Raw genomic sequence first — 288,358 nt, forward strand, 5'->3', positions numbered from 1 at the left:
TTTCTCGAAGAATCAACTCTTTGTTTCACTGACTCTTTGTATTGCTCTCTTTGCTTCTATTTTATTGATTTTTTAGCCCTCAGTTTGGTTATTTCCTGCTGTCTACTGCTCTTGGGTGTGTTTGCTTCACTTTATTCTAGAGTGTTAAGGTGTGTTGTTAAGTAAGTAGTATGAGATCTCTCCGAACTCTTTACTCAGGCACCTAGTGTTACAGCCTTTCCTTTTAGCACTGCTCTCATTGTGTCTAATAGGTTTTGGTATGTTGTGCATTTCACTGAATTCTAGGAAATTTATATTTCCTTATTTCCTTGACCCAATGGTAATTCTGTTGAGAATTGTTCAGTTTCTATGAAATTGTAGGCTTTATATATAAAGTCTTGTTGTTGAATTCCAACCTTAATCCATGGTGATATGATAAGCTACAGGGGCTTATTTGTATTTGTTAAAAGTTGCTTTGTGACTGCATATGTGGTCAATTTTGGAGAAGGTTCCATGAAGTACTGAAAAGAAGGTACATTCTTTTGTGCTTGGTTGAAATATTCTGTAGATGTCTGTTAAGTCAATCTGAGTCATAACATCTGTTAGTTCCATTAATTCTCTGTTTAGTTTCTGTCTGGATGACCTGTCCATTGGTGATAGTAGGGTGTTAAAGTCTACCACTATTAGTGTAGTGGTGGTGCTTGATGTGATTTAAGCTTTAGTAATGCTTCCTTTACAAATGTGTGTGCCTTTGTGTGTGGAGCATAGATGTTCAGAAATGAGACATCACCTTAGTGGACTTGACCTTTAATGTATATGAAATGCCCATCTCCATCTCTTCTGATTAATTTTGGTTTGAAGTCTATTTTATTAGCTATTAGAGTAACTACACCAGCTTGTTTCTTAGATCTGTTTGATTGGAAAATATTTTTCTAATTCTTTACATTGAGGTAGTGTATGTCTTTGATATTGAGGTGTTTCTTGAATGCAGCAGGATGGACCCTGTTTTCATATCCATTCTGTTAGCCTGTGCTCAGGGTGTGGTGGCTGTCCAGCTGGAGGGGGGTGTCACTCATCAGCTAGTTGACTGGTGAGGGCTGCAACAGAGCAGTGGGATTCCTCCAGAGCTGGGGACAGGGAACAGCAGTGGTGCTGTGGCTGAGATCAGAGCGGGTGGGCCACAGGACAGGAAAGTCATTCACCAGTTCTGGCTTGTTTGGCCTGGGCCTGCTTGGTGGAAGTCTTCTGGGTTTGGCATCAGGGCACAACAGAGGGGCTGGGAAGGCATGGACTTTGGAAGGGTCCTGGAGGCAGACTCTTTCTGGCTGGTGTGGTCTTGACATCAGTGGCAGAAGTCCCCTTGGGTTAGGGGGTAGTGCCCAGAAGCAGCAGTACCAGGGATGAGTTGGGATGGCAAGGGCTTGAGGAAAGGTCATGGGGGAAAGAATCCATGCAGGGGTACAGTTCTGTAGTAGGCGGGTCACTCACCCATTCTGGCTTGTGTGGCCTGGGGCTGCTTGGCCAAAGTCTTCTTATGGCTTCTCTTTTTAACTGTGCTTTTTGCTTATCATTTATAAAAAACTGAGCTGGAAATAAATCTAAAATTAAAATTAGTTCAGGAAACATGCCACAAAAGAATATATGAGAGAAGATAAGCTGAAATTGTCAATCCTAGTTTATGTTAGAGAAAAAGGAACGAAATGGTAAGTTCAGGAGTTTGAGGGGAGTAAGCAAGAAGCTGAAGGCTTTCACAGAGCTTAAGAAATGGAGTGCACTTTATTAGTAATATTTAATCGTTCCGGTGATTCTTTGATGTTTTTATGCCTATAATCAAGATACAAAAAGTAAGAATTAAATCAGAGAAAAATAAACTAATTTTGAATCTTTGATGTGACAAATACAAATAAGCAAATGAAAGAAATGAAAGTCCTCCCTAGAAATATTCTGAGGATTATTGATGGCAAACTGAAGTCACATGTCTGGCCATCTTTGGCTGGGTTTGGTTTCTGTATAGGTTTATGAGCTATTTTTCTTAAAGTGATTGCTTTTGCTCTTTAATCTGCCTTGAAAATAGTGGTGTGTACCTAAATCTATACATTCCACCTGTATAAATTCTGCTTCTTCCCTCCTTCTCCCCATTCTCACTCCATTCCCCTTGCAGATGGTTGAACCGGGGCCTCATGCGAGCTACACAAAAGCTTTACCAATAGCCTAGCCCTTAAGGTCCTTCTCAGACAGGCTTTTTTTTTTTTTTTTTTTTTTTTTTTTTACTGGCCCTGTTTTCTGATTTAGCTAAACTTTTTGAATCTGGTAAAACATCCTCATTTCTCAGTGAACCACCAGCAACACAAGCATACAAGCGATGACTAGCTTAGAGCAAGGTATTACTGTAGGTCACACGTAATGTGTGTGTGTGTGTGTGTGTGTGTGTGTGTGTGATGTAAAAATCTTAACAGTGGCAATGTTGAAGCAACCATATACAATACTATGTGCTGTAAAAATTTTTAACAGTGGCGGCATTTAAAAGACATATGCAGTACTACACAGTAAGGAAAACGTATTCTTCAAGTTCCAGCATTTTCAATTTCTGTTAAGATGGGGTAAAACTTATTAAACTTTTTAAATCCCAATTTTTAAATTAATAAAAAGAGGATTGGCGATGTAGCTCCTTGGTAGTGTGCTTTCCTGGTGTGAACAAGGCCCTGGGGTCATCCCCAGCATAAAGCCACTCTCCAACAAAGCAAAAGTCTGTCTGAAAGAATAAAATGAAATGTTGCACGCGAGAAGCCTTCGGGAATATCTGCTCACACACCGCACAAATGTTTGTAGTTGGTGACAATCAGAATTAAAACAACGGGGTTCTTGAGCTGAAGAAACTCCAATCAGGCTCATCTCCAGGCAGGGGAAGCCGCGGGTTGCCACGTGACGTCATCACCCCGCGCCTTGAGCAAAGTGTGCTTCCTCGCTGGCCCGGGAAGAACCGCGCACCATGGGGCCCTGGCGGCGTCTTCTGCTCTCTGGCGGGGTGTCACTCTGGGGTGGTGGCGGGGCCGCTGTCCCGCCCCTGGGGCGCCGAGCCCTGGGTTGTGGGCGCCAGGTGTGTGCCGAGTGCGGGAGGGGAAGGTGCGAGCCTGATGGCCTGCAAGCTCCCACTAGTGTGTCCCCTAGAAGGTTCCCCAGAAGGGGTCCTTGGGCTTGTGGTTCCCAAACTCCCTTGAATATGGATGAATGGCGTGCACATTGCTCTCTTGGCTTGGGGTTCCTTAGTGAATAGGTTAAAGAGAAGGAAAATACGCGGAGGGCATAACTCGGTAAAAAGGCCACTTTGCGTTTTTAACATCCTCACTTGGCAGACAAATTTCAACTCCCAACCATTTATCTTTGCAGTTGATATTAATTGTCGATAAATAGCACCTAAAGGCTAAATTAGTGCTCATGGACAGAATTAGAAAAGAAATCCCTGTTAAACTAAAACCCTGGATCACTTTCACTTCTACAGAATAGTAATCCAGTAATGAGGTTGATTGATTTTTTTTTTTTTTTTTAAGTTATTAGGCGCTGAAGGTGAGTCCTTGAAACAAAGAAGAGCACAAATCATGTCCCGAGGACTTCCTAAGCAGAAACCCATAGAAGGTGTTAGAGAAGTTATTGTTGTGGCCTCTGGAAAGGGTGGAGTTGGAAAGTCCACCACAGCAGGTATTGTAAGGCATTCATTTCCCTCTGTAAATGATCACTTTTCAGGTTTAGTATTGGTGGTGTTTCTGACATGTGGTTCCCCAGTATTAGGACTTGTTGATGAGTGGCAACCAAATTGAACATGTGAGCAGATTGTATAGTCAACTGAGCAAAAAGTAGTTAGGTTGTCTACAAAAAGTAGTTAGGTTGTCACTTAACTGGGAAGTGGAGATAATCTCTTCCATAGGATGATATGCAAATTTAACTACTTGGCCCATTGTCTTTTCATAGACATCCTCAGTAATTGGTTGCTTTTACTTTAAAAACATCCAGTAATGGCATACTAAATTATTTCTGCTTTTTTCCAGTCATCAGTGTATATACAGCTGTATATTTGCAGTTTGTTATTGTGGTTATTTTTCATTTAATCACACATTAATCACACACATTTAATCATTTGCACCATTCATAAAGTCACCAAATGCTAATCATCTTTGAAAATGCTTGATAAGGTTTAACATTGTTTTAGGGTTTTTTTTTTTTTTTTAATATTTTATACCCTACCTAGTTTTTCAGTGTGTGTATGTTCCTATGTTCTGGTGCATTGTGTTTGGATGGCAAAGGCTAACATTGGGTGTCTTTATTGCTCTCCAACTTTTTTCAATGGCTGGCTGGTCCTTGAGCTCTTGGGATCTGCCTGTCTCAACCCTCTTCTTCCCAGTGCTGTGGTTATGCTCGGGCTCTTGTGCTCTTATGGCAGGTATTGTACCTATTTTGAACCATTACCCCCACCTAGCTACTTCATATCCTCTATATTAATATAGTAGTGATGGAGAGTTTTTTTTTTTTTTTCGTGGCCCTTTTCCATGACTGTAGATGTGTCACGAAGATGCTATTTTAGCACCGAGGATCATGAGTTCTAAAACAGGATTAACACTCAAGACTCAAAGTTATTTCCAAATAGAACCTTATTTCTAAAGAGATTATAAGGAACAATAATGTGAGAAACTTGTTACAGCCCTACACATTATGTAATTTGAAGGCTCTACACACATCTTTGTGCTGTCACCTCAAGCAGTCTGAGGAGTTCTCCTAAAGAAAGGTTTCTGCTTAAAAGTTATATGATGATTAACCTATTATATATCTGGAATTCAAAATTATCTTGTAACATATAAGAGTGGATTTATTAGTACCATGCTTTAGTTAAATGCCTTATATACAGTATTCTTTTAATTCTCACAACAGTTTTAAGAGGAGGAGGTACCTTTATGTTATAATGGAGGGGGCAGACTGACCTTAAATAGCAGTCAGGGTTGTACAATGATAGGAGGTGGCGGAGCTCAGTTCAGATTCAGGTCTGCTTTGCTGTTTATGCTTCCAACTACTTTCCTTATAGTATTGACAGCATTGTTCTGCAAGGAAATGGGATTCACACTATGGAAAATGGGCAGTATGAAACCTTATTCATTTATCAGTCTCACAAATACAGTACGTTAGGTTCTCTTCTCAGCTGTAGCCCAGCTGCAGAGCTGGCTAACTATGCTTTTGGATACCGCTTTCCTCCTTCTTGTCTCTAGGGCATAGGTATTTTGGCTACCATTCTTTACCCCTTACCATTTATCTTCCTCACTTCCTTCTGTGCAGTGTCCTAGCTTTTTGTATACTTGTGAATGTATGAGTTATATACTCGGGTGCCTATAACAGCACTTATTTTAAAATGTAAACAGACTATATCTAAGTAAACAGACCTCATTGCTCTTTTACCAGTGAGGGAAATGTTGAAAGGTGAGTTAATTTGCACAGAAGGAACGTTACTAAACTGAATTCTTTCTGTTTCTTTCAGTGAACCTTGCTCTTGCACTGGCAGCGAACGATCCGGTAGGTATTCATCAATAGGAATATTAATGCATCACAATGTTTTTATGGCAGTGATGAAGTGTTGTTGCCCAAAGCTATACAGTCCAGTTTCAGTCAGTTGCACATTTTTTAAGGTACTAACAATGCTGCCATTAGTACCGCTTCATTTGGTAACAGTGGTATAATTAAATGTTGGCCATGTATCCCATGATATACTTTCATGTTCTTGCACAGAGGCCATTTTTTTTTTTAATAAAAATTTACTGTTACAGTCCATATCTGTGGTAGTAATATTCTATATTCTGGGTTGAACTCTTTTTTTTTTTTTTTTTTTTTTTTTTTTTTTTTGAGGCTAGGTCTATAGAATGAATCCCAGCAATGTCTATACCTTGTAGCCCAAGCCAGCTCAGAATCCTTTTGCTTCAGCTTCCAAGGTCCTAAGAGTATAGACATGGGCTCCCACGCCTGCCTGGATCAGGCAGAAATTAGTTTCAACTTATTTTTTTTTAAAAAGTTAAAAGATACTCTAAAAGTAGTGCTAGTCATTTGGAGTACGATTTAATAGAATATGTGTATAATGTAAGACTGAAAGATTGTCCAATCTCTCCTTTATACCATAGGATTAACTGTAGGATCATTTTGTATGTATTTATTCAGCTTTTCACCTCTTCATATACAAATTGAACCCACACGTACATGCATATTTTTGTGATAGCCTTCATTCCTCTTTTTAAAAGAGTTATTTTTTTATTTATATGTGTGTTTGCATGAATTTATGTCATGATGTGTGTGTGCAGAACCCTGAGGAGGCCAGTGCCCAGGAATTGGAATTATATGCAGTTGTGAGCTGCCATGTTGGCTCTGGAAACAGCACTCAGGTCACCTGCAAAAGCAGCAGTTTCTCCTAATGGCTGAGCCATCTCTCCAGCCCTGTACCTCATTCTGTGACTGAGCCATCTCTCTCCAGCCCTGTACCTCATTCTGTGACTGAGCCATCTCTCTCCAGCCCTGTACCTCATTCTGTGACTGAGCCATCTCTCCAGCCCTGTACCTCATTCTGTGACTGAGCCATCTCTCCATCCCTGTTCCCCATTCTGTGACTGAGCCATCTCCAGCCCTGTACCTCATTCTGTGACTGAGCCATCTCCAGCCCTGTACCTCATTCTGTGGCTGCTGTTTTCAAGGTTGATCACTGTTCTTTTGAGCGAGCCTTTAGGTTGGTTCCCTTTCCCCACTTACTTCAGTTAAAAGCCAATAGGATTTATTTTTTTTCTTGGGACAGTTGGATTGGTGCTGTACCACTGACCTCCCTAGCCCATTGCAATGGCTTTGGGATTTTTCTTTTAACTTTTATGAAAAAACTTTAAAAAGCAATTTCAATCATATTCTTTCTCCTCCCCCAACTCTTCCCAGATCCTCCTCATCTTCTTTTCTACTCAACTTCATGTTCTCTTTGAAAAATCAAAAACAGGAAAACAACATTAACCAAAGCCAAAACAGACAATGAACTGAAAAATAAAAACCAAAACCAACCAACCAACCAAAAAAAAAAAAAAAAAAAAAAAAAAAAATCCAAGGAAACAAAAACAGACCTAAACCAAAGCAAAAAGAAAAAGAACACAAAAACCAAAACAAAAATATGGAGTCTACTTTGTGTTTCCTAGCCAGTCCTGGGCATGGAGGAGTATGGTTGATAAGCCCAGTGACACTCCACTGGAGAAAACTGAGTTTCTGTTTTGCAACAGGTATCAGTTGCAGATAGCTTCTTGGTTCAGGGTGGGACTTTGTGTCCACTTCCTCTTCTCAGTGCTGTGAGTTTGTCTGGTTCTAACTCGTGCAGAATCTTTTAAGTTATATGTGTGTCAGTCCTGTTGTATATGGAAGATGCTGTTTCCCTGGAGTCATCTACCACCTGTGCCTCTTCTATATTGATTCCTGAGTCTTAAGGGAGGGGTTGGGTGAAGACACCCCATTTATGGCTGAATGCTCCAAAGTCTCTAAGTCTGTGCAAATTGTTTAATAGTGTGTGTCTGTGCTAGTTCCCAGCTATTACAGGGAGAAGCTCTAATGCAGATCGAGTGATGCATTGATCTATAGGTGTAGAAAGGTTTCACTAGGAGTTACTTTAGCAGAAAAATAGTATTAGGTTTTTCTCAAGGCTTATGATTTATATAATCTGAGGTTCTTGGCCACTTTAGCAGGGTCTGGTATGGGTTTTATCTCATGGAGGCCTTAAATCCAATCAAAAAATGTTTGGTAACTGCCATAACATTTGTGACTCTGCTGTACAGGCATAGCTTCAGGCAGGAGTGGGTCTCAGGATTTAGAGCTGGGTGAAATTGATGATTTCTTCACTGGTAGCATGCAAGGTATTTTCCAGCATCATGAACACTAGTCAGGAGAGGTGAATTTTCTGGTTTGCATCTGCTCAACTTCTCCATGTTCAGTGACATAAGTGAACGTTGTCTTTGGCAATAGGGCCTTACCATCACATAATGGAGAGTAACCAGTAACCTGTGATGTTTACAGGTGTGTGTGTGTGTGTGTGTGTGTGCACGTGCACACATGTGGATGTGTGTATTTGTGTAGGCACACGTGTGCTGTGGGTATGAAGATCAAAGGACTTTAGGGAGTTGGATCCCTTCCACCTTGTATTTGAGATTTGAGGCAAGGCCTCTTCAGGCTGGCTGGCTTACAACTTGGAAATTTTCTTGCTTCTGCCTTCCATCTCACAGTGGGAGTTCTGCAGTTATAGATAAACCTCATCATTTTGGTGTTGTATGTGGGTTCTGAGGTCAAACTTAGGCTGTGAGGCTTGTGTGGCAAGTGCTTTTACTGAACCATTTCTCTATTCTTACAGTGTTAGTCTTATATTGTAGTCTTACATACTATATGTTATATTCATGCTCTCCAGAAGGTATGCTTCCTCTTTTAGGTATAGTTGATAGGAATACATCTTTTTAAATACTCTCATTTATGATAGGTATTATCTATCTTTTAGGTATTAAAAGTAGAAATGAAAATGAACACTGAACATAGTATGTAATACTGCAAGCCATTAGTTAATAATATATACCTATTTTATAATCTGTTTTAATTTCCCTTTCATATATATGAAATATATGTTTCATTTGGTTTCTTATTTCTAATTTAGTATTTTTAAAAATGTCCTAGCATATTTCATATTTACATTAAAATATATAAATACATGTTTAAAGTATAAATACATATACACACATGAAACACAGGTAAGCCTTATTATTGTATTTAGCTGTGGCTGTACTTGTCACTTATTTTCTGTCATGCTGTTTTAGTTCCCTGTGGTCAGCACACATAGAAAACTGGTATTTGCTATGTATGCAAGTGTTCTGCTAAGACAGGGAGCCAGAATTTGCTAGACTGCAGAGCTAGGCATGTTCATGTATCAAGATTTTGGCCCTGTTTTCTGAAAATGTGAGGGTTATTACCTATTCACAGTATTTGCTTGTATAAACTTGATTCACTGTAGAAGCAGGTATCCTAACTGTATTAGTAGGGGAAAAATCCTGCACTGGTTCTTTAAAGTTGTGCCCCTGCCTCAAGGAAATTCTACTATCAAGTCAAATTAAAAAACCCATTTCTCTACAGCTCTCTTCCTTTGTAGGGACATGCCTTCTTGCATCTCATCTTATCTTGTCCTTTTTCTTGAATTCCCCCCGTCCCCATGCATCCTTGGGTTCTTTTGTGGTTTGATGGGCAGATAAGTGACTAAAGGTGTCTCCATCTTATTTCACGAAGCCCACCTTTAATGGCAAAAGAGACTTGGCATAATTAAGGCAAACTTCTTGAGATAGGAAGGATACTTTAGATTTCCTGGTACGTTCAGCTTAATCCTAGTGAATGGGGGTGGTGGTGGTAGCGGGGGAAGAGTCAGATCTCATATGAGGAGGAGGTGAAAGGAACTAGAAGCAGTGTGTCATTCTGCCCATACCACAGCTGTCACTCAGTGATACCCATTGGGCTTCCTTAGGAAAGAAGTGTCAGGTGAGTACATAGAGAGGGTCAACTCTCCTCGTTGTTTAATTTCTGAAGATAGCTTTATTCTTTCTTTGTATTTGATATTTTAACAAAGATGTACAACTTAAGGCTCAAAATCACTTTTTGAACATTGAAAACAATAACTCCATTTTCTTCTGACATACTAATGAAAATGCCTGATGCTATTATAGGACTCAGTAATAACATGTGTTGCTTCCCCCCAAAGCTTTTAAGGTTTTCTTTATGGCTCTTAAAGTTTAAAATTGTCACAAATATTTGTCAGGTTGTTGGCTTTAAAAGGTGTTGCATGCTTGGAAATTGGCCTGAGTGTTTTCTGTTTAGGGCACCTTCTCTTCATTGATGTTTGTGCTCATCACAGAAACCCATTACGAGGTACTGACTTGCATGCATTCTTTTTCTCTTGTACTCTTCGACTGTTCACCATTTGTGTTTCCCAAGAATCCTTAAACTCTTTTGTATATACTCCTCTATTCAATTCTAGTTATTTAGCCCTTCTACATTTTTTTTTTTTTAAGTTTGGAGATTGCTTTCTCCAATTTTCTAGACTGTTTCTTACTTTCAACTTATTGTTTCTTCAAAAAAAGGAGCATTTTCTTGACTCTGAATCTGATTAGAATTAGTTAAGAATAATGTGGTTCCCCCCCCTTTTTCTGTTTTCTTTTTGGTCTCCATTTATTTAGAACAGTAGGATAGTTGCTTTCATAGTGCCCTCTAACCAGCAGAATCAGTACACTTGGGGAATTTTTAGACACACAAAAGTTCAGCCCTTCTTTAGACCTTAAAAAATCAGAAATCCTAGGTGCAGCAGAGGGCCATGCACTCTGTCTTAACCCTCCCTCTAGGTGTAGCAGAGGGCTGTGCAGTCTTTCTTAACTCTTCCTCTAGGAGGTTTAGTGCTGAAGTCTGAAACCATGGATCTAGGGTTCTCTTAAATATCATCTAATCTGCTAATGGTCCCTTTTCTTCAGGGTAAGAATAGCTTGGTTTTAAATGGCTTTCCCCCTTGTCGTCTCAGTGCAGTTTGGAAGAAAAGGAAAATCAACATGCATGCTGGTAGCCATATTGATATAAGAGCCAATGAGCTTATTTATTCATTTATCATTTATTTTCCCATGGGAGAGGCTCTCACTATGTAGTACAGGCTGACCTGGAACTTATTTTGTAGCCCAGGCTGGCCTTTGAACTCAGAGTCCCCCTGCCTAAGCTTTCCAAGAGCTGATATTACAAGTGTGTACTACCAGTTACACTAGTGGTATGCTTAAACAATATGTGTGTGTGGTTTGTGTGCATACATATATTCATGTGTCACAGCACTGGAAATTAATCCTTGGCCCTCCCTTTCTAGCATTTACCTGATATACTACTGACCATGCATACTGACAATCATATTTCTTGATTTTTCTAAACTACTTTTATTATGGGTTTTATTCTTTTGCAGTATAATTAAAAAAACACATGTATTTATTATTTTTGTGTGTATGGGTGTTTTCCCAGCATTTATGTCTCTGCACCACATACATGCAGGTAGTGCCCATGGAGGTCATAAGAGGGTGTAGGATCCCCTGGTACTGGAGTTACAGACAGTTGTCAGGTGCCATGTGGGTGCTAGGAACTGAACCTGGGTCCTCTGGAAGAGCAGCCAGGTGCTCTTAACTGCTGAGCCATCTCTCCAGCCCCTATAGCACAATTTTAATGCACATTAGGAAAGAGCACTGAGGCTGAAAGAAGGAAATGTAAAGGCTATCAGAAGTGTTGACTTATTCCATGGGCTTTTAAGACAATTCATTTATTTCAGTAAGTATATAGAGTACTGCTGCCTTCCTGGGAAAATAAAGAAAAATAAACCTGTACTGTAGAAGCTTGTAGCCTGCCAAGACCACATTTATAAAAGTATATTATACATACTAATACCTATGCAGTATATGTATGTATGTGTGTGTGTGTGTGTGTGTGTATGTATATATATATATATATATACATATATATATATATATATATAAAATGTCTGTGTATCTGTATCTATGTATCTATCTTAGCTATCTCTCTCTGTCTTTTTTTTTTTTTTATGGTGGTAGAAATTGAACCCAGGGTCCATTGTGTGCTAGCCAGTGCTCTACCACTGAGCTATGTTCCCAGCTGCAGATGTATTTTTTGATAGTATATAGTTGAAATTGTTTTTTATAATAATTTCTTTTGTGAATGAGAAATTGTTAGTTCAAACCTTTAATAAGATTTTATTTGTAAAAAAAAAGATTCTTTTTTGTCTTGTAATAGTAGAAACATTGTTTGATCTTAAAGTTTTATAAACTAGCAAAGATAAAAGGAAGGCAGATATCTTAAAATGATGAAAAAAAGTCCAAGGGCAAATAAATAATAAATCTGCTCACGATGAGTAGCTTTTGTTTCAGGCAGAAGTAGTTTCCCCCTGCGGAGTGTTTTCTTGGATGTAGTTGTGCAGTTGTGTTGGATTCTCATGGGAAGAGGCACTGACAACCATGCTATGTCGATCAGTTTTATAGCCTTCATCGATTGTACCCTTTCCTGCTGCATTTTTCAGCCAGCACATAACTTGTTTCTATTTTTTCCAGTATGGACCTGTTTCTACTATTTCCATTTTAATGACAGCTCATGTTGCTGCTTTGGCTCGTTCATTCCTTTGTATCTCAGTGCCTACCCTGTCTCAGGTACTGTGTTTGGAAGCTGTAGAAATGGAGAAGACACAATCTCGCACACCATGGCGTGCCCCTTCCTTCCTGTGTGCCAGTTCTTCTAGTATACTCTGCCAGATCATTCACAACTGTTGGAATGACGAGCTGCCCTGCTCAGATTTACACCCAGAAGCCTTTACTGCTATTCAAGCAAAGCATTCCATCACCTTATAACCATCTACATTTTGCAGTTTTCTTCAGCTTTTTGTGTCCTCTTTTCCAGGCTACCTATATGACTTCCTGGTTATTATATTCTGTGCAAGGGTGTGGCTGGATGGGGGAATTGAATGCCTACAAAAATGCAGTGACTGTCTTAACATGTGTCTGTGGATTGCTTATAGTGTTCACACAGGTGGTTGATCATTAGCCTTTCTCTGAGGCAGCTCAGTAAAGTGTTCTCTGAATTCCCTCCAAGTATCTTTCCCATGTTGTAAAATTCAGTGCCACTGTTGCTTTTTTTTGTTATTATTATTGCATTCATATGGCTGTTCTAGTATTTTTTTTTTTGTTTTACAATAACAACGTAACTAATGCTTACTGAGCACTTACTATATTAGCATAATTAGTTTACATAGAATGATTACCATGACTTGTTTCTTAGCTTGTTTCCTCTTGGTAACAATGGAGTAGGACTGGGTTCTATTAGAAAAGGAGCCTGCCCCTTTAAGAGAGTGGTCAGTCTTTAGAGGCCACACCTCCCTGCTGCTTTCCCTGGGATAGAGCATTAACTGTCCCTAACTGATGGTTCTAACCATAACCTTGTTCTCATTTTGTTTCGATTCTTAGCATTAAGAACTGGATTGTAGGGCTTGGAAGAAGACGCAGTGGTTAGGAATGAGTACTGCTTTTGCAGAAGACCTGTGTGGCTCCCAATCATGTATAACTCTAATTTCAGATGATTGATGCTTCTGGCCTCCAAAGGCACCTCTAATCACACTATATACACATTATATACAAAATTAAAAATAAAAAAATAAACTTATTGCCTGTGCAATATAGTGAGGCTCATCTTAAATCAAGCCTGTGGTGTGACATATACCTTTAGATTCAGCTACTAGAGATGCTGAGACAGTATGTTTATTTGAGCTAGGCATTTGAGGCCAACCTGGGCAACACACTGAGTTGCTATCTCAACCAACCAACCAACTGACCCACCAACCAAACTAAATGAACAGCTTCTTTCAAGTCCCAAGTTGGTTGTCTCTAGTCATGGCTGCCTTCAGGAGTAGCCAGTACAGTGCTTTTGGCTTGGGTAACACAAAACACATCTTTATTGTGTGGTTGAATTGAGTATGTAGTTAGATTTCAGTGTGTAAGTACAAAGCTTCTTTTCTTTGGAAGTGAGGGGATGGAAACAGGGGTGATAACTTAGTGGCTGCATTGGGTAGTGTTAATTTTCATGTTGGCAGGATCTGGACCCACCAGAAAGGCTCTAGGCACAACTGTGAGAGATTATTTAGCCCATGGACATGCCTGTAAGGATTATGTTGATTAGATTAGTTGAGATGGGAAGGGGGTGGTACCATTGCCTTAGTTAGGGTTACTATTGCTGTGAAGAGACACCATGACCATGGCAGCTCCTATAAAGAAAATGTTAAGGGTGGCTCACTTATAGTTTCAGAAGTTGAGTCCATTATCATCATGAAGGGGAACATGGTGGTGTTCAGGCAGATGTGATGCTGGAGCTGAGAATGATACATCTTGCAGGCAACAGGAAGTCAACTGTCACACTGAGGTAACCTTGAGAAAAAGAGACCCCCCCCCAAAGCCCACCCCCGCAGTGACACACTTCCTGCAAAAAGGCCACACCTCCTAATCCTAATAGTGCTACTCCCTTTGGGGACCATTTTCTTTCAAACCACCACAGCATTTCCTGGCCTTGGACCTAGACTATATAAAGAGGACAATGCTGAGTACTGGCATCCATAGCTCTTTGCTTCCTGTTTGTTCAGTGTGACTAGCTGCTTCCAGCTTCTGTTGCCTTGGTTTCCCTGCTAGGATGGACTACACCCTTGATCTTGGGACTGAAATTGAGCTTCTTGTTCTTTGGTTATTCTACTTGGCCTTCTCATTTTATACTATTCTCAGTCATCTAAGTTCTGCTCACGACTCCTGTTCCTTGGATGCTAATGTGTTGTAGTGTAGTTAACACTCCTGGACACTAGACCTGTGTGTCAGCCATTTGCTGCAGAGGATCACTTTGACATGCACCAAGCATTTCCAGCCCAGGGCAAACTCCTTTCCCTATAGCTGTGTTTGTCCTCTGGGAAGATCACAACTCCCCCACCTCCTGTGCCTCAGGGTCCACTTGTCTCCTCTGTCAGTCTGTGATCATTTGGGAGACAGTGATTTTGGTCTTTTTCCTTTTCTTAAATCCTTAGTGTCTAAGTCTAGAGATGGCACGTGGTAAGCTTTTTGTTTGTTTCTGGTTTTTAGACAGGGTCGCACAGCTGGATTCAAGCTCACTGTATATAGCCCATGCTAGATTCAAGCTCACTGTATAGCCCAGGCTGGATTCAAGCTCACCATATATAGCCCATGCTGGATTCAAGCTCACTGTATATAGCCCATGCTGGATTCAAGCTCACTGTATAGCCCAGGCTGGATTCAAGCTCACTGTATAGCCCAGGCTGGATTCAAGCTCACTGTATATAGCCCAGGCTGGATTCAAGCTCACTGTATATAGCCCAGGCTGGATTCAAGGTCACTGTATATAGCCCAGGCTGGATTCAAGCTCACTGTATATAGCCCAGCTGGATTCAAGGTCACTGTATATAGCCCAGGCTGGATTCAAGCTCACTGTATATAGCCCAGGCTGGATTCAAGGTCACTGTATATAGCCCAGGCTGGATTCAAGCTCACTGTATATAGCCCAGCTGGATTCAAGGTCACTGTATATAGCCCAGGCTGGATTCAAGCTCACTGTATATAGCCCAGGCTGGATTCAAGGTCACTGTATATAGCCCAGGCTGGATTCAAGGTCACTGTATATAGCCCAGACTGGATTCAAGCTCACTGTATATAGCCCAGCTGGATTCAAGCTCACTGTATAAAGCCCAGGCTGGATTCAAGCTCACTATAGCCTAGGCTGGGTTTGAATTTCCTATGCAGCCAGGGGTTACCTTGAAATTCTGTTTTTACTGCTTCTATTTTCTAAGTGCTGGCTCTTGGCCAGTGAGTAATGACCATGGAAAGAGTAAAGAGTGTATGCGTCTCCAAATAAAAAATATACACAGATTCAAGTGTTAACTAAGTTCACTGTAGCATGTTCACTATAACTTGTGCTTTTTACTTCCCACAAAGAAATAATTAAAACCTAAATGAGATAATATACATTGTTTTATAGTAAGATGCAAACAAATTTTTAGTATCAACAGTTAGATTAACATTTTTTGTAAATAGTATTTCAAAGTAAAAGTCAATGTATATTTTACTTGACTATTTTAGCAAAACTTAATTTTGAGTTCTTACATTCCATTTTTAGAATGACTTATTAAGTAGATTTTTAATTGGATTTAAAAATGAAAACTGAAGCAGTTTTATCTTCAAAGAGTGTGTTTTTTTTTTCATTGATGTTTATCTCCTAGTGTCTGTCTTGTCCTATGATTACATAATGCCTTCACATGCATTCTCTCCAGATGTACTGCTTCTTCCACAAATGTCCTCTCAATGTGACTGATACTATCCTAAGCCTTTGAAGTTCTGTGATCATATTAGGACATTTCAGGTTTTGGCTGGGTATGGTGGCACATTCCTGTAATCCTAGCTAGCACACAGAAGTAGAAGCAGGAGGGTCAGGAATTCAAAGTCATGCTCACCACATAGCAAGTTCCACTTTAAGGCCTGCCTGGGTTACATGAGGTTCCTTTTAAAACAACAACAATAACAATGAAAACAACAACAAAAGCCCCCCTCAAATCAAAATGATGTAGGTTTTGGGTTTGGGAAAGTTGAACATATGTATCTATTCACAACAGTATTTTCTGCATTAAGTACTTCACATTCTAACTTTGTTGTTATGCAGATCTGGGCTTGTTTCTGCCTCTGACTCTTGTACACTGAGTGACTTTTGCCTCTGCCTTCCTCATAGAGTTGTATAACAAGATAATACATGGGGAATGACCCAGTGATGTCCAGCATATGGGAAATGCTAACAATGCTGATATAGGACTGCAGGTGCTAGCCTCACACATCATCGTTTGTGGTAATTATGGTGTGAATTTGGAGTGAAAGGATGTTTCTCACAAGTTCACAGGGGAAATCCTGATGTGACCACTTAATTGAAGTTCATGAGGTCAAGAAACCAAATCCTGGAGGAGCAATTGCAAAATCATTACTTTTTGCTTCCTGTTCTAAAATTCAGAGGTAATTCTTGGTAAGAAGTATTTTATATTTACAAGTGCATTGAAATTCGCAATTTCACTGAGATTCAGAAAACATTTTTACAATTAGAAGAGTCTTTACAAAAACTGACGTTCTTTTAGGTTGAAAATAGAAATAAATATTAGTCATGATTGTTCTTGCAAATATTTGATATTTGTCATAGAATCATACATGCATCCATACAGTGTGTTTCTGATGAGTAACTTTTCATTATTCTTTCATATGTAGGCTTATTCCTATCATGAGGGCCTGCAGTATCCCAGAATCCATGCTCAGCATGGTGTTTACATAATTGGAAAGACTTTGCCCTCATCATTTTAGTCAGTTTAGAGCCTGCATGACTAGTAGATTGTTGTTTCCAGTTTATACTGTGCTTTCCTTGGCTTGACTTGTTTCAAGTCCACCCTCCCTCCCCGCCTCCTCACACTTTCTTTAAACAGGGTTTCACTTTGTAGCCCAGGCTGCTCTCGACTTTGTGATCCTGTGCCTTAGCCTCTAGGCACTACCTGTGGTGTGTGCCGCCATGCCTGTGCTGCCTTGCCTAGGAGCTGCTTCTCTCGGTGGCCACTGATGCTCTTCCCAGTCTTTCCTGCTCACACATCTCCTGTCCCAATCTAGTTGTTTCTTTTCCAGCACACGCTCTTGCTTCCTCTTTCAGTAAAAAGTGGCCTTTTATCGGTAACCTCTTTCATGGTCTTGCTCACTATTAAATCTCTTTGTTCAGTCATCCTTGCAGACTTCCCTTTCTGCCTCAGAGAGATAGCAGTCCCCATCTTTCTGCTTTTGTTCTTAATGCTTCATTTCATTACTCTTCTAGGAGTTTTCACTCATGCATGCCTGCTGGTCATCTTCAGTCTGTCTTTACTAAGTTTTCCCCTTAGGTCTACTCATATACACAGAACGCATGTGTTGGTTGAGTGAATGAATTATTAACCCTCATTAACCTCTGCACTCAAGCCTCTGATTTCCCTATTATTCTCTTCTTCAAGTCTACTATGTAGGTTGTGTTGGTTCCAGGTGTTTTCAACCCTTTGACCTTTCTACATCTTGTCTACAAAATCCATGCTCAAGAACTACAATTGAGTTACAACTAATCCCCCCCCAACCAAAAAACCAAAACAAAGATAAAACAAACAAACAAATCCCCCAAGAAAACAAAAACATAGTTTATAAGGGCTGGGGAGATAATTCAGTTGGTCAGGTGCTTTCTTTTCAAGTGTATGGTGGACCTGAATTCAGAATCCACATAAAAAAACAAACAAAAACCAAAAAACTGGTACCATGTTGATGGCAAGATGGGATTTGGAGACAGCCAGTCTCTGAGCTCTCTAACAGATCTGGGCTTGTTTCTGCCTCTGCCAGATGGTCTAGCTTACTTGAAGTTCTAGTCCAGTGAGAGTCCCTGCCTCAAATAAAGTTGGAAGTGGGCCGCTGGAGTGGCACCCAGGTTTGTCCCCGATCTTGACATGTGTGTATGCATGAACACACACACACACACACACACACACACACACACACACACACACACACACACTTTATGACATTAAGTGAATTTGCAGTTTTGTGTGGGGTGTGGGGCTGCTCATAGTTGTCAGTTGTTTTTGGCCCTTGGGCCACCAGTTACATAGCCTTTGTTTTTCAACTTCTCTGGATTGACTCATTGTCACAGTATTTAGTTTCTGCTTCCCACTTCCCACTAGTCTGTCAAATATATCTGTTCTCTTTTTCTCCTGATTCTTGGTTTCCTGCATTTGACAAGTCCACCACAGGGCCTATCACCTGAGAAGAATCTTTATTTCTTGTCCTTCCCAGCAGAACGATTTTCTTTCTCTGACCCTTTTAGTTTCCTTTTTTTTTTAAATTACTCCATTCTTATACATTTTAAAATTTTTGTTTCTCACATCCATTAAAAAATCCTGAATTCTAAATGTGTCTTACTCATCATCATCTGATTTCTAACTGATAGGTCAAATTTCAACCACATAAATGGATCTAAAATCATTTCCACAGATGGGTCAAATTTCAGTGATGGAAAATCTTCCATCCGTGTGTTCTTTAGTAATTAGTTTACACCTTGCCACCACCTGTGTGAGTTAGTGGTGGGTACCCTAAACTTACTCAGTGAAGTTCCAGTCATTTTTGTATATTCACAGTTTCTTTGGTATAGGGGTTTGGATAGACAGGAGGATTGGCTGTAACAGTGCTGCAGGAGTTAACTGTTACAATGCTGCAGCTTCAATGTGGGGAAGACCCAAGTGGTTAACTAGAGTTCTTCCCCCATGTGCTTGGTACTGGGCTTGGGTTGTAGATAGGAGTACATCAACATGCTTACTGTCTATTGCCTAGTCTTGCCCAGAGCTGGGCACCCTCATTGTAATGAAACTTTTGGTTGGTAACTAAGTATTCTTCAAGTTGATGTCCTGGCCATTAAGCCTTTTGTGACCTAGCCTGGCTTAGTCAGCCTAGTTGAAATTGACATGAGCTTTCTCAGGTTTAAGGGGGGGGGGGAAAACATAGAAGTCACATCTGAAGGAAGGAGTACCAAAACCCTTGCAACCTTCACATCATCCTTATCTGTCACCTCTTCTGTTCCAGTCTCACCTGCCAGTCACCACTGGCCTTTTTAATTTGAGAAATAGCTCATTTTTCTACTGTTATAAATATAGGTGAAACTCTTAAAATTTTGCCAGGTGCAGTGGCACACACCTATAACTCATATGCTTTGTAAGGTAGAGGCAGGAGGATCAGGAGTTGAAGGTCGACCTCATCTACATGTAAGGCTTCAGGCCAGCTTGGGTCATGTGAGGTCATGTCTCAAACAAAACAGAAACAAAACAACCTCTCTTTTTTTTACTTTGGCCCCTTTAATCTCTCTCACCTTGAATTAAATGATTTCTCATTGCTTGTAGAAATGTTTTTATTGCAAACAGGTCTCTGCCTAGGTTGTGTAGCTCTGTTGCTAGAGTTGGTTAACTTCAGTCCTTGGTTATTCCCCAGTCTTCCACTCTGCACCTGGCTTGGCTAGATGACTTCCTTGCCTTCTTTGTCAGCTCCTGTTATCTGTAGGCCCCTAGTTGGATGTCTCTTCCTTTTTGAAGCCTTCTTAGTTGTAACAGATTGCCTCACTTCCTCTTTCCCTTTGTATGTTTATCTGCTGTTAGAATGACCCTGGTGTCAGGCTGTATCCTAGGTGAGCCCCCTCTACTGTCTGGACCATTGCTACATACCCAGTAAACTCTGCCAACTGATTGAAAATAGATTACATTTGGTGGAAATTTCCAAAGGTTTGAATGAGTTCCAGGACTTTTTCAAATGCCTGTAAATTACCAGTGATCATTTTTGCCTTGGGAGAATTATGCTTTGAGACGCTTTTGTGTTTCAGCATTTTAAATTTTCAGTTAAAATATTTGTAGCAAACTCCCAAAACTTATGTATGAAATGTTATTTGCTAGAAAACACAGTGGATTGGTTAAGTATGTATACAACAAGCTTTGATAAGTTTAAAGGCTAGGAGAATAGATCTGAATTCAGAATGGTGTTTTAGGTTGTGGCATTTTAAAACTTTAATTTTGTCTGTGGACTATTTCACATGCTGTATTTTGTTCCTGCCTGTTTCTTTCTGGTCAAGCCCTGTGCTAGTTCACTTTGGCAGATGCACTGTGTGAAAGGGCAGGGGTCAGCACTGCCATCCAGAAGTGGGTCAGAGTGCTTAGATGAAGGGAAGCTGTCTTAAAGAGCCTTTATTTATTGTTGGCACAATCACATAAAAATAATTATGAGCTTGAATCACTCACCATGTCTTGCTTCCTCTTCCATCTTTCATAGGCTTTGCCAAATTAACCACATCAACCAATTTTACAAAAAAAAAAAAAAAAAAAAAAAAAAAAAAAAGGACTGCTGTTTTAAATAGTTCTTTTAGGTTCTCAAAAAGCTTCTTTAGAAAGTCTGTATGTGTTGGGCTGGAGAGATGGCTCAGCCGTTAAAAGCTAGGCTCACAACCAAAGATATAAGAGAAAGGTCCCCCCCCCCCCCCCCCCCAGTCTCCTTTGTGCTTCTGTAAAGTCTTGAATGGCCAGTTAGAGGTCAGGAGGCTTGACTGTGCTGTGGTGCTGTGAGTTATAAAGTGCACCCATTCCCAGCTGATGGGGTCTCCAGGCCACTGCTCCTTTAAAAGGAGAATCTTTTACCTTGGGACAGATGACAAGCTAGGGGTTGTTAAGAAAAATAAATGACAAGTTGGATTACTGTCAGTGGCTCCCAAACCATGGAACATTCTTGAATTAAAGGAGGAAAGTCCTCAGGTAGTCTCAGAAGGCCGTCTGGATCCCCTCCATGGGAACAGGTTGCTCTCTGTTTCAATTTTTCCTGTCAACAAAACAGAAAGCATAAGACTTCTCAAAGCCTTGGAACAGCTTTGGCCTCAAATTTGTACTGGAATGTTGTCTGCAGTGTGATGGGGCTCTTTGCTAGTCACCATGGAAACTGATCGAGGTGCTAGTCTTGTCCTCTGAGTTCTGTGGGCAGCTTATATTAAAAAATGACTGTGTCTAATCCTGTTCTTCAAATATGCATTTTCTTTAAAAACGATTAAAAGGCATAATTGAGAATAAGATGTCTGTATCATGTTTCAAACATTCTAAGAAGTATCTAGGTCAAGAAATATGAGTGAAAATTATTGTTGTATATGAGCACAATTCTCTTGATTTGTGATTTTTATCTGTTGAGCTCTATGCTTATATATGCAGAAGACTAAAATGTTTAATTTCACTTACCTGTCTAGTTTTAGAGGACTTGTCATAGAAATTAAGGCAAGGCAGTTATTTTATCATATTTTTGCCAAACAAAAAGGCAGTTTAAATGATGATATTAGAGACATTAAAAGCTAAAAGCATCTAAGCAACCAAATCAACTAAAATTCAGATCTTACAGACATCCAGCAACACCTTCTGAAAAGACCTATCTGTAGTTAACGGGAAAGGCCATATGGTGGATATCTTTGGGAGTGTGAGCTTTGACCATCCCTCTCTTTTCCTAAGTGGGGAACTGGTGAACAGAGGAAGAATCTGGGCAGAGGCAGTGTGGGGAGTTCCATGGTGCTGGCAGGGGGAGGTGCTTCACTTAGATAATTTTAGACATGCACATTGTTGTGATGGTAGAAGAGGTGTCATGGGAGTCCACATTGATTGCTTTATCATATCCCCAGACTGAAGCTCAGTATCATGGCCTGCTCCTGGTCACGGCCATCCACTCTCTTTCTCTACACCTCATACCTCTTGTGTCTGGTCTGTTTCACTGAGCAGGATGGTTTCATGGTCATCTATTTTGAATTGAATTTCCTTTTAGGATTGCTGTTTTGCTTTCAGCAACTATGTGAATGCTAGTTGGAGAAGACTAAGGAAGGAGGGGTTGAAGATTAAAGTCACTTTTCTTTTACATGCATGAAGTTTCAAATGCCCAATAGGCCCTGTGTGTATTGAGGAAGTACAGAGCTCAGAGGGGAAATGTGAGCTGTGGATTGAAATTGGAGTGCCATCCTAGTCTAGGTAGCATTTAAGACTACTCAGGGGGAAGGAGAGATGTGAGGAAAAGGTCTTTTAGCTGTTTCTGGGGTTTATGCTTGCGGTGGAGGGACATGTTTATTTTAAGACTCATCCAAGTTGTTAATGTGTTAAAATGACATTGGTTTTAAATATTCTCATGGATTTTAAGCAGTTGTTTTCTTTATTATTTTTTTTTTCTCAATTCCTTACTTCCTTTTGCTGAAAATAGTGGCAAGCTTTGTTCTTTTAGATTTTCTTTGAGGAATTAAAAAAAGTGTCAGGATGAATTGAGTGTTGATTAGAGGGATTATCTCCCAATGGTACACAGACTAGAAATATTATCCTGGCAGAGACAATTTGAAAATTAGTAGATACTAGTTCTAATATGGTGGAAGGGCCTTGTCCCTGCACAGAGCATTCTAGTGAGAGGACCAGCTGTGTATGTCTTACCAGTGGCTTCTATCCAGGAAGGGCCTTTTGGGGAGAAGTGGGCTTTCTCTTTCACAGCTGAGGCCTTTTTAGTTAGATCATAGTCTCTTTTCTTTTCCAGAGGATTAAGTTTCAGAAGAAAGACCATATCACCATGGTTGGGTGTGTCGGGGTTGAGAGTCTGTGCTAAATGCTGGCAAGGTCTCCCAGAAATGCTAGTTCTTAGGCATGTGACCAAGGACTTGGTATTTTTGTTTTTATCTCTTTCATAAAAATCAGCTTGATTAGCTCCAATTTTGTCTTTACAATATTCCTTCCACAGGGCATGAGAATTCAGTTCTTTAAAATACTTGCCCCACTTTTACATGTTTTGAGTATCGAATCAACTGCGAACGCCGTCTGGTAGGAGAATTAGTTTTGTTTCATGATGCTAAGAGGATATTATGATCAAAGGAAGGAAAATTTAAAGATCGTAGACTATTAAATGCCAGTGCTCAAGGAGGAAATGTCAGGAAAGAATAGCTTTGCTTGGAAGCAAGTCCTATAAATGGATCTTGAGTAGCTGACATCTGCCTGTGACAAGATCCCTGCAAGCCTACTTCTGCTCGTCCTTGAGTTAGGGCTCTGACATTTTCCCACGTACTATGAAAATGACTGTGATCATATAGATGATGTTTTATTTTTACACATGATTAGACGGGAAGGGAAGCCAGCTGTTAAGTGTGTCTTGTGGGCACTGCAGGATGTGGTAGAAGCAGTAGTGAATTGGAGGCAGAGCATGAAGGCCAGGTGACTCTCTTGTTCTCTTGCTTACTGTTGCTCTGGGCTCTGGCAGAACTGGGAGAGTAGCAGATTACAGCACTCGGCCTGAGGTCCTGTGATTTACTTGGGAAGCTGAAGACAACAGGCTTTCCCTTAATTGTGTTAGTAACTAGCTGATACATGTCAGACCCCATGGGAGACTTCTGAGATGGTGAGGGTGGTGAAAGACCATCCAAGCTGTTCACTGAGATCTGTGATAAGTGTGGTAGAAGAGGAATTCTGATGGTAGGGAAACATACTAGAGAAATCATTCTAACTTGAGGGTTCAAAAAATGTTGCCTTGGGAGTAATACTATTATGTCTGCCTTGTACAACTACCGTTATCTTCTCCTTTTATGCCTTCCCACTCCCCCCTTATAACTGGAATTTAGAGTTTTTGTTAGCATAGATTTACCTTTTTTTCGGGGATGGTGTGTTTTTGTTTGTTTTAAGACACTAATTAAGTAGCTCAGGAAGGTTTTGAACTTGTAATCCTCTTGCTTCAGCCTTCTCTATGCTTTGATTGCAAATGTCTACATTTGTCTGTTTTAATTTTGTGTGTGGCTGTTTGCCTGCATTTATGCCTGTGCACCATGGGCATGCAGGGCGTGTGGAGGGAAGTACTCCCAGTCTTGGAGTTACAGACAATTGTGAGTCAACGTGTTGGTGCTGGGACTCAAACCCAGGTTCTCTGCAAGAGCAGTAAGTGCTCTTAACAGCTGAGTCTTACATGTGCCTATTTTAGAAGCTGTATAACATGGGATTGTTTTAGGTTGGGCTGTTGTAACATATCATAGTCTCAGTGGCTTTGACAGCACACTTTTATTAATTGCCATCTGGGAGACTGGAAAGGCGTAAGACTAAGATGCCAGCAGATCTGGGGGTTGGTTAAGGGCCTGTTTCCTGGTCTGTACATTGCTTCTTTATTGTATCAGAGAGAGGGGGTGGAGGGAGAGAGAGAAGAAGGAGAGGGAGAGAGAGGACAGTGAGTTCTATGGGGTCCCTTCTATAAGGGTGTTGATCTAAGCCATGAGTCCTCCCCTCTTATGACCTAAATATTTCTCAAAAGCCCCACCTCTTCCCTAATGGTCTTCATATTGGGGCTTAGGGTTTCAACATATGAAGCTGGGAAGAGGGGAGCAAGCAAGTTTAACTCAAGATATGCTGTTTTCTTTTCCTCCCTCCCTCCCTCCCTCCTTTCCTTCCTTCCTTATTTCTTTCTTTTTGTCTTTTTCTTTTATTTTGATTTTCTTTTGAGACAGGGTTTCTCTGTGTAACAGTCCTGGGTGTCCTAGAACTGGGTGTCATATGTAGTTCAGCCTGGTCTGGAACTCAGGTCCTCTTACCTCTTTGTTCCGAGTGCTGGGATTATGGGTATTACATCATACCTGACTTTTTTTCTATTTGGTTTGTCTTGTTCTTGTGGCATTAATTGGTATTGGATTCAGCTCCTTTTGCATGCTAGGTAAGTGTTCTGCCATTAAACTGATTGTGCCTTTTTTTTTTTTTTATTCCCACTATGAATGTGTAAGGATCACAGTTTCTCCATATCATTACCAGTATTATTTGAAAACAATTTATTTATGTGTTCTATTATTTTATGTGTGTATGTATGTGTGCTTTTCTGTGTGTATGTTCACTGTGTGTGTGTGTGTGTGTGTGCACGCGCGCCCGTGCAAAAGCTTGAGGAAGCCAGAAGGTATTGGATCCTTTGGAACTAGAATTAAAGAGGTTGTAAGTAGCCATGTAGTGCTGGAGACTGAATCCTGTTCCTCTGCAAGGACAGTACGTAATAACCCCCATCCTGCTTTCTTGACCTACTCCATTTCTGACATGAGTCTGTTCACCTCTCCTTAGGCATCCCGGTGGTGCCCCGCTGTCGGGAGATCACCACATTCATGTTGAACTTAGTGGGGATACTTGATTAGCATAGTGCACTACAGCCCAGAACTTCTGGATTCAAGCAATCCTCCTGCCTCAGCCTATTGAGTGCCTGGGACTACAGAGGTGTGCCATTGTGCCTGCCTCCCTTTTTTTTTTTTTTTTTTTTTTAGTAGCCATTTCTTTTTGTTTTGTTTTATGTGTGTGGGTATTTCAGCATTTTGATTTCAGTCCCCAGAAGTATTTTTGCTGTGCTAAACTGAGATGTGATTGAAGCAGGGAGGTATATTGGTTTTCATAGTAAGAAGTCATGAGAGTAGAGATTACTTGTCAGGTAAGTATATTTCAAAAAATATTAAGATTTTACATTATCTTTGTGAATGTCACTCATCATGTCTTTATGTTTGGATTTTATTTTCTGCTTTATGTTCAATGATTTTAAGGTACCTCCCAAATAATTTGTCTAAGCCCTAAATATTTTTGTTATGGTTTATCTGTCTAGTTAATCATTTATTTATTTTCATATGCATGTGGTATGTGTACATGTGGGTATTCATGTGTGTGTGGGTAGGTAAGCCTGAAGTTGACATTATATTTCTTCTTTAATAGTTCTCAACTTTCTTTATTGATCCAGGGTCTCTTGATATAATCCAAAGTTCAACAGTTCCTGCTTCTCTAGCTCAGTAAGTGACCCTAGGATTCCCGGTCTCTGCTTCCCAAGTACTGGGACCACAGGCATCACAATGTCTGCTGGCTTTTATGTGGTTTCTGGGAATCTCAACTCTGCTCTTCAGACTTGTGTGCCAAATGCTTTATCTACTGAAACATTTTCCCAGCGCCTGTCTTTCTCTTTAAAAATATAATAGTTGCCCTTTGGCCCCTAAACAATATAGTTGAGAATGTCCCAATGCTTGTGGACAGATTCAGTTGGACAATGAGCATCTCATTTGTGTTATAGATTGACCATGGGGTTGACATTCTGATTTTTTCTCCATTATTTAGTGTGTGTGTGTATGTGTGTGTGTGTGTGTGTGTGTGTGTTTGTGTGTGTGTGTCTGTGTGTGCACATGCATGTGTGTGTATGTGTGTACACCATGATGCATGAGTGGAGGTCAGAAGACAGTTATAGGAATCATTTCTCTTCTTCTACTGTGTGGATTCTAGGGATTGAACTCAGGGCATCAGGCTTGATGGTAAATACTTTTACGTACTGTACCATCTTGTCGCCTTGGATGTGACTTTCATAATGCTTATAGCTATGTGAGGAAGCAGATATTTACTTGTGTACAAGAAAGAATGTAGCAAGCGTAGCAGTTGGTGAATACAGATTTTGCTAATAACAGATCAAGGAGAAGTTATTTCCAGTCCTTTGAAGGCTAGGCAGTTTTGCTGGTAGAAAAATAGGTTGAAGAGCCATGTGAGCAAAGTCATAGCAGGATGTCACGAGGTGTTTGGGCTGAACAGTGCTCCTGTGGCTCTGGGGTAGGGAGTGTCAGGACCAGAGGACTAGTGCAGAATCTGTCTGAAGATTTTGGATTTTGAACCATGACAGTGGGATACCTTAGGGAGTTTTCTGCTGTTACATAGATCATGCTAGAAACTATGCCTTTCAAAATTAAGGTTTATAATGATCCTGAAAAACATATGAGACAGAGGTACTGGGATTGTTGAGTTAGGCAGAGCAAGAATTGAATGAAAAGATTTTACAGAGTAGGGCATATTAGTTCACATTACAGAAGTGTGGAAGTCACAGCATTGTTATTTTGTCTTATGTTTTAGATGGCTATTTGCATTCTAATGATAGAGGGGGAAAGAAAAGGTGTGGTTTTGGGAGGTTGGGAAAGAGGGGAAGATCTGGGAGGAGATGGGGGAGGGGAAGCATAAGCAGAAGCATAATGAAAAAAAAAAATCTGTTTTCAGTAACAAAAAGCAGCTCAAATATGCCAGGTTTCTGGGGTAGCTTCCTGCATTCTTTTGGAAGGTGGCTATTTCCTTCAGCAGCAAAAGAGAAGAAAAAAGGAGTGTTCCCTAGTGGTTGGTTTTATAATTGTAAGGAAAATTTTCAATGGTCTTTTCCAGCTTCACTGAGCATGACTGGTTTTTATGACCATATTTTAGCTGCAAGAGAGACTGGACAAGTATGGATTCCAGTGTTTCTAAAGAGGTAAACTCTGTATGACAAGGAGGGGGTGGGAGTAGGGCCTGTGGTGGTTTGAATGAGAAGGTCCCCATGGGCTCTTACATTTGAATTCTTGGTCACCAGTTGGTGGAACTGCTTGGGAAGGATTAGGAGGTGTGGCTTTGTTGCAGGAGCTGTGTCATTGGGATTGGACCTTGAGGTTTGAAAAGCCCATGCTATTTTCAGTTAGCTTATTCTCATTCTGACTGCCAGCCCCACCTCATGTTTGTGAACCAGTATGTAAGCTCTCAGCTTCTGCTCCTGGATCATGCCTGCCTGCTGCCATGCTCCCCACTGTGATGGTCATGGGCTCTAACCCCCTGGAATCATGAGCCCCAAATTAATTACTTCCTTATAAGTTACCTTGGCCATGATGTTTTAGCAAAGGAATAGAAAAGTAACCAAGACAGGGACTTTGGATCCTAAGGTAACCACAGATGGTCATATCTTCTTGTTAGGAGAGCTGATCAAGAGCCAGAGAAGAAGGGAAGGAGGTATTGAAGGTGATTTCAGGTTGTGGAGATGAATGAAAAGATCATAATCCACTTATCAAAATGAATTTCCATTGTGAGGTTGAACTGGATCCTTCCTCTCTTACTTGAACCACTTCCTTGAGTCTAAATCTTGTTATAGGCTCTTATAACCTTCCTTTCAAGCCACTGAACCCAATAGAAAATGCAAGAGGCAGTTTTGTGGGTTTTAAATAGTATTTCTATGCCCAGTGCTCACTTGCTGTGTAAGAGTCACCTGGGAGCTTGTTAAATAAATCAGAATCTCTGGGAATTGGTGTTTTTAGGTCTGGGACTTGACCATCAATTTTGTTAACAAGCTCTCCAGTGACTCTGACATAGTTAGCTTCTTCTGGGTACTCCTGGGAGGAAAACAATGGCCTTTGGATTCTGATAAACCCAAATTCTGTACGCCAGCTTTTCACTTATTAGCTCTATGAACTTGGGCTGGAAACTTGACTTTGCAGAACTCAGAGTAGCTATTGTTCTGTTGTTATTATTATTTCTGCTCATCTCCAAGGTGAGGAACCTGAGTGACATAGGGATATCATATATTTGATACTACTGGTATGATATCTAGAGCTAGTAGTGTGGTTTAATAAATGGTCATTTTGGTATATTAGCTTTTAAATATTTTGCATTTGATTTAGTATAGAAACACTTTTCTGCAGAATTAAAAGAGAATAAGTGGTAGCATATTGTAACTGTTTCTCTTGTGACTTAGTATCCGTTATAACCAATAGTGATTTCCTGTTGGCTTAGCCAAATATTCTCTGGCTTCAGATAATGATTTTTTATTTCCTTAATTATATTTTTGACTGTATCTGTTCCATGTAAGCTATGTAAGTATATACCTTAAATGACTAATAAAACTCTGTAAACCCAATTTTTATCAAATGTGTTATTATTTAATAGAGACATTTTCACAGCAGTCCCAAAGCTTTAAGGTAGGCATGGCTCTTGCTCTTAAAATGTACAATAACAATTCATATGAAAGTAGTATATACATTTGAAGGATCCTTTTGCTGTTTTCCAAGTTTATGCTATGTATTATCTGAGTTAGTAATTGGGATGCTATTTTGGATGGTAGTTTTGTGTGGTAAATAACTACATGCTGACCGTGAATACCTATTTCCCAGTTTATAAAGAAGTCTTGGCTGAAGGAAGAAGCACAGTAATCCTAAGCCTGTTCTTCTTCTTTTTTTTTTTTTTGTGAGAACTTTGACTTAATTTGTCTCTGGAGAGAAGTTGCATGTTTTAGTGGTTAACTATAGACTCTGAGAGTGTGCTGTTTAGGTTTTTACCATTTCCTTCTGACAGCTGCCTGACTTTGGCCAATTACTAGTCCATATGTGGCTTGATTTCTTCAAAATTATTGTATATTCATGTCATAGAATTATTAGAATTAGAATTAGATAAATTGACATGCAAACCACTGTCATTGCTTTTGGTTACCCACTAGAACTTGATGGTCAGATCCTATTGTTGAAGACTTTGGTCATAGCATATGAGAAATCAAGTTAGTATAAATTAGGAATCTTCCTCATGTGACTTTTATAGAACTAAATGCTATGTAGGCTGCTGGAGGAAAAAAAGCAATCAATAATTTTACCTAGATGTGAAGTACGATACAATGAGTATCGTGGAAAGATATGCCCATGGGTGTAATAGTGGCATGGGTATTATGAAATGGACTGACCATTTTAGGATTTGATTTAAGGCCCATTTCACAGGAAGAAGCATATCTTGTACTTTAATTCTGACTAAGAACTCATGGATCCCAGGGACAAACATACTGGTACTGTTCTGATAAACTGGACACCATATCAAATTGCCCTCTCATATCTTTGTACCCATAGGTTAGTGCAGCCCTCAGAGGTTTATTTTTATGTTTAATTTTGCAGTGAATGGTGGTTAAACTGTGAAGTGTCTGTATCTCTCCTGCCTCAAAGCTTAGGAACCATCAGGGAAGGGGTGTGTGGAAAATTGTAAGAGCTACAGGTTAGGAAAGACTAAAGGGAAGCTGACACTTTGACAAGACTGGAATGCTGCACTTATGACCTCAGAGCACAAGCCAGTGAACATTTTAACATAGAGGTAGAGTCTCTCACAAGCCCCTACCCCTAACTGAGGAGTTGTTGATAGTTAATGGTTTCTGGGGGAGACAGAGTCAGTTTTTAAAAGTAGATGTTCCCACATCCATGAGTGTGTGTGGGTTGACCAAATTGAGTTGAGGGGGGCTATTAAACAAACAAACAAAAAAAAGAGAGGGGGCAGGCAACCCTTCCAGTCATATGGAAGATAGCCATAGGTCTGCTTGGTGTCCCAAGGTCTGGGCAGGCTGGCAGGCTAGTAGGCGAGCTGGGGCCACTACAGTGACCAGGTATGTGGTGGGGAGACTGGAAAGGAGAGGCAGAGTGGTTTGTGCACTGTGGAGAGGCCGAACTGAAGCTCTGCACTGCCACTTAGGGTCATAGTACTTAACGAATTCGTGAGGGTGTCCCTTGTCTGCACTACCACCTGTGGCCAAGTTGATGTCCAATATGGGTAGCCTGCCCTGCCATCCAGGGCCATGGTGATGTCTAGACCTGAGCTGCAGCTGAAGTCTCTTGCAGCTGGGGTCTGTGTTGATGTCTGAGGCCTGTGTTACCACCTGGGTCCATGGGAGAGCTGGTCCTGATGGTATAGGCCCTGGAGAGCTGGGCCCATCCCTCACTGGCCACCCGAGTGTGAGAACTGTCCCTTGTCCCCAGAACTGGCCCCAGTGGCATGGGTTTGGGAGAACTGGCCACCAACCCTTGAAGGTCCTGGGAGAACTGCTCTCCTCCTTGCTGGCTCTGATTCCCAAGTGGTGGGATTAAAGGTGAGCACTACCATGTCCAGCCTTAGCTAATTTTTTGTATTTCAGAAAATCAAAGTTTTATAATCTTCATAAAAACCTGGTAATGCCCTGCTCTTTGTTTGTGTCTGAAAATTCCTTCCCATTTAAATTAGAATATGTCCTTTCTGTGTGATGTTTCTTTTTCTCTTCTTCTCTTTGCTTTTTAAAAGTTAATTATGTGTGTATGTGTGTGTGTGTGTGTGTGTGTGTGTGTGTGTGTGTACATATACAGTTCTGAGGACAGCTTGCAGGAGTTGGTTCTCCCTTTCATTGTGTAGACTTGGAATGAACCTGACAGCAAGCACTTTTACCAGTGAGCCAGTTCCCTGGTCTTAGAATATCTATATCTATATCTATATCTATATCTATATCTATATCTATATCTATATCTATATATATTGTAAATAAAAATGAGGCATGGTAAGATTAGCAGCTCTCTGCAATCACCTTTTAAGTGATACAAGTGCTAGCTTGCTTCTTCGTGTATTCCATGATGCTTTTAATACATTGTCTAAAAAAGTAACCTAAACAGTATAATCATTATTTTACATGGTGCTAAGTAATGCTGATTTTCATTTATAAAAAATTATTACTTGTCAAGATGATTAACTGTTTAAGTAAGTGCTGTCTTTTTATTTCAATTTAGATTTATGCATTTTAGTTTTTATGTGTTAATGTTTCTCCTTCATGTATGTGTGTGCACCATGTGTGTGCTTGGTGCCTGCTGAGGTCAGAGAATGGTGGGATTCTCTGGAGCTAGAGTCAAGGATGGCTTTGAACCACCATGGATGCAAGAACAACAAGTTCTCTTGACTGTTGAGCCTTTTCTCTAGTTGCTGTGCAGGTACTTTTAAAAAGTTGTAATATTTTTTCCTTAATTTAAAATATTGCTCTGATATTTCAACATATACTATATATTGCAATAGCAACTTAATGGAAATTAACTACATAATTGTAATTTATCAGGCATAGGTAGTAATATTTTTATAGTCATTCTTGTTGATTGAAAGTAGCTAATATGCTAATAGTATTGTCTTTAGATGTGTCTATCTCTGTGGTGTCTTTTAAAGAATAATTCAGTATGCTGAATAAGGAATTTGGCATCAACTATTGAAACAAAAGATTTTAAAAATACATAATAAAGAGAGAGAGAAGTACTAAGCTCCACCTTAAAGCCAGTCTTGTGAGGAGACCTTCCTCACTTGTTACTCCTCCAGGAGGTCTTGGATTGAACACCACACTGGCCTACAGTGAGATGGAAGACTGTCTTTAAACACCCTTCAGAGACAGACGCAGCACGTGGCTTTCCCCATTGTTCTCCATGCTCAGTGGAAGCTTCCTGAAGCTTGCAACTAGAAGCAGCAGTGACTTTGTTTTTAATGGCTTTAAGAAGCCATTGGATGGTACTTCCTGCTTGGTACCTTTTGGCCCATCTTGTAAATTTCTTTTGATAAAGTGCAGCTTGCTGCAATAATTGGTTCTCTTACTTTGCTCCAAGAATCTGCTGAGTTGCCTGTTGAGTTAGAGAAATTACCTGAAATTTACATTTAATCTTTGTTTGTTTAACTACCTATAGGTGGCTACATTATGAGCTGACCTTTGGATTTTTATTAGCTAACGCTAATACAAGCTTATCTGGACTTTTCTCAAAAGACAATTTCTCCTTTTAATTCTTCTTATTCCCTAACTTGGTTCTTACCAATTGTTTCCTCAGAAACAATTTCTTTACTTGGTAAATTAGTTTCTTCCCTTTCCCATCTTTGAGGAGTATGAAGGGCTAAGCTTCAGCAGGGCGCTGTTGGGAGAGTTAGTGCCGGAGGGGCAGGACACATGGATCCTTGGTTGCAGAACCAGCCACTGCATGCACACACTGTGGTTTGTCTAGAGTGGTCAGATGCCCTGGGGCATGTGAGTCCTGTTTCTTTGCAGGCTCCTTGATCAGAATTGTGAGGACTGCTCTTGTCACGGCAGTTGAGGGTATCTCAAAGACTTGACAGTACTTTGCTGGAGTGCTTTATCTGTTGGGAAAGGTTCTGTTGTTTAGTTACGGTTTCTAGGTTCCTAGGCTGAAAATCTGGTAACCAAAAGACTAGTTGATGTCACCAGTAAGTTGACTGTTACTTTTCGGAATTTTTTCCTGCATTTTCATAAGCATTACCATGGTGATAAAAACTTCTTTAAGTTTTTTACAATGTTAAAGCTTTACTAAACACATTAATACTTTAAAAAGGCAGGCAGGCCAGGAATCTAAGTTTTTTCTTAATCTTGTTAGTGCATTTCCCCATTACTTCTTCAATAAAATTGTGGGACTGAAGGCAGTTTCTTCCTTTTTATGTAATCTTGTTCTATAAGGATAAAAGGAGCAAAACTTTTGTAGCCGTTTTATATTTGAAACCCTGTTGTACCTAATTTTGGCAGTGAGCACATTTAAAATTACTCTTTTTAATTAGCTTTTTAAATTCTGTGTGCGGCTTTAGTTTTCAAAGCTCTGGATGGTGTATACCATTCTGTCATGCTTCTAGATCAGCCCACTGCTCCCAGGAGATCCTTTCCCATCAAATTCCATTTCTGTTTTGGAGAGATCCACAGTGACTGCACTTATAGAAGCTTATAGAAGAGTTGGTTTCTTGGGAAGAGGATGGTGGTTAGCAGTAGACTGCTGGGAAAATTCTAACCCATTTCACATTTTTTTTCATCTTATTCTTATTTTTGACAGACTCTTTCTCTTGTAGCCTAGGCTGGCCTTGAACTCACGATCTTTCTGCCTTAGCCTTATAAGCACTAGGATTAAGATATGCATCAGCACACCCATATAAGTCTTTCTTTAATATCAAAACACACACCCATACCTACAGAGTATTTGTGTTTGAGATTGGGTCTCACTGTATAATCAAGACTGACTAGCCTAGAACTTATTTTTGTAGCCTGGCTGACCTTGAACATATGAGTCTTTTGCCCCAGTCTCCTGAGTGCTGGAGTTTCTGGGCCACCATTTTGTTGTCAGTTCTTTTAAAGAAATTTATGTTTTGAACATTTATTTTGTATGTGTGGTAGTGATGGGTCTGCATATACCATGGTGCATATGTCGACACGAGAGAACAATTTTTGGGAGTTGATTTTCTCTTTCTATCATGTGTGTTTGTGGAAAGCACTCAGGTGATCATGTTTGGCTGCAGTACCCTTTCCCCTGAGCCATCTTGTCAGTGCAGCAGTTTCTTTAGAAGACAAAGGTAACTTGTTGGTTTGTTTCTGCTCTAAAATAAAGTTTCACATTAGAAATGGCTCCTTTTGTTGGTTTTGCTTTTTCTGCTCTCATAAGCAATGAGTTTGTCCTTTGACTCTTTTGTACTTTCCACGAGGCATCTCTAGCTGAGCTCACCTGTCAGGCTAGCCTCTTCCTTCAGGGTGCCCTTTGTCTTTCTTGACTGAAGATGGAGATTTAGATATCCCTTTGACAAGCAATAGGAAACTGTTCTCTGTCTTTTGTTCAACTGTTAGTTCTCCTGACAGTCAGATTCTTATTTAATCCCAGCTAACAGAGTCAGGAAACATGCTTCTCTCTAGTAAGATACTGGAATTCTTTTAAGTGACAGCTTGACTTAAAGATAGGCAGAAAGACAAGAAAGAAGAGGCTTGGCTCAACTCCAAATTGAATAATACCAATTACCAGTCTACGATCACATTGACTGTAATATGCTGGGAATTATGGGAATCTTAGCTGGGTACGTCTGTGGAAAGGACAAGCTTAAGGCAAGTCTGAAAGGAATATTTATGTAGGAATAATTGGGTGGGAGTGCACTAAGATGTTGTTTTGATGGCTTCTATTAGTAGACAAGAGGGATGGAAGGGGCATGTCAGAAGCCTTACAATCTGCAGGGTAGATCCTGCTGCAAGAACAAAGCAGTACCTAAACTGTTGTTACCGCCTTTGAAATCCAACACAAAAAAAATAGGACATGTAGGCTCTCAAATTGCAGCTTTCATGCAGTAGTAATGAAACAGTATAATCACTCCGAATAATTCTGCCGCCTTTTACAGCTTTCACAGGTTGGTATGTATATATTATAAAGGAACAATCCAAAAATCTAAATGATATATCAGGGTTTGCTTCATTTTGTGTTATCTGCTAGGTTTTGAAATCTGTAGGGAACTCAGAAAAAGAATATATTGTTAGATGACTGTGCATTTACCTAAGTTTATGATGATAAAGATGACAACTATAATTGTTAAGTTTGCAGTTGCTTTTGCTAATAGTAATTTTATTTGCTGTGTGTTTCTAAGGTGTTTGTGGTGACTGTTTCTTTTGAGTATGGCTAAAATGAAAGATAAAGAAAAACCTAATTGAAGCTTTCTTGACTAAGTCTAAATATTCTGATAAGAAGGAGGCGGAAAAATATTTTGAAACTTAGATGAACACTGTTGCATACATTTTTATTGTTTATATCTTTCCCTATAGAATAGAATTGTCTTGGAATTTAAATTTAAATTTAAGACTAGATATTAAAAGTAGAAGCCTACTTAACACAATTTTATACATACGTAGTTTTAATGAACTTTTCTTATCTGGGCTGATGGTGCTCCCTTCAAGAGCCAAAGGCCATCCAACAAGAACCCCAGTCCTAGACATGAGAAATCTTGTTTTGAGTTGCTGGTCAGGACTGTCCAAGGGACTTCCAAAACATACAGCCTACTACTGTTGCCCTTGGTTATTTCCAGAGGTGGAAGGTAAGTCCCTATTTCTGAAGATATTACCCCCTTCAGAAATGGTCCAAAGGCCCTGAGCTGGAACTGACCTGAATGTTCCCTCCCTCAGGACTGGCTTTCATGGTACAAAAGATGCCATGCAAGTTTCCAAAGGAGGGAGGCAGCCAACAGTGCTACCCAGCTGTGGTACTTATGAATCATATCAGCAGCCAGCATGGCACAATAATCTCACAGGTGCAAAAGTGGCACACATACCTTTGCAATAACCAACAGCTTTCCAATTGGACTTAAAACCCACTCAACAAGAGGTATGCCATACCTGGTACTGGAAACCTCGCCAACTACTCAGTGCTAGTGAAGTCATGGTTATTGGCGAAGAATCAACAACCACAATTTATTAAACCAGCACAGTCTATAAACATTTATCCTTATACACACATGTAAATGAAGTCTTTACCCCTCATCAAGAAAACTCTCCTTTCAAAAGATGAAGACCAGGACAAAAAAAACCACAACTAATTAAAATTCAAAGTTGTGGATTCTAGTCCCAATAGATATATCTTCTTTATAGAAGCCCCACAGCTTAGGCTCAGGGAACACTAAGGAAGGAGGGGCAGAAAGATTGTTAAGAGCCAGAGGATCAGGGAGTTGGCTGTGAAATTGAATCTCCTAGTAACATCAGAAGCTATGCTCATAAAATCTTAACAACGTGATTATCCAAATGTGAGCTGAACAAGGGTGATGTTAATGAACATGCTAACTGGATAGGGAAAAGCCCATAAAGAAAAAGCCTACACAGAGAGCCAAGGAAAGCTGGGAATGGGAGAGGTAGTCTTCTCCAGGGAAGAGCATGCTAACTGGTTATCCAATGCCATATGGGCAGCCCTGAAAACATACATGTAAGTGTTATTATTCAGATCCAACAGGTTATATTTTGAGAATATATTTTATATGCAATTACATATATTCATGTAATAACAATAAGTGAGAAAAGAGACCGTGGATTTGAAAGAGCATGGAGGTCTGTATGGGAACATTTGGAGGGAAGAAAAGAAGAGAGAAATTATGTAATTATAACCTTAAAAAAAGAATAAGAACTGCTTACTCTTAACTCTGCTAAGGGTATATTGATGCTTGGTTGATTAACTTGCTCATAAAATGTTTGTTCTCTAGATTGGATGTTGGAAAGCCATAACCTGTGAGTTAGATCATTGGTGTCTGTGTGTGTGTGTGTGTGTGTGTGTGTGTGTGTGTGTGTGTGTGTGTTTGCAAGTTTTATTGGAATACAGCTATGCTGATTCAGGCATCCTTTGATTCTCCAGTGGTGATATTGGGTAGTTGCTGTAGAGATCATATGATCCACAGGATTAAAATATTTATGAGGTGACTCTTTAAAAAAAGATTATAATCTCAGTAAATAAATAAAATAAATAAAAGTTGGTCAATATCATTCTTCTGAAAATGTTAAAAAACATATTTTGAGTTGGAATAGAATCACATTTTCTGTCCTCCCTTCTCTCCCTCTAGCCCTACCCAGCCTCGCTCCCTCAACCTCTCCTGTGTCCCCTTTCCCAAATTGATAGCCTTTCCTGTGATTATTATTAATACATATATACACACATATGTGTGTGTATGCACAAATGCAACTAGCTTAGAAAAAGATGTGTTCACTATTATTTTGTAGTTAGATTGTGCTGAGAGTCTGGTGGAGATAGATGAGGTCTGGCTTGTATTTAATTCTGCTTCATCATAAGGCAGAAATCATGAAACAATTAAATAAGATGAAACATGATTACTGTGGATGTTAGTCTCCATTCTTCCTTACCATAGCAGGGATGACAGCACTGTGATATTGCTGCAGGAAGGGAGAAATGTAAATTCTGAACCTTGCAATCATGCTGTCCCTCTAATTATAATTATAATAATAATAATAATTATTATTATTTTGGTGTAGCAATACGTGTTCGCCATCTTAGTCACATATGTAAAGTCTATTCTTACTACAGCAAATGTGAAGGCAAATTTCAATTTGTTTCTTGGACTGTAGTTCTAAGGGTTCATGAGGAAGGCCTGGTTTTGTTCTAGAAGATAGAATAGAAGATGGGTTCCCACATTTTGAAAGAAATTTGAAAATCAAACAATGGTGAAATCGGGGCTGCAGTCTTAGGGTAGGAACACTTGGCTATTGTCAGGTCCAAATTCTGGAAGTTTGCAAAAGCCATAAGTCTTCTAGAATTTGTGAAGCTGCTTTGCTTCCCCTCTACCAAAGGAGCTAGTTCCCTTATCACTTGCAGAAGGGACCAAATAGCTCTTGATGATGTCTTCTAGCATGCCAAAGTCCATGCTGGTCTCCAGGCTCCCTCAGTTTCACAGGTACCTGTTACACACTTCAGAGACCCTCTCCTTTCATGGTCTCCTTTCTCTCTCTGCTCTGGACTCGTGCAGAAGTCTCTGGTCGCTCTCCCTGATACCTACAATGAAATCTTCTATTCATTCACACCTTGGAGTGGTCATGTCCTCAGTTTATACAGAAAACACCAATGTCAAGGGCTGAGTTATGATGGGAGATGTCATTCTGTAAATATGTTTCTCTTATTGGATAATGAATAAAGCACTATTGGCAAATAGGAAGACAAGATAGGCAGGACTAGGAGACAAGGAGGATTCTGGGAGATGTAGGAGAGGAGATTTAAGATGTAGGACTTGAGAGGAGTAAGGGGTCTGGACCTTCTCTCCGGTAAGATAAGACCATGTGGAAACACTTAGATTGATAGAAATGGGTTTATGTTTAAGACAGAGCTAGCCAATAAGAAATGCTAGTAACAGGCCAACAGCTTTATTTCTAATACAGCATCTCTGTGTGTTATTTGGGGCTGACATGGCAGTGGGACCAGGCTGGTGGGAAAACTGCTCTTAAAAGAGTTATTTTACTTGAAAGGAATAATTAGACTACTTTGAAACTTAGAACCTCACTTCAAGTTATTGTAAAACCAACATTCATATAGGAAAAACAACCTTATATTTTGTGAGATTACTTAGTAGTAGTTCTTTTAGTCCTTGATGTTGCCACAGAAACAGTCCTACAATGAGATAGTATTAAAGAAGCTAGATACTGTGTCAATAACCCCACTTGAAATTTGTTATTCACAATGAATTTAATTCCATTGTAGTCCTACTAGGTTCTCTTGCTGGTTAAAGGTAGCAGAATTTCTCAGTATTATTTCCTGTTTACCTTAACTACCTCAGTGCATTCAACCTAAATTTTATATATAATCATCTTATTAAAATCAAAAGCAAAATACTTTCTTTCTTCTTCTTCTTCTTTTTTTTTTTTTTGCTTCCTTATTTTAAATTAGGCTGGGATTTCAATACAGATACATATCAGTCTCCTCTTTTCACATCCAGGGGTCTAAGTCATGAAGTAGTTTTCTTAGAATTGCAAATTGAGTCAGTCAGTGTAAGATTATGAATGTAAATGTTGAATTTATATTGTTTTGTATATTTAGAGAATCAGATGATGAGGGTTGAAAAGTAATTGTATGTCTGGAAACAGGTATCATGGAAGATTTAGGGTTGTTTCAGTTTCTTGAATTTCTTGTTATTGAGAGATTATGAGTTATCTTGCTAGGTTTTGGGGATAGTAGGAGGAGAGCTGTAAGACTCAGTGAGCTACAGTTAGTATTAGCATACTTATATTGATAGGAAAAACCAACAAAGATAGATTTGGAGATAGAAAGAAAATGTATTTACAAGTAGCAAATTTTGTTTTCCATTCCTTGACAAAGTTGCAGATTAACTAGTACCAGGCAGACTCATAGAATCTTCTGTCCTTTTCAATTGGACAAGCCATCAAAGAAAACAGTAGTTAGCTGTTTCTGATTCCTCCAGAAGGTCTTGTGTTTTTAACTGTGGTTTGCATGTAAGTGGTAGCCTGTATTATGTCTGCCTTGTTGCTACATTCATCTCTCTCTCTTGTTTTGCCAGATATGCAGTAGATTTCCTTACTTCTTATGATAGAATCTGTTTCCAAGATTTGTTTTTTTTTATTTTATTTTATTTTGTAATTTAAGTCAGTGTTCCATCATGTGAGGTTTTGTTGGGCTTTTACTAACCATTCCAGTTTTTTGTGTGTGTCTTATTCTCAAAAATCATGCTTAGACCAAAAAGGTCTTAATTTTTTGGGGTCTGTACAGGAGACCTGAACAAGTTGGTTATTGAGATATAACACTAATTTCAAAACTATCCTAGGTAATTTATATTTTTACTTCCCATTGTTTATGATTTTGGAATATTATGTATTTTCTTTTTAATAGGCTTATTGCTGTGTAGATTTTTTTTTGTCTTGTGAACATTATGAATAATCTTTTGGTGAATTATGTTTTCTTGCAGTCCAAGGCGGTTGGCTTGTTAGATGTAGATGTGTATGGTCCCTCCATCCCAAAGATGATGAACCTGAAAGGAAATCCAGAATTATCACCAAGTAAGTTCAGAAGAGGTAACTAGTACCTACTGAGTGCCAGGCACTTAGCCAGCATGTGCTTTTTATATGTCATGTCATGTTCAGAAATGATGTTGACATCACTCTCTGTAGGTTTGAATTTCAGTCTGTCATTGTCCAACTGTGTGGCTCTGAGGAATCTATTCCATCTTGTTGTGCCTTGGTCCCCTACACATACAGTGGGGTCACAATTGCTGTGAGGAATATTATACATGGAGCATTTAGCACAATTCATAGCACTAGTTCATGATAAAAATATTAAGTATTTAATGTATGAGAATATTTGAGTAGAAATACATTTTTATTAAATGAAAGTTATATTTTATAAACAGACTTTTCTTAGAGCATTAACAAACAAACTCCTCAAAACAATGGTTTGATGCCCTGTAGTTTTAGTGCCTTCTATATAGGATGAAGTAGCTTTTTTGAATAAATCTTAAGTATTTTCACTGTTCTTGTTATTACATATTTGTAAGGCTCCCAAATATAAAGTTTTAAGTATAGGAATATAGTCATAAAAATGGTAAAAACTGGTTATTAAAATGGTTTTATGTGAAATTTTTCTAAATAAAATTGGTTTCTATTGTGATAAAATGTAAAATTGAGTAATTTCTTTTTGTTTTTTATAGGCCTTCTGTTTTCCATAGATCTAGGACAAAATATTTGTACAGATTTATTTATTAGGTTATTGAGGTCATAGTATTATTTTTATTATAATTAAAATTGATTAGGTATTTGCTCTTTAAGGTGGTTACATATGTGATTATTTGGAGGCATCAATTATGCAGAAGTCTGGATTGTTCTTTATGAGATGGTCTGCCTTAGGGGTCTTATACTGCAAGCTGCCTCTTATGTAGTTGTTTCCTTATCTCATGAAATCATGGGGCTTCTTTTGGTGCAGCACAGTTTGCAAACATGTGACATGAACCATGATGTCAGTGTTACCAAGGAGAGTGGTGATGACTTCAGGCACTCTAAATATCTGTTTCTTTAAGGACCACTGTGAAAACTGATTCACGTCACACAAGTGTGATGCCGAGTACAACCCTTCTTTTCTCAAGCAATGCACTAGAAACCTTGGAAAGCAAAGCAAACAATAGCCCAAGGTTGTTCTGTGCCAACAGGATATCTTGGTTCCCCAGGAAATAAACAAGAGGACTTAGGTGTTCATTGACAGTGTGTATTCTTAAAGTCTGAGCAGTAAAGTATTTCTTTTTTTTTTTTTTTCCTTTTTTTCTCTTTTTTTTTTTATTTAACTTTATATAACAAAGTCCAATTAAATGAAAACAAACATTTATACACAATATTTGGGAATTTGGGCGTCGTTCTTTCCAAACTACTTCCTGCTGGTAAGGGGCGCTGTCATTGGGGATTCGAAGAAGATTCAGTAAGGTATTTCTTAAGTCTTACAAAACTTGCTGCCATCATACTAATAGGTTTCCTTTTGAATGTCCTGTTATTCTGTTACAAAGAATACTGAGGAAAGGTAAAGTCTACATGGCACAACATAGATTAAAAGGAATAGGTTCATTTGAGGAATAAGAGCTAGTTGGAGACAAATCTAAGCTAAAGGCCATACTTTCATAAATAATAAGTCTCCATGTCATTGTTTGGGGGCTAAATATCCAAAGATAGTCTGACAAGAAGCTTGCTACAAATGCTTTCAAGACTGTTCCCCACTTTTTTCTCAGTGTGTCTGTTTTTATGTTGAGGTCTTTGATCCACTTGGACCTGTTTTGTATGGGGTGATAAATATGGATTTATTTGCATTCTTTTACATGCAGACATCCATTTTGACCAGCATTATTTGTTGAAGATGCTTTCTTTTTTTCCAGTGTGTCTTTCAGACTTCTTTATCAGGAAATTGGGTGTCTGTAGGTGTGTGAGTTTACGTCTGGGTCCTCAGTTCAATTCCATTGATCAGCGTGTTTGTTTTTGTGCTAGTACCATGAGGTTTTTATTACTGCAGTTCTGTAGGACAACTTGAAGTCAGGGATGGTGATACCTCCAACAGTTCAGGGTTATCTTAGCTATCCTGAGTTTTTTTGGTTTTTCCATACAGAGTTGAGAATTGTCCTTTCAAGATCTGTAAAGAATTGTATTGGAACTTTGATGGAGATTTCATTGAATTTGTAGATTGCTTTTGATAGGATTGCCATTTTTACTATGTTAATCCTACTGATCTATGAGCATGGAAGATCTTTCCATCTTCTGATATCTTTTTCAAAAATTTGAAGTTTGTATAATACAAATCTTTCACTTGCTTAGAGATACCTCAAGGTATTTTACATTATAGGCTATTATGAAGAGTGTTGTTTCTCTGAATTCTTTCTCAGTCCATTTGTCATTTGTATATAGGAGGGCTATTGATTTTTTTTTAATTTAATTTTGAATCCAGCTACTTTGCTGAAAATGTTTATCAGCTATAGGATGTCCATTGTGGAATTTATGAGGTCACTTACACCATATCATCTAGAAATAATGGTACTTTGGCTTCTTCCTTTTCAGTTTGTGTTCCTTTGATCAGTTGTCTTATTGCTCTAGATAAAACTTCAAGTATGGTATTGAATAGATATGGAGAGAATGGACAGCCTTGTCTTATTCCTTATTTTAGTGGAATTGCTTTGAGTTTCTCTTTATTTAATTTGATGTTGGCTATAGACTTGCTGTAAATTACATTTATTATGTGTATGTCCCTTACATCCCTAATCTCTCCAGGACTTTTATCATGAAGGGTGTTGGATTTTGTCAAAGGCTTTTTCATCATCTAATGAGATGATCATGTTCTTTTTTTTTTTTTCTTTTAGTTTGTTTATATGGTGGATTACATCGACACATTGTCAAATTTTCATATGTTGAAACATCCCTGCATCTCTGGGATGAAACCTACTTTTTTTCTGGTCCAATCTATTTGGTGTTTTGTGATTTTATTTTGTACCTTTATAGGTATGCCCTTCTTTAGATTTTGAAAAATTTCTTCTATGATTTTGTTGGAAATATTTTCTGGATCTTTGAGCTGGGATTTTTCTCTATTCCTATTTATTCTTAGGTTTGGTTTCTTTACAATGTTCCAGATTTTCTGGATGATTTGTGTCAAGAATTTTTTAGTTTTAACATTTTCTTTGACCAATCTATCCATTTCTTCTATTCTGTCTTCAATGCCTGACATTCTGTTTTCCATCTCATATGTTTTGTTGGTGAAGCTTGGCTCTGTAGTTCCTGTTTTCACTTCTAAATTTTTCATTTCCAGAATTCTTTCTATTTGTGGGAATTTCTTCTATTTCCATTTTTAGGTCTTGAACAGTTTTATTTATTTCCTTCAGTTGTTTCTTTTTTTTTTTCTTTTAATGGATTTATTAATTTCTTTTAAGTGTGTATTTTTCTGGCTTTCTTTGAAGGATGTATTCGTTTCCTCCCATTGTTTGTGTTTTCCTGGATTTCTTTAAGGGTTTTTTTATTTCCTCTTGAAGGACTTCTATTATCTTGTATAGTTGGTTTTAAGGTCTTTTTCTTGTGCTTCAGTTCTGTCAGAATGTTCAGGGCCTCCTGTGGTAGGATAGCTTGGGCTCTGGTGAAGGCATATTTCCCTGGGTGTTAATTGTGTTCTTATGCTGATGTCCATGGGGTGATTATAGGTCTAGGTGCTTATTTCTGGATTTGTTTTAGTTGGGTGGGAGTTCCTTGTTTTCTGCTGCTTCTCTGCCTGTTTTATTGAGCTATTAGGCTGTTGTGTTCACAGGAAACACTGTGGAGGCTGGGGGGAGGGAAGATGGATGGGGGAGAAGGTGTGTTGCAGTGTTAGGGGTGACCCTGAGAATTGGATCTGGGGGAACAGAGAGAGTGGAGAAGGTCCATGGGTAGTTGTTGCTGGAAGTTTTCTTGTCCTGCCAGGTCCCGCCACCCTTTTAGCTCCAAATAAACACACAAACAATTCATTAGTTATAAAACTGTTAGCCAGTGGCTAGGGCTTCTTACTGGCTATTTGTCTCTTAATTATTAATCCATTTCTATTAATCTAAGTATTCCCATGTGGTCTTATCTCACTAGAGAAGGGTCTGGACCTGTTACTCCTTCCTTGACTACATGGTGTCCCTCTGTGGTCCCTCTCTCAGAATTCTCCTGCTAGTCCCACCTACCTTCCTGCCTCTGTTGGCCAAACAATGTTTTGTTCATCAACCAATAAGAGAAACATATATGCAGAAGGACGTCCCCCATTAGGTAGCCTTCATGGTCACCTGGCAGGCTTAGCCTATGGTTAAGCAGGGGGTGTCTGCCTGAATTGGGTGTTGGGACACAGTCATTAGGTAGGAAGGGAAGGTCAGGACGATAATGATCTGTGGGATCCACAGGAGGTGTGGACAGGGGTAGGGGAAGCTTTAGGGGATGTTCTGTTGCAGTGCTAGGGGCAACCCTGAGAATTAGGTCTTGGATAACAGAGAGAGTGGGGCAGGTCTTCAGGCAGCCTACCTGTTCTTATGGCCAGTTTTTGGTTTCTTAATCTGAGAATGTTGGTTAGTTTAATGTTTGTTAGTGGTGATTTTCTGTTGTGCCGAATCTGTAGTATGATGGCCAGTCAGTTTGTAAAAAGCGTAATGCACAAGAATATCAGCAGGTTTGCACTGCTTTGACAGCTGGGGGTTAGTTAATGAAACTTGTATTTTTCCCTGATTATATCCTGTTTTTAAAAAGAACAAATGCCAATTGTTTTTCATTGTAAGTTTTGAAGTTACACAGTACTCAAATTTCACATTATACTCTAGCCACAGTCTAATCATAGGCATAATTGACTAGAAGGGTTTTCAGTTGAAGTGGCAGTACATGTTAAATGGGAGTTGCTGTGGTTATAGATTATGTGCCAGCACATCTAGAGTTTGTGTGGCTGCCAGGCATCTGACCTCAGGTCCTTCTCCAGGAAGTCCTCTATCCGCTGACACATCACCCTGGCTTATCGTGTGATAGTCTTTCCGTGATTAGGTTGACCTTTTCTCTAAGCTTCCTAAAATGCCATTCTTTGGTAGAGATGTCTGTGTTTATGGTTTGTGACGATAGTTTACTACCAGAATACCTGTGGATTTGTGAGTTTAATTTTATTGAGGAGTGTCTTTTAATGTACTGAGATAATAAAGTAGGAAAATTTTAAGACCTGAGAAAGAGGTTACTAAAATGGAAATGTCAGATGATTTTGAGGAGGTATGATGCATATTAGTGACTAAGTAGGAAAAGAAGTTGAGGAAGATCCACGGTGGTCTTTTCTATTGTTGTGAGATAGTAAGTTTGCACTAGATTATGGTTTTCTATGCTTTATCTATGGCTGGATGTATTTGGAGCTTATAGGAATTTGGAAAATCGGTATGAGAAAATAACCTCTAATATCATTTAAGATTATGAGGCAGGGACAAAGCCCTTCCCCCCCCCCCCCCCAGTTAATTGTGAAAGATGAGGGTCAATTCTAGTTCTGTATACCAGGAAGAGATTTTAGGGGTGCTGGTAAAGCTGTTATTATGTCTGTCTCAGTCTGACTCCAGAGTGGAGAAACTAGAGCTGCTGGTTGACATTTTATTTTGGGCAATGTTCTGTGGACCCCTGGTCTTCATCTGATGCCGAAGGTTCTCTGGGTGTCTTCAGGGAATATTCAGGGGTACATTCCAGAACCCTTTTGTTTTACCCGCTTGTTAGAGTCTGCTCCTCTTTTCTTTTGTACTTGGACTATTATGTCAAGGTGACAGTCAACACGATCAGGGGAAGAATCTTAAAAGATGTTTGTTTATGCTGTAGACACACTATCCCTGAGATAGTTCAGGGATGAGGTCAGTGGTCTTGAAGAATTTCCTTATGATAGTTTATCAAGTCCGTGTGTGTGTGTGTGTGTGTGTGTGTGTGTGTGTGTGTGTGTGTGTGTGTGCGTGTGTGTTAGAGTTTATTGGACATGCTTGACCTAACTACCAGTATAATATGTAAGGTATGTTTTCCTTTGATACATAGAGCAAGGAATAGCTAACTCTGCTGCTCAGTGTCTTAGCTGGGTTCATAGCAGGTATGGTCAGTGGAAGAGTACTTATTAAACTGTCAAATTTTAGTAGCTACTGTCTATTGCACTGTTTCTTTTATAGGTTGGCTGCAAATAGTTCTGATTCTGTCTGTCTGTCTGTCTGTCTGTCTTTATCTATCTATCTATCTATCTATCTATCTATCTATCTATCTATCTGTGAAATAGCTCATATGTTTTTGTGTTTATGATTAGCACCAGCCACAAGAGAAAACTGATGTCCTGTCACTTGATCACTTTGCTCAGTGCATCTGAAGCCTGGCTTCAAATGCATAGGTTACTATAAGTGCAATATGTTTATTATGTCATCTATCTGTTAAAATAATGTATACTGTGTATTTCTCTTTTACAATCTAGTCTCAGCTTAAATCAAAACAAAATGTCTTCTCATAATCTTATGATCTTTTAAAATGTTTCCTAAAATATTAAGATTATAAGTTCATTCAGACAACAAAGAGGCTGAGAAAGAAATTAGAGAAACATCACCCTTTACAATAGCCACAAACAACATAAAGTATCTTGGGGTAACATTTACCAAACAAGTGAAAGACCTATATAATAAGATCTTTGTGGCTTCAAAGAAAGGAATTAAAGAAGATACCAGAAAATGGAAAGATCTCCCATGCTCTTGGATAGGTAGGATAAATATAGTAAAAATGGCAATCTTGCCAAAAGCAATCTACAGATTCAATGCAATCCCCATTAAAATCCCAGCACAATTCTTCACTGACCTTGAAAGGATAATAATCAACTTTATATGGAAAAACAAAAGACCCAGGATATCCAAAACAACCCTGTACAATAACAGAACTTCAGGAGGCATAACCATCCATGTCTTTAAGCTCTGCTACAGAGCTGTAGTTCTGAAAACAGCCTGGTATTGGCACAAAAATAGACAAGTAGACCAATGGAATTGAATCGAAAATCCTGATATTAACCCACACACCTATGAACACCTGATTTTCGACAAAACAGCTAAAATTATACAATGGGGCGAGGACAGCATCTTCAACAAATGGTGCTGGCACAATTGGATGAGGGTGTGTAGAAGACTGCAGATAGACCCATGTCTATCGCCATGCACAAAACTCAAGTCCACATGGATCAAAGACCTCAACATCAATCCAGCCACAATGAACCTCTTAGAAGAGAAAGTAGGAGGTACCCTTGAACAAATTGGTATAGGAGACTGCTTCCTGAACATAACTCCAGTAGCACAGACACTGAGAGCAACAATTAATAAATGGGACCTCTTCAAACTTAGAAGCTTCTGTAAGGCAAAGGACACAGTAGACAAGACCAAACGGCAGCCCACAGAATGGGAAAAGATCTTCACCAATCCTACATCTGACAAAGGGCTGATCTCCAAAATATACAAAGAACTCAAGAAACTAGTCAACAAAACACCAAATAACCTTATTAAAAAATGGGGTACAGAACTGCAGAAAGAATTCTTAATAGAGGAAACCAGAAAGGCTGAAAGACACTTAAGAAAGTGCTCCACATCCTTAGCTATCAGGGAAATACAAATCAAAACAACTTTGAGATACCATCTTATTCCTGCTAGAATGGCTAAAATTAGAAACACCAATGACAACTTATGCTGGAGAGGATGTGGAGAAAGGGGAACAGTTCTCCACTGCTGGTGGAATGCAAACTCTTACAGCCATTTTGGAGATCAGTATGGCGGTTCCTCAGGAAAATGGGAATTAGTTTACCACAGACCCGGCAATCCCCCTCTTAGGCATATAGCCAAATGATCCATATCCATGCAACAAAGACATGTGCTCAACTATGTTCATAGCAGCATTATTTGTAATAGCAAGAACCTGGAAGCAACCTAGATGCCCCTCAACTGAAGAATGGATAAAGAAGATGTGGCACATTTGCACAATGGAATACTACTCTGCAGAAAAAAGCAATGGGATCCTGAAATTCGCAGGCATGTGGATGGAACTTGAAGAAACCATCCTGAATGAGGTAACCCAGTCACAAAAAGAGGAACATGGTATGTACTCGCTCATATACGGATTTTAGACCTAGAGCAAAGGATTACCAGCCTATAATTCACATCACCAGAAGAACTAGGATACAAGGTGTGTTCTAAGAGATTCATATAAGGTCCCTCACAGAAAGGGGAAGGGACAAGTCCCCCAGAGCACATGGGAAGGGGGGCAGTGAATGGAGAGAGAACTAGGAGAAAGAAAAAGGGAGGAGAGGAAAGCTCTTAAGCATGTGCGACTAGGAAGATTGAGTCAGGGTAGGAATAAAAGGTGTGTGAGAGAGAGAGAGAGAGAGAGAGAGAGAGAGAGAGAGAGAGAGAGAGAGAGAGAGAACATAAAAGAGGGAGCCATTATTGGTTTGAAGAGTAAAACGGAACCTAAAGAAAGGTCTAGAGACCTACCAGACTGTCTCCAGCTAAGAATTTGTGCAACTGTCGAAAGGCTACCATAAATGCCCTTCCCGGATAGTGAGATCAACAACTAACTTATCCACAATCATGGAGCCCTCATCTAGTACCTGTTGGAAACAGAAGCAAACACCCATACCGAAACACTGAGTCCAACTAGAATCCAGATGCAGAGGGAGAGGACAAGACTAGGTTGCAGAAACACATAGAGACAGCTGACCTGAACAAGGAGGAGCTAACAAGCCCCAGACTGATAGCTGGGAAGCCAGCATGGGACTGACTCAGACCCCCTGAATATAGGTCTCAGCTAGAAGGACTGAGCAGTCTAAGGAACCTCAGACAGTGGAACCAGGATGTATTCCTGGTGCACAAAAGGACCTTGTGGACACATTCCCCATGGAGGGATAACTCTCTTAACCCAGAGACAGGAGAGAAGGCCTAGTCCCTACTTCAAATTACTTGACAGATTTACGTGACTCCACCTGGCATTGCCCTACATGTGGAATTGGGGTGGGGGGATGGGAGGGGAGGTTGGTTAGGGTGCATGTGAGGGGGGAGAGAGGGTAAGAGGGAGGGATGGGAGAGGGAACTGGGATCAACATGTAAAATAAAATAATAATAATAAAAAAGAAGTAAATAGAAAAAAGTATATGCTTTCATTTATGGAAAGTATTCTGGTTAAGCAGGGTATTAATTGAGTTCTGAAGATATAAGTTACAGGGATTATTCACCCTTGACTCAGGAGATCCATAGGAAAAGGCCTGTGAGGACATAAAACATGGAACATTTTATGGTCTGGGCTCTGTAAGGTTAATTCTTCCAAAAAAGAAAAAAAAATAAAAAAAGGAAATTATGTATAACACACCCACCCACACACACACACTACATACACAGAGAGAGAGAGAGAGAGAGAGAGAAAGAGAGAAAGAGAGAGAGAGAGAAGAGAGAGGGGGAGAGAGAGAGGATCTGAATTTTGGATTGGAATGGGACACTCTTATTAGGCCTGGATAGATTTACTCTGGTAATATTACCAGACATAGCAATGCTGTACTCTGTGCAATAGTACTAGGTTTTTGTTTTTTGTTTTTTTTTTTCCCATAGTATCAATCATAGTAACTTAATAATTTCTTCTTTATGCTATTTCTCAGAGAGATTTAATGTAGCTATTATCCTTGTCTAGTTTTCATTGTGGAAACTTCATCAGCCTACTAGTTGTTATAAATTGTAGCCTAAAATGATATTGGCCCCTTCATTCCATGAAAAGTGACAGAAGTCAAACCTTTAACATCCTTACAATGTTAGTATTTGCCCTTACTAAAAATAGTGATGACACTGCTACCATATACTTCTAAAGCCTCAGCCCTTAGCCTCGCCTTGTTGCTTGGGTTTCCTCTGCTTCCCATTACATGGCCTCTGTCCTGTCAGGATCTTTATTCTCTCCTTCTAGAAAGTCTGATACTACCACTGCCTTCCTCTCCCAATAGATCTTTCCCACAAGCTCTCAGTTCCAATTTTCTTCTTCCATTGTTTCTAGGTTTGTTTCTTCTTGTGGTTCATATATAAAATGTATGTAGTAAGGCTTAGTTGAATACATGTTTTAGGTATGTTAACTAGAGAATTCTCTGCTTTGTTTATTTTAGATAAATTGCAGGGTTTTTCTTTTTCCTCCCTGAATAATAAAAACAACTTAAATATATTATCTTAGAAATTAATCTTTGTGATATATTTGACTGTCTTAGACTATTTTTCAGCCTTTCATTGTTTTTCAGAAATGAAAAGAAAAACAAAACAAAACAAACCTAACAGTGTATAGTTAGTAATTTCCCTTTGAGCATTGTGTTCTATGGATTGGAATGTTGTCTAGTTTATAATACAATATTTTCACTTGCTAGGTATTGTCAGTCCTGTCTAGTATTTTAGCTTTGAGCTGTGTAGCATTTCTGCCTGCTCTTTATAAAGGGTAGAGTTCTGTGTGCCTGAGTTTGATGACAATAGTAGTGTTCAGAGTCCCAGCTCTAGGACTGTAAACATCTTGGAGATCAAAAAGGAAGCAGTAAATGAACATTCACTGTAACTATTCTCACATCATCCTCCTTGCCATGTTATGATGCTGCATAGACACTGTAAGAATTACTTTCTCATCTTTGCAACTAAATATCTGACTAGAAGCAGTTAACAGGCTCACTGTTCAGAGGAATGCAGTCCATCATGGTTGAAAAGACAAAACAGAAGAGAAAGCCTTTTCCTATTCCCCCTTTTACCAGGTTCCCCAGGCCCTGGGATAGTGTCACCATATTTAGGGTGGAACTTTCCTCAGTTAACCCTCACAGTCATACCCAAAGGTGTGCCATATTAATCTCATAGGTCTGTCTTTTATTTTTATTTTCCTCTTATATATTTGAGAAAGGGTGCTGTCGTGCCCAGCAATGCCATAGGTGTATTTATTGTTTTTTTTTTTTTTTTTTTTTTTTTTGAGATAGATTCTCACTGTGTGGTTTTTGACTGGCCTGGAAGTTGCTATGTAAATCAGGCTGGATTCATACAGAAATCAGCCAGTTTCTCTGCCTCTAGAGTGGTTGGATTAAAGGTGTGTGCTTGCCTCTTGTTTCAGGCACCCTGGTGGCAACCAGCTCTTCATAGGCTAAAACCAACTGCACAGAGTCAGCTTCACAAAAGTGTTGCTTCAAACAAGTGGGTTGTTTCCATTTCATCACCTCCCATTCACAGTGAGGCCCCATCTCTAAACAATGCAATGCCTGGGGCCTGAGAAGATAAGAGAATCTTTCCCAAATGCTGTTTGCCCTGAATCCAAGGAGACTATAAAAGACTTTGAATTAAATGAGTACATTTCAAAGTTTTATTTTAAGTAATTATATGCCTCAAGGGAATATTTGTATGATTTTTAGAAATAGCTTAAAAGCTGCCCTTCAGAAGTTATACAAAATAAAATGGCTGGTATTTGTTTTTACTGGTTTTATCCTTTTAGTTTAGTAACTTAGTTTTTAAAATGTAAATTTTTTGTTTGATTCCTATTCTAAGGTATGTGTGGTAGAAGCATTAGGATGGCATTGGATATCAAAGGATGGTGACTTTAGGTCAGCTTGGAGCTTTTAGAAGACTCCTTAGAGGAGGGAGTGTGCAAGCTAGGAGTTTGTCCTGGAAGGGCTGAGGAGGTACACTGATGAGGGAGGGCATGGGCAGTGGGAAGGGTAAATGTTAGAAGGGGCAGAGTGTGAGTCATTTAGCATGGTTCAAGTGATGGTCTTTGTGAGTGACTTGAAAGAGGGAGAGGAGGGCCAGAAAGGTTACTGCAGATCCTATCACAGATGTCTTTCTGTGTTGAAGACTGAAAGTGTGTTTCAAAGGCTGTGAGAAGCCATCATAGCATTTTCAGTGGTTAATGACATAGTTTCACATTCTAGGAGGATCACTTTGGCAGCTGTGTGGGTGAAAGGTAGTAGGACCCGAGGTAAAGAAGGGGCTAGTTAGTAAGCTAGGTCCAAGATCTAGGTGAGATGTGATGGGCCTGATTAAATAGTGTCAGTAGGAGTGGAGAGAGTAGACTTCATTGGGTGGTCTGAAACAGACAAAATGAAAGCTGGGTGTGATAGAGTATGATTGTAATCTTAGCCCTTGGGCTGGAGTTGGAGGACCATGAGTTCTAGAGTAGCCTGGGCTCTATAGAAAGAGAGAAGGAGAGGTGGTGGGGTGAGAATAAGTGGTTGGTACTTTATTGTAGACAGTAAGATAAAGGTATTTAGGATTTTAGATATTTATGTTCCTCAAACTACAGGGGATAAAAAAGGAATACATTTAAGTAAAATGTGAATTAAGGCTTAAATATATTGATTTTGGCATCTGGAAGGTTAGTAGGTAGTTGTCTTTAGATTTCAGGAGAGTTCAAGATAGAGGAATGGGTGAAAAATAAGTGCGTGCATGTGCATGCGTGAATGCTTGTGTGTGTGCGCCTGTGTGTGTGTGTGTGTGTGTGTGTGTGTGTACTGTGTGCACGCACATGCACACATGCATATGTTTTGTTAAAATTCTTTCCTGCAAGTCCTAAACAGTATTTACTCTAACCCCCAATGTACTCACAACAAATTGAGGCATGATTTCACCAAAGTTCTCTTCAGGGAACTAATGAGTTTATTAAGTCTTCTTACAGAGCTCAAGTGGGAGCTTACTTACATAGTATGCGTATTCCTCACCGGAAAGGCCACATCTAGAAAGCTTTTGCATGGCAGGGATGAGGGCTTTCCTGTAGTCATTTAGATGAATCACCTACCTCCTGTCTTCCTAAAATTATATACTTTATTTCCTCCCCAAGGAACAGTCAATTAAGGCAGAGTTGCAAACCACAGATGGTGGGGAGTGGCTGGATGAGCATCTTGTGCCAACGAAGTCCAGCTAGCATAATCCTTTGGCAAACAAAGGTGTGCTTGGCTCAGAGAATATTCATGCAATACAGTATGCATATGTGCATATGTATGTTTGTGTATATATATGTATATGTATGCATATGTATGTGTGTCTGTGGGAAGTCATTAAACTTACTTTAGATCCAGTAGACTTCAATCAATTTGCCACACAGGAGAAATGTGGCAATGACTAGAGATAGTTTTGATTGATATAACTGGAGAATGCTATTGGCATCCAGTAGGTAGGGGACAGGGATGCTGCTGAAGACTCCACATCCTCACCCAGAAACTTATCTGGCTTTAAATATCAGCTGCTAAAGTTTAGGAAAAGATTTGAACAAAGTAGCTCAAACAATTTAGAAAGTCAAAAATTTGACTGAGAATAGAACTTTGGAAAATATGAACCCATGGAGACCAGAGAAAGAGCAAATGAATACATGAAAAGAAGATAGAAATAGTGGCACTAAAAAGTCAGGGAAGGAGATAATTTTGGGAAGGAGTGCACACAGCTTTAAGTGGCTAGATGTGAAATGAGAATGGAAAGTTATATTGCAAGCCTGACCATACAGTTGTATTTTCAATGTACATAGCTATTACTTTGAAGACTTCTGAGTATAGCTTGTCTTGTGCTTCTTGACCTTTAGAAAATCCACCTCTTAGTAATCAGTTATTGAACATTTCTATTACAGTACAGTGATTTGATCTAGGGAAAAAGATGGGCAAGACATACATCTGTACTAAAAGAGTTTGAAGCCCAACAGGAGAGATTAAGAAATGCAGCCAACGTGAGTGCTGTGCCTCTATAATATAATTTGAAATCAGGGACAGTGGCACCTTTAACATAATTCCTTTTTTTAAAAAAATGAATTTATGCTGGCCAAAGTTTCCCCTCCTTCCTCTTCTCCCAGCCTCCTCCCCAATTCCCCTCTGTTCCCACCCTCCAATCCACTTCTCTTCCATTTGTGTTTAGGAGAGGGCAGGTTTCCTGTGAATACCAACAAAACATGGCATACCAACTTGCAGAAAGACTAAGCACCTCCCCATGTTTTAAGGCTAGTTTAAGGTGACCAAGTATGAGGTCCCAAAAGCTGGGAAAAGAGTCAGAGACAGCCACTGTTCCAATGTTAGTAGTCTCACAAAAGGACCAAGCTACACAATTGTAACATATATGCATAGTGCCTAGGTCAGTCCCATGTAGGCTCCCTGGTTGTCGGTTCAGCCTCTGAGAGTCCCTGTGAATCCAGGTTAGTTAGTTCCCTGAGTTTTCTTGTTGTGTCCTTGACCCTTATGGCTCCTACAGTCCTTTCTCTTCCTCTTTGGTGGGGTTCCCCAAGCTCTGCCTAACAACATTATTCTTTTTGTTGCATATTGTTTTGGTTTCTGTGGTCTTTTGTCCTTCTATAAGAATTTTTAAGTTTTCTTTGGTAATTTCTGTGGTTTTTTTTTTTTTTTTGAATTTTTATGAGAATTGTATTGAGTCTTTAGATTGCTTTGGTAGTATACTATTTTCACAATAATTCTTTTAGTCCATGAGCATGGGAAATCTTTCCATCTTCTAGTATCTTTCTCAAGTTTTTTTTTTTTTTTTTAAGTGAGTGTATATGAGCCTTGAATTTAGACTTTTAATTGAGTTTGATCTTAGATTACATTTATGTATTAGTGTGTGTGTGGGGCGCATGAGCTACACAGTATGTAAGTGGAGGTCAGAGGACAACTTATAGGAGTTCTGTCCTTTTACAATGTTAGTCCTTGTGTTGTCAGGCTGGGAGCAAATGCACCTGCTCTCTAAGGTACTCTTCTGGCAAGTTGTATTTTATATATGATTTTATTGCACACATTCATCATTGAACTACTGGTCTTCTAAGGTTTGTGTGTTTCATTATGTGACTTTTTAAAATTCCATTTGTTGATTAACATTATTACTTATCTCAGATAATTTTTTTGAGTCTTCAGAATTGTTTGTCAAATTGGTGATCAGGTACAGGGTTTCTAAAGAGTTTATTTACTTGAAGCCTTTCTTCTTTTTTTTCTTTTGGTTTTCTAAGACAGGGTTTCTTTGTGTAGCCCTTCCTCTCCTGGAACTCACTCTGTGGAATAGGCTGGCCTTGAACTCACACAGATCCACTTACCTCTGCCTCCCGAGTGCTGGGAGTAAAGGTGTATACTACCACTATCCAAAATATTTTCTTTTTTAAAAACAGACAATGGTCTTAGTTATACTTTTGAAGTAATTGCTTCATTTTGTATGACAAATACCCAATTCTTAGTAGCCTTTATTGTCTGCCTGCCACCCAGATAAAGGTGATGCCCCATGAAAAATAGCTCTAGTTCAGCATGCAGCTCAAGCCACTGTGCTGGGGCTTTCTATGGGACAACCATTGTAATTCAAAGGTGTTCCATTGTATTTCCCCTATGTCACATGAAAACATTAAGACCTGTCTTCTAGATTTGAGATTTAATAAGTCAAAAGTAGTTTGTACTACACAATTCATTACATTTTCCGTTTGTCTGTACCTGGCAGTAAAAAGCACATTGACTATAGGCTGCTGTTGTTGTGGCCAAGAGACTGCCATGTTTACCCATCATGCTTTGCCTTACCAGTAGAAAAGAAAGCTGGGTGAGCACTGAGTACTGTGTCTTTCCTCCATGTGCTACCTAGTATTCCTGTGGAAGAAGTCATGCTTGTTTGTGTCATATTGGAAGGTTCCTGGTGATCTCTGATCTCTGGGGACTTGGTGACCATTCTTGTATAACTAATGGTTCAACCAAAAGGCAGAGATTTCTGGTATAATAGTGGTTGTTACAGGTTTAGGGTATGTGCGTGGAACAAGGTTTTGTTCCTTTTCCTGAAGTCTGGTGTATGTGAGTGCTTTATAGGCAAAGAAGTTGCCTCTGGAGTGTGGAGCATAAGGTCAGGGTGGGTGGTTCTGTGGCGATCCCCCTGGGCCGTGTCTTTCTTTTTTACTTTTCAGTGATGCTGTCAACTGTTAAAAAAACCTCTAAATACATTGTCAAAGCTGTTATACTTGAATACAATGGTAATAAAGCTCTCAAGTCATGTTGGAATGAAGATAAGAATTGTCCCCAAGCTGCTTGCAGTTGGTTAATACACAGATTCAACAGTATAATGAACTGTGTGCTAGCACAGTTCTTTAAATAGTGTAATAAACCAGAGGAGGGCTGGATAGAGGACTAGGGAGGCAGAGAATGGATCTGTGAACATGATCGCCTCAAACCAGATTTGATAAGAGGAATGGGGAAATAGGCCTGTAATTTTTACTACTGTAACAGGATGTGGTGGTAGGAAGACCTTGGTCTTCAGAGTTAGACTGACCCAATCCCCAGTTATGATGATGCATTTAAAGAGCATCTGTGAGTTCAAGGCCAATTTGTCTCCTTCTGTGACTTGTAAGACCTTTCCTCTGGCTGATGGGAACATAGCTATTCCGATCTGAGTACACTATCTGGGAACTACACAGCTTTTCTTCTCTAGTGATCTGTTCCATTCAACTTGTTAAGACTTGTCAGGTCCCTTATGCAGCTCTGGAGTTTTCTCTCTAAGTAGCTCTCATCCTATGCCATAAATTCTAGTTACTTTGGCTTCCTCTAAATTTGTTTCTCTTTCTCAATGTATTGGGGATTTATTACCCTCCAATGTAGTCTGGAATGGCCAGAGCAGTGAGCTCAGGGTGTTGTAGGTCCTGTTCTACTTGCTTCTCTTTTTCAGGGACTGTAGCTTTCTTGTTTATTGACCATGGTGTTTCATATACTTTTGTCCAGTTTCCTAGTGTAGTATTTGTGCATGTATTTATGGACAACGTTTCATGAATAAATCCCACTCTTTTTACTGTTTTTAAACAGTCTGTCTGTCCATCCGTCCATCCATCCATCCATCCATCCATCCATCCAGCCATCATCTGTCTGTGTACACATGCTACAACCTGCTTCTGGAGGTCAACTTGTATGAGTTGGTTCTTTTCTTCCATTCTGTGGCTTCTGGGACTTAAACTTAGGTCATGGGACTTGGTACCAAGTCTCTTTTAGGTCCTGAGCCATCTCACTGGCCTTCCTGTTAACTCTTTCTTGGTCAAAAGTTCTGTTCATAGCTTTTACTGCTTTTATTCCTATAAATTCTTTCTATAGCATAAAGAAAGTCAGAATAGCAGGATAATCTATTATTCTTCTCTCTTCTTCCCTTTCTTCTTCCCCTTCCTTTCTCTCCTTCCCTCCCTCCCTCCCTCTCTCCCTCCCTTCCTTCCTTTCTTCCTTCCTTCCTACCTTCTTCATCCCCCCCCATTTCTTTTTTCAGAATCATACTTTGTAGCCCAGGCTAGCTTTAAATGAACCCATTTAGGCTTTGAATGACCCTTTAGGCTCATGCCACAGCCTCCTAAATGCAGGGATTATAGGTGTAATCCACCTACCAGTTCTACTGAGTCCATCATCTTTCTGATTAGCTGATTTTCATGAAATCAAACACACATACCTCATGTTTTACTGTGTTCCACATTTAGTGTGTTCTTTTGAAGGTTTGTGATAACCCTTAATTACTTGCCTTATGTGACACTCTTGGTGTTTTTCAACAGCATGTGAGCATATGTGTTTGTATCTCATTTTATTAGTTCTAGTAAATATTTCAAACTTTGTTATCATTATATTTATTATGCTAGAGTGTGACAAATGAGCTTTGTTGTTAGTGTTGCAATTATTTTAGGCTGCTATGAACTGAACCCATCTTAAGATGTAAAGTTCCCATCTCCCTGCTTCAACCTTCCTATGCTTTGAGACACAACTGTTGAAATGTGACCAATGAAATTTGACCTTTGGTGCTCTAAGTGTAGCACTGAAAGAAAGCCACAGCTCTCTGACTTCATATCCAAAGCTAAGAATGATTCATTCTAGTGAGGGGCATGCCAAAAGATAAAAGGTGTGAAAAGATGGGCTTCTCATCACTGAACAGCCAAGTCCTGAAAGTAAAGGGAAAGTTTGAGAAGGAAACTAACGTGCTACTACAGTGAACACGTGAAACAATAAGAACCTGACAGCCTTGCCACCGATGTGGATCTAGTTTAGTGGACTAGATAAAGATTGAACAGCCACAACATTTGCTTAAGCCAAAGCCGACTCTAGACAAGATCTTAATTATCTTCTGTTCCAGGAAGGCTGAGCCAAGCTGCATGGCAGGAAGTTGGACCCTATCCGAGGCTGGTTCATGAGGGTTAAGGAAAGAAACGTTCACAATGAGAATGTGCGGAGCAGTAGACAGGGCTGATGATGGAGTTACAGCAAGTTATCCAGAAGCTCCAGCTGAGCTAATGGATGACAGTAGCTGTGCGGCACCACAGTTGACATTATAGGCTAAATAGCCTCCTACTGAGTATATACCACAGATTCTCAGTATAGATTAATAGCCTCCTACTGTATATACACTATAGATTCTTAGTATAGTATAGATTAAATGGCCTCCTACTGTATTTATACCACAGGGTCTTGCTGTGTAGCCCAGGCTGTCTCAAACTCCTGGCAATCCCCCTGTCTTATCTTTCCAGCACCTGGGAGTATTATAGATGTGTCAATCATGGCTGTCTACTTTATTCTTTTATTCTTAAGCTTATCTAATTTCCATAATTATAGAAGTAAGAAAATGCAAACTGTGTTAATCACATTCCTTTTATCTTTTTTTTTCCCTTTTGGATATTTTTATTCCCCACACTCTTCCTAAAAATCTAGGCTCCTCATCCCAAAGGAGTTGTTTAACAGTTAACTACTGTGGGATACTTAAATTTATACATTGCAATTTTATTTATGCATATTCATTAAAAGCAACCCTGCAGTATTGGAAGTTTGATTATGGTATTTATTGTCCCATTTTTCTATTTAGCTAGTTTTAGCCACACTGAAAAATGTAGACTGTTTTTCAGCATTACTTAGATATTTAGTTTCTCTTAGAAAGAGATTATCTTCTATCTTTTATGGTCAGTTAGGTGGTCAGGAATCATCTTTGAAAGTCAAGTACTCAATATGGTAGACATGTCAGGGTCAGCTCTTGGAGCCATGATTTATATCACCCAAAAGTTATAGCAGTTAACTAGAATCTGATTTCTCTGTTGCATCTTCACTGTCAGCAAAATGAATGTGATGTGGCATTGATCCAGCTCAGAAAGACAAGAAAAGAAAGAGAAATCAGTAAAGATGAGTTTGAATTTTGTGAAGAAGACCTCATATACTGCTACCCAGAAAGCTCATACCTGGCTGCAAAGGACAGGCTTCTGTGTGACTCTCCCTGTTTTCTGGTTTTGTTCCCATGAGAACGATCTATTCTAATTCTGCTTTATTTGATATCCTTTGAGATGTTTATACATTGTAATCTCAAAGTTTTTTCTCCACTGAGCACCTTCAGGTCTTCAGAGAATATAATCTATTGAAAGCAGGCAATTAAGAGTCGTGTTGCCAAGGTGTTCAAAAATTGAAAGGGTGTATGCGCTAACGAATTACAAGAAAATATATGGATTTGAAAGCTGCTAACACCTATAGTGGGATATTTCAGGCAGAATGATCTTGTAATAAGCCATTTGGTCCTGCAGCTCTGTCTTGATTTTTATGGCTAATAATCCAGATTCCTACAGCATATATTGATACCACCTTTAGAGATGAAGTCAGTTTTAATGTTTGTTTATTAATAATTGTGAAACTATATATATCTCATATAAAAGATGCTTGAAGCCTTTACAAAAACATGACTGGAAAAGTGAAACGTTAGCTTTTGTTTGTTTATGAGACAAGATCTCAGACCAGGCTGGCCTCAAACTTGCAATATAAATGAGAGTGACCCTGACCCTCTGGATGATAGGGTCATAAGCAAATGCCATCATGCTGTGTGCAGTGCTGGACATTGAACTCAGGGCCTTTTGCATGTTAGGTAGGCTCTTTACCACTGAGCTGCATTCCTCAGCACTATCTTGGTAATTTTAATTTGAGATGTTTAATTGAATTAAAAATATATTGTTTTATTAACTGAGATGGTATTTGGTTACAAATGAAAGAAAATCCAATACTATAGCAGTTAAAAACAAGAAACTAATTTCTCTTCCACATGAGAGGTTGGTTGGTGGCCACCCAGTATTGATGCAACATTTCTGTTCCACAGAGTCATCAGGAGCCCAAATATCTCCTGCCTCACCATTTTATTATATTTAGGAGGTTTTAATATGAAAGATATAAAATAATTTGGTCAACTTCTTCAGCCATTTTAGAACATTTAAGATAAGCTGGTGTTTTGATAATTGGATTTATTTCATTTACTAGCTGTATTAAATTTGCATGAGTTGTTTATGTATTTATACAAATTTTGATTGTTAGGATTTACAAGGCATCCATGGACACAGCTGAGAAGCTTTAGAGAGTTATGTTTCTTGATTTGTAAATAAAGTTTTAAACAATTTAACTAGTTTATAATTGAAGATAGTTATTTTGGGGAATTTAATCTGTAATGAATTGATTGAATATGAAGAAAATAGCCAAGTAATTTTTTATTTCAATACTTATAACTGTATAAGCATTGAGATTTGCATGGTAAACTAAAGGTTTAAAAAAGAGTTTGAAAACTTGTAACTCTAGATATTAAACATAAGGAACTAACATAATGGTTAGTTTTAGATATTACATTTTAGGAACTACATCATAATGGTTATTTTTAGATATTAAATATAAGAAACTATAGTAAAATGGGTAGTTTTAATTGTCAATTTGACACAATCTAAAGTCACCTGGGATAAGAGTCTCAATAAATGATTGTGTGGATCAGGTTGTCCTGTGGGTATCTCTGGGTCATGGTCTTGATTGCTTTAATTAAGGAAGAAGCCCCACCCATTGTTGGCAGCACCAGGCCTGTGTTGGGGTCCTGGATCATATAAAGTATAGAGAGGGGCTAAGCACAAACAAGCACACAAGCATTTGTTCCTCTCTGCTCTTGAGTGTGATGTGACTAACCACTTCAAGTTCCTGCTTGACTTCCCTGCTATGATAAACGTTGACCTGGAATTGTGGGCTAAAATAAACACTTTCCCCCAAAGTTGCTTTTTGTCAGGGTATTTTATCACAACAGCAGAAATGAAAGTAATATAGGTAACATTTTTGCATAAAAAGGTTTCCTAAACCGACCCAGACCCCCCTGAATGTGGGTATCAGTTAGGAGGACTGGGCAGTCTATGCGGCCTCTAGTAATGGATCAGTATTTATCCCTGGTACACGAATGGATTTTGGGAGCCCATCCCACATAGAGGGATACTTTCTCAGCCTAGACACATGGAGGAGGGCTTAGGTTTTGCTCCAAATGATATGATAGACTTTGATGATCCCCTTAGAAGTCCTCATCCTCCCTGGGGAGCAGAAAGGGGATGGGATGGGGTTGGCGGGGAAAGGGGAGGGGGGGGAGGGAGAGAGAACTAGAATTGACATGTAAAACAAGATTGTTTCTAATTTAAATAGAAAAAAGGGGGGGGGGAAGGTATCCTAAGTTAACATTAAAGAAGTAAGCATGTGGAAGCAACAGGCACATATGCAAATTAGGCCTTCTATAATTAAAAAATACCTTTCAAGTATATATAACCATTTCTGTTATGGAGGAGCAGATAATGCTTTTAATCTGCATAAAAGTTATCATTATGCTTTGGTAAGTTAGGTGTTTGCTTTTAGGAGATTGAAATTAAAAACTCACTACTTTATTCATGTTTGTATGGGCAGAAATACCAGCCACATACAGAGGGAGTAACCAGACATGAGTGATGGCTATCCTCATAAGTCCCAGCAACTGTATATGTAAAGACGCACACTAACTCAGCATCTTTTGGGAATGTTTTTTGTTGAAAAGTGATTTCAGATTTAATGTGCATTGCCTACTTCTTAGAGACCCAAGTGTTATTAAAACACTTGTGTTTTACAACTTTTGAAATATTGACATTGTTCAAAGTATTTGGATATTTGTTTAAAGTCAAGCTATCTCTTTAACTTCCCCTAGGTTTTTAAAGCTGAGTAATATGGAAGAAACTATCTTATATTTTTCTCCTCTTACCTGATGTGTTTTCGACCCATGCATGTGACAAAGGGTTAAACTCAAACCATGTTAGCAATTCAGTAGTCAGGAAGCAAGTGATCTAACTGGAAAGAGGCCAAAAGATTTGAATAGACACTTCTCAAACAAGTTTACAAACAAATGGCTCTGCAAGTATATGAAAAAACAATACACCACCACTAATACACAAGGAGAAATGCAAATTAAAACTACAGTGTGGTATCACTTCACACCTGGTAGAATGGTGTTTGTCACAATGATAGGTATTAGCCCGGTAATACCATAGGTAAATACCAAAGAGGATGAAGCAGGGGGATCCAGAGTTCTGAGTCAGCATAGGCTGTATGAGATTCTGTTAAAAAAACCACAAACAAGAAAGTTTGTGAGTCATAATGTGAATGTGGAGAAAGTGAACCCTTTGTCCTATCGGTAGAAATGTGAATTGTACAGAAGCACGGAGGCTACTAAAAACATTAAAACATAGTTACCATACATTCTAGGAACATGTTTGGGTAGATATTCACAGGAAATTATATTAGTATGTTGATGAGTTCTGCCTTTCTGTGTTTGTTCTGACATTATTCAAGAAAATCAAGATGTAGACTAAAATGTCAGTTAGCAGATGAATTGATACAGAAAACATAGTTTGTATTTACAGTGGAATACTACTCAGCCACAGTAAGATAGCCTTCCATTTTTAGCCACTGCAAGGAATCTGGAAAATATTATGCTAAGTGAAATAAGCCAGGCACAGAAAGATAAATACTGTTATTACATTTTCTCAATCATATGAAATCCCCAAGAACAAAGCTCAGACTCAGAAAGAACAATACTGGTTACCAGGGATTAGCAAGTGGATAGTAGCATAGGGAAATGTCACCTGTGCAGAGTTTCATGAGGTAGGAAGAAGCAGTAGGCTCAAGGGTCTTTGGAACAGTGTAGTGACTGCATTTAGTGATGGGCTAGTGCTTGGGAGGGCTTGATGTTACATATCCTGACCAAACAAGTATATGCTAGGTTGATTAAATAACCCCACAGCATATGTGTATACCTCAAGCAGATATTCTTGTGCTTATTTGAAAACCAGATAATAAAAATGTAAAGTTGACTTTTCTTCAGAAAAATGATGCTCTTTAGATAAATGGTGGATTTTTCTATTCAGCAGTAATATTCCCAATATTATAAATTCATAAGATTACCAAGTTTTTAGGGTACTATAAAATTATTTAAAAAAATGTTTTTTCTTATTATAAAGATGTCTGCACCTAGACCAGCTCTATGCTGTTCTTTGTTGGGCTGGTTTGGACTACCGACTCCTCTGTAGTGATTTTGTGGGTAATGCTAATATTTATTTTCCCGTAGACTTTGTATTTCATGAGGACTGTGTCTATTTGTTTTTGCCCCTTTGTCTCTGTCTCTGTTCTCCTTGGCATAAGTAGGCATTCAACAATATTCCAGTGAAGGGAAATGATTCTTTTACATGGTGAGCATTCATTGAACCTCTAAAGTACAATTTTAAAAACAGAAATAATTTACTTGTCTATTTTAGGGATATAGCTATTGTATGATTTGCTTTTGGTAATTTTCTAACTATCGACTGCCACAGAGGATATTCTATAAAGCAGTAGCTCTGTTGCTCTCATGGTTTGTACCTGAAGTCACAAGTCCTCCGGCCTCCTTTAGCATCATTCCCTGGACCGATTTCACTTTGTTGTGGTGTCACCAATGTTGATGACTCTGTGCTTATTTCTTTAGTACTTTGGTTTATCCACATGTGCTGCCACGTAGACTATATAAACTCTCTAGTATAGCCAGATGGTAGCTTCTAATATCTGTACTAAGCATTTGTGCCACAGATTGGCTTAGCATTTATTAGTAAAGTGTTATCTTTTATAATTTTCATTATAACTTGTTTATTTGTATTCTGCAGCTGTATCTTATATGTCACTTTTATTATGCATTAATATTTCTCAGCAGTTTAAAAATAATTTTTTAATTTTATGCTTTACATCTGGATTAGGATTTTATTGCTGTGAATAGACACCATAACCACAGAAACTCTTATAAAGGAAAGCATTTATGGGGCTGGCTTACAGTTCGGAGGTTTAGTCTGTTATCATTATGGTGGGGAGCCTGTTAGTACACAGGCAGACATGGTGCTGGAGAAGCAGCTGAGAGTTCTACATCCAGGAATTTTAGAAGAAAGACTCTCAGGATGATGATACAGGTGCCCTCAGGATGATACAGGTGCTTTCCACTCAAGCATGCCAAGCTGAGTTTGATCCCTGAAAGCCACATGAAGGTGGAAGGAGAGAATGGACTCCACAAAATTGTTCTTTAACATCTGCACTTGTTCTATGGCCATACTTGCCCACCCCCTTATATCACCTCTTCAGTAGAATAAATAAAAAATAATGGGGAACACTTTTTGAGACAGGGTCTCTCTATGTACTCCTACTTCTCTCTCCACTCATTACCCCTCCCCAACTCCCCATATATTCTGGAGATCTTGTCCCTTCCCCCTTCTGTGAGGGACCTTATATGAATCTCTAAGAATGCTCCTTGTATCCTAGTTTCTCTGGTGGTATGAATTATAGGCTGGTAATCCTTTGCTCTATGTCTAAAATCCATATATGAGCGAGTACATACCATGTTCCTCTTTTTGTGACTGGGTTACCTCATTCAGGATGGTTTCTTCAAGTTCCATCCACTTGCCTGCGAATTTCAACATTCCATTGTTTTTTTTTTTTTTTTTTTTCTGCAGAGTAGTATTCCATTGTGTAAATGTACCACATCTTCTTTATCCATTCTTCAGTTGAGGGGCATCTATATTGCTTCCAGGTTCTTGCTATTACAAATAATGCTGCTATGAACATAGTTGAGCACATGTCTTTGTTTCATGGATGTGGATCATTTGGCTATATGCCTAAGAGGGGGATTTCCGGGTCCTGTGGTTTCCTGAAGAACCACCATACTGATCTCCAAAATGGCTGTAAGAGTTTGCATTCCACCAGCAGTGGAGGACTGTTCCCCTTTCTCCACATCCTCTCCAGCATAAGTTGTCATTGGTGTTTCTAATTTTAGCCATTCTAGCAGGAGTAAGATGGTATCTCAAAGTTGTTTTGATTTGCATTTCCCGGATAGGTAAGGATGTTGAGCATTTTCTTAAGTGTCTTTCAGCCTTTTTGGTTTCCTCTATTAAGAATTCTTTCTGCCTCCAAAATTTAAGTTGAAGAACAAGTTACTGGGGAAAAGTATTTCTATTTTTGTTTCCACAGAAAATGAAAAGATGTGGATTCCTTCCAGACTAATGTGGTTTGATCACACCAGACCGCCTGAAACAGAGTACAAGCTGATCCTACATTCCAAACAGCTGGACAAAACAGCCCTACAGACTACAGCTAGGATATCTGAATCTTCTTCGAATCCCCCAAGACAGCGCCCCTTACCAGCAGGAAGTAGTTTGGAAAGAACGACGCCCAAATTCCCAAATATTGTGTATAAATGTTTGTTTTCATTTAATTGGACTTTGTTATATAAAATTAAAAAAATAAATAAAAAAAAGAATTCTTTCTGCAGTTCTGTACCCCATTTTTTAATAAGGTTATTTGGTGTTTTGTTGACTAGTTTCTTGAGTTCTTTGTATATTTTGGAGATCAGCCCTTTGTCGGATATAGGATTGGTGAAAATCTTTTCCCATTCTGTGGGCTGCCGTTTGGTCTTTTCCACTGTGTCCTTTGCCTTACAGAAGCTTCTAAGTTTGAAGAGGTCCCATTTATTAATTGTTGCTCTCAGTGTCTGTGCCCCTGGAGTTATATTCAGAAAGCAGTCTCCTGTACTAATTTGTTCAAGGGTACCTCCTACTTTCTCTTCTAAGAGGTTCATTGTGGCTGGATTGATGTTGAGGTCTTTAATCCATGTGGACTTGAGTTTTGTGCATGGCGATAGACATGGGTCTATCTGCAGTCTTCTACACACCCTCATCCAATTGTGTCAGCACCATTTGTTGAAGATGCTGCCTTCACCCCATTGTATAATTTTAGCTGTTTTGTCGAAAATCAGGTGTTCATAGGTGTGTGGGTTAATATCAGGATTTTCGATTCAATTCCATTGGTCTACTTATCTATTTTTGTGCCAATACCAGGCTGTTTTCAGAACTATAGCTCTGTAGCAGAGCTTAAAGACAGGGATGGTTATGCCTCCTGAAGTTCTGTTATTGTACAGGGTTGTTTTGGATATCCTGGGTCTTTTGTTTTTCCATATAAAGTTGATTATTATCCTTTCAAGGTCAGTGAAGAATTGTGCTGGGATTTTAACGGGGATTGCATTGAATCTGTAGATTGCTTTTGGCAAGATTGCCATTTTTACTATATTTATCCTACCTATCCAAGAGCATGGGAGATCTTTCCATTTTCTGGTATCTTCTTTAATTTCTTTCTTGTTTGGTAAGTGTTACACCAATATACTTTATGTTGTTTGTGGCTATTGTAAAGGGTGATGTTTTTCTGATTTCTTTCTCAGCCCCTTTGTCATCTGTATATAGTAGGGCTACTTTTTTTTTTTTTTTTTTTTAAAGTTTATCTTCTATCCTGCTAGTTTGCTGAAGGTGTTTATCAGCTGTAGGAGTTCCCTGGTAGAGTTTTTCTGGTCGCTTCTGAAAACTATCATATCATCTGCAAATAGAGAAAGTTTGATTTCTTCCTTTCCAATTTGGATCCCCTTGATCTCCTTTTGTTGTCTTATTGCTTTAGCTAGAACTTCAAGTACGATATTGAAGAGATATGGAGAGAGAGGGCAGCATTGTCTTGTTCCTGATTTTAGAGGAATCACCTTAAGCTTCTCTCCATTCAGTTTGATGTTGGCTGTTGGTTTACTGTATATTGCTTTTATTATGTTTTGGTATGTTCCTATTATCCCTGATCCCTCCAAGACCTTTATCATGAAAGGGTGTTGAATTTTTTCGAAGGCTTTTTCAGCATCTAGGGAGATGATCATGTGGTTTTTATTTTTCAGTTTGTTTACATGGTGGATCATTTTGATAGATTTTCGTATGTTAAACCATCTCTGCAACCCAGGGATGAAGCCTCCTTTGTTATGGTGGATGATTTCTCTGATGTATTCTTGGATTCAGATTGCCAGTATTTTATTTAGTATTTTTGCATCAATGTTCATGAGGGATATTGGTCTGTAGTTTTCTTTCTTAGTTGTGTCTTTGTGTGGCTTGGGTACCAAGGTGATTGTGGCCTTGTAAAAAGAGTTTGGTAATGAACCTTCTGTTTTTATTGTGTGGGACAATTTGAGGAGTATTGGTATTAGCTCTTCCTTTCTGGTAGAATTCTGCACTGAAGCCATCTGGCCCTGGGCTTTTTTTTTTTGGTTAGAAGGCTTTTGATGAGTGCTTCTATTTCATTAGGGGTTATAGGTCTACTTAAGTTTGTTCTTGATTTGATTTTGGTAAGTGATAGTTATCCAGAAATTTGTCAATTTCCTTTGAATTTTCAAATTTTTGGAGTATATATTTTCAAAGTATGACCTGAAAATTGTCTTGATTTCCTCAGTGTCTGTTGTTATGTCCCCCTTTAAGTTTCTGATTTTGTTAATTTGCATGTTCTCTCTCTGCTTTTTGGTTAGTTTGGATAAAAGTTTGTCTGTCCATCTTGTTGATTTTCTTGAAATACCAACTCTTTGTTGCATTGATTTTTTTTTTGTATTGTTTTCCTGGTTTCTACTTTATTAATTTCAGACCTCAAATTGATTATTTCCTGGCATCTACTCCTCCAGGGTGATTTTATTTCTTTTTGTTCTAAGACTTTCAGTTGTTCTGTTAATTCTCTAATGTGACTGTCCTCTGTTTTCTTTATATGGGCACTTAGTGCAATGAACTTCCCTTGTAGTACTGCTTTAAAGGTGTCCCATAAGTTCGGGTATGTTGTGTCCACATTCTTGTTGAATTTATTAAAGCAGGAATTTCTTTCTTTATTTCTTCTTTAACCCAGGTATGGTATATTTGCACATTGTTCAGTTTCCATTAGTTTGTATGGTTCCTGCGATTTGCATTGTTGAATTCCAGCTTTAAAGCATGGTGGTCTGATAAGATACAGGGGACTATTCCAATTTTTTTTGTATCTGTTGAGGTTTGTTATATCACCTAGTATGTGGTTGATTTTAGAGAAGGTTCCATGTGGAACACAGTAGAAGGTATATTCTTTTTTGTTTGGATGGAAGTATTTGGATGGAATGTTCTATAGATGTTTGTTAAACGCAGTTGAGACATAACTTCTGTTAGTTATTTCATTTCTGGACTGGTGGTCCTGTCTAGTGGGTAGAATGGGGTGTTGAAGTCTCCCATTATGAGTGTGTGAGGTTTTATGTGAGCTTTGAGTTTTAGTAACATTTCTTTTACGAATGTGGGTGCTTTTTTATTTGGGGTATAGATGTTCAGAATTGAGACTTTGTGCTGATGGATTTCTCCTGTGATGAATATGAAATGACTGTCTTCATCTCTTTTGATTGATTTTGTTTTGAAGTCTAACTTGTTAGATATTAGGATAGCCACACCTGCTTGCTTCTTGGGTCCATTTGATTGGGAGATCTTTTCACAACCCTTTACCCTGAGGTGATATCTGTCTTTGGAAGCTTATATGTGTTTCATGTATTTAGCAGAAGGATGGATTATGTCTTCATATCCATTCTTTTAGCCTGTGTCTTCTTATAGGCGAGTTAAGACCATTGATGTTGAGGGAAAGTAAGGACAATTGATTGTTAATGCTGGTTTGTTTTAGATTTGTTGCTGGCGGTGGTATTGTGAATATGTTTGCCCTCCTTTACCCTTGGGTTCTGCTGAACTGGGATTATCTATTGCCTATGTGTTTGTGAGCATAATTAACTTCCTTGGGTTGGAGTTTTCCTTCAAGAACTTTCTGTAGGGCTGCATTTGTCATTAAATATCTTGTTTTCTCCGTCTATAGTGATTGAAAGTTTTGCTGGGTATAGTAGTCTGGGCTGGCATCATTGGACTCTTAGTACCTACAGAACATCTATCCAGGACCTTCTGGCATTGAGAGTTTCCATGGAGAAGTCAGGTATAATTTTGATAGGTCTGCCTTTATATGTTACCTGGCCTTTTTCCTTGGCTGCTCTTAATGTTCTTTCTTTATTCTGTATGTTAGGTGTTTTGATTATTATTTGTTGAGGGGTCTTTCTTCTTTGGTCCAGTCTATTTGGTGTTCCGTATGCTTCTTATATTTTCATGGGCATGCCCTTCTTCAGATTGGGAAAGTTTCCCTCTATGATTTTGTTGAATATGTTTTCTACACCTTTGAGCTGGGCTTCTTCACCTTCCTCTATGCCTATTATTCTTAGGTTTGGCATTTTCATGGTGTCCCATATTTCCTGGATGTTTTGTGTTAAAGATTTGTTGGATTTATGATTTTTTTGGTTGATGTATCTATTTTCTAGTTTCTATTTCCTCTAGTTTATCTTCAGCACCTGAGATTCTCTTTTTCATCTGTTGTATTCTGTTGGTTATGCTATGCTTGTGTGTGTAGTTCCCGATCGTTTGCCCAGTTTTTCTATTTCTAGCTTTCCTTCAGTTTGTATTTTCTTTATTGTCTCTATTTCAGTTTTCAAGTCTTGAGCCGTTTCCTTCATGTGTTTGTTTTTTCTTGGCTTTCCGTACTTTATTTAAGAGATTTGTTCATTTCTTCCATTTTTTTTGTTTGTTTTTTTCTTCCATTTCTTTAAGGGATTTTCTCACATTGTCTTTGAGGGCCTCTATCATTTTTATGAAATTATTTTTTAAGTTGTTATGTTCTGCTTCATCTATTTTGGTGTGTTCTGGTCTAGTTGGTGTAGAGTCCTTAGATTCTTGTGGTGTCATGCTTATCTTTCTATTGTTAGGTGTTTTTTTGTATTGCTGTCTTTCCATTGATTTTTCCAGTGGTTGCAACAGTAGTGTGATGTGTCTGATCACAGTGTGATATGAATCCACAGTCAATCCAGTTTATCCAATCCAGGACCTTTGCACAGGTATAACTGCTGTGTACATTCAGGGTGGATCTTCCATCCTCCCTAAGTTTCTATGGAAACTTCCTCCTAGACACGACCAGTCAAGTGACAATGAAAATTGATCATGACCAGGGTGAATAAGAAAAGGAACATTTTTAATCCTAGGGTATGTGGTTTCTTAATCCAGGATGCATGGTACCGTTTAGGCAGGGTTATAGTTTCACTGATCTGTTGTACAACATTATTATTATGTACTTTAAAATTGCCAAAAGTAGTTTAAGTGTTCTTATTACAAAGAACTGATAAATGTAAGAGGTAACGGATATGTTAATTAGCCCAGGTTAACTATTCTATAAACCACCTATGTATAAAGTGATGAAAGTGTGGTATGTGCAATGCTGTACTCTTCTAAAAGAGTTTTTTTTCCCTCTTATTTCAGATAACCTAATGAGGCCTCTTTTGAACTACGGTATTGCTTGGTGAGTATATTTAAAAAATTTTTGTGTTTTCTGGAGAGTACTATTAACTTGTACAAATGAGCTGTATTTTTGGATTACTGTTGCAGCATGTCTATGGGATTTTTGGTTGAAGAGACTGCACCAGTTGTTTGGAGAGGCCTTATGGTAATGTCAGCTATTGAGAAACTACTGAGACAGGTAAGGGAGTTGTATTAAATGTTATTTACTTTGGCAGGGTTATGGTTAATGCATTTGCCCTTGGAAGACTTGTTAAAATTTACAGCCAGCATTGAGATATCTGACTGACAAAGAAATCCACTTGATGGGTGTAATGTGCAATATATTAATGAGCACTAAGATCAAATTTCACCAACTTAATCTTCCCGCTGCTTATGAACATAACAATTTGTTGTTTTACTTTATATTGTTTTCTGAGTCTGTTATAGGAAGAGCAAGTCTATATAGCTTTATGGTTAACCTCACAGTGGCCAATAATGATTTATAGGGACCATGTATACACTCTTCAGATGTAGATGAGTGTATATAGAGCTATGATGGTTCTTGTGATTTAAATTTCTTCACAACAGCTATTGTTATTATTGTTTTTACTGTCTATAGTTCTGTTTTTTTTTTTTGGGGGGGGTGCATGTTCTGTCAGCTTAATTCCTAACAAAAGATATCACATATGATTTCATAACCTCAGTGTACCAGGTGGGCTATAGTGCATTTATAGTTTGCTTAGAATAAACTGTACTTTTTCTCAGCAGATGAGAGGTTATAATTGTGTTTTAGGTAAATCTTTGGTCTGCCACAGCAGTTTACAGTTACCTCTTATTTGTTCAGATTCTACATTGGGTTTGGCATCATGCTATGGGTTGTCCACCGTGGGATGTCCGAATGATGAATATTTTTGATTTGATTGTCATATGGTTTTGCAACTGATGAAATAGGCCATGTTCTCTGAGACTCTGTCTTTCTAACACTTGTGCTAGTACGTCTCTAAAGAGCACTCTCTGTGATCTTTGGGCCAGAGTCCTCCTACTGTTCCAGTTGTCAAGCCTTGGCTGCATGTCCTCCTCTCTTCTCACAGGCGCTGTCGGTGATTACAGTTATGTGACCCAAATGCCCCCTCCTCACCGGTTCCTCTGTGCCTGTGACCTCTGTTTGTCTGAGCCCAGCCTTTCTATTCTTTATTGCTGAATACTGTCAGAAAATATAGAATAATTGTGTTAATTGCCTGCATTGCACACATCAGATCTCCAAAGTTAGTAACCATCTGAACACTGGAGTCAGCTGATTTTACTCATTCTCAACATTTGGCAACAGCTCAGTTTAGAAGTATTTTAAGAATTTGGGGAAAAGAAACAAGTTGTACAATGTGTACAATCCTTTATTCTCTTTTAAGGTAGGCTACAGCCTGTGACAGTATCTTCTTCATTCCTATTATTAGTTATTTGTGCATTTTCTCTTATTTTCTATTGTTCATAATCTGTGCTTTAAAGAACCTACTTCTGGCTTTTAAAATATTCTGTATTTTGTGTCTGCCCACTACTTTATTGCTTCCTGTTTTTTCACCATTTGCATCATGATAATGCTTTTGATCATTGTGGGCTTAATTTACTGTTGTTTTTCTAGCACCTGAAGGTAGAAGTTTAGATCTCTGGGTTTTAATGACTTATTTTTTTTTCAAAGTTTATGTTTGTTTACTTTTTGAATTTTTTGGGTACAGATGTGAACCTGTATGAAGTTATGTGTACTCTGAATGTACAAGAGTCCACAGAGGCCAGAAGAGCATGTCAGATGCCCTAGAACTGGAGTTACAGGTGCTTGTGAGCCACCATGTGAGTGCAGAAACTCAAGTCCAGGTCCTCTGCAGGAGCTGTCAGCACTCACTCTGTGAGCGCTCTCTACAGCCCCTGGAAATTTCTTCTTTTTAAAATAGAAGTAGTTAAGGATGTACCTTTATCACCAGGCTTTGTTTTGACTCTCACAAATTCTGATTTTCTTTAGGTTTTTACTGTTACTCAATAACTTTTAATTTCCTTTTAAGGATACATATAGTATGATCAATTTCTAAACATTGTTCAATTTTCCTAAGAGCTTAACCATATTGGTTACTAATGAAATTTGTTTTGGGTAGATGTGCTTCATAGTAATTTAACAGGTTTGGGAAATCTTTTGTGGGTCCGTGTATGTCCATCTTTGTCAATACTCTGCTTTGGCTAGTTAGGATATACTTTATAGTTATTGTGGCTAATGTTCTGCATTCTTCATTTAGATTAGGTTTATTGACAGTGTTGTTCAAATCTTTTATGTTTTTAATGGTTCTTTTTGCCTTACCATTCTATAACTTTGTAACTAAAAAGGGTATTAGATTTTGCTTCATATATTTGAAAGCTCTGTTATTAAATATACATGTTTAGAATTGTTACACCAGACTTGTGAACTGACCCATTTATTGTTGTGAAATGTTCCTCCATGTCTCTGGCAAACTTCTCATTTTGAGGTCTGCCTGATGCATATATATTTGCATATATCTCGATGGTTAATGTTCACTGCCAAGAATGGATCTAGACTCAGAGTTCTGAGCATGGCCATGGGGCACTGTGTAGATTAGCTAACTGAGGCGGGAAGACCCACATTAAATGTTGGCAGTGGCACAACATGGCCTGGGGGCCCAGATTGAATGAGAAGGGGAGAGGGAGCTGAGTGCAAACATCCTCTTCTCTGCTCCTGACTGTGGTGTCAGTGCTCTTAGCTTCTTAAAGATCTGAAGCTATGACTTCCCACCAAAGTCGACTGGACCCTTGATGTGAACGCCAAAATAAATCTGCCCTTAAGCTGCTTTGTTTCAACTAATGCACAGTTTTCTTTTTATTCCAATTCTCCAACTTGATTCAAATCCCAGGCCTTGTACTTATTAAGCAAGCTCATTGAGCTTCACCCTCAAACCCTCAGATCATTAAACATCAGTTTCATTATATTTAAAGTGGGTCAACAAGACATTTATCTGTGTCTTATTGTTTTATCCAGTTTAATAATTTTTTGCATTTTAATTGATGCTGAATTTATACATGGCATAATTGTTGCTGTGATTGAATTTGTTTTTTATTTTGACTTTTCCCATATTTGTCACACATTTTTTTCAAATTAATTTTATATTCTTGTATTTTTTTTTTTTTTGGATAAATTAAATGATTTTCTATACCTGGTTAAATTCTCTTCAGTTTTACCTCCTGGTGTTAGTATGTCACTGCCTTAGGGTTTACCATATGTTTCTTAGCTTTTCAAGGTCTTCAAGTTAATATTTTTAAAATTCCATTTAATTTTTTTAAGTTTTGATGGTTAGTATTCTTCTCTAGCTGCTTCAGGGCTTATAATATATTTTCTTAACTTATCACAGTTTTCTTCAAGTTATATCAGCACAACTGAGTGTGGAGGCAGGGAGATCTTTGCTATAGCCATCTTTGCTCCAGAGCATGTTTGAGGGCAGCTCCTGAGACAGGAGAAATAAGCCAGCAGACAGAGCTAGTGATGTGTAATATAAAGTTAATATCTTTGCAACAATATAGCTCCATTTGCCATTTAATGTACTTCATTTATTGTGATATATTTTTAATATAATAAACAATAATCTTATAAAGCACTGCTAAAATATACTTAGTTGTGTTTTAAATTAATTAAGAAAACAGTCTTTTATGTTCATTCACAGATTATTATTATTATTATTTTTTTTACTCCAGTGGTTTTTTTACCTGTTTAGTTGTTTTGTTTGGTATCTCTTTTTTTTACACTAGGGATTTTCTTCTGTATTTTGCTATGGTGTTTATCTACTGGGGTGATATCTTTCCCCATTTATTTGGAATGTATTTCTTTCTCTATATTTTCACTGTATGTAGATTTCTGATGTGACACCATTTTCTCAAGTCTTTGAAGATGTTCTGTTATTTTCTGGCCCTGTTTTTTTTTTTTATGAAATCTCCCATAGTTTCTCTAATGTTATCTTGTGAGCACTGCATTCTTAGGAAGCTTTTGCAATTTCCTTTTAAACGTTTGTAATTTATCTTTAACTCTCTATTCTTGCCTGCCCCATACATATTGACATCCTCTTAGAGCTAAGTATATATAGAGCAGTAGCTATGGACATAGCCTTATCTGCCTGATTTTATTCCCTGCTGCACACTTTATAGTTGTGTAACTCAGGTATACTCCTTTGATCTTTGTTTTCTTCATGTGTAACATGGGGTTAGCAGTGACTGCTTCACCATGAAGATTATATGATTTAATATGTAATATTCCCAGAAAACACGGCATCATATATTGTGTTTTATCAATTACAATCATTACTGTATTTTATCAATTACTATGTAACTTGGTTTTCCCATTTTGACATTTCTCCTGTTGATGGCCTTTTAGGGTTACTGGAGCAAAGTCATGTTCTTTCTAAGAGGTTATGTGTTGTTACCCCAGTACCTGTGGACATTATGAACCTGAGGCAACCTATACTAAATTTTCTTTCAAGTTCCTGGGACTACTCTTGTTTTATGAATTTAGAGTGGAAAAGTACAAGAATGCCTACTTGTGGTTCATGCTAATAAGAAGGTGCTCCAATTCCATTTCCTTCTGCTAAGACTAAGTTGGTAGGTGCATGTTTCTTTGTAAATCATGAATTCTTCAGTTACATTTAAAGAGGACTTGGTCCTTGAAGTCTCAGCGTTATGTATGGCTCTCTTCTCTTATTAGACTCCAGTTCCTTTATGCAGTTCAATTTTTTACTTCTTTTTGTTATACTTAATTACTGTCACTGGGTTATTAGATTGTTTGGATTAGTGGTTCTCCAGCATATTTACACAAAAGGATCATTGAGTAATCTTTTAAGAAGTTGGATTTCAGGTTAGACCCCCTGCCAGTTAAATTACACACTGGGGGTATGATCCAGGTGTTGCCCCTTTGGAACTCTCTGCCTGACTCTAGTTTGTGAATGGGTTTGGGAACCTCTGGTTTGCAGAACTTTAAAAACAGCATAGTCGGTTGAGAACGAGGAATGAGGCAGGGAGGGAGGTGGCTGACATATAATGCTGCCATTTTGAACCATTGGCAGAAAAAAGTGAGATTACAGTGTTTAAGATTAAATTTAAAGCAAGACAGTGGAGGTAGGGATATATTATTTACATTAGACCACAGAGGGGGAATTGGGAAGTAGATTGTGGTTTAAGGAGGACTGGTGTCAAATGAAGGTATGACACCTTCCAAGCAGACAGTCATGCCTTTTTTAAGGGACTGAAAATTACCAAAAATGAGAGGATTAATGAAAAGAAATGTTATGAAAAAGGCAAAAGGATTAGAAGTGAGACAGATGAAATGTTTAGGGAAAGAAGCCTGTATTGCAAGTTCAAACCTGGAATGGCAACAGGGCAGAAGAGGTAAAAATAGCATAAATAAATACCCTTGCCTTGATCTTCCCAGTGGAAGGAAAAGACAATGAGTTTACTTAGTGCCACTGGTTCACAGGTGTCAGTATTGTGAAAACTACATGGAGAGCTGGCCCCCACTTGTTTTCTCCACTTGAGCATCAGCATTTCATGGGTTTCAGGTAGGGCCATAGATTTAGCATTTTTAATTATATTATCCCATGTGACTCTCTGTGTGCTGAAATTTGACAGTAGTGCTAGGAAATGCTTTTTAATGTCTTCCAGAGGAATAAATGAGTGACAGGATCCCAGTGTAGTTGCCAAGGCCCATTGGATGCTGACCATCAAAGCGTGTGTGGTTATCTGTAGTCACTCTGTAAAGCCTGCTGCTGGATCTAGGATTAGAAGTAGCAGTCACAGGAAATCCAAAGGGGAGGACTCCAGTCAACTGATGAAAGAGATCAAGGAAGTTAAGTTCTGTTTTCTGAAGGACACATAGGAGGAATCCAGAGCCGAGGTAAAGCTAATGGGGTCAGATAAGAGAATCTCCTGTGATATGGACCAGTGTGGAAAATGGCAGATAAATTAATTATGTTCAGAGAAGTAAGGGCATTGGAAAGCTGAGGCTGTTTTAAAAAGTAAGTAGAATTAAATAGAATTGGGAAGTTGAGTTATGTGAGTAAGGTCAGGTCTAATGCATTGAAGGAAGAGTCAAGGATCAAGGCATCACACAGCGGAGCAGGAACAGGTTGCCAGATAAACTGTGGGGTATCACCTAAGTCCGAGGACTACCAATGCGTGGGATAATTTAGGGCATGTCCGTTCTTAAAAAAATCTGATATTTAAACTTGAGTGTTCTTCTAAATCTGGCAGCTTTAGGAGGGGACATCTGAGGAGGCTGGGAGGAGCGGGGCCTGCTGTTTCAGTATGGCAGACTACCCTGAGAACAAAGTCTCAGTTACACCAAGGACTTGTGATTGAGCTCAGAATGAAGCCAGGAGTCACTGCAATCAGTGCCCTGGGCACAAATGGGAGGCAGGAAGAATTCCGATGGAATGGAGCCCTGCCAGCCCCACCCCAACTTAGTTCTGGAGGGTTGCCAGACACTTACACCAACTTAAACTCGCTTCTGAAGGATATCTTAATTTTTAGAATACAGAAGTGGTAGGATTGGAAGTCTCTTGGTTTCAACTTTCCTTCCATATTCTAGTACTGTATATGTATAGTTTCACTATATCTTCTTGGAACTTCATCTGTTAAAAGGAAGAGAGAAGATTGGTGAATAAGCATAGTGTATGTTTGGGAGTGTATCTCTGATGCATTGCAGAAGGCATGTCCAGATATAAAACAGAAGTAGAAAAGCAGGCAGATAAATTCTGGGATGTCATTTCAGTACCGCATTTAGTATTGTGTTTGTTTTTGTTCTCCCCATATTCGAAATAATGTGTTTTTGTTTTATGTTTTGATCTTAATCATTAAAGATAGAAACATTTGGTGTTTTTCACTTAAAGAATAACTACTGGTTTTTAATTTCTCTGTGAAGATTTCTGAGGAAGTTTTTTACTTAGAATCTTTGTGTTTGGAAATGTAGGATATTGGAAAAATAATTTTAGTTATTAGAGGAGGAAGTTGAGAAGGGAAAACTTCAAAGGCTGGTGGATGGGGACACCCGCTGTGGTACAGCATAAACTTAGAGCCCAGGGATTTTGGCAGCAGTTCAATCTCTAGCATCCCAAATGTGGAACAGATGCCAGTTTTCTTCTCTAGGGTCCTGATAATGGTGTGTAATGAGTGGGTGTTTCCTAGCAACAAGACAAGCGGTTCACTTTAGCTGATCCTGCAATAGGAATGAGACATTTCCCCTTGATAGTTGGTATTAGTGATTTTCTTGACAATGAAATTTCACTTTTGAATAAAGAATGTTCTTAGCCCTTGGTTTCCTAAAGAATCTTGCCTTTGAGTTGGGCTAAACTCTGCTTAATCCTGTGTAAAATGAAAAAAAGAAAATGTTTGAACTTCCCTAAGTACCTCTCATGGGAAGTGCCAAAGGAGTTCCATACATAGTTTTTCAAATGGCAAGTGATTATACAAGGTGCTCTAATAGTGTTTTTCTCAGCGTTTAATAGAAAAATTAACAAACAAGTTCTTTTCTGTATTTAATGTTTGCAGCAATAGAGGTTTATTAGGTAATGACTAATGTGTTGTGCAAATAAATACGGATAAAATTTTATTACCAGTACTGTTTCAGTATAAAGTTTATGAAGCAAAAGCATGTAATACCTGGTTGATGCAAACCACAGGCAGGTACCTATAAGAGTTCAGTTTGAGGTTAGCAGTTGTAAATATTTGTGTTTAACTGAGTCAGAGTCTATAATTCTTCCAATTGGACAGTAGTGGTAACTGGGAATCAGGGACTGTTATGATATATGAAGCCAAGAAAAGATTGCAGCATATGACTTTCTTTGTTGTCTTTCATAGTCAGCACTTTGTGAGGAAATTATCCATTTTGTCCTTTTGACATATAAGTAACATAAAACTTTTATACCATAAGTTTCAAAGGTTCTTAGAGAGATACAATATTAAATGTTATTTTTGAGGTAATTAAGTTGGGGAAAATGTATTGCTTTGCAGGGATGGGTCCTCTGAGGATGCACTCGTTTGCCTGTGAAGTCACTGGTGTCATCATGACCAGTCTGGGGTGTCTAAACATATCCATCCCTCCTCGTGCTTTTTCGTCATCATGTCCTCTTCATCTTTAAAAGTAACTTCATGGGGCTCCATGAAGCATTAAGAATTAAGAATACTACAGTCCTTCACTCAACCAGCTGAGCTGTGGAAGTAACAGACTTGGTATAGCACCCAGAAACCCCTGGAGTGTGTCCAGTAATCTCACAGGTGTCCTCAGTAATGCTTGTTTGAGCTTGTTAAAGTGCAGGTGTCACAGCTAACTGGATAACACTGCATGCTCTTCTGACAGAACAATAACTCTGCAGGTAGAAAAGAAAAAAAGAAGAGATGGAGGGCAGAGAAGCTACAAGGATCACCTTGGGGTAATGAGCATGGGCGAGGAAGCAGAAGATCTACAAAAACATGTATTCACATCTGTTATGTGCCATTTAACACACATATGATGATTTTAAAAACAAAAACATAAAAGACAAAAAAGTGAAACAAAAAGAATGTAGAATACCAATTCGGTTGGACAGAGAGCAGTATTTCCAGCACTTAAAACTTGCACTTTAAAGAAGATGATGTTAAAAAAAGTAAAGCATGGTTTCTAGATAGACTAGCTCGATTACTGCTACATTACTGAAACATAATCTAAGGCTAAAGAGTCAATTAGGTTGAGCAGTTTTGAATTTCCCTTTCTGTTTTGAAAATATAGATTAGAATAAAACTATAGAAATGTGTTATGAATCCTTCAGACATTAGACATTCAAGTTTTTATTTTTCTAATACCAAATAATTCCTGCTGTGCTTTTAATATGTCCAAATCTTTTGTCATCTTCAGCAGTTGACAGTTTGCTGTCCACTTACTATGTTAGGGGTGTTGGTCAGAGCTGAAGATGGAAGGATGTACAAGACAAACTATGGACATCACAGTTGTAAACTGAAACTTTTAGTCACAAAGTTGGCTTAAAAGTGTGACATTTACGTAGACAGGGAGTTTGATGACTTCACACACTGTTAAAAAAAATGTTTTATTTAAGGCAATCAAAGTTGGAACTTAGAGAACAAGCTATCATCTAGTGTTGACCCCCCTGGCTGGTGAGATTGCTATAGGGTAGTCTTATTTAGGTTCTATGTCAGAGAAGACCCTGTAGTCAGCTCCTGAAAAACAAGTTATTAAAGGAGTTAAAAACAGCCTATGAATATAAGTTGCTATTATTTCCTCCTCCTAAAATGCCTTTTCCCCTGTTAATTATCGAAGTTAACTTACATGAGAGCCTTCAAATCACAGTGATGACAAGGCTTGTATATGTAGTTTTGAATATTGTACTGTATAATAGTTTGCATGTTACTTTAGTAGATTCTAGGACCACAAACTACTGCAGCTCTTTTGTTTTTCTTTCAGGCCGGCACCAATTGTTTCCAAGTCATTAATGCTAAATTGCTTTATTATTAGAGTAGATCTGCCTTTCCTTCACCAGTCTACACCATTCTGGCCCCATGTAGGCAGGGTAGAAACCCCTTTTATCTAGTAAGACTACTTGGTGATCTGAAGCTTTAGATGGGTCATATTTACCAAGAAGGCAATAGAAACAAAGCAAAGCAGTCAGATGTGGAAAAAGGGAGTGTCCCTAGCTCTGGGTGTTCAGGGAAGGCCATGTGCTGTCATTGTGGTCATGTATGGCTGAGCCAGGTTCTGCTGCTCCTTGTCACCACTTGGCCTCACATTTAGAGATGAAGACGCTTTCCTTTTCTTGGCCATGACTTTTCCCTAGGTTTTAGGTATCTCGAGAGGCACATTTTGTGCTATCCTGCACACTAAAACTAGCATGTCAACTCTGTTCTCCCACTTGGTATGGCGTAGCCGTTTCTTTACACTGACTTCTGTGGCAAGGTTGACTGTCTTACCTTGTTACCTTGCCCTGTGTAGCAGAATTTTCACTACCATATTATGTTTCTTACCCTAGGTCTTACCCGTACTTCCCAGCCCAAAATGTTTGCTTGTCTTTGGTATAACTTCCAGTGGCAAATATGTTCTGACCCATGGATAGGTCTTCCCAGCCTGAGAGCTCAGGGTATAGGTTTGCTTCCCCATTGTTGACTCAAGTGCCTCCTTACACAAGTAATGGAGATTAGAGCAAAACAAAGAATGTGGTCTAATACCAGGCCTGAATGTAGAAACAAAAACAAACAAACAAACAAAAAAAAAACCCCAAAATACAGGGAAATCAAAGTTACCATTGTGGTTTCAAGTCTGAAAATCTTTCCCATTTCCTTCTTGTCTATGTACTAGAGCAAAGTAATGACACAGATGCCACGTCACTCTAATGTGAGTGGTTAGCATATCTGCTTTTTTTTTTTTTTTTAAGAGAAATGATAAAAATGGCAGTTTCTCATTTAATGATGTTCAGTAGTTAAAATTAGTGTAAAACAAAGCATTGTTAGAAACTGTGCCACAGAGTGGAATATACTGATCAAAGGAGGTGAAAGGAGTAGACACAATTCATTAACAGCAGAAACAAGTAAGGCTAAAATAACTTCTCTTTGAAATGAGTCAATTTAAAAAAGACTAGCTGTCAAATATTTGTAACGGTCAATTTCTCTGTTGGATGTGTCCAGAAGTATTCCTCTTTCCCGTCAACCCTCTTCTTGGTCTGTATGTTGAAGAATAACTTGGAGGTTGGAACTGTGTCTGCAGGCAGGAACAGCTCTGTCATATCTACTGAAGAAGCCCTCTCAAAGGTCATGTACGATTACTTGCTGATCTTCAGGAAAGCTTCTTGGAGCTGGGGTCTCTGGTAACAGGCAAGGGCTTCCTTACCTTGTCTCTAGGTGCAGATGCGGGATCAGTGGTCAGAGTCAGATGTTTCAAGTTGGCTGAAGTTCCTCAGACTACATGGAGTTTTGAGCAGATACCAAGAAAGCTCTGAGGAGTTACGAATATTGGGGACTTCATAGGACTGGGATTGCTTTTTTCTACTTAGGCAGATTCCTTGATTTCCATGTTTAGTATTTCTGAAATTAGAGTGAATTTTATAATTAACACCACGGTATTACCTCACTGTCACTCTTCATTTTCTTTTAATTTTAGCTTTTTTTTTTTTCTTTCTGGATGCCACATCAAATAGGGGTGTATTTTAAGCCTATGATTTTTACCTATGATAAGATACAATATCTTTTTCTGGTGATTATTTAGATGCTGATAGACATACTTTGATCTTTACCACTTGCAGTTCGGTTTCTGTTGCTTGGAGACCTTAGGGAAGAAATGTTGTATTTGTCTTAGTTTTTCACATCACAGCCCATTATCAAGGGAATCCAGGGCAGGAGGTCAAGGCAGGAACCTGGAGGCAGGAACTGAAGTAGAGACCATGGAGATAGGCTGCTAACTGGCTTGCTCCTTTTGGCTTGCCAAGCATACTTCTTCCTTTCTAATTTGTATCTCCTTAATCTCCTTTAGTTGTCTTATTGCTTTTGCTAGAACTTCAGGTAGCATATTGAATAGGTATGCTATCTTCATTTAATTATTTCACAGTGTCAAAATGTGTCAGAATATGTACTATACTCCATAAATATATAGTTATCATAAATTAAAAATAAAAGACTGAATTGATTTTTTTCTTTGTTCATTGTTTGTACTTGATTACATAGCACATAGACAAGTGCATTCCTCAGTTCCTAGTATAAGCATCATTCAGAAGGAAAGACCAGTGGTAGTAGATGCCTGTGTATATTGGTTTCCTCAAGATTAAAACTGTAGTTTTCTTCTTAATTACTGCTATTTCTGATTTAGTTACTTCTTATCTTGCTGTGACAAAATCAACTTAAGGGAGGAATAGTTTGTTTTGTTTGGCTCCCAGTGTTTTAGTAGAGTCATCATGATGGGAAAGCCATGGCTTCCAGTGTGACAGTGAAGATAGTGGTAGTGGGGATATCATGGCAACTGGAATTTGATGTAGCTGATCATGTTGCTGCTGTAGTCAGACCAGAGAGTGATAAATTCTAGTTTTCTGCTTGCTTTCTTCTCATTGTATCCAAGGGCCATGGAATAGAGCTACCCAGTTAATATGTCTAACCTAGGTAACATCACAGACATGCCTTCTCTAGATGGTACTTGACAGACATGACTGGAAACTTGTTGTCTCCTTACTGACTCTAGATTCAACAAGTTGACAGACAAAATTAACCATCACTATTTCTATTGTGGTTCCAGGGATTTATGGGAGCAGGTAGCTCAAAGCAATTAGTTGCTGTTGAGTGACATTTTTAGCTAACCTCAGCCATTGGGTTCTTTTCAAATCACCATGTCCTGTGAATAAGTAGATTCAGAGTGAACAGGTATTGTGAAAAGTTTAGATCTAAGAGTGAATTAGAGGGCACAGTACACACAAGACTGCCTGTTCTCTGACATGGAAAGCTCAGGGATTTCCCTAGGTTTAAGAATTTAAGAAGATTGCCCAGGCCTCGATCTTAATGGCTTTGTTGGAACTCTGGGGCTTGAGTATAGTTCTTTGTTCTGGTGGCTGATCTTTGTGTCTAGTCTCCTGTCTTTCATGTGTGGCTTGGGACCATGCTATTACATTCTGTGTGGCTAGCTTAGGTCTGCAAACAAGCAGAGATTGCTACTAGAGGCTGAGCTCAAGAGCTGGAAATGTGTAGCCTTCTTGGCAAGGTTAAATTCTTCACCACAGAGAAGTCCAGGCTGCAGATCTCAACTCTGAAGATTAAAAATCCAGGGTTCCAAAATTCCAAAGTTTTTGGTACAAAAATTCAAAACATGATTTGCCCAAGTGGAAAATTCTCACTGACTTCATATGGCAGTTTATAGTAAACATGTAGATATAATAAAGCTATAAAAATGATCTCTAGACAATGTATGTAAGGTGGGTGAGAAATATAAATGTATTTATGTTTAGACTGGAGTTCCAAATGAAGGTCTCATTAAGTATATACCAGTATTCTATATTGTGAAAAAAAGTAAGTGTGTGTGTGTGTGTGTGTGTGTGTATGTGTGTGTGTGTGTGTGTGTGTGTGTGTGTGTGTGTGTGTGCTTTCTTTAGTCTTACTCCCAGGCTGCTGGAAACTACTAGGGAAATATTTATAAGGCCCTTTGAGTAGTTCTGAATTAACTGTTTTTAATATGAAGACTTCAATTTACTATATGGCATATTAGTGAATATATAAGATTGTTTCCTTAATTGAAAAATAATGCATAGTCATTAGGGAAATGTCCAGAGACATTGTTTCCAATTTTAAAACTTGGCAGGAAAAAAGAAAAATAAGGCATAGTTTAATATTTTTAAAAGGCGTAGTTTGGTATTTTTTTTTTTTTTGATTCTCCTAAGAACTGAAATTACCAGTCTTTGGGAGGGTTCACTTTCCCTCAGCATCTAAGGTGCTGCCAGGAGAATAATACCAACAGTGTTTAGTAGCAAAAGGCATTTTGCTAAGTGCTGTTGAGGTGTTGATTCCTGGTTTTAAGTGCTTAGTTGTGTGTTTCCTCATTATTATCCCCAGGCTCTGGTGAAGGGATGGTTCTGTATGTTCAGGTGGAGAGGGGCGTGAATGTGAACTCTGCTTTGCAGTTATAATTATCTGGAGGTGAAGAATCTGTGGATCTGTGGCAAATACGAGGTAAAGATGCCTTTAGGTTAGAAATACGCATGCAGTGTTTCAAGCCAGTTTCTTTTATTTCACCTGTTTACTGCTGCTGTGTGGTAGATGAAGATCCTCTCGGGTGGTATGGTAAAAGATACAGGAGGAAGAACTGTCTTTCAAATCTGCTGTCAGGGACACTGGCCCAGTCTGTGATTTCTTGGCTTCATCTACTTGGGCAGAACATCATGGCAGTGGGAACATGTATAACAGGAAGCTGTGTCTCTTCACAGACAGGAAGCTGAGATGATTTTAACATTGCCCAACAATCCTTTGGACATGTTTCTTTTGTTTTGTTTTTTCTCTTTTCCTTAGAAGCTTTAAAATTGTTTTTATTATTTTTAGTTCTTTGTGGTTGTGTGTGTGTATGTGGGTGAGTGCATGCGAGTGCAGGTGCCCATGGAGGCCAGAGGTAGCAGAAACTTTGGAGCCAGAATTACAGACAGTTGTGAACTGCCCTGTGGGTGCTGGGAACTGAACCCTGGTCAGTCCCTTGGAAGATGGGCCAGTGCTCTTAACCACTGAGCCATCTTTCTAGCCCTTCCTAGAACCTGGCTATTTGGTAGTCTTCACTTGCAGTGTAGTAGGAATTAGTTTTAAGTCATCTTTGTTATTCTGAACATCCATATTTCTGCTTGTCACCCTATCCCAGACTTTTAAAATGAGTAATTCCATTTTCTGCTTTAGAAGAAGAAAAAAAAAAAGTTCAAACTTTCTATTCCTAGAATACCCCTTTCCAAAATTTCCATATATGAGTTAATATTTTTAGTCTTTGACTTTGTTCCATTTTACCAAATCTTTCCCATCAACATTTGTGCATGCATGCAGCAGACAGCTTTGGCTGGTTATGCAGAAGTCATTTCCAACCCCCGTCTTCTTTCAAAATTCAGTGGAAAGAATTGCTAGTCTCTCTCTCTCTCTCTCTCTCTCTCTCTCTCTCTCTCTCTCTCTCTCTCTCTCCCCCTCTCTCACAAACACACACACACACCCTGCTCCTATAACCAAGATAGTCATTATTTGATGTATTAGTCTTAACCATGAGGTACATTTTAAAATCTTTCTTTGACATTGCTTCGTTCTGTGATATCTACTTTTATCTTTCTACTTTCTCTTTTCTCTGCTTATTTCTTAGATATCAGTCATTACCATAGGTATAATTATTCAAATTTTACAGGGTTAGAAGTCACATTGTTGTGGGTCAATAACTTAGCAAATGATCCAGTCAACATTTAAGCATAGTCTGAATCCTGGCCTGAGGAGGTGACTCAGTTAATAAAGCATTTGCTGTACAAGCATGAGGACCTGAGTTTGGATCCCCAGAACACATGCAAAGCTGGCTGTTATGACACACATTGTAATCCTGTTTATGATGGGATGGGGGATAGAAGCGGGAGAATCCCTCCCAGGTCAACTAGCATGGCATGCACAGGGGCAAACAAGAGACACTGTTTCAAACAACATGTAGGTGAGGAATGACACCTGAGCTTGTCCTCTGACCCACACACACACACATACACACACACACACACACACACACACACACACACACACACACACACACACTTTGGTATGGACATGCCCCTCTCCTCCACATACACATACACAAAGTAAACATGTAGCCTATACAGTTCATCTCTATAACATCTTGTGATCTTTGTCCCTCTCTCCAATCTCCTGGTAATTCTTCCAGTTCCAAAGTCCATACACATATGTTGAGTCCCCATGTGTTGAGTCATAAATCCATCCACTCATCACAACTGCCTACCAAATAGCTCTCCTTGTCTATCCCAGGGATGCCTAAAAATCATAAGGTCAGGATGAAATCTCATCACTGTCTTACACAGCTAAGATTCTTTCCTGTTTGTGACAGATACTGGAAGTGCTCATCTTCCTCTATTGCTGATGATTACTGTGCCCCGCCCCACCCCACTGCAGCCCATTCCCACCCCTTTCCTGTACTGAGGTAGCCATCCCTTATACCCTTTCTGTGCCATGCATTGTCTCAAGTAAGCTGTGCTAGCCTCACTGACTTTTCCAAGGTGCAGATCCTGTCAAGTTGCTGTCCTGATATGGATGCTTTGGTGGCATCTTGTTTTCTGGACAAAAGGTCAAAATCTAACTCTGGAAATTAGGCTCTGATTGATCTGGCCATGGTGCAATTCCTCACTCCCACTCTGTTCCAGCATCTAAGTGTTGTTTGTCTTGATTCGTTTTGCTTCCTCTTGCCTCCGGGTCTTTGCTCTTTGTAAAGTAGTCTCTTCTGTGGCTTCATCTCATCCTGGTGTCTCAGCCTTGGTTTCCCTCCTTTGGGAAAGCCTTGTGTGCAGCTCTCCCCATGTGAGTGCTCTTGTTGCCCGCACAGTCTTGAGAGGGGGTGTGCTCTTGCTTCAGGGGCTCTGCCTTCTGCCTGCTGGGTCTCCCCTCTTTGTGTTCTGTCAGGGTCCTGTGATGGGCCTGGTCTTCCTCCATCATGGCAAGAAGGTCTTGTCTTCATAAATCTGGGAACAATCCTGCTGTATTATATTTTAGAAATTTAGAGTTTTCAACAGTTACCTTTTAATTTTAAGGTTTTAAAAATAAAGCTTAGACCCCTTTTCCAGCTTTATGCTTCTCTAAACAGACTGGCATTGCTCAACTTGAGAATTGATTTAGTGCCAGAATTCAGCTGATTCTGTCTGTAAAAAAGAAAAAAGAAAAAAAGAAAAAAAAAAGTATTTTCAGCTCTCAGCCCCAGCAACTGAACCTGACAAGTTCTGACATTGCTTCTCTTGGCTGCCTCTCACTCCCTTTCCTGTTTCCATGGAAATGGACATCAGACCACACAAACATAGTGAGGTTCTGGTGGCTAATTGCTATCACAGATATCTGAGTTCTGTTTGTCTCTGGTGTGACTATTTCAGTGACTTTGCCTGCTCCATCTCATGTGATAGTGAGCTACGCACCTGAGGCAGCTTCTAAGGTTGAGAGCTATATTGTATGTTCCAGGTGGTATGTCTAACTGTATTCCTTGCATCATTCTCTGGGTAATTGCAAGCTTGTCATGGAGGGCTCCAGACTTCAAGAGAGGAGATCTGTCCCTCCTCCTAGATCTGTTGCTGCCTCACTGTCTGGCCTGGGTCAGTTTTGCAATATTTATTCAATGAGCCACTTGCTGCTGCTCATCCCCAGGCTTATTTACAAGAGACCTAGAGAAAAACTGCCCTCTGCCAGTGTGTTTTAATAGAAAACATACAAGTAAAGTAATCACTAATTTGAGTTAAGTAAATCAAACTATGTTTCTAATCATCTAAAATGGAAACCCACTTGTAATTGAAGCCTTCTTTTTCCTATACAGTGGTCAAATAGGTTTTTTTTGTTTTTGCTTTTGTAGTGGTTAAGAATGTTATTCTGATGGCATCTTTTTGCTTTTCCCTTGCTACATGAATTAAGTACTGCCCCGATCTCATAGCAAAGTACTGTGGTGAAAATTATAGTTAAAATGCATTTGCATTTCTCTTTAATGAAGAGTTACTCCATTGCTCGTTCAGTTTGGCTTCTTTTCACATTCAGATGTGTCTACCTCTGTGAAAGGCTTATCTCTACTAGGTCAAGAATTCTTTGGAATTCTAAATTTAGAACTTGAAGTCTAGGCTAGTTTGTTAAGTGCAGGAAGGCTGACATGTACTTATAAAAAGATTAATATTTGCCAAGCTGCTTCTTCAGCATATAGTGACTGCTGTATATCATATAAACCTGAGTAGTTGAAATTGAGTATGGACAGACTAAATCTCTTTATTTTTGCATGGCTATGCAGAATAAAACAATAGCTTTTACTGCATTCCCTTTAGAGTTCCAAGTATGTGGTCATAGCCATACATGTGTTTTGAGAGTTCCTCCTAGTACCAGAGTCACTACCAGCCCTGCCTAATGGTAAATGAAGGAAAACTAATCTGGGGATTTACTATTTACCTTTCATGGATTCTGCCTTTACTTGACCAACAGTCTAAAGCCTAGTTGTCCAGAATCAGGGATTCCTAACATGGCAGGAAACATGTTAATACTGGTGCATACTCTTGTGACATTTGATTGACACCTTCCTGGTTTGCTTGCTTGACAGTCAGTCACTCTAGCACTGGGCGTGTGACCTTGTATTCTCCCTGGAATTCCAGGTTAAAAGATTTGTTACTTACAGATCCTGGGTGCAGGGGTCTTAGCCACTGAGTCAGAGATGGGGGAGGGGGAAGAAGGAGAAGAGGAAGAGGAGGAAAGAGGCTTCACAGTTCTTTCTGGCTGTTGACTTAAACTGTTTGGGTCTTCTGAGACCTAGACAACAACAATTACTGGGCAGTGACTATTGAAAAACTGCTAAGACATTAAGAATAAATGGTAAATAATCTATTTTGTAAATCTAATTTGAGGTAGCTTTTTTTTTTTTTTGAAAAAAACAAAACAAAACAAAACAGAACTCTGATCTTCTTTTTGCTGTGAAATTAGTCTCTTCTGCAATGGATTTAGGGTTTGGTCTTGTCAGTTCTTCTGTGGAGCAGCTGTGGACTTCAGTAAATCCACTTTAGGAACTCTTTTTAGATTCATAGCCTCAAAGTGAATGTTTGTTTTACTGTATAAATAAAATACTATACTTTTGGTATTAATCAGAAAAGGTTCAAGAGTAAAACATAATAACAAATGGTTCCACTATGAAAGTAAGCCACTTTTGACTGTTTGATACACATTTGTCAATGAAAAAAATCTGTGACTAGATCCCCTCTGCAGTCTCTGTCTTAAGGTAGGGACCCTAGAATCACTGTACCAACTCTGTCTGTCTGTCCCCATGACCCACTCTCTAATTGCCCCTCTCCAGATAGGTGTCTCAGACCCCCACTGCCCATCCCTACAATTCTGCCATTTGCTCCCTCATACCCCTATCTCCAGTTTGGACTCACAGTGATAGTTCTATTTCACATTGCCTGAAAAGTACAGAGGAACTCTCCCAGATTTGGGAGGATTGGCTGTAAGAATCTTCTAACTGTATAGGAGATCTTTCTCGGGCTTATAAACCACACCTAGCCTGAGCTGAGCTGGGACTGCTTTTGATTTCAAGGACAATATTGAATTGCACCAAGGTTGAACCCTAAGCCTTATTTACCTGTCTGTAACCTGACAAGTTGGGATGACAGAAAGCAGATACAAACCCCATTCAACAAAGGGGAGGCAAGGTTTCTCTACAAAGATACACTAGTAAGAGCTTAACTCCAGAGTTCTGTCTCATAGTAAAAACACACAATATGCATAATCAAGACAAGTCACCAGAAAATCAGTCAACCCCATAGTAATGTTCCCTGAGAAAAGAGACTTAGTTGATGCATGAGGCCATGATTCCTAAGTAGCAGTAAGTGTTATCAGGAATAAATAAAAAAGAGGATATGAACAAATGTCAGAATGACGACTGTGAAAATATAAACAATTGAATGAATTAAAAATATTCAAGGTATGAAAGTACATACTAGAAGAATGACAATATCTTCAACAAATGGTGCTGGTCAAACTGGATAGCTGCATGTATAAAAATTCAAATAGATCCATATTTATCACCATGCACAAAACGATGCCAAGTGTATCAAGCACTAGTTGGTCAGACTCCCTGAATCTGATAGAAGATGAAGAGAGGGATAGACTTGAAGTTGACACAGGGAAAGACTTTCTGAACAGAACACTGATAGCATACATATATACATACAACAGTTAGTAAGGGACCTCATGAAAAGCTTCTGTATGGAAAAGGACGCCCATCGACAGGCTATTGAATGGGAAAAAAAGTCTTTACCAATTATACACAAGATTGAAGGTTAGTATCTAAAATATATAAAGAACTAAAAATACTGGACATCAAGAAAACAACCCAATTTAAAAATTGGGTATAGAACTTAAACAGAGACTTTTCAAAAGATGAAACACAAATGGCCGAGAAATACTTAAAGAAGTTTTCAATGTCCTTAGTTATCAGGGAAATACAAATCAAAACTACTTTGAGATTCCATCTTACACTAGTGAGGAATGGCCATGATCAGTAGAACAAATATAGCTCATTTGGGTAAGGATATGAATTAAGAGGAACACTCATCCATTGCTGGTGGGAGTGGAAACTTGTACAGCCACTGTGGAATTAAGTGTAGCAGTACCTCAGGAAGCTGGGAACAGATGTACCTCAGGATCTAGTTCTACCACTTTTGGGTGTATACCCAAAGGATTCTACATTCTACCACAGAGACACTTGCTCAACCATGTTCTTCGCAGCTCTAGTCGTCATAGACAGAAACTGGAAAGAGCCTAGATGTCCATCAGCAGGTGAATGGATAATGAAAATGTGACACTTACACAATGGAATGTTCTTCAGCTGTTAAAAATCCCCATTATACTTTAGGTGAATGGATGGATGGAGCCAGAAAAAATCATTCTGAGTGAGTTAACCTAAACCCCCAAAGACAAATATGTATTCTCTTATAAATGTATGTTAGCTATTAAGTCTTCCATAAGCAGGGTACAATTCATATGACCACAGAGGTTAGTTATAGCATATGGGACTAAGGTGGGATGGATGATCTCCCAAGGAGGGGGAAATAGGATATATAGTAGAGGGGAGACTGGAGTAGAAAGATTAAAGAGGGAGGGGAAGGGAATATAGGGAGGGAAAACTAAGGTCCATTTGAGGGATCATATGGAAGCCTACTACTGTAGAAGCTTCTTACACACACACACACACACACACACACATTATCTAAATGGAGTCACCAAATAATGGAGGAGACAGTGCCCCAATTAGACATCTCCCACCACTATGTGAAACCTTCAGTGCCAGAGGGTCCAGATCCCATGAAAACCCCCAAACAACTCACACCTTTAGCAAGGTTATTTATTGGTTGCTCTCTACAAACTGATGGTAAGACCCTATTGCAGAACACAATAGTTACATATCCCACTGAACATGGAGAAGTCAAGCTAGTGTCTAACTAGAAGCTTCATCTCTACTGACTAGTGTTTGTGGTATTAGAAGGCACTCTATATGCTATCAAGGAAGAAATGTAAGTACCATCCCAGTCATCTACAGTGGTGAACTGCCTGCATGTTATGCTGGTGCCATAGTGGCACAAACATTGTGGGAGTCACCAATCATTATATGACCAGGGTTAAGGCCCACTCCTTGGAATAGAATCCATGCCTGACATTGAATCTGAGACTAGATGGATCACAGGCCAAGGGGAAAACCAAATACTATTGTTCTACCAAAGAATACAGCAATAAAATGACTCCTAAGAATGTTTTGCTATACACATAAGCATCTCACTTAGCAGTCATCAAGGAAACCTCCTCTTGCAGTAGATGGGAATAAATTCAGAGACCCACAACTGGACAATATGCAGAGACTTTGGGACACCAAGTCCTAAATGGGATGTTGCTATCTAACTCCTTCCCTCATGGTTCATGTAACTATGCAGAAAAGGAGGCAGAAGGAATGTAGGAGCAATAAGGAATGAGTGACACCAAGGAAACAGTGTTTTCCAGACACAACAAGACTGATACACATCTGAACTAACAGAGTGTGGCCTCATGCACAGCCTATACAGATCCAAGCCAGATGGGGTCCCAGAACTGAGAGGGATGAATAGGCAAAATCTCCCACCCCAACCAAGAAGCTATCTCCAACTGACAACTGTTTGCAAAGGAAAAATTAGTTTTCTCCAATGGAGTCTCTCACTGAGTATATAAATCACACTTAAGGGTGAGACTCATGCCCAGCAGTAGATGGTCATCAGAAAATGAACTCAATGGTATTTTTGTAGACTTTTGTCTCTTATTGCTTTGTTTGGACTTTTTAATAAAAATCTTATTGGTCTTATTGCTTGCTTAGTATGGCTTCCAATTCTCTGTTTTTTATGGGATTGGTCTTTGTGTGTCTGTGTATGTTTTTCCTTTTTGCTTTTCCTTTGTTTTTTATTTTGTTTTTCTTTTCTTTCTTTTTTTTTTTTTTGATAGATTTTCACCTTTTATCTATCTGTATACCTTTACTTGCAAGTGTTCATTGAAAAGTCACTGGTCTGGTTTGGGGCGTCTGTTTCAGCTATGCTATTGATGCTAGGCCCTCACTGGAATTTCTCTTGTACATTGTGTTGTTTCCTTGTGTTGTGGCGATCATTCAGCTTTGGGTCTGGGTGATGTGCACCTTCCTGTGCTCCAGCAGATCATAGGTGAGGTGGATGTTGGGGTGGGCTAACTCATATCCCTGTTTCAGGGGATGGGGAGTAGTTGGATTGATTATCTCTCCTGCTCTTCCCGTCCTCACCACCAGGGTGAGCTCTCTAGCATTGCCTGAGCTAGCTCACCCTTTGTAGAGATGAGCAAGGGGCAGGACCTGTTCTCCTTCTTTAATGCCCTCAGGGTCAGCTTACTAACACCTATACCATCTGGGCCAGTGGCCCTACTGCATGGCCCAGGCAAAGTGCAGAGGCCAGAGGCATGCTGCAGCTGCTGAGGGCAGGGACAGCTCTACCTCTCTTATGACTTCAGAGCCAGCTCTCCCACCTGCGACAGGGAGTGAGGGGTGGGGGGACTCTTCCCTGACCATGACACGTGTGTCAGATTCAGGGGCAGGACCAGGTCTCCCATGCTCATATTCCCTGGGCAAGTTCACTGGTACCCTAGTCAATAGGGCCAACTGTACTGTGCTACCCATGTGAACTATAGGACCTCTCTCCTGAGTGCTTCAGCTGGTGAGGGTCAGGACAAGTACTCCCTAGTGTTGCAGCTAGTGAGTGGCAGAACCAACTCTGTACAGACCTGTCTTCTTGGTCTTCGGTAGTATCAGGAGCCACGGACATCAACACAGACCATAGCTGCAAACAGGGCCATGACCCAGACATGACCCTAGCAACAGCCCATTACCAGACATTACTATGGCCCTGGGTGGCAACCAACCTATCCACTTGAGCCCACTCTTTACCACTTTTACCTCTTCAGATATGCCTCTGTCCACTAAAGATGAACCATCCTGTCTCTCCCTCCCATACCACACCATACATTTGCTTACCACAGTAGTGCCCAACTGACCACACCAGGCATACATATGGGTATCCTTGACCTGGTCAATACATCATGGTGTTGGGCAGAACCATACTTTTTCCTTTTTTGATAAATTAATAAAGAGGTAGAATCTTTGAAGAAAAGTTAAAATCAATTAATATGCAAAATGGAGTATTCAGAAATCCAAACAGAAAATTCAGCAGAAAGCTTTAACCATAGATTAGATCAGGTGGAAGAGAGAATATAAAATATGGAAAACAAGGTAGAGGAATTGAATTTTTCAGTTAAAGAAAATGACCAATCCAGGGAAAAAAGAAAAAAAAAAAAAAAAAAAAAAAAAAACCCGTGGACCACAGTGGCATAAAACTTTACATTAGTAGCAATAGAAGCCATAAGGATAGACAAACTCCTCAAAAGAAAATAATACAATACTGTATAACAAGTGGATCAAAGAAAGAAATGTAAAAATTTCTAGAATTGATTGGAAAAGAAAGGGACAGAATGAAAGCCATCCCTGCTTATTTCTAACTAGCTCTTTTAACTTAAATTAACCCTTAATTTTTACTGACCTACATTTTACCATGTAGCTTTTACCTCTATCCTATTTTGTGTGTCTGACTCATTCTTTATCTAGCTGACGTCTCTTCACAGCTCTGCCCTTCTTCCTGGCTTGCTCTATGCCTGAAAATCCTGGCTAGCTATTGGCCATTCAGATTTTTATTAAATCAGCCACAGTGACATATCTTCATACAGTGTAAGGGAATTCTCCACAACACATCCCAAGAAGAGAGATAGCATTATGTGACTACATTAAAAAAAAAAAAAAAAAGAAAGATTTCAATAACTCAATGATACATCTGAAGGCCTTGTAAAAACAAGAATACATGATACTCATTTGAAAAGAAGTAAATGAGAAGAGGTAATGTAAATCAGGGATGAAATTAATGAAATAAAAACAAACAAAAACTATGCAAAGAACCAATGCAATGGAAATTTGGTTCTTTGGAAAGGTCAATAAGTTGATAAACTTCTAGTCAGATTAACAAAGAGTGAGAGTAGAGAGAGGAAGAAAGAGAGACCTATCAAATAATAAAAGTAGTGATGAAAAAGGAGACACTATATTATATACTGAAGGGAATCAGAAATTCTTCAGACATACTTTAAAAGTTTTTATTTCACAAAACTTGGAAAATCTAAAAGAAATACATGGATTTATAGATGTATATCAACTAGTAAAAAATCAAATTGAAGCAAATAATTTTCATAGACACTTAACATCCAATAAAAGCAGTAATTAAAAGTCTCACCTCCCCTGAAAAGCCCAGAACAGATGGATTCAGTGCAGCATTCTACTATACCTTAAAACAAAACAAAAAACAACACCAACACTCTTTAAGTTGTTCTGCAAAATAGAGAAGGAACCTTTTCAAATTACTTGTATGAAGTCAGTATTACCCTGATACCAAAAGCAGAAAAAGGCTGATGAACAGAAATATATATATTCTTGATAAAATACTCAAAAAAATCAAATTTAATAATACATCAACAAGGTTATCTGCCATGATTAACTCAGCTTCATTCCAGAGATGCAGAAATAGTTGAACATAAATAAATGAACACCACTTACCATACAAATAATGGACAGAAACCACATGATTATCTCAGTAAATGTAGAAAAGGCCATTGACAAAATCTAACATCCCTTCATGATAAAAGTCTTGGTGAGTCTAGGGATACAGGGACATATATCTCACATACAGGGACATATATCTCACTTCACATAATACAGACAATATAAAAGGAGCTACACCAAGCTAAATGATGAAAAACCTAAAATTTTCCTGTTAAAGTCAGAAACAAGATAAGGATATCCAGTCTCCCCCTTTCTGCTCAACTTATTATAGGAACTCTTATCTATTGCAAATGTTAGGAACTAGCAGCCAGCTGACCCCCGCCCCCGATGATAGGCGGGTTGCTCATGGCCTTGTCATCACTATGTTAGCCTTACCTGGCGCTCAAGCTTTACCTGGCTGCCAAAGGACTCAGTTACATATGCGCAAGCCCCCCTTTTAAAGCAAGCGCACGAAGTGTGCCTCTCTCTTGCTCTCTCTGGTTTCTCTCTTGCTCCCCCTCTTGCTCCCCCTCTTGCTCTCCCTCTCTGGCCTCTCTCTCTCTCTCTCTCTCTCTCTCTCTCTCTCTCTCTCCCTCCCCCCTCTCTCTCTCCTGTTTTCGGTTGGCCACCAGCTACCCCTTCTTTCTCTCCCTTCTCTCAATAAACTCCATGTGGGTGCTGAGTCTCATGTTTGTGTTTTATAGGCATTAGTTGCATCAAAAGAGCAACAGCAATAGGACAAGTGAAGGAGATAAAGGACATACAAATAAGAAAAGAAATCCATAAAAGATACACCAGAAATTTCCTATAGCTGGTAAATACATTCAGCAAAGTAGCACCTAGTGGTTTTTTGATTATCAATTTTCTGTCTCTCTTATAAATTTTTGTTATGAAGTCTAGTTTGTCAAATATTATATAGCTATTCCTGTTTGGTTTTGGTTGTTTGTATAGAATATATTTTTCCAACCTTTCATTGTTAGTCTCTGTGTCTTTACTGTTAAAGTGAGTTTCTTGTAGTCAGCATCTTGTTGAGTCTTGCTGTTATTTCTTTTGTCTGTTTAGGTAATGAGTATCTTTTAATTGGGGAATATATTTCATTTATATTTAGCATTATTACTGTTAAGTAAAGGTTTTTAAAAGTTTTGTTAATTTTCATCTGTTTGCTTCAGATATTCTGTGTTCTTTTCTTGGTGGTTTGGTAGTTTACTGTATTGATGAGGTTTCTGTTTCTCATATGTGAGAATGCTTTGCTCCTGTGTTTTATGCTTTTATTGGTTTTATGGCAGTAGTTCTTTTTCTTCTGCTTCTGGATGTATAGTCCACATTAGGCATCTTTTGCAAGGCCATTCATGTAATAAAGAATTCTCTGATTTTTCTTGTTTTGAAGTCTATTTCTCCTTTCCTGAAGAACAGGAAATATATTCCTGTTTAGCAGGGTTGTTTGTTTGTTTTTCTTTCAGAATTTGGAATATTTCATTGTTTTTTCTCCAATCAAAATATGCTGCAGATCACTGACAGTGTGCTATTACATATGATGTGCTACTCTTTTCTTGACATTTCTCTGTATTATACTTTTCACAGTTTGACTGTGATCCTCTGCAATGAGATATTTCTTGTCATGGCTGTTTGGATTCTTATCTTTTGGGGTCCAGATGGTCTGCAGGTTCTTTCTCATACACAAACCCTGACCTAGGGATAGACACATGGTGGTAGAAAAAAAGCCAGGCATAGAGATAAGGTCTAAGAGGAATGTCTTCCAGGGCAAAACAGGGCCACAAGGGCAGAGAAGTGAGGAGGAAGGAAGAATGTTTTCTTAAGTTCTGTTTGCAGTGCTATCTTTAGTAGCTAGCTAAACAAAATTATTATATAAGAGAGCATACATTGCCATTACATTTAGATTTATTGGAAAACTAGTTCTCATTGATGAGAGCTTATTGATTGGGTTAAAACATTAAAGTTATCCCTATCTTCAGGTAACACAGTAGTATGAACTTAAGAATGTGATCTTGGGAAAATTGTCATTTTTTGAGAGCATAGTTTGAATTGAAGGTAGTATCCTGTATTTTAGAGGACTATTTTTAAATGTCACAACATCTCAAGTGATAAGCATACTGTTTTATGCAATAGGAATTGGTAAATATTATTTTCTTCCCTTTAAAATAAATATTATAAGTATCATTAAAATGTATATACCATTTACTACTTAATACATTTTTATGGAACCTTAATTAATACTTATTTCTTAGTAATCTTTGGGATCAGTTCTTACAAAGAGCTGTCTGAAGCACTGTAGAATTGTATTAGCTTTCAGGAGACAAAATACCGAATGGTATGATAGCTGTCTTTAAATGTGTACAGGACTGCCACTTAGAACAGTGATTCATCTTTGTGACTCATGAGAGTACAACTAGGTGTGAAGAGGGAAAACTACTCAGAAGATTGTTTTAGCTCATTAAAATGAAGCCATTTCCAAAAATAGAAGGAATGGTGTCAGTGGGACTACTTGTTAATAGTTATGTCAGGTTTTCAGAATGTGTCATGCATTGGGAATTTCATTTGCCTTGAAAATCTTATAGCCTCAGATTGACCAAAACCTAAGCTGTACACGATCTTGTCTGTTTGGGAGTCACAGTACCCTCAGTGTGTAGCGCTGTGCTCTGTCCATCTGTGCAGTGAATCAGTGAGCCAGTCATTTTCTCAGTGGTAATTAGATATTTTACTCCCCCTTTCTGCAGTTCAGTACTGAGTTTTGGTTGGTAGTTTGAGTATTTGTTAGAGTCACAAAATAGAGAAACTATTGGTCAGTTGATGCATGTAAGGAAACTGCAGGGTAAGACTTCTGATTGGCAGGGATATTGGAATTTTGGGCTAATGATGTCTTTGCAGGGGTTCTACTCTGTGCATGTTATATTTTTAGGAGCATCCCTGGATGCTAAATAATGAGATACCAATAGGACATGAAACACACCAGTTGTGACAATATAAGATGTTCCAGACATTACAGGATGCCACTTTGGGGGTTAATTGTCCCTTGTTGAAATTACTGAGTTCAAGAGTAACTCACTAGAATGTACCCATGCCAATAGACTAATTTTCATTAGATAAAATTAGAGAGTGTTATGAAAGTCCATTTTAAATTATTTAAGATGAATGCTGCATTGGCTTCATTTGTGTGCTGAGGCAGGTATGTAACTTTTAGAATGAAACTATCTACATATTGATTATGCATTTCTAGTTTGCTTTGTAATATAAATTCATATTATATATTTGATTTTAGCTTCTCAGTAAATGAAGATTTTCCTTGGTCACTGGTTGAGCTTTTCACTTTCAAATTGCTTTAAAAATTGTTATATGTTTCAATACAGATGTGGAGAATTTAAATTGGGCTGGTAGAAATAGCAGCTCTTAACTCATAGTGACAGAGACACGTGAGGGATAGCAGAAGGAGCAGCAGTTATGAGAAGCTGACCAAAAATTCTAGAAGCAGTTAAAACTCTGTGAATATATGTAATATATTTCCATTTTTGTCTTAGTCTAAGGGTTTAATCGTCATGTGACTGTGGGATGCATTAGCCATATTGGAAGTTGGTCACATTCAGACCACACTGCATTTGTTCTAGCTAACTCCGCACCCTAGTGTTTATGTTGAAATTTCCTGTTGTTTAAATCTAATCTCAAGCTTTTATAAATCTCTGCTTGCATTATGTTTTAACTCAGTGCATTTTCTTTTCAAATCATACTTTCTTTATAATATTGTACTGAACTATTCATGATTCTGATTTAATTATAGTCCAGGCATTCTTACATTTTAATGTACAACACTTGCATACATACTGGGGTGAAGTTGTTTTAAAATATAGTGGTCTTACCAGACATTGTTATAAAGACGCATCTGTCAGAATTTTCATTATAAACCCTAATTTATTTTTAAGGAGTTTTTGACTTATCTATTTCTAAATTGTTTTGGACTAAAACCATGTATAGAAATTGTCATCTGAAAGCCAAGCTTTGTTACAAAAGTAAAAAACTGAAGTTCATGTTTCCAACTACTTTCTATCACAGCATTTAAACATGTTTTTTAGTGGATTTGGGTGCTTTATACTTGATACTTATTTATCTCCCATAGGCCCAAGTGAGGAAAATAGAAACCAAGAGTCACTTAGATAGCATTGTCTCCTCTCCTGCTCTGTGTAAGTAGTATGGTTTTTCCGCCCACTGCCGGTCTTTTCCCACCACCGCGCCAGCCCGGATTAACACAATGAGACTCTATATTTGATATAATGCTGTTGGCCAGTTACTTGTTTCTTATCAGCTAGCTCTGTCTTAATTATTAACCCATTTCTGTTAATCTAATATTTTTTCACATGGTCTCCTTACCGGGGAGTGGGGCAGGATCTGGTCTCCTCGGTCTCTCCATGCTGACCCTCTTTACTACTTCCTCTTTCCTGCTTGTCTCCTAGTCCCTCCTATCTTCCTTTCCTATTGGCCAACAGTGCTTTATTCATTAACCAGTATGAGAAACATATTTACAGACTGACATCTCCCATCAGCTCTATGCTCTAAAATTTTTGATAGACTCATTTAAAACTTATTTGCTAAGTAGACACAATAGATATTTTATTACTACCATCTTAGAGCCTTAGATAACTCAATCCAGCTTTACTGTGAGCATAAACAAGCATCATCTGGTTGCTGCTTGTTGGATGACTACTTCAATGCTTTCTGTCACTTTTGTCTTTTAAGTGGTTACTTGTTCCTGCTCCCTTTTTTGAAATGATGCTATTAATAGATGCCTTTTAAATAGTGGCTTCACTGCCTTCAAATTACTTGAAAACCAAAGTTGTTATTTGTTTGAACCTGAGATTTGGGATCATCTTATGGAAGTGAACTTCTGGGGAAAATAAACTTTGTAACTGTAGGATTTCATATGAAATTAAAAGTATTGTGAAGATCCTCATAAACTTAATGAGTATTCATGTATAATTATTCAAATATTCTGCTTTCTATATACAGAATATTTAAGCAACTAAAATACAGTCATTGTCTTTATTGTCTTTGGTCTAGCAAGGGAGCTGGGTGATATACAAATTATCATAAAATTTAGAGAACCCATTTATTTTAACTAAGTATAGTGGCATTTCAAAGGCATTTACTCCTTACAGTTGACTATGACACAGATAAAAATCTACACTTAAGATTCTAAGTTGGGAATTCACATTAAAAATTACTTAATTTTTAATTACTTAAATTCTGATTTGTACATGCCTTTTCATTTATTGTGTTTTTATTAGTAATTGGGACTGTCTAGGGACTTGATTTTTGTTAATTTTCCCATCCTTGAGCACAGTGTTGTCCACTCTAACAATGTTTCAGTAGACACGCGGTAGGCAGTCCCCTCTTCTGCAGAGGCCCTTCTTTTCTGCTCTTGTCACATCATCTGGCAGCAGCAGTTGACTTTTCAGTGGGAGCAGTCATCGTATACAACCTTGTTTTTCATCATTGATGGTGCTGTTTCTGCTCTTCCACCATTAAGTAATGATGCTTATTATGGATTTATAGTAGATTTATGTTGGCTATTTCCTTTTGTTGCCGGTTTACAGAGATGACATTATTTCAAATAAGCAAGAGTTTATGTGTACAATACTAGAGTGGTGATAAGAACATGTAAAAGACTTGGATAAAATGCAAAAAAACATTTTATAAGCATCCAGGGGAGCCTGAGAATCTATAGAAGGGATTCTTTTCTCTATTTATTGTAAGGATGGCTATTGATCACAGCTTATTAGTTTTGAAGTTGGGCTTTGAATATGCCTCACAGGTCATTACTTGGGTCTATTCTGGGAAGGAACTCTGACTCTGAGCTAGAGCCACAAAAGGCTGTTCCTGAGTATAGGAGTGAACACTTGGCTTGTCCAAAACTTTTGGTATGACTTTCATGATCTGTTGATTGGGGCATTTTGGGTTTAGAACTCAGATGAAGATAGAGACTTCATGGGCTGGGGTCAGAATGCTTGCTTACAAGGCTCTGGGCTTGCCCATCAGTATCATCTTAAAAAAAACAAAAACAAAAACAAAAAACAAAGGGAGAAACTATGGATGTGCTTTCAAGCTCTAGCACAAGCATATGGGAACTCCCCGGGGAAGAGGATATCCTCATCAAAAAAAAAAAAAAAAAAAAAAAAAAAAAAAAGAAAATTGCCATGCCCTCAGTACAGTCAAAAATAGTGATAGAAAGGCAAAAGAGACCTTGAGTAGCTGGGGGATACAACAGACTGTAGGGTGTGCCTCAGTAGAGTGGAGTTGGATTTACTAGACAGCTAACTTGTTGCTCCGTTCAGAGAAGTAACCCCAAGAATGAAAATTCAACAAGGAATTGGAAACCAGGAAAAATATTACCTAGAAGATTAGTAGAACTAGATAATCAAAAACCCGAGTAATATGCCATTTAAAATTTAGTTATTAGATTTTATGTCAGATTAGACATAAATATAATTAGTCAATGTGAAAATAGGTCAAGATAAGCAATCTACAATGCTATTATAGGACAGAAAGAAGTAGGGAATCCAGGAAGAGTCAGTGACATGGTGCAAAGAACCAGAAACCTGAGAGCTACTTGGAATGCCCAAGTCAGTCAGTCCATAGCCTGCAGAGTAAATCAGGCTGAGATGCCATGCTTTTTGTGCTGAAGTTTTCTACTGCATCTTCTCTCGTTTTCATCCAGCCATTCATTGCAAAGATGCAGGCAGTAATTCACATTTGCTATACTGTATATTAGGTGCTGGAAATGTATGTAGAAACAGTTTGCTCATGGAACACTCAAGGAATGTTATGAAGGAGCAGCTATGGATGAATTCCTGGGATTCCCATAGCTCTGTAAGCTCATGTTACATGGTCAGATAGTCATGAGTCAGGGTGGGAGAACTGTTCACTTTTGTGAATTGCAGTCAGGAGTATTCCTGAATGTTATTATTGACTGCTTTTCTAGCCTTCCTCAGAATCCATGATCATTGGATAATATTCTGAATGTTATTCACAGCTTGGTCAAATACATAAGCTAAGGATGGAGTTTAGAATTCATGTCTGCTCCCCAGAATGTGAGTGCTTCACTTTGAAAGGCTGCTGACATCAGGATCCTCTTCCTTGCTGTGCTTTCCTTAGTCTTTTAACTGGCCGTTTTCAAAGTGGTTAAATTGGGCTCTAGGCAACTTATTTAACTAGTTCACGGGTCAGAACCCTCTTGCAAAGGAAAAAAAAAAAAAAAGCAAATTCTTTATATAATCTCACAGCTCTTACTGTTTTTAAAAGTGTGAAATAAATAAAATATATTCTAGAATCCCAAAAAATTAGGAGGTTTGAATTTTACTAATTCATTTAGATTTATGGCAATGATTTGAAAACACTTAAAATTGCTGAACTCAATCAACTACATTATTAGTTATTTTTTGTTCTTAGTTTCACATTTCCAAGATGTGTCCTTGTCCCAATTGATTCAGTGCATCATATTTTTAAATTTAGGATTATGTTAGCTTTCTCCTTTTGTGCATGTACACTCTCCAAATAGATGAACCCTTCCTTCAGACTACTGAGACCAGGTGACTTTTGGTGTATGGGTGAGTCAGCAGATCACTTATCAGTTGCTGGTGCTACACAGGTTCTTTCTCTTCTTGTGTCAGTTTTGAATATTTTTGTTTTCTTACTAAGTGATCCATTTCATTCCTGTTTGAAACTATTACTGGCATGCTAACACATTTGTTATTTTCTTATAATACCAAAAAACTTGGGTTAGACAGGTAGCTGAGTGGATAGATAGTGTTTGCTGCTTAAGTCTGGGGACACTAGTTTGGATCCTGAGTACCCACATAAATCCAGATATAGTGGTGTCCCATGCAGTCATAGTTTTGAGAAGTAGAGATGGGGGTCCTAAGAGCTGGCTGGACATCCCTCCATAGCCTCTGCCCCACTCCTGCCTCTAGGTTCCTGTTCTTTTTGAGTTCCTGTCCTGACTTCCTTTGACAAGGGTGATGTGGAAGTATAAGCTAAATAAACCCTTTCCAAGTTACTTTTGATCATGATGTTTCACCTCAGCAGTAAAATCCCTAACTAAGACATTGGGTCCTGGGCTCTCCTGATGGTTCTTGGGAGAGTCAGGGCCTCTTCTAGCTGTCTTCCTTTCATGGGTTTGATTATTTATTATAGATTTTGCCTTTGATCTGTAATAACTAGAGAAGACAAGATAAGATGACCACATTACAAGAAAGTTTTGTCCCTGCCATACCAATGCAAGGCTCAAGATCTCTTTCTCTTTCTGTCTGCCTGCCTACTTTTTAAAAATTTTCTTTCTTTCCTAGTGACATTTTGAACTGGTAATCCTTTGGAAGAAAAGAGGGCTATTTTTGTGTGTTAGATGTTTAACAGCCTCCCTGGTTTAGATTCACTGGATGTTCATGATTCAATTAACAATGTCTGTGGATAATATTGTATGTCCTGGAGTAAAAGTTAAGGCCAAAATTATACCTGCTAGACAGCCATTTCTCTGAGTCACTTTTTGTCATTTGTTGTAGTACATAGTAATGCATTTATTTATTTACTGTTTATTTTTGTGTGTATGGTGTTTGTGCTTTTGATATGTGGGAATGTGCTTTCCTATATGGGCATGAAAAGAAGCCAAAAGTTGGCATTCTTATGTCTTCCTCATTGCTTTCTACCATATATATGTTTTTATAAACAGCCTCTTCCTGAACCTGGAACTTTCTGTTGTGATGAATTGGCTAGCCTGAGATCTACCTTTGCTTTGCTCCCCAGCATTGGGGTTACTGAGGAATGTCCAGTCTTTTATGTGTGTGCTGGGGATCTGTCCTAGTTATCTTGAACTGTCAATTTGACAGTCTAGAGTCATCTGACAAGGAAGTCGCAGTTGAAGGATTGCCTAGGTTAAGTTCTCATGTGTGCATGTCTGGGGAAGACTTTCTTGATCATTAATTGATGTAGGTAGGTCCAGTGGTGGACACCATCATTCCATTGGCAGATAGGCCTGGGCTATAAAAGAAAGTTAGTCATACATGAGCATTATTCCCCATGGTTTCTGCTTCAAAGGCCTGTTTGAATTCCTGACTTTCCTCTACTGATAGACTATACTGTCTTAAGCTGAAACACTTTCCCTTCCCTAAATTGCCTTGGTAAGTGTTTTATCACAGTGATAGAAAGGAAAGTATAACAGGATCCATGCACAGCCTCTCATTTACCCTCCCAGCCATCTCTCTAGCCCCTGTAATGCTTCTAAAGGCAAACCAGGAACTAAGTCAGCAAATATCATTCCTGCTTCGGGGTAGGACAAGTGACATCTGAACTGCGGACTGAAAAGAGTGGATCAAATAACTAAAGAAGTTGAGTATTGTGACACAAGCCTGTACTTTCTATTTCAGGCCTTGAGGCCAGAGGATCAGGAGTTTGAAGTCAGCCTTCACTACATAAGGAGACTCAGTCTCAAAAACAAAAGTCAATCCCCAAGAAACTAACCCTGAAGACTGCAGGGGACTGGCATATCTCTACTCTGAGTCTACTGCTTAGTTGTCCCCAGTAATACTTTTACCTGACGAGAATTTTTCTAGTTGTAAAATTCAGGATGAATATTCATTTGTAATCTTGGCTAGACAAGAAGACACATAGCATGTTTATAGCTTATGTGGTAAGTGTCTGGCACAAGCTTTACAAACTACCCTAGTGAAAATAAACTATTCTCAATAAACAGCTTGACGTCACTCTGTATTTTAGGGCAAGCATATGTTTCTCTGTCTTACTAACTTTACTTAATTCGTAGAAATACAATGGAATTTCTTGGGCAATTTTTTTTTCATAATAAATAATATTTTCCTGAAATTTATTTTATGCATATAATTTTGAAAAGTACTGAAGCAGTACTATACCGTCGAGCTTCATCCCTAGCCTAGACTGAAATGTTACCCTTCTCACCTGACTTTTTGGACATATTTTGCACCTTTCATCCCATTACTCTAACTTGGAAAAACAACAACAAAAACCCAAATGTTATGAAATGACAAATAATATAAGACATATTAATCTTACTATGCTATACATAATCACATAGCCTGACCAATATCTGGAATGCTTATATGTATGTGTCTATGGGAGGAAGTGGACACTGGAGGTCAACCTTGAGTGTTCTTTTGGAGATACCCACTTTGTTTTGAGCCAGGGTCTCTCAGTGGTCTGGGACATATAGATGACAATAGACTGGCTGGCCAACAAGATTTCTCTGTAACAGCTCCGGCTGTTCTGGAACTCACTTTGTAGACCAGGCCGGCCTTTAATACATGGAGAGCTTCCTGCCTCAGCCTCCCAAGTGCTGGGATTAAGTGCTGCTGAAGGCTTTTGTCCTGTTTTCCTTTTATCCTGGTCACAGTCACTGAGTTTCTTTGATTTGATGTCAAGTGTTAGTTTGGCAAGAGTTTTCTTTTTGTCTCTATATCATTTCTTCTGTTATTTTTTCATTTTTCTTTCTGACATTCTCAGTTCTTGTGGTTTTCGCCTTTGTAGTCACCTCTTACACTGTATTTTGTGTGCACACTTTGTGTGCTCAAATAGATTTTTTATAGTGAATATCTGAGTGAAAAAAGGAAAAGATAAATCATCCCTGGCCCTGCTGGCAGATGGAGGGTAGCCATTCTGAAACACAGCAGAGAATTCTGTTCTGTCATAGTCATGCTATCCCACCAGGCCCTCCTGCTGGGTTTGTATAAGAGCCTAACACACCAGAGAGTAGAAATACAACCACGGCCATGTCTGTCCGTGTGTGTGTGTGTTTGTGTGTGTGTGTGTGTGTGTGTGTGTGTATGTGTGTTTGTGTGTGTATGTGTGTGTGTGTGTCAGTAGTGTGAGAAGGGCTTGTAAGATCATATTCCATAATGACCTTATATTCCATAAGCTCAGACTCATTACTTGACAGAGACCTGCTCGCAGGTCATAGAATGTTCAACCAACATTCACCAGACCATCAAAACCTTATCTCCCAGCGATTCTTTCTACACCACACATGTCAGGCTATCCAGAAAAAAGTACTGTCTACACTGAAGCAAGAGAATCTAAAAACACACAGTGGGGACCAGAACCATTCAGACAAGATGTTGCAGGGATGAGATCAGCAATTTGAAAAAGCTCTGATTAACATGCTCGGGGATATAACATCAGTAAAGAGTTATAAATCAAAGAGGTGGAAATTCCAAGCAACAACCAAAAAGAGATGATAGCAAACAAAATGCTGCAAGAGAGAGTCGGGGCAGTGAGAAGGCTCAGCAGGCAAAAGCACTTGTGACAACCTATGTTGATTCCTGAAAAATACACACAAATGCTGAAACCCAACTGGGTGTGGTGGCTCAAATCTGTAATCTGGAACCAAACTGGAAGCTCACAGACCCACCAGCCTTGAGCAGACAGAGCTGGAGAAACCCTTCTCCAACAGATGGTGAAGAGCATCCACTCCAGAAAGCTCCCTGTTCTCTGAACGCTTGCACTGTGTCATATACACAGATCTTGCTGAGGTTGTATTGCCATTAGTGTCTTCCTACTTTCTTTCTGCATATATGAAATAATGTAAGTATTGAGAGAACAGGGAACTTTCTGGAGCAGGTTCTGTTCATCATCTGTTGAAGAAGGGTTTTGTTTATTGCATGAGACCTATGTCAAAATGTAGATGCAGCATTCCTGAAAATATAAAATGTTCCGTAAGTTGTCATGGCAGTTAGCAAATGGGAGAACCTGATGTGGTGCTGTCCCTTTGCTGCTCAGCAACTGTCATGCTGGTGCAGCTCGTGGTTCCCCCACATCTGCCTCAACACATGTCTGCCTTTCAGTTCTCCAGTTCAAAACTGTTTTGCTTTCATGACTTCTGTATCTTGCTTTCTGTTTCTTCATGACTTCTCCAACATCTTGCCATGGTAGATAATCTCCTCTTGTGTGAGATACAAAAGTAAGACAAGCCAGCATCCTGTGTTGAACTGACTGCACTCTACAGTGAGGGCACAGTGTGCAGGATGCCTTCCCATCCTCAGGTCTAACTGGTGTGTACTATACTGACTTCTACATTATCTTTATGCATGCCATCAAGACACTGTTGCCTTCAGACAGAAGTAAAAGAACTTGAGATATCTATTTGAAAACTATTAGTTATTGTGAAGCTACTTTGAATCATGCAAAATTATGGAATTAATGCCTTATTAAAGTAAAATTGGAAGTGACGTTTTCAGTGATTCTTAAAAGGTGCCCATGGCTTATGTAACTTGTGCATATTTTATGCCACCCTTTAAACAGGTGACATCTGACTGTTCTTGTGGGATGTAGTGATATCTTCCATCAGCCAGTTATTTTGCTTCACTTTTGAGTTAACTGTTCAATTTATGAATCTTCCTCTTATATTTGTTTTTAATTTGTTATATGTGGGTATGTGCACATGAGTATAAGAGTCCACAGCCACCATCAATCAGATCCTCCACAACTAGAGTTACAGCCAAATGGGTTGTGAGCTGCCCAACCTGGGTGCTGGTAACAGAACCTGGATCTTTGTAACAGAACCTGGATCTTCTGCAAGAACAGTATGTATTCTTAACTGCCGAGTCACCTCTTCAGCTCCCAATTGAAGGATCCTAAATTCTCACTCACTTGGGTATGGAACTTGTGATGTGGTTGGACAGTAAATACCTTAAATGGTGTCAAGAGTTTCCCCAGGATCCACAGTCCCTGAAATTCAGGTTCTGTGTAGTTCAACTTAGTAGGTTTTCTGTACCAGTTTCTCCACCAACTCAGTAAGCCTGATCAAGCCCAATTGAAAAAGTAGAAGAAAAGGTTTATTTTATTTATTTATTTATTTATTTATTTATTTTATGGTGAAAAAGTGTGTATTTGGAAGTAGCCAGCTGGACTCAGTTTAAATGATCCCAATTTTGTTGGCAACATCCAGAGCATCATAATCAGGAGCCAACCGAACATACGCCTTCTTCTCTCCGTCAGGCCTTATGAGGGTGTTGACTTTGCCCACATCAATGTCATAGAGTTTCTTCATAGCCTGTTTGATCTGGTGCTTGTTAGCCTTGACGTCCACAATGAACACAAGTGTGTTGTTGTCTTCTATCTTCTTCATGGCTGACTCAGTGGTCAGAGGGAATTTGATGATGGCATAGTGGTCAAGCTTGTTTCTCTGGGGCGCGCTCTTCCGAGGGTATTTGGGCTGTCTCCGGAGCCGCATGGTCTTGGGCCGCCGGAAGGTGGGTGACGTGCGGATCTTCTTTTTATGGCTGTGGACGCCTTTCAGCACTGCCTTCTTGGCTTTCAAGGCCTTCGCTTTGGCTTCGGCTTTGGGAGGGGCAGGAGCTTCCTTCTTCGCTTTCCGCGCCATCTTCAGAAAAGGTTTATTTGAGCAAAGCAACTCCCAGCTGAGTTCTCCCGCTCCAGAGATCAAGGCAGAAGTCACACACCTGAACTAAAGCAGGCAGCTTACATAGCCTTGTAGGGAGGGGTGATGAGTGTCCGCCTCAAGCTGGGTTTGTGCTAAAATATGGCTAAAAGCCAGAATGCTTGGGCAGGGACATGGGCAGCTGGCAGCTTCAGGGAAGGAGGTGCCATAGCCTCCAAGAACACAGACTGTGCTTTTTGGAGATTGTCTGAGGAATGGGGTTTGGAGAGAGAAGAATGAGGGTTTCTGGACCAAGCAGGAATGAGCTAGAGGTTCCAGAACACACTTCATTCAAAGCAATTGGGGTTAGTCATTCCAACTTCCTAGAAACTACATTGTGTTGATTCTTATAACACAGAGAAAACTTTAGTGAACATCTTTAAGAGAAGATAAAAGAAACTGTGGTTGGAAAGATGAAAACATAAAGCTATGTGTCTACGTCCTCACATTGTCTCTTACCCAGGTTATGACAGTGAAGATGAGAAGGACAGTAAAGAGTAACAATAGAGATGCTGAGGTGATAGGGTAGGACAGGGAGGGAGGGGCAAGGAAAAAAGGAGGGAGCAGGAAAGGGAGATTGATTTCCTAGTTGGGAAAAGGGAGGCTAGCAGGAAGTTTGAGTGAGAGGCTTCATCCAGGCTCATGCCACATATAAATATTAAGAACCTGTTTTGTATTACAAAGAGCTTGAATAGCTGTCTTCTGTGTTTGCACATTCAGGTTTTAAACAAGCAGTTTGGAATCTTGTGACTATGCATTTTTGAATAATTAATATTCACAATACAATTTGTCATCTGTGAAGATGTTTGATGGAACCCATTTGCATTTAAACACTCATGATGGTTCTGAACAAGAGAAACACAGACGCATAAAGCACTTAATTATGTTTCTTTAAAAATAAATGTCAAGAAGCATTTAAAAATAAAATGTGCACAGAATACACAATATTGTGTGCTCCTAGAGGGATAATAGAGAATTGCTTTATATATGTTAATGTGCGCATTATATTGAAAGAGTTTATACAGTTTCCCTTTTCCTTCAAAGGTTTTTCTCTGTCTACATGTCTCTCTGTGTAAATATTGAGATGCCTGACTGGCGAATTTAGAATTATACGTGTCCTCCTCTTGTTTCTCACTGCTGGGTGTTATCAAGTGGTGTGGCTATTTCTTCTCCTCTGTGACAGCCAGTCAGCAGAGTCCAGTCTTCAGGGTTAGCACTGATACTGAGAAGTATAATCATGACTATTATTTGCATGAAAAAGTCAGTCTTGTGACCTGGTTATTATTCAATAAGTCATATTCACACATAAATGTAATTAAAGGCCTCATGGAAATCAATAGGATGCATGTAACTATTATGCATAAAATGTTTATGAATGATTGATTACTTGTTATTTACCATTTTAATCTTAACAATTATTCAAAGACTCTATAAATATATATTATCAAAATGAGATACTATAACACTTTTATATGTAGGAATCGTTTGTTATGTCTTCTTAAGTATATGTTTTTATTTTTTTTCCTTTGAGTTTCATACACGTATGCAGTATACCTTGATTGTATCTATTCATCAAGCCTCTTTGCCTCTCCTTAGGCCCGTCAGATGTCCCTTTCCCATCTTCATGTGCTCCTTTTCTTCTTTCTTTTAATATAATTCACTGATTAGTGCTGCTAGCATGCACTAACCTCTGGAATGTGAGCAGAGGCCACCTCCCTAAGGAAGGTTGACTCTCCCTTCCCCAGTAGCCTCCAACTGCCTATCTCCTTAGCTAGGGGTGGGGCTTCCTGAGCCCTTCTTCAACCATGCTGGAGTGTTGACTAACTTGATCTCCTGTGTGTCTTGCACAGGCAATCATGCTATCGCTGCTGTCTCACACATGTTCCTTTTTTTTTTTTTTTTTGTTTTTTTTTGTTTTTTTGAGACAGAGTTTCTCTGTATTGCTTTGGAGTCTGTCCTGGAACTTGCTCTGTAAACAAGGCTGGCCTTGAACTCAAAAAGATCCGCTTGCCTCTGTGTCTTGAGTACTGGGATTACAGGTGTGTGCCACCTCCACCCGGCCACATTGTTCCTTCTTTGTGGGATCATTTGTATGTCTTTAGAACTTTGGTCATTTAGAAAGTAATGTCAGTCATCTTTTTCTCTAGATGGAGGTTGGGCTTTCTTTACCTTCGTTCCATATTTTTCTCTTTTAGGGAAAAGCAGGATGACTATCAACAGGATAATTGGAATTTTGTTAGTTTTCCGTTAGGAGGGGAAAATTAGCTTCTAAAAGTGAATTAGTGTTTCCATATTTTCCAAGATCAGTATGTTATTATTGATTAGTTGGTTAATGTTTTTGAGTTCTACTCCTCCTTTGCTCTGGTTAGGGTTGCTTGTGTAGCCCATCAGTTTGTAGTAATCTCTAGCTGATGTGAGGGATTGAGAGTCAGGATCAAAGTATTTCTTTCTCTCCTTTCAGATTTTTTTACCTGTTACATCTTTTGTTTACATACCACAGCAGGAGGAAAAGTGAGAAATTATGTCCAATAAAAGAGACATTAATCCTGTCTTATGTATGTATGTATGTATACATGTTATGAATATATGTGTGTATATAGTACATATGTATATGCTGAGATTAAAGACATGCAGCACCACACCCTGCTCATGAAAAATATTTTAAAACCATAAAGCAATGTTTCATTTTTTATTTTCTGAACACATGTTTTTTTTTTTTTTTTTTTGATAGGATACTGTCTTTGTTAGGGTTTCTATTGCTATGATGAAACGCCATGACCAAAAGCAAGTTGGGTAAGAAAGGTTTCATTCATGTTTTGCTTCCACAATCACTGTTTGTCACTGAAGGAAGTCAGGGCAGGAACACAAGTAGGGCAGGAACCTGGGGGCAGGAGCTGATGCAAAGGCCATGAAGGGGTGCTTCTTACTCGCTTGTTCCTCATGGCTTGCTCAGCCTGTTTTTCTTAAAGAACCCATGACCACCAGTTCAGGGATGGCACAACCCACAGTGGTGTGGAGCCCTCCTGCACCAATCCCTAATTTAAAAAATGCCCTACAGGCTTTCTGCAGCCCAATCTTATAGAGGCATTTTCTCAACTGAGGCTCCCTCCTCTCTGATGACTCTATCTTGTGTTAACTTGACATAAAACTAACCAGGATAGATACAGACAATAAAGATGACTAGGTAAGTTTATTTAATTTCATTCAGGTTCTGAGCCTGTTCTTCCTGCATTTCCTATAAATCAGTTTTTTTTTTTTTTTTTTTTTTTTTTTTTTTTTTTTCCAATCAAATTCCTAGGTCTCTTTCCAGTGCTGAGGATTCCTTACCTGGGGCCCCATGTATCTCGGAAGACATCCTCCCACTGGATTACATTCTCAGTCCTAAGACTCATTCAGAATTTCTCTTTCCCTGCTTGTACCTGTAGAATCTACTGGAAAGTCTGCTAGGTTTTACTTTTCAAGTGTGTCTGAAATCTGTCTTTGTCTTTTCTACTATTTTAATGTCTTGTGTAGAATATAGTGGCAGTGCCTCCCTAATGGTCAGACTCCTTTTAAATATTTCATTCTGCTCTTCAAACAGGAGCTAGAATTTCATTAAACACTTCCCGGCTTCACACACCATTGTGTTAAGTACAAAACACATTCATTAGAAACAAAACAAACCCAAATAAATATTCTGCTTTCTTGTAACTAAATACTTATAATTCTTAACAAAAATACTTTGTTTAAAAAAGAAGTTTTTCTCTATAAAAGTATTTCAACTAAGTAAAGAAGGAATAATATAATTTTAATATCAGCATTTTATAACCTTTAATGAAACATTATAATTTAATTAGGTACTAAATGTCATTTGTAATGGCAGGGAGATGTTGTAATTTATCTCCGTGCTGGTTGAAGCCCATGACAAACTGGGGAATAGTCTTTCAGAAATATGAATAAATATTCAGACTTATCTGTGGCTTTATAGGGAATACATGGACAAACAAAGAACTGATGGAGAATGCTTTAAGTATGTGAAAAGCACTATAGGACAAGCCTACCCCACCCAATAGTAAGAGAAAAAGAAAAGCAAAACAGGGTGACCTGTAGATTAAGACTGTGGTCATAGTAACAAGATGAACTCTTTCAGAGATGCATGGTAAAATGTATGTTGATATGCAGTTTTAAGGGTGAATGGGGAGTGGGAAAGGATATAAGCAAGAATGGCTGAGTAAATAATTATGGAAACTCAGTTGTACAAAGTCGTTTCCTCCTTTTCTTTCATATATGTTTAAATCCTGTCACTATGAATCAAAACAAAACACCATTATGCTTAGGCCGTAACTCAAAGCCTCAAGCTTCTACCTAGCCTGATTATTTTCCTCGTGTTCACTAAACTTGCCCATGTTGTCCTCGAACACCCCAAGTTTCTTTTCACCTTTTCATAGTTGTTGAAAGTGTGATGTTCTCTATCTAGAAACTTCTTTGGCCAGATCTTTAGTCTCTGTTTTCCTTTTGACATTCAAGTTTGATTTACCTCTCAGAAGTTCTGGCTTTCACAGTCACCGTCATTGTGTTTCATCTTCATCCAAACATCTATTAGGATTTGATATTTTGTTTATATTTGTTATTGCTGTTTCCACCCACTGGAGTTCTGTGGGATGGTGCTGACTTTCTGTCTTGTCCACTCTTAAGTTCCAGGGACTTCATATGAAGGTTGGCGGATAGGGCTGATGCCCAGGAATTGAGTGAACCAAAGCTCACAACATTGTTGAATCTTAAGAGCATTATTCATATGTAGAATCAATAATATATACCACTGTTGCCTAGCAGAGGTATTTAAAATTCAGTTGGCATTCTCATTATTAATGTGTTTCAAAGGCTCATGTATGAGAAAATTAGCTCTGTTAGCAAAGCTTCAGAAAAATTTAGAAAATGTCAAATTCTCTCATAGCATTTATATAAAAATATTTGTAGTTTAGATAATTAATGTCATATCTTGTCTAAGCTGTTTCTTATATCTAGATTAGCAGAGGTTAACATTTATGAGGAGTGTTTATATATGATATGAAAATTTAGCAAACAGTTCTTGGCTCGTGTGAATGTCAGTGAAATACATATAATTATACCTTCTATCAAGAGGGAACTAATACTTAATAAATGAATGCAGGGAAGAGATGAGTTGTAAAATTATGAGACCTCTTATTAAAAGAAAGCACCATAAAAGTGTTACCCAGTTATATATCACTCAACCATGGAGATATGTTTTAAATTGCCTTGGTTAGTAATTTCCTCATTGTGTGAATATCGATTTGTACATATAGACTCCCAGATGGAACAGGTCCATCTTTTGGTGGAGCCCTTTCATGAGACATGGGGCTGCTGGTAGAGAACCACATACTGTTTCCAGACACCTTTGAAGTGAGAATCTACACTGCAAACGAAACACAGTAAAACAGTCATTCATTGTCGTTGTCAGTTATGTACAGCACATAGCTGTGTTGTTCTGGATGTGGCAGGAGGCATAGTAGGTTCTTTATACCAGCATCCCCACAGTGTGTAAGCTAGCTCATTGTAACAACTGAGATGCCACTGGGCGGCAGGATTATTTCATTTCACTATAGGCTGTGGAGTCATTATCATATATAGGGTCCATATATTTTTGGATGTTTGTGTGTGTGTGTGTTTCAGCAGTATGTGCCCTCCTCCACAGCACAGTGGATACTGCAGAGTTCCATTCCTTCTGCCATGGCCACGATGGGCCCCCTTACCCACTGCATGGCTGTCAAAGAAGCTTCGTATGTTGTGGCTTTCCCACTGGAAAGGTGGGAGGATTTCCTTCTCTTCATTGCCTCCTAGTGTTGCACATCTAGAAACTTATTCAGCTTTGGCCCTCTGCCAGGACACATTAATTGTAGGCAGCTTTGCTTGTTTGTTCATTTCAAATTAGTTACTTTTCTTGTTGCTGTGATAAATTGCCCTGGTAAAAACACCTTTAACCTTTCAGTTTAGTGGTTAGCATGGGTTTTCCCAACTCAGCTAATCTAATCTAAATAATCTCTGCAGTTATACACAAGAGGCTTGTATCATAGATGATCTAGACCCTGTCAAATTCACAACCAGTATCTACCACCACAAATCTACCTTTGTCAATCTGGCCCCTAAGGTCACTTTTAAGCCATTTGTCTCCATAGAGTCACACTGCACAATACATTCATTCTAGCTTCAAAAGTCTCCATAGTCTATAGCTGGTCCAACATTATTTAAAAGTGTAAGTACAGGGTCTAGAGAGATGGTTTAGAAATTAGGACCACATATTACTCTTACTGTAAATCTGAGTTTGGTTCCCTGCATGCATTTCAGATGGCTCACATCCTCCTGTAACTCCAACAGTGCAGGTATTGCACTGATGTGTGCACTCACATGTGCATGCAGGCATACCACCCTCCCCCCACTTTAAATTAAAATATGCCTTTTAAAAACTACAGAGTTTCTTCAGATGCTAAGACAATTCCTTAACTGTGAGCCTCTGAACAATTAAACAACAACAATAACAACAACAAAGAGCTACACAGTTCCACTTTGTGTGGCACAGAATGAACATCTCCATTCCAAAAGGAAGGAATAGGGTATAGGAAAGAATCATTAGAGCAGTGGTTCTCAACCTCCCTAATGCTGCACACTTTAATACAGTTCCTCATGTATTGGTGATGCCCAACCATAAAATTATTTTCCCTGCTATTTCATAACTGTAATTTTGCTACTGTTATATATTGTAATATAAATAGCTGTGTTTTGATGGTCTTAGGGCATTCCTGTGAAGACCCCCAGGTTGAGAACCAATTGATTTAAGCAAAATCAGCAAGGGAAATGCCAAGTCCTGCAAAATCACTTTTCTGGGCAGTTGTTCAGTTCCAGTTCGAAGTCCTTGAACTTAGGTCAGTTTTGTCCCTTCAAACACATTTGCATTTCAAAGTCAGAGCCTCTGGTGGGCACCAGCTTATCAGCAAGGCCCTTATAACCCAACAGGGGCTTCTCTTTAATGGACTAGTCTCTGAGAATTGCAGCTTCTGTTCCTGAGTTCTGCTTGTTTGCATCATCACTTTCTTGTGCTCTTCTCGACAAATTGCATGTTTTTTTAAACGTCTTTCTGCTCCATCTCTCCCCACCCCGACTGTAGAACTTGGCAATGAGTGGCAACTACATCACAGCCTAAATGAGCTCCTACTCTCAAATATCCTCTGACAAACAAATTAGTTCCTTATTCCTGTATTCAGCCTCAATCAAATTCTCAGGACACAAGTAGAGTACAGCCATGTTTGTTTGTTTTGGCTTTGTTTGTTTATTTGTTTTGCCAGAGTTTCTGACAGATGTCCTCTAGACCAGTTTCTGATAGTCTCTGTTCCCCTCTGAAATTCAGGAAACAAAAGTCTACTGTTTATGTTTTCCTCTGTGTTCTTTTCTTCCAGGTTCCCATCAACATGGTCTGTTAAACTCTATATGCAGCATTCTTATTTACTCCATTGTTTGTACAAGTCCCTTCAGTTCTTACGTGAACCTTAGAATATAAATTCTTAGGTGGCAAAGCATAAATTTCAAGAATCCCTTAGTGCACGCTATTGACTTTTTAAACTCATTATATTACCTCAATAGCAAGTTTAAAAAAGGAGACTACAGACTACTGCCCTACTAACACACACTTAAAGGATCCCTCAATTCTTATTTCAATCAAGGATACAAAAAGATGGTACAGCATATGCAAATCATATAATATAGCACATGAACATAATCAGCAGATGGGGGCAGTTCTCTTGATAAAATTCAATGTCACTTCATAATAAAACCCTTGAAGAGTTAGAGGATTGTTTGGCTTATTTGTGTTTGTTTCTCTTGCCTGATCACTTTGGCTAAAATTTCAAGTAGTGTATTGGATGTGGTGATAAGAGTGGGCACACTTGTCTTTTTGTTCCTGATTTACAAGAAATACTTTCTGTTCTTTACCCATTCAGTATAATATTAGATATAGGCTTGTTGGCTATAGCTTTTATTATGGTAAGCTGCATTTGTTTTTTCTTCTTTTCCTTGTGTTTACCTGAGTGTTTGTCAATCTTGATGATCATGTCAAAGGAAAAATTTTTTGTTTCATTGGTCCATAGTTCATTTATTTCTGTTCTGATCTTATTTCTTTATGTTTGCTGATTTTTTAAATTTAGTTTTTTGTTTTTGTTAGATATCAAGAGCTATCATTAGATTACATATTTCATATTCTTTTATAACAGATATTCATTCTTATTCTCCGTTTGTACGTTTTTTATAGTTTCCTTGCTATTGATTTCTGTTTTAATTCTATTAGGTTATGATAAGATGCAAGAAGTTATTTTGACCTTTGTGTTTGTTTAGGCTTCTTTTATGTCCTAAAATGATCTATTTAGGTAAAAATTTTATAAATAATGAAAAGAATGCAAATTCTACAACTGTTGGGTGTAATGTTATATAAATAAAACATCTTTTAAGTCCTAGTCTAGTCTAGCCTAGTCTAACGCTCAATCTTTTTGTTTTGATCTGTTTGTGTGAGAGAGTAACAAATCAGTTGCATAGTGGCCTATGTCTCTTTTTATTTTCTGTAGTTTTTAATGAAGTTGGATTCCCTTTCAATGCATATATTTATAATCATGGTATCTTCTTGATAAATTTTATGACCACTTGGCTTAAAACCTGTTTACCAGTTATGGACATATTTGCTTTTGCTTTCTTTGGGGTTCCATTTTTCTGGAATACCATTTTCTTTTTTTAATACTTTCAAAACCTAAATAATAAAATAATAAAATAATAAAATAATAATAATAATAATAATAATAATAATAATAATAAGTGGCTTACAAAGCAGTAAGTTTCCATAGCACTTTGTATGCACATTTCATTTTGGTTGATTCCTCTGCTGCTTCCTTCTCATCTCCCTGGCCCCTCTTTTAACTGCCGCACCCACACTACTCTATCCATCATAACTAGTATTTCCCTGTTCACTTTCTTCTGTCATTTCTCAACACCCCTCCCCTAAAAGCATACTTCTCCATTTACATGGGCCCCTCTCTACTTTCCTAACCATTACTCCTATTTACTCCCACATGGATACTTATATTTAACAATTAAAGCCTAGGATCTACATATGAGGTAGAATAAATGGTGTATGTCTTTCTGAGCCCATGCCCATACTCAAAATACTACTGTTCAATTCTATTCATTTTCCTGCAAGTTTCATAATTTCACTTTCCTTAATGGGTAAATAAAATTCCATTGTATATGGAATGTATAGAAATATATATACAACATTTCACTATCTGTTCATCTGTTGTTGAGCCTCTAGGCTGATTGCATTTCTTTGCTGCTATGAAAAGAGCAGCAATAAACATGGATGTACAAACGTCTCTGTAGTAGGATATAAAGTCCTTTGGGTTTATTCCCAGAAGTGATATCACTGGGTCATATGCTGGTTTATTTGAGAAATCCCCATACCGATTTCCATAATAGTTCTGCTAGTTTAATTCTCTTTTTTTTGTGCTTCAGTTTTTTTAATTAATTTATTTTTTACATTCCATTCCCAGGCTCCTCTCCCTCATCTCCTCCCACTTCCCCATTGCCACCTCCTATCCGCTTGTCGGAGATGGTAAGGCTTCCCCTAGGAAGTCTGCTACCTCTGTCCCATCATCTCATTGAGGCAGGACAAAGGCAACTTCCCACTCCACACACCCCTGTGTCTAGGCTGAGTAAAGGTGTCTCTCCATATAGAATGGGCTCCACTAAGTCAGTTTATGCATTAGTGTTAGATCTTAGACTCTCACTAACAGTAGATAAGAGTTTTTCTGTTCCTATAACCTCAGCAACATTTATTGTCAGTTGTTTTCTTGATGGTGGCCATTCTAACTAGAGTGTTATAGAATATCAAAGTAGTTAATTTGCATTTCTGTGATGAGTAGAGGTGTTGAACATGTTTTTCAAAATACATTTGGAAGATATATGAAGCAAAGATAAAAAGTCATGATTATCTAGCTGCCTAAAAATCCCTATAATACATATAATTCTATGTATAAACATATACTTTAAATGAAATTTTCTCATCTGGGCTGACAGGAGCCAAAGACTACCTAACAAAAACCCCATCACCAGGTGTGAGAAAGCCCTCCTTTGAGTTGTTGGTCACAGTTTTCCAAAAGACACACAAAACATTCAGCCTGTTGCTATCAACCTTGGTTACCCCACCCCCAAGGAGTAAGATAAGTTCCTATTGCTAAAGATTCCATGCACTTCAGAAACAGAGCTCAGAGATCCCTGACATAAAACTGACCCTTCCTGCAGACTTGCTTTCATGGTACCAGAAGGTGCCATTCAAGCTTCTAAAGGAGCTAAGCAACTAATGTAACCCTAACCCTAGCTATTGTGCTTATGAACCACGAAAACAACCAGCATGGCACTATAATCCCTTAGGGTTCAGTAGTGGCATACGTACCTTGGCAGTAACCAATAGCTTTTTCTAATTGGACTTAAGACCTGTTCAGCAAGAGGAAAAATGTGCCTGGGACTGGAAACCTAGCCAACTACCCAGGGCTGATGAAGTCACGGATCTTGGAGAAGAACCTACAATTGCCACTTCCCCTATAATGAGATTGATGACTACCTTATATGTCGTCCTAGAGCCTTCATGCAGTAGCTGATGGAAGCAGAAGCTAAGCACTGAGCTGAACTCCTGGAATCCAGTTGTAGAGAAGGAGGAATGATGAGCAAAGGGGTTAAGACCAGGCTGGGGAAACCCACAGAAACAGCTGACCTGAATGACACCTTGAAAACTAACATAGGATGGAACCAGGCCCCCTGAACGTGGGTGTCAGTTGGGAGGCCTGGGCAGTCTATGGGGCCTATGGTATGGAACAGCATTTGTCCCTAATGCACGAATGGACAGTGGGAGTCCATTCCCATAGAGGAATACTCTCTCAACCTAGACACACGGGGGAGGGTCTAGACCCTGCCCCAAATGATGTGACAGACATTGATAATCCCCTCCATGGAAGGCCTCACCCTTTCTATGGAGCAGAAAGGGGATGAGATGGGGGGGGATCAGTGGGGGTTGGGAGGGAGAGGGAACTAGGATTGATATATAAAATTAGGTTTTTTCTAATTTAAATTTTTAAAAAGGGGGGCAGGCTAACAATTAGCAACCAACCAGAACAATAAACAGCAAAACCGGAAACATCAAATCCTTTCAAGATAGCTTCTCCACTATTGCTTAGGTTCTTTGTGTTGTTGTTGTTACATATTTTTTTTATTTAAATTAGAAACAAGCTTGTTTTACATATCAACCCCAGTTCCCAAACCCTCCTGTCCTCTGTTTCCCCCACCAACCCCATCCCATCCCCTTTGTGCTCCCCAGGGAGAATGAGGCCTTGCATACCAAGTCTTCAAAGTCTGTGATATCATTTGGACAGGGCCCAGGCCCTCCTTCAATGTGTCTAGGCTGAGAGAGTATCCCTCTATGTGGAATGGGCTCCCAAAGTCCATTCCTATACTAGGGATAAATAATGATCAACTTCCAAAGGTTCCATAGATTGCCCAAGACTCTCAACTAACACCACTTTCAGGGAATCTGGGTCGGTCCTATGCTGGTTTTCTAGCTATTAGACCGGGGTCCATGAGCTCCCCCTTGTTAGGTCAGCAGTGTCTATGGGATTCTCCAGCCTGGTCTTGACCCCTTTGATCATCTCTCTGTCCTCTCTGCAACTGGATTCCAGGAGTTCCGCTCAGTGTTTAGCTGTGGGTGTCTGCTTCTGATTCTATGAGTTACTAGATGAAGGCTCTAGGATGGCATATAAAGTAGATATCAATCTCATTATTGAGGAAGGGCATTTAAGATAGCCTCTCCACTATTGCTTACATTGTTTGTTGGGGTCATCCTTGTAGATCTCTGGACATTTCCCTAGTGACAGATTTCTCTTGAAACCTATAATGGCTCCCTCTGTTATGTATCTCTTGTCTTACTCTCCTCTATTCTTCCCCTGACTCAATCTTCCTGCTCCATCATGCCCACCTCTCCTCTACTCTTCCCCCTAATTTCCTCCCCCACCCCATGGTCCTAATTTGCTTGGAAGATGTTTGTCTCTCTGAGGGTCTTCCTTGTTTCCTAGCTTTTGTGGTGTTGTGGATTGTAGGCTGGTAATACTTTGTTCTATGTCTAAAACCCATATATGAGTGAGTACATACTGTGTTTGTCTCTTTGTGACTGGGTTACCTTACTCAGGATGGTTTGTTCTAGTTCCATCCATTTGCCTGTGAGTTTCAAGATTCTATTGTTTTTTTTTTTTTTTTTTTTGTTTTGTTTTGTTTTTTGTTTTTTGTTTTTTCACTGAGTAGTACTCCATTGTGTAAATGTACTACATTTTCTCCATCCATTCTTCAGTTGAAGGGCATTTAGTTTGCTTCTAGGTTCGGCTATTACAAATAATGCTGCTATGAACATCATTGAACAGATGTCCTTGTTGTATGGATGTGCATCTTTTGGGTGTATGCCTAATAGTGGAATTGCTGAATCTTGAGGTAGACTGATTCCCATTTTTCTGAGGAACTGCCATACTGATTTCCTAAGTGACTGCACGAGTTTGCACTCCCACCAATAGTGGATTATCTATTGTCTATGTTTTTGTGGGTATAGTTGAGTTCCTTGGGTTGGAGTTTTTCTTCCAGAACTTTCTGTAGGGCTGGATTAGTTGATAAGTATTGTTTAAATCTAGTTTTTTTTTTCATGGAATGTCTTCTCCATCTATAGTGATTGATGGCTTTGGTGGGTATAGTAGTCTGATCTGGCATCCATGGTGTTAGTAGAATATCTATCCAGGACCTTCTGGCCTTCAGAATGTCCATGAAGAAGTCAAGTTTAATTCTGATAGGTTTGCCTTTGTATGTTACTTGGCCTTTTTTCTTTTGCTGCTCTTAATATTTTCTTTATTCTGTATGTTTGGTGTTTTGATTATTATGTGGTGAGGGAAGTTTTTATTTATGTATTTTTTTGGTTCACTCTATTTGGATTTCTGTAAGCTTCTTGGCATATCTTTCTTTAGGTTGGGAAAGTTTTCTTCTATGAATTTCTTGAATATATTTTCTGCATTTTTGAGTTGGGTGTAGAAGACAGTGAAGAAACCCATTATTTTTAGGTTTGGCCTTTTCATGGTGTCCCATATTTCCTGGAGATTTTGTTGGACTTAAGATTGTCTTTGGTCGATGAATCTATTTTTCCTAGTGTATCTTCAATGCCTGAGATTCTGTCTCCCATTTCTTGTATTCTGTTGGTTATGCTTGCATCTGTAGTTCCTGATAATTTACCCAGCTTTACTATTTCTAGCATTCCCTCAGTTTGTGTTTTCTTTATTGTCTCTATTTCAGTCTTAAGGTCATGGACTGTTTGGATTGTTTCCTTCATTTGTTTGATTGTTTTTTTTTTTTTTCTTGGTTTTCCTTAAGAGATTTGTTGATTTCTTACATTTTTTAGTTTGTCTTTTCTTCCATTTCTTTAAAGGATTTTCTCATTTCCTCTTTTTAGGGTCTCTATTATCTTCATGAAATTGTTTTTAGCAATGTTCTCTTCTGTTTCATCTGTGTTGGAGTGTTAGAGTCATGCTGTTGTGGAGTTCCCATACTCTGGGGGTATCATATTGATCTTTCTGTTGTTGACTGTGTTCTTATACTGTAGTCTACCAATCCCTTCTTCTAGTGTGTACTGGTGGGGTCACCTCCTTGTCTGGTGAGTATAGGACCAAAGTTCTCTTCTGGTGGTTACAAACAGGTCTGATAACTCTGATGGCTCTCCTTGTCCAGTGGATTTAGGTGAGACTAGGGCATTGGCAGTCTGCGGATGGGCTGGCCACTTGGGATGGGTTACCCTGTGCACAGTCCCAAGTCCTCAGGAAGCTCCGAGCAGGGCACCAGAAGGAGGGCTCCCTCCTTGGGTGGAGGCAGGATCAGGATGCTGGCAGACTCTGGATAGGCCAGTCCACCTGGATGGGCTCCTCAGTGTGTGTGCAGGCCCCAGTCCTTAGCTTGCTTAGGTTCTTAGTTGTGACCATCCTTGTATATATCTGGACATTTCCCTAGTGACAGATTTCTCTTTAAACTTATAATGGCTCCCTCTGTTATGGTATCTCTTTTCTTGCTCTCCTCTATTCTTCTCCCAACTCAATCTTCCTAGTCCCTTCTGTCTTCCTTCCCCCTCCAATTGTTAGTTCTTTTCTTACTTAGTTGTACTGTCCACAGTGTCTGCCAGTTTGCTATGCTGGACATGCTGGTTCCTTCTCCATTCACCTCTGTTCATCTTTTGCTTTCATTGGATTTTGTCCTATGTTGTCGCATGTTAGACTTTATTTTCTTCCTATGCACATTTTAAGATTCCTTTTAAGTTTCTTTATAGTGCTGACTTAGTTTTCATGAACTTCCCTGCCTTTGCTTTGAAATATATTTGAACTTGCCACATTTGAATTTTGCTGGTTATAGCAATCTTGGTTATAGCAACTTTTTAAGACTTGGAACATGTCATCCCTCATTCTCTCCGTCTCTCTCCCTGTCTCTCTGTCTCTCTTCCTCTCTCTCTTTGCTTTTAGGATTGCTTTTTTTCCTTATAATTTTAGTATTGTTTCTTTGCTTTGTATTTTAGATATGTTGTAGAGAAATTATTTGGAGTTTTAAATGCTTTCTGTATTTGGGTGTTCATTTTTGTTTTCTCTAGCTTTGTGATATTTTCAACCATAATTTCATGAGAAGACTAATTAGTAAGCCATTAGATTTTTTGTGGATTATTTCTGTAGTGTGTGTGTGTTAAAATAGACAGGTGTCACCAATCCAATGTTAATAATCAAAATATCAATTTCCTTTCCCTCAAGGATTTTTATTATGTTGTTATGAGGACAATGAAAATTATCAACCTATGTCCTCTGTCTATGCAGTCTAGCAATGAAGTAATTTGTTGGCAGAATTATAACAACTACTGAATGCACGGTTTCTACAAGCAGCATTTTGCTCTATTTTTATCTCCATAGTTCTGGAGCTCAGCTTTCACTGTAGCACATTTAGGTCTCTGTTAATTTCTAAGATGCCTGGTAGAGGGATCATGAGGAAATACCATAGAGCTGCATCTACTCTACACACTTCCCTCAATATTATAAAAAGTAATCTCACATTTAGCGATACTCAGCAATCCATCCCTCTTCCTGTAGCAGGCAAGTTGATGGTTCTAAATGAAAAGCGATCTCCCTTTGTCTATATGTCATGGAGCTTTCAGCAATTTTCTTTTAGAAGCATCCACCACCCCAGCCAAAGTAGTTCTTGAAACTGACATTCTTTTGATCAAGGCATGACATTTTCTGGGGTTCCCGGAGACAGTAAAAATAAAAGGATCCTTGACTTACAGAGCTAGAAGTTCAGACAAGACCCACACTGGACAGTTTTATATCAACTTGACACAAGCTAAAGTCATCAGATTTATGGGAGCCCCAATTGAGAAAATCTATAAGACCAAGCTATAGGGAAGACTGTAAGGCATTTTCTTAATTAATAATTGATGTGGGAAGAAGAGCCAGCCCATTGTGGGTGGTGCCATCCCTGGGCTGGTGGTCCTGTTCTGTAAGAAAGCAGGTTGATCAAGCCATGAGGAACAAGTCAGTAAGCAGTACTACTCCATGGCCTCTGCATCAGCTCCTACCTCCAGTTTCCTGCCCTGTTTGAATTCCCATCCTGACTGCCTTCCATAATGGACCACAATGCAGGAAAGTAAGCCAAATAAACTCTTTTCTCCCCTACTTTTGGTCATGGAATTTCAACACAGCAAATAGACACCCTCACAAGGATAAGAACTTTCTCAACACAGCTCCCTGACACTGTACCTCAGTTGTATGATAGAAGAGAGGTCTTCCCCAAGGCAGTATGCCATTCAGATCCAGTTTAGGCTGTGCTTTGCTTCCTTGTGGTTCTGAGACCCGTCCTAGTGCTGCTGCTTCCTGCATCTCTTCCTCTTCCTTTGGCTCTTGTGCTTGCCACCCCACCCTGTTCTCACTGCTTTGATGCTATCTTTCTTGGTTTTTTGTTCTCCAGTCAATGTTTCTGACTTTCTCATGACAACTAAGCTTCAGCACCTTCTCACAGTTGCCTGTCCTGAAGAGTAGTACCAGGTGATCAGTGGTTCCGCTCATCTGCCATCGTGGGATCCTCTGTCTAGTTAATTTCTCCCTAGCACAGAAGTGTGATAGTGCCCTATCATCCATGACTTGCTTGTCTGACTCTGGCTGGCAGTCTGTTGTTTGCACCCCTGGAGATTGATAAGGAAAAATTGGGGTACCCATCTTACTGATCTTTGATAATTTTTGTTTGAAAAAGACCTAGTGATGCTTGCATATCAGTATCAATCTTACCACTTTTATTGCTAGCAATTAGTGATTGCTTTCACCAGGATTCCCTATAGTCTACTCACAGATTTATTTGTGTTGCTGTCTTCCCTTCATAGGGGCAGGCACTTCAGAGATGTTATACATTGCTATATCCCCAGTGTCGAGAACAGTGCTCAGTTCGTGTAAATGTTGGCCTATGTTTTGATTCAGTGATAAACTCCATGTTAAGTATCTTTCACACTCAGCCATTTATACACAATGGCTTTAGCATATATACTAATGTGTTATCTATAATATTAGATAAATATATGCACTCACCAGATACCTGTTGAGTCAGGAGCAGCATCTAGATACATTATCACATTTACCTGCTCATCAGCTGCAAATTTATTTTTTAGCAGCTCAGTGTAAGACAGTTTCCTTAATTGCGAATGGAGGAACAGCTGCTCATTTAATGGGTTTTTAATGGGATGTGTGAAACTCATCCATTACCTTATTTCATTGTAATTTCACGATCTAGGTTTCTTGGCCGTCTTTGGGTAGCGCTGAAGTAATTATGTGCTTTTGGAAGTTCCGAAATGCCTAAGTCTGTAACTTGGGAATCAGGCTGTTTCCATCATCTCCTAGTCCTCAGGCTTAGTTCCTTCTTTGTTTTTGACATCTCTGTCTTAATTCTAATATCTGTGATCTTTAATCTTTCTCAGTGTCTTTTGTGTTAAAACAAGTTACAATGAAAGGGTGTGGCACTGCATTTTACTCCTTTACTCCTCGGTGCTTATGAGAGTAGACACATTGTTTCCTGTACAGCTTTGTAGGTGGCAAGTCCTTCAAGGTTGTTATGAGAGTAGACACATTGTTTCCTGTACAGCCTTGTAGGTGGCAAGTCTACTTACTAGAGTCAGAATGTGGGTTCTCAAAAGGTAGGAATTTGTTACTCAAATAGCAGGCGGGACTTCTTAGCCCCAGTTTTTGTTTTTTGTTTGTTTGGTTTTTTTTTTTTTTTTTTTTTTTTTTTTTGTTACTTGCATTTTTTCTTAAATTTGACCACATGTTTCCGTGTTCACTTTTATTGTAGAAAATTTGCCTTCAATTTTCAAAAACAGCATGTGTCAGTTTGAATCACCTAGGCATTTTGGAGAGAGATTTTAGAGATCATTTGTTTGGGTAATTTTGGAATATGGCAACACTACAAATGCATGAATATTTTCATAATATTCATCTATAAGAATTGTGTTCATTACAAGAAAATTTAATCTCATTTGCAAGAGACAGTAAGAATAACTTGTCTTTGTGTTGCTGCTACCTAGTTAGTAGGGCCTTTGTTTTCAAGTTTATAATCTGATTTCCCCTTTAAAACAAACTACAGAAAGGTAGAAAAAGAATGTTTGTATTGACCTGCTTTGTAGGGTACCTCTTGGACAAATATTTGACTTCTGAATTTCAGCATCTTTATCTGTAACAGGCAAAAGTGCTGGGGTGACCATCTGGGGTAATTCTCGCTCTAATGGTCCTCGTTTGCCCCACTATAATATGAGGAAGCATTAACATGTTCAGATTGAAGTGGTGGATTGCTAATAAACTCTGATGTCTGAGTTCTGATTAGCATTTAGATATGCACACAACTCTCTTGTCTGTCATTGAAACTTTCCTGAGTTCTTTCCTTGTTGAAATATATGTATACATGTACACACACACACACACACACACACACACACACACACACACACACAGTACAACTGTAACTAGCTGTTTTAAGTTTTCAGCTAGATTTCTGCACACCAAAGATCCTCATTGTATTTCAGTAGATTCTTACATTTTATCAAGGAATCATTGTATTTCAGTAGATTCTTACATTTTATCAAGGGAATGAGGTCATTTAGCAGCAGTTTCCCCAGTAACAAAAGACAGATCAGGAGGCAAAAATGTATCTGAGGCAGGGGAATGGGTCACTTAGTGAAGTGCTTGTTCTGCAGAGTTTGAGCCCCACAAACCACCTTTTAGAAAAAAAACCTGAAGTAAATAAAAAGAAACAAATTTCAGTTTTCTTTACAGCTAAATAGTATCCCATAGTATATAGGTACCACTGTTTTTATTGTCTACTCATCTTTTGAAGCATGTTTAGGTTGTTTCTATTTCCTAGCTCTTGTGAATAATAGAGTGGCAATGAACATGGCTGAATGTATGTCTGTGGTGTATAATGAGTCTTTTGGGCATATACCATGGATTGGTGTAGCTTGGCCTTGGTAGACTGATTTTTAGCTTTTGGGTATTCTCCACCTGATTTCCGAGTGGCCACACCAGCTCTGTGCACTCCCACCAGCACGGAATGAGGCTGCTCCCTTTACATTGACAGCACTTGTTGTTTCAATCTTGGCCCTTCTGACTGAGGTGAGATGGAATCTCAACGTTGTTTTAATTTGCAATTTCATAATTGCTAAGGATGATGATCAATTTTTGAGGTATATCTTAGCCATTCTTATTTCACCTTTTGAGAACTCTCTGTTTAGATCCCTACCTGATTTTTTAAATTGGGTTGTATGTTTTCTTAGCTCTGTTTTTGAGTTCTTTGCATATCCTAGATATTAATCCTTTGTCAGGTGTATAACTGGCAAAGATTCTCTTCTATTCTGTGGGTTTCTTCACTCAATTGATTGTTTCCCTAGTTGTACAGAAGCCTTTTGTGTTTTGGTTTGTTTCTGTTTTCCAGGCCCCAGTTACACATCATTCGTTACCATTTCTTAACAAATGGGGTCTAGTTCAGAAAGTCCTTTCTACACCAGCATCTTGTAAATCCTGCCTAAGTTTTCTTCTTACAATTTTAGTGTTTCAGGTTTGAAAGTGAGTCTTTGATGTACTTGGATCTAGTTTTTGTGCAATAAGATAGATACGGGCCTAATTTCATTCTTTTGCACTTGGACATTCAGTTTTCCTAGCATTTGTTGACGATGCTGCCTCCTTTTCTTCTTCTTCTTCCTCTTCTTCTTCTTCTTCCTCTTCTTCTTCCTAGTATATGTTTCTTTCAAATATACTTATGATTGGCTTATCTATTTTATTCCACTGGTCTTCTATGTCTTTTTTTGTTCCAGTACCATATTATTTGTATTACTACAGCTCCTTAATTTATCTTGAAATCTAAAATATCAGTCCCTCCAGTGTGATTCTTTTTTGCTTAGGATTCCTTTGGCTATATTGGATGTTTTCTGGTTCCATGTGAAGTTCTCAATGAGGGAAGAAAGGGAGATGAGAAAGTGATATAATTCTATCTCAATTAAAAATACCTTTGTAAAGTAAACAAATGCCATAATATCAGCAGATCAGCACAGCACAGTGAGGACTACGTTCTTATGTGACATTCTCTTCCATTCTTCTCTTTGATTCAATATTGGTGTTGAGGTGTAAAAAGTCACAGAATGAAAATAAGAGCCTTCTTTTGGCTGAGTGTGTGCCCATTATATGTGGGTACAAAGAAGCTACACATGTGCTGGATAGTTATGTGTGATCTGCAACCTTCATGGTTGGAATTGAAACTCCTCCCTGCTGTGTCCTTGGGGAGCTGTATATGCAATCTCCTCAGCAACTGAAGATTTCGTCTGTTGTGCCAGTTACAGTATTTTATGTTGATGTAACACATCAGGCCTTAGGTGACATACAGTAAGGTATTTAGGAGGATATTCAAAGTAGATTGTGGTTCAGTGTGAATTTAAATTTCATTTTCTAAAGTTCATCTAAATTGTCCGATAAAATCTCATCGTTCCAGAAGTAAGTTTCTTAAATATGCTAAGTAGACAGAGGCAATTTTGTCCTATGGAATATAGCTGCCTTCTTCTTTGTAAAGTGTTTATTTTGTTAGTTTACTGTTTTGAGAGAAAAATAAATTTTGTGCAGTTTGTAAGCATTTCTCCACAGTTACTTTACCCAGGAGATCACTGTCATCTCTCTTTCTTTTGCAGTGGTTGTCAGTATCTGAATGCTCACCCAGTCTGGAGTAATTGTTTTTACAGATGTGAGAGCCAAAGTCCAGAGGATTCAGATGTCTAGCACCTGTTCACACCGCTAATTGTACACTGTTTCCCATACTAAAACTCTTTCTGTTGAATTGATGCCTGGATTCAGTTCTTATGTGCTAGTTTCAGATGCTTAGTGTTTTCTAGCTTTTTTTTTTTTTAAGAAAAACATTATAATTAATGTTGAATCAGAATTTAAAATCCACAAACCTCAATATAATAGGTCAAACTTTAAATATAGCTTCATATGCAGCTAGAATTCTCACAGTTGGTTTCTTATTTGATGATTTTGATCTTTTGCATTTAAACATGGAATCTACTGACCTAGTTTCAGAAATATGTTCAAAAGCTACATTTTTGAGAAAACTATTTAAGTATTTCCATCTGTCCCTGTAGATTGTTTACTGAGATTTAAGTGATTACTCCACATCATGTTCTTATCTGGTATTTGGCAGCATGGCACTGATTTCAAACAAGACCTGTTTGATGGCGGGTTAAAAGCTGAAATGCTCTTCATTAGCACAGTGCTGGGAAACTTGTGCCTACGATTTCCATGGTTACTAGAACCCTTACATTCTAATATAAAAGACTCTTGAGGATCCTGTGAGGAATGGAAACAGTCAAGAAGAAGGGGGGAGGGGCAGAGGGAGAGAGAGAAAGAGAGTCTATCATTATAATGAACCTGGAAAGGGAAAATGTGGAAATAATTATGTTTTATATAAATAATTGACTTTCTGTGACTCTAAGTGGGTTCTGTCTTACATGCTTAAATATCACAAATCACATACTGGATAAAACAACAACAAAAGAAAAACCCACTATGTTCTTAGGGTCATGAGTTTTTGCTAGCAGAACTCAGGAGAGATTTGCAGGATAGTAATGTGGTACCTCAGGCCTCTCACTTAACAATTGGCATAACCTTGACAAATGTTACCAACTTTCACCCTTTAGTATTCTTCTGTGTAAAACAGGTCATAATCAAGTGTGCATGTTCAAAGCGTCCATAGGCTTTGACCATATGTAGGTTCTCGGTAACTACTCCTTTATCCTGCTATACCCCACCCGTCACCTGCTGTCCACTTTCTCCTTTCTTCTCTTCACCAGCCCAGTCCCACTTGAGGGTCCCTGAGCCCCAAAGTAAGATGTAAGCAGTTGGCAGGAGCTAGAACCGGGAGTCATCTTGGCCAGGCAGCTCTTTGGATTGCCCTTGCATATAGTGTGTGGGTGCACTGGTCTCTTGGGGGAGTCAGAGTTCTTTGGGTACTCCTTGGAGAACCTGAACTTGACCAATGGCTGTAGATACTTTTAGTGGGGATCCGAAGATACTTTTAGTGGGGATCTGAAAGTGGCTTCTATGCCAGCCTTGAACTTTGTTCTAACTAGCCCCAAAAATACTTTTTAAAATTTCCATCAACATATATAGTAATTTTGTAACTTTCTTAGAATGCTACATAACTAAATATATTTTACAAACTGCTACATATTAAATTGGAAAAGTGGATTGTAACTTTAGCTATCCAAATTTATATAAAGGATTAAAATTATTTTGGTAATTTAAAAACATAACTTTTATAATTTTTCATACAATGTTTTGATCATATTCTTTTCCCTCTCCCAACTCCTCCCCTCCTACTTACCCAACTTCATGTTCATTTTCTTTCCTAAAAACAAAAATAACAAAACACAAAAGCACACAATCAAACAAAAACCCAAGACAAAAAACAAAACAAAAAATTAAAACAACAACAAAAACATAGAGTCCATTTCATACTAGTCAACTGCACCTGAGATAAAGCCTAGCATGTGACTGATATATACCCAGTGTCACTCCATTAAAGAAAACTGAAATTATAAGACTTGCAGGTAAGTGGATGGAGCTAATAATAGTTAACCTGAAAGACAGAGCCCAGACCCAGAAAGATAAACATTTTATATTTTCTTATATTAGGATGTTAGTTTTTAAGCTTTAAAAACATATATACTTTATTTAGAAAGCCCACCCACAGAGATTAGATAGCTAGGAAGGGACTGGGTGGGGAGTGGGGGCATCTCCCAAGGAAGAAGATATGAAATATAGGGTTACATAGGGACAAGGAGGAGATTGAAGCAGGAAAATTAAGTGGGCACAGGAGAGAATGTAGGAAGAGATAACTAGTACTAAAACTAAAACCATTTTGATTTTTAAAGCAGGTTTATGGTATTTCAGGCATCTGTGGTCATAGTCCTGCACTTCATTAGCATCTGCTTCTTAGTTATGAATATCTGTACATATAAGCAGCTTAAATTGTGCTTTAGAGAACTTAGGTATTCCTATAAATCCAGAAAAGCATTACTTTTATGACAATGGTAATTTTTATATTTGACATGCTCTTGTTTTACCCATGCATTGGCTTTACATAGGTCTCTGTGGAATGTTGTGCTTTAAATATTATTTCAGTAAATGAGCTCAAAGTGAGCAAAGAGGACCCATGTATCAGGTTTGGATATCAAGTGCCCTGTGAACTGATGCTGTCTCTAGGTTGCCAGAATGGGCTTGCTATTGACTTCTGCTGGAGGGCAGCTTATGAAAAGGAAGATGACAGTGTACTCCTCCTTCTCAGGGCTTTATCTATAATGCTTTCAAGTATACCCCTCCCCCATCCCCTGTAGAAGGGAAGCTGTTTGAAAATGAATCAAAGAACTTAATTATTTGGGGGAAATGAAAACATTTGCCATGAACACATTCTGTTGTAGCTTGAGCAGTGTGTTCTTTACAATTGGGTGTAGGTTAGAAGGATTGGGTTAATATATCCTCTGTGTCATTTATTTGTTCCACTCTGGAGGCCATCACTTAAGTAGAAATTTTGTCATTCAGCCTTTTGCCAAGGAGTTTATATTTAAAGTAATTTTTTTTTTTGTAACAGTTTTCTTCTTACAACCAAAATAAGTTGTTGTATCATCTTGTAAATAAGCCACTAGGAAGAACAAAAGCGATGCATTGTCCAGACATTAAAAGGTTCTACTTTAGATTTCTTCTGTATGTTAAAGGTTTCTTGAATGGAGAAGACTTTCATTTTAGTTGTATAATATATTTGCAAATGTCAACCTGACTCACAATTCTTCTGTACCTGTTTATTAATAAACACTGGTCAACTATGAGGGAAGAGTCTGGCTATGGAGAGGGAGCAACAGGCAGGCCTGCCAGTGATCTCCTCTGTCAAGGGGCAGTCTTTGCAACTGAGGAAACAAGTCTGTAGACATAGGCCTCTGAACATGCCCAATCTCATCTGAAACTGGGGAGAAAGTTTTATAAAAATAACAACTCATAAGTCTCAAAGAGCTGTTTTATATCTTAGAAATCAGGTAAATAAAAAATTATCTATTACTTCACTAATTTGTCTGTGAAATTTGATCGTGGGAGCTAATGCCAGGTTAAATGCATCTTCTATACCAGTTTTCTAGTTCATTTTCTGTTGCTACAACAAAATTCTTGAGGCTAAATAACTTATAAAGAGATGCTATTTCAACCCATAGTTTTGCAGCCTGGTTCAAGATCAGCTGGTTCTATTTGGTTTCTGGTGGGGACTTCTTGTACATCACAATATGGCAGATAGTACCATGGTAGGAACCCATGCAAGAGTGTCAACTCATGGTGAGACAGGAAGCTAGATAAATAGACTCAGGGCCTAGGCTTGCTCTTTTACAACAGCTCTAAGAACTAACCCATCCTATTAGATCAGCATTAAATCCTTTATTGGTAGTTTATGACCTAATTATCTTGCACTAAGTTATGACTTTTGTGGTGCTTGCATGGGATGATGGCATGAATAGTTGTTTATTCACTACAGAGGGCACCAATGACATACCAAAGGAACTTCTTTTTCCACCTAAATTGAATTTAGTGAGCCAGTAAATTTATTGAATATACTTATAGGAGTATGAATGAGCAGTTACAGCAGTGTGAATACCTCACAGAAAATGCCACCTCAGCAGGGGTGATGATTCTTACAAGTTGTGTCTCTGGAACTTCCTGCATGACTTGCATAAATTTAGCTTGTCACAGCCTCTTTCTGGCAGTGATTATCTTGAATAAAGGCTTTGTGAATTTTGTAAATTTCAGAAACTTCCGAGACTTGTGAATTTTACTTCCTTCTGTTTTTTCCATTGATTTTCTGAGTCTTAATGAGTTTCTTCTCTCTTGGATGTACTTTGAGGCGGGATGATAATTACACAACAGTGTCCTTTAAAAGCTCTACTACTTCTCAATATTGTCACACTGAGGACTGAGCTTTTAGTGTGTAAACCTTTGGGGGATACCAGTAAGGATAAAGAAAGTGCTGAGAATGAGGGGAAAAAATGTGTTAGTTAATTCCAGGCACATTTTCTATTAAGAATCAGATCATGCGCCTTGCTGGGCAGCTGTTGGCAGTTGATGACTTCTGGAGAACAGAGAGTCAGTTTCTTTAAGAATGTGGCCCCAGATAGATAGACTACACACCAGTGGATGGCCCCACACTCAGAGTTAGGGCAGCACTGATTACATAAGAGAAGACACAGTTGGGAGGCAAAGTTTAAGGGTAAATCTTGGAGAAGTTAGGTGGAGGAGGTCCAATATGATCAAAACACTTTGTATGAATATATGAAATTGTCAAAAATAGTGAAGAATTATATTTTTAAAATGAACAACAATAAAATCAGATTAATAGCAACCATTTAGACATCATTCCACAACATGCTGGCAGTGTTAACACACTTAGGGCTGACCTGTAGGTGCAGACTACTAGAAAAGGTCCACGAAGAAACAACCAGCAGTTTTACTTTGGATTTCTTAGCTGGTTCAAGAAGTTTGCCATTATTAGCCCAGCAGAGCAGTTTATGTCATCAGCACTGAACAGGCCAAATGTAAAGGCCATGGCGCCAACACCCCCATCTGCTGATCAGAGGCTGTGATTATTAGCCTCCTGATGGGAATTCAGTCCTGTTGAGGTCAACAAGCGTTTATATAGAAAGTCAGTGTACATCATGTAGGTCCTGGGCCAGCTCTTTTTTCAGATAGTTGTGATTTAATTTAAGAGTCATTTGAAATGAACTACTGTAACAGTGATATATTTTTAGTTCCTTGGAACCTTGGTTCTCTAAAATAAAAAAAATGGAAGCAGCATAATCAATATGCTGAAATGTCAGGGAACAACAATGATCAATTGTTGGCACGAGACATTCTCTGAAATGAAGAGACTTGCCTGTCTGCCACTGCTAGCAGTCACAGATGAGGACAGAAAAGGAGACAATCTCCTTTATCTTTCTGGGGAGAGTTTCATAGATGGCAGCTGTCTTAGTTAGGCTTTCTATTGCTGTGAAGAGACACCATGACCACAGCAACTCTTAGAAAAAGGGAACCTTTAATTGGGGCTGGCTTTCAGAGGTCCAGTCCATTATTATCATGGTGGGACATGCGCCATGCAGGTGGACATGGTACTGGAGAAGGAGCTGAGAGTTCTACTGTGGCACTGACCACACCCATTGGGGGGTGGAGCCATGGGCGGAAGTGACCTGTGGAAGGAGGTCGGAGGGGGCCAGGAAAGGCTCTCTTTCTGGCGTGACTCGGACAGGAGAGGGTCGGGTTGAATTTCCTGGTGTTTAATCTGTCTAGGTTGTAAGTTATTTCTCCCTGAATAAACATCTATTTGGCCTATTTGTTTATCCTGATCCTTTTTTACCGCGATATTCTACATCTTTGGTCTCCAGAAATAGGAAGTGAACTGAGCTTGAGCAAGAAGACCTCAAAAGCCCATTCCCACAGAGACATACTTCCTCCACAAGGCCACACCTACTCCAACAAAGCCACACCCCCTAAAAGTCCCACTCCCTATGAGTTTATGGGGGCCAGTTTCATTTAAACTACCACAGCAACTAAGGGTAGCTGTAAGGTAACTGTTTTCTAAGCTATTGAAAATCAGTCTGTACTCATTGTTTTCTTAAAATAGGTCATTATACCACTATCTGTTTATGAAATCACAGGGACCCTAAAAGTAAATCACTATATAGTGTCAGCTACTAATGGATGCTTTGAAGAAAACTGGTGTCAGGGAAGGCAAGAGATGGATGGTTATGGGGTGTGTGCTGCTTTAGGAAGCAGTGTGCCATGACACTCTCATTTCTAGGACTTCCAGCTGGACAGCTTTCCTTCAGAGATCTTGGCAGGTTCTGACCAGGGTCCTGGCCGCCTTTCAGTAGGCCTTCCTCCAGCCAACCCTCTGAAGCATATTGCGGGGATGAAAGAGACTCAATAAAATCCATTGATAGGTCTTTTTCCATCAGACATCTTTGTAATACTTGCTGTGTGCAGTTCAGGCTGAAGAGGTTTTTTTTTTTAAGAAACCTCTTCCTATCTGATATAAATTTTCAAATCAGGGACCAAATCATTTTATGTAACGAGGGGTGCTTCTAGTCCTCTTCCTAACACATACTGCTTCCTGATTTGTCCATCTCTGCTTACTTCACTAGAATGTTAGTTCCACGATGACTGGACTTCGTTCTAGTCATTGCTTAATGTCAGTCACACAGCACAATGCTGAATACCAAAGAGATTCTAATAATCATGTGTTGAAGAGATGCATTGCCATATGCTATATGAACAAACATGTTAAACCTAAGTCATTTTTTCTTTTACAATGATGTAGAAAGTCATGAGACAGAGTGTGGAATTCTTTACACAGTTGCTACATAGCTTAGAATCCCAGCCTTGCATTTCTTTATTCCTTGAAGGGCAATCAGCAGCTCCTGTGCTGTCCATTTCTTGCTAAGGTGTTTAACTCAGTTTATAGTTTCACAAAATGGATCATGATACATAAGTAGGGTGACTGTCCTTGCTCACTTCAGTATCTGAAAGTCAGTAGGCTCTTTATGTAGAACTGGAAATATTGTATCTATTAACTATCTAGTGTGGCAAATTTCACAATCATTTAAGTATCAGTTATTTTCTAGTATCACGGATGAGGACAAAAGTGATTTGGTGACAGTGGGTACACTGTCTAGTCTAGTGAACTTGGGCAGTTTTGTCCAAGGAAGTGAATTTTGAGCCGAGGTGGTATCATTAAAAAAGACCAGGCTGTATGGGGAGCAAAAACTTGTGCTTTATTCTAAGAGCAATAGAAACAATAGCTTTCTCTCTCTCTCTCTCTCTCTCTCTCTCTCTCTCTCTCTCTCTCTCTCTCTCAATCTCTGTGTGTGTATGTGTGTGTGTATGAGAGAGAGTGTGTGTGTGTGAGAGAGAGAGAGAGAAAGTGTGTGTGTGTGTGTGTGTGTGTGTGTGTGTGTGTGTGTGTGTGTTGCTGGGGTCATACTGGATTGGCAATGATGAGACAGATACTGGCCCTGAGGCTTTAATGAGAACAGATAGATGGTCATGGCCTCATTTCTTGAGAGTAGAAAGAAGTGGATGTGTTTCAGAGTTTTAACAGACAGAGTAAGTAGCTGGTTGAGGGCAGTGAGGGAAAGAGAAACATTAGTTATGAGGTCAGCTTACTAGGCTAGATAACTGAGAGGATCCCAGGCCTTTCACAGAGACTAGAGAAGCTGAGGGAACTAGCTGAGGAGAAGCAAGCATGGGGTGCTTGGCTATCTACAGCAAAGCTGAGTATTACAGTCTCTGCTATCTGGATGAATCCTTTAAAACCCAGTACCTATAAAGAAGTAATCAACTGGTACTGGGAAATTAGTTGTATTAAGATTAAATCTTTTCCCTGTGATTTTTGTTTTCATTATTAGTGTGTTTATTTTAATGAAGGAAAAATAACAAAATTATTTGCATAAGAAATGCTATACTAAAACAAACAAATACAAAACAAAACCTCTGTGGAACAAAAAGCTAACACCTTCATAGACAAAATGTAAGCTATATCCAGTGAAAATAAATGATTTATTCTGAACAGAAGACCACAGTGACAGAGGCCACTAGTGTGTGTGTGTGTGTGTGTGTGTGTGTGTAGGGTCTTGTCACCTGGAAACTTATGCTTATCATTCAAAGCAGGTCCTGTAGGTAGTGTCTAACATCTACACACTCATGTGTCCTTAGCCTACAGTACAACATTGGTCCCTAAAAGGAGCTTGGGATGGGTATTGTTTTAGATATGCTATTTATATATTAGATTTGAATACATTAATATTTTCAGAAATTATTATACAATGACAGTATTTATACCATCTTGCTTTTTAGGTCGATTGGGGTCAACTGGACTATTTAGTTGTTGACATGCCACCAGGAACAGGAGATGTGCAGTTATCAGTTTCACAGAATATTCCTATTTCAGGTAAATCCTAAAAATTTGATTTCTTTCTTTGATGTATTACTGTTACTCTACATAAGAATAAACTATATCAGAAAACTTTGTGTCTTAAAATTATTTATAAATTGGTCATGAGTGATCAGAATTATGTATTGAACTTTTGATGATACATATGTATATTTCTAAAAGCAAATGGTACTTTTGAAGGTAATAATAAATCTGTATTGTAGAAAAATTTAGATGTATTTAGGTAGGTCATGGCTATTTGCACATGTTGACTGTTGTCCAAATCTTAACAGCAAAGTGTTAACAAAATCCCAGAAAATACTAGTTAATGAAACTGAGTAGCAATAAGTTTTAGGAAAATTGGCTTTTTGGCAAATATAATTTTGGAAAATTTCTTTTGTTTTAAAGACAAGAGAATAAAGATAATAGCTTATTTGGTCAAGTGTACAATATATAACAGTGAATGGAATGTAAAAATTGGTAGTTTTTATTTTTAATCTATTTCTAAAACTTCCTCTGGAACAATTGCAAATGTGTGCACATACTGGGCCTCTAGGAAGATAACGGAAATTTAAAATATTTTTGCAGATGAATTTTTATGGGTTATTTCTGCTTTGCCATTGCCATTTAATTATCAAAAGGCTTAAATCTAGGTTTTTGACAAGCTGTAAATGTCTTTGTTACTAGTATGAGAGCCTTGTTAATATGGGTATTAAACATTTTAATGTGTTTGTTTTCTTAATTGAGTATTCTGGTAAGGCAGGTTATAAAGGACGAAACTGGTAAAAGGGGAAAATAACAATAGTTTTTCTTTAAATGATTGCTCTATCATGTAGTGTGCCTTTCCTTTTTTAAAGTAGAGGAGTTCACTGATTGCTTCAAAGTCCCACATTTACAATGTGTTGTAGCTGAAGTTTTCATCAGTTCTGACTGGGTTTAAAGCTTGTGGTTGGAACCTCTGCATCAAGGTCCCTGGTCTGAGTCGTGGTTTGTTGAGTTCAGCCTCAGCCCCTCCAACTCATTTCAGCTGCAGTTAAGCTAATGTCAGTGATTCTGTGATAAATTACATTTACCATGAAGGTGTCAACTCTGTGGCCTATGTCTTATGCATGCCAGCATTGACATGAACAGCGAAAAGACTCTGTTTTCTCTAGTGAGTGTATGTTGATCTTATAATTCAAGAGAGAGATGTGGCTGGTAGAACTTGTACTTTGTACATGTGAGATCTTGGGTTTGGTCCTCAGAACAGGGAGTAGGGGTATCAAACAACAAAATACCCTGCCAAAATGACACTCAAGGGAATTTGGGGGACTGTGTGATCATTTCTCTATGTATTAAGATGTTTGTTCAAGTCTAGTTTTGAAGTTTAGTTTTATTTTGGCCAATGCTATTTCATAGCAAGCATATCTAAGAAGACACCAGAAGTGGACTGACCCCAGGAATTAGTTTCTGGCTGTCATCAGTTTGTATTATCTGGAACAGCCTGTCAAAGTCATGTTTGCCCTTCAGTTTTATCAGTTGCCCTTCAGAATTATCTCTTCTCTAATTATAAACCTAGTTTCCTTTTCCTTTTCATCACTGACATTAAAACTCTTTTAAGACACTCCGTTCTTAACTGTTTCTTCTGTTCTATATGCCTCTAAGTCACAAATCCTTTAGACCTGTGTCATGTCTGTGATTAAACTTTCTGTAAATCCCTTCACATAAGGTGAGATCCCATCCCAAAAACATGTATGCCAACTGCCCATATCCTCACAGCCCCTCACTTTCTTCCCTTTGCTTCCCTGAATCTGTGTCTCTATGCACATTCATTCAGAATGTCTTCCCATTGCAGTCAGGTGCATGCCCGAGTCCTGAATTACCTTTAAGAGCCATGTGTTCTAAATGCTCAGTCCCTGTCTTGTCCCCAGCTCCTCCCTGGATAGGCATCATTTGCTTGGACTACTCCCCAGCACTCAGATTTTCTCTTCATTTGAAGCCTGCACACCTGTGCTGCACCGGTCTCCTCCCTAGATCTGTTTCATTCACCTTTGCACTTCCCATGGAACCAAACCCACTGCCTTCCTGCAAATGGGGCATCAGTGAATGGATGCTTTGTCACTGTAAGTATTTATTACCTTTCCAGTTAGGTTATAAACCGCTTGAATGCCATTTTTTTTTTTTTTTTTTTTTTTTTTTTCCTGTTCAGCCTTGTGTCTCTTAGATTACTTGGGCAGTAGCACCTACAGGTAATGCTGACAGTGCTAGGCTGAGCAGTTATCACTGTCCCTGTGAAAAGCTCCCAGCCCCTTTCTTTATCTTTTCTACCAGTTTACTTATTGTTGTGATTCCCTGCCCCCACACCACACTGATTTCACTAAATAATTCTTCTATGTGTAAGTTAGACAAAACATTCTTTAAAGTCAGAAAGAAAAATCATTCCAGCTAAGGATTTTGTTTTGATGTAGATGGCATCTGTGGGCTGTTGATGCTGTTCACTCTCCCCTTTCTTGTTGTGCTGGGATGGGGAGGGGCTTGTCTTCCTTTCATTACTTGTAGGCTCTGTATTCAGTGGCGGTGGGATTCACTAGCATTGTTCCATTCTGAGGAAAGAAGCTTACTTCTGCCACGATGCTAATTATTTCTGCTTGCACTCTTTCCTAAGGAACCTTGCCTGTCCCACAATTTATAAGGATAAAGTGAGGTAATATGAAAGCTATTATCTAAATCCATAGTACGTTTTTAGAAACAGCTTACATGCTTTGAAGGGGGTATTTGCTGAGGGGGTTGCTGTGTGATCAAATGTCCCCCACAAAGACACACGTACTACAGGCTTGGTCTCAGCCTGTGCCTTTGTTGAGAGCTGGCTGGGTCATGAGGGTGCTAGTGTCATCAGTGGCCTAATAGCCACCTTACCCTTCAGCTCTCTCTGCTTCCTGGCCACTCTGAGGCAAGCAGTTTTGTTCCCCTCCCCCTGCCAACACTGCTATGTCTCACAGTAGTGCAGAACTAGCCAGAACAAATGGCTACGGGCATAAATAAATTCTTTTTAGTTGTTTTTCTCAACAACTTTGCCATGGTGGCAAAAAAGCTGACTGATGTAGAACATTACTGAAATGTTGTGAATGGGAGTCTATGTCAAGTTCACGTGGCTCCAGTCCATGTTGGCAACAAAGTAGATGTTTTATACTTGGAAAGAGGCATTGTTTTGAAAATTCATAGCAGACCTGTACAAGCAAAAAGATCCTTTCTTTAACTGCTAATTAGCAACTCTTTGTATGTGTTCCATTTTGTTCTGTGGGTAGATGATGAGCTCAGTGTTAAGAAGAAACTTCAAAGAAAAAAATTACTCTCTTATTTGTGTTCAAGTGTTGTTCAGCGGCAGCAGTGAGTTGACGGATACATCAGTGAGCAGTCATGTAAATCTGAGTTTACATGGAGTGCTGAGTCATACATACTGTAAATGCAGACCAGAAGTTCCTAGATATAGTCTGAAGGGAAGAGAAGAGGTGGGATAAAGGATGGGGAATGAGATCAAGACTTTATCGATGCTCTTGTCTTACTGAACTTGACAAGAGATGGCATTATTACCATCTCCATTATGTTTCTTATCTTTTTATTGATAACACAGCTTACTGCGCTTTGTTTGGTAGTTTATTTTGTAAAGTGTTTGTTTCTATGTCTTGGGTCGGGTTGATTGCAGAGTCAAATTCTGATTTGTTCCCAAGATGTATGCTGATGCTCTCTAGGAGTTATTGATGGTCTAATTATTTTCCATCATGGAAGAGAGCTAATACTTCTCTGAGAGGCATTATACTTTTCTTAACAATTTTGAAAACATGTACAGTGTTCTAGTTTTCAAATTCTCATAGATTTTTCATTTACTCTTGGCATCAGCCGAAGTCCTCTAAGTGTCCATCTGAAGACTGTCCTAGCTTTGGTTTAACTCTAGAATTAAGCAAAGAGTTTATGCTTCACATTTAGTATGTGAAACGTGCTTTCTTTTTCCAAGGATTGAAGTCTTAGTAACTTAAAGTGCTATATAATCAGATGATGCATCTTAATTTAATGAAGAGTCTACAGAGCTGCTGTAAGCAGCAGCATTATTGACACTAAAAGATGATGACGCTCCCAGGAACTAATGGCAGGAGTTCTCCCTGCTCTTCTACCCGAGAAGGCAAGGGAGTGAAGGGTGTTAGTACCCTGTAGTCTTAGAACCCTTGAAGGAGGTGCTTCATGGAACTCCTAGGACCACTGCAGGGTAGGAAGGAAGTCTGTGAGGTAAGACCCCAACATCTTTCCTCCCACAGTCTCATCTCCTGCTGGTCCCTGCCTCTGGCACACACCCTTTGTGAGCCAGGAAGTAAGGAAGCTCAGCGAAGACTGGCCACAGAGGTCAGCTCCCAGGCCACTGATCACGACATTAGTGGATGGAGAAAGACTCTGGGCAGACTGATGGGGGAAGGAGTTGGCGAGGCACTCACACCGCATTTATTCTTTGTGCTCCTCATTTCACTGCGTATTAGTGGCCAGACACAGACAAAATGGTAAGCAACGGATGGGATTTATGGCCTTGGAAAGCTTACAAGCTAACAGAGACACCAGTAGTACAGTCAAATCAGTAAAATGCTATACTCAAAAACAAAATTATACTGTCATCCATCTTATGTCCAGAATATTTATATTGTAGATAAAACTGAATCAGGTTTATTTTTGTATGGTGCAGAATAACAGATGTAAAAGTTTATTTTGACTGGATAGAGTTGGGGGGAAATCACTTAGTGTGATAGTGAATGTATTGTCAGGTTAACATTTATCTTCACCTTATTAAGTAAAGATTAATAGAGAAATAAAATATTGGGAAACTATTCAAATAGCAGAAGGGACAAAGGCCAGGTGGCTGAGGGAGAGCCATTGCTCATTCTTTGTTCACAGAAGAGAGCCATGCGGGCTCTACTGTGAGTCCTGTTTTGATTTCTTATCTCCTGGTCCAGGAGGAGCTGCTGTGTGTGGCAGGGTAGTCAGCTAGCTAGGATTCTGAACATCTGTGGGCTTCTGAGAGGCGGCACAACAGTCTGGTGCTGTGTTATGATAATGAGGTGATGTCCTTTTTTCCAGTCTAGGACCCTTCCCATCTGGGCCCCATAGATAGAAGCCAGTAGCCTTTTTGTGTCTCATTCATTTAAATGAGATGGGGCAGGAAATTTAAATTAAGCCACTTTAATATTTCAGTCACTGTTTAAAGCGAAAGGCATGTGCTGCTTATAAAGGTGCCCATCCTGCTCCAACAGTACTGGACTATTGACTGATAAAAATTCCTGAGTACAAGCTATATGTGGTCACATGCTTTCTTCCCTCTCTAGCAGCAGTTCCTTAGCTTGATCAATTTTCTCCTCTATGGTGATAGTATGCTAATTTGAATGGTCATTTATGAAATGAAAATCTGTTTGAGATTGGTGGATCTGGAAATTATTGCTGCTGTGCTAAATAAGTAAGTAAATAAATGTGTATGGACCATTATTTGAAACGGCTCCTTGATTTTGTAGTATTTACTCTTTAAAGCAAAAAGAACAGTGATTTCACATTTGTAAACCACATAAAAATAATTAAAAATTAGAATTCTTTAAAAATAGTTCATAAGTTGGCAAAATGAAGTCTTTAAAGATAACCCAATGCTGATCTTTTGGAAAATCACCATCATGTAAAAAAAAAAGTTCTTCCCCATTTTTAATTTTAGTGCTGTTTTCTCTATAATTATATAATTTGTAATCACCTCCAACTGTAAAGCCAGCAATATGTAGACTTAAATCATAGCTTTCTTTTAGTTGTCAGAGACATTAAATCTTCATTTGTTTTTAAAAGATTGATTTATATTTTTATTAGTAATGTATGCATCTGTGTAAGCATAGTTGCCTACAAGGGCCAAGAGAAAGTGTTGTATCCTCTGAGCTATTGCAAGTAGCAGTGAGCAGCCTGACATGGGGTCTCAGAAAAGCAGCATGTGCCCATAACTGTGAGCCATTCCTCCAGTCCCTAAGTCATTATTATGTTTTTAATTTTAGACTTCGTTGGGTGTGCTGACCTTCCATGCAAACTTTTGTTGGAATTTCATTCATGGATGCCATGTTCATGATTTTTCTCATTGCCTGACAGAAATAACTTGTAGGAGAGGGAGGGGTGTGTTGAGCCCAACACCATCGAAGACACCATGATAGTGGCAGCACCAGATGCTTCTATCACATCAGCCAGAGCGAGAGATGAATGGTCCTTAGTTGGATTTCTCTGTTTCTTCCTTTTTATTCAGTCTGGAACCCATGGCACTGTACCACCTACATGAAGGGTTGGGTTTCCTTTCTGAGTTAAACGTCTCTGGGAACTTCCTCAAAGACACATCCAGAAATGCATCTCCTAGGTGCTTGTGAATCTAGTCAACCCAACATTGAAGACTGGTTATTACAGATACTTGGCAAGGACTGCATCACATAGACAACTGTTGGCTTAGTCACTGAATTATGAAAATTCTTTCCAGAATAAGTTTCTTTTGTAGTTGTAGTTGGACTAAAATGCAATTGTTGAAGTCTCACCCTATTCCAGGATTTTATCTTCTAGAGCATTTCTGATATTCCACTGTTTACTTATTTAATCCTGGGGATTGCTAGGCCTTTGCATACAAAGCAGACACTCTAGCATTGAGCTTTATCCCCAGCCTGAACTTCAGGCCTTGTTTAGTTTAGACTTATATTTCTAAAATTAAATGTAATACCCATCCTAACAGCAATGTTTCCTATCTACATTTAAGAAGAAACAAAGTTAATTGGGGCCTTTTTATCAAGCTGAACATGGAAGTGGAATTTATAGTGCATCAGTTACAAATTTGATGGAATAGCCTAATAATGAATACAGTTTTACACTGTTACATGAAGGAGCCCATATTTTGAAAGCATCTGCAGATGGTTCTAATGTAGTCAGCTTTCAGAGTCACTGTATGAACCAGCTGTTAGGTGTCTAAATTCTTTGAGTCCTTCCCAGCTGCTCATCTCGCCTAGTCTTCTATTTTATTGTTCAGGAATTTTTGAGAAGTTCCTTCACGCCTTACTTTATGGTTAATGTCCAATGTATGCTCAGATCCACATTAAAATCCACATGTAAGCCCCTTAAAGACTGACAAATACCCACCAACATCTAAAGGGCTTTACATCTGCTTGTAGATGTCCCAGGCTTGAAGGGACTCTCAAAGGTGTTCTGAACACTTGAAAAGTCTCAGTCCTTTTTCCTTTACCTTCTGAAACATACCTGGTTAGTAACAGTTAGGTAGGCAGTAGCAGTCATTTTCTCATCTGGAGTTCCTTTTTTTTTTTAAAGAAAGAATAAAAACTGATGTGACAGCTGGGAAATAGTACTCTGCAGAGAGCTTGCTTAGCACACCCAAGGTCCTGGGCTAGAATTGCACCACAGAACTGAACAAACACAGAGCTGTGAACCAGGAGTATCAGCACATGCTGTGATCCATTTGTCAGGAGGCTAAGGCAAGGGAATCACGAATTCAAGGCCAGCCGGGGCTAAAATGTAAGATACTGTTTAAAAAATAAATAAAAGAAGCCAGGCATAGTGGCACATGCCTTTAACCCTGGCACTTGGTAGGCAGAGGCAAGTGCCTCTGAGAGTTTGAGGTCAGCCTGGTCTACAGAGTGAGTTCCAGGACAGCCAGCACCACTTACAGGGCATCAGGGTAATTTTTGGTGATATTAGCAACTGAAGTTATTAGAAGGCCCATTATTTGTTGAGTGCATTAGTGTTGACTCCAAATTCTGTTATGAAAACATGAAGTGATAAAGTTGACTGTGCTCCTTCTACCAGTAACTTTGAAATAGAAGGGTTTTCACCCATTACTGCTTTGACAACTCTTCTTCATTCCAATTGACAGAATTATTTCCCTTTCCCCTCTCTCCCTCCATCCCTTCGCCCTTTCTCCCTCCCTCCCCCTCTCTCTCCCTTCCCTTTTGTGCCTTGTTTTGTTTTTGAGCCTTACTGCTATCTCTGGCTGACCTATGACTCAGTAGGTAAACCAGAATGACTGAACACCCATGGTATTTTCCTGCCTCTGCCTCTCTGTGGGGACTACAGGCATGTGCCACCACTCCTGGCTTGAAAATTTTATTTTCAGTATAGTAATGTTTAAATTAATAAAACGTGTGTCTCTTGACAATAATTAACTGATTGAGGAAAGCATAAAGCCCCCAACAGTGACTCATCCAAGAATTAGTTACATTTTGAAACAGTCTATTAACACAATTGAGGTAGATTTAGGTATTACATTTTACTTAATCTAATAACTAATGTTAGTGGGCATTTCTTGATTTTTAGTAAATGCTGTTTTTAATTCAGAAAGTTCAGATATGACAAGATGTAAGAGAGTCTACAGTTAATGACAGTCACATCCATGATACCATGATAAACCACACATGTTGAGCGGCTCTTCCGTTTTCCTTTCACATGCAGTGCTGGGGCCCATGTCCTCATGTATGCTAAGCATTTGCTCTGACCCTGAGCTACACCCCAGTGTGTGCTGATCCTCTGTTTAAGTGTGTTTCTAAATTAATGAAGTAGAATCAGCAGTAAGCATTAACACTGTGAACATGGAGAGTAGCGTTTATGGCCTTTTAAGGCTCCTTTTGGCTTCATGTTAAACTGTCGCACTGTCCTGCAGACGTGATTCCAAGCAGGTTCTATGCATGTTTATTATGCTCCCCTGCTGAGATACTCAGCCCAGATATGATCTGTGCCTCATAGGCTGCACTGCAGAGTTGAATAGTTCTACCTCATTGTAATTATGACCAGCTAGCCTTTGGAATAATTAACTATAAATGTTTAACCACTCTGAACTCCAACCCAAATCCAGATAAGCAGTTATAGATTCTTCTGTAGTCATTGGAATTAACAATTAAGACAAAACTCTGAGTAATTATTTTGTGAGGTGTTTACATATTTGTCAGAATCTACCAGAAACTTAACTTCTGGTAGTAAATCTCAGATGATCCAAGAGCAAGAGAGTTGAGTGTATTTAAACAACATTATGTAACTGGTCTTAAACATTTAAGGATGAGATCCCTGTGAGAGCCTTTTTTTATTTATTTTTATTTATTATTTAATTTATTATTTACATGTCGATCCCAGTTCTCCCTCCCTCCTTCCCTCCCTCCCTCACTTTTACCCTCTCTGCCCTCTCACATGCACTCTAACCACCCTCTCCCTCCTATCCCCCCACCCCAATTCCATATGTAGGGGAATGCCATTCAGTTGGGGTCATATAGATCTGACAGGTCATGTGAAGTAGGGACTAGGGCTTCTCTCCTGTCTCTAGATTAAGGCAGTTATCCTTAATGGGGGATATGTTCGCAAAGTCCTTTTGTGCACCAGGGATACATCCTGGCTCCACTATCTGAGGTCCCTTAGACTGCTCAGTCCTTCTGACTGAGACCCATATTCAGGGGGGCCTGAGTCAGTCCCATGCTGGCTTCCCAGCTATCAGTCTGGGGGCCTGTTAACTCCTCCTTGTTCAGGTCAGCTGTCTCTATGTCTTTCTGCAGCCTGGTCTTGTCCTCTCCATCTGCATCTGGGTTCTAGTTCAACTCAGTGTTTATGTATGGGTATTTGCTCCTGTTTCCAACAGGTATTAGAGGAGGGTTCCATGGATAAGTTAGTTGTTGATCTCACTATCTGGGAAGAGCATTTATGGTAGCCTTTCCATGGTTGCTCAAATTGTTATTTGGTGGCAGTCTTGTAGTTCTCTAGACCTTTCTTTGGGTTCAATTTTCTCTTCAAATCAATATTGGCTCCCTCTTTTATGTGCTCTCTCTCTCTCTCTCTCTCTCTCTCTCTCTCTCTCTCTCTCTCTCTCTCTCTCTCTCTCTCTCTCTGTCACTTCCTCTCTCCTGTCTTCTATTCCTAACCGGACTCAATCTTCCTGGTCGCACATGTTTTCCTTTCCTCCCCCTCGTTTTCTCCTACTTCTCTCTCCATTCGCTGCCTCCCCCACTTCCCCTGTGCTCTGGGGGACTTGTCCCTTCCCGCTTCTGTGAGGGACTTTATATGAATCTCTTAGAATACACCTTGTATCCTAGTTCTTCTGGTTCAACTATGTTCATAGCAGCACTATTTGTAATAGCAAGAACCTGGAAGCAACCTAGATGCCCCTCAATTGAAGAATGGTTAATGAAGATGTGGCACATCTACACAATGGAATACTACTCTGCAGAAAAAAAAAAAAATAATGGTATTTTGAAATTCGCAGGCAAGTGGATGGCACTTGAAGAAACTACCCTGAATGAGGTAACCCAGTCACAAAAAGAGGAACATAATATGTACTCACTCATATATGGATTTTAGACCTAGAGCAAAGGATCCCTGTGAGAGCCTTTTAACACCCCCCCCCCCCAAATAGTCACATCTTTTCCAAACTAAACACTCTTTACTTCTGGCATTTCCTGTGGTCAGTAGAGGGAGCACAAGTTGTCTACCAGCTCCTCCATCATAGAACTGAAGTAACATCACTGGTAATGGCAGGCTGGAGGGAGTTTTAGGCCTTCTTATTGCTTCATGTGTTATGAGCTATTAAAAAAATTAAATATAGCCAAATAGAAATTCGAGAACTGGAAAGATAGAATGTATCCTCAAGGTTGGAGATCATATTTTAAGCTGTAAAATAACATCACAAAGAAATTGGCGTAATTCCTTTAAAATTTACAGTTTTGGATGATAATGTGGAGATTGAGTAATGACTAAAATGTCATTTTATTGGAAGCTTTGTCTGTTTATGTTGCATTTCTCATAAGTTTTGAGTATCATTTGAAGACTATTTGAAGTGGTTGCTTATATGAAGTGCTAAAACTTTTGGAGTAAAAAAGGATGCGTCTGTGTAAGGAACAAGATGGTGGCCCCTAAACTGTGTTGGCATTTTAAGGACTTAGTTATTACCTGGCTAGTAGTTTCTGTGTTATATTACATGTTATATGAGTGTTTGGTCACATGAAAAATGATTCCTATTCTTGTAAAAAAAGTTAGCAATTACTGTTCAAATGACACTATTATAGGTACAAAGAAAGTCAAATGATGTTAGAATTAAATATTTTAATATTTCTTTGCACTCTTATGGCTATCAGATAATGTCACTGAACATTTTTATATCACTTGAATATTTTTATAAAAAGTGAAATGCTTTTTTTACTCATAGGACTAGTGTAAATTTGTTCATTTTATTTGCTGAGGTCTAGTGAGATTCTGGAAGTTAGTTGTTTAGTGTTATAGAAACATTAATGAAACTAGAATTCAGAGTTCTTGACATCTGGTTTAAAGAGTTACTAAAATTTTGTGCTTTACTAAGGTAAGATAGGTGTTTTTGAAATTACAATTTTTCAGAACACCAGTCTTTTGCTAAGTGTCCATTTTGTACAAGGCATTTTGTCATTAGTTTTGGTTGATTAAAAAAAAATTAAAATAAATACAATTGGTTTTTATGTTAGTCTGCTTCCATTGCTGTAACAAAATGCACAAGCTGTGTACTTAATAAAAAAAGGGGGGGGGTTATTTAGCTCCTGATTTTGGACTCTAAAAGCCCAAGCGTAGGTTTCCTCATCTGCTTGGCCTCTGATGAGGGCTCCCTTGGCAGCTTTGCACTGTAGTAGCAAGCATTGTGCCAGGAACTTATGCAAAAGGGGGTTGGATTTAATCATCAGATAGGAACCTAGAAATTCAAGGGCCTTCCTCTCTGACTGAACAACTACCCAAGGCCCTAGAGAGGCTCCACAAGAAAGAATGACCTTTAACCCTCTGAGGACAGTTCCCTTGCTGCCTCCCACAGGGCTTACCTACCCTTTATATTTTTGGTTGTGAACCTAGCCTTTAATGGCTGGGGCATCTCTCTAGCCCTCTACCTTTAAATAATTGTATTTTATTGAGAACTTCATCCATGAGCAATACATTTATATCACTCTCGCCTCATCCCTCCCTCCAGTTCCACCTGTGTCCTCCCCAGTCACAATCGCATATGTATGTATGTATGTATGTATGTATGTATGTATACACACACACATCTGCTGAGTGCATCATATACCTATGTTCAGGGCTGACCACATGGGATTGGACAACGTATGCAACCTATGGAGGCAGATGTTTCTCTCTCCACAAGAGCTGACTGACTGTCACTCTTCATCTATGGGTTGGAGCATGTGGGAATGCCCATGTTGGGATATCAATTGGTATTGTCTTTATGCTCTGTCAAGCTATATTATTGAGAGTTCACGGGTACTGCTTCCCTGTCATATATAGAAGACACTATCTCACAGCAGGCATTCTTGGTCTTCCGGCTTTTAGAATCTTTCTGACCCTCTTTGTGATTTTCCCTGAGCCTCAGGAGTGGCGTTTGTTGCGCTGCACAGTAACTTATTCTCCGCACATTGACCAGTTGTGGATCTCTGTTATAGTCTCCATTTATTGCAAAACAGGATCTTCTTTGGTGAAGAGTGAGAGTTACACGTATGTATGGGTATAAGGATAAATATTTAGAATACAGTTATAAATTAAATTATGGGGTAAATGGCAGTAGTAGATTCTCTTCTGGGGTCTGTGACCTTTTTAGCCATGGGTAATTGGCTAGGTTTATAAGATCAGGTATTATTTCCCTCCTATTGAGTGGTCTTTAAGTCCGCTTAGACAAGTACCCAGGAGATAAAGGTACTACTGTTGTACTATTATGTATCTCTTGCCAATCCAGTCATTGTGGTTCATGGGTGTCACAGCTGGGTAGAACTATTGATTTCTTTTCTCCCCTGGCAGTTCACACAGCACCTTCAAATACTATGAGAGCTAGTCCTCAGGGAGAAGGCTTCCAGTCAGTTCCAGCTTGATTCCTCCAAGTTCTGTGTCTGAGTGTGTGGAGTCTTAGCAAGAGGTCTGGTCTGGGAGGCGATCAAGGACAACACAAATATCCTATATTGGTTGGGTGTCTCTTGGAGTTCCTTGACCAACAACTCAAACAGAAGTTCCTGGGCCTGGCACTGGGGTTTTTGTTATATAGTCTTTGCCTCTTAGGGGAAACATTATTGCCCCTAGTAGCATAACTTCATCTAAATTACTTATATATGTATACACACTGTCCTAATTAGGGTGACTGTTGCTGTGACCAAAATTAAATTGGGAGGAAAGACTTTGTTTGGCCTACACTTTCACAGCACTGTTCAACATTGGAGGAAGCCAGAATAGGATCTCAAGCAGGCCTAAAACCAGGAGACAGGAGCTGATTCAAAGGCCATGGAGGAATGCTGCTTATTGCCTTGTTCTTAGTGATCATCCCATGGTACTGGCATCTCCAAAATGCACGTGTCCTTATATATTGTATATTTTTAAATAAATGTAAGATCATGTTTCCCTATTGGCTTCTTCAAGTATCCTTAGTGATTGTTTAGTGATATTACCTCTATCCAGTGCCTCCAGATAAAGTCCCCTCCCACTTTCCCTATTTCTCCCTTCATATCTTCAGATATGAGTATGTAACCACAGAAAGCAGAATAGTAAGACATGGGTGCTACCATCCTATTAGTCCTCAGAGGACAAACATAGACCATTAAACACATGGACCTGTGTTGTGCATTGAGTTGCAAATGGAAGACAAGAATAGTTAAGCAAGAATGTATTTATATCCTGTGACTAGAGTTGGGAGTTTGTTTTTTTTTTTTTTTTTTAGCTAATACAATTAAGAACCCCCTGCCTAGTTGTTTATTATGAGGGAGAAGGTTGAGAGGAAATAACCCACAAAGTTCCTTGTTCCTGTATAAAGAGAATAGTCTGAGAGCAACTGAGATGAAGGAGAGGCATTACTTCTACTTAATAAGATGATCGGACAGGGAGGTTGAACAGGGGCTGGGCTTAGAAGTATAGTTAGGAGCCACTGCTAGATCATACAGTCATAGGAGACCTTGGAAACTATCTAAGACATATACCAGTTTTACAGTCAAGGAAACTCAGGGTTTTTCTGAGTTTCTTGCCCAAGATTAGTCACAGCTAGATGGGGCCAGAGCTAGAATTAATTCCTTCCACATGACTGAATATGAAAATATATTAATAACAGAATCGAGACAGTGGCAGATACTTGTATGTGCAGAGAATAATTTCCCAAAGATGTGATCCATCATCTGTTAAGAGAACTATTGACTAGCTTTTGGTTTGTTAAGCAGAGAAATTAAGAAAAGAAAGCTGGAGCCATCCATGAAATTTTAAGAGAAGGTTGAGCCGTCTAATGGCACATGGAAATGACCTTCCTGGCAACTTCTGAAGCATTTTATTATTAATAATAAGCATAGGAGTGATGGTGTTATTAACAGCAAGTATCTCTGGATGCAAGGCATCATATCAGACATTTGTGTCTAGTTGCATGTAAAACAGCAACTGTGGGAAGCAGGGATTACAGCACCATTTTGGGGCCGAAGAAACTGAAGCCCACATAGGTTGACTGAATCCGTGTTCACACAGCCCATCAGCTGTAGGATCAGATTTTGAATCCTTAGGTGTTTGAATCTCAAACTTCATCAATGGCTAAGACCTCTCCTAAAGTTTCCTATGATAAAAGAAACAAGCAAAGCATTAACAAAGAAGTACAACCAAAACTTAACAATGAAATCCAAAGTATTGACACGAATGTGAAAGATACAGATTTTGTTGAGAACTGTTGATTGCAAGAGGAGTATATGGCTTCCTGTTGAAGAAGTGCCATGAGATCTTGCTTGTTCTAGCTTGGTATGCCTGTCTTCCCACATGTGCGCTGTGGTCATTTGGTCCTCTTGCCACTTTTCCCTTAGCTAGCATCTCCCAATACACCTTCAGGCAGTACTCTGTGGCACCATTTGAACTCTGCTTTGCCTAATCAGATATTTATTGCTGGCCCTGCCTCCATTTTCATTTGCTCCCATAGGCTGTTGTTCTTTGTTCCTGTATAGTTATAAGCTGATGGTCTCATGTGATCTACAATATCTTCAGTATTGGGATAGCTAGAAGAAACCACAGAATCCAGAAAGGTTTCAGAATCTGCTAGTCATACAAGGCCTTTGTTGCTTCTACTTAATAAAAATCAGTCTTGCATTTATCCCTCAACATTTACCATGGGGCCATCTGCCTGTGTAACATGAATTGTTCTTCTCTACAGCCATGCCAGCCCCAAATGAAACACGTGGACACAATATTAGTTATAAAACTGTTGGTCGTTGGCTTGGGTTTCTTATTGGCTAGCTCTGTCTTAATTATTAACCGATAACTACTAGTCTATGTATTTCCACATGGTCTTATCTTACCAGGGAAATGCCAGACCTGCAACTCCTTTACCTGCTACATTGCAACTGCTCAGCATCTCCACAGAGAAGATAGTGATTTCCTGTTTGTCCCCTGCTTATGTCCTAATTCTGCCCAGCTGTGTCCATCACTTCCTGTCTGGCTAATTAGCCAATCAGTGTTTTATTCATTAACCAATAAGAGAAACATATACAGAAGAACATTCCCTATCATCTCTTTTCTGTCTAAATAAAAAGAAAGGTTTTAACTTTAACATAAAATTATATATAAGAAAATGGTTATCAAGTAAGAACTATTGCATGGATGTGGATCATTTGGGTATATGCCTAAGAGGGGGATTGCCGGGTCCTGTGGTAAACTAATTCCCATTTTCCTGGGGAACTGTCATACTGATCTCCAAAATGGCTGTATGAGTTTGCACTCCCACCAGCAGTGGAGGAGTGTTCCACTTTTTCCACATCCTCTCCAGCATGAGTCCTCATTGGTGTTTCTAATTTTAGCCATTCTAGCAGGAGTAAGATGGTATCTCAAAGTTGTTTTGATTTGCATTTCCCTGATAGGTAAGGATGTGGAGCACTTTCTTAAGTGTCTTTCAGCCTTTTTGATTTCCTCTATTGAGAATTCTTTCTTCAGTTCTGTACCCCATTTTTTAATAGGGTTATTTGGTGTTTTGTTGACTAGTTTCTTGAGTACTTTGTATATTTTGGAGATCAGCCCTTTGTCGGATATAGGATTGGTGAAAATCTTTTCCCATTCTGTGGGCTGCCGTTTGGTCTTGTCCACTGTGTCCTTTGCCTTACAGAAGCTTCTAAGTTTGAAGAGGTCCCATTTATTAATTGTTGCTCTCAGTGTCTGTGCCCCTGGAGTTATGTTCAGGAAGCGGTCTCCTATACCAATTTATTCAAGGGTACCCCCTACTTTCTCTTCTAAGAGGTTAATTGTGGCTGGATTGATGTTGAGGTCTTTGATCCATTTGGACTTGAGTTTTGTGCATGGCGACAGACATGGGTCTATCTGCAGTCTTCTACACACCCTCATCCAATTGTGCCAGCACCATTTGTTGAAGATGCTGTCCTCGCCCCATTGTATAATTTTAACTGTTTTGTTGAAAATCAGGTGTTCATAGGTGTGTGGGTTAATATCAGGATTTTCAATTTGATTCCATTGGTCTACCTGTCTGTTTTTGTGCCAATACCAGGCTGTTTTAGAACTATAGCTCTGTAGTAGAGCTTAAAGTCAGGAATGGTGATGCCTCCTGAAGTTCTGTTATTGTACAGGGTTGTTTTGGATATCCTGGGTCTTTTGATTTTCCATATAAAGTTGATTATTATCCTTTCAAGGTCAATGAAGAATTGTGCTGGGATTTTAATGGGGATTGCATTGAATCTGTAGATTGCTTTTGGCAAGATTGCTGTTTTTACTATGTTTATCCTACCTATCCAAGAGCATGGGAGATCTTTCCATTTTCTGGTATCTTCTTTAATTTCTTTCTTTAGAGCCACAAAGTTCTTATTATATAGGTCTTTTATTTGTTTGGTAAGTGTTACACCAAGATACTTTATGTTGCTTGTGGATATTATAAAGGGTGATGTTTCTCTGATTTCTTTCTCTGTCTCTTTGTCGTCTGAAAAAAGTAGAGTTACTGATTTTTTTGTGTTTATCTTGTATCCTGCTAGTTTGCTAAAGATGTTTATCAGCTGTAGGAGTTCCCTGGTAGAGTTTATTGGGCTGCTTATGTAAACTATCATATCATCTGCAAATAGAGAGTTTGACTTCTCCCTTTCCAATTTGGATCCCCTTGATCTCCTTTGTCTTATAGCTTTAGCTAGAACTTCCAGTATGATATTGAAGAGATATGGAGAGAGAGGGCAGCCTTGTCTTGTCCCTGATTTTAGAGGAATCACCTTAAGCTTCTCTCCATTCAGTTTGATGTTGGCAGTTGGTTTGCTGTATATTGCTTTTATTATGTTTAGGTAAGTTCCTGTTATCACTGACGTCTCCAAGACCTTTATCATGAAAGGGTGTTGAATTTTGTCGAAGGCTTTTTCCGCATTTAGGGAGATAATCATATGGTTTTTCTTTTTCTGTTTGTTTATATGGTGGATCACGTTGATAGATTTTCATATGTTAAACCATCCCTGCAATCCAGGGATGAAGCCTACTTGGCCATGTTGGATGATTTCTCTGATGTACTCTTGAATTCGGTTTGCCAGTATTTTATTGAGTATTTTTGCATCGATGTTCATCATGGATATTGGTCTGTAGTTTTCTTTCTTAGTTGTGTCTTTGTGAGGCTTGGGTACCAAGGTTATTGTGGCCTCATAAAAAGCGTTTGGCAATGAACCTTTTGTTTCTATTTTGTGGAACAGTTTGAGAAGTAGTGGTATTAGTTCTTCCTTGAATGTCTGGTAGAATTCTGCACTGAATCCATCTGTCCCTGGGCTTTTTTTGGTTGGAGGGCTTTCGATGACTGCTTCTATTTCATTTAAAAAAAAAAGAAAAGAAAAAAAAAGAACTATAGTTACAATATTTAGTCTATTAACATTAGCAATATTTAAAGAAAATATTCTGTCATCTATCCTATTTTTGTGAATCTAAAGTCTTATATGTAACTTGCCTTTTATCATAACTAAGGAAAAACATAACCTTAGTTATCTATCTTCAACTCCATCAATGACCAGTCTAGAATTGACAGAGACATCTTCTACCTGGACAGTTACCTGAAGTTCTGTAAGATATTCTATCTTTGACCCATCATAGGTCCTAGTGTGTCTGGCAGACTTCTCAGCAAAGCAGGAAATTTGAAACTGTCCACCTGTATTGGCAGTTTATCAATCATTTTTCTCTGTGTCCTGCAGAATGTCTGGCAGACTCCTCCATGAAGCAGGAACCCCTCAGGACTGTCTTGTTTTGTAAATTCAGCAGTCACTTTCCTGTGGGTCCTGAATGCCTTGTCTATCAAACAGTACAGGCAAGAGCACTTTCTTGCCCCAATGGCTAATCTCACCTTATTGAATGCAAACTCCATAATGAGTTTATTTGATACCCATCTTCCTCTGTGATGTAATTGGTATTGCCAGGAGCAGTTGTGTCTCACTGTCATGAAAAAGCCTAAACTATTTTAAATGTCATATCCTGTGGGTCTTTGAAAGGTTTGAAGAATATCTATCCATCTCAAGCATATCTCTATATATTTAGAAAGCCTAACTAACATAGCTATAAGTTTTGACTATTATAGGTAAGTATATATAATCTGTACTTAATTATACATTTTAAAAGATCTGTATAAACACAATACTTAAACAAAAGGAGAAATTTACACATAACAAAATTGACCTTAAATTTGTATCAGTATATGAAAATCCATACCAATGCAAAATATTCATTTCTATATCATTTTCCCCTTTTTTCTTTAGAAGGAGACTTACTGTGGTCATTAACCATTAATAATCAAACCCCTTTAAAGGAAAATATGTGTTTATAAACAATATTTGGGAATGTGGGTATTGTTCTCTCCAAACTGCTTCCTACTGGTTGGGGCACTGTTAATATCATGGGAAACATGAGAAAACACAGAAACCTGGCCGAATCCTTGTTGTAGTTTACAAAGCTATATTGCTTCAAATGTTTTAGGTGCTGCATCACCTAGGAAACTGCTTCAGGGGATCTTGCTTCATCAAACTATCATAGTCTGGAAGGAATCCACAGCTTTTCATCTTCTGTGGAAACAAAAATAAAGCCTCTTTTCCAAAGTAACATGTCCTTAAATTTAAATTTTGAAGTCAAAGCATTTTTAAAATGTGTAATTCAGCAGCATTTATAACCAAGTGTATTTTAATGCTGGAGGTCTGTACAAACTGGCAGGAAGTGACGTAGCTAGGCAGTAATAGAATATAAGCAGAGAGAAAGAGCAAGCCACAGAACACCTTACCTTCTAAGTGTCTCTGCAGGGAAAAGATCGATTTCCTATTTGTCCCTGCTTATATTCTGTTACTTATGATGTAGCTGGGCAGAAACTGCCACTAGCTAACCATAGAGAGCTCTGGAAGTCTGGACAGACAGGCAGGAAGTAACATAGCTGGGCAGTAACAGAATATAAGCAGGGACAAACAGGAAATTGTTCTCTGTCCCCCAGGCAGGCTTTATTTGTGCAAGAAAGATATCACCACATGCCTGTGCAGGGATCCCAGGCACCTCTATTGCCATCACTCAATATTGACTCCATTCAAACCTGGCCAGTCTACATCCATTTCTACCATAGCCCTTGGTGTCACACAACACCCTCACCCCATCCCAACATTTGCCACAGTGTGAGTGTTTCAGAGTATCAACTTTGAAAACTCAGCTTAGGAATTATGTCTTTCTGGACGACTTCCCTATTGCTTTTTCTTGTCTTTTACTTCTCCACCCTACACATCGTGCTTGCCACCTCTTCTCCTGGTAGTTCTCCTTCTTGTCTCTCTGTTAGAACTTCATGGCCTCATGAGCATCTTCTGTTACAGTGCTCAGTACTTTGTGTGGCAGTCCTCATTCCTTCTGGTGGACCGATTAGACTCCTGCTTCTGGACAGCAGGGCTGGCCCAGTATACATCTCACTAACACATTTGAATGGAAAGAGGCTACAATGCTCAGCCTGCTGATTTCAGAAATGAGGAGTCAAGGACAGGAAAGGGAAAAGTAGATACCTTTTTTATTTGCTTGTGTCAAACTTGTGTGAATTGACTAGGTAATGTTGTAGACTCTGAGTATGTGAATAAAATCATGTTGGAAGCAAACTTTCCCTCAAGCATTAAAAAATAGCCTTGCTTTGTTTCCCTTTTGACCAGGTGCTGTGATCGTCTCCACGCCTCAGGACATTGCGCTGATGGATGCACACAAGGGTGCTGAGATGTTTCGAAAGGTCCACGTGCCCGTAAGCATTTATACCCTCACTGATAAAAGTATGAGACCCATCTAGTATTGCGATTAAATAAGGATCAGGATAAACAAATAGGCTGAATAGATGTTTATTCGGGGAGAAATAACTTACAACCTAGACAGATGAACACCAGGAAATTCCACCTGATGCTCTCCTATCCGAGTCCTGCCAGCAAGAGAGCTTTTCTTTTCCCGGCTCCTCCTCCAACCTTCCACAGGTCACTTCCGCTCATGGCTCCACCCCCAATGGGCGTGGTCAGTGCCACAGAAGGACTATCTCACTACAATCTAGCTTAAGAACCAAGTCATTAACAAATCAGCATCTGAGTTTTAGTTTAACCTTCTGCATGAGACTCCTGGTTGGTCATTCCAGTTACTGTAAAGTTACTCAAGTGTCCAAACATAAGGCTGGTAAAGAAGAATTCTGTAGCAGGATTGCAGGATTGCAAACTTTTTAAAGAGCTATGCTCTCCAAATGCTGCCAGACTCAAGTGAGCATCTTAGAAAATGCTTTCCTGATAGACTAGAGTAGACACCTTTGGGAAAGGAGGTGAAAACGTAACTCCTTTTCCTTTGTCTGATTACATTTTAACCCTTGATAGTTCATGTTCTTCTAGGGAGTATTTCTGGCTAGTCTGTACATGACAAAATAATGTAAGAATGTAATAAAAATAGACAAAGAATAATTAAGATCAGATGGAGCCCAAAGTAAAGTCAGCAAACACATTGCATGCTATTAAGGAACTTAAATATGCTATGGATTTTCTAGCAGCCAAAGGAAATAAAAAAGCATGCTACCAATTAAGAAAGACACTGTCCATTTGCACATAGTTAAAACAAGCTGCTTGCTTGAGCGAGGCAGTGCCGAGACCAGACACAGACTTTCACTCAATTATTGAGGGAGCAACTATATATTGAATACACTCCCTCTTCCTCACTATAAGGCAAAGGGTTTTCCTCCTAGGGTGCCTCAACAAAAGCCCTGGGAGAATACCAGAGGACAGTTAGAACATGACCTCCATGATGCGTCTGTCTGCATGGCTTTCCAAGTAGGTCTTTAGAGCTAATAGAAAAGGGGACCTTTAAAACTCTGGTCTCAAGTGACAAGGTGCTTGCTATGCAAGACTGATGACCCAAGTTTAATTCTCAGAACCCACATAAAGGTGGAAGGAGAGATTTGTCCCAGATTTGTCCTCCAACTACCAAGTGTGCACCATGTGGCGCAGGCCTGTGCTCACTTATACATACACCATAATAATAAATACCAATGGATAAAAGCTCAGGCCATGTATTACCTTCAGGGCTCTCATAACTCTCTACCCTGCCTTCTCTCTACCACAAACTGTATGATAATTTTGTTTGTTTGGTATGGGAAGAACTCAGAACTTTCCTCAATTTCTTCTATGAGCCCATGACCCAGAAAAAAAGTTCAGGGACACTTTCTTCAGAGTTTTTCTGTGAGAGGAGCCTTGAGAAATGTAAGACAGCAACACGGAAGAGTCAAGGTGACCTTCCCCACAGTGTGTCTCCTCCCAAGGCAGCTGGAATGGAGCTGGTACCTTGACTAGACAAACAGGCATGGGCCAGAGTGAAGGGGCCTAATAAAGAACATGCCTGCCATGCCTGTCTGCTTTCTTTCCAGAGTTGCTATTTTCACTGGCAAACTGAAACATGTGATTAGAGCCAGTGTTCCAGGCTCTGAAACTTAGCTTGAAGAAAATTTAAATCATGGCCACCGCATACAGAAAACTTTATCTATTGCATGTTTTGAACAGGGTGACTTTGCACTATCCTTCAGGATTAAGGAATATGTGTGGAGCCACTGAGGAATGTGAGATTAACATATAAGGTGGCAAAGAGACAGGCACCCTTCTACCAAAATTGATGACCTGTAATCCTTGCTGGCAATAATTAGATATCAGGGCCATTGGTCTGTAACTACCACTTCAAGGTCCAGGTCAAGCCGTCTTCCTGCCTGCATGTGAATTGTGAACTTTCATTGTGCTGGGGTGAAGATAGAGACATAGGCCTACTATACTCAACACCTGCAAATCCTTGAAGGGATTGGTCTTCAAAGAGCAGGAATCAGATTATCAGATTTTCTCTCTTATCTCCCCCAGAAATGAGCATTTTTATACAAGTAGATCATTTGAGATGGTAGTGGCTATGGGTCAGGCCCTTTATGGACTCTGTTTACTCAAAGTCTATTGACCACAGTGGCCACATTCAGTGTGTATACTTTTAGTTCAGGTGTTATTTTCCTCTGACACCTGTGACACTTCTTGACCTGTAATGAAAACAATCCCATATGTTGCGATGGATTTTTCTTCCCTGTTCTCCAAGACAAATAATGGGCCAGATAATTCCTTCAGAACATAACAGAAGAAGAGAGGCTACTCACTGAGCTCATACTGGGATTTGCTGGTTAGATGCCATGTAAGCATAAAAGTTGAAGAGAGTAACAGGGGAATATCAACAGAAGTGAGGGGTAGTGGGCTGCGTGGGCTTGGAGTGCTGCAGCCAGGGTTAATGAGAAGAGGAAGCAGCTGTTTGGGGTCACACTTGTGATGTTTAAGTTTTAGTGTTAGGGCAATTCTGGGTCATGACAGGGCCAGGATGTGGTCCTGGGTGTGTTGGGACTAAACAGGATAGAAATGAAAGTCTCAGGAGCTGTGTATTCTGCTTTCAAGATGGAATTAATCATTCCTCCCCCTGGCATTTTGGACATCTGCCTGCTGTATCTGCCCTAGCCCTCTTTTTATGCCCTGATTTTAATCATTTGCTCTCTTTGCTGCAAAAACAATTTAAAAATAGATAGGATATCTTAATCATCTCTTAAACCCAGAAACCAGCATGAGTGTGAGGTAAGGCTCACAGTGAATGAGAACTTTCCAAGGCTGAGCCCTGTGTGCAGCCTTACAAGCATAGTGCTGCTCCCTGGAAAAGTGGGTCTCAGTTATCAGTGAGAAGTGATTGTGATGACTTCTGAGAGCCTTCTGGCTCTTAAAAGCCCCAGAGTCTAAGAAATGGCAAAGCGTTCGGAATTAAAACATGTTCCATAAATGCAAGGGCGATGCTGTGCTGTTTATTCCACTTTATTCCTTTCCCTGGTTTTCAGTCTTGTTCTGTTTCTCCCCTTTTGAAGTACATTAGTTGCCATGGAAACAGTGATGTCATTGGAATTCATTGGTATGGACAGAGTTTAGTGATGTCTGCAAGAACGTTTTGAAGTTAATTTAAATGATATCTTAACTCAATGCATAGCTTGAGAAAGGAGGAAAAGATGAAAGATTAAATTCTGCCCTCTGCCTGAAATGATAAAAAACTGACAAATCCTTGATTATAGAAGGATTTGTAGGTAGACTTTTTCAAAAACATAAGAATGTTTGTCCTTACCCATTTTTAATAGTGAGTAATTTATGTTTAATACTATTGTGACCCACTTCTGTTACCTCCTTTTCCAAGAGCACCTCACGTTCCTTGCTACTGTCTCACCATCTGAGTGTCTGACTGACCTCACAGGGATTTTCTTTGGGAACTAATTCAGCTCCTGAAAAGTACCCCAATGTATGTTTATTCTCCTATTTCTTAGTTACATGGGGGTTCACTTCAATTCAAAAAACAGTTGTTAACTGATGTATTTGCTGATATTTAGTGTCCTTTATGATGAAGCATTGTGTTCCAGTTTGCTTTCTGTGATAAACACCATGACCAAGAGAAACTTGGGAGGAAATGGTTTATTTCATCTTAAGGGGTCCTGTCCATCACTGAGGGAAACCAAGGCAGGAATTCAAGACAGAAACCATGGAGGGACAATGCTCACTGGCTTGCTTTTCCTGGCTTGCTCAGCTACCTTTCTCATAAAGCCCGGGCCCACCTGCCCAAGTCTACAGGGGGAGGGATGCTCCTGTATCAATTAGTAATTACTCCAAGGTGACTGTCTCTAGCTTATGTCAAGTTAACAAACGCTAACCAGCATTGACTGTAAGCTTCGATGATGGCCTCAGAAAGAAAAGCAGTACCATTCTCTGAGGTCTTTTGACCTGTTGATTAACTCTGTGGTATTGAAGGGGCCCTAAGTTCTGAGAATAAGAAACTTCTCAGGGTCCTTGGGGCTGGTGTTGGAAAAACCTTCTTTTATTTGCTTCTTTTCATAGTTCTGTAATTTTGGACACGGTGATCTGTTACCTGATGAAGTCATTTCCAGCCTAGGGAACCCATGTTCACTTCAAATTTCAGCTCAGCAGTTACTTGCCCTAGGTTTTTTTTTTTTTTTTTTCTTTTTTTTTTTTCCCCTTCCCAATATGCCATGTAAAGTTTATGATACTCCCTGTCAACTCCTCATACACATGTCCAGGTCACCTCTCACCTCATTACAGGTTTATCTGTTTATCTTCATAGGACAGTTCAAGTTCCTGGGTAGCAAGGGAACCTGTCTTAACCATCTTGTCAAGTTCAGCCACCTGGCACACAGGCATACTGTCACTGTGACCCAGTAGATGTCACCTACTGCCCACTGTTCATGCTCCCCTGAGCATGGGTTGCTCTGCCATTTTGCATGTCACAGCCAACCTTGGTGTGTCACAGTCACGTTGGCCTTCCACTTTTGCAGCATTCCTGTATCCAGTGTGTCCTCAGAATCTTCAGTTTGCTGCTTTTCACCTGAGCACATTTTACCCTCAAGTTAGGTACCCAGACTGAACAATGGACTTTTCTCTTGGGACTTGAGTAGTGCTGTTACCAACAAGAGTTCATTCTATCTACGGCTTCATTGTGCTCTTTCAAAAGACCCTTTCACATTTCAGCTCCACACCAGAAGTTCTGTCGATGGAGAGACCTAAACATTCATCTGTTCACTAAATATACACTAGACAAATGATCTGGGTAGGATCTTTCTTATTGGGTCTAGGGATATAAGTCTGAAAACTCAGGCAAGTACAGTAGTGTTGAGGATTTCTCAGTTTGCCTGTAACTGAGATCTGGACTTTAAAATGTTTTATTCTGCTGGGGTTTAATAGAAAGGATAGACTCCAAGAAAGCATGGAGTAGAAAGGGAATATTGGGATGGCCAGGGGTCACAGTGTAATGTGATATACCATTGGTCATGAATCAGTACAGTAAAAGGTAGGACCAAACACTGTATAGAGCTCCACCCTCTGCTTTAAGAGAAACCCTCATTTCCTGACATCATTAATTATAAACACACACCCTTTTGCCTTTTTAGGGATCAAGGTATAAAATGTGGCTCCTGTCTGGCCGACAATCTAAAAAACACTGGTGGGGGTTATGGACAGTCAGCCTGATCCAGAACAAGATCTAGCTATACTAATCTTGGGCATATACCCATAAGATACTCAATCATATCTTAAGGATACTTGTTCAACTATGTTTATAGCAGCATTATTTGTAATAGCCAGAATCTGGAAACGACCCAGATGCCCCTCAATGAGGAATGAATAAAGGAAATGTGGTACATTTACACAATAGAGTATTACTCGGTTTTTAAAAACAAGGACACCAGGAAATTTAAAGGCAAATGGATGGAACTATAAAAAACCATCCTGAGGCAACCCAGACTGAGAAAGACAGCATGGTATGTACTCAATCATAAGTGCGTATTAGCTATAAAACAATTAATATCTATGTTACAATTACTGGAGAAACTAGGTAATAAGGGGAGGGTTCATGGGGGGTAGACAGACACCCAGATCTCCCTGGGAAGGGGAATAGAAGAGATTTTATGAGTGGTCTGAGGGCAGTTGGGGATGGGAACATCGGGTTGTGGGGGATGGAGAGGAAGAGTATTGAAAGGGACTATGGGGTGCATTTTGGGGTCAGGCAAAAACCTGGTGCAAGAGAATCCCACAGAAATCTACAAGGATGACCCCAGCTAAGACTCCTAGCAATAGAGGATATGTATCCTGAATTGGCCTTCTCCTATGACCAGATCGGTGCTCAGCCCAATCATCATCAGAGAGGGTTTATTCAGCAATTGAAGGAGACAGATGCAGACCCACAGACAAACGTTAGGCAGAGCTTGGGGAATCCTGCAGGAGATGGGGAGAAGGGTTGTAAGAGCCAGAGGGGTCAAGTACATCACAAGAAAACCCACAGAATCAACTACCCTGTGCTCATTAGGGCTCACAGAGACTGAACCCACAACCAGGGAGCCTGCATGGGACTGAGCTAGGCCCTCTGCATGTATGTTACAGTTGTGTAGCTTGGTCCTCGTGTGTGACTTCTAACAGTGGGAACATGGTTTGTCTCTGACCCTTTTTTAGGCCTTTGGGACCCTATTCCTCATTCTAGGTCGCCTTGCCCAGTCTTAATACATGGGGAGGTGCTTAGTCTTACTGCAACTTGGTATGCCATGTTTTGTTGATACTCATGGGAAAACTGCCCTTTCCTAAACAGACATGGAGGAGGAATGGATTGGGGGGTGGGGTGGGGACAGAGGGAGGTTGTGAGGAGAGACTTGGAGGCGAGGAGGGAGGAGAAACTGCAGCCGGGATGTAAAATAAATAAATAAACTTATTTATAGGTATATAAAAAGAAGTATTGCCTTAAAGGGAACCTTGTGCCAAACTGTCTAAATTCTTTTGAGCAATACATGTTGGCTAGTTTGCCTACAAGGTATCACCATGACTTCCTTTTGACAGTAAGGGATTTTATCCCTTTTTTTAGAAAAATGGATTTTACCCTTATAAAAATATACCAGTAATAATAAAATCAAACATACTGCCTCTCAGCCATAACTACATCTTACAGAGTGGAAACTGGCTCATTTTTGTCTTTCCACAGGGTCTTTTAGAAATTTTCATGTTCTGTAAAGTAGAGGCCCTTTCTGAGTTAGTTAATGAATTAGACTCATCTTACCCCCACAACACCCCCGAGAGGATGAGAACATCATCTACCCCATTTTACGGGGAAACACATATGAATTTATGCATCTGTTTAGTGAGGCACTGAGCTCCACTGTCACCTGCAGGGCTGTCTCACCTGTGATTCTGCAGCCAATCCAGAACTGAGGCTGGTACTGTGGGACCCTGGGATATCAACCAGAGACACTCCAGGACCTAGTGTTTGCTTCTCATTGAGCTTTGCTTGTTCCAGGAAGGAAGTGAAAGTAGAGGGAATGGGGACCCTGCAGAGTGAGCTACAGCTATGGATCCACAGGTTCTGATGACAGCCGGGTGACAGCTGCGGACTAAGAGAAAGGCGGCTATGACCGTGGTCTTTGAGAAGCCCGAGGCTTGACGGCAGTCTTCAGTGCAAGGGAGCGTGAGAACTGGCCTGTCTGTAACAATGCCTTTAATTATTATGTTAAATTGCTCTACTAAATTATATTGACTTATCATTATTCAAGGCCACTTGCTTCCATGAGTGAAGTCCCTTAGTCCATTTACTTGTCATCCTGTTTCCTCATACAAATCACTGACCTAGACTGAAGTTTAAGCTTTGTAATTTATCACATGATAATTCAGCATCAGGTTTTTCATCCATGAAATAGGGCCAGTAATCCCCACCCCACTGGTCATAATGGCAATTGAATAAGATTGTGTATCCAGTACTTGGCATAACTTAGAGTGTAGCACTATTGATTAGTGGCTCTGACTGTTACTGTTTCAATGGCAGACTTCAGAAACCAGTATAAACCCTCCTTTTAAAGATTTAAGAATGCAAGGTTGTGAAAAGTTGTGCCTCGTGGACCATGGCTATTTCTCTGGTCCCTGGGAGGTATGTAGACACAGGCCTCTGCACTCATTCTTTCCATATCAGACATTTTGTAGAGGATAAAAATAAGAGCACCCATCTCATTTTTAATATCTATATGCATGCTTCATACACACACACACACACACACACACACACACACACACACACACCATACAGATGCAGGGCCAATGGAGTACAGAAAAGCACTTACAAATCTAACCTATTTCCATTACCACTATTCATTTCTCTGCTTTAAAGTGTGCTGCCCCCCCCCCAAACACACACACTGTTTCTTAAAACATAGCTTTTAATGCTTGTGACAGGTTCCAGGCAGCATTTAACCTGGTTGTGACCTTCAGAAACTGATTATACAGTGGCCTGACAATCTTACCTGTTGCTTACCTGAATCGGGGTTTAAAATAGAAGAAATTAGAATTTTGAGCCTGCTTAATTCAGTACATTTAGGCACAAAAATCCAATATTCTGTGCAATGTTGATATTTCAGGAGAGTCAATTTTAAAATGTTAATAAAAGATGTACCGTTCAGAGCCAGCAATGGATAGGAATTATGCAGGAATAACGTAAAATGGGGGCGGAAGCTGATGGTACCCAGTCATGCCATAGTTGCTTTGTTTCAGTAAAACTAGCTGAGGTAAAAAGGAAGCTTATACTTTGATGAGACATTAAACATGATTGAGCATGCCTATGGCAGCTCCGTGGCATTATGTAAATGAACCTATGGCAAAGCTGCTGTTTTTATTATGTCTGCTATCAAAGGACACACATAGCAGCTCTACAATAAACATAAACAGCTTAGCAATGTCTAGAGCATTCACAAGGTGGGAGGCTGTTTTGTTTTAGTGTGGATCATACAGATGCCAGTTATTTCCTATTTAGGAGAAGAGTCTCTGTGAACAGAATGAGTATATTGGATAGTCTAGATTCTTCCTAATTACCATTGGCTGCCCTATTGCAGACCTCGGTGGCCAGAGGATGCTCTCACATCAGTACAGTGGCTTCTAAGCTCCTTATTCACACTTTCCCTGCAGGCTTTCCCACAACTAACCCTGTTCTAAATAGTCTATTTGTCATGCAGTCTGCATTTATTAATCATGGGTTTCTCCTTTTTAATTATTTAAAGAGAAAATATATGACATCTATATCTGACAAACTATGCATCTAATATTCACATCTACACACATAAATAGCATATGTATGCATATATGCACATAAATGACTGCAGAGGCATTTTCTAGGATAGCAATGTCCAATGGCAATTCAAAGTAAGCTTTAACTGTAACTTTAAAATTTGGGGTAGTTATATTTTTAATATAAAAATAAAACAAAATGGGTAAAGTTATATTGAACCATACATTAAAAACATATTTTTGATACAAAATCCATTTAAAATTTATAAAAAGTCACCTAAGGGATTTTTTTTTTGTGCACATGTACATATGCATGATGTGGTTGGGGAATTCATATTCCATAATGCCTGTGTGAACATGAGAGAACCATTTTGTAGGGTTGCTCCTCTCCTTTCATCTTTGTGTGGGTTCTTTCAGTAGATTTTCAATCTACTCAGGTTGTCAGGCTTGCTTTACCCACTGGGAATTGTTACTATTCAGTAAGAAGAAAAATAATAGTTTGCAAAAATAGGCAGAATGTTTGAATAGGCACATTGTGGAAGCTGACATACAAATGACCAAAAAACATTTCAAATGTGCTCAGCTTCGTTCACAATTATGGCAATGCAAATTCAAATCACTGTAGGAATGATATCTGGGTATAATCTAATACTTAGACTTTAAAAATGACATGTAAAAGCATTCATAGAAGAGAATTTATAATATCCAAAGCTTAGAAATAGCCCGTATGTGCAGTAATAGAAGAGCGGATTATAGAATGTTGGGTCTCCGTGAAAATGGATTACAGATAAATGGCTTACCTGGATGAATCACATGGAAAGAAAAGAATTACATTGTATAATACATCCCTATAAAATTCAAGAACAGATAAAATTAATTTACTGCATTGAAAATCAGATTTGTGTGTTTCTTTGAGAAATATTTTCAGAGGTATACAAGGAAACATCTAGAACCCTGACAGTGTTTTTTTTTTCTTGTTAACATGAGTGTGCTGTTTCATAAACTATATACTTCTGATTTGTGTACTTACATGTGTGTACGTGTTCCTGGTATACTTTTATTAAAATCCTTAAAAATAAATAACTTGTGGACCTAGGTTATAGAAATATTTCCCATGTTCTTTATATTCTGACTAAGTCGTTGGTGGCCTGGATTTCACTTAAACACATCTCAATCTAGACTAGCCCTATTGCCCATGTTTACTAGCCACATGTGGCTAATGGCTACCCTATTGATGGACTGTGTGACCCCATAGTTTTGCAGCTTCTCTAGAGTTAGATGTCTCATGTGTGCACTGCAGTGTTAGATAAGAACAGGAGACTGTCCTTCCAGGGGTCTAATCATAATCTTACCCTACACCTTTGCTTTTATGGAAATTTTCCATTTGGAGCAGATGGTTGTTGGTGCTAGTTCATGAATGCCTAATATATCATCATCTAGGTTATTTGTTCTTAATGCTTTTGTACCATTCTTTTCATGATCACCTTTCATCTTTTTGAAGAATGTACTTATATGCATGTCAGGGAGGAATAGGGATTACATGCACCTGAATGTATGTGTCCACAGAGGCCACAGGAGGGCACCTGATCCCCAGGAGCTGGAATTATAGGTGGTTGACAGTCACCTGATGTGGGTGCCAGGAGCCAAACTAAAGTCCTGTGCATCTCTTCAGCCCTGTGAGCACCTCTTTTTTTTGAAAACAACTTTTATTGAGCTAAATATGCCTACATAAAATGCACTATTGTAAGTGCATAGCTCAAGTAATTTTTATAAGATGAATATACTTATTGTTTGTATTCAAGAAATAGAACAACCAAATGCCTTGAAATAAATATATACATTTGGTCACTTATTTGAGACCAAAATGTCAAGAATATGCACTGGAGAAAGGAAAATCTCATTGATAGATGGTGTGGAGACAACTTGGTGTCACATGAGAAGAATTAAATTAAATCCTGTCTCACATGGTATACAAAACCAGCTTCAAATGGTCTAGAATTATAAATATAAGATGTGAGACTATAAACCTATTAGAAGAAAACCTGAGAAAAAGCTCTCCTTACTGTGGGCAGGGACTTTCTGGAGGTGACAGATGCAGAAATGGAAAAATGAAATTGCATCAGCACAAGTAAGAAACAATCGACAGAACAGAGAGAAAATCTATGAAATGAAAACTGTGTTTTCACACTATGTAAGTGATAAGGGGTGTCTTAAGGTTTCTATACTGTGGTAAGACATGACCAAAAGCAACTTGAGGGAAGGGGTTCATTTCCTTTTGCATTTCCACATCCTGAAAGAAGTCAAGGCAGGAACCTTGAGGCGGTAACAGAAGCAGAAACCATGGTGGGGGGGGTGGTGCTGCTTCCTAGCTCACTCAGTTTGCTTTTTATATAAGCCAGAACCACCTGCTCAGGCTTGGTCCCACCCTCAGTGAGTTAGCCCCTCCCACATCAGTCCTTAATCCAGAAAATGCCATGGACTTGTCTATAGGCTAATTTTACAAGCCATTTTCTCTATTATGATTCCCTCTTCCCGGATACCCACTTTTGTGTCAAGTTGATAAAAACCAACCAGCATAAAGAACTACTATCCAAAATATGGAAATAACTCAAAACCCAGTTGCAAGGGAAGAGTACAAAAAGACATACAGATGACCATCAGGTATACAGAAAATTCTCAATACTAACTGTCAGAAATGAAAGGAAATCCACTGGGGTGTCCTGATACTAGAGAATGCTATACAAGAGACAAGCTTGAGAGAGGTGAAGAAAGGGAGAATATAGAATAAAGATTATGTTTTTAATCATGTGCATATGTGTTGGGGTGGTATGCACATAAAAGAATATAGATACCCATGCAGGTCAGAAGAGGGCACAGCATCCGCCTGAGCTGGAGTTATAGGCAATTGTAAGATGTAAATTACAGACATTGACAAGTATGTTGGGAGCCAAACTCCAGTCCTCTGCAGGAGCATTACTTGGTCTTAACTGCTGAGCCATCTCTCCAGTCCCAAAATTATTTTTTTTTTTTTTCTATTCAGAGTAAAGCCCAATTACTGTGCATGCATCCTATGGAACTAAAGTCAGCATGCCAAAGACATGCTTACACTCAAGTTCTTTTCAGTGTTATTCACAGAGGCCAATACATGGGACCCATGTAAATGACATCAACAATGAGCAAATAAAGAGTATTATTTATATACATAGTGGAATACTGTTCAGCCTTTAAAATCTTGTTGCAACACTATAGATAAATCTGGAGGGCATCATTTGAAGTAAAATTAGCTAGGCACAGAAAGACAAATGCTTCATGATTACAGTTATATATAAAATCTAAAGTGCTGAACTTGCAGGGGAAGAGAATGAAATAATGGCTATCAGGGTTGGGAGTAGGGCAGGGTGATAGCCTGGGAAAATGTTGATCAAGGGATGTAACATTTCAATGTAAATAGAAAATTACAGCAACCCAGGGCCCTCCTGCCTTCTACTAACTACCCATGGAATGCAACTCATAAAGCGTCTGTGACTGGGGCGATGCAGTGCTCGTCTTTATGAATCTAGCTCAGCTTGTTGGGTCATGATCACAAAATTCACATAAGTGATTGATGGTTGCTGTACTTCCTCATTTGCTGCACTGTGGGGGGCATGCAAGAATGTCCTGTTTTACTCTTAGTGAACACTTGGGTAGTTTTCCAACTGTTCTGCTGGGATTGTGTTCGCATCTGTGTTGGTTTGCTACCAGGAGTGTGCCATAGTCTAACTCAGTAGGTAGATATCGGCCTGACCATTTTACAGAATGGCCAGCAGCCAAAGACTGAGCTGTTTCTCCTCCCCACAGCCTTGGGTGTTTTCTCTTCAGTTTGGTTTTGGTCACACTGGTGCTCATATTTTTCAAACTCAGATGTGCTCTGGATATCTTCTTTGATGAAATACTTGAAAAGCTCCTACCTGTTTCTCATTCTGTTGTCTGACTTTATTGATTTGTTTCTTATATATTTCAATAAAAAGTCTATTGCAAACTTGTATTGTTTAAGTCATGCCCTGCTCTATAGTCTCCCTTTCCATTAAATGACATGTTTGTCTCCTAATATTATTAAATTCCTATTCAATTAAAAATGCTTAAGCTTGTCTCTAGTGTTTCTTTGTGTGTGACTCCAAGCTTGCAATTGTACTCACTTGTTTTCTCCTGGAAGTGTTTCGCTTTTCACTCTTAGCCTCTTGTCTGCATGAAATTAGTTATCTGTATGATGCAAATGGTGGGATAAGATACACTAATTTCTATGTGGCTCCCCAGCTAACATACAGACACTGTGTTGTTCCCATTTTAAACCAATGGCATTCATACAGAGTTCTATTCTAGGCTCCATGCTATTCCATTATAGCCAACTTTGCTGCTGCTATTTTTGTTAATATTGAAGCAAGGTTGTATATGGGTGAAGTTCTTGAGACAGACATTCTAGTTGAGTGCAGTTAGTTTATTAAGACAAATGAGGAAGCAGTATTAGGGCTTTTGCACTCAAGTTGGTAGATGTCACATTAGTGTGATGGCTTGCTTTTTGTTTTCTTTTAATTTCACTTTTGTCAATTAATGATGCTTCATATATCGCAATGCATATTTCCTTATATATGTGTGTTCATATGTTTTAGCACATATATTGATAGTTTTTTATGTTATTTTCATACACAGAAATCATAAAATAGAAACTCTAGAAAGAAAATTATTTCTTCCTACCTTTGTATCAACTAAGGCAGGGTGGAGTTATGACATCAATACTTGTCAGGTGGTTTCAGTCAACTGTAGCTGGCTTGTGTTGGTCCTCATGTCCATTTTCCCTGTATCATACTCATCTATGGAATCAATACTGACACAACAGCCACTGTCTGGACACCAGGACAAAGAGGACAGAAAGGGGAGTTAGTCCCTAAATCTTGACTGTAAGTGACACAGGTACTTCTGCCCACATTAATTTGGCCTAGACATGTCCTCACCTAACTGGAAAGGAGAAAATCTATTTGTGCCAAAGAGGAGAGGAGAGCTGGGTATATTTTAGACAGATGATCACCTCCCATAGGATTAATTGTGAAGCACATGGCCCTGAATTTCTGTTTATCTAAAAAAATAAAATAAACACACAAAGACAAACACATTTTCTTTTCTCATCATATTGTTTCTAAACCTCTGAGTAAAATTCCTCTTATTATAGGCAAGAAGGCCTTTCCTATCCAAACCCTTCCATGGCTTCTCTGCACTGTGGAATTCCTTACCCATGGCAAGCTCTCCCGTTTCAGCTGCAGGTCTACCCCAGCCTACCTAGGATTCACAGGGCCTTGCAATTTCCAAAGGGAGACATGTATTTCCTACTCACAATTGAAAGTTTTTCTTTCCTTGTTTTTGCCTGGCTTTTATGTAATTTTTAGGTCAGAAATTTCCTCAAAGAAACCCTCTTAGACACTGGAATAGATGAATTATTTCCATTCTGTTTTCTTATAACAGTTTGTACTTTACTTCCAGGACAAATCTTTTTTTGCTCAACCCATTTCTCCAATTGTAGTATGAGTTTTAATGCTCTGCTCACCCCAATGTGTGCTTTCCCTTAGGTCTAGCTCAGTTACTGGCATAGTAAATGCTATTTGGTTATATCTGTGTATTTTATGTCTGTTACATTTATGCAGTCTATAGAGAACATGTCTCTGTATTATTTGGGTTTCTGTAGTCAACAGAGGACATGAGAGTTGAATTGGGGAAATTGCAAATACATTCATGCTATGCCTCTATGCCATGGGGGCTAAGAGCTTCCAGATTCTCTCTAAAATGCAGCACACCTAGATTTTCACTTTATTTGTTTTTCATGTTGTATTTTATTGAGTAATGTTTTTTATGTTTAAGTTGAGAGCCCTAAAGTCAAGGTATATATAATATTCAACATAAATAGAAGTTAAACTGCCCAAGCAATGGGGACATTATATAGTCATGTCAATAAGCAAATAAACCTTATGATACTAAGCTGTGTTTTCTCCTACCTTTCTGGAGATGGTACTGAATTACCAAAACATGTGTGATTCAATTTTTTGTAATAGTTTGCATCAGCAAAATGGCATGTATGAGCTGCTTTGAAAAGCTGTGCTGCACAGGACTCCTTCACTGCATCTGTGCTGCACGGGACTCCTTCACTGAATCTCCGCTGCACAGGACTCATTCACTGAATCTCTGCTGCACAGGACTCATTCACTGAATCTGAGCTGCACAGGACTCCTTCACTGAATCTCTGCTGCACAGGACTCCTTCACTGCTTGGCTTCATTCCCATTTGTGTAGACTGCCTTCAACTTCTCTGCTCTTCCTTTCGGAAACAATAATAAGTCTTACCATGTCAGTGTCATCGTTGGCTGTCTATGCTATTCTTCATTTAAGATGCAAGTGACCTAATAGTCTCCTACAGTGACGATCTTATGGTGGAGCAGTTGGGACAGCACAGACACCTTTATTCCTGTGCTCTCACTGTGGTGCTCTGCATTCTTACTCCAGAAGAGAACTTTCTTTAAATCCATGTGAATGTGAGACTTCAAGGAGCACGAATGCTTAAAAGAGGCAGTGTGTTGGCTGCCACCTACTGCAGACCTGTGTCCTCCATTACCCGTTCCTCTTTCTCCCTTCCTGTTCTTGAGCATATTGTCACCATGCTACATTTGACACCATGCCTCCGCATGCCACCACCTCTTTTTTGCACCTTTTCAACTTCAGAGATCTTTGTTGTTTCTTGTGTCTGGTGAGCATTAATATCCTGTCTTTTGATTTGTTACTGTTCTCATTGCTATGACCAAAATGCCCAAAAGGAAGGAGAGATTTGATTGGTTCACAGTCTCCTAGGGGTCAATCCACAGTTGCTTGTCTCCATGTGGTTGGGAAGCGTGTGAAGGAGAAAGTTGTTCACATTGTGTTGGACAGGAAACAGAGAAAGGGGGAAGAGAGAGAGAGAGACAGAGAGAGAGACTGGAGAGGTTGGAGCAGGATAACAAGTTATTCCAGTGATTTAATTCAGCAAGCTGGAACCCACTTCTAAGAGTTGCCAGTAACACCAGCTGGGAGCAAGCTTTCTATTCAAGAACCTCTGGGAAACTGAATATTCAAAGCATAACAGCCTGTGACCCTGGCCTTCCTCACCTCTCTGTGACCTTCCTCACCTCCCTGTGACCCTCTCCTCCCTGTGACCCTCTCCTCCCTGTGACCCTGACCTTCCTCTCCTCCCTGTGACCCTGGCCTTCCTCTCCTCCCTGTGACCCTGACAACCACCCACTAGGTGACCATAAATGTCAGGCAGCTGCACTTTGCTGCCTTGGCTATTCCCCTGCTCCTGTTTTTGGTGCAGACATCACGCCTCTTCAGGTTGCCCCACCTACCATCTGAAGGAGCAGTTGCCTCTGCGCATTCTTCCCAGGCCAAGCATTTTAGTTCACTTTTATCCCCTTTTAGCATTTATTACTGTTAGTTACCTATCCTCATCTCTCACTAGCTTGTGAGTTCCGTAATAGCAGAGAGTCCTGCCTTACTCACCATGTATCACTAACTAGTAGGTACTCAGTAAAAACACATTGAATTATATACTATGATATGCTGTAATTCCATTTTAACTTTAATGTGTTTGTATTATTCTAGGTTCTTGGACTTGTCCAAAACATGAGTGTCTTCCAGTGTCCAAAATGTAAGCACAGAACCCATATTTTTGGTGCTGATGGAGCAAGAAAGCTAGCACAGACCCTTGATCTTGATGTTCTAGGTAAGACCTTAGAATGCTCTTTCATGGGGGAAATTTCAGGAAGGGAAACGGCAATGAAGCCTGCCATGGAGTTAATGTAAGTAGTTGTTTGGAGCGTTGTGTTTTTGGAGTGTTAGTATAGCGCCACTGTATGTGTCAAGCTCTCTCTAGAGTCTGTGAATAAGCTTGTTCATGACATGGTTTCCACGACACATTAAAACCTGCCTGTATATTCAGTTTGAGTAGAGAGATGTAGTCTGGGTACCATTGTTCAAAGCCATATTTTAAGTGGTGGTAGTTAGCTTGGTTGTGACATCAGACATAGATGTTACTTTACAAGTAGGTGTGCAATGGCCGTGTTTCCTCAGTGTGATACAGCACACCTTCTATGAGAACATTCCTGGACTGTGTGAGTGCCTTTATGAGAAGTTCTCTGTCAGTCTTCCAGCTGCTGAATGACAATATCTCCTTCTGATTACTCTGATATGCAACTGCCATTTCTACAAAAGATAGCACCCAAATTTTCACTGTAGATGTTGTTTACTGCACTGGATCCAAGAAATAAATAGTGTAGGAAGAGGGGAAAAGATCATGTGATGAGTGAAAAAAAATGACAACAACCCGGATTTTGAGTAATGATTTTATAAAAAGTCCACAAACAAGCTGTGGATGTTTAAGACAACATGCTTTCTTATTGCGGTCCTGAATGAGCTCCTGTTCAGAGCATACACAGATGTTACTAGCTTCAGGTACTTGGAAATTAAGATCTTTTATAGATGAAACAATTTCAAATCGTTCTCTATTGTAAGTTTCCGAAAGTTAATGCTAAATGCATTGTTGTTATTATTCATTGCTCTGTAGTTGCAACTACAATACCAGGTGAATGCTAATGATATATTTTGATACATTACTATAATTATAGCCACTAATTATATTCTCTAGAAAGTTCAATTTTCCAAATCTGCATAATAACGTAACAGATTGACTTTCACTTATGTAATAAAGTAAATGTGTAATTATAAAGGCATTATTGAATTATGCTGGTAGTGTACTTCCCTAACTTAGAACGAGTGGGGCAGTTTGGTAACTCATTTATTTAGATGTTGAAGACTCCGGGACACTGGAAGTGCTCTCTCAAGCAGCTGCTCACAAATGTGTGATGACCTAAAATGTGTGATGGCTACTGGGCCCTACTGTAGAAGAGCATCTCCACACTGTCACAGGAACAATAATTAGGACTTCCCATTCATCTACTCAGTGCAGTCAGGGAAGCCCAGAGAGATCTCCCATGAACTGCAGGGGGCACTCTGCTTATAAAGAGGTGGGACTGGGCATGAGGAACTGAAACCAGGAAGACCTTGCTCAGCTCAGGTTTTCTGCAGTTTAACATCCCCACCCCAATTCTTTTCTGACCTGTTGGGTTGATAATTCCTAAAATGGCTCTTTGAATTTTTATAATTGTATTTGTAAATTTATTTCTGTCCTGTGTGTTGGGGTGAAGGGATGGTGGCACATGTGACATTGTGTTCATGAGGAGGTCAGAGAACAACTTTCAGAAGTCAATTTTCTCCTTCCATGCCATGAGAGTCCCTAAAACTGAACTCAGGGCCAAGTGTTTTTATTGCCTGAGCCACCCCTCTGTCCTGAAGTGGTTCTGTAGATCTTTGTCCATGCGAATCTAAAGGAATAGTAGATACACAGTAGTTAAGTCTCAGACCATCCCAGAGAAAAGTCTGCCCAGCATCTGGAATGTGCCCTGAGTTCTTTCCAAGATGCTCTTCCTGGCCAGGCTGCTCCTTGGGCTTCATTCCCATTCCCACTGAGGCTTCCCGTGGTCTTCTGTGTCTGTGTATATTGGTAGGACTCTGGAGGGCAAGGACTATGTCAGCAGGTGACTATAAAACACAGGCTTGACCTGTCTTCTTCCATTTCTGCAGCAGAAAGAAGCCGTTCAGGTTTCCTTGATTAAAAACTTTCTGAGTCTCTAAGCTCTTTATGTAACATTTACCTGTCTGCTCCTGTGAGAATCTCCTACAGTCTTAAATTGACCTGCAGAAGGACATCAGATTTGCTGCAAAGCTGATTCTTAAAGGAAATAATCATGTGTTTTATCATTTGACTGTTGGATATTTTATCTGTCAGTGTTCTCTAAAGGAACAGAACTCTGTGAGAGAGAGGGGAAAGGAGAGGAAAAGAGAAGAGAGAGAAAATGTGTATACTTTTTAGAGTGGGTTACAGTCTACAGTCTGGTTGATCCAATAATGGTTTTCTGTTAACCTGAACCAAATGGCTAAGAATCTAATAGTTATTTAATTCACAAGGCTTGATCTCTCATTTGGTATTCAATCCATGTTACAATCCTGAAGATGTAGGTTCTAATACCAGAAAAGGTATGCTTCAGCAACAGGATAGATGAGCTTGCCATCAAGAGTGAAGGGAAGCAGGCAAAAAAAAAAAAAAAAAAAAAAACCAAAACAAAAGCTTCCTTCTTCCATGTTCTTTTATGTGGGCTGCTACCAGGTGTGGCCAGATTTTGGGTGGATCTTCCCAGCTCAGATGATCCATGCTAGCAAATCTCTCAAAGGTTTGTCCAGCTGCTTGGGTTTTAGTTAGTTACAGATGTAGTCAAGTTGACAGCCAAGATTAGCATCTTGGATATTTAGGAAAGCATGAAGATTGTATGAGCAGAGTACAGCAATATACATGTATAATGAAACTCATTTTGTACACTAGCCAAAAAACCTAAAAATAACTGGAACAACAATTGCGAAGTTGGCTGATAATAGCAGCTTGAAATACTTGTCTCTCTGCTGTACTATGTGGGATAAATTATAATATTTTGTGACATAGATGTCTGCACTGTTTATATTTCTTGGCAGGGTACTGTGTGAGATATTGATATAAAACACACATTTACACACATGTTTTGGTAACCTTTATAGGGATTTGAGCATGCTGAGACACATGACTCCATCTACTACATTTTAGTTCCCAGCCTTCAGAGACTGGGTCAAAGCACTCTGCTCTCACACCTCTGGGTACAGCCTTGTCAGATGTTCACAGCTGCTCCATGTCAGTCTGTGTGCTTGCAGTGCTTCCCAAGAACACATCAAGCTCACACGCTATGTCTCATGCTACATGATTAGTAGACAGTTTTTAAAAAAGTGACTCAAACATAGATTGATATTGAGATATATATCTGACTTATTTTTTAAAATGTTTTTATTGCACTTTTTCTATGTTTGTGTATACATATGTGGGCGCAGGTACCTTGGCAATGTGTGTGTGGTGGGGATCACAGAACAACTTCAAAGTTGATTCTCCCATTACACTGTGTAGGTCCTGGGGATCTGCCTTGAGTCATGGGGTTTGGGAGCAAGCACCTTTACCTGCTGAGCCATCTTGCCAGTCCATGATTTATTTCATAACTGCTGTCTTTGCTGACGCATCTGGCAACATCTGGAAGAATCTTTGGTGTCTGTCTGGGACTGCTTTGCCTCTGCATTCTTTCCTTGTCCATCTTCTCCTTGGTGTGCAACACATCATGTCTGTCAACTATTACAGGGGATTGCCCTCTGAGCTATCCCTCGCCTGGAGATCTTCAGCAAATAACAAATCAGATGTCTCATTTCTTGGTTGGTTGCCCCAAAACTTGTACCTGTGTGCATGCATGGTCTCTCAACTGCCTTAAGTGGAATTTTTCACCCTTACTTTGCATTCAAAATTCCTCTTTTAGGCATTTAGCAAATTGAAGGTAGGCATAGTTCAACTTAGTCTGGGAGACTTCAGTTCAGATTTTATTTCTTCCAGAGTTGGAGCAGTGAGATTGTGAACACCTGTGTAAGCATCTCTGTCTGTTTCCCCATGGGCTTTTGCAGGAGATGTACCCTTACACCTCAGTATAAGGGAAGCCTCAGATAAAGGTCAGCCAGTTGTGTTTTCACAGCCTGAAAGTGAGGAGGTAAGTTGTGTTTTCATGTGTCTGTCTTTTTGTGAGATGCATTCTTTGTGATATACAGAAAGTAGAGAGATTACATTAAGCTTGCTTGTGCACAGGACATAATACATACATACATACATACATACATACATACATACATACATACAGGCTACTTACCTTGACTCTGAGCCACTCATCATGTCATGTGCCAGGCTGCGAGTGTGGGTACCAAACTCTCAGTTCAAACAGCAGATAGCTGGCCTCCTGGCACTTTTCACATAAAGAACCCATATGAGAACTTGCTGGCTGGCAACTGCTAACTGCTCCAGAGTGTGACCCCTTCGGCTGGTTGTTGAGAGAAGGGAAGCTGAAGTGAGAAAGCAGGTACATGGAGTATCCAATTAGGGATAGTCGGGAGCAAGGCAGAAAATCTAGTAGTGTTTCCTTAGCCAGCATCCTAAGGGATAACTGACAGAGTTGCTAAGTTGCCAAAATATGAAAAATTTAAGGATAAACATTTTATTATGTTTCTTGAAAAACAGACATGAAATCAGTCATGTATATGTCTTCTTTTCTGCTTAGCCCTTGCTGTTTAAGTTGGAAGCTCAGTTATCTGTGTGTCAGTTTGGATGTAGTTTTGTGTCCTGTCATCAGCTCCAGTCTTGCCCTTAGTGGACTCCAGCCTTGCCCTCAGTGGACAGGACTCTTCCTGTCCGCTTATGACAACTGCCCTCTTCATTCTTGTTCCCTTCTCTAATCATCTATGAACAAGAAAGTGTAAAAACCAAGCCTGGCTAATGCCATGAATAAAGTGGGAGTAGATTTGATCTAAAATCATGAATAAACAGCTCCGATTCATTCATAGTTGCCTTTGGTGGGCTCAGAGGGACTCTCCCTGCCTTGAGTGTCAGCCAGTGTGATGCAGCTGCTGGAGTGTGACCTCTGAGTAAATCAGTGTTTTCCTTTTAGGTATTACATTTCCTTTCTACTTTTTCTTTAAAGAACTTTCAGATTAGCAAAACCATAACTTTTTATTGTTTTCATGAAAAGTTTGAAATGAGGATTTAAAAAAAAAGTTATGCACATTTAAATGACTTCCAGGAGCAGAATAATTAAAGGTATTTACTATTAATTTCAATTACGAGTTGAGATTTTTAAGGTATTTCTACATGTTCATTATTGCTTTCCACCCCTCTTTACAATACTCCAAAAATAAGAAGCAATGCATTGAGTTACAGGAATGTCATTTAACAGAGAACATATAACAAATCATTCAAAGAAAATACAGTTTTAAATGCTAAGCAGTTGTATTGGTAGTATTTTTGGAGTTAGTGTTTCTGTGGCCTGATTGTGGTCACTGGGTCTCACTGTTCCTAGGTGACAGTGGTAAGGGTCCTAAAACGGTCTCAGTCTTTTGAGCTAGGCTACTTTTGGTTGAGTTTCATAAAATGATAAAACTCTAATGCACTCATTGTCAATGTTAAATATGAAGGCTTCTGGTCATTTTTAAGTAGAAATGCTATAAATAGGAAAGCATGAAGTGAGTGTCTGGTTCCTTGTTCTCCATCCATGGAAGCAATTACTTCCGTTCTGGGGTTTCAGACATTGTTGCTCTTGTTGGTCATATTCTAATAATAGTAGTCAGAGGACTTTAATACACAATATACACAATTTCTGTCCTTCTAACAACTCAGTGTGCTATGTAGGGAATCCCCCTATTGCAGATGAGGAAACTGAAACTCAAGGAAGATGAATCATTTCCCCAGGACTGTCACAGAGCTAGTAAACTGTAAAATAGCAAGAAGCCAGTCTGTTCTTTTCAATCAGACTCTTTACATTGTGTCGGCCTCTGGCTCCCATATTAATAGCTCCAACTTCTTTGTCATTTCTTCTAAGAGACAAGCATAATGCTAAGTACATTCCTCCCCTTTTTCACCTGGTTCCCATAGCATCCTTGTGAAGCAGATTCCGTCTCCTAACCCTTAAGCAGGAGTTTGTTTACACTGAGGAATTTTGTCCAGGCTAGTACTAGAAGGCACTTGCACACTCAGCTGGTACACAACCCATGCTTTCTCTTCCCAGTCAGTTTCCACTTGACTTTCCAATTGCTGCAGGCCAGTTCTGTGTGGCTAGGGTGCCTGGGAGCTGGCTTCGGTCACCTCTTTTGTATACAGCACAGAGCTCAAGGGGACAAGCTCAGGAGAATCCGCCCCTTGGGTTCTGCTGCCAAGGACAGCCATGGGACAGGGCTTGGGATCCTAACCTGTTCGGAGGGAAATCTTGTCAAAATGTGCCAAGGTGCATTTTCTGTGGGAAATTACCTAAGAGTTGTGTTAAGAGTCACAAAAGGGATCTCTGAAGGGATGGAAAAACATAGAATTGGAGTCCATGCAGAGTGATTGCCAAGCTTACCACTATCTAATTGGAACCCCCAAAGATCTCCCTCTACTCTTAAAGCTTCCTCCCCCATCTATATACTGATGCCATGTGTGTATGGGGGGGTGAGTTAAATGAGGTATATGCAACTGCACTGGAAGATGCCAAATAGATCAGAGCTGCCCTTCCTGCCTTTAGAAACTTGCTCTCTAAGGTGTCCTAGCCACCTGATGCCTTTCCTCTCCCCTCATAAAAGGACTAGGTCCAAGTATGCCTAACCCTTACAGCATGAAGGAAATTTTACTCTGATGGCCTATAGTCCAGAGTAGCAGGGTTTAAGTTGGGTTCCCAGCTGGAGCATTAAAAAAAACATTTCTTGATGTTAAAGATTGTAACTGGGTCCTGGACTCTGCCTCTACCTAAGATAACTTTCTTTATCCAAACAAAACAAGTAAGTTTGCTTCTGGAAGTTTAACTCTGCTCTGGTACTTCTCTTTCAGGAGAGATGAACACTACACAGTGCTAACTCAGATAGGGGTGCGGGTTCTGGTGAATTTGAGGCATCATTTGAGAAGTTGGGAGGGCTGTGACACCAGTTAAGAGCTAATGGTTGTTACCTACCCAGTGAATGGGCCCAAATTTCTATCATGGCACCAGTTAAAAGAGTAAGCCAGAGAATGCAGAAGAGGAAGGACGGGTGATGTCTGCTTTGAATCCAGCTCTAAATGTCATAGCATTGCCTCATGCTGGCAGAATTGTAACTGACCTTTGCCTTTTCTGAAACTAGTAAACATGGAATGAACCAATGACAGGTGATTTGTATGGTCTTATCATTTGTATCAAATAAAAAACTAGCATACAAAATGATATCCTCTTAGAAGATATTCTTGAAGATTTTCAAATATAAATGGAAGATTTATTATCATATAATTTCTAGGTTATCCCCCCATTGCCTTAATAGGAACAAATATGATAAACCAACTACAAATATTACAAAACAGAAATGAAGCTAACTTCCATACAAGTTCTTTCACTCTGGCCTCATTTTTTCCCTGTTGCCTAGTAGGGACAGAGCAGAGTTCCTTTAGATGGCCGAATAGACAGACCTGCAATAATAACAGGGAAGTTGAGCTAAGAAATGGTTAGCTCAAGTAACAGCTTGAGAAATCTCAATTGTATATTTTACATAGATGTATTTGTGGTGTTTATGCTGGATGACATAAACAGAGATTTCATTATTCCTCAGGAAAAAATGTTCTCCAAAAGTATTCATATGAGCTACTCAGTGAAACACTCCCTCCCCCCTTCCTCCTTCCCTCCCTCCCTCCCTCCCTCCCTTCCTCCCTCCCTCCCTCCGTTCCTCCCTCCCTTTCCTTCTCCCTCCCTCCCTTATGGTTTTGGCACTTTGAGAGTCTTGTATAACCCATTCTGGCTTTGAACTCACCGTAGCTGAGGATGACCTTGAACTCCTGATTCTCATGCTTCTATCTCCCAACCCACAGGGATTACAGGCATGTGCCACCAAGCCTGGCCAGGCTTAGTGGCCTCTTAAGCTGTGCACACTCTGAGCCAGCACTTTACATGCCTTCCCATAACCCTGGGAAGCATGTGCTGGTCCCACTGACATCTTAGAGCTGTAGAAACATCCTAGGAGGAATATGTTATTGCCTAAGGTCCTTCAGCTAGTCAGTAGTGACACCAGGCTTTCCAGCCAAGCCTGTGTGACTCCAGGGCCCCAGTTCCTCTCTCATGAGCTGTCCTGTCCCCTTCTAAACCATTGCATCCCATGGATTTCCCAGCATAGGGCTTCACATGCAGCAAGGACCAAAATGTATTGGTTGAAGTGATACAATGCTGCCTGAAAAAAAAAAAAAAAAAAAATCAGTCTCAACTCAGCGCTTTCAGAAAGTCACCTTCTAAGTATTTACCCTCAAATAGCATGAGTCCCTTTCTCCTGTGACCCACCTGCAATGCACCCTCACTGCTGGACTCCCCAGCCCAGACTGTTGCTTTACCATCAGCTACCACAGCGGCCATCTGTGACACACAGTTCAGGAGTCATTCCGTGTCTCCTGGGAAACATAGAACAATGAGTCTGTTCTTTTCCAGGCCAAAGCTTACCTGCACATTGCTTCAGAAGTGGTAAGAAGATTGCAACCACCTCCAGAGTGATGCCCCAGTGTCCTGGAAATCGCCCTGGTATTTGATAATCACCAACTGTCAAAAATGAGGATTGTCGCAGAGTGTGGAACTCAGAAAAATGATGGCTGCCGTGATTATTTTCTTTCATTTCTTCAGAAATGGCTCATTTTCAAATTTGATTTGACAGCCCATGACTCGCAAATAAAGTTTGTATGTCTCTGTGGAAAACGGGTTTGTCAGCTTCACTGTGCTCCATTCATTCAGCCACCTCATGAGGAACTGTGACCTCCAAGATACTACAGTCCCAGGTCTGAAGAGAAAAGCACTCTCCTGCCGAGTCGATGAGTCTGTCCAGCTGTTTCCATCTACATACGGATGTAGGTGGAACACCTTGCCACCAGGCAGTTTGGTTCTGGTTCGGATCTTGCCCGTAATCCTGTCTTAAACATGTTCTTGATGGAGAGGACTTCTGCTTCATGTGGCCCAGACAGACCTAGAGACTTGATGAATATGAATCTCTAGGATTGGGCCAGGGTATTGACAGTGATTTTGATTATGATAGTGTTTTAGTCACTGTTCTATTACTGTGAAGAGACACCATGACCATGGCAGTTCTTTGAAAGAATTTAATTGGGACTTGCTAACATTCGAGAGGGTTAGTCCCTTGTCAGCATGGTGGGAAGCATGAGGCAGACGTGGTGCTGGAGAGGTAGCCGAGAGTTCTACATCTGGATCACGAGGCATCAAGAAGAGAGACGCTGGGCCTGGTTTGAGCATTTGAAGCCCCAAAGCCCACACCCAGTGACACACTTTCTCCAACAAGGCCACACCCTGTCATGTAGCACCACTCCCTAATAACTAAGCATTCAAAGATAGCAACCATGGGAGCCATTCCTATTCAGACAACCACAGATAATAATTATGGTAATAAAAATAACTTTTGTCAAGTGATTTCTATAGCCTTAGAATTTTTCATTCATACAGTGGGCACTGTTCATTTTATGAATGAGGAATGTAGGTATGGGAAAGGTAAGTGCCTTTTGTTGGTAGGTTCCTATTTCTAGAAGATGACGAAGCTGGCATTCAGCCACTTTGGCAGTTTACTGCTAGAGTCCTCCCTTGTACATATTAAGTATATTCTGATTGCAAGAGAGAGGCTTAGTATTCACTGTAGTCATGACATCCCAACCCCCTCCTTAGGGTATTCATGTTTCCAAGAATATACTTTGGAAAACATGTGGCTTGTCTAATTGAAACACAGATAGAGAGCCAAAGACATTCCAAGGTCAGGGAGCTATAAAGCTGCAAGTACTGATAAGAGCCCAGGAATGCATCCCTGGTTTATGGTCAGCTATACAGAAGTGATCTTTGCCCTTTGGCAAATCCTATGATGCCCTATGATGCTGCTCTTTAATTGGCAGGTAGAAAGGTAATTGAAGGTAAGATATACATACCATCAAACAACTATAAGGACATGTCTAGCACCTTATATGGGAGACCCAAAAAGTCAGGGGTTTGCAATGAACAAATGATTACAAAACATCTATACCATGATAGTACTCCACAATTGAAAATGAGAAAACTGAGGATTCATGCAGCAGTCTCACTAACATATAGTCAACTTGTGAATGCTTTTGAAATGAAAAGGATGATAGATTACCTTGTAGCCATGTAAGTAAAGGGTAGAGATAGAAAGTTAAGTTTTGCTTTAAAAGAACATGAAGAATTCTAGTAAATATGGTAGTATTTTCCCTACTGCAGTACTAGTAGAATTTAGGTTTTCACATGCTAGGCAAGGGCTCTACCACTGAACTATATTTCTATCCCTGTTTACTTTTTATTTTTGAGACAAGATCTCACAGAGTCTCCAGGATGACCTTGAACATGCTGTGTAAGCCAGGCTGGCCTTGAATTTATGATATCCTACCTCAGTCTACTGCATGTCTGAGATTATAGGCCTGTACCAACAGATCTGGATGATGGAAGGCTTCTCTATTATGCTTTTTATTGTTTTGTTGTGATTGCAAGATTGAGTACAACTGTATTAACAGTTAAGTTACAGGCATATGGAATCTGTTTTGCTTCTTAAAATTGTGTGTAAATCTGTATTTATCACCAAAAAAAGTAAAAATTGAATTAGAAATCTGTATATACAGTGAAATGTTTGGATCAAGTTATCCATACTAACTCTTGAAGGAAAATCTTCATGGACACACAGAAATCATTATTCATCACTAAAAAGATAGTAAAGGCTTAAAATTTCAGATACTTATTTGTATCTTATTGTCTATCTTGTAAGGGGGTGCTATAGATGGCCATAGAATATGTGTAAATACTGAGAAGCAACTACTGAAACCAAACTCCACTTTTTGGAAAAGAAGACTGGAATAGACATCAGGGGTGTTTTCCTCTGTGCCCTTGTGATTGGACACAGCTACTGAGGAAGTGAGAGGGGCTTCCTTCATACATCCATGACCATGAAGTAGAGAAGGCCAGCGTCTGTGATGTCTGCAGATGCCTCAAGGAAATTGTCGCTGGAGAGAAGAGCAGCTTTGAGCTTAGATAGGTGTGGAAGGGGGAAGACTGGAAGCAGAGGCAGAAATCTAGGAAGTGAATTTGAAAATTTCTCTCTAGCTAGTTAAGATCGAAGAGCTGTCATCGAAGTCCCCAGAGGACTTCAGAGTGTGCTAGTCTGCTGTTGAGAAAGATGGATATTTAGTCCTCATTTGTCGTGTTTTTTTTGGGGGGGGTGTAAAGAATTAACATTTCACTGTCCAGGAGGAAAAGTAAACTTCCTCACTACCCACTCCAGGAAAAGAAAAAGTGACCCAACTTATGGGGAAACCTCTTTCCCAAACCTCTGCATTTCTTTTTCAGCCAAACCTTCAGATTTCTAAAGCAGGCCACAGGGAAATCCAAAGTTCTCTGCCTTGGTGGGGTTTTGAGATTGATTGATTGATTGATTGATTGATTGATTGATTGATTGATTGATTTTGAGATAAGGTCTCACTATGCAGCCTGGGATAACCTTGAACTCTTGGCCCTACTTCAGGCATCCAGGTGCTGGGATTTCAGATGTATACCCACTGTTGGTTCTGTCTTGCCCTTGAGTGGGTGCATCCTGCTAATTTGAACTTATGGAGTTGGTGGCTTACTGTAGTCACATGTCCTCTAAGGTGAGTTTGTCTGTGCTAACATTACAGTGTTTGCCTCCATCTGATGTTTTGTTTTTCTCAGTTCCAAGCAAGGAAATAATCCCCAAGATCCTACTCTGTTTCAAGAAAATAAACCCTGTGACTGCTGAAACATTAAAACTGTTTGTATACAGAGTGCAGATAGCCCTGACACTCTCCTAAAGCCTTTCTATTGAAAAGTAAGTTTACCAATGGTCAGAGCTTTCTACAAGAGTATTTGTTCATTCATTTAGTGCATGCATGGGCCATGTGTGTTTGTGAGTGTGTATGCTGGCACACTCACCCACATGTACATTCCGAGGTCAAAGGACAACCCAGTTTTTTCCTTCCACTCTTAGGTTCCCAGGAAGCCTCAGGTTGTCAGGGTTGGTACTCTCTGAGCCATCTCACTGCTTCAGAAGCTTTTTGAAGGGGCTGGAGGGGCTGTCATGAAATTCAAACATACATAACAAGCGCTGAAGATGGACGTATGAATTGGTTCAATGATAACTCCAAATCCTGCCATCAAGATAATTTCTTGGTATTTGCTTGGATTTCTGTTGAATTGTTTATTTAATAAAAATGAAACCATTGACAGTTGTTAACTGGTATATCAATGAATTTTAGTTTGAAATTCCCAAAATATAAATGAGTTTAAACAACATTATATATATTTACTTGCTAATTGAGAAGTTTCTTTTATGTAGACCCTTGCCAGCCCCTTTGCCTGTTTTGTAGTAGTTGTACTATCGGCACTTTATGTATTTTTGGTGTCAGAGTTATATGTTGAAAATTTCTTTCCCCATTCTGTGACTTGCCTTTTCTTCTCATAATGTTAACTTTTTCTGAGCAAAAGATCTTAAACTGTTTCAAATTTCCCATACTTTTCCTTTCACTGTTGACTTTTGTGACCAATCTGAGGGCCATGAAAACACCACTTTGGATGTTCTTTTCCTTGTGGGTATCTGATTTTCCAGTACCACTGACAATGTTCTTTGTCCTTTGCTTCTATGTAAAGTCAGTGGCTGTTGTCTGGCCTCTATCTAGTCCACTGGTTTATTGGTTTGTCTTCATATTGATAACTCACTGACTTGTTTGTCATCACGATGTTTTTAAAGAATATTTAAGCAATTCATGATTCTTTGCCTTCCCGTATAAATAGCTTGTGAAATTCGAAGGCAACAACAGAACTCCTGGAGGCAGTTTCAGTTTGACTAAGGATGGGAGGATAAGAAATAATGTCACACCCACACTTAACAGAGGGCAGGGGAAACTGTATGAACTAAAGAATTTTAATTTTCAAAAGAAGACAAAAAAATTAATTTTCTCAAAAACACTCAACTGAAGTTATGTAACAACCAAGGCTGACCTTTGGGTTCTAAGTAGACATGTCCTGCCCATCCAAAGGGCTCTCTGGGAGTTGCCTCATCCGGTGATGGAAATGCCTGACTGCACCCAAGCCAGTTCTCTCCACTCCTTTTCAGAATGAGCTTCTGATGTAATACACATGGCATTCACCTCAAGGAGGTGATTTTCTTGTACTTCCTGTAATCTTTAGCTGATTTTTGTTTTAAACAGAATTTGCTATGTAGATAAGGCTGGCCTTGAACTGGAGATCCTCCTTCCTCTGTGCCCTGGGTGCTAGGATATCTAGTGTCTTATTTTCAGTCACTCTAAAAGACTGATAGCAATGTATTGTGGTTTTGTAGCAAATGAAAACAAAATATATGACAGTCACATATGTGTGGCAAAAATGATGAGGACTGAGGTTGTACTACTATAAAATACTTACATGAGAAATTTTGCTTGAAGGTAGGTCATGAATAATTAAAGCCAAACAGTATAAAGTTTAGAGCAACTATCAACTTCTTAAAAAATAATATGTCAGTAGTAGAGATAAAAATGGAATTTTTATTTAAAAAAAACTAAATTTGTTCCAAAAACAAGCAGAAATAAAAATACAAAAGAGAAAACAAAATAAGTGGCATGGTGATGCATATGCAAACATATGCATAATCTCAGTAACAAAAAATATCCACTAATGAAAAGACATTGTCAGATTAAGTAAAAAGAAAGACCTAACTCTATACTGTCTAAAAAGCCACCTGTTCCCCATTTTTCTTCCTCACCCCACCCCCAAACAATACTTTCTCATTTTGTTGCTAAACTGGTCTCTAACTCCTGGGCTCAAGTGATCCAACCTCAACCTCATGAGCAACCAAGACCACAAGCACACAATACTATATCCAGTATTTTTATTAATGCTTTTACTAAGTTCTTTGAGTTCCAGCCCCTTCTTCCTATATTCCCAACTTCATGTCCTTTTCTTCCCCTGTAATTCATTGATTCCAATTTCTGCTCTTCATATCTGAGTGTGGGGCCATCCACTGGAGTGATGATAACCTACCAAGTGTAAAACTCTTAAAGATAATTGACTTTTCCTCCTCTAGAAGCTACCAGCAGTCCGTAGTACCTCAGTAGTTAGGGATGGAAGCTCGTGAACTCTTCCTATTCCACATTGGAATGTCAGCTGGCTTGAGCTAAGCACTCTAAATATGAAATTATAAATAGGTTTAAAAAAGATTAAAGAAGGAATACCATGTAAACATCAAAAGATGAGTAAAATGACTATACTATAATTAGATACCATAGATTTCAGGACAAGGAATGTTACCAGGGATAAAGAGGGGCCATGTAATAATAAAGGTATTGTATCCAAAAAGATACCATGACTCTAAATCTGTGTCCACATAACAAAACAGTCTTCAAATACAGAAGACAGGATTTGCTAACTAAACATAAATAAATTCACATATGTAGTTTGGAATTAATACTACTCCTAAAGTAATTTATGGAACAAGCATTAATAATCAATAATAATTATTGAAGAGCTGACCATTAGCAATTATAGGTCACTCTAGTTCCAAACAACAAAATACATATAACGTTCTTATGCAAACAAAGCACTTGCCATGGTGGACCATATAGCAAATTTAGAATAAGCCCATGTAAAACATTTCTTTCCTCATAACAGAATTAAATAGAACCCAATAATATGGCAGATACCTGAAAACTCACAAATATGTGAAAGTAGAACAAAACAATTCTGAATTATCCATGAGTCAGAAGGAAAAATGAAGTAAAGTCATAAAATATGTTGAACAGACTAGAGATGATCCACATTCGTGAGATGTGGAGGGAGATTTATGATATTGTTTATATCTGAAGTGAAGACAGATGTACCAGCGAAGCAAGCTCTCATCTTAGTAACCTAGAGGCGGAGTGTAAATTAGACCTGAAGTGGTGGAGGAAAGGGGAGAAGAATGAAATTGGGAAGAAAGGCTATAAAGAAAATACTGAAATCAAATGTTGGCATTTTGAAAAGATGAACAAAGTCAATAAGATTCATTAAGAAAAAGGACAGAGATATAAATCACCCAGTCAGGTATGAACAAGGTTGTGCCAAGGTGCTACAGTTAATTAAAGGAACAATAGGAACTGTTACCAATTTTTGCCATAAAACTAGCAACTTGGTGAAATGGATAAATACCATGAAAAAAGTTATCAGGGCTCCTTCCGAGAAGAAGTAACCTGAACAGTGTAAGTCACAGAAACAAAACTTCCAACTCAGGCCTAGATGCCTTCACTGGCCATTCTACCCAAGAAAGGAAAGAAGAGGGCCAGCTCTAGCTGAGTACTTCAGAGAAGGAAGCAGCTCCCAGCTTGTTTACGAAGCTGTCGTTGACCTGAGGTGCAAGCATGTCACAGACAGTACAAGAATACAACCAAATATTTCCCATAAGTACGAACACAAAATCCCATAGCCAGGACAGGGCCAGAGAGATGGCTTAGCTGGTAAATGCCCTTGCCATACGAGCCTGACAGAGTTCAATCCCAGGAACCCAGATAAAGGACTGACTTCACAGAACTAATCTCTAACCCACACACGTGCAGTGTAGCATGTGCACCCCCCAAAAAAACTGCATCATATAAGATATAACAATAAATAATTATAACTAACAAACCTTAGCGAAATCTTACTTAGTTGGTTCCAGCATCATATTTAAAAGGGGAAAGGAATATGACTGTGATAGTTCATGTTAACTTTCAAATAGACAGAATCTACAGTCTGCTGGAGACAGGCCTCTGGGCATGCTGATGGTACACTTCACTGAAGTAGGAGAGCCTGGCCACTGTGGGCAACTCCATTCTCTCCTGGGGGCCTGGACTCAGCTACACTGCGACCAGCTGCCTCTAGCTCCTACACCTTGCCTCTCTCATCATAGTCAATCCATGTAAACAGCAGAGTAAAGAAATTGAAAAAGGCTGGGTGTTGGTGGCACACACCCTTAATCCAAGCACTTGGGAGGCAGAGGCAGGTGGATCTCTGTGAGTTCGAGGCCAGTCTGGTCTACATAGCAAGTTCCAGGACAGCCAGAACTACACAGAGACACCCTGACTTGAGAAACCAAACCAAAAGAGAGAGATGGGGGAAGATGATGAAGGAGGAGGAGGAACAGAAGAAGGAGGAGGAAACAGAATGGTCTAAGAAATGCCATGTATTTCAATAGATAACAAAGCATATTTAGAAAATTCATTTTTGATATGAAAATAATTCTCAGCAATGTAGAAAGAGACAATTTCTAGGATTTTATTTTAAATGATCTGCAGGAATAACTTATTTTCACATTTATTACTTTTTAAATGATTTGGCTTAAACTTTCCAGACAGTACCTTGATTTTATGGACTCTCAATACTGGGAAAGCGAGGTAGGAGATCAACACAAGTTTAAGTCCAGCCTGGGCTACATAGTGCATTCCAGACCAGCCTAGGCTTCACAGTGAGACCCTGCCTCATTTTTTTCTACTTAAAAAAAAAAAAAAACCTCATATTTAAACAACATTTCACCCTAACCATCAGTTTCAGTTTCCTGGAAGAGCCTGAAAGCTTTGCTGAACTCAAACGGCTTAAGCTGTGGATCTATGAAGAATTAAATGTGGCTGTTACGAAGAAATTGGTTTCTGAATGTACAACAGCCAGAAATTAATTGCAAATCAAGTCTGGACCAACTCCCGAGCATCCCAGATGTGGTTACCTGTGCTGCATTGTACTTGCCTGCAGTCTTGGTTCTGAATAGCATGTGCCATCACCCACCCTGAAGTATGCTGCACGGACTATTGCTCCCAGATTCTCTACTAATCTACGTAATAATGCAGTGGTTTTACTATACATACAAAGGTTTCTGGTCTTACAGAAACAATGTATAATTACAGAAAACAAAGATGTTTAATATTTTCTGTAGGGCCCTGCATGGACCCCTGAGGCACCTTGAGAAAACCTGAAGCTGTTGGCTGGAACTCCTTGCCCCAGAGCTGTTATTGGTACTCTTCCCTTTTCAATAACAAACACATTGTGGAGAGGAGCAAAGCCTGAAAATCCTGTTATTTTCCACTGTGCTGTAAGTCAGTATTTAAGCCTGTTCCATCCCCTCAATAAACGGCATTCGACATTTGGCATAACGACATTGCCATTGAACGAATGATCCGCTGTCTTATCTCTTATTTCAGTCTATAGGCCTCTTTCCCTTCCTCATGTGCCGTGTGGTGGCATGGGTGAGGGAAATATGTCCTTCCCCCTAACCTCTTGCCACCTACAGCAGGCAGGAGAGTCAGCTTTGGGACCATGAGAGCAAAAGAGGTGGTCCTGCCCTTACCAACTGCAGCAATCGGGATAGTGGGTCCTGCACCTTGCCTGGCAAAACAGTAGAGCTGGCCCTGGTGGTGTGGAGTGAACCAGATCCAAGAGTATGAGAGCAGGAAAACTGGGTTTGCTCCTTGCTGCCTAGTGCTTTGGGTGACTTAGAGGGACAGTACTGGAGAGGTTGCCTGGGTAGTGACAAGGGAAAGCTGGTGGGCTGACCAACCCAGCTTCCAACCCAGACCCAGAACCAGGGCTGTGAATTGGTACACCCCAACATCTCCCTCATCTGTGAACTGCTGGAGCATGTGAGGGGACCAGACCTACAAAGCCAAAGCTGCAGGATCTCCAGGACATGAGGCAACAACAGGATATCCAAGATGAGCCCCAGTAAGGATCCAGTATCAATAGTGTAGCAGAAGCCTTGAACCAAACCAATGACTCATTGCAATGAACACAAGTGAAGATATATGGACTAAAAGATATATACCGCATAACTCACTGGCCACACTGCAGCTGCCGATTCCACACTGAGATTCCCTCCCTCTCTCTCTCTCTCTCTCTCTCTCTCTCTCTCTCTCTCTCTCTCTCTGTGTGTGTGTGTGTGTGTGTGTGTGTGTGTGTGTGTGTGTGTTTGGTTGGGTTTTGCTTTTAAAATTTGTTTTGTTTTGAGGTAGGGGAGGAGGTTACAAGGGCAGAAAGAAGGCAGAAGTGAGGGGAAGGGGAAGCTGAGTCGGACCAGGATGCATGATATGAAATCCACTGAGAATCACTTTTAAGTGTTTTTTAAAAATTGAAAAAAAAAGTTGAATGAATTTTAGTTTGAGATTAAGACAGAATTTCCAGATTCAATTCATTCTAGAATGAATCTAAACATATGTGTGCTGCTTGTACTAAATACTTAGGTTCTGTGTCCTTCTCAGTACTGACAATTATAAATCAGACGTGAACCAACTCTAAAAAGTGTTGACAACATGTGTGATGATTTGAATGAGAATGCTTGTTTCTCAGTTGGTGAAACTACTTGGGAAACATTAGGAGGTATGGCCTTGTTGAAGCGGTATTAGTGATGTGCTGAGCTTTTAACTCTATGGTGTTCCTCTTGATTATAACTTGTTAAGATTTAGATTGTCATGGAAACGAATCTTTTGGCATGCCTATTAGAGGTCATTCCAGATTGGGCTACTTGAGTTGGGAAACCCCACCCAAAATGTGGATGGCACCATTCCACAGGCTGAGGCCCCCACATGAATAAGAGGGAGAGCATGGGCTGCACCCAAGCATTGGTCTGTCTCTGCTTCCTGAGTGCTGATGCAGTTTGACAAGCTGCCTCGTGCACTAGCTGCCATTATTCCAGCAACAAGAAAAATAACTAATATAAATCATTTATTGGAAAGTACCATTCCCCCTCTGAAGTTCAAGCTGGTCACAGCAGATAAGTTGGTTAACAGAAATGAATTTTGTTTTGTTTGTTTGGTTGGTTGCTTCACCATCTTGGTGGTGTTGCCCACATTGGCCTCAAACTGCTGATCATCTTCTGTCAGCCTTCCTAGTGCTGGGATTACAGTCCTTAGGCACCACACCCTATTAAAAAAAAAAAGTATTTTATTAGAAGAGAATATTATTTAGTTAAAAGACAAAAAGAAATCTGTATATGGAAGTGTTTGCTGATGCTTAGGATTTTTAGCCATTCATAGTTATTTTTAAGTTCTGAGGTTAAACTTGATATGTCATGTTTTGCTGATATCCATGGGAAACCTGCTCTTTCCTGAACAGATGTTGAGGAGGAATAGACTAGGACAGGAGACAGAGGGAGGAAGGTGTGGATGGAGGGGACACTGCAGTGGGAATATAAATCAAACAAGCAAACAAATAAATAAATAAGAAAGTTCTGCAATTATCTTGGGTCATTTTAATGCCTTTGGACATTTGATCTTGCATTTCAACTAGATGTTAAAGTGACATCAGCTGTCTTTTATATTTTTGGTTGTGAGCCTAAACTTTAATGGCTGAGCCATCTCTCCAGTCCAAGCTGTCTTTTATCAATTAAATACATCTAGTCAAAACAATTTTCATTTTAATTGGCAAGTAAGATGAGAGTCACAAATTACCTTCAAATATATGTTTCAAGTGTAAAACCCGCTTTGTAGAGTATGGGTGTTGCAGCTGCTGAAGTGTTGTTTAAACATTATCCCCCACACTGTGCCTAATGCCTTTAATTATGGTTCACACAGTTGTTTCTTCATCATCTCTTCAGATGGAGAACTCTACAGATGTAGTGTAAACTACCATGGGAATATATTATTAGGCTGTCTCCATGACAAAGGTATCCTTGAATTGTGCTTTAAAACTCATTTGCAAATAAATTCCATTAAACACTGGCTTTCTCTTGAAGCTTCCAAACCATAGCTACTCATCTAGATTAAGTACATATACCCAAATTCCACTCTTAGGCATATAAAGATGCACAACAAGACAACAAGGACATCTGTTCAACTATGGTCATAGCAGCATTATTTGTAACAGCCAGAACCTGGACACAACCTAGATGCCCCTCAACTGAAGAATGGATGGAGAAAATGTGGTACATTTACACAATGGAGTACTATTCAGCAGAAAAAACAAAAACAAAAAACAACAGAATCTTGAAATTCGCAGGCAAATGGATGGAACTAGTTGAAACCACCCTGAGAAAGGTAAATTAGTCACAAAAAGACAAGCATGGTATGTACTCACTCCTATACGTATTTTAGACATAAAGCAAAGAATCGCCAGCCTGCAAATCCACACGGCCAGACAAACTAGGAAACAAGGAGCATCCTAAGAGAGACATACATGGTCCCCCAGAGAAGCGGAAAGGGACAAGATCTCCCTAGCAAATTGGGAGCAAATTGGGGGGGAGGGAGGGAGTTAGGAAAAAGAGAAGGGGAGAAGAGGACATGGAGCAGGTAAATTGAATCAGGGAAAGAATAGGAGAGCAAGAAAAGAGATACCATAATAGAGGGAGCCATTATAGCTATAAAGAAAAATCTGGCACTAGAGAAATTCCAGAGATCTACAAGGATGACCCCAACTAACAATCTACACATTAATGGAGAAGGTACCTTAAATGCCCTTCCCCAATAATGAGATTGATGACTACCTTATATGTCATCCTAGAGTCTTCATCTAGTAACTGATGGAGCAGAAGCAGACACCCACACTGAGCCGAACTCCTGGAATCCAGTTGCAGAGAGAGAGAGAAGTGATGAGCAAAGGGGTCAAGACCAGGTTGGAGAAAACCACAGAAACAGCTGACCTGAACAAGGAGGAGCTCGTGGACTCCAGTCTGATAGCTGGGAAACCAGCATAGGACCAACCCAGACCCCCTGAACGTGGGTGTTAGGTCGGAGGACTGGCAGTCTATGGGGTCTCTGGTAGTGGATCAGTATTTATCCCTAGTATACCAAAAGAAGATTTTTTTTAATTCATCTACTCATTCCTGTGTATGTGTATCAGTGTGGGTGTATATGGACTCTTTTGTTTGGGGATGCCATGTGTCTACTTCTAACTGCCTATTCATTTGGGGGTGAGTTCTCTCAGACTCTTTAGCTCTTCAGTTACAGCCATACATGTGTGTGGTGGCAGCTTATTACATGGTGCTAGGATTGGAACTTTGGTTCTGATGACCACACAGCAAGTACTCTTAACATATGAGCCATCTCTCTAGATTCTCAAAAGTTTATATTTATAAAATGTGCATGCCTTTGGCATAAAATCTAGAAGCTACAAAAAGGCTTCCATGAAACATAATTCCCCCTCTTATTATAAGTGCCACTTTTTTGGTTTTCATTTTTATGTGAAAGAAAAGAAACCCAGCCTGACTGGAAATCTGTTGTGATTTGGCATTTTGGGTTGATGAAGAGTTATAAAATTGAAAAAATAAAAAACTTAGGAATAGTGTGTGCAAACTTGAGCTATGCCAAAATGGTATTGCTGAGGTATGTAGAAAGAAAATGAACCCTGCCTCATGCTATGTAAAATCAATTTTTAAGGCAAAGATTTAAAACTAAGGGGAGAAAAAGATATTTTATGACCACAAGAAAGAGAGATCCCTCAAATAAGTTACAAAAGACTCTGGTCATGAAAGGAGAGATTATATCACAGTGAAGATGCCTCTTTGGTAAAAGAAAACACGTTCAAAATGAGCAGACAGGACACAGACAGTGTGGAACCAGGTATTTGGAACAATTCAAGAACTCTTGTAAAGCAATAGAGGGAAAAAAATGTATTTCAGCTAAAACCTAGCTAATAATGAAAAGCATTTCATCAAGAAAAAAATGTCAATAGAGAAAGCATAAGAAAAACTCAAATGAAAACCAGTGATGTGCCCTTCCACACCCTCTAGATGGTAAAAACTCAGAAGTCTGAGCAAGGGTTGGAAGATCTGTGACTTGCTGGGGATGCAGGAAAAACACTGGTGTAATGCTATAGTCAGGTCCCTAACCACAGTGCCCCTAGAACACCTGCAGACCCTTATGCTTGTCACTTGAAGACACACATGTTCATGGCAGCACTGTTGAGAATAACAAAGACCTGCTGACAACTCAGATGTCTGCTGCTGCTGCAATGTTGCTGCTGCTGCTGCTATTTGAACATCTCTCTTGTTCGGCTGTAGTTTCCATGCCCCATGAGGGCCCACTGTGGTACATAGCCTGGTTCACAGACAGCGCTTTGAGATGTCAGAACTTCAGGAGGTGGGGCCTTGTGGGAGGTTCGTGGCCACTGGGGATGGATGTGCTTCAGAATATAGTTCCTGTGAGGCCAGGTAGTTCTCTGACACTCTGCACCTGCTTCAAGATGCACTCAACTCACTCCTGCCACTGACAAGAAGTGAGCCCATGCAGGTGCCATGCCCTTGAGTTTCCAAAACTAAGCTAAGTAAGCATTTGTCTTTATAAGTTGTTTGTTTCAAGTATTTCACTGTGGTGACCAAAACTTGACTAACTGGTGCTCCAAAATTCATGCTGACATCCTAACTCTCAGAGTGATGATATCAAGAGGTAGGGTTTCCAGGAGATGGGGATTCCATGGATTGAATGCCTTTGTGGAGAGATCCCAGAGAGCTAGCTGTCTGCAATACAGTAATGGGCCCTCAGCTGACAGCTTCATCTTGGGCTTCTCAGGCTCTAATTGATAAGACCTGCATCCTGTACATCATCTTAGACTAAGACATCTGGTGACAGAAGAGTGGATAAATTCACTCTAAGAGTCACACAGAAAACTATACACCAGTGGTACTTTACATTTTTATTTATGTATATGAGTTTTGCCTTTGGACCACATATGTGCCTGATGCCTATGAAACTGGAGTTATAAACAGTTGTGAGCCACCATGTGAATGCTGGGAATAAAACCCAGGTCCTCTGCAAGAGAAGCCAGTGCTCTTCATCACTGAATCATTTCTTCAGCCCCAAGTGCTACTTTAAAAAAGGGATGAATCTCAGAAATGAACAAAGCAAAAAAAAAAAAAAAAAAAAAAAAAAAAAACAAGAAAACTGCATATTAAACTACTTACAATAAAGCATTTCATAAGTGCTTTTCTGGGTTAGCTATATATAATATGTGTGATTAAAAAAACTTAAAACATAGGAAAAATAAAAACTGAAATCATGTAAAATTGCAACAAAAGCATGCTGACCCATGGAACCAACTACAAGTTATTTTTGGGGTATCAGAATGACTTGGCCTACAGTTCCCATGCATACATATGCATACAACCTGTGCACATACATACCCATATTACACATATACTCACAAGGGAATGAGGCAACACAAGTGATCTGGGCTGGAAATAATAAGAAAATGTGAGGAATGCTACAATTTGCATTAAAACATGGACACTATTATCTGAAAGATTACCAAGAAATTGGCACTCATATGCTCTTGCCCCTTGACATTACTTACAAAAGCTATTTTTTAGAATGAAAACCATATGTAGGACATGTGATGCTAGTGATGGCACAAGCAAGTGGCAATTGGTAGCAAGGCTAGTGAAACCTATCACAGGGATGGGACTGTGAGAGAGTGACGGTAGCTGGGGAGGCATGAACAAATGTCTTCTTGTGCCAGATAGAATCTAATGACAGACCAGAATAACCAATTCCATTAGAGTGAATTTATTACTTATAGGACTAATTGTCACTGAAAGTCCCCCCAAGCATAGGTGACATCCCATGAAACAGTGGTTCTCAACCTGTAGGTCACAACCCTTTTGGAAGTCGAATGACCCTTTCATAATGGTCACCTAAGACTATCAGAAAACATAGACTTTAACATTATAATTCATAACAGTAGCAAACTTACAGTCACGAAGTTTATGGTTGGGAAACACCACAACACGAGGATCTGTATTAAAGGGTCGAAGCATTTGGAAAGTTCAGAACTACTGCCATCAAAACTGCATGCCTGAAGCCCTGTGCACAACTTGCAGTCAGCTTCTGTCTTCTCCCTAACAATTGTTTGCTCTTTGTATGACTTTGGGGAGTGGTTTTTATGAATTCTTTAAGTCTCGGGAGCCTTCTGAGACATGTTGAGTTTTGTTTACTTTCTGGAGTCTTGGAGTCTTCATGGGCCTCTCTCCAGGACAGAATATCTCAATTTGGAGGACAATGCTACATAGTATTCCATCCTTTTATTTTACTCTTATATTCTTTCTTCGCCCTCTTCCACAGTGTTTCCTGAGCCTTGAAGACTATGCATACATCTATACCATAGTGTAGATGTCAGCCTATTTTCCTCAATATACGGCTGAGAATCTGACTTCTGTACCACACTAACAGTCAATCTCAGCACACTGACCAGTTATGAGTCTCTGAGGTATACCTCCCATTGAAAAACAGGAGTTTCCTTCCATACCTGATTGGTACTGATGGCAACAATGTTTAGAAAGCAGAGTGAAAACCATCAGTTCAAGTATGACCACCCTAGTCATGAACTTTTTCTGCGGCTTAAAATATCAGATGTGAGTTCTTTCTTGTATAACAGGCCTTAAATCCAATTGTGAAATGGTTGCTTGTACACATAACAATTATGCCACTATTATACCTGTGGAGACATCTTGCCTGACACATTGCTATTATAGCACACATGGTCTATAATGTAGACAGGTAGTTTAATCCTGTCTGAGCCTTTTTTATCTGGTCTGAACCGGTTCAATCCAGTTTGAGCTGGTCTAAACTGGTCTGAACCAGGTTAATCTGGTCTGAACCAGTTTAATCAGGCTCAAACTGGTTTGAACTGGTTCAGACCAGATTGACCAGACAACACAGGCTTGAACTAGTCTGAACTGGCTTGATCCAGTCTGAACCGGTCCACACTGGTTTGATCTGGTCTAAACCAGTCTGAACCGGTTTGATCCTGTCCAAGCCTGTTTGAACTGAACTGGTCTAAACTGGTGTGATCCTGTTTGAACCAGTCTGATCTGGTTTGAACTGGTTTCATCCTGTCTGAACCAGTTTGATCCATTCTGAGCCAGTTTGGTCCAGTTTGAGCTGGTCTAAACTGGTTTGATCTGCTTTGAACGGGTCTGATCCGGTCCGAAACGGAATGCTACCTCTTCACACCACATCTGTCTCTATGCTGCAGACATGCATTATCATCATGCTTCTGCCATGAGGATAATGGAACAAATCCCTGTAAGTCAGCCTCAAATAAATGTTTTCCTTTATAATAGTTGCTGTGATCATGGTGCCTCTCCCCAGCAATGTAGCATTGACTAAGACAGATGTTATCTGTAACAGGAACTTGCAATGTTATTCTTTTATGTAACCAATAGCAGTATTATTTGTATGGCCTTGGGAACCTCCTTGGCCAACAACTCCAAAGAGAACATTTGTTGCCTATCTGGAAAAAGTAGACGTTTGTCTCCCCAGGAAAAGTTATACATCATAACTGGCACCCAAACAGGGACCAACAGAACCCAAGATAGCTTGGGGAGGAGTGGATGCATGGCCCATACAGTGAATGCCAATTGTTGTCAAATTCCAATAGTCTAAAAGGTCATGTAAAAGTATATTTTAGATAGACCTGTTAAATACATTTATTTTATTATTAATGCCCTATTAGAATCAAGCTGTGATTATGACTTCTGGCATCATAAATGACCTTCAGATTTTGTGGAATCTTCTTTTTCATTACTGTCAAAGGGAGTGAATCTTTCTTGATTTGCTCTATAAGCTACTCTCCATACTTTCATCATAACAAGGATTTAATTGATGCATTTTTGGTGAAATTTGAAAAGCATTTGCCTCTCCATGTGCCCTAAGGATCTATGTCAGAGCCCCTCTTCTAATCGGGCACTTACTTTAAATGAAAGAATTTTTAAGCAGAAAAGAGGGGTCAGGGTTTAGTCTCTTGACATCTATAATTAAATTTAATGAAACTTCTATTTTAGTCCATTTGGGCTAATAAGCTAAGTATCCCTGACTGGGGAATTTGTAAATAATAGCAGTTTATTTCTCATGTGGCTGGAGCTGGGAGTATAAAATCAAATTACCAGCAGATTTGGTGCCAGGTAAAAATGACTTTTATTTAAGGTCGGTACCTTATTGTCTGATCTTCATGTAGCAGAAGAGAAGGACCAAGAGTTTATTTATTCTATAAAATAATGAGTCATTAATATTTTTACTCATGTTTTTAATATACCTTGATAACATTCACTCTATCCCCTTTCATCCCCTCTTATTCCCTTCTCTCCTGTTTTCCTGTCTTTTAAATAGTGTGTATAAATTCTTTTTCATAATATTTACAATGAAATATTTTAAAAATTCCCCTCCGGTCATCCCCAGTACCAATACTCCCCCTGCTAAGTTCATCACACACACACACACACACACACACACACAAACAATGTGGCTATTAACTCATGAACTCAGAGTAGTTGTGGTGGCACACTTGTTCAAGATTCCAGCACAGTGTGGGAGGTGCTCTCCAGGCTCTGACCCCAGCTGAGGAGCTGTTGGCAATTACTCTCTGCTGGAAAACAGGAAGCCATCCTTTAAGGGTGTGGGCACTGATCAGGTCCCATGCTCTGGTGGATGCCCCACACCCTTGTACATATGGACAGTGCTAATTGGATTCAGTGGGTCATCAAAATTATTTTAATTGGATTTTTAAGACAGGGTCTCATATGGCCCCATTTCACCTCAAACTCGCTGTGTTGCTGAAGATGACCTTCAAATGAGCCTCCTGCCTTCATCTCCCAAGTTCCAGGTCACAGGCTTGCACCACCATTCTTGGTTTTCATGTGGTAGAGGGTTACCCAGGGCTTCGTTCCTTATAGGCAAGCATATACCATGGACTTACATTCCCAGCCCCTTTTTTTGTAATTAATATTTTAACCTAGTATCTGGATATAAAAGAAAACATGGTATTTGGTTTTCTGAATCTGAATTTTTAATGTGATTACTTCCAGTTCCATTTTTCTTCAAGTGACATGATTTTGCTCTTTACAGCTAAATGTTCAAAAACAAAAAAACAAAACATATATATATATATATATAGATAGATAGATAGATAGATAGATAGATAGATAGATATATCTGTAGATGGTCACATAGACTCATTCCATAATTGGCTTTTATGAATTATGCCAGGCTTCTATTTTTAGACGTGTGTGTGTGTGTGTGTGTGTGTCTGTCTGTCTGTCTGTCTGTGTCTGTGTGTGTCTGTGTGTGTCTGTGTCTGTGTGAGTTTATATGCACCATCTGCATGCAGATGCCTGAGGAGATCAGAGAGCATTGGGTCCCTAAAAACTGAAGTTACTGGCTATTATGTGTTGTCAGGCGTTGGTGCTGGGGACTGAATTCAAGTCCTTAGGAAGAGCAATATGTACCCCTAACTGCTGAGTCATCTCTCCAGCCCCCAGGGCACTTTTATAATGGTATTAATCCAACTCTTGATAACAGAGTCTGTTGTCCTAATCGTCTGAGTAAGACTCTACCTTTTAAGCTGTAGCATAGACATATTCCAGTCACAGCATACTATAAACTCTGTTTGTTATGATATGGATTTGCACGTTATAGGATTATTAATTTTTCTTAATTTGTCCTGTCAATGTTAACATGCACACCTTTCTACTAATTTTTATAAAAGCAAAAAAGCAGCTAGCATTCTGCCACACCTCTCCTCATTTCTTCTATACCTCTTCTGTCCCTACACTTCTTGTTTTGCTGATGTGAGCCTAGAACTAGCTATATTCAGATATTGATTGTGATGTTTTGTGTGACGGTCTCCTGTCCTCGGGATCCTCGGGTAGAGTTGTCCCTGGAGATAAACAGGTATTTTTTGGAGTACCTGAATCTTTGCACATCTACTGTCAGAACTTCACCTCATTTGTGCCACCCAGAAATCCACATAAAGGTTTCTCTTTCACACTGGGAGTTGTGTTCCTGCTCTTTCCGGTGGCTCAGATTGTTTCATTTTTCCAGCAGAAGGCCCAAGGAAGGATCTAAATGCTTCCTGCACTTTCGTAAAGTTTATTTTGGGAAGTGGAATCGGAGGCTTTCCCTCCCTGTTTACTCGCTGTTTTCCTTGCAGAAGAATGTGTGGGATCTTAAGTGGTACACACTGCTGCATCAGCCAGTGTTTCTTTCATTGACAAGAACATGCCCTGACCTCATGCCTTAAATCTCTGCCTCGTGTGTTTTGGAGGAGGGCCGAACACCCTCTCTGTCTCCTCACTGGCATCATCAGCCCCCAGGAGTGCTTGAATCTTGAATCTGAAGCACTTTCCAGTCCCCCTGTGCCATTTTGTAAACATTACCCACGACCTCACCAATAAGCAAAACCATGCAAACCCATCATTAGTTTGTCTGTGTTTTGTGATGACAGAAGTTCCTCTATCTTGAATTAGGGAGTAATTACTTTCTGTTGACCCAGGATGGCTTGCTGTCCTTCCTTCGGAGGGCTATTCATATAAACAAGCCTTCTTTATCTATCTCAGGCTTCTGAATAATGACAGTTTTCATTATATTATCAAAAAATGAGGAATCACAATACCCCTCCTTGTGGTATGGAGCAGCACAGGAGGAATGCTGGGTTGGGAAGACATGTCACTCATGTCAGCACAGAGGCCAGGACCTGCAGCAGTTTACTTAGGAATGATGGCTTTCTGATCTCAGGCTTCTAGAAATAGTGTGTGGTTGTGGCCCATTTTCATATTCCTGAGTATATTACCCAGACATGGAATTTGTGCTGTCCTTTGGTTTTGGTTTTACTTCACAGCTCTATTAATAAAAATCCTTGTTTCAAATTCATTGTCTTGGTCAAATCCTAGCAGCCCTGATAGGCTATTATTTAATATAATAGAGTTATTAGTTCCCACTTAAGTAAGAACATTTCAGTTGGCTGAGGGGGGAAGGGACATTGATTTCTTGATAATAGGAGAGAACAAATTATGGGCATTCCTTTTTGTGTGGTCAGTTTATTTGTATTTGAACATACTTAACAACATGGCTTTTAAAAAATTAATCCTTTGGAAATTTCATACTGTGTATAATGTATCTTGATCATATTTACCCCTTTTGTTCCCTCAAATCTCCAGGCTTCCTCCCCAACAGGTGTCCCTCCCTACTTCATGTTCACTTTTTAAAAACTGTAAAACCCACTGGGTCCAATTAGTGTTCCATATATCCACATTGGTGTGGGGTCATCCACTGGGGCGTGGTCAACCTACCAGTAGCTACCCCCTCCCCCCAATGACTTTCCCTCCCCTAGCAGCCATCAAATGTTAACAGCTCCTTAGTTGGGGTGGGGGTGGCAGGGGTGCTTATAAGCTCCTTCCCACTTCCTGTTGAGATGTTTACCTGATTAAATCTTGCGCAGGTCTTGCAAAGGTACCCACAGCTGCTGTTAGTTCATGAGTGCTCCATGGCATCTCTGGAGCACAGTTTCCCCCAGCACTCTGTCCCTCATCATCAGCTCCTTCAATCTTTCTGTCCTTCAGCATTTGTGGAGGAGGGTTGATGTCACATCCACTGGCTAAGCACTCACAATTGCTCTACTTCCAACAGTAATGTATTAACCACTCTCCAGTCTAAAAAGTATCTCTGACCAAGGTTTGGAGCAGTAAAAAGGCATAAGTATTTTGAAAGAAGTTTGACCACCTAGCAAAACAATATCAGTACATCCTTACCTTGATGCTATGACTTCCCTAGTTTTGGACCATGTTTACTGTAGCAGATGTGAATTTTTTCCTTTGGAGCAGGCCTTAAATCCAACCAAGAGAGTGGTTGGTTAATCCTATACCCTGTCTTGCCTCTATTGTATCAATGAGTGCATCTTGCCTAAAAGGCACTAACCTTTTGCAGCAGGCAGGATCCAGAGCAGCCTGCATAGGTCTTTCCAGGTCTATGAGAGCTAGGTAGGGAGAGTTTCCTAGCCAATTCAAGACTGATTTTTCTATGTTCTGGAAGTAAAGCATGTGATTTCTTCTGCAATGAGATTTTCTCATCCAGTTATGGTGGATAACTATGAGTAGTGCCATAACCTGTATTATTTGGATTGCTTTGGGGTCTCCCTGACTAATAAGCCATGGGGACATGATTCTCAACACTGCTAAGTGTAAGATATTTGTTGTTTTCATGTGGAAAGGCCCATCAATTTACTCTGGTTTAACTATTAAAGAAGACTGCACTCAGGAATTATAACAAGCCTATATTCTTTGGAATAGTCTATAGTAAGAAATAGGTATCAATTGATGGGATCTTTATTTTAATGCGTGGCATCAAATCAAAGACTGTGCTTACTAAACAAGCACTATACCACTGAGCTCTGTCTTCAGCCTTGTGTGACTCAGATACCATTACCTCGCCCTGTGTTAGTCATTTGTATCACCTCAATTTACTTTCTGGAGAACTAAATATGAACCTGAAGAGAAGTTTTGACTCAAACTTAATGATAAATTAGAAAAATTTTAAGCATCATTCTTATTGAATAAGTATTAATCAAGAATATATTTACTTATTGCTCTTAGTCATTTACTAAAACCATTCTTTGAAAGATTTATTGTGTAGCTTACAGTAACTTTTTTTCCAAATTTACTTCTCATGCATATCTGTTTTTTATAATTGTGTTGTGAACGTTTTCAGGCGATGTTGGCATCTGGGAGAAATGAGGAGTTTGTCTCTTGGTTCTGCCGTCATGAATACTGGTGTAGAGGAAGTGTGGAATGCTTGAAGTGATTAAATTTTCTGGGCCATCTGGTCATCAAGAAAAGGCTGTGTTTTCAATTTCACAGTGAATAAGAAGTTATTAAGGAAAGAGAATATTTAGTTTAAGGAAGAAAGAAATCATATTTATTTCTGACTCTAAATGCTTCAGCCTGCTTAACTGTGAAGAGAAGGGCTCACTAAGGTGGGGCCACATGATGGTGCTGTCTGGGTTGCCAGGCCGTGGTTTGTGAAAGATGAACAAATGTGTAAGGGGTAGCCACTTGCAAAGGAATTGTTCCTAGTGCTATCCTTTCTCCCCCCAAACAATTCTTATGCAAGGGAAGTGAATCCCAGGGGCGAATTTTTCTCGTGCCACAAAGGAAATTAGACTACCTGGTTCCTTTGAGTGTGCTGCCAGGGCCTCTGATGCATGGATCAGTTGGAAAGTGATGAGTCAGGTGTAATTGATTAGCATCTGTCCACTCCTCTCCTTATCATACTACCTCATGCTTTAAACATTCAAACCAGGCTTATGTTTTATTTACTACTCTGTAAATAAAGTGCCAGCTTCAAAAGAGGCATAGAAGATCAATGCAGAAGGCACTAAACATTGAAATTGGAAATATGGTAGAGATGATGGTAGATAAGATTATCAAAAAGAAAAGTGCTTAGAAATGAACCTATTTACTACCTGATCTTGCACATAATCATCTTTGCAAGTCCGCCTTGTGACACCTAACACTCACCCAGAGAGTTCACATCCTGGAGTGTGCGTGGGATGGAGCGACCAACAATTTTGTAGTAGATTTGTAGTTCTGCAGCTGTACAGATGTGGTAGACTTCCTTCAAAGTTCACTTAGTTACCAAGCTTAGAAAGACTGGTTCTTGATGGTTGCCACTGACATAAAAAGATCACCATCACACTGTCATTTCTTTTCTAGCTGTGACCTGCCTAGTGGGTGGTTTCCTTTTCTTCTTTCTCTTTTACTGTGTAAGCTCTACATCTGCTATGTGCTTGTCAACACTTACATTGCTCCTCCGCTCTCACATCGCTCCCCGGATCTCGTCACTTCTCAGATCTCACATCTCTCCTCCATTCTTACATCACTCCTCGGGTCTCACATCGCTCCCCGGATCTTACATCGCTCCTCGGGTCTGCCTTTCTACTGAACACAGAAAAAACAAAAAACCCAAGTGTATCAGTGACACAAGCATGTGGTTTCTGGCTCACGGGGTTGATGGGAAGTGCATGATTCACAAATCAACTTCCACTTTCAGACATAGAGAGTTCTGTGGAGCCCCTTCTCTCCGGAATACTGAAGATCCTGGCCTCATGCACCACCCCTCAACTCAGTGCTCTTCCTCACTGTCCTGGCTCTTTGAATGGTCTTGCTTCTGCTCCAGGAGACAAGTCAGGAGCTCATAAAGCCCAGGAGCTAGCTGTTCACACCCCTGTCTTCAGAATACGCCCAGAGCAGCTCTGCCTCCTCTCCATTTTAACTTTCCTGGTGACCGATTTCCCGCATTAGCTCCTCACCAGTGTCCTCTCAGTGTGCTTCCGACTTTTGTACCACTCGAGGTTATGTTTGGTGACCGCTTCTTTCAGAAAGTCAGGGGATACAGTAGATAAAATATCTGGGCTTCAATTCCTGGCTGTCTGTGTTTCGCCAGAGAACACAGCTGATCGTCTAACCCTCAGGCCAGCATCTGCAGCAATTGCACACATCTGGGAGACTTCTCACATCCTCTAGTGTTTACTCCTGAGGTTTCTTTGGAGTCCTGAAGACATTATCACCTACCTCCTGACTCTATTGCCCCTCCCAGATGGCTACCTTTCACTCATATATCTGTCCCAACAACTCAAGAGTACATGACCTCCAATATGTTTGGAAGTGGTAGGGCATGGCGGTGTGTAGTTAGGCATATCCAGTCACAGACTAACAATAGGAGGAAGAGGGCTGGGGTGTTAGAAGGAATATGATATATGTTGGCCTTGTTACTTCTCAGGTATTGGAGGAACATATGTAACTATTATGACCTCTTTAGGGCTTTTATTATTCATAGATGAAATTCCTACTAGAAAGGCCATGGGGTTGACTTGATAATTTCATACCCCAGTAATGTAAACCAGAAAGGATTGGTTCTACAGAACTGAAAAGTCTCTCTTACAGCAGGAATGCTATGCACACTCTTCAGAGGTAGGTCTTAACGCCAGCAGTTTTCAGCCATCTCTCCTCTATAATATCTCCCTCATCATCTTTGCCTAACTGCTGGTGTGCTGAAGTTCATTGTGAAGGACAGGGCTCTGAGGCCAATGAGCTAAGAGCAGAGGGAACACATCTCTAAACACAGCAGCCAGCAAGTTTTATTATTGTATTATTATTAGTTTCTATGGCATTATCCAGTAAAATTCCTTTAAAAATGTCTCTGTCCATTTATTCATCAGTTTTTCTGGGCATGTGATACCATTGCATTTCAAAAGTGTTGGCCAACAGGGAGAGTAACGAGGACACACAGGCATCTAGAGGAGTCCATCATTTGGCCACTGATAACACTGGCTTTGATTTTAAGACAGGCTAGACAGAAAACATGTGCTCAGACAACTGAATCTGGCTCCTGTCGTGCATAGACTCATCTGCCACATGTCCACATCATTCCTACACATGGCCCTGCTCAAGAGTAAGACCTTCAGAACGTTTGGAAGTAGCAGGGCATGATGATGCCTAGGGGATGTGCTCTCACCCTTCACGGCCATTTCTGGAATCAGTGATAGCAGATAGCAAGTGTTATATATGTGCATACGTGCCCATGCATGTATGATGTGATGGCTGATCATTTGAAACAGGGCTTGTCTCCTCTGACGTACCACAGAGATCGTGTCAGGATGGCAGATACATGTGCAGCCTCAACAGGAACTCACGGATCATGGTCTGTGGGGGTAGGGGTGGGGGTGGTTATTTCTTAGGTGCTTTTCCCATTCTTCTGCACACAAGTCCCCTCCTCCTTATAAGAGCTTCAGTAGACAGTATAACTGTTTAAAAATAAGGAATGTAGCCATTTCCCCCATTATCGCACTGCTGTGAATACACTGCTCTAGGAAATCAATAATTCTTCTAGTGGAATAGTGTAAAAATTTAAATGAGGGACATTTTAAAACTATTTTTAGTTTCAGGAAGACTGGGGAGGGACTAGAAGACTGGAGAGGTCCCATGGATGTCTTACAAGCCTGATCCTTGATGCATTTACATTCACCCAGAAAACAATCAGTGGAATGTGAAGAAAAGTAGAGAAGTCAGCTAGCCTACTTTCAAATACTGAAGTGTATCTAACAGTACACCCAAGTCCAAAAATGACAAAACTAGGTGGTGAATGCATGAATGAGTCAGTCAGATGACTCTGAGAGTAAGTTGGGCTCTGTGGAATGCCCCTTATCTTCCTCAGCCCACTTACAAATTAATGCCTTGCGCTTTAGAGCCGGAGGGCTCCTTGTTATTCCTAAGACAGAAGTGAAAAATGATGGTGCTAACATCCTCATTAATTTGTTAGCTAATTCTGCCACCAAGGAATCATTGTCACTCACCCCATTTTTCTCTTTTCCTCTAATGCATAGAGTCACTCCACATAATATATGCTTGTCATTCAGTCTGTGTGTCAATATTCCAGGAGAGGTAGTATCCCTGGGCCAGGAGGCCAACCTTCTGAAGCTGGTGACAAGAGATCCTACACTGCTGAAATCAAATACAGTCTACTGAGGATATTGATGAATCTGTGGAAGCCACTCCCACAGAGGCTATCCACACAGGTAATCAGATAGAAGACATAAAACAAATGTGGATGATCCTGGCATCATGGCCTTTGACAGTTTCTTATTACTTTAATATTTTTTCCATAGTCTATAGGTATAGGTATGTGCCAGACTACACTGAATTTTCTTCTGTTTCCTGGAATTGCAATGGTTGATTTTATGTATTAATTCTTAAAGAATAATATATTTTTCTCTGTGAAGATGTGGTATTTCAACTCAGTAATATGACTCTACTTTTTAAATATTTTAAACTAAGTATTTTTAATGAGTTATGAGGATTAGTTGAAATATTGAATTATTGGAACCATCCTAAACAAAATTTTTATTTATCCATGGCATAAATTATTTTCAGTCTATTCTATTTGTTGTCTATTGATTAATCTGCATTTTCTCATACTTCAGGATATGAAGCAATCATTTATGTTTCAACTGTAATTAATGTCTATATATACATATATGCATATTCAAGAAAGTAATTACATCCTCTTTATTTCCAAGATAAAGCCTGAGAATTGGAATTAAAACAACACTAATATCCTGTATTCCCATTTGTTTTCCTTTGGTTGCCTCTTTAACCTCTGAGTACTGTCTCAAATTCAGTTTCACTGGAGATTTAGTTAGTTTAGGTTTTCAGATCATTCTTAATATTTTCCATCTCAATTGGAAGTCGGGCAATTTAATCAAATATGTTTAAGTTGCTGACTAAGGCAAAGAAATAAGTTCTACCAAGATTTTCTTAAAACTAAATCCTAAATTAGATTACCTTAGATGTGAGTTACCTGATGATTGAATACTGTAATCGTCTCAGGCCTTTCTCCTAGCTGCTCATCCATTGTTGAGGCAATGAATATTTATCAAGTGTCTACAACCTGTCAGACAGCGTGAGATGCTGGCAACATGTAGATGACAAACTGCAGTCTGTGCCCTCAGTTGTACTTAGGAGGCTGGCAAGGCTGTGTGGGAATTCACTGGATAATGGAATCAAAGCTAGATTTCAAGTTTGTTGTTCCCTGTCAATTAAAACAAAATTTAGCTGCCTTCCTGGAAAAATCAAGTTTGCCTGTGGCTGCCAAAGTTCCCAAGAGGCTTGCAATATGGTTGTTGCAAATCAATAGTTCTCACACCCGAAACGGGCCTAGTCTCACTGTAGGGCCTGATAAACAGATTCCCTGTACAAGTGGTCTGATTCAGTAGATCTGAGGTTGGAGCAAGATGAATTTGGGTTTCTAACAAGTCCACAGGGGGAGCAATGGACTGTAGGGAGCAGGATTTGACCTTGTTCTACATTATCGTGTTGCTTCATGTCTATTCTTAGTGACAGCAGTGATGTGGACAATAGTGATGAGAGGAGGCCACATTTAGTGAGCTTTTGTGGAATGTCAAATTTTTTGCCCTCTGTGTCCACCCTTATGTTCAATCCTCACAACTGTGACATGGACCTTGCCACTTCTTTCTACAAGTGAGAAGAGGTCAGGACTGGACCTCTAGGTCTTTCGTGTGCTCCAACCATAAGGCGCTCCTGCCCTCCTGTGATGGCCAGCACATCTGTGCAGTGATATCAGTGTGATTGGCCTCCCTGGCAAATGTGTGGGCAGCTGCTAGACCTGTCTGCACTCAATCCTGCACCTTGTAGGATTCTGAATAGATGGCTCTCCAGGCTCTTGGGGAAGAGCTTCAGCTGTCTGTCCTAGTGGCTAAGGAGGCTTTTGAGATGGGAACTTTTCTGTTTAATTAGGGAAAAAAATGTTTCTCTTTTACAGATTTTTTGTTTGTTTCTAGAGACAGGGTTTCTCTGTACTGTTTTGGAACCTGTCCTGGAACTAGCTCTGTAGACCAGGCTGGCCTCGAACTCACAGAGTTCCGCCTGCCTCTGCCTACCGAGTGCTGGGATTAAAGGAATGTGCCACCAAAGCCCGGCTTCTTTTTACAGATTTTTAGAAAGTTAAATGATTTTTTTAAAGATTAAAAATTATTTTTAAAAAGATAACTATAGCACAGGACCCTGCTAAATGAGCTCATCTCTAAACCAAAGCAAACATGAGCAGGAGGACTGGGACGAGGTTTGCTGCCTCTTCTGGAAAGTCAGACACCCCCTTCGTCCTTGACCACTGCCTGTTGACAGTGTGCCTGCAGAGTGAGGCTGCATTTTCCTGACCTGTCCCCATTAAAATATGTTTCTATTCATGTCCTGATGTGAAAATAGCAGGAATCTGCTATATTAATTAACAGTTCTCTCAGGAGGGTTCAATGACTCTCCTTCCCCCGGGGTGAGGAAAGTCAAAGAATGTGCTAGAGTGTCCATCAACATCCTAGCAAGGGTGTCTTATTTCCTGATTAGCTACTGTGGCTTTCACCGAGGGATTACTAACCAGAGTCTGCTCCCATGCACAGAGCAGGGAACCCTTTCAGTGGGTGCTCAGAAACACAGCTGACTATGTACTATGTAACTCCATCTTGACTCTTCCCTTTCCCCTTCACATTTTACCCTATTATTTTCTTCCATAAAAGATTACTAAGTCCCATCACTCTTCAAGGAAGTATATCATTTCTTATATCCAGTGGCTGATGAGCCAATGGAGCAATCTCTGTGTCTCTTGTATTTTCAGTGATCATTATGTGCCAACATTTTCTTTAGTGGAGACTGGCCCTCTTTATTTGCCAGACACCAAGCTTTAAAAATGAACTGTAACGAGTATGGTTTTTCTGCCCGCCGCCTATTTTTGTTCCGCTGCCGCGCCAGCCCCAAATAACGCACACACCGAGACTCTGTATTAGATACAATGCTATTGGCCAGGTACTTGTTTCTTATCGGCTAGCTCTGTCTTGAGTATTAACCCATTTCTGCTGATCTATGTATTTCTCTTACCAGGGAGCCGGCCAGCATACTGCTTTCTCCTGACTCTCCATCTTGGCTGTCTTTAGTCCTTCCTCTTTCCTCCTTGTCTCCTAGTCCCTCCTATCTTCCTTTCCTATTGGCCAACAGTGCTTTATTCATTAACCAGTATGAGAAACAAATATACATAATGACATCTCCCATCAATGAACTCCTATCCAAGAGACTACTTCATAGCCTGTCCGGTCTATATGTACACAGGGAGACCATGTATACAGGAAAAACAAAAAAAGCCACAGAAAGGTTGTAGACTGACTGAGTTATTCTGAATTTGATGTTTATGAAACTGTAGTCCTATCAAAGAACAGAACTTTGTCACTCAGCCCCTCCCATATGCCCCATTCCATCACAGGTCCCTCTGTCCTAATAAAAGTAACCATATTCTGGCTCTGTCATAATCAATCTTGTATTCTCATGGTGTCATTCTGTAAGCTAACCTCTACACATGTGCCAGGGCACGCTTGTATGAGAGTATTGACTAATTAATGGCATAGCTCATGTAGAAAAAGAACAAATGCTTGTGTTATTTGCTAAATCTCAAGGTAAGGAGTTAGTTCTTTATCATATTTCAAAGGTTACTAGTTCTTTTTTTTAGAAGGTCACCTTAAGAACTCATGGGTGGAGGCTGGAGGAACAGCTCAGTAGTTAAGGGCACATGTTACTCTTGTAGAGGAAGGGGATTCAGTTCTCAGCAACTACATCAAGGCTCAACAAACATGTATAACTCCAGTTTCAGAGGATCCAACATCTGCTTCTGGCCTCTTTGGGAACAAACATACATGTAGCAAAACACTTGTAAACATAAAATAAATCTTCTTTAAAAAAAAATACCTTATTTAAAAAATTTCAATATTCTGCATTTAATACCATGCTGAAGCTTAAAACTGTAACATCCATGACCCTTAGCAGTCTGTTCCCTCCCAAATGCCTCCCACATGATCCGCAAGATTAATGAAGCTTCCGCAATGAGATGCTGTAGGCTTACCTTGTAGCTTCGCTACAATCCACCTGGAACCTGCTGTTTCTTTGCCTAGGTTGGGTTCTTTTAGTGAGACAATATGTCTTCCAACTGTTCCTATGCAGGGATGCTCTGCATCACTGAGGAAAGCTTTCTGGCTCCCCCAAGCTCCCTCCACTGTAGCTTGATATGGTGGTTTGAAAGAAAATGATCCCCCAAAGGAATGGTCTTTTTGCAGGAAGTGTGTCACTGTGGGGGAGGGCTCTGAGGGTCTCTTTTCCTCAAGCTTCCCTCAGTGTGACTGTCAGTCGACTTCCTGTTGCCTGCAGGATGTAGCATAGTCAACTCCAGCACCACATCCGCTGCCATGCCACCATGCCTTCATGACTGAAACTGTGAGCCACCCTAATTAAATGCTTCCTTTTGTAAGAGTTGCCATGGGCATGGTGTCTCTTCCCTGCAGTAGTAACCCTAACTAAGACACTTGAGTGGTATTCAAATGTACTCAGCAACAGGCTTTCTGTGTGTCTGGGTTCTGATTTCCTAGCCCGCTTTCTTCTCAACTTTATTTCTTCGTCTCCATTCCAGTTCTGATCAACTTTGATTGTATTCCCAGCAGCTTTTACCAGTGGGGGTCTTGACCTGTGAAGGAATCTTGGTGAACTGGGCTGGGGAGCCCACAGGGAGCTGTTCCATCTTTGATAAAGCTTGTGCCTTGTGCTCTCCCGTGTTCCCTCGTGCAAGCGATGAAGACCAGCGTTTCCTGCTTCCCAGTGTTCTCAGATTGGCCCGCCATGCTTCCCACTGAATACCTGTGGACCTGTTACTGAACTTCTCAGAGGCCCGACTGCTTTCTCTTCTCCCTCCTCATGCACCAATGAAGCCGCCACATAGGTCTCATAATATTGGTAGCTTGATTCCAATCACTTATATTTTGGAGGCTCACTGAAATGTTTTTGTTGAGGTGTTATATTGGAAAACTATGCTTGCCACTTCTGTCCTCCTATTCCAAGTGGGAACTTCTTGAGAAATGTCCTTGTAGACTCCAATTTCCTTCTCTCTTGAAGAGTGAAAATGTTTTAACCTGTGTGGTAGAAACTTTTCTAATCCTCCTACCTCTTCCTTTCAAGCTTTGGATGTATAGGTGTGCACCACCATGCCAAGCTTTGCTGGGGTTTATTGTTTGGTTTGTTTGGTTTTGTGCTAGGGAATAAACCCAGGGTCTCGTGGATGTTAAATTTGAGTTCTAGCACTGAGTTATACCTCCAGCTGCCTCCAGGCCCCCAACCCATCTTGCTGTCTATCTATCTATCTATCTATCTATCTATCTATCTATCTATCTATTTTTGGCCTGCTCAACACCTCCTCCAACTCCCTCATCCTCCCAGGTAGGTTTTTAACAAAATGGAAGAAATAGGGTATAAGATGATGGTTGGAACATGTTGTTCTCCAAAGAACTGAACCAAAAGATGAGTGACAGCAATAGGTCTGGGTATGAGCACTGTCTCTCTACACCCAGGCATTTGTCATTCCTTTTCAATAGGAGGGAGTCACTTAAAATATAATTTGGGGATGATAATCACTTTCAGGCAGAGGCAGGTGGCACCTGGTCAAGGCAGCACCGTAGTTAAGGAGTGATTTCCTTTTTTAAGATTTATTTTTCTTTACGTGCGTGTGTGCCTGTGTGGGAGTATGTGCACACCAGCACAGGTACTCGCAGACACCAGAGAGTGCCAGACGTCCTGAAGCACGACTTACAGGCAGCAGTATCCTACCTGGCATGGGCGTGGGAACCAAACTCAATAGTGCTCTTAGCTTCCGATCCTACATTCCATGGGGAAAATGGGAGGGCTAGGTTTTCTTCTTTTATATATGAAACAGCCTCTCATGAGCATAAAAGTGTAGACTTGCTCCAAGATGGCTTCTCACTCTTGCGTCTGGAGGAAGGCAGCCCTGAAATTGAAGTCAACATTCTCTCCTTCCGCCTGGCAGGCCCTGTGTTCCCATAAGGGACTGTGAAGTCACAGCCTCTGTAGTTTTCTGAGCAGGTGCCGGCCATCTTCGCTTGGAGCTGTTGCTGACAGTTACGGTTTCTTTTTGAGTGTGGACCAGGCCAGAGGCCTCCTTTGATTGGCATTTCCTTTATTAGCTGGGAACATTGAAACAATAGGCCCTGCTAGTGCGTGCCAGCATTTGGTGTTTGGCCTGCAAGTGTCTCTTGGTGACCTTTATTTGCATTGGCCTGCAGATAATAGTCAGTTTCCGTAGTGAGGAGGAGGTGGGAGGAGGTAAGAGGCACATGCGAAGCCTAAGTATTAACTCTGAGGACTTAAGTATAGGATGTACAGAGGACTCTGGCAGCCTCGGTTCCGCTGCCTTTTATGAAAGGGACAAAGACTGTGTCATTAGCTGCCTGGCCAGGCACCACCACTGGGCACTCATGGTTCAAAGACTGTAGAGATTAAGCCCACCAGTGTCTTCAGGAGGTCCCCAGAACAGGGGCCACACCCGATAAGTTAGGGAGGGCGTCAGACCTTGCCAGTTGCCAACCAGCAGCCTGCAGAGGAGGTGTGCCTGGCCTCTACAGAGTTAACGATACTTAGGGAACTGCCAGCATTTCAATATCAGGAGACTTCATATTTTTATGTCAAGAAAAAGGTCAAATTTGAGCTCCCTGAGAAAGCAGAGGGCTCGGTGCTACACTCGGCTGGTGCTGACTGGCAGGCACTTCCTGCTGGCACAGTCCTATGTCCTCTTTTCTCTGGATTGTTCCTGTGAGCACATGGGCAGATTGGTATTTCTCCCTTCTTAAACACACACACACACACACACACACACACACACACCATCAAACTCTCCCTACCGCACATCCCCAGCCCATTCCCATTTGCTTTCTTCTCTGCACCAAAAGCTCAGAAGAGTTGTTGACAGGCAGTGGGATTCGCTGCTTCCATGCTTGCTAGCATGTTCTGCAGCTTTGGCCCCCAGACTCCTCCCACCCACTGGGAGCTGCCTATGGTATGGTGTCACACACCTTTCAGACTCTTGCTCCTGCTGCTCCTCCTCTCCGGTCCCTTAGCTTTGTAAAGGTCATCGGTCCATGGCCTCCACCTCTCCCCTGGCCCCTCTGGGAGGGGGATGTATGGCTCTGCCCCTGGTTCATTTCTCCCGCTCAAGCTGGAGATCCAGCTGTCTGCCTGGCCCTCCCCTTTGTGTTTCATAAGGCTCTTGACCGGACACATCCCAACTGAACCCTCTCCTTCCTGCCTCTGGTGTTTCTCCACTGCCACGCTCCTCGCCTTCCGCTCCTGCCTGGGGGAGTGGAGGGGTTTGTGCCTTAACAAACGCTAGCAGATAGGGGAGGGAGGCGTGGTGTTCATTCTCCAGGGTGGCCCTGGGCTGGGTGTGCCCCTGTCCAGGCAATCTCCACAGGATTCTTTCCTGTCTGGATTTCCTAAGTCTCCTTCAAGCCCACGGTTGGTCACAGTCCCACTGTTGCTGTCTTTGGGGCATCACGTTGCACGTTGCTTCCCCTGAACTCTGCCCGCCTGTGAAACAGCCCCTTCATTATGCCCTCCATGACGTTTCTTGATGAGTACCATCTGTTGCCTGGTGGGCCTTGACTGTACATCACATTGTTATCCATTCTATCTGAAAAGGTGGCACAAAGAGTGGCTAGCCTCTGTGTGAGGACAGTTAGGCACATGTGTCCATCATTTCCCATCACTAGAAGCCTGAGGGAAGATAGAGCTACATGCTCATCCCAAGAAATATCTGTGATGAGACATTTTCTCTGGGCAAGTGAGAACCCAGAGGTCAGTGCACATGAGCTGAGAGACTCCGACTCTACAGCACTCGACTGCATGCATCCCTGGCTAAGTGGTCCACGCCAGCTCTGTGAATGAAACTTTCAAAGAAGTCTGGGAACTGCAATCCTGTGCATTTCCTGCTTTGTTTTACCAACATGCACATAGTAGAGGCCATCATGTTTCCATAATTTAAATTATGGGCATTTATTAGCTGCCCAAGATAGAAAGTATTATTGAGTTATGACTCAGGCCACTCAATGAGCAGGGGACCAATGAGAGGCCCCTGTTTGATTGAGACCATCTTTACACTGACTGATGCTCTTTATGGCCTCGGGAAAGACTGAAGCAGGACCTCTACCTTTTGAAGCATCTCCTTCACACTGTTCTAAAAGCATGGGGTGTGGTGGCTCCACCTGAATGGTTGGGGCATCTGGGAGAGACTTCCCTGACAGGAAAGTTTGAAGTAGAGATTTTATTTCTAACTTCACATTTCACTGCCTCCTCGTCCCCTCAGAACCACCATGCCTGCAGCTTCTAGGACCCAGATGCAACCTCTGTCCTTCATTCTGCAGACAAAACAGCTTGTAGAATGAATTAATGTGAAAGCTTGAGAGAGAAAAAGGGGGCATTTTTGTTTTTAAAATACAAGAAAAATGATATAAAGAATCCTATAAAACATCAAGATAAAATAAGAATTGGTTATTGTATCTTCTAGGAAAGTTAAAAAAAATTTTTTAAAGTCTGTTTTGGAGAAGTTTAAGTAAGAATTGGAAGCAGAGAGAGCAGATCATTAAGTCAAAGACTTACACCCATGGGCTTTGTTCCACAATTATGCTTTGTAGTGGAGCAACAAAAATATTCTGCAATAGAGGAATCCTTAGGTAACCTCACAAAGATATGTATCAGCTAAATATGTATATTTGCTAAATGCATTTTCATACACAAGCTCACATCGAGCATTATTTCAACAATTTGAATATATAGTTGAATGACTACTAACCTCTTGAGGAAAAAATTTAGGAATACAAACAACTGTATGTGTAATATTGTACCTATTCTGATTATATATGTGTACCTCTCTATTATAACTAAGAAATTGGAGGCACATATGCCAAAATATTAGCAATGCTTACCTCTTAGATTAACTGTTCTTCTAGTGCTGAGATAAAACATCATGATAAAAAAACAACTTGGGAAGAAAGGGGGTTATTTTGCTTACATTTTGTATCACAGTCCATATCCAAGGAAGGGAACTCGAGGCAGGAACCTGAAGGCAGGAACTGAAGCAGAGGCCACAGAGGATGCTGATTTCTTACCTGGTGAGCTAAGCCTGCCTTCTCATACATCCTAAGACCACCGTCCCAAGGGGAACAACCACTCACAATGGACTGTGTCCTCCCACGTCAATCATCAATCGTGAAAATGCCCGACAGGCTTGCCCGCTGGCCAGTCTTTGGCATTTCTCAACTGAGGCTCCCTCTTCCCAAATGACTCTGTCTGTGCTAAGTTGACAGAAAACTAAACAGCACGTCTTTGGATAAGGATGCATCTAGTTGCTTCTAAGTTTACATTTTAGTTTTTTAATTAATTTTTTAATTTTATTTGGTGTAGGTGTGTGCATTTGTCAGGGAATAACATGTAGGAGTCAGTTCTTCCTTCTTGCCATGTGGGTGCTGAGAATCAAATTCAGGTCATTGGATTTGACGTCAGGTGCCATCTCACTCACTGGCACATTTTTTTACATGCTTTTCCCAGTTGGCATACAAATGTGTCAGCTTAATAACTGAATGTAAAAAATAACTCTTGGAAGGAGATGACATTGCTTTACCAATAGGGCTGACGGCTACAAGGAAGGGTGTTTTGTGTGTCTTACATTGCACACAATAGATAACAGTAATCAGCAGGTCTCATAGAATAATAAATAGTGAACCTTTATTGTACACCTGCCACTGGCAGACCCCATGCATCGACACATCTTGGGCTCACACTATTACACTGACTCATTTTCAGATTCTCTTTATTTCTTTTCTAACAGCACCATGAAGGTAGATACTAGAATAGTCTGGAAAGGCAGCTAGAGTTTAGAGAAGTTAAGTGTACTTGTTGTGATAGAGCCAATGCTGTGACACTTTTTTTTTTTTTTTTTTTTTTTTTTTTTTTTAGCATTTAAAAATCCCATTGACAGACTGAGGGTGAATTGAGTTTCTTACTGATGGGGCATCTGCTGAACTCCAGTGTTGCCCTAGATACTCCTACCGGGCCAGTGGTCAGGGCAATTGAGACAGCAGAGGCCGGTGTGGAATTTATGGCTTGGCCCAGAAAGTGTCTGGAAGTGAGCCATGTGGTCACTTCTACCTACAAGGGAAACTAGAACAAGTCTGGTTGTGGTCCCAGAAGGAAAAACAAGCATTCTCAAGTATTCTGCGATGCCTTGCACTATGTGAGTGATCTTCCCAGAATCAGTGACAGCCAGGCTGGGAGTGTAGTCAGTCCTGTTAAGCTGACAGCTTCACCACAGAGCCAAGCAGCCACACTAAGAGACATGTTTGTGGATGGTGCCACCACGACGTCTGGGTTCTTTCCCATTTCAAAGCTTGTCTCCCCCCCCCCCACACACACACACAGTCCCTGAGGTGGTCTCACTTCACTCAGTATTTTATTTTTTAGAATTGTTTAAGACATTCCTCTTTTTGTGTGTGAATGCTCTTCCTGCGTATACGTATGTGTAATTACTTGTATGTCTGTTGTTTCCCCAGGGAACTGGGGAGGGGCTGGGATCCACCATGTAGGAGCTGAGCATTAAACCCAGGTCCTCTGTGGATCCTTTCAGTCACCAGATGTGCCCCAGCTCCAGCTGTGCTAGCCTCTATGTCACAGCTCTGCAAGCATGTCCTATAAGCATGCAAATATGCTTATATAACTTCCTGGCTTACAAGCTCCAGTAAGTTCCATGAATAAGACTCAGCATGCTGTGCTAATACAGGCTCTGAGGCATGCACACCTGCCTGTCCTTCTGCTGGTCCTTTTTGTAAACCCCGTCCAGTTCTCTGGATACCTCACTCTCTTCACCTTCCTGGCTTTCACTGAGTATATTTCCTGCTTCTCCACTTGTCTGAGTTACAGGCATCCTTCAAGGCCATTAAGCTTTATCTTTTCCCAGAGCCCTTTCCCAACCACCTCCAGCTAGCACTAACTGTCCCTTTGCTTCACTTGGGGATTAGCTGTTGCTAACAGCAGTCCACAGCAACTGCGCAGCCAGCTTTAAAAACAGCCAGTCAGTGGAGAGGATTAGGAGCCCATAAAATCATTGGGAGGGTAGGGGAGTAGGAAGGCTGTAAGCAATTTCCAGGGGCAATTCCCAAGTTCACACTGCAGAATTTGCCCACCAAAGGCATATGCCTCAGCCACAGCTGGAACTCTAGAAGACATGGAAGGAACTGAAGGCAGAGGGGTTCACTCTGCCTCTGGTAAGGTCTGCATCAGCATGGGACCCAAAGCTAGGGACAGAACACCCTCACTACCACCGCTGAAAAGTCAAAAGCCTGGACAATGGGCTCAGTCTCTCACTGGTTCACTAGCAAATACTCTTATAACCCCCCCCCCCCACACACACACACAACTTTTCCCCAAAGCTTTCATCTTCTCTCCTACTGTGATAACCTCATGCTGAGTTTTGTGATTTTGCTCCATTCTGTAGTGTAAACTCAGTATCACCACTATGCCCACCTTTCTAAATTACAAATCTCATTATCTCTTTCCAAGTTTCCAGTAACCAACGCTTCCTTTAGGAAAAGTACAAATTCTTTAGCTTAACATTCACATTCCTCTTCCTGTCCGCCATAGCTTCAGTTCATACCACTGTCTGCATTGGCTAAAGTGTCTGGCTGTTGTGTTTACTCAGTTTCCTAATCTTAGTTATTTTGGGGGAATGGTGGCCATTACCTGCCCTTTAACCCGGTACTCCACATCAGATGGGCATATCTTTTCCTACTGAAGTTCCACAGCACTGGCTTTTAGTGTGCTCAGGACCTTGAGGCTCCATGAAAATGTTTATAGGACCTCTAAAGGGAACAGAGAAAGATTAGCAAGGGGCATTCTGACCTCCCTGTCATAGTTCAGCTGGCACAGCTCTGCTCAGAAGAATTCATCTGTTGTTTCCTTTGATTTTTATGACAAGAGTTTATATTTCTGTGGAAAAGAGGGGGAAAAACCTACTTAAATGGAAGTTTGGGTGAGGTTGTGTGTGTGTGTGTGTGTGTGTGTGAGAGAGAGTGAAGCATATGTGTGCACATGTTTGTATAGATGTACACACCTACACATGCACATTTGAAGGCTAGTTGATGTCTGGTGTCTTCCTTTGTCATTCTCTACATTAGTTTTTAACATAGGGTCCCTCACTAAACTCAAAGTCTGCTGTTTAAACCAGACTGGCTGATCAGCAAGCCCCAGAATCAACCTGACTTCTCCCTCCCTACCGTGCTGGGCCTGTAGGTACCCATCTCCAAGCCCATATTTTACATGGGTGCTAGCAATGCAAACCATCCTGATACTTTACCCACTAAGCCATCTCCCTAGCCCTTGATATATATATATATATATATATATATATATATATATATATATATTTTTTTTTTTTTTTTTTTTTTTTTTTTTTTTAACAGTACTGGGAATTGAGCCCCTGGCCTAATGTGTGATAGGCAACCACTCTTCTGCTAAGCTACATTGCCAACTCAAAAGTGAGTTTTAAAGAGTTTGTAGGCATGCACTCATCCTTATGCATGAAGTTTAATTAGGTGTGTGTCTACCACTTGGTCTTGCTTGAATCACTTGTGTGTAATCAGATGGAGACAGCCAAGATACATGTGTTCATGTGAAGCAAGGAGATAAGGCTTAGGAAAAACAATGAACACCATATAAAGGCATTTTTTTTTTTAAAGTTTCTCCATCACAGCTGAAGTGGTTTCCAGAGGCTGTGTTACAAGACTGTGAATCCCAATACATGCCAGCAAATGTCAGTTTGCTCCAAGCAGTGACAGACTGCCTTCCAAAAGGTTCCCTGAAGGGAGGGTCAACACCAGGAATGATACAGATCTCACAATGATGCTGGCCCATCTACAGAGGACCCTGAAGGTCCTTTTGACCTCAATGCCCCCTAATCTCCTGTTGTAATTAGAAGCAGACCACACTGAGTCTCCAGATGGCCTAGTCTCAGGGGTTTTTTGAGACTATAATATCAGCAGTATTTCTTTTGTAACTTGGAAAACAAATTGGTATGATGCCTTTATATTGAATTGCTGGTTGTTTGCCTCTAACTAAAGGTCCCCTGAGGCAATTTTAGAAAGGCAGCCCTAGGACTGCCATGTCTGGTCCTTGGGCCAATGCAGTTTCTGAAGCCAACTTGGCATCTTCTGGGCAAAGATTTGCTGGGTCAGCACAATTAGAGGAGAATTTACAGGTTTTGCTCCTTAGTAGTAAATGGGAACTCACTGGAAAGCCATGGTATTGTGGGAACTCACTGGAAGGCAGCGGTGAATTGTGGGAACTCACTGGAAGGCAGTGGTGAATTGTTTTCTTTGCTTGCCCATTTCACATGGACCTTGACTAGTTTGTATCCTCCCACTTGCAAGTTGAATAAACATAAATTTTATTTCTAAACAGCTAGCTCTCTACCAGAAATCAAGAAGAGTGCTTTTTATTTCCCTGTCTTGGGACCTTCCATGTGCATTTTGGAACATATGGGCAGGGGAAATTAAGGAAATCTTAGGATTGCCACAGTTCTAAGAGAATTTTGACATAGTAAATTTAGAAACAATTTGTTTGCTTATTTAACTGGAACAAATCTCAAATCTTGTCTGAAAATATTTTATAGGATGGGTATGTATTCGATGTACCTTGATAATTTAGTTTTATTAAAATCATTTCAAGTAATTATTAAATACCTGTCTAATGTCTTCAGTGAAGAATGGTTGGCCCAATTAATTCATTGAATTTCTTTTTACCTTTATTTACAGAGGTGTTGTCTTAATTAAAGGCTAATGGCATTTTTTTGTTAATAGAAGTATTTGATTTCATTATTTTGTGTGTTAGACTAAGGAAACATACTCAACAGATCCACTTTGAAGAACTTACCTTCATATCAAGACAGAATACCCTTTTCATTCAGCCTTGTGGTAAAAGGATGCACAGAAGTAGACTGTATGAATCACATTATAGATATTGGCTGACACTGACAGTCTTGTTAAATGTGTGGCTTACATGCGTATTGTAGATTTGTGATAATCAGAATAATTTTTCAGTAGCTTACTGTGTCTACTGTGCCTTAGCTGATTTTATACATATGCTTCCTTCTATCTTTGTTTCCTAATCCTGGCTGTCACCCTGCTGCCATTGAACTGGCTGCTATGGAGTGGGCTTTTCTTTTGTACTCATCCATTATCCTATACATAATATCCCTTTCAAAGTCTGGAAAATCATTATGTATTCCATTGTGTAAAGTTGATGCTTCATTAACAAAATAGTTATTTAAAATTTCTGACTTAGTGAATAAGAATTTATTTAATTGCCCATGTCTTAAGCTAATAGGATTAGAAACCCAGATAGTATATGATATAAACATATGGCCCCTTTCTGTGACTCATCACTCGAGATATGTAAATGGTGTCACCATAGAAGCAGCAGAAGGGAATATGAAAATATGTGATATAATTATGTTTCAGAAAAGAAATAGCCAATTATGTTATTCAAGATCAGCTCTAAAAGAATCAAGAAATTTCTTGTGTGTGGCTAAGGATAAAACAGTGCTTTATTTTGTATGCTCAAACAAATAAGTTCCAATTGCAAAGTCCAGGATTAAAAGGACTGTCATAAGGGATGCAGAAATGCTTAGCACAGACACAATCTTTCATGCAAATGTCACAGTTCCAAAAATCATCTGGTAGCACTGGGCAGCCTTTGAAATTTGGTTCATATGCTGGCCTTGTCAATAACCCACCCATTCTGTCAGAGGCTTAAAATTGGTTCTTTTTAGGTTCATTTGGGATGGATGAAGAAATGCAAAAGTTGTTGCTCATTCATCATGTGTACAAGGCAACATCTGTTCTCTTCTAATGTTTTGCTTGCATTTCTGCTTTCTGAGGACATTAGGTAACCATAGAAATGAACTTTCTGGTAACCCGAAGGTGTGAATAGATAAGCAGATACATTGCTTAGACTAATGTCAGCTGAGATATACCAAATGTGAAAATTCAAAGCCCTTCCCTGTGGTAGGTAAATGATTATGATCCTGGTACCCACCTCTCAAAGATACTAGTTCTGCCAGTCCTACCTCCTATGGTAGACTCTCTAGACCTTCTGTAATAGCAACTGAAGGGATAACATCTAATACACAAGAGGCTCCAGTATGGTGCTGAAGCATTAATGATTTTTGCTAGCACTCCGAGCATTACAAATTTTTCTGGAAAGTTGACTTCCAAAAAAAAAAAAAAAAAAAGTAGAGCATTTCTACCCCTCAATTTGGAACAATATAGCATCCATCACCCAGTTATGGTGCTAACTTGAAAGGATGTCATTACTGAAAATAAGATAATCCAGTAGGTGTCTATTTATGGGGAAAACATTTGCAAAGCTGTGCACGGGTTGGTGTGGGAAACTCACATGGATGTACCATGTAGTAACTTGGCACTAGAATATCAAAAGTGGCCACACCCTGGGCCGTTTCGATAGAGAGAAGTGAACTTAAGTCAGGCACAGTCATCATGAAACAAGTCAGGAAGCTGAGATTTCTTGTTGGTTGTAGAATGGATTTGGATATGACCATACTGAAGCTATAGACAGCTCACAGAGGACTTGCTCCATCATGTCCACATCAGCACAGCCTAGTGGGAAGCTGGGAACCCCAGGGGAAGTGCTGAGGAAAGGGGGTGGAAAAATGAACCTGGAGAGATGAAGGGAAGACACAAACCCACTATCTAAACGTCCTGGGAAATTTCCAAAATAGTCCATATTCTTCCCCCATGAAATGTTCTACGCTGCATAAGGAGGAAACATCAGAGATTTTACTTGTTGCTATCATTTTGGATTAAGAAATGCATCTTTTATTTTATTAACTCATTTCATTCTTGGTACTATGTTTAATAGCAAACTAAAGGCAGATCTGTCACATTGATTTTCACAATTGGCCAGGTTTTCAGAAAGTTTCAGAATTAGGATGCTAACAACAACAAAGAGGCATGCAGTTCTCCACCGAGATTCTTCAAAACAAAGCTCCAGAAACCAACAGATGGCAAGGCTTCTGGGATTGAGTCAGGTGATCATTTATTTGCAGTAAGATCCGGGAGAGCCGTTGTGAGGGTTCCACTGTCAAGCCACATCTCTGTGTGTCAAACACACCACTGTCTTATAGAGGCCACAGTTGCTCTGACAAAACTGACTCATCTGCTCTTCCATGCAAGAGCAGACAACCTGCCTGTTAGAACAAGAGGTGGATCACAGGCCTGTGTGCTGTGCTACCGCTCCTCCGCTTCTTTCCCTTCTCTTCCTCTCCTCCCCTTCTCCTCCCCTCTTCCTCCCCTTTTTTCTTCTTGCCTTTGTTCTTTCTAGCCATGCTTCCACAATGCTGACTACCAAGGGGCCTTGACCAGTGTTTGATTACACTGCCTGCTCTGCTCTTTGCCTCCAGGTTCCCACAAGTTGCTGTAGCCATATGAGTTCCTTGGGCAGCTTTGGTCTCTGAGAAGGCATCAAATGATGAAGCATCAGTGTGGCTACCCAGTGTATGTGTGTGTGTGTGTTGGGGGGTGGGGGGCATGGCTCTGGAGACAGAAAACCTCCCATTGCCCTGGTGGTATAGTCAATTGGGAATGTTAAGAGTCTATGTCCCTGTAGTTGGTGACAGAAAGAGTTGATTTCTAGTTTATGATTGATAGATTATTTACCTTATTGCAAAATCAGGGCCCTTATTGGACTTTGATGCTTACAGATGGGCATAGCAGCATGCGCTTGAAGACCCAACTACATGAGAACGGTGGCAAAGTGAGGCCAAGGGTTTGAAGTCAACCTGGGTGACATAGCAAGACTCCCAGCTGTTAAAAATAAAAATAATTGATTTTTTTTAAAAGAGAGAATGATTCAGTAACATAGTGTCTTCCCTGGCTAGAGGAATCACATTTCTTTTTCCAAGGTCCTAGGAGGCCATGTTTACTTCTCTGTTATCTGCAGACTTGGGTTCACGATGATCTCAGCCCTCCTTGGCACTGCACTCAGGCAATTAGAGTGTCCTCACTTCCTGCGGATGTAATCGAATGCAAAGATATACACACAGCCTGGTATTTGGAGAAGTGTTTCTTCCAAACAGACTAAACGAAAGTGAGTTTCAAAGTTTCCCCTGACCCCAGCCCTTTGTCTCAGTTGTATAACTGGAAAACAGACAATGAGAAAATTACAAGTGAGTGTAAGTCCCTGATTGTAAAGGGCCTACTGGAGTTCCCAGCTAAAACAGTGATGAACTGTGATGCCTGACTTGGTCTCAAGGAGCTCAAAGTCCGGTAGGGAAGATATTTGTGCTTGGGTACATAGAGGGTAGGGTTGGGAATGTTTCGCTTTTTGAGGGAAAGTAGAAACAGAAAAAGTTTCTTAGAAGGGGTGACATCTGAGATGGATTTTGAAGGATAAATAAATGTTAAGTGGAAGGCCGAGCAAAACCATAGGGCATGGAAAACTGAGTGGTGGATCTAAAGAAGACATGGTTGGGAAAATGGGAAAAGGTAAAGAGACTGTAAGGGAGGGACGGCCTAGTGCTAGGGCCTGGATCTTATTCTAAGCAGAACCAACTATTGTGTGGTTTTAACCAGGTGGAGGTAAAGCCAATGTGACATTCTCAAAGCGAGCATCCTCACCGTTCCTAATCTAAGCATGGCCTTGGGCCTTAGCTTATACTAAAAAGCTTTCTAATTTGCTTTCATGTAAGTTCTTAACAGAATTAATTGTATATCAGCTGGAAGACAGAAACCACATCGGTTATTTTAACGCAGAGAATTTAACATAAATTGTTAAGAAAACACTCAAGAACTAAAGGGCAAACTGTGCAATGAATATCACAGTTCTAGTTGCCAGAGGAAATATCACCAGCCCTGAGGCTAGAGAGACATGGGAAGAGGCCAGAGTTATCAACACTGTGCATTCTTTCACGGTGGCCACTGGCAGTTTTAAAATACACTACAGTTCCTGAAGTAGAAGCTATAATGGCCAGGGTGGAAGAGAGGGCCTGTGGAGGCCCCGGCAAATAAAACACAAGCAGAAAGCAAACAGGAAGAAAACGGGACTTTCTCCCTCCCCAACCTTTCTTCTCTGTTCAGCACTCCATGGCAGAGAGCCTGCGAGGTAGTTGGCAGGCCAGACTCCCAGGGCAGAACCACAAAGCAGAATGAGAGATTAGAGCAAATGCCTGCTCCCAGGGTGTGTGGCTCTGCTGGGAGGAAATGGGCTGGGTGTCCCAGAAACTGAGTCGCCCAAAACGTTAGCGGGTAATAAATCACCTTTGGACTTACTTTCATTCTCAGCCTGGCAGCTGCAGTTGTGGCCTCTGATTTTCCTTTTCTTCGATGTCTTAGGAATTCCTTTTTAATGGATTCACTGGTTTTATTTTTGAGACAGAGTCATACCCGGTAGCCCGTTGACTTGAAATTCACAGCAGTCCTCTTGCCTCGGCCTCCTGAGGGCTGGGGTTATAGGCATGAGCCTCCAAACCTGACCTTCGTTCCTAGGGCTTTCTGATCAGGGCGTTTGGACTTGCTCTGTGCCAAGCCATACCCTGCAGATTATAGGGCCCCAGGAAAAGGATGCCATTCTGTCCAGGAGCTCCTGCAGTGGGACGGACGGTGCCATCTGTGCAAGACTTAGTTTGGCCACCAGGTGACAGTCTTCTCAGCCCATTGGTGCCTGGTGGGAGCATGAGTTTAGTCCTTAGAATTAGGTTCAAATCCCAACTCTGATAGGAATTAAACAACGGGAGCAAGTGGTTTAACCTCCGAAGTGCAGCTCCTCGTTTTCTAAATAATTCCCATCCAAACCCAGAACCTGGTACTTAGGAGGTATTCGGTAGGCCGCCTCTCCCTCCCTTATTTGTTATCAGTAACATGCAGGACCAATTTAGCAACATAGAGAAGCTTAGTCCTTTTTTGGAAGAAAACAGAAATGTAGTCACTATGCAGTTCTCCTGTCCGGGCATCTAGAACACTGAGTACACCAACAACAATTTTAAAAATATATATATAATGGCTGGAAGTTATTTCTAAAGAGGAAGGCGGTCTTCAGTGTATGTAGACACCAGTGGCCGGATCCTCTGTGAGAACAATAGCCATTCATTGTATTTCAAAGCTGGCACCAGCAGCCAGTGTTCCAGCGTAATTCCCACACAAACAAATCTCTAGCAAAATTTCCATGACCGTGTGGCTTGGTGTAAACAGCTTTGTAGCAAGGGCTTTCTACATGGATGTCCTTGCTGTCCGTGCAAATGTGCCAGTTTCAGGGGAGTCTTGTAAACACCGTTTAAGAATTAATGATTTTTACAAAACAAGACAGAAAACAAATTCTCATCAGCCCTGCCCTCGGGATTGTGGTTTGCTGCAGAGGACACCTGGGAAATGGTCCCTTCTACCAGAGCTGTGGATAGAAGCTGCAGTATTGGAACAATTCTTTAAAGTCACCAAGGCCCTGAAAGGCTAGCCAAGGCATGCAGGCTGCCAGAGGTCCTGTCTCTTGGGCCAATGAATAATGACAGGCTTTTTATTTTAAAGTAGTAGTTAGAATTTGATGGCACTTAATATTTGCAGTGACCTTTACAGCTATTGTTATTAGCTATTCCTCCCAGAGGCTCTTTGAACTAAAGGACATGACTATTTTTACTCAGCAACCTCCCCCCCATCATGCTCCTTCTCCTCCCACTTTGACTGTATGCCTGGGGGGTTCTCTGAATGTGATACTGACATTTGCCTGAAGGTAAGCTTCATTTCCTTGAGGGCAATGGTCTCTGTGATAAAGTATATTTCCATGTGAATACAGTGAGGTTAAATATACTCCGTGTAAGTCAGTTCATATTGTTTCTCTGCTTAACATCCTGCTGTAGTTTACTATTTTGCTCAGCGAGAAGCCCACGTGTCAGGTTTGAAAGGCCTTCAGTCCCTATTTGCACCTTGTTTCTTCCTCCTAGCATTGCCCCAGTCAGTTACCTCTTTGCCACAACTCTTCCCTGCGGACCCTTGGACTAGACATCTGTATCGGTAGATTCCCGGACCTGGCACATGCTCACCCTCCAGATATGGCTGCCTCCACTGCCCCTTGGAAGTCTTTGCTTAGATGTCACCTCCTCCGTGAGGTCTCTGCTGATGACCCAATTTCAAACTGCAGCTGTCAAGTCCTCCCTGCCTGCTAGTATGCTACACTTCGCTTACCTGGTTATTGTGTTTCCTGGTTATTTTCTTGCTCCCTCACCCGACATAAAGCAGGGATGTTTGGCAGTGTAATTCACTACTGCGCACTAAGCATCTAGAGCAATAAATGCATGTAGAGGGCATCTAATAAATATTTGTCAAGTGAACGGATACTAGTTCTTTAAAGGTTGTTGTCACGAGGCCTAACCTGCGGGCTGCAATTTCTCAATGTGGGCTTCATATTAATTCTGCTTAGTGAAGGTTCCTGGGCTAGTTTTCCAGCCCTGACAAACAATTCATTCTGATAGCAATTTTGTTCAGCTAAACGAAACCCACCAATTCCTATAAAGTTGAGAGGAAGCATGAAATCTCAGTGTTATGGCACAGAAAATGCCTTAACAAGGGTTCCACCCGACTCCCACCAACCCATCACCATGTGGCAGGGCTGCATCAGGCCTCTGAAGGGAGGTGGGCATGCACGGGGCTTGAAGGAACAAAGTCTACTGATGGGTGATGAGGGCAAGTTCTGCTTCCAGAGGTGCCCACTGCATGACCTTGAGCAGCCCTGTAGCCTCTTCACCTCTGTGACCTTTTCTGTGAAATAAAGGTAGAAGAGTTTCCTTGATGCATGGCATCCCCATGGGGATGTAAGGATACATATTTAGAATGTCAGTACATATGCTGATTTAGTAAAGTGGTTTTCCTCTAATATGACTTCACTAGCCCTGGGTAGTCGGCTAGGTTTCCAGTACCAGGCATGGTTTCCCTCTGTTTGATCCAGCCTGAAGTCCAAATAGAAACTGTTAGCTACCAACAAGGTATGCATGCCACTATTGTACCTATAGGATTATCGTGCCATGCTGGTCATTACTGTGGTTTCCAGGCATCATAGCTGGTTAAGACTGTTGGTCGCTTCCTTCCCGTGGAAGCTTGTATGCTGCTTGTATACCATGAAAGCCAGTCCTCGGGGAGGAGGGTTTTGGTCAAATCCAACCTAGGTCCTCTCCAAATTGCATGGTATTTTCAGCAACGGGGGTTTACCTTCCACTCCTGGAAGGCAACCAAGGGCAATGGCAATAGCCAACAATGTTTTAAGAATCTATTGGACAACCCTGACCAAGAACTCAAAAGGAGGTCTTTTCTGCCTGGTGTTGGCCATTACAGAAAACTACAACCCATTGAGATGCAGAAAACAAGCAATCACATGGTGATCAGCCTCAGACTGATATATATATATATATATATATATATATATATCATCACAATTCCCAAACCTAAGGCTCTGGGGTCCTTGGGTAAAAGGAGACAGGTGATAAAAATCAGAGGAATAAGAAGCTGACTGGGAGATTGTGTCTCCTAGAAGCGTCTGAGAGGCTATACCCAAGAAGTCTCACCAACATGGCTGCTTAAGACCTGAACAATGGACACCATAATATGGAAGGTGGAAAGGTTGCAGGGCCTCAACCCAAAACAAAGAACCACAAATAACTGGTGTATGCTGGGGGCAGAAGTGGTCTCAAATGGTCTCTCAAATGGCCATCTGATCAGTAACAAGTAGTTAGCCCCAAGATCATGTACATCCCAGTAATATTATATGGACTGAGAAGGATGCATATATATATATATATAAAATGAAACAATAAAGGAAAAAAGAGATCATGAATTCATGAATTTGAGAGCAAAGTTTGCATGGAAGGGGCTGGAGGGAAGAAACAGAAGGAAAAATCAGGTTATTATAGTTTAATATCAAAAAATAAAAAAATATAGCTGGGCATTGGTGGCACATACCTTTAATCCCAGCACTTGGGAGGCAGAGGAAGGTGGATCTCTGTGAGTTTGAGGTCACCCTGGCCTACAGAGCTAGTTCCAAAACTATACAGAGAAACCCTGTCTTGAAAAAGTAGTCTAGTTTATGAAGTTTCCCTGTTTTTAAAAATTCTGGTTTTTAAAAAAATCCACACAAGTTATTTAACCATATTAACCAATTTTACCTGTAAAGTTCAGTGATGACCTATACGTGGCACAGCCATTACCATCATCCATCATTGCAACTTTTCATCTTGCAAAACTTAGAGCATGATTATTAAACAGCAGCTCTAGTTCTTCATCCATCCCTCCTTATATCCCCTGGCAACTATTACTCTCCTCCTGTCTGTACAGTTTTGTCTCCTAGGAGTCCTCTGTGTTAATAGCAGTCTGTAGCTTTTGGGTGAGTATCTTGAAGGTCCATCCATGCCTTTAGCAAATGTTAGTATTTCTTTCCTTTTTAAGGTTGAACAGTAGTCCATCATAATTGTTCACCATATTTTGTTTATCCATTATCTGCCTCTGGCCACTTGGCTTGTTTCCATAGCCATAAGATTTTGTGATAATTAGTGAGCTAAGGTATGTAAAAGAGTTTCACTTACAATAGGTATTGAGTAAATATTGGCTGACATTATTGTTAATATTGTTAACATTGTGATTTCTAGACTGTCCTTCAAATTCAGCTCAACCAAGTCTTACTTCAGTTTGTAAGACCTGTGTCAACAGATTTGGGGTGGAAAGAGATAAGTCTCTCTATCTATCTATCTATCTCTGTCTCTCTTTCTCTCTCACACACACATACCTCTCTCTCTCTCTCTCTCTCTTTCTCTCTCTCTCTCTCTCTGATACCTTAACTTCCTTTTGAGGGGCTGGTGGGTTCTCAATAAGTAGCCTAGTTTGGTCCTCATATCTTCCCACCTCAGCCTCCTGAGTGCTGGAGGGATACTCCATCACATCCATCACACCACAACTCATCTGTTGATGGCTATGTCAGTTGTTTCCATATCTTTCTTGGCTGTTGGGAATACTGATTAATGAACACCAAATGCAAATATCTTTGTGAAGTAGTAATTTCCTTTGGAGAAGGTCTATAGCTATAAGAGAGACTGATGAATCATAAGGTGGTTCTATTTTTAACTTTAGGAACTCCCTGATGATTAATCACACTGAGCACCTTTTCACGTACTTATTGCCATTTTTATATCTTCCTTTAACAATTTCTTATTTATTTAGTGTGGGATGTGTATGGGGGAGCATGCTCTATGGGTAGAGCTCAGAGAACAATTTGCAAGTCACTTCTCTCCTTCTACCATGTGGTGTCAAGGACTGAACTCCATCAAGCTTGGTGGGAAGCTCTTTGTATTGGTTAGTTTTTGTCTACTTGACACAAACCATCTGGGAAGTAGGAATCTTAGTTGGAAAATTGCCTCCATCAGCTTATCTTGTGGGCCAGTCTGTGGGGTTACTTTTTTGATTAATGGAATTAATGTAGGAGAACCCAGCCAGTTGTGGGCGGGGCCGCTCATGGGCAGGTGGTCCTGGGTTGTAGAAGAAGGCAAGCAAAGTGATTTGTGAGGAGCAAACCAGGAAGCAGCTTTCTCTGTAGTCTCTGTGTTAGCTCCTGCCTCCAGGTTCCTGCCTTGAGTTTCTGGCCCAATTTCCCTAAGTGGTAGATGGTGATCCTAACCTGTAAGCCATATGGGTAGTGAACTGGGTTTATAGTACGAGACATGATTAGCCTTAGATCCAGTCAAATGGGTATTGGTTACTGCTAGGATAGGAAGTCCCACTCATTGCACCTTTTGGAATATTTTGCCATCCTGGTCACTGTTGTGGTTTGGAGGCATCAGTCTAGGTAGGACTACTGACTGCTTTCCTCTCTTGGCAGCTCAAGTAGCTCCTTGCAGCACAGTACTGTGAGAGCTAGCCCTCAGGGAGGCGTTCCAGCACAAGTCCTCCAAGTCCTCTGTCCAAGGAGTGTGGTGTTTTCAATGATAAGATCATACCTTCAATTGCTGGGAGGCAACCAAGGGCAATGACAATAGCCTATATTGTTTTGGGGGTCTCTTGAACTCTACTGACCAATAACTTGAAGAGAGGCTTCCTGTGCATGACACTGACGTTTTTGTTGACTAGTTTGTGGCTTTTATGGTGACATTGTTACCTCCAAGTGGTATAACCTCATTTAAACTATGTGTATAATGCACACACACACACACACACACACACACACAGAGAGAGAGAGAGGGGGGGGTGATATATTAATTTTACATCCATTGAGAAATTTTCTAACATCATGTTCAATAAGTGGTAGAACTGAGATTCGAACACAAGCTCTCTGCTTCCAGTTTGAAGTCTCACCTTTCATCTAGCAGCTGTTCCCTGGCTTTTCAACCAGCAGATGTCAGCAAACTGCCTTTGACCTCCAAGTCACCTCTGCCCTCTGGAAGACAGGATCATGTGCTACTAATTCCTTCCACAGACAAATCCTATCTCCAGTCTTTGGTCACTGTCATTGCAGTTGCCCTGGGGATATCATCAATGATACTGCCATAGAGCCTGTATATCCATGCCTGCTCCACCAAGACTATGTAGACTTGTCTGATACTATTTCCAGACTAGACAGTAGCTATGGAATACAAGTACCATCTGACATGAGCTTGGCAGACAGTGTTTATCTTCCTGGGTCCACAGAAGTATCTCTTCTGTGCTAGAATTTTACCAGAAGTCTTGTTTTGTTGTTGTTTTGAGATAGAATCTCTGTGTAGCCCAGGCGGGCCTAGAACTCACTGTAGACCAAACTGGCTTCAAATTCAAGAGATCTGCCTGCCTCTGTCTCCCAAGTGCTGAGATTAAAGGTGTGCACCACCACACCAGGCTAGAAGTTTCAAAATTGAGACATTTGACTCTCCGAATGTTTCTGGAATTATACCACACTTCCCTAATTTTCATGTTATCATCTTGCCATTTTTACCAGATGATATCAGTTTGCTGACTAGTTTTTTTGTCTACTTGACACAAGTTAGAGTTATCTGGGAAGTGTACTCTCAATTGAGAAAATGCCTTCATCAGATTGCCTATAGACAAGTCTGTAGGGCATTTTCTTGATTAACAATTGATGTGGGAAGACCCAACACAATGTGAGTGGTGCCACCCTTGACCCATGGTCCTATAGTATGAGAAAGCAGGCTGAGCAAACCATGGGAAGCAAGCCATGGGAATTAACTACTATGGAGCATTCTTTAGTTCCTGCCTTGAGTTCCTGTCTCAACTTCCCTCAGTAATGAGAGTGGACTAAGAGTTGTAAGCTGAAATAACCCCTTTCTGCCCCCCCCCCCATGATGCTGTTGATCATGGTGCTTTATCATTAGAAACTCCATTGAAGACAGAAATTGGTTCCAAAAGTAGAGCTGTGGCAGGCCCAACCATCTTGTTTTGGGGAGGATTGAGGAGAGACTTTGAAAGTTTGGGATAGAAAAGCCATTGAGTATTGAGAGCTTAATGAGCTACTGTGGGAACTTGGAAGAGAATTCTAAGAACCATGCAGACAATGGAGATGTGGCTTGTGAAATTCAGAAAGAAGTTTGAGCACCCCTTAAAGACTCTACTGATGCTGTTCAATAGCTTGAATTAAGAATCTGGCTGTTCTGGTCAAGCAGAGCCTAAAGAATTGGCTATGATTAGTGAGAGACCAGAAATGTGAAAGTGAAAGCTTTGCTCTTCCAGGACAGTCTGAAATTGCTATCATGATTTCCTGTTCTTACAGGGTCCTTGGGCTCTCTCTCTCTCTCTCTCTCTCTCTCTCTCTCTCTTGCTCGCTCGCTCCGACTGTTGGTTGCTTCTCTTATTACAATATCTGGGTACATGTTCAGAATTCAGACAGCTCTGGGATGTCATCCATTCAAGCCTGGAGACTTAGGTGCCACGGCCAGGTGCCCTCTTCCTATCGCTGCTCTGTCTTAGATTTTCATTTCCTCTTGGCTGGGATTTTGCTCTCCTTGTTGGCTGAAGATGGTTCTTTATAGAGAAGATGAAAACCAAGTAAGAACTGAGAAATTCTGCTTTCACTGTGTCATCTCTAAATTAACTATGTCATCTGTTCAAACAGGAGTCCACTGCTTCTCTTATTTTTTTTTTTATTATCCTGAACAGCTGCCAGTGGCTCTTAGTGGTGTTTGTATGTGCTACCCCACACCAGCCTTCCACATCCATGACTGTGTATCTCTCCTCTGTATCTGCCTTTGACAGCAGAGTCCTTCTTTTGGCCTTAGTGACTGTCATGTGGACATAACAATTTCTTTGGTTATCTTCCTCTCCAGAATTATATATGAATGGATAGATAGAATAAATTACATGGAACTTTCTGGAATGAAGTTCTATATGGTTAAAATCACCAACCAAGGTCTTACAGAGCATCCAGCCTCATAATTTACACATTCCCAATAATGGCTAACCTTTGCTGAACATTTACCACACCCTGGGTTCTGCATTGGGGACTTTCTGTGTACTACCTCATCTCATTGTCAGTCACCATATGATTGGCCTAACCATTCGTGATTCAATGTGGAAGGTGAGACTTCCCTACTTGTAAAGAACAGGGCTTAAGTCCTGGTTTCTCCATGATCTTGTGGTGAACATTAACCTCCACAGAGTTTAGCCTTCCAATCACTTTCTTTTCTGTAGACTCGTTGAGCTATACTTTCTTACAGTCTTGAGAACAAAACACTGTTCATATTCCCTTCACCAACCCTACAAGTCATCGCATGGCAACCCCTCTTCAGTCTAAATGCCAGTCACCTCTACTCTAATAATCATCTAGACGGCCAAGAAATGGTCCAGACAGCAGCTGTGTCCCTCTGTGACATGAAACTGTCAGCAGACCAAGCCTGAGTGAATTAGATGCTCCTGGCAGGACTGGATTCCTTACCTCCACATGGTTCCTCCTTCATCACTGAGCCCACAGAGCACAAATCCAGCCAGGTGGGGCCTGAAGGAAGCCAGCCCTGACTTCACCTTCCCCCACTGTGCTTTTCATGCTCTGTGAATACCGTGTTGGTATGGGGCGCTGTCTTCCAGTGTAATTTATATAGTGCCTTTTTTTCTCAAGAAGAATGTGAAATGGTTCACAATAAAACATGTCTGAAATAGGACAGTTGAAACACATTTTTAAAAGACAGATAGATACAGAAGGGTCAGAAATCACTTGGTTTGAATTCCTGACATCAAGTTTTATAGAACAAATGTATTTGATCCATCTCTGGTACAAATGTCTAGGTGTGTGGGGATGGGGGAAAACAAAGTCACTCTGCAGTTGGGAGGGACCTAGAACTCTTCTGCTGGTTCCCTTCTACAGATGGATCTCAATCAGTTGCATCTTGCCTAATGGCTTCCACAGAGATGCACTACCTCATCTCAGAAAGCCCCAGGGGAAGGCAGCAGAGGGCATTCCCAAGGCTGATGGCAGCCAATCTGCCCAGAGGTCAAAGTTACAGCAATTCATCACTGTCACTGACAGAGGACCGCAATACATTTGTCTTTAAATATTAATATCTAATTCTTATATTATACAGTAGAGCCCACATTACCCATTTATCTCTCTCTTTTTAAGTACAGAAACTGCGTATATTATAATGAAACTTCAAAAAATTCACCACAAGGGACACTTCTTCCCTGGCTTGTCTGTTAAATAAATTTTCCAGGAGCAAATGGATAAGCAAGGAATGAATGAATTCATGCCCACCAGACTTCATGATACAAGTGAGCGAATGAGCCTCATATTAACTGTGTCTCTTCATGTTAATTCAGAGCCAGTTTTGACCTTGGGCAGCACTCAGTGTCATGATGTAAGCTGCCACTAAAGCAACTCTGAGTCTGATTCATAGCCAGCAAGATGGCATGGGGTGTCATAGGGCATGGTGAAGGAGCATGGGGATTTTTCTGACCCCTGCCTAGACACACATCCACACCCACCCTGATAGTTTTACACATGGCTAAGTCTATGCTATAGCTACATGAGAAAACATGGAAGAAATGTTAGTGATGAAGAACTGGTTTCCGAATTCCAGTTTCAAGAAATGTGTCAAAAGGAGATTCACTGACATTATTGGTGGGCATTTTTTCTTCTTCCCTTGAATTCTACAGAGTTTTTCATTTGTCTTCTCTTCATGTGTATGTATGTGATATGCCCATGTGTGTATGCATGTTTGTACCTGTGTGTACACATGCAAGTGTCTATGTGCATGTGAAGCTTGGGGTTGACATTGGGACTCTCCCTCAATCGCTCTTCACTTTGTTCTTTGAGGCAGGATCTTTCAATCCAAATCAGAACTCTAGGTTGGGCTAGTCTCATAGCCAGCTTCCTGCAGAGATCCCTGTGCCAGCCTTCTAAGTCTGGAATTACAGGCAGGCTGCCATGCCACCCAGCCATCATTTCCATGGGTTCTGGGGGTCTGAACTTTGGTTCTCTAGCTTGTGCTGCTTTAAGTACTGAGCCATCTCACCAACCCTCCATAAGGACAAAGGTTGTAGAGCAGAGTCAATGAACTAAGACAACATAGAAATTAAATATTGACAAGCTTCAGTTAAAAGCAAACAAATAATAAAATGGCAGGCAATGAATCTACCTAAAACCATTCTTGCTGTAATGTGAGGGTTCTAAGAATGTAGGTATTTGTGGGAAGGTAGATGATACTTGAGCTCCAGGAATTCATTACAGATGGAAATGATCAGGACAGGGAAATGCTATCGGTGAGCAGAGGTATGACTAGTCTTCTGTCTGCTTGATAGAATTTGGTAATGCTTTTCCTGGATTAAAATATGTAACTTAAAACCCCTGAGATGTTACTACACACATATATGTACACATATGTGCCCACTCACATGCAACATCTAGTTTTATATATTATTAGTTACCCTACAAATTCCCTCAATCAATGAAATATTTGTTGGTAACCTGGCTGTTTATCTCTCTACCCATCCTTTCTTAACACTTTTCTTCTACCCATCATTCACATGAAACTTACTGCCCTGAGCAGCTTGATTGCTGAACTATAGCTTTACACCACCCCTGCTGCCAGGATTCCTTTAGAAAAGACCTAGCCCTGGGTGGTTTAGAGCATGGCTATTTAGAGACAGGGTGTTTAAAGAGACCCTTAATGAAATGAATAGAGCATGTTCCTAACCCTGTCTGGCTACTGTGACCTTATAAAATGATGAAATTCAGACGGGCTCACAAAGGAGGCTGTGGCCAAGAACAGAGAGACAACCTCTACCCACAAGCCACAAAAGAAGACTCAGGGGATATCAACCCTGTGACATCTTCATTTCAAACTTTAGTCTTCTTTTTCCTGTGGAAAAAAAATGTATTAAACTACCCATTAAACTATGGTATTTTGTCATCATATTCCTAGAAAAGTATATAAGCACCTACGATGTAGGTGGGCCTGTTTCAGACATGAATGAAGTATCATCTCTGCCTTCGGAAAGCTCCTGATCTACTGGGTGCAAAGCATGCTGAAGCAACTGACATGCTGAATCACATGCCCAATTTGTGAGATTGTAGTCTAGCGTTCCAAAGCCCTCGTCCTGGTTTGAGGATAGCGGCTATGACTGGCATGTGCCCCCACTTTATTTTCTGTTTGGAACAAAAATGTTTCTAGTGAAAGAGGAACTCAGCTGAAGCACTAAGGGACATTCCTCTCAACTACAGCATGCTAAACCTGAGGATGTGTAGGAGGCTGTTCTGTGCTTTTAATTCATCGGCATCTGAAGCCAAAAACCATCTTTGGAGTGTTTTCACTGCTTTAAGCTCATCAGAAATCTCATTTTCATGGTGAAATCTTATCTTCGCAGCAGATTCATTTTCCCCCAGCGCACACGGCCTCAGCTGATCTCTGAGTGAGTGGACGGTAAAGCCCTGACAGCAGGCAGCTTGGCCACTCACATTCTTTTAGCACAGTCTCTGTTTAGATGGAGCCATTAACTTAAGTAGAAGACATGGAACAAGACCCTGTGACTCAGAAGTAGAGCATGGTCAAACACTGTAAGGTATAACATGATCCAAACTAAAGGAATATAGAATCTGGGAGCTACAAGGCCCTTGGATGCTGTTCAGTCAAAACACTTGATTTTCAGATTTAGAGTGAGAGATACAGGTTAAGTGGTAAATGATTTGCCAGAGGTTGGGAGCAGGAACTAGCTTATTGCAGAAATAGGATGAAGACACTTGTCTCTCCCTTGAAGTACAGCTGTCTCTAATGCACTATGGGTCTGGTTTTGGAAAATTTTAGTTCCAGGTCGAATTTCCTAGCAGATACCATGTCCGTAATCTGGGGTGCTGAATAGAGAAAGCTCTATTCCTCCATCTTTGTCTGAGTAGCTAAGCTTCCTACTGGCACAGTATACTGAGTCAACTAGTATGACCTCTGTTTTTTATTCAGAGAATAGAGCTGCTTTTTAAGATCACAAATGTGAAGGAAATATGCTTGGAGATCACCTGTGTAGCTGGTCCTGTACTATCCCATCATAGCAATTTATGTATGAGAAAAATACAGGTCAGAGAGATTGTGCTTTTTGTCCAAGATCTCACAAGAAAAATAGCACTAGTTGAGAATGGTGACATGTACATGTAATCCCAGCATTTAGGAGGTAGGAGGAGAATCAAGAGTTCAAGGCCATCCTTAGCTACAGTCAGCTCAAGGCTAGCCTAGGCTATGAGACACATCTAAAAAACAAATGGTCACAGCATGTGTTCTGTCCTGGAGCTTTTAATCTCCCACCATTCTGCATTCCGTCTCTCCACATAATGAGTAAGCATTATAGGGTTTGTAATAGAGATGTACTGATGAATGTAGAACTGTATCACATTTTAAAGCTTAATATTTCCAGTCACAAATCACTACAACTCAAATTCTATATCTAAGTTCAAGTTTTGGTCAGGAATTTTCCAGCATTCTAAACCTTGAGCAGATTGGCATCAAAGACCCCTTGGAGGGGGCTCAGAAGATGGCTCAACAATTAAAGCACTTGCTATCCAAGCAAGAGGACTGGAGTTCAGCCCCCCAGAACCCAAGTAAACGGCAGGGGCATAGAGGTTTATCTATAATTCTGTTGTGTAACAGTTTCCTCAGAGATGGAAATATTACAGGTGGCAGGGAAGCTCCTTAAATAGGAAGGCAAACAAATCAAAGTAGCTCCGGAAGTCCCTGAAACCGGCAAGATTCGCTAGGCTCCTTCTTCCCGAGACTAAATGGCCAAGCCTCTGAGAGTCACTCCAGAAAGGCCAAGAGGCAAAGAAGATTCTGAGCGCAAACCAGCTGCATGTGAGAAGCAGAGACCAGCAAAAACTGCCTAGATGTTTAGGCCAACTGAGACACATGGAAAGGACACTCTCCAGCCTGTTGAGCTCCCTGCAGGTCGTGGGGCATTCTCCATGCCCTACCTTTTCTGAGCTTTTCACCTGTGCAGGATGTGCTTTGGTGATGTAGCTGTCTCTGAGTCACCTCTGCTCCTGTAAGTAATTCCAAATCCATAGTCCTCTAAGTAACCCCAGTGAAACTCATTGTTCAAGCCGTTTGACTCTGGTGATTCCGTATTTTGGTCTTTTATGGGCTCTCTATCTGGGGTGAGTAGATATGCGTGTTATGTCTCCTCAGGAAAAGTCTTGTCACACAACAAATTCTAGCCTTGGATGGTAGACATAGAAAGTGCCCAGAGCAAGCTAGCTAAAGAGACTAACCATGTCTGGGAGCTCTGGGTTTGATACCGATAACCCCCTACAAAGAATAAAGCTGTTATACTCATAGGTCATTGCCTTGCTTGGCTCAAAACTTCCTCCTGTAGCAGATGGGAACAAATAGAGAGACCTATAACTGTACAATGTGCAGAGAGTGAGAGACCTTGGAGTACTCAATCCCAATGGGATGTCTCCATCAAATCCTTCCCCTCAGGGATCAGGGAGCTCTGCAGAAGAGGAGGCAGAAAGATTGTAAGAGGCAGTGAGTATGGAGGATACCAAGGAAACAAGGACCAATATTAACTCACAGAGATGGGGCAACATACTTGGGGCCTGCATACGTCTAAGCCAGAACTGAAAAAAAGAAGTGAACACAAGCCTCCATCCTTAGGTCAGAAGCACTCTCCAATTTATAACCATTCACAAAGGAAGAGTTAGTTTTCTCCAACCAAGTCTCACTGGGTATACAAACCACACTTATAGGTCCCATGCCAACAGTGGATGGCCAGCATAAAACAAACTCAGTAGCATTTTGGAGTGTTTTGTTTTGTTTTTGTTTGTTTGTTTTTTGGTCTCTTAATGCTTTGTCCAGACAGATTATTTTTGTTTTTTGTTTTTACCTTACAGGTCTTTTGCTAATATAGTATGTTTTCCAAAATCTTGTGTTTTTATGTGACTTCTGTGAATGTGTGTGTATCTCTCCATCTGTATGTTTCCTGTACCTTTTCTTTGCCCCCCCATTTTAAAAATGCCTGTTTGTTTTCTAAATGAGAGAGAGAGAGAGAGAGAGAGAGAGAGAGAGAGAAACAAAGGATGTGGACTTGGTGGGCTGGGGTGTGGAGAGGATCTAGGAAGAGTTGAGAAAGGAGAAACTGTGATTAGAATAAACTATGTAAAAAGAATCTATTTTCAAATGAAAGTGAAATAAGAAATTAGAAAATACAGAATAAGGTGGAAGAGAAAACAAGATTCCTACCAACCTTGGGTTTCCATATACATGCACAGACATGTACATGTACATACATGCCAACTTTTGAGAACATGTCACACACACTACACACGCATGCACATGAAAAGAGGAAAAGACCCCATGAAGGCAGCTCCCATTTGCTTTCATACATAGTAGGAGGAGACAGACTGTGTGGCTCTCAAACCAGGTTTGGCTTCATTTTTAGCTAAAGCATGGCTCCCTTCAAGGAGGTCATTTTCAGAGACAATTGTGGGCATCTAGCTGTTCTCCTTGGTGACCTGAGTACTTAGGCTCCTATAATTTGTTCTTTCTTCCATGGGCAGATAAGAGCAGAAAGACTACAATGTCAACAGTGTTGGCTTCTATTTGGGGGCACCCTTTTCTATGGAGCTGAAATTATCTGGGTGCTGATGTCCTGGGCACCATCTGGTATCCAAGACACCACACTCTTTCTATGTTCTGTATCCCTTTTAACTTGGGGTGGCCTATGCTGCAAATCTCTGTTTTACAAAGGTAAAAGTGTGGTGAATCATGACTGTTCACTAGATTTAGAACCACTCAGAACATTCTAGGCATGCATGTGAGGGGTTTCCAGAAAGGTTAAACAAGGCAAAAGCAAGCAAGGCCTTTGCCTTCATCTCTCTGTCTCTGTATCTCTCTCTGCCCCCTCTCTCTGTTTCTCTCTGTCTCTCTCTCTGTCTCTCTCTCTGTCTCTCTTTTTGACTGCAGACACATAATGCCAGTCACCTCACTCTTCCACCACCACGCCCTTCCACTCCCCCTTAAAACATGAACCCAAATAAAAATTTCCTGCCATAAGTTGCTTCATGTTAGGTGTCTGTCTAGTCACAGTAATGAGGAAAGTAGCTACTGCAAGTCTATTCCGTCCATCATCCTGGCTTATGCAGAGCTTTGAACCCAGGCAGAGCTTTCAGCTTGCATGCTCCCCACTCCTTCCCTTTGTTCATTCTCTCGTTGAAAGGGTTTTGCTGGTCTGCCCATCTGTTTTCATGACTCCCAGGACAGACGATCCCCAACCCTTTGAGTACTGAGAGTCCATAACTGATTGAAGTTGTGGTTCATTCAGTTTGATACATTTTCACTATTATACAAGTTCATTTACAGTGTTAATTCTTCAGTGAAGGTTCCAGCAGGTTTTTAGTTTGTATACAGCTCTCCTTATGATGTGAAAGGGACTATATTGCTTTTCCTAGAACAATATTTAAAACTCCAATTTAAAGCATAAACTTTAAGAACATAGCTGAATTTTTTTCCATGCACACAACACGCCATCTTTCCATATGGACAGAAATAGTCATTGTGAAAGTCTGTTCTCTTGCTCATCTCCCCCTGGTCTGGCAGAATTGGTGCTAATTGCTTGCAGCTTCAGACCTCCCTAACATAAGGGAACAATTTGAGCATCCCAAGCTGAAGCATTGCATTTGCTAGACCTGCCAGGTCTGGAATTGGCTTTGGCCAGTTAGAATGATGAACCTGGGCACAGATCAACCGACAAGGGCTTCAGAAAGCTGGTGGGGAATCCCCTGTGCTGCTCCTGTGTGGTCACCCTGCAGCCAAGACACCTGCCGGCCAGACTGTAGCTGTAGGCAATGGCCAGTTTGGATGAGTACAGTGTTTGAATCTGTGGGGTCAAACTGTACCTATTGAATGATAGCTCCAGAAGTGATGCTCATCCAAGAGCTGCCAGCTGGGCTGTCTCCAAGCGTCTGATAGGCTACAAAGACTCTCACAGGCTCATATATTTGGGTGTTTGCTCCTGGTTGATGGAACTGTTTGGGAAGGATTAGGAGGTATGGCCTTGTTGGAGAAGGTGTGGCACTGGCGGTGGGCTTTGAGCTCCAAAAGCCCACTTCATTCCCAGGTACTCTTGCTCTGCCTAGTGGTTGTGGCTGCATCTTTGTTGCTACTCCAGCACCCTGCCTGCCTTCCTGCCTGCCTTCCTGCCTGCCTGCCTGCCTGCCTGCCTGCCTGCCTGCTGCCACCTTGCTGCTCATGTGGTAATTCTCTGAAACTGTAAGCAAGCCCCCAATTAAATACTTAATCAGTTGCCTTGGTCATGATGTCTCTTCACAGCAATAGAAAAGTAACTAAGACACAGTCAAAGGCCAACTCCACTTGGGACACATTTTCTAAAACTTGTACTCATTGAACTGAGGTGGAGTGGGGGGAGACAAGAAAGAGAAAGAAAATGTCAGGAGTCTCAAATCCTAGCTGAAAGGAGTCTTGCAGTGTGTCTTTGAAGATCATCACAACTTGACAAGAAAGCTTTGTGCTTTCTTTGTAATTTCAGTCTTTGCAGCCAGGCAACTTGATTCTAACCAGGCCTCGATGCCAGTAAGAACTTACTTGACTGTCCCCAGCCTCCACCCCATGTCCTTACCTGTAGTGACATGCCTCCTGGAAGTCTGTTATGACAGCAACATGAGACAGTGCAGTAACTGTCGTCTGGACGCCCTGTCCTTAATGTGGCCACCATGCCATCAACAGCTATGCACTGCTACTTTTACTCCATCCCCCACTCTCCCAGGACACACTCCTTAGAAAAATACTCATGCAAACGAGCACTTATGCAGGCACAGGGCATATGCGCTTTCTGAAGGTATGCAGGACATGTTGTCATATAAAGACAGCAACATCATTGTTTTTATTTCAAACTTTTAACAGTCCATGTTTTTACAAACTGAGTGACCCTTCTCACCCAACCAGTAGGAGTCTAACCACTAGCTAATGGTTTTGCCTCCTGGGCCATACACAGCCATCCATTCCTTGCCACGTTTCTTCAGGATCTTGGCTCTTTGTTGTTCAGGGGTTGGCTACTTTTTAAAGTAGACAGTTTCTATCAGTGGTGGGCAGAAACAGACTCAGGCCTCTAGCTGCCTAAGACTTGAACAAGAATGTGAATTGGAGGGTCAAATGTGCCCATCAGAGAACTAGCAGAGAGAAAGAGACTACCCTCCAAGCAGGGTCTGAGCTACCTTGGGGTGAGGGTGGTTTTCCAGAGATTGGATCCCCCAGTGCAGCCATAAGTACAATGAGATTCATGCACAGCACATAGGAACAAGCAATGATAAATATTATTGCAAATGTCACTACTGTTGCCATAGGCTTGTTCCAGGGCTCTGGTATATGCCTGAAGCTTACCATCTTACAGGACTTTTCTACAAGCTGCTTCAGTCTCTGTGTGTACACCTCCCCCTCCCCCAAATTACTTACCCACTGTCTGGCTCCAGAGGGGCCCTGCTGATGAACCTGGGCTAGTGTATTTCCTGTGCACCGTGAAGGGATAAGCATGTTGCCATGGATTCATCACATGGGTTCATGGAAGTGGCATGCAGCCAGACTAAGTCCACACTGTCTGCATGTAGTCTTTAGAAATCTGGTTATGAGAATGCATGCCTTGCATTGCAACTTTGATTTTTCAACAAAATAATGCAGCTCCAGTTCTGTGTAATCTAAAGCGTGGGACAAATAGGGTAGAAAGAGTCCGACATATATAGATCTGAATCTTGGCTGGGGAGATGGGAAAGAACCAAAGCACCAGATGTCTGGCATCCTTCCAAGTGTCTGTCACCCTAATGCCAGGGCTGGGGACTGGGCAGCCCATGTCCTCATTCACCCCTTTCGTCTCCCTGCTTCTCATAATTTCCATAGGCTGGAGAGCCCTGGGGCCTACTGACCCAGAGAGAAGGCAGTGAGACCCAGTGAGTCCCAGGAGCCAGACACCAAGATCTCCAGTGGATGATCTTGCTGCCTGTGAAACAGAAGGGCTGGACTTTGAGCTCCAGGCACTCCCCATTCCACCTGGGGGCGGCCCTTACTCCCCAGAGCCTCCATTGCTTTTGTGGGCTGAGGGAGGGAGAGAAGATGAGGTTTAGGGCTGCATTTCCAGGAAATAGAAAGGCCTTAAGTGGACAATGACTTGGAGCCAATATAAACAAGGACGGCTGTTTGCCCACTGTTGTTTCTTGTCTGTCCCATCCTAACCCCTTCCCCTTTGTCTTGTGAACCCAGACAACTAGCCCTGCTTGGACACCATAGACGGTGCCATGCGCCTTACAGCTGATGGTCCCTTAATCCGAGTGTTCAGAGTCCGCCTCCAGGAGAACCTGTCCTTCCGTGACCAACTGCAGCTCTTTCCTGGGGCACCTGCCACTTGGGCTGTTATTGCTGTTCAGTATGTGGTGGCTCTCTTCTTCCCAGGGTCTAATATAACATCAGGTCTGTGGGCGCGGGGGCTTTGGAGTTTTGTACACCTGCAATTGTGAGGTGCTACAAAAGAGAAATCCCCCAGCCCTCCTGCTCGCCAGCATACCCATGTTTTAAACTGTGGATTTAATGTGATGAGAGTGACTGTCACTGTTTTCATTTTTGTTGCTGGTGGTCAACCATGAATTGAGAACAAAATAGGTCTAGAAGCCAGGAGGGTGGCAGCTGTGTCATAGGGACTGACTATGTGTGGGGGGGGCATATTGCCCCAGAACCACAATGGCACTGTGGCTTTCCTGCCATGTGCCAGGAGCCCACTCAGCAGGCTGCTACAATGTACTTGAATATGAGTACAATGTGGCAGCCTGACCATCCCAGCTGTTTCTGAGATGACAACTAGAAATACTTTCTGGTTCTCATGGACATCCAAGGTTACACCCACAGAAAGCTCCAAATGTGTCAGCTGGTCTCCATGGGTGTGCTAACAGAACTGAAGGAAGGACATGTTTGGCAATTTTCAAGTTTCGCCTAACTCTGGTACCAGACCTATGCATTTTATACTTAACTCTGCAGGGGTGCTTGCCTAACATACATAAAGTTCAGTCCCCAGCACCACATAAAACCATGTGTGATTTAATCCCAGCACTAGGAATCATAGACAGAAAGATCAGATCCAACCTCAGCTGCATAGTGAGTTCAAGACCAGCCTGGGATAAATGGGACTTTCAAATGTTTTATTATTTAAAAATTAAGCCTGCTATCATCTTGTGACAGAATGGTTAGTCACATTGCCTAGTGTGTGCTTTAAAAACTTTCCACATGTGATAGAACTTTCTGTCAATTTATTAAATGTCAATGTTTAGACTATGTCACAGTGTTGAGAACCTAGTTGACAGCCCTTAATTTTAACATAAAGGAGAGGAAATAAAAGTGCCTTGTTCCTTGTTGGCTACTCTCCTCTTAGTGGCTTCAAGAACTAGTTATTCCCTGAGTGCAGCCTGTAACTCTGGGAGAAGTGGCTGGCTGGCATCAGGCAGACATTTACCTTTACGATGGTGTGACCTGTGATTACACGTTGTTATAAATGAGTGGTTTTTCCCAATGTGTGGACCCCCACTGTCCCAGAGACGCTAATGTCTTTGACATGAAAGGTAATCTGGGAAGTGGGAGTTTTAATACCTTTCTGTGTGATTTTAATGGGCAGTAAAGTTTCAGAAACAATGCCTGAGACAGTGGTCCTCAATATTAAAAGTAATCAGAATGCAGGAGACTGGCTAAAACATCAGATGATTGGTCTGTCTCCACAGCATCAGGGCCAGGGTTTCTGGATCCTTCTTGACAATCTGCATGTCTAACAAGGCTCCGTTTCATGAGATACTGCTGTTCAGGACCAGACCACAGTTTGAGGGCAGTTGTCTGTTCTGCTGCTTACTTTCTTACATGTAGCAAATATGTATTAATATTTATCAATAAATGCAGCATAAAACTTACATTTTAATCCTTTTGAGTGTGTGGTTCTGTGGTATTAGCTCATCTGCATTGTTGTGTGAACATCACCGCCATCTATCTGCACACGGCTCTCATCTTCCCAAACTGAAACCGACCCACGGCATGCTAGCTCTCCGACCTCTTTGCTGTGCCCCACCCTTGGCCGGCAGTGTCAGCATTCTAACTCTGTGAATTTGAATATTCCAGGTGTGTCATATATGTCAAATGTTTGTGACTGACTGATATCATCATGGTTCATCCTTGTAGGATGTGTTGGGATTTCTTTCTTTCAGGATTGGTTAATACTCTGTTGGTTGTGGACATTACACTTTTTCTACATGTTTATTAATAGATACTTGGGACTTTTAGCACTCGTCTGCCATTTATCTTCTTAAAGGAGTGTGTGTGTGTGTGTGTGTGTGTGTGTAGGCCAGAAGTCAACACAGATGATGTCCCTCTGGTGCATACACCATGTTTTTTGAGACAGAGTCTCTCACTTGGCCTGGACCTCACCAACTAGGCTAGGCTGCCTGGCCATTGAGCCCCAGAGATACACCTGTCCTTGCTTCCCCAGAGCTGGGAGCATAAGTGTGTGCAACTGCACCCAGCTTTTTTCATATGAGTTTTGGGGTTTGAACTCTGATCCTCTTGCTTGTGTAGCAAAAACTTTACTAATAGGGCTATTGTCTCAGCCTTGCCATTTACTTTTCAACTTTTAAATATCAGACTGTGGCCATCTTTCCATGTGAGTCCCTGCATGGCCCCCTCATTCTTCTCAATGGCTTACTCAATATTCTATAGTACAGAAGTGGCCAACCTAGAATCATTCAACCACAGAGCGGTACAGCAGGCATCCAAACCCAGTGTTTTCCAGCTTCAGCGGCCAAGTGACTTTTGACCCACCAGGAGATAGAGGGGCCTCCGCAAGTCACCATGTGGCTAATAAAGTGTTGTGTTAGGTCTGTGTTAGGTTCTAAGAATCTGATAAATCCGGTGACATGCGCGGTGTTCACCAGCTTTGGGCTAATGATGACCTGGCACCTCTTGGGAAATCATAACAAACAGTAGCATCTCGGGGTCAGAAGGGACCTTTGAGTTCCCGTCTGTCTTAGGAGAAGAGGAAATTGGAGTGTGAGAAGAGCCCTGAGCGACAAGCCTCTTTTCACCTCCGCTAAGTGGGTGTGGCTGCTGGCTAGGTCATATTGAACAATGCCCTACACTGTTTTCATCCCAGCCTTACTGACTCACAGTCACTCTGTTGATGCTGGAAACCTGTTTTCCCAAGTGTGTTATTTGTACTGTTCACTTCTTCTGTACACATGTATCCTAATATTGCCTGCTTTGCATTATTAGAAAATATGTTTTCTGTTCACTTCCGCTTCCTTCCAGGGAATGGAAAACTCAGTCTGTGTGCCATTAAGAGAAAATCCCCTGCGGAAGATTGCTAGCGGCGGTGGATCTGTCCCCTAACTTACTTTCTTTTACGGAGTCACTGCCATTTCTTCCATGGGGCATGAGACCCAGTGTTGTTTCACTGAATGCAAGCCTTTTACTGATTCGCCAAGTTTGCATTCCACTGTTACATGGCCATCCGCTGATCCCATCTCTACACTAATTAGTTTCCAAAATCCTTTGTATTGACCTAATGATATTGGCTAGCTTCATTTGTGTCAGAAAACGTCTAGAATCCTTCACACAGACTCTGAAAGATGCCCTTTCTCTTGGCCTGTTGGAGCTATCCCTGGGGATCAGGAGGTTATCCTTCGTGAGGTCTCTTGAACTGCGTGGAGTAAATGCCAAAATGATGCCTCTTCTCCCTGCAGAAACCCTGTGTGGTTACTAGGTGGGGTTTTCATGTCCTCTTTCTGGAAGCCCTTGGGACTGCTGTCTTTCCACTTCTGGAGGTTGTCTCAATGGTTCTGGGCATCAGACATGGCCTGTCGAGATGCAGGCTGCTGGCTGTCCATCTTGCCCTGGATCGCAGTAGTCTCCAGCTCTGAAACCAGGCAACATGACTTATAAATACCTGCCTCTTTTGATGGACTTTGATCCTCACAGAAGAGACTGGAGTAAAAGTCTCAATGCTGAATGTTTTCTAATCTGTCACAAAGAGGAGTGGATGGGAAGAATGACACAAGAAGCCTTACAGGGTAGGTCATTTAGCTACGCGCTGTATGCACGACTGCTTCATGGCTTTCCCTATAGTACCTCGCAGGGTATGGTTACTCACTGCTTGGCTGGAATTAAAACTCCAATAGCTGTTTTCCCCACCAGCAACCACCAGGATGTAGAGGATTTGTTTATTTAACACCATTCTACCCTAATAGCCAACTCCTCTATGCATGCATGCCTCCCTTAGGATGGCTTCCGTAAAAGTGTACAAATGTGCCCTTAGAATCTCAGAATGTCCCCCACACCTCTATGACTGCCTGCCTGGGAGAGGCTGGAGGCCCAGGCCCAGAGGCATTTCATACATCTCCATCAGGCAAAGCCAGAGCTGCAGCCAGAGGCTGCCCAACCCCCTTGGAGCAGCCTCCAGCCGGCAGGCAGGGTCCAGGGAGCAGGCTGCATAGGCTGCAGAGTTTGGCTGATTCATTTGTCTTCATTAATGTTGCTTGTAGCTGAGGCCTTTGTCACATATATGATTATGTGAGATTCAATTCTCTTGAATGTGTAAACACAGAGCTCTGGTGTGAGGCTCCAGGCCAGCAGCGGCTTAAAGAAATTTCCTGCTATTGGGGGATGGGGTGACTTGTGCTTTCAGCTGCAGGGATAGGCCCATCCTTGGGAACTTTATCTCAAATCTCTGGAAGCTGTCTTGGAATGAGGAGGGCTAGGAAGGTCACAGTTTACCTTGCAACCCTACCCCAAGGCCTTGCCTCTGCAGGACAATCCCTGCATTGGCATGTATGTCCCACATCTGTCAAGTTGACTCATCTGCCACTGTTAGGACCTCTCCATTATCCAATCCTCCTCTGACCTCCTTTGTCTGCTCCCATCCAAGGCCACCACCACCTCGTGGCTGGTTCCTGAAAAGCCTTCCTATATCTCTCTTCTAGTCTTGTTCACACCTAAACTGCGTCACACCCTGCTGATAGCATAACCTTTGTAAAATTTGTGTTGGTTTAATTAGATCAGTCTCCATCCCTGGAAAGGGGTAAACTGATCCTCAGGCTCTGGGGTTCAGCCCTGAGGCCCTGGCAAGCTTCAGCATCCCTCCCCCATAGGATCATGTCTTACTCTGCCCCTCCCTTTCTCCCTCTGTTGGGGTTTCCCCTTTGTCCCAGTGGTCCACAGCAGTTTCATCTCATGCCTAATATCTCGAAGCTTTTAGATGAATCCGATTGAAGATTTGAAGATTTTTAACTAACCTTCTCAGATGAAGACAAGAGACCATGGAAAAGTGAGCTGAACGAAGTGTCTAAGCGGTGGTTCTGCTACATGTTGTTGTCTAGAGCCTGGACTGGCCCTTTCAGGCCACCATACCCAGGTCAGGTTAGGCACAAGAAGAATGAATTGCCTGGGGGAAGAGGAAGAAGAGTTGCTAAAAGTTACACTTGGCTGGGAGCCCAGGGAAGTCTGGCTCAGGAAAGGACAGCTCTGGGCCCAACACCTCCACCCCCAGGTTTCTTCTCTCCAATCTACTTGCTTTTGCTTCCTCAGCTCTCTGCATATTCACCTTGTATACACCCTAAAATGGTAGGCGTGTCAGCTCTATGTGAACTCTCGAAGCCACGCCCACTACCCACTACAACCTCCCCATTGTCAAAGAAAGACTGTTGGTCCTGCTACTCTCTGAACCAGGCCAGCCTTTGGATCGGTTGTCTAGACTGGGCACTCCCCCAACCCCCAGCCGTGACAAGGGAGTGGGGTAGGGGGTACCCTGCCCCTTGTTTCTTTAAAGACTCCATTTCCAAGTAAGATCCCATTTGCTGGTAGTGGGGTCAGGAGTTTTCCATGCTTTTGAGTACAGTAGCTGAGGGCACAGCCTCTTCTTGCCAGCCCTGAAGGTGTGACCAGAAAGTAGAAGAAAGGTATCAAATTCCCATTAAGGCTGTAAGTGCAAGCAGAGGGAAACTAGTAAAACTCCAGGCAAACACACCTCACTGCTTCCAGGGCCCGAAATTTGACTTTGTTGTTTTATAAGAGCTCTAAGGAAATACTATAACAAAGCTAGTCTCTATTGAAAAAAAGAAAATAAAAGGAAGAACATGATTGCTCCTAGGTGTGATGGAAGAGAAGTGTTATTGTAGATAAAAGGGAGAGAACAGCCAGAGGCAGGGACATCTGGGAGAGTCCAGAGCATGAGGAGGGGGGTGGAGGGGAGAGGGGAGAGCCCAGAGACCTGGAGAGTAAAGCTGAGACAAAAGGGCTGCAGGGTAGGGCGGCTGGAGAAGTTAGGGGTGGGGTATGGCAGCCATACCCTGCAACAGGTAGGCACCGAGGAATGCTGGGAGAACCTGGCAGCCAGTCTGCTTTGATATGTTAAATGGTCACCTTGACTGTTTCTCCCAGGTTTGAGACCTAGCAGTGCCTAGCCCTGATAGGAACTGTTAACCCAGCCCTTTGATAATAATTACAATGTAATTATAATATCGATACCTTGGAATTGTCAGAATGTTTGTACACACTCAGTTTGATTCTCATAACTGCAATGTGCTTTATTAGCTAAAAGAAAAAAAAATTTGTTATTGTTAGATGTCTCAAATTGTGCCTCAGTTTCCTCATGTGTGAAATCAAAGTGGTGATGAGATCTACTTAGAGGTTGTTGCATGGGTTAAATGCATTAACAGCAGGGAGGTGGGGACACACCAGACCCTCCCCAGGGCTGGCCTGCATGGCTCAGGGCAGGCCAGGCTGAGCCCACAGAGGAGACCCCTCCTCAGTCTTGCTCCCTCTCTCTGTGGCTTCACCACAGGTTCACACAGTGCCATTTTCTTAAAACTGTGTTTTCATTTACTTTATTTCTTGTCAAAGCTATTTTGTCATTTGCTAACATTAAAATAATATAAAGAAAACACATTTTAGGACAAAATAACTCACTGCTCCTTCGTTATGTTTCTAGTATGTGAAAGACACAGAGCAATCCTTACCAGAAGAAATGGAAATCCTACGACATGTTAGCGCATGCGCGCACACACCCCTTTGGTTACTATAAGGACATGGGACCCGGAAAAAGGCCCCTTTTCAGTCCCTGTTCAGTCAGCCTGTTTGTGTTTCCTCTTTATCTACGCCCCCCCCCCCCCCCCCCCCACCGCCAGATGCTTGAAACACCTTCCTCACAGGGCCATAGATCTCCCGGATGTTTGGATGTTTTGGGTTCTTCAGAGGCCCCCTTGGAGATAAGAAGTAGGTGACTAAGGTTTAGTAGAAGGCATTTTTCAGGAACAAGGGGGAGGGTGGAGAGGGATGAAGGGGAACTCTACCCCAGTAGGCTCTGGAAGCCAGAGGCAGTAGCATCTGAGAGTTGTTCTCACTGAGGGTTGGAAGAGCCACTAGAAGCTTCCTCTCTGCCTGACCCCCCTTCTGCAAGGAAGTCTCTGGGAACCCCTGCGGTCCATGAGCAGACCGCCCCAACAGAACAGTGACTACTGCTGGGAATGAAGGCCTAGCCTGTTGTGGGGTGAGAAAAGTGTCCGCTGCAGTGGTTTTGTGGTTTGGTAGTTGTGGTTCCTGACTATCCTTCAACAGTAGCTAGGATCTGCAGAGGAGGGGCAGGGGCGCCTTCACCCCTTAATAGACCTGCTGCGATGTACACATGCCTTTCTGCTGTTCACCTGCCCACACTGGTTCTCCTGGAAGAGCTTTGATAGGTTTCATGTATCTGCTTTGTTTGTTTGTTTGTTTTTGTTTTTTAAAACTTATTTTAGCAAAATTTCAGAAGTGTGTGTGGGTGATAACAGTAAAGCTGGGAGGGGACCGCACGGAGCCATAAGCATCAATGTATTTAGTTTACATAAAAGTGGGGATTGATGGGGTAGCTTTTCATGGTGATTACACGTATGTCCCAGGCCCACAGGCCTGAAGTCTGCCCTCGTTGGAAGGTTCCTGGTTCATTGTCCAAAGCCCCCACCTCCCACCCCAGATTCGACCCCATGACCCATGGACTACACCATGTCTTTCTTTTTACTTTCCTTCCTTACTCTCCCTTCTGCATATAGGTGATCTGGATTTCTCCATTTCCTTCTTTTCTTTCAAAGCCACGGGCTAGGGGAGAGATGCCTCACCTAGTGCGTTGAACACTCAGGCTCAGCCACATGGGGGACCAAAGTTAGATGAGGTGAGGAAACTTCCATTTCCCCATGGCAGGAATGCAAAGTTATACACACTAATGCAAGCTAGAGGAGAGGTGGCTGCTGTCTCAGGGTGTCAGAGGGCCACTTGACACCAGACACCCTTCAGATGAGGAAGGTGGGCTCTCCCCAGTGAAATGCAGAGCAGTGCTTGGCAGTGAGGCAGCTGTGAGCGGCTGTGCCTGGGGCAGGGAACTGAGCTGCTCACTCTCCTTTCCTCTTGGAGTACCAGCTAATAGGGACTGATGAAGCTGGAGCTCTGGAGATAATGAGCTAAAGCAGGGTTCCTTTCCGAACTGAGAGTTGGAGCTGGAGGTAATGGTCCCAGTTGTCTTTCCTGCGCCTCTAAGTTCCGCTGTGCCTGGGTCTTCGTGAAATGAGGCCTTCCCTGTAAAACAACAGATTGTAAGGAGAGGATCCTGTGTTTCAATTGCTGTTCAACTAAGCTAAGAAAAGTCCAGCAGCAATCTCCCACCTCAACACAGAGTCCAGCAAGCTGCTCAGAAACTGCCCAGGGGTGTGAAAACAACCTGCAACTGTTTTCCAAGTTATCTTTCTGGTTGTAGGAACACACCCAGTCAGAAGCAAACATAAGGCATCATTTGAACGTCAGGCGTAAGCACTTTACAAATCTAAATAGCTATATACATTTTCCTGGGTTGGAGGGTGGACTCATTAAAGAAGGAACTGTAGGAATGTGCATGGGAATGTCAAGGAAAGGTAACAAGTCTAAGGACCTGGGGTACCAGTAACCCAGCATTGTATGTAGACAGCAAGTCAGTGGCCTGGATTCCTTTAAAGCTGAATGCTGTACTTGTTTTTAAACTGACAATATACCTGTTATAGCATTTGATATTTGCATCCTTAGTCACTGAATTTTTGGCTTCTGCCCCTCATGCCTCCCAGTGGTATGTACAGTCTGTGATTTATAAAACTGTGTGTTAGTTGAGTATAATTTTATAGTTTCAGAGTGATAAAAACACCCCCATCTATAAATTACTTCCAAGGTTCACAGAGAATTTTTGTATGTAGGATCTCACTTTGCACGGCGTCTTTGTGAGGAGGTGTTGGCATCTCTACTTTCCAGATGAGGAAACTAAGACTCCAAGGAATTGAAGGATGTGCCCAGCCTTCTGCTGCTTCCTGGCATGTATTCAGAAGCCAGTTCTCCTGGCTGCAAGTCTTGTTTTGTCTACTCTGGACTTAATTAGATAACTTCCTTCATGGAGCATACTCATTCTGCCAGTGTGTCTCTCTGCATAATTATGTGAACAAATATTCGAGTTACTTTTAGGTAGGGTATTGTTGCTGGAGTTTTTATTGTCAGCCTGGTCCCACTAGTGCTTCAGCCCCAAATGAGCACACAGAGACACTATATCAATTATTATTGGCCGATGGCTAGGGCTTCTTATTGGCTAACTCTGTCTTAATTATTAACCTATTTCTATTAATCTAAGTATTTCCACATGGTCTTATCTTACCAGAGAAGGGTCCAGACTTGTTACTCCTTCCTCGGCTACATGGCATCTCTTTGTGGTCTCTCTCTGCATACCTTTCCCAGAATTCTCCTTGTCTCCTAGTACTGCCTGTCTTCCTGCCTCTATTGGCCAAACAGTGTTTTATTCATCAACCAATAAGAGAAACACATATATAGAAGGACATCCCCCATCAGGGTATACTTGTAGGCAGTCAATATTGAGTAACTTTTAGCTAACACTAAAATAAAGACTAAAGTCCCTATATTGTAAGAAAACGAAAGAACAAATTACTTGGTGAAGGTTTGTGTCAGCCTCTTGGTAGGTGTAGAGAACATGCCCATGGTTTTCATTTGTTGCTTTGGTAAACTGCTCATAGCATCCCCCATAAGAACATTTGTAGCAGAAGCATAAAATGTGAGCCTCCATAAAGCCTAGAGGCAGATCAAAGTTATACAGTTTAGAAGACAAATTTTAAGAAAAGAAAAAGAATACAAAATGAAGGCATCTGAAGCTTCAGTAACTTCATGGTAAATCTGCTTCTGCCAAGGCCTGCCAGGAGCGATCTGGTGCCTGTATCCAGTCTGTCACCACAGAGTTGATAATCATCCATGAGACTATGCCCTGAAGAGGTGGGTGAATCTCCAGTGAAGGAGATTGAGAGCAGGCCATTATTTTAAATGCACTCAAGTCTCTACACTCAGAGAAATTCATTTCCAACAACAAAAATAATTTAAACCCATGGCTGAGGAACTATTTTTAACAATCTTTGAGCAAGTTAAAAGGAATCAATGTCTGGTACCCTGAGTTTTGGAGGTAAATCTGGAAAGCACAGACCAGTGACTTTCCAGTTAGTCCCAGCAAACATATAGAATGGGTCATTAAACACATGGCTTGCTAAAATGTAATGAGGGGTTCGACATTGATTGGGTCCTGACATGGCTTTGGTAAAAAAGAGATTATCACAAATTAGGTTAATCTCCACTTTTTTTTTTTTTAATATTAAACTCAACATCAGGAGACTACTCCAGGTTTTAGAAGGAGTCCGGTTTGGTAGATTTCTTCATGATATTTTCACAGGCCAGTGGGGGAAATGTGTTTTGAATTATGGAAGAATTAAATAGATTTGTCTGCTTGACTGACAGAGTGAGATAAACATGCTGAAGTGGAAAATGGGAAGGCTTGCCCATTCCCCTTAGCTCTTGTTGGGGACAGTAGAGACACAGAGATGAGTAAATCAGGGCTCCTGCCTTCAAGAGCTTAGCAAGGAAGGGATCTGTAAGCAGCCAGCTGTGGTTTTCATAGAGACTCTACACCAGGGATAAGAATGTGGGATAAGGGCTGGAGAGTAAGGGGCTCAGGGGTTAAGAGCATGTGCTGCTCATGCAAAAGATCCAAGTTAAGTTGCCAGTTCAGGATGCTCACAACCACCTCTAATTCCAGCTCTGGGGCACCCAGCACCCTCCTCTGGCCTCCATGAACACCTGTGTGCATGCAGTACACTTATATGCATACATGCATACAGGCAATACACTTATACACATAAAGTAAAATTAATTTTTTTTAAGAATGTGGGAAGACAGGAGACCCACTGAGGTGAAAGGCAGGAGGCCTTCATGTCAATGAGCTATAGCCAACTGTCACATAGACTCTTATCAAGCAGGAAAGAAGATGTCAAATAGCAATAAGGTTATTTCTGAGAAATATCAGTGGAGATGGTGGACCACATTTCCTGCAGATCCTAAAGTTCTATCTTTGATCATGGTTGAATCTCAGTGGCTCAGTTGGTTTCAGTACCACATCTGCTTAGAGCTCTAGACATACAGCTCAATAGCCAGACTGCAGTGGAGATAAATGACTCAAGTGGGTGGCAGAGGAGGCCATATTGAAAATCACACTCAGGACTGACGGTGGGAGAGCAAGGCCATTCTAATGTGATCAGATTACCAGGATCATTGTAAAGGAAAATGATGTGTTTGGACAGTCAAGAAGTTACACTTGAACTAAGCAAGGTGGCAGGCACATGTCGGTCATTCCAACAGACTGGAGACTGAGACAGGGGGATTGTTCAGTTCAAGGTTAGTCTGGACAACATAGAGATCCTGTCTCCAAATGAAAATACAAAATCAAGATAAAGACTGGAGAAATTAAGGAAGCCTTGTGGTTTAGCAAATGAAATCACAGGAGGCCTTCTGTTCAGGGTGGTTGGTTCCTGTCTGAGCTATACTGAGAGTCTGCACACTCTCCTCATCATAAGGCTGTTCCAAGACATTGGAAAGATGGATTTCTGCTTTTCTAGAGAACGATGGGAGTCGTTTATTAATGTTTATAAGAAAGGTTTCAGCAGTGAGCCTCAGGGTTTGAAACCATCCTTGATGAGGTATGCCTTCAGTCTGAAAAGCCTAATGTCTATGTTGTTTCCTGTGCAGAGTGTGGATTAAGATGAAATACTCAGCCATTGAGCCCTTTAAGTACCTGGAAGCCATTCACACTGGACCAGGGAGAATTTATTAGAAAGGTACATCTTATTCCTCCTCAGGGCCCGAAGCTCACAGTGCACAACTGTGAGTGCTGAGTTCTGTTAGTTTATCACTTGCAAGTGTCCTGGCCTGAATTCTGCCTGGGAATCTATTCTCTACCCCCAAAGTTGCTGTAACAAGATCACCACACATCCTCAGAACTCTTTCTAAACGCCTCTCCCTGGAGGCCCACCCTTTCAGACTGGCACTCTCCTTTGAGGACAAAAACTGGGCATGTGGTATGAGTGAGGCCTATCTCATTAGGCCAGCTCCTAATTACACACAGCCTTCCCCAGTGTTCCCAGCGTCAAAGCTCGGCAAGCACAATGAACTCATGTCGCAGGGCTGTGGATAATGCTGGTCATTTAATGTGGTTGAATGCCGCAGCCAGGGCCTTCCTGTTTCCAAACCCATCAATAGAGTTGGGAGGCTTTAAGTTTGTTCCATAGCCTTTGCTGCCCCCGTGGAAAACAGAGAAGAGTCTGAGATCTTGCTTTGAATGCTTAGCATGAGATGCTGATGTCTGGCTACTTACTCTGCACAGGAGTGGAAGACTGTGGTGTTTTGATGGATTATGATAGAGCTCACTTTGCTAGGGAGCTTCATGCCTCCATGTTCACCAATTCCTGTGAGTAGAAAAGTCTTTAGTTAAAAAAAAAAAACAAAAACGTTATATATCTTCCTGTATGAACAGACATCACACGTCAGTTCCTTCAGAAACCTAGAAGTATTTGTTGAATTTAACCATCCATTTTTGTACCCTGGCATTTTGTGTTTTATTTGCAAAACCAGTTGTGTTCTTTAAATTTTAATGAAACAGTATTAAATAAATAACCCAGAAGCAGCATAATAAAACACCAGCACATCCAGGCTGTGACTCTGAGTTCAGGAAAATGAGTGGTCTATAAAGCCTGCCTTCTTTCTATTTAGGGAATGTACTGCTCAGATTATTGCACGTGTGAAGACCCAGCTGGGATGGGCCCGAGCCCTTTGGCTCTCAGTAATAGGAAGGGAGTACAGATTTGTATCGAGACAGCCTCTTCATTTTGTTCATAATAGCTTGGCAGTCAGATTGTTCCCGCATTTTGGTTGAAAAGGAAGTGCTATGAATAGCAATGGTGCACAAGGAACCAGTGGCCAGGAGGAGTGCTCTGTACGGGAGCACCCAGTCCCTTCCTCTCTCCTCCCTCTTCCTCCCCAACCGCCACTTGTAAGCCACACCACCCCAGGCGTCTCAGGCAGTTCAGCATGAAATCTACCGAGATCTTACAGAAATGCACCCCCAGCCTTTTACTGTGGTGCTGTTAGCAGGTGACCAGAACTTCTTGGTGTCCATAGGCTAATTTGCCTTACTGTCTCCATTTCATATGAGCACTTGTGGGTCCAGCTGACTCAGTTTCTCTAATGACCTCTACTTAAGCACAATATGACCTAAGTCATACCCTATCCCCTTTGGATCAAGGTAGAGAATATATAGACAGATGGATAAATAGGTTTATCTAGGTATCAGGTGTACACAATTACATTATCATTTAATAACTACTTACAGCTTAAAAGTAAGTCTTAAGTAGATGGAGAAAAATTAAGGTGATCAAGCCGTGTTAAAACCCTCCTAGCTATTTTAAGATACTCATATTTTTAAGAAGTACTAACTCAGAGAAGCCTTCCATTATGTCCCTAACTGTGTTAGGTGCCTTCATTATGGTCTCTTGTAGCATGCTATCTATTCCCTAGCATGGTGCCCTCGGGCCATCCTGGACTGGAACTGCTTGTTAAACTGTCTATCTCATTTCCTCGAATCTGAGAGCTTCCTCTGACTGTCATTTTCTGATTCTGATCACCGGCACAGACCACAGCACATAACTGACAGGCAGTGGATGTTTGTATGAGTGAACGGCAATTCAAGATCACCCTGGACTGCAGAAAACCAACAAGTCTGAATTATGACCCTCTCCTGTCCACACACGATGCTCTGTTCTGATTCTGTGAAGGCCATGGAAAGGGAAACCCGATTTCCAATCCCTTGCATGCTAATTAGGCAAAGAAGACGGTCAGAAACTCTCTAAGAGCCACAGTCAGCTAGAGGGGGGATCCTGGAAGCCAAAGAAGAATGAGGAGGCCATAGGTGGTCCTGAAGAAGAAGAAACTGAGTAAGCAGAGTGAGAGGGGCCTTGCAGGGAGAACGAATAAGAAATGAAACCAGAGATGAATCCAGAATGAGGCGGAGGAGCAGGGAGGAACTGTAGGTGGAGAGTCCAGAGCTCCCGAGGCTGGACTGGTTATTTGGAAGATTTTGGAAGCCAGAGAGCTCTGAGCTTCAGACACTCCATGAATAAGAGTTTAATGCTTTTCTGAAGCAGTGTAGGAAGAGGTTCTTAAAGTAGTGGCAGGGAAGATTAGAAAGGAGATGGCTGTCCTGAGAATGTCACTTTGTGCCCAGTGTGACAGAATGAGATGGCATGATTTAAGCTAAAGGATGAATGGATGAAGAGACGAAAAGGTAAACCAGGAAGACATTTTGAAGGAGCAGCAGATTGGTTCTCTGCTAGAGATGCACTTTAGAAGCCTGAGCTGCAAGTTCCCTGACTTTGTAAGGAGCCAGCTTACAAAGCTGTGACAGGGATTGGGGATGAGGAGGAGGCTTGGTGACAATGGTCCTTCTGCTGTTCTGTGTTCCTCTGGACTTTCTGCACACCCCTCAAGCAGCTGCTTCTCAAGCACAGGGGCCACCTGCTCCCTTTGGTACCAGCATTATGTCCAGGTAGGCGGTGGTTACAGTTTGAATGGAAGTGGCCTTCAGGCTCCTGTGTGCAAGGCCTACTCCCTAGTTGGTGGTTTGTTCCATTGACGAGTTCATAGCTGAGTGGGCTGTTGGGAAAGTAGGTGGAGTTGAAGGGAGTGCGTCTCTGTGAGTACAGGAGGCTTTGATGGTTATTTTTGTTCTTGGGTCCTACCTATTTGGTTCCCTGCTTCCTGGCTACCACAAAATGATCAGTTTTCTTGTATATGTCCCTTTGGCATGGTGTTCTCTCTGCTCATTATAAAACTCCCTATTTTCCTTTTCCTGGTGCCCTGAGCCATTGCACTTGGGTTTCATTTTAAGAAGTACTTGCTCAGAGAACACCCCTACAAGCAATGGAGCATAGACCGAAAGTTCTGAAACCATAAACATAGCTCCCCACCCCCAATCTTTCCTTCCTTCTATCTCAGGCATATTTTGTCAGTGATAAAACATCAGTGTAACGGGTGAAGGGTCATTGAACTCTTGCTGCCTTGCAGAACTTACAGTCCCTTCTGGTCTGAGTATATGACCAGGTGCCTTCAAAGGGAGGCAAGAGCTCACTGGAGGGTGTGCAGAAAAGTTTATTATTATATTTTAATCTGACAGCTTTTGGAAGCTATCTCTAAGGCCTTGCAATCAGGCCTTCACCTTTTTTAAAATGGCTTTTCTTTTTTAATTACTTTGGTGTGTGTGTGTGTGGGGGGGTGAGTGAGTGTGTGTGTGTGTGTGTTTATATCTGTGTATGTATGCACATGCATGTGCAGTTAGTTGCCTTCAGGGGCCAGAAGAGGACATTGGAGTCCTTGGAGCTGCAGTTACTGGAATTTTTGAGCCACCCAATGTGGATGCTAGGATCTGAACTCAGGTTCTCCTAATTGAGCCGAAAGTCCTTTCAGCCATTGAGCCATCTCTCTAGCTCTAATGGCTTTTCTGCGTGGTCTTAGAAATCTTCACATTAATACTGAAGTCATCGCCTTTCAAAACACAGGAGGGTGACTGTCCTGGTGACCCTTGCACCAGCACTGCCAGCTGCTCAGATGATCTAGAGAACATGGAGCCTCCTGTTATGACTTATCATTCTGTGTCGTTCCCAGACAGGCTGCCCGCTTCCATAGTTCAGCTTTTCATCATCATTTTGGGTCTGTTTGCTCAACCTTTGCTATTGCTGTTGCAATAGTGTTTTGGATCTGACTTCCTGGCAAGCTGTAGGACTTGGCTGAGGAAGCTGCCAGAGGCTGAGCCCAGCTTGGGGGGCGGCAGGGGGAGGGGAAGACCTCGTGAAGATGGAAAGGAGACTGGGAGTGGGCTCTGAGGCAACCTTGGGCTTTCTGAGCCAGAAAGCAAATTCATAAAGCAACCAGCTCAGTTGGCATTTGGGAGCATTCCCCAACAATAGTGATGGCTGTCACTACCATGGCTTGGCTTCCTCTTAGCCTCACCTTAATTCCCACTGCTCAATAGTCTTACATGCTATTCTGACCTCCCAGCAAAATGACTATAGCTCTCATAAGACATGCTTCATCTGAAGTAAACTTCAAGGCAACCTGGGTGTGTGACTCATATCCATGCTTTTATTTACAACTCAGGGACTTGGCAGGGGTAGGGGGGGGTCAGTGGGCCCACCCCCACTTTCTGAGTGTTTCTTCATTTCATTGCCCCTAGCTGGAGGCAGCTGTGTGTACACTATGCCCATGCTGCATACACTGGGTCTTTTCATGTTTAATCAAACATGCGTATTGGAAGGATGTTATTAACACTAAAACTTTGATTTATCAAGTCCTTTTATTGTAAGCAAGAAAATACTTCTGGCTCTTAGAGTCAAAATGCCATAAAACTTAGACACATAGAAGTTTCCACCCACTTCTCTCCAGGGCTGTTCTGGTTACAATGATGTCACTGTTAGGCATTCAGACATTCAAGGATGTAGCAGCTTTTCTACCGTCAGCCTAGGCAAGTCAGTGTTGTTCAGTGGGATTAGTGTCTTGAACAAAGGGAGCCCCTGTTCTGATCCCAGCTGGCTCACTGTACATCAGAGGGGGCAGACATGTAGCAGGTTTTCAACCTCTCCCCTCAAAAAACCCGAAACCCCATGTCCTATGGAGCCATGCTGAAGACAGATGTAAACATTTCAGCTTCACACAAAATGCCAAAGAAAGGGCAGTCCTTAAGGGTGAGTCATATAGTTGGAGAACTTCACTCCTAAATTTTTTAAATCATGTGAGCACCACAGAGTATACTCACACACTAAGACAGTTGCAGTGTTCCTGGGCGTTGCCTGTGGGACCACCATCTTGTGTGCCGTCTGCTGCTTCCTGAAATTCTATATAGCATGTGACTAATTTTCTGTTGTCCCCTCCTTGGAAGCCAAGAAAAGAAAGAGCTCTTCCTAAATCTGCTTTCTCAGACCTCAAACAGAGACCCTTCTCTCTCAAGCCTGTCCTTCTCCCATTGTCACAGGGCAGCTAGTGCTATCAAGTTGTATCCTCAGGAACAGGCAGCTTGTCTCCGAGGCAGGTTTCCTGGGAAGATGCAATTATTCACCCAGCTGGGAAAAAATGAATACTATTTATGTCCTCTTCAGCTAACTGCCTACTCCTCCACACTCAGGTTTGGGGACAACTGGCTTTCTTGGGTCACCTGACTTTTAAGCTCTGACTGTCTAAGGTCCCTTGCCTGCCTAGGCCACAGATTAGCCCCACCCAACACTGGTCCTTGAGTTAGACTGAAGCTGCTCTGCATGCAGACAATAGTCTGAATCTCAACTAGTCCAGGAAGCTCCTCTCAAGTGCCCCCCAACCCCAGCCCCAAGATGACCTCGCAGGTTTCCATGGCCCTGTTTTTCCTCACGGCTCTTATATTACTATGTATGTATCCTCTCCAACCACACAGGAACATCCCCACATGCTGGTAATGACTTCAACGTTAAGCCTGGATTTGGTGAAAACAGTCACAGGAATGGCAGTGCCCTCCCTGGGTGTGGAAGGGAGGGCTGACAAGCATTCCAGGTGTTTGTTGTCTCTTGCCTCTGTTTAAAACCTGCTTCTGTGGTCTTAGGAAGTGTTTTCGTGGCTTTAAAAACCTGAATGTAGCTCACAGATTTTCCTCTTGGATGCACTGAACAGCACTATTTCTCCCCCTGATAAGGATAGCGTACCTAAAAGCACACATTTACACTTTACACTTCTTAATGCAGTGATTTTTGGAGAAAGGATACTCTTCTTTATGCCTCCGAGTCTGTGGAGAAACATTAAAAATAGGTAGTTGAAAATTTTTACCCAATAAATAAGACTTTGCTGATGATTACTGTGTGCCAGGCATATAAAAATGAAATGACACAGACTCTCTTTGCAAAACACTCATATTTTGGGCTGGAAAAGTCACATGCTAGCAAGTACTCTAGATGTATCATGAAGCGCTCCCTCCAAGGGAAGCTGCTATGGTGCTCTTGGAATTGGAAATGTTTTCTTCACTCATGTTCATCCTCTAAGGAGGCTAAACTGCTCCAGGAAGATCTCTCAGTTGTGTTCTATCAGCGATTCTCAGCTCAGGGTGTGGAAGATCCGCTGTGCCTTTAAAATGCTCCCAAGCCACAGCCCCTGAACCGGCTGCTGTTTCCATTGGAGGTGGGAGCAGTCTCAGACTCATATGGTCCATGCTGCTGCTTCCCCATGCTCCTCATGTGAAGTGCTGGGCTGTCTATCTGGCTCATGAGCAGCCTCTTCCCTGTGCCTGAGACCTCAGGCTCTAGCCTCATCCCTTTGTATTGGGAATTTCATGTGAGATCCCCACTCTTAGTATCGCCCTCTCAGGCCAGTCCTGACCCCTGACTGGGATCACTAAGAGTCACTGTGACATGATGTGAGATCTGGGAAATGCCTGGATCCATTTGGCGATGTCCAGGTATTCATATTTGTTTTCATTGATTCTGGGCTGAGTTACAGTGCTCATCAACATGTTTGGCAATACAGAGACATAGCCTTGGCCTGAAGAAGGCGTCAGCCATCTGTTCTTTTAAATGATAGAAAGGATGAGAGTGGATTTGCTAGACCCTGGAAAACACAGGAATGCTTGCTGAAGCCTGTGGAAATTTGGCTTTGTGTTCCTCTCCAGAGATACCTCAAAACCATGGTCAGAAGCAGAACACAGGTTATTGGTTTCCAAGGACTTGCAGGAAAGAGTTGGGAGTTGGGATTAATAGCTAAGGCATGTTTTAGAGAAGGGTGATACAAATATTCTAAGTATTTGCCCAACTCCTCAAATACCAAAATCTACTGAATAACACTACCTGAGCTAGGAGTCAAATCCAGGCCTTTGTGTAAGCTGGCAAGCTGGCAAGCACTTGAACTACTCTCCTACCCCTTACTATGCATTATGAAGTCTAGAGAGTCTTTTATTGTATTGGGAGGGTGTCTCAATAAAGATGTTGTTTTAAAAGGGAACCCGTTACTTATAGCAAAAACAAATCTGAAAAGTTAGTTTACATTAATAAGACATTTACCATGTGCTTGCTTTTCCTGAGTGGTTGGAGCCACATGAGAACATAAGAGGCACTCATAAGGGAGAGAAAGGAGTCTGGAGCTCCTAATAACCAAGGGATGCACTGAAACTCATAGTTATCACTTTTAGGACTTACCTAGAGCCTAGAGCCAGTTGTACATGCCCACAATCCTTTGGGCTTGCTTGCAGAGAGACACTGACTGTCTGGCAACCCTTTTGTCTCTAGGGTTTGTGTTACTGATGAGCTGGTGACCACAGAACAGAGTAGGCTCCAGCTCTTTTCCTCTACCATGTTGATGGGAGCTTTTAGGCTTTCCTCTGGAGCTGTTGGGCAGATGTTGGGGTGTGAAGGCTCTGAAATGCTCCATGAGTGGGCAGCGTTACCTGCCTGTCGCTTCAGGCACCTAGTGGATTATTATACTCAATGTGCATCCTCACTTTGAGAGGTTAACCCAGCTGAATGGTAGGCATGCCCTGAACACAGAGACCCTACCTTCACCTTCTCTCTGGAAGACTGGATCTGTTTTTGAGGGGAGGCACAGTGTTCATGTGAAATTGCCCTCCATGGTGGTACCTGACCTCAACTCCACGTATGACCAAAAGCAAAAGATCTCAGAAGCAATCCGCTACACTCTACAGGTCTTGAGCTTCTAGAGATGTTCAACATCTGGTCTTCAGCCTTCCCTCCAAACCAGTACGAGAGCAGACCCTGAATGACCCTAATAAATACAACCCTATTGTTCAACACCCACCTCTCTCCTGCAGAGCAAAATCAATTGCAACCAGATGAGAATTTCCACATGGACACCAGGCAGGAAAACAGGACAATGTTGGGAAGATGTCACCTAGTAGGGAGGGAAGCAAGAGTCCACATCCTGGGGATGCACTGGCTGTGCAGTGCTCTAAGATATGTGTGCCCCAGGCAAGGGAAGCTGTAGAGGCCAGCACAGTTTAGTGCTGTGTTTGGCAACTCCACAAGGAAAGGTCTGGAGAGAGGTCTCAGGGCATCTAGATAGCAGACACTTCCCACTTAAAAGCTGTCTGAGGACTTGCATGGGGACTCATGAGGCCTGTGAAGACCTGGGCTGGATGGGAAGTTCATTTGGCAGAGAGAATAGAAACAAAACAGTTCATTTTTATTTTTGATGAAGTGAAACTTCAGCTTAAAAAACAAACAAACAAAACAACAACAACAACAAAAAGCCAGTTGTAACCAAAGTCTGTTTCACAGATAAACATACAAAAGCACCATTGGCCATAGCCACCCGCCCTCAGGAATTGTGCCTTGAAAGTCATATAAGTGACAGTTTGAAGATCATAAAAAAGCTTAATAGAACTGTCTAACAGGGGAAGAAAACAAGAGAGCAGGAAGGGAAGAGTTTAAAATAACAAGGGGAATCTTTAAATAGAGCTATAGAGCTGGGTAGCAAACCTAGTCCAAGGGTTAAAAACAAGCTTTTCCTCCAGAGTTTCTATGGTAACTAGAGAGAATCTACAGCAAGTGTGTAGTTAATGTAATAATTGTGGGCCAATATGTAACAGTAAGTAATATGAGTGACTTTGTACAGGCTCAGAGACAGGTCATGTTTTAGCTGCTGCTTCCTTTATTCCCAGCAGAAATTAGACATTGAAGTCAGTGAGGCTTCATTTACTACAGCCCTGATTTATCTCCAGAGAAGAGTCTTGAAAGCTGGTGTTGATCCAAATCACTTGGAATTAAGAGAGACCGCCCCCTCCTCTCCTCCCCTGCCTTCAGGAACAGTTTGGATTCATTTGATACACATGTGCAGTGTTAATTTGGACAGTCAGAATAATGCTTGTGACTAACTAATTTTATCTGTACACAAAGAATAAACACAATCTGCTGAGGTCAGCTGGAAGCTATTTTGTACATGGCTAGGAAGCAGTAGAAAGGGTAGGTGGGACAGAGGGGCCTAGCAACGATATCATAACCCAGCCAATTGTGGCAATGAAACCTGGGACAGACTGCTGAACCGTTGTGTCTGAGCCTCTCATAAAATGAACCAAAGAGTAGAAGCAACCCAAAAGCTAGCTGATGAATAAAGGAGATTAAAATATATATTGTGCCCATAAAAACCTACCTATAAACATACACACTTGCAACATATATCCCAAGGTTGTTTTCCTAATGCAGCTCTAACTGTGATATTCCCAATCCTTTTTTGTAAGGCCAGAAAACCATGAAACTAAAATTTTATAAAGCACAAATGGGAAAAAGTTCATGAATGTAAATACAAAAAAAAATTCATAAAATTTGTAAGAATTTTTTTTTACAAATCAATAGATGTATAAACTCTGGTTAAAGTAGAACCATTTAAGCTACCACTGTCAACACTAATACATCTGGAGCCCCACACAATGCTAAACACACGTGTGCATTATTTCATTTCATGCTCCTAACTTGGTGCCATTATTCTATAGTGTAGGCTTACTATAAAACATAGTTAGTCTCAAATCACAAGGCTATTAAATGGTAGAGTCTTAACATAAGCAGTCTTGCAATATATTTTTAAAAGATGGTCTTATATAAAATATATTTATGATACTTATATTTTCTTGCTCTATTGCACTGGTTATGGCCTCTATGTTCAGTGATGACTATAAACAATAAGATATACATTCCTGCCTATGGCTCATCCTTGGTGGGGGAGCAGCCCATGTTTTGGTGATAAGTATGTTTGTTGTAGCTTTTATAGATATTCTTTACCATGCCCAGAAGAATTCATTTCCAGCTTTCATTTATGAAGAATTTTTACCACATACAAATATAGAATTTTTCAACTGTTTCTCTTGTTCCATTGAGACAATAGTATGCCTTTTCTCTTTTATTGAGCTGAAGTAATGAATTTCAATGACTGATTTCCAAATACTTCACTTTTATTCTAGTCATGAATGTATTATTGTTCTTACATGTTTATTATGAATCTTTATGTTTATGGGAAATGCTAGTCTTTGACTTCTTTTGCTTTTATAAAGGGAGTTGAGAAAGTATCAGCTGACATTCCATGGGCAAAAGAGCCCTGGTATGTGTGCATGCTACCAGGAAGGGAAGGATACACACCCTGTGCAAAAGCTGAAGTACCACTCAACTAATGTCTACAAAATACTTTCAAGTAACACCTAGTGAGTGAATGGAGCCAATTGCATAAAACTGCATAAAATTGATCAGCTCAAACTAGCCTTATAATTTACATCCATACCCATTTTCTTAAGTCACACTTAAATATCCAGAGACAAGAACAAAGCCATACTCTGTATAATGTGGGTAACCAAAGCACATCCTTCCATCCAGAGGAGGGTGAAAAGGCCTTGGGCGATCTTCACTGTTCTCTTTGATAGTCTATAACTTAAATACTATGACATAAAGTTAACTAAAATTAATAAAACTTCTAGGAGAGGGGAGAAAACAAAAAGATTTTGTATATAAAAATGTTTATAACAAAATAAGAGCCCACAGCATACTGGACCCACCTATCCATGTGGGACCACCTTGAGCCACACTCATCTGATCTTTGGGCCCCATCACCTGCCCTCTGCCAGAGGTGAGTCTGGGACCAGTCCAGGCTGAATCCCCCCACATCCTTCCCTGAGAACTCCCTGGGTTAGCTCCGCATCTTGCTCTGCCCTATAACCTTGGCCTGAGTGGTTCAGTCCTGGTACTCTGGTCCATACACCACCCAGAGCCTGCCTTCCCCTCACCCTTTGTCCTGCTGGGCCCACTGCTCAGGGTGAGTGTTGGGCCAGAGTATGGGTCCAATACCCCCTCCACCTCCTTGGAACGTCCTGGGTTGTCCCTGAGCATACTGGACCTGCCTATCCTTGAGGGACCACCTTGAACCTATACTCACCTGATCCTTGGGCCCCATCTCTGCTGGAGACCTCCAAGAGAGTTCAGATCATCCAGAGTTACAGACATCGAACTCCTGACCCACCTACACCTACCGGGAGAGCAGGGTAGAGAGAGACTCCACCTGCACCCACTGGAAGAAATGATGGGAAGACGGCAATACAAGAAAACCACTAACAAAAGAAAGACCAGTATAACACCACCAGAATCTAGGGATTCTACACCAACTATACCTGAACACACAAAGCAGGTGAAGCTAAAGAGAACGACTTAAAAAAAAACTTCATAAAAATGATAGATGCCCTCAAAGATGATATAAGAAAATCTCTTAAAGAAATGGAAGAAAAATACAAAAAATGGGAAGAAATAGAGGAAAAGACCAAGCAAAAAATGCAATAAATAAACACATCTCTTAAAGAAAGTAAGGAAAGACAAGAAAAAACAATCAAGCAGATGAAGGAAACAATTCAGTTGAACAAACAGTTCAACCTGAAAACTGAAATAGAGACAATAAAGAAAATACAAACTAAGGGAATACTGGAAATAGAAAAACTGAGTAAATGATCAGGAACTACAGATGCAAGCATAACCAACAGAATACAAGAGATCAAAGACAGAATCTCAGGCACTGAAGATAAACTAGAGGAAATAGATTCATCAACCAAAGAAAATCTTAAATCCAACAAATCCTTAACACAAAACATCCAGGAAATGTGGGACACCATGAAAAGACCAAACCTAAGAATAATGGGCAGAGAAGAAGGTGGAGAAGCCCAGCTCAAAGGTGCAGAAAACATATTCAACAAAATCATAGGAGAAAATTTTTCCAATCTGAATTTTTCCAATTCATGGACATGCCCATGAAAGTACAACAAGCATACCGGACACCAAATAGACTGGATCAAAAAAAAAAAAAGTCTCCTCACCACATAATAATCAAAACACCTAACATACAAAATAAAGAAGGAATATTAAGAGTAGTGAAGTAAAAAGGCCGGGTAACATATAAAGGCAGACCTATCAAAATTATACCTGACTTCTCCATGGAAACTCTCAAGGCCAGAAGGTCCTGGATAGATGTTCTGCAAATGCTAAGAGTCTACAGATGCCAGCCCAGGCTACTATACTCAGCAAAACTCTCAATCACTATAGACTAAGAAAACAAGATATTCAATGACAAAGTCAGATTTTCACAAATCCAGCCCTACAGAAAGTTCTGGAAGGAAAACTCCAACCCAAGGAAGTTAACTACACAAAGACATAGGCAATAGATAATCCCACTTTACCAGAACCCAAAAGAAAAAGTGGGGCAAATATACTCACAATACCACCATCAAGAATTAACAATCATTGGTTCTTACTTTCCCTCAACATTAATGGTCTTAACTTTCCCTCAACATTAATGGCCTTAACTCGCCTATAAAACACACAGGCTAACAGAATGGATATGAAGACAGAATCCATCGTTCTGCTGCATACAAGAAACACATCTAAGCTTCAAAGACAGATATCACCTCAGGGTAAAGAGTTGGGAAAAGATCTTCCAATCAAATGGACCCAAGAAGCAAGCAGATGTAGCTATCCTAATATCTAACAAGTTAGACTTCAAAACAAAATCAATCAAAAGAGATGAATAAGGTCATTTCATATTCCTCACAGGAGAAATCTATGAGTACAAATTCTAAACATCTGTGCCTCAAATACAGAGGCATCCACATTCGTAAAAGAAATGCTACTAAAACTCAAAGCTCAGATAAAACCTCACACATTCATAGTGGGAGATTTTAATACCCTACTCTCACCACTGGACAGGATCACGAGGCAGAAACTTAACAAAGAGACAAGAGCTAACAAGTTATGTACCAATTGGGGTTTAACAGACATCTATAGAACTTTCCATCCAAACACAAAAGACTATACCTTCTTCTCAGCTCCACATGGAACCTTCTCTAAAATCGACCACATACTAGGCAACATAACAAACCTCAACAGATACAAAAAATTTAGAATAGCCACCAAGCTTTAAAATTGGAATTCAATAACACAAATTGCAGAAACCCTACAAACTCATGGAAACTGAACAATGCACAATTGTACCATTCCTGGGTCAAGGAAGAAATTAAAGATTTCCTAGAATTCAATGAGAATGAAGACATATCATACCCAAACTTATGGAACACTTTCAAAGAAGTGCTAAGAGAAAAGTTCATTGCACTAAGTGCCCATATGAAGACAATGGAGGATAGTCACATTAGAGAATTAACAGTGCAACTGAAAGCTCTAGAACAAAAAGAAGCAATCTCACCCCATAGACTGGGAAAAGATCTTTACCAACCCCACATCTGACAGAGGGCTGATCTCCAAAATATACAAAGAACTCAAGAAACTAGTCACCAAAATACCAAATAACCCTATTAAATAGCGGGGTACAGAACTGAATAGAAAATTCTCAATAGAGGAATCCAAAATGGCTGAAAGACACTTAAGAAAATGCTCAACATCCATAGCCATCAGGGAAATACAAGTCAAAACAACTCTGAGATATCATATTACTCCTGTCAGAATGGCTAAAACCAGAAACACCAATGACAGCTTATGCTGAAGAGGGCTGAAGAGGATATGGAGAAAGTGGAACACTCCTCCACTACTGGTGGGAGTGCATGCAAACTTGTACAGCCATTTGGAGATCAGTATGGCGGTTCCTCAGGAAAATGGGAATCAGTCTACCACAGGACCTGGCAATTCCCCTCTTAGGCATATACCCAAATGATCCACATCCATGCAACAAAGACATCTGTTCAATTATGTTCATAGCAGCATTGTTTGTAATAGCAAGAACCTGGAAGCAACGTAGATGCCCCTCAACTGAAGAATAGATAAAGAATATGTGGTACATTTACACAATGGAATACTACTCAGCTGGAAAAAAAAAACAATGGAATCTTGAAATTCACAGGCAAATGGATGAATTTGAAGAAACCATTCTGAGTGAGGTAACATGTTAAGAGCAGTTTTTCCGCCAGCCTGGTCCCAGAGCCACATCAGCCCCAAATAACACACAGAGACGCTGTATTAGATATAATACATTACTTATTGGCTAGCTCTGTCTTAACTATTAACCCATTTCTATTTATCTAAGTATTTCCACATGGTCATATCTGACCAGAGAGAGGGGCCGGAACTCTGCTTTCCCAATCTTACATCTTGAATCTCCTGTCTACTTCTTCCTCTCTCCTCCTTCTCTCCTAGTCCCAGCTATCTTGCTTTCCTATTGGCCAACAGTGCTTTATTCATTAACCAATATGAGAGACATATTTATAGAATGACGTCTTCCATCAGTAACCCAATCACAAAAAGAGGAACATGGTATGAACTAACTCATATATGGATTTTAGACATAGAGCAAAGGATCACCAGCCTATAATTCACACCTCCAGAGAAATTATGATACAAGGAGGAACCTAAGAGATTCATACAAGGTCCCTGAAAGAAGGGGAAAGGAACAAGATCTCCTGAGCATATTGGATGTGGGGGGCCAGTGATGGAGAGGGAGTTTGGAGAAAGATAAGGGGAGGAAAGGAGAACATGTGGGACCAGAAAGATTGAGTTGGGGGAGAGCAAAAAAAAAAAAAAAAAAAAAAAAAGAGAGAGAGAGAGAGAGATACCATAATCGAGGGAGCAATTACAGGTTTGAAGAGAAAACTGACTCTAGAGAAATGTCCAGAGATCTACCAGGATGAACCCAACTAACAATCTGAGCCACAGTGGAGAGACTACCTTAAAGGCCCTTCCCTGATAATGAGACTGATAACTAACTTATATGCCGCCATAGAGCTCTCATCTAGTACCTGATGGAAACAGAAGCAGACACCCACAGCTAAACATTGAGCAGAACTCCTGGAATCCAGTTTCAGAGAGGAAGGAGTGATAAGAAAAGGGGTCAAGACCAGGCTACAGAAACCTACAGAGACAGCTGACCTGAACAAGGGGGAGCTCATGGACTGACAGCTGGGAAACCAGCATAGGACTGACCCAGAACCCTTGAATGTGGGTCTCAGTTAGAAGGCCTGGGCAGTCTAAGGGACCTCTGATGTGGAACCAGGATGTATTCTTGGTGCATGAAAGGACTTTGGGAGCACATTCACCACAGGAGATAGAAGCACTGTGAAATCAAGGCCATCTAAATCAACATGTATGAAGATTATACGAATGCAGAATGATTGAATCAGCAAGCACAGGGCCTACACAGTCCTGAATCTGGTACTGTGTTTACTATGGCTGCCACTCTAGTGTGTTTATGGGACTCTGGTGTATGTGAATGAGTATGTCCCTGATTTGTTTGCCTTTTCCTATGCTGTTTTCCTTGTGGATTTTCCTTGTCCAACTTTAATGTGATGGGGTTTGCTCATCTTATATTATTTATGTATTGTTGTTATCTCTTACAAGCCTGTTCTTTTCTAATAAGAGATAGATCAGGAGCAGAGGGATGGAGGAGAGAAGCTGGTAGTAGTATAGGTAGGAAAAACCCTAATCAGGTTATGTTGTATGAGAAAGTAATCCTTTTTCAATAAAAGAAGAAAAGATTAAGACACACACAATTGAGTAGACAATATAATAGCATAAGGAAAAACAACAGGAAAAGCACAAGAAACAGATATAGATGCAGTGACACACTTGTTTGCACACTTGGGAATCCTGTATAAACACAAAACCAGAAGCCATAATATATGGATCTTAAACATAGAGCAAGGGATTATGAGACTACACTCCATAACTCCAGAGAAGCTAGGAAAAAAGGAGTATACTAAGAGTCATACATGTTCTTCTAGAGAAGGGGAAAGAGACAAGATCTGTTGAGCAAATTAGGAGAGGAGAGATAGTTAGGGTAAAGAGAAGAGGAGGAGAGGAGGGGAGAAGGATGACTTGAGGTACCAGGAAGATTGAGGTGGGGGAAGAATAAAATAGAGCAAGGAAAGAGATACCTTAATAGAGGGACCCATTATAGGTCTTTAGAGTAATCTGGTACTAGGGATATGTCCAGAGATATACTAGGATGACTACAATTAAGAACAAGGGTCTCAGTTAGAAGGCCTGGGAAGTCTATGGGACCTCTGACAATGGAACCAGGATGTGTCCCTGGTGCACGAAGGGACTTTGGGAGCACATTCCCCATGGAGGGATACTCCCTTGACCTGGAGACAGGGGGTAGGGCCTGGGCCCTGTTCCAGATGACTTGACAGATTTTGATGATCCCTCCTGTGAGGCCTTACCCTCCTTGTGGAGTGGGTGGGGAGAGGGATGGGAGGGAGGTTGGGGGCATGGGAGGATGGGAAAGAGAGGGAACTGGGACCAATGTGTAAAATAAGAAAAAAAATAATAATAAAATGAAAAAATAAGAAAGATCTACTCATAATATTACAGTCTTTATTTCTACAATTTGTCACATAGCAATGAGAGGTATAAATACTTTCTTCCACCACCCTTTCCATATTCCCTTTGCTTCCAGCTAGTGCATTAGCTGAATGTGGGTTTGCCTAGTGAGGTGACCCACACTTTCATACCAAAGGGATGGGGCTGTCTTTCCATCACTTAGCAGTACTGTTTGAACTGGGTTGTTGCAGTTTTCCATCCACTGACTGAGTTCAGAGAATGGTAGTTATTATTCACCCATGCTCCTACCTAAGACAATGTATCATAAATGGGTGGCTCAGACAGCAGAATCTTTTACACTATTCTAGAAGCTGGCCAGTTTGGTTCCAATTGGGGTCTTCTTCCTGGTTTGTAAATGATGCCTTCTTGTTGTATGTTCTCAAAATAGAGAGTGAGATCATCTCCCACATGAGGTCACTGATTCTATGAGTTCAACCTGAACAAATCCATTTCCTTTCTAAAGTACCGCTTCAAAATGCTTCCATATTAGGGATTATGGCTTAGAACATATGAATGTAAGAGCACATAGACATTTATTTTTATAGCAGTATTAATCAGACATGCTCTAAGGGACTTCCTAACATACTGTTCCTAAACACCTTTGTACAGTACCAACCCAATTTCTAAAAATTAGGACCAACACTCCCAGCCAGCACACTAATTCATTTTCTTTGTTTGCTGGCTGATGGAATGAGGAATTCAAACTGGCCAAATGCCAGTCATAATTCCTGTCTCACTGGAATCATTGGTAGGATTATTCTCATTAGAACCAAGAACTCTAAACCAGCAGAGCCTACGGTCATAATGATGAGAAACAAATGTTTTTCTAGTGGCTCTGTAGAGGTGAAACTGAGTGATGTGCCCTGTTTCCTTACTGACCCTAGGTTTGTGAGTCCTAACTGTGTTAGAAGGAGCATCATATATTCCTTGTCAACTCAGCTTATTTGGGAGCCTTTTGAAGAACATTACTACAGTTGTACAAGGTATTATTGGCCAGCTTGTGCTGTGGAAGCATTCCCCGAAGACTATTTTACCATTCTTTTATACTTTAGGATGATAGGGCATTACAAGACCATGGTACTGTGGCTGTGCATTAGTTGCTGTGAAGTGAGTTCCTTGATCAGAATACCACAATGGTGAATGAGGCATTTGGTAAGCTTATGGATGATGGGTTTATTAGAAACATTGTATACAATCTACATATCCAGAACCACAGTAACTACTGATTTCAGTAAAAACAAAGCATTGATCATTCCATAGTGAAATTCTTCTACAAAACAAAGTTGTCTGCTTTAGAGTTTCCATTGCTTTGAACAGACATCATGGCCACAGAAACATACTCTCTCTCCTCCCTTCCCCTCCCCTTTTCTCCCCTCCCCTCCCCTCCTCACTCCCGTTATCTGGTTTTTCTAAGACATGGTTTCTTTGTGAAACAGTCCTGGTTTATCCTAGAACTCACTCTGTAGACTATGCTGTCCTTGAACTCACAGAGATTCACCTGTCTCTCCCTCCTAAGTGCTGGGATTAAAGGCATGCACCACTACTCCCTGGCTCACAGCAAGACTTATGAGGAAAACATTTATTTGGGGCTGACTTACAGTTTCATAGGTTTAGTCCATTATCATGATGGTGAGACCCAGCAGCATATAGGCAGACATGGTACTGGAGAAGGAGCTTATCTGCAGGCAAGAGGAAATAAACTTCCACACTGAGTGTTGCTTGAGCATAAAAAAACCTCAAAGCCTCAAAGTAACACACTTCCTCCAACAAAGCCACACCTACCACCAAAAGGCCATACCTCTTAATAGTGCCATTCTCTGTGGGCCATGTATTCAAGTATATGAGTCTATGGGGACCATAACTGTTCAAACCATCACACTGGCTAATTGCCTCAGGTAACAGTATATATTAAAGACTCAGTTTCAGCCTCTGCTGTGGCCAATCAGATGCTCAACATTGGCCATGTCCAGATTGACCTTGGAGACTAGAAGTCCATGTTGCTGATCCCATGCAATCTTCTCCCCTCTACCGTGACCACTTTGTCCAAGAGCTCTTTGGACAGACAGCTTGGGGAAAAGACAGACTTGTACCACATGAGAAGTGTCATGTAGCCACTGCTAAAACACTCCTCTGAGGTCATCCATTTTTGAGCATTCACAAGGAACACAAATGACCCTACTTTCTCTGTCCATTCAGAGAAGACCAACCACCTATCTCATCCCCAGACTCTCTTGCTGCCAACTTTCCATTTGTGTTACTTCCAAGCTAGTTATAGTACAAAAGGAGCGCTTTCGGTGCTCTTCTTGCTTAGAAAGGGAAGTATGAGTTTAGGTTCATATGAGGATGTGCCTTCAGATGGCACTCAAGATCAATACTGTAAGTATACTCCCATTCCATTCATGAGTGTGGTGGCTAACCTTGGTTGTCAACTTGACACACTTGGAAAGAGTGAACCTTAATTAAGGATTAGATCCACCAGATTGGCCATGGCCACTCCTGTGGGGCATTTTCTTTGTCACTGATTGATATAGAAGGGCCCCATCCTCTATGGGCAGTGCTATTCCTTTGCAGGTGGGACTGAGCTGTATAAGAAAGGAAGCTGAGTAATCCAGTAAGCATCCCTCTTAAGTTTCTGCTCCAGATTCCTTCTTTGATTTCCCTTGGTGATGGGCTGTAACCTGTAAGACCTTTTCCTCCTCAAGTTACTTTCAGTTCTGATATTTTATCATAGCAGGAGAAACCAAGCTACAATGATGGAATGCTGTTAAGTGTCCTGAACGTTATGCCTTGATGAACCTGATAATAACTACTTCATGATGAGAAACTTGAGCAGGGTATGGTAAATCAGCAAGTCTCTAGTAACTAAGGCCCTTGATCAAGCTAAAGTTGTTTCTCAAAAAGAAGGTTAGTAATACACAGAGAATACCAAGACTCCAACTCCTTAGCATCTGTGGAACGTGACCCTAATTAATCTTATCAATAAAAAACAAGCATCAGATATTGAGATAATGTTGAAAGATCGAAGAAGCAAAGGAGCAGCCACAGTCACCCTTACCTCTCTGAATCCTCTAACCAAAAAGGACAACTTCCTGTCAACACCCCCCTTATTACTTCCTTTCTCCACTCTGTATTGTTACTTCCTGTCTCTATGTTAAGTAGTGGCTAGCTCTGCCCTATGATCTCCAGGCAAGCTTTATTTGTCAGAACACAAACAAAATATCACAACATATCTGCGTTATAGTTTGCCCACAAGGGGCCTGCAAAAGCCTCCACACCGCATTGTCACTTTGTTCTCTATATTGGTTTTCATTATGTTTCTTATTTCTTAGTTTATGTTTGCTTGGTGTTTATTTTTCTCCTTTTTGGTGAAGTAAAAACTGAGATCTTGAAATTCAGGAAAATTTCATGGAAATTAATTCCTCTTTTTTAATATAAGTTAAATAAGGGTATATTTTCTTCTAAGTATTGATATATCACATATTTCTCTGTGCATCCATCACTATTATTCAATTTGGAATATTTTCTAATTTTTCTAGTGACTTGTTCAATGTAGGGTTACTCAAAAGTCTGGTGTTCCATTTCAAAACATTTGAACATATCACACATGTCATTCTTTTATGTTTCCAGTTTAATTCCATTGTGGTCACTGAGTTGCTGTGTTAGATTTAAGCTTCTTGTATTTATTTAGACTCACTTTATGGGTCTATCGTGCCATCTTTTCTGGGTGAGCTCTGTGCCCATAAAGAGAATCTCTGCTCTCCCATTGTGTATATTTTTGTGGTGCTGGGGATTTAGCTCTCTCCCTCTGAGCTATGCACCTCGCCTCTGAGGGATGGACTATTTATTATCAGCAGTTGATTCAAGTTGTGTTGTTAGAATTCTTGCCTTCCTGGTTTGTCAACTTGTTCTATCAGTTACTGGGAGAGGGTAGCCTTTTCCAGCTCCGATGACCAGCCTCCCTCCCCCACAGTTCTGCTAGTCATAGCTTTATACATGTTTGCATTCCTGTAATTGGATGACAAAAGTTGAGGATTTCTGTCTTTCTGATCAGTGACAGTTTTCTACTAAGAAATATCCCTTTTAACATCTTTACCTTGTCTGGTAACCCTGTGCCATAGCGGATTCATTTTTTCCTGGCTACAATGTATGTTTTGCCATCATGTTACTTTCTACTTATCTCTGCCTTGGAAGGTCAGCTGATCTCTTCTAGGCAGTGTTTGGGCCACACTTTTTAATGTCTCCTTTTAATTGGAATAGTCTCGTAACAGTCTCGTTCACGTGTTATGTAACCACTAGCATAATGTTAATCACCTGTCTCATATTTTTTCCTATTTGCTGCATCTTTGTTTCATTCCCATTTCTTCTTTCCTGCCTTCTTTTAATGGGGTATTCTTTAGTACTCCATTAATTATTCTACTGACTTCTTAGCTTTGCATGTATGTGTTGTTGTTTTTGTTTGGCTTAACAGTAATTCTAACAATTGCAATGTTAATTTTTCTGTAATTTTTTCTTGAGACTAAGTCTCCCTATGTATCTCTGCTGGCCTGGAAATCACAAGGGAGACCAGGCTAGCCTCAAATGCATCTGCCTGCCAGATATCCTCAGTATTGGGATTAAAGGTATATGCCTCCATGGCTGGCTATGAATTCTTAAATTATTCCGACTTGTATGGAGTAATATGGAACAACCTCATGTAGAATATAAGAACCTCGGTAAAATTACGTTCTTATCTCATTACCCTTTATGACATTTTTGAATCTACCTATAAGAGAAGCCCTGTCTGCTGTTTGTTTGCTGTCTCTACTGTCTGCACTTTGCTATCTTCTCTCTACTGTCTGATGTTATCTGCTCTCTACTGTTTGCTGTCTTGGCTGTCTGCTGTTTGTTGTCTGTCTGTTTGCTGAGGACCTGCTTCCTGGGTGTATCCCTGGGATAGAAAGAGAGCCAGCTTGAGCCATGCCTGCTTCTTATAAGGGCACCCATCTTGTTCCCACTAAGAGTTCTTTCTACCTTCACAGCCCAGTTTCCTCCCAAAGGACCCTTCCTCCCTCCCTCCCTCTCCCTTTCTCTTCTTTATTGTTTTAATTTGGGTCATAATTTCACCTCTCTTTGTGTGCCTCCTATCATTTCACAGTGCATTAAGTATGCTAGGAACTGAAGACTGCATCCTAAGTGCAGCATGTAAAGAATGCCAACTTTGCCTGGGAAGTCCAATGCTTTCTCAGTCTGTCAGGCCCAGCTGCGTGCTTTGTTAGCACAGATCTTTTTTTGGATGCAAATTTAGGATTGCCTGGATTATACGATGTCATCTTAAGGTTCTGCTTTCTCAAGCTGAAACCCTATTCCCAAGGATAGTTTCACTGCAGTGTGAACTGACCCCTGGACCATAACTGTAACATATCTCCAAAGACCATGCACCTCTGCTGTTACCACTTCCCTCACATCCCTGCAGCCATCAGTTTCTGCTAACTGCCAAGAAGACTTGCTCTGAGCAAGTGCATCTCAGCCCTTACCAAGGATACAAGGTGAAGCGCCGCTTGGACTCTGTTGTGTCCTTCTGCACAGGTTGCTTGTTTGCTTCCTGGAACCAAAAGTCCTAGCCATTTTATCAGTCAGAACTGTGATCTCTGCCTGGCTCCTTCTCCCTATGTCATGGCAAGTATGGGTTCCCGGGAGAAAGTTGGCGCAGCTTCTCTTCTCTTGGTAGCTAAAGTCTTGTGGTGCCCATTCATTTCCATAAAACAGCTGCTTTGTATGTTTTGTTTAATGTTATGGTTCATTCGATGGCAGTACAAGTGGGTGTAGGAAACTGAAGTCTCTAAATATATCTGACAAATATTTTGAAAGTACAAATGGTTACATGTGATGCTTACAGCAAAGCAAAACTTCTATAAACGTCTGTGATCTTTAGTGATGGATTTAAAAAGTCTAATACCATAATCCACTTACCTATAGCTGTTGGGCCACTTCTGTATCACACATGAGAGCCACCACCAAGCCATAGAAGCCTGAGTCACAAGGAACCCATCCATACCTAGGGATCAGACAATGTAATTTCCTTCCAGTAACCTGAATTAAGAGGCACAGTAAATTGTATTTAGGTGGTAATTCATGTTTAGCTACAAGATCACGTAGAGTTAGTGATGGAGTGGACTTTAGAGCAAGCCAAAGTTATAAATGGTTGTGGCTATAGGAAAGAAATAATCATTTGTAAGCAACCTGTAGAGTTCAAAGTAGATGCAGAGAGCAAAACAAATACTCTAGAAGCAGGGAAATGCAGAATATTGTCCCAATAAATCTTCATACTGCTCCTAATGTTTAATCCCAAGAAGTGCCTACTATATCTTTCAATAATTCCCATTTTATTTGAGTTCAGTAGCTGTTCTCACCCATGGCTAGCCCACCTTTACATAAGAGTATGCTAAGCAGGGCTGTGCTGTAGAATGAAGGTACTGTGACAGCAACATGGAAATGACCTTGGCTATTGAGGTCAAAGTAGACTTCACTGGAGGATATAGACTTCAGGTTTATCTATATGGAAACAGGAGCCAAGTACTGTCTGTGTAGCCTTTAGATGCCCCGGAAGTAATCTTGGGAATCCATATCATACAATCTTAGTTTAAAAAAAAAATTAACTAACGGACCAACTAAACAAGCCAGCACCTGCTACTTTAGTTTGCATTGATTACCCACCATTTGTTGTTTCTTTCTGCCTCCTGTGTGAATGCCGAACTACCTTCCCATAGTACTCAGTGGATAGAGTACTGTGTCTTATTTTCTTGGTTTTAGTTGCGGCTTGGACATGAAATATTTCCCCAAATACTTGCGCACTGAAGACTTGATCTTTTTGCAGAGGTGTCTGGAGGCGGGGCCTTTGAGAGCTTGGATGGTGAGGGCTCTAACCACATCCACACTGGGCCATGGATAGTTTCACAGCTGCAGGGCATATTCAGAGGTGGTGGGGCCTAACTAGAGGGCATGAGTCTCCCTCTGAAAAGCATGCTGTGTCTCCAGCCCATTCCTCCCTGGCTCTCTGTCTCTGTTTTCTGGCTGCCACGGAGTAAGAAGCCCTTTTTGACTGAACCCTTCTGCCATGAAATTGCTCCTCCCCACAGGCCCAAGCCAGTGGCATCAAGTGACTAAGACCTCTGAAGCTATAAGGACAATACATCTTTCCTTCTTTGTGTTACCTTTCTTGAATGTTTTGTCACAGCAATGGAAAGCTAACTGCCACAAGGTTTATATGTTATGTCAGGCAAAAAGCTGCAGTTAAATCTTACAAACTGGTGCTGTTAAAAAAAAAAAAATCTATGGATTTTCACGTCTCCCTGCTGATCCTTTTGCATCCCTCTTATGCCTCTCAGATGTAGAACCATGTTAGGGTCACAGCAGCACTAAATGAGAATCACAACACTGGGTCTTAACTCTGGCTTGACTGGTTCCTTCGTAGCCTCCCCGCATCTTGCTGCATCTCTCCAGTCTATAGAGACAGCATTGAAGGTCTTAGCCCTTCCTTCATCTCAAAATATCATTGTGGAAACTAATGAGATCATATTCATAAGAGGATTTGATTTCTTCATTGTGGCAAAACATCAAAGAATGAAAATGCACCCAGCAATTGTTGCCATAATAATTATAGTAAATAGGACATCTAAAGAGAGAAGCAGTTCCCCAGTTTCTCTGTAATTGTAAAGGAAACTGAGAGGCAAGGAGACAGTGAGGGAATGGAAGTCAGCCTGGGTGTGACTGACATGGCACCTCACTTTCCTTTGAAGGTAGGTGGTGTCAGGAGCATCCTGGAAGCTCCTCATCTACTCCATGGCCACACAGCCCTGTCACTGGCCTCCTGAGAAAGTACCACAGAAAACAGCTCTGTCCTCAGGAATGCTTGCTTTCTTGTTATGTGTGTCGGTGGGGGAGGGGGGCGTAAATGGTGACATTCGGTGTCATGGCAGTACAGATCAGTTTGAACAATCGCTTGCTGTGCCTGGATCCTAGAGTAGAAGACAGAGGTTGTTGTCAACTCCAGACCAGACCAGTACTAAATTTGAAATAACCAGTGGAATAAGGGCTGCATTTTTGCAGGTTCTGGACGGACTGTGCTTATGTGAAGAAAGCGTTCTGAATGCTGTAGCAGAGGTCTCAGGCTCTACTGCATGAGGGCTAATGTTCTCCTTGAAAGGAAAAGCTGGGGCGGGGAGGCAACCAACTATCATAAAAGTAATTAATTGTTCTACTTTTTAATGGCCTGGCAAGACTGCCTTTAAAAAAAAAAAAAAATGAATCACACGAACTGGACCATGATGCCAGACAGATTGTCCATTGGGACTTAAAAGACTCGTCCCTGCTATAAATCATGATAATGAGTTCATTTTTAGGCTGGTTGAGAAGTGTGGTGTCATGTTATTTTTCTCCTCAATCTCTCACTGCCTCGAATGCTCTTCAGAATTCAGAGGCTAACATTTCCTTTCAGAAACACTCCTTCCAACTTGAGTGGCTGCTGTTTTACCAATCAGGTCTTTTTCCAAAGATGGTTTTAGCACATGATTTTCATGACTCAGCTTAAACCGAACAAGACCCCATTGTTGGCTTTGTGTGCACACCAGCATTATTGACAAGCTCTGCCTAACTCTTGGGAAAAGGTCTGTTGTTGGACCAAGCTACTATGGAAACCTGATCCGAGCCGTTTGAAAGCCTAGTGCCTGCCCTCTTGAGTTTGTGAAGAATTTCAAGGCCAGTCAAACTGAGCTCAGAAAATATTCATCAGGGCAGAGGGCACAGCTTGTTCACACCATTTCACTTTTCATCTCAAATCAGCTGTGCAAATAGACTCCCTGGCCCAGGGTGAAGGCGGCACTGCCCATGGGGTCATTGTAAACCACAGAGGTTTCATTATTTTATTTCTACATTATTCTGACTAGACAGGGACGGGACATGGAAAAACAAGAGCTTGGCTTCTATTTTTTAAAAGGAATTCTCCCCTTGAAAACTGGTAGAATAATACTGAAGCTAACTGCTCCACACCAATAAGTAGATCCTGCAGGTTTGAAAGAAGAGTCTAGAAATACAGTTCATTTTCACTCTTCCATGAGACCCCCCCCCCTTCTTTAGAAACCAATCTGAGAAGAGAACCAACCAAGGAGAGTATTTGTGGAAGATGAAGGCAGGCTCTGTGCTTGGGAACCTCATCTGCCAACTCTAGAGAGAAATACACAGAATACACTGTGTCTTATAAAGGTCCCACTCCACTACATTTTATTATGCATTTTCTTGTTCACTGTTGACTGAGGCTTTAAAGGATGGAGCATGCTTTGCTGCCATTATATCTATGTGTAAATCTCATCTCAGTAAGAAAAAGTATCAGAAAATGTACCATGAGGTTACTCATCATTACTGGATGAGTCATGTGTCTTTCCTCCACTCCTTTGCTCTAGTTATGTAGTTTTATAGTCATTAATGTTGGTACAAAACAAAACAACAGAAGAAGGAGGAGGAGGAAGAGTTTTAACATTCCAGTATCATTTGTCTTCATCCAGTGGACAGGAGCTGGTCATTCCAAAACCAAGAGACAAATGAAATTAGGTGTTTTCTGGGGAAAGTACACTCCTTCCCTGTGCCCTGGATTTCATGATAGAGTCAAGGAAAAGGCACAGGACTTCAGGGAGGTGATGAGATTCCCAAAGACTCAATGACAGGACATTCTGGGGCTGAGGGAAGATTATTGTATTATAAAGTAATTGACTGATTCAGACAGCAGTCTTTACTATGTCCAAGAGGGTGTTCCAGATGTTTGGGGCACACCATTAGCCCTTCCAGAACTTAAATTTTAGTGGGAACAAACAGTAGAAACAGAATGGATAAGCAAACAATAAGGTGGGGGATGTTGGACTGTCAAAAAGGTGTGGTTCTTATGTTAATAAAGAACAATAGGGTAGATCCACCTGAGTAGTATAGTCCTCGGGATGATTTGAAGGGAGTGATAGAGCTCACCATCAGGATAGTGGAGGGAAAGCATCCAGATGAACAGAGGCCCTTAGACAAGAGCTTACAGGTGCACTTAGGAGTATAGATGCTAGAGAGACCTGGCAGAGCAGTCAAGGAAGAGGCAATAGAAGAGGAGACTCGGGTGATTGGATAGGACAAAGGAAGAAGGGACTGCAGCCCCTGTAAGGACTCTGGCTGTTACTGGGCATGCAATGGGTTATGATCAGCTCTTTGAAAAGCAGCATTTCAGCTGCTCTAGCAATAGACTCTAAATGGGTGAAGCAGAGAGACCAGTGGGAAGTGATATGCTGTCCCAGGCCACAGAGGTCTGAGCTGGCACTGTTCTGTGGCTTAGTGTACACTGGAGACAAGAGGAAACAAGGGCTCAAAGGAGAAGACAAAGCAATTCTGGAGTGCTGACGTCAATGTCCAGGTCTTCCCTGAGCTGCCACTCAAGTTTTGGGAGCCCGCTCCAGTTCTCGACTCCAGGAGGTTCAGCTACCAACATTCCAGAGCTGAATTTTTGTAGGAGCCTTTCTGTGAAGTCCTTTCATTTGACCTTGCTAGCACTAGCATGCCTGCCAATCAGGGAACCACAACTAACACAAACATCCAATCACCTGCTCGTTCACTCCAGAGACTCTGGTTTCTAAATGCTGGGACATGGTCATTGCTCCCATGAAGTTTGCATCTGGAGAGGGGACCAACAATGCTAAACAGGAGAATCTATAAGCTCTCAGAAGCTTGAGAATTTGGGGAAGGGTGAAGAAAGGATGGAAGTTATCACTGTCAAGACTCAGGGATAGGGTTTCACAGGAAAGAGAGTCGATCTCATATATACATGGGAGAAATATAAAGAGCACAGGAGGCAGAGAAGTAGCAGAACCCTGGAAGGGCCAGACATGTTTTAAATTCTCATGGAGGACAGGATTGAGTATATTCAGTGTTTCCATTGGACCATGCTTCATGGTTCTGAGTCAGCCAGGGGAGCTGTGGGGCTGGACTGAACTCAGGTGACATGAGTAGATCACACAGCAGAGGCTGTAAGATCTTTCAGACTTTTGCTCATTCAACATTCTTGACCCCTACTATATGCCAAATATCCTGAAAGGTCCTAGAATGAGGAATCATGACATGGATCTTCTCTCTTCAAAGGCCCTAAATTTCACTCCAACTTTCTCACCCTGAAATAGTCTTCAATGTGGGCTTTCTGTATGTAGGAAGTGAAACAAATGTGTTAGGATAAATAAAGTGATTTAGTGATCCCTTACTTCCTGGGACCAGTATATCACATGATGAAGACACAGAATGGCAAGGTTAAAATGGAACTTTCTCTGGTGCGAGTGCAAACTCTTACAGCCACTTTGGAAATCAGTATGGTGGTTCCTCAGGAAAATGGGAATCAGTCTACCACAAGATCCAGCAATTCCACTCTAGCATATACCCAAAAGACGCACATTCATACAACAAGGACAACTGTTCAACTATGTTCGTAGCAGCATTATTTGTAAGTCAGAACCTGGAAGCGACCTAGTTGCCCCTCAACTGAAGAATGGATAAAGAAAATGTGGTACATTTACACAAAGGAGTATTCATCAGAAAAAAACAAAACAAAATAAAACAAAAACAAACAAACAAAAAAACCAATGGAATCTTGAAATTTGCAGGCAAATGGATGGAACTAGAAGAAACCATCCTGGGTGAGGTAACCCAGTCACAAAAAAAGATGAACATGTCAGGTTCTCACTCATATATGGATTTTAGATGTAGAGCAAAGGATCACCAGCCTACATTCCATACCGCCAGAAAAGCTAGGAAAACAAGGAGGACCCTAAGAGAGACTTACATGGTCTCCTACAGAAGGAGAAAGGGACAAGATCTCCTGAGCAAATCGTGAGCAGGGGGTACAGAGGGAGTTTGGAGAAAGAGAAGGAGAGAAGAGGAGGGAGAGGAGAGCATGAGAGAGCAGAAAGACTGAGTCAGGGGAAGAATAGAGGAGAACAAGGAAAGAGATACCACAATAGAGGGAGCCATTATAGGTTTGAAGAGAAATCTGGCACTAGGGAAATATCCAGAGATCTACAAGGATGACCCCAACTAACAATCTAAGCAGTAGTGGAGAGGCTACCTTAAATGCCCTTCCCTGATAATGAGATTGATGACTACCCTACTTCACTTAGTAGCTAACAGAAGCAGAAACAGACCCCAGCAGCTAAACACTATCTGAACTCCTGGAATCCAGTTGCAGAGGGGGAGAAATGATGAGCAAAATGGTCAAGACCAGGTTGGTGAAACCCACAGAAACAGCTGAACTAAACAAGGGGGAGCTCATGGACCCCCAGACTGATAGCTGGGAAACCAGCATAGGACTGACCCAGAACCCCTGAATGTGGGTCTCAGTTACGAGGCCTAGGCAGTCTATGGGACCTCTCACAATGGAACCAGTATATATCCCTAGTGCACGAGCAGATTTTGGGAACACATTCCCCATGAAGGGAAACTCCCTTAGGCTAGAGACATGTGGGAGGACCTAAGCCCTACCCCAAATAACATGACAGATTTTGATGATAGCTCATGGAAGGCCTTACCCTCCATGGGGAGTGGATGGGGGATGGGATGGGGGGCTCCATGGGGGAAATAGGAGGGAGAGGGAACTGGGATCAATATTTAAAATAAGAAAAATATTAAATAAATTGTAAAATCAATAAAAGAAAATGGAACTTTCAAGATGTCTTTATCTGCCTCTGCCTCTGCCTCTGCCTCTGTGGGGGAGTACCCCAAGTTGTCTGGGAAGTACAGCCCTCTCTCCTCTGCCAAGAAGAGATCCAAATGAGGAATTTCCCTAGCTTGTTTGGCAAAATGTCTTATTCAATTCCAACACATTGAAAATGTGCAGTTCTTCTTGAACATATAAAGGCTTTCCCTCTACCACCCACAATTGTATGCTACTACCAAAAATGTCACAGGTGACCCAGTTCCTTCATTCAAATGTTATTTTTAGTAGATGTCGGAAAAGGAGGGGTATCATCCTGAAGCTGAGAGCCAATCCCCTGTATGTACTGCTTCTTTTCATCTACACCACCCATGGAGGAAACTAGTGACACTTGGCCAGTCTCACACAAGAAGATGATGTCTGCCTGGGACCCAAAATAGTCAGGCTTCAGCCAAAGGATATCTGTATCTTTTCTCTTCCAAAGAAATCAAAACTGTCCCCAAATTAAGTTCCTCAGTGCATAATAACTCTGCTAAGTAATGGACCAAAATGCAATTTATCATTTCCCAAGAGACAGAAATAACACTAATAACTATAATTTAGATACAACTGCTCCTCAGATTTGCAATCAGTCAACAGACTGTGTTTGTTTCTGTGTCTTCTATGAAGTCTTAGCACTGACCTATGATCCTTTCTAGAAAATGCATGAAAATGAAATATGACCAAATCTCACATTGTGTTCTTATGATAGGCATATTGTGATTGCACTTGCCTCTGCCAGTGTGTTACTGGTCACTCTGTGAGTGTGCACACAGGTGTGGTTGTGTGTGTGTGTGTGTGTGTGTGTGTGTGTGTGTGTGAGAGAGAGAGAGAGAGAGAGAGAGAGGGAGAGAGAGAAAGAGAGAGAGAGATTTTGAGAATATAAGTTTAACTGTCTCCTACAAGTGAATTTCCATTTATCTATTCTTTTGTTCGTACAAGTCAAGAAAGGCATAAAGAATGTTATCACAATTGTCAGAAGCCCCTAATCTTGCCATCTTTTTGCCAGAGTTTTAAAGAAAAGTTGTTGAAGGTAAAAAGGGAGCTGTGATTAAGGCTACTGATTTCTTTGGCTAGAATAGAGACTAATTTGAGGAGAGCGAGCACAGGCTCATTTCTGTGTTGGTACTTGAAGTCAAACAGTGATGAAACCAGCCTCTGACAATTTCTCACACCAGAACCTTGGCCAGTTGACTGCTCAGTGTTTGTTGTAGGTCACATAGTATGAGTTTGACTCTGAAAATTATTATGCAGGAAATGGCTCAAAGGACTGGCCCCACTGATGAGAAATACTACCCATATGACATAATGACTAAAGGACAGCAAATTGCAAACATTTTATGTATGTGTAACTAAAAGCCTATCTCTAAGCCCCCCACCTCCTGTCTTTGTTAAATGGAAGGCCTTTTATTATTTTTAATTTTGTGTATTTCTCTGTGTGAAGGTATATGCATGTGAATATAGGGGAACAACCTGATGTGGGTGCTGTAAACCAAACTCTGGTCCTCTAGAAGAAAATTAAGTGATGGGTTATGTTCTTATGTATATATGCTTCTCTTATTGGTCAATGAATAAAACACAGATGGGCCAGGCAGGAAGTATAGGTAGGGCTAGGAGATGAGGAGAATTCTGGGAAAGGTAGGCAGACAGAGCTCGCCACAGAGAAACCATGTAAGCCGCCAGTGGAGAAGCACATCCAGGTGTTCTCTGGTGAGCCAAGACTATGTGGAGATACGTAGAGTAATGGAAATGGGTGAATAATTAAGAGAGAGGTAGCCAGTAAGAAGCCCAAGCCACTGGCCAACAGTGTTATAATTAATATAGCGTCTGTGTGTTTGTTTTAGACAAGACAGCTGCGGAAGTGGGTAGGAAATTCAGAAACAAGTAAGTGCTCTTAACTGCTGAGCCATCTCTCCCAAACTCCCCCCTCCATGGAGCTTTAATAGCACCTAACTTGCTATGCTGTGAAATATGTGAAATGACTTTGTAAAGGGGTTGACTTAAGACCCCTTTGTGGCAAGGGCATTAGTCTATTTTCTGTTGCTATGATCTGCAGGATACTGGAGACTGGATACATTATAGAAAAAGGTCCTTAGCTCTGAAGGCTGGGAAGTTGAGTGTCTCATCTAGGGAGGGCCTTATGCACTATCATGACACAGCAGGAGAACAGATGAAGGGCAAGCAAGTAGACAGGGAGAAGCCTATGTATAGACAGAGGGGAAGGCTCCAAGCTTCCAGAGGCCCCAATCCAGGACTAGGAGAGTGAGAACTC

At 40.6% G+C, this 288,358-nt stretch overlaps 2 protein-coding genes across 3 annotated transcripts; one reads left to right on the forward strand and one right to left on the reverse strand.

The window, feature by feature from the left end:
- Positions 1 to 2,939: 2,939 nt before the first annotated feature.
- On the forward strand, positions 2,940 to 183,259 carry Nubpl (NUBP iron-sulfur cluster assembly factor, mitochondrial). Of its 2 annotated transcripts, none has more exons than XM_051195822.1 (11): positions 2,940 to 3,076; positions 3,528 to 3,675; positions 5,498 to 5,532; positions 39,953 to 40,043; positions 70,452 to 70,491; positions 70,578 to 70,668; positions 136,927 to 137,020; positions 157,144 to 157,229; positions 173,751 to 173,871; positions 177,729 to 177,811; positions 182,276 to 183,259. In XM_051195822.1, the coding sequence occupies exons 1-11, from the start codon at positions 2,969 to 2,971 to the stop codon at positions 182,336 to 182,338; spliced, it is 960 nt and encodes a 319-aa protein (XP_051051779.1). In that variant the 5' UTR covers positions 2,940 to 2,968; the 3' UTR covers positions 182,339 to 183,259. The 2 variants fall into 2 exon arrangements, with proteins under 2 accessions (XP_051051779.1, XP_051051780.1); XM_051195823.1 differs by having other exon boundaries at positions 2,984 to 3,076; positions 3,535 to 3,675.
- LOC127230581 (60S ribosomal protein L23a) lies at positions 107,764 to 108,277 on the reverse strand. Its single transcript, XM_051195824.1, has one exon. The coding sequence runs from the start codon at positions 108,275 to 108,277 to the stop codon at positions 107,810 to 107,812; it is 468 nt and encodes a 155-aa protein (XP_051051781.1). The 3' UTR covers positions 107,764 to 107,809.
- Positions 183,260 to 288,358: the final 105,099 nt, after the last annotated feature.

The sequence above is a fragment of the Phodopus roborovskii genome, unplaced genomic scaffold (assembly GCF_943737965.1).
Source record: "Phodopus roborovskii unplaced genomic scaffold, PHOROB, whole genome shotgun sequence".
NCBI lineage: Eukaryota > Metazoa > Chordata > Mammalia > Rodentia > Cricetidae > Phodopus > Phodopus roborovskii.

Bases quoted from the DNA above. Each gene is read 5' to 3' on its own strand.
- Nubpl (XM_051195822.1), top strand. From the start codon at position 2,969: ATGGGGCCCTGGCGGCGTCTTCTGCTCTCTGGCGGGGTGTCACTCTGG. The intron at 157,230-173,750 runs GTAAGCATTTAT...GTATTATTCTAG, and splicing joins TTCGAAAGGTCCACGTGCCC to GTTCTTGGACTTGTCCAAAA. The intron at 173,872-177,728 runs GTAAGACCTTAG...GGGCTTTTGCAG, and splicing joins CCTTGATCTTGATGTTCTAG to GAGATGTACCCTTACACCTC.
- LOC127230581 (XM_051195824.1), bottom strand. From the start codon at position 108,277: ATGGCGCGGAAAGCGAAGAAGGAAGCTCCTGCCCCTCCCAAAGCCGAA.